Source organism: Sturnus vulgaris, chromosome 4 (genome assembly GCF_052056855.1).
Source record: "Sturnus vulgaris isolate bStuVul1 chromosome 4, bStuVul1.hap1, whole genome shotgun sequence".
NCBI lineage: Eukaryota > Metazoa > Chordata > Aves > Passeriformes > Sturnidae > Sturnus > Sturnus vulgaris.
Window position 1 is genome coordinate 73,909,645 of NC_142246.1, and position 240,336 is coordinate 74,149,980.

Below are 240,336 nucleotides of genomic sequence, written 5' to 3' on the forward strand. Positions count from 1 at the left end.
ATGACTTTGGCTTCTCTTTCTTACCAGCCTTTATAATTCAGGAGAACACACAGAGGGTTTCTTCTGCAGCAGCTGAGTAAAAAGACAAAAGTGAGCTAACCCCCTGACCTGCAAAATAACCTCATGGAGAAATCCATTCAACAGAGCTGCTTGTGGTTCCTGGGAAAAGGAAAAGCAGAGAAAACAATATCTGGGATGCTGCTTAAGAGGGGAAAGAACCACAGCAGTATTTTTGCTCAACCTCTAGGCAACTTTTAAGAAGAGCAGAAGCAGCAGGGACTTGCAATCCTGTGCACCAAAGAAGGAGGAAAAGGAGGAGATCTCGTGCAGATGGAGCAGGCACGTGTTCTGCTTCGAGGGTATAAATGTGTACAGAAATCCCAGTGGAGTTCAAGGAGGCTGCTCTGCCAGCTCCACTTCCAGTGTGTGACACTGCCTTGGCATTATCCAGGGCTGTGCTATGGCACAGGGGCTGCAACTCCAGAAACCCCTGGGACAGCACAGCATGGCCCAATGTTCTGATCTGCATTTTAAAAAGGACTACAGCACTCCATCTGGTATTATTTTAGGATTTCATTTACATTCCAGCCTGCTTGCAACAAATTGCAGGAGAATACCTGAAATTCACCTCAAGTTCGTGGTGCAGTTACACACAGGTAAGCATGCCCAGGAAACCATGTGAGGAAATATGTATAAACATATTTTTCTTTGTTGTTTTCTGCTTCTTTTCTGTTACTTAGTCAAGGTCATCAGTGTTTATGACGTCAAACACAGCAGACAAGCATACATGCATACCATGTGATTAGAAAGAGGCATGATTCAAATCCATTTGAAAAGCTAAGCACTGAATTTCAAAGGTGAAGACAGATTCTATTGAAATTCCTCACTATAATGGGGGTCATCTGTGTCCTAGCTCCCCCCTCTTTTGGGGGTTTTATAGTGCACTTTTGCTTTTGTATGATGATTATATGGAGAAATGCTTCAAAAATGCAGTTATTTATCAATTTATTTGGTCTGCATACCTTTATCCAGACTGGAACATTCAGTATTAATGGCCCTGGCTCCAGGAGGTGCTGTACAGCTGTCCCAGCAACACATTTCACTTTGAAAACAATTAAAAACTGCAAAGCATCTGATGACTAAGAAACACTCAGGTTCCCTTCTGTCCAATATAGTTTCTAATAGGATACACACTATCAAGATCAGCATAATTAAGGCATGTCAATATCTCCTCTTTCCATTTTATTTCCCAAATAAAATCATGGCACATTTTGCAAAGTCTAAGCAGTAATACCATTTTTTCCCTTGAAGCCAAAGCCTCGTACATCAGGGTTATGGTTTCCTAGGCTTGACCTGCATTTCTTCCCAGCAGCTTCATTTAAGCTCAGTTTAAATTCAGAGAGCTGCCACAACAGCTAGAAGCAAGAGACCACAGTTTTAAATTGTGTAGTCTCAGCAAGCAGTGCTGCAGCCTGATCCTTGCAGGTTCCTATCACGTGTTTGTGAGCCCTCACTGGGACTTTTCCTTGTAAAAAGGCTTTTCCTTGAGCCTCAAGCTGTGTGCAAAGTCACCCATTTGTAGGGGCTCTGATACCTGTGTGAATTTAATCGATTCAGCAGAGTTCAGCCAATGAATTCACAAGTTATAGAGGAACAACCACGAGCCCAGGGACCCAAGCATTTTGCTTTTAGTGACTTGAAGTAATTATGACCTAAGTATAATTAAAGCATAGTCCTTACCTGCATTTCTTAACTGCTCCAACTTTAATTTGGAATCTTAGCTTTCCCACGGTCTTCCTGCATCTTCCCCTCAGCCTCCCACTCTGTGCAGCTGGTTTTGGCTTCAGCACAAGCTGCAGGACGAGGTCCAAAACTCAAGTGTAGTATTCAGCCTCAAATGGGAAGTTCATCATCTGAAGAAATTCAAGCCAAATTTAAAATACCAGTAACTGCTATCACTTGTTTGCTTCACACCTTGGCAGCATCCTTCACCTGGATAGCCCTTGTCAGAGCCTGAGGAAGAGTACCATGTCCTTCAGTAAAATATCCAAATAATTACAATTTGTAACCTTGGATTATTAGCAAAGAACTGCATTTTTAAGAAAAAATGCCTATCTTAATTTCAAAGGAAGAAAGGACTTAGCCTATCACAATTCAGTGTAAAATAAAACAGCTCTCAATTAATTCTCCTGGAGTGCCATGTAGCATGAAACTTTTTCCAGTCTCTTAATTTACTACTTGCTGCCTTGCTGCTTTGTGGAAGAGACACTTGATACCAGAGGCTTTTCACAGGCTTCATTCTACACTCAACTAAAACTTGAATTCAGCCCAGGAGAAAGAGGGAATTCAAACCCTAGGCAAAGTGAGAGGCAGCTTATAGCTTGCAAATTCCACATTCAACCCAGAAACACTCTGTGCCTGAGCTCTGGGACATGGGCTGAACCTTTTCACCCCCTGCTTACACAAATCACTGATCAGGATCCATCAGTTGTTAGCTGAGCCCTTTGGTCTTGTTTCTCCAGTGTAAGAGTGGCAGAGTGGAATTTGCTGAGGGGAATTGTCCAGCCTCAGCCACTGAGCAAGTGTAGGTGAGCCAACCAAGACATTGCAAAAAAAAAAAAAAAAAGAACAGAGCTAATGAAAAAAGGAACAAGAAGATAAGGAGTATCAGCTAGCCAGGTCAGGGGAGGAGAAAGCAGAAGACAGGAAATGTGTCACTTCACCTGGCAGGAGGTGAGGCAGGTGCTCACTCAGCCAAGAAAAAGAAGAGCAGTTGCCACTTCTGAGTGCTAGGCACTGCTACCTGCTGTGTCCTTTCATTCCACAGCAGAAATCCTACCTGCAAACACCACAGGAGCAGCTGGTGTAGAACTTCCTTGGTGGGTACCAAATGGCAAATCAAGTGCCTTTCAGTCATCCTCAAGACCCATAGAGAACTAGGAAGCTCCCTTTGAAGGATGAAGCCATCCTTCAGTCCCAAAGGATATGGTGTTGCTAACTGCCCTACAAGAAATACAGGCACAGACTCTTCATTTTCCTTAATAAAACCAAAATATTTCCTGAACTTTAGGCTCACACATGACAGATTGATTATTTAAACCTTCTTCTTAAAACCTTGTAGGGAATGAGAAAAAAGCAATCACAGAGAATACTAAAACTTGACTGAAATCTCAGTACTTTTTGGTCATTCTCAGGAATTTTTAGTTTGCTTTGGGCTGGCAACAGCGTGTTCTGCTAACACCACTTGTACCTTCTGCAGTAGATTAACTCTTGGTTCTTTGCAGGTTTTACTGAATCTAACACCTTAAAGACAAACAGAATAGAAAGTGCAGACTTGTATCTATTTTTCTTTACAGCTCCACCAAGGACTGTATTTCACGTGATTTAAACAGCAAAACCACTCATCAGCTCAGATCATTTAAAAGGTTTTTAAGTACTAGACCAAGTTTATAGGAAAGCTTTCCTACACTGCAATCTGGCTCTAACTCCTGAGTTCAGGAATGGCATGTGGGGATGATTTAAAGTTACCTTTCTCTGTTGCCTGTGCCAGCAGTGAGCTGTCTCCTCTGATAAGGGGCAGAGTGGAAAGAAATCAGTAACTCCTTAAAATCACCCCAGTGGGAGCTGCCAGAGGTCAGGAATCCCAGCCCTGCTGCTACTGAAGCCCTTCATTTACTGTCCAGTGTTATATGTGTGAAGTGATTGAGTGGTTGCTCTGTTCTGCCTACTAGGTCACCTTTCTATATTTATCACATCACTGTACAAAACACCACAGTGTACCTCAAGGATGGGAGGCTCCACATAAAATTAAACTCTACCTTAAATCTTCCTGAAAAAAGCAGCCCACTCCCCAGTTCTGAAGAGAACTGCTTTTCCTCTCTCTGCTCAAAAATTCCAGTAGGCAAATACATGTGAAAGGCCCAAAGAGAGTTCCAAGGACAGGAGAGAAAGAGAAACCAGCATTGAAAATATCCGGGAATATCCTGGGCTGACAATCACATTTGTACAATAAAATATTTGTACAATAAAATATTTGTCCTTTTTTGACCAAAATATGCTCTGAAATAGCTGGAGGATAAGAGGAGCCTTTATACTGAGTCACTGAAGCAAAAGTGAGTCCCCTTGGTGGGCACAGCCCAAGGATCACTGCAGGTGACAGAGGCTGTGAATCACCTGGGCTTGGACTGACTCCTCCTGATGCTTCAAAGTGCTGACAGCACAGGATGCTTTATTCCCTTTTTTATTTATGCTACAGTATCATTCCCAGCCCTTCTTCTTTGCATTTTTTTTCATCCCAGCTTCCACTGATGTGCCCCATCTGCACTGGCCTGAGCTGGGACTGCCCATCCTGCCTGAGTCTACAGCACAGCACTGACTCACTGCTTTGCTCCAGGTTCCTTTTCCAAATATCAATATATTTAGATTAATCCCACTCCATCTATTCCAAAGGACTCATATTTTTACACAGTGATATAGAAAAAGGAGAGATCCTTAGTATAAACTGGTGTAGAAGTCATGGGGTGGCTACCAGGCACCAAGGGATCAGTACATCCAAGAGATAAGAGGTTTTTAGCCTAAAATACAGACTAATAAAGGATATTGTTGTAGCAAGAAGAAACAAAAGGAAGAGTAGGAAAGAAGAGTGAAAAGTAGGAAAGAAGACTCTTCAGACAGTTAAAAAACAGAGCCCCAGGATAATGGTAGGCCTGATTTTTGAAGATGAAACTTTACAGCTTCCCATTTCAATAGACACAGAAAGATACAAGGCTGGTACTGTCTTTAAAATAAATACGTAGAAATCACAGTCTGATTTTATTATCCAATATTCTCTGCTTCTCACCAAACTAAAGATGATTTCAAGTACATGATTTGAAATGGAGAGGTGATGCAGCTGTTTGTGCCCTTTGGGGCCATACAGGCACTCACTCAATGATCAGGGCACATAGAGCCATAGACAGGCTGGAACAGTGCCAGTACAGCAGCAGAGGTGGCTGGAATTAGTCTGGAATTATATAGGGATAGTTGTCTAAACCGGGATGAAGCAAACAGAAGAAAAAGAAATCTCTTGCCAAAGTGTTAAGAATCTTGTACCTCAGGTTATTTATTTCAGTGAAGGAGACAAAAGCCTTGCAGTCAGAGGCCTGGCTCCCTCCCCAGTGCTGCAGTCCCAAATCACTAACTCCCTCTCTCCCTGTTCCTCTCTCACCTTCTTCCCACTTGGCTCAGCAGCCCAAGTGTTCCAAGGATGACCTGCTGACATGCTCCCCACACCACAGACTGGGAAACCACAAAGTGTCTGGATGCATGAGTGAGACACTGAGATCTTACCTGCTGCCTTGTTCCTGTCTCTGCATGACTTTCCTGCTGCAGCTGCTGCCAGCTACCACAGAGCCATTTCTTTGGAATTCACCACCCCAGGAGTCGTTCCTGCCATGGTGGGAACCGATGCTTGGCAGCACTTCTGCACCTCTTGACTCACACGATGCTTTTGGCTCCTTTTCCATCCTTTCCTCGAGCTACAGAGGAAAGAAACAAATTGTTACAGAGCAAAAACAGCTGTAAAAAATGTCACTCGATGTAAGCTGTGAAATCTGTGTTCTAGGAAGAGGAAACATGCATATTTCCAGACATATAAAAGCTCCAGTACATGCAGCACAAGAGAGAAAACCAACTCATGTTCATAAGAAATCTACTTTGAAAGCTCAGAGATACTTGGACTGACATTAACCAGATGTGAAGAAGGTAAGAGGTGGTTCTTTATCCTGAGAGCTCAGCTGATGTCTCTGTGCAAAGTTCTGTATGAAAGACAAGAGACAACCCTGCAAAATATACAGAGAAAAGATACAAAAAGAAAGAAAATGTAATTGTAAGTGGGCAGAATTTAAGTTTCATCCAATGCTGGGCCATTTGTGTAACAGCTGCTGAATAAAAGCAAATGACATCCAGGTCAAGTTACACTTCCAGAAACACACAGACAGCTCATTTCTCTGCAGCTACTTCCAATGGCTTAGCAGTGCACGTCTGGGAAGAAGGGAGCACACCAGCACAAGCGGCACCGGGTGACATCTCATCACACCATTCAAAGGAAAGTGACCCCGACAGGTCACAATTCCCAAAGCGATCTAATGCCCACAGAAACTGAAGAGTGATGGGACTTCTGATGCATCCTTGTTTCTTCTGACATCAGAGCTCCGACTGCCAGCAGGGATGAGGGGGACAATGACATAGGGGACATGACTGCACAACTCTGCTGAAACGACTGAAAATCTTTTAAATCTTGCACATATTTCTGAAGAATAACTTGTTTGAGGAAGTGGCCGTCAAATAAAACATGTACTTGCACAAACTGAAATCATCCAGCATTCCATGCAGCACATTTGCCTTAACAATGAGACAACTGCCTCGGGGCATCTTCGAGGTACTGGGGATGACAGAGATTTGCATTTGCAAAGACCCCTCGTAATCCCTTCCCAGATTTCATCTGTTATCATCCCACCCTGCCCTGTTATCACCTGGCCATCTCGTTTTCAGAGTGAACGGGATGAAGCCCTGAGGCAGGGTGACCAAAGAGCTCAACACACAGAAAACACTGCTCCTCAACCCTCCAGAGTGCTTTGCCTGCTCATCCTAACAAATCCAGATGTTGCACAGCAGCCCTCTGTTACTGTTTTAGCTGTGGTTTTCTGTTTGGAACTGGGAAGAGATCGTTCTGAGGAATGCAGCTTAAAGCAAGACTCTGCATTTTAAGTGGATATTTCTGTTTGGAAAGCAAAGCTTCAGGAAACAAGCAAGGCACAGAATGGAGAAGAACTTCTCAGAGGGCTGCATCGATTAGAGTGCAGGAAGGAGCAGCACAGCTGAAAATAGCCAGAACTGAGTCAATAGGAAACCTCTTGGAGCTGTCTGACATTGTGGTCTGGTCCTGGAGCCAGCGGATAAACCCCAGGGCCGGGAATGCATCATCCAAACTCTGACCCCGGCTAGATAGAATTATCTGAACAATGCAAATTGGAAGATTTAATCTCAGATAGTTTTGCCTGAGATGGGGATTCATAGTTCATTACATATTTATAATGAGAGGGCTTTGCTTTCTCAAAGGCACAATAATTATCAGCTTCCAGCAGCTTTTGCACTGAGAAATGCTGCTATTTAACTCACTTGACAGCTGCTGCATTCAGTCACAAAAAGACATTATTACATTTATCTGCACCTTTGCTCCTCCCTGTGTATCACTGCATTCAATGCCTTCCAGAGACATTCGTTTTTAGGACAGCATTTCCAGCATGACACAGAACTGAAGAAACCTCTCCATTACTCCTTATGGTTTAATAAATAATTTCTGTCTAAAACAGCAGTGACAGAAAACACAACAAATGTATTTTTCTAGAAAAGTCAGACCCAGAGGAAAAAAAAAATTACTATCACTATTATAGCTACTGGGCATGAACAATATTGCTTACTAGTAAAAACTGCACAACAAAAAGAACATAACTAAGGGAGTGTCCTGCAAAAAAGGTCTCCTACCTGACCCCAGATTCAGACACAACATCTGGCTAATGCACATAAAGTTTTATGTAGCTACCAGTGCTCTTTTCTTCAGGAAGGACTGAGTATCCAGATATCCTCAGCTGGCATGGGTGGAATTCAAGAGAAAACCTGGATTGATTTATGCCTGAGGAAGAGCTGGGTGTTCCCTGAAGACTCCAGCAACTAAGAGGTGAAAATGACTTTTAAGATGAGCCCTTTGCAAGTGGTTACTCAGGAGAAAAAACAAAGCAGCAGCAAGAAAGAAGGATATTCTGCACAGAACGAGCAAATGAAGAAGTAAAACACACCTTCCTCATTTTGAAAATAAGAATTGAGGTTTCCATGTTAAATCTAGAATTGAAAAATTGCTCTATCCAGCAATCCTACATGGAAAGTCAATTGAATTGAGAGTGGGTGCCTGGTTTCAAAGGGATTAGTTACCTTTGCAGCTTTATATCCAGCTCTTTATAGGTCTCGGGATCACAGTAACTCACCAGCTGGATGCCATCAGCATGTGCAGTACGTAAAACAGCATAAAGCAGAGGGGTAAAAATCTACTTAATTTTGTAAGGAAGGAGGTGCCAGAAGACTTACACATATGGTCAGGGCCAGGGCACCATTCCAACCCCATAGGAGCACTGCCAGTAACACATCACCATTTCAAACTGCTTATCAGGATCAGAAAAATGGAAAAAGAGCTGCAGATGAAGTTTACATAGCACACTGTAGCAATCCCTTCTCATTTTGAGGGGGAACCAATAGCAAAGAGCATCTGAGAACAGCAGCTTCCAGCAAGATGAAGAAAGGGACTGGTTTGATTTACAGCTGTGTAACTTATGGCCACATCTGGCAATACAAAGCCAGGGAATTTCTTGGGGAAGGAAATGCCACTTGATGCTTATACAATTAAAGCAGACAAAGCAGAGATAGTTTACACAAAGTGACTATTTTTTTCCTGGGAACATTCACCTAAAACCTTGGGCCAGGATCAGTGGGGAGACTACATTCAAAAGGTCAGTTCTGATTGCTCTGGACCTGCATTTCCTCACTCTCCATCTTCCTGAAGGGCTCACAACAGAGACTAAGATCTGAATTTTAATTCTCATTGCTCACCTGTAAGAAATTATTACAGGAAGAAAAGCTAGTCCTTTTCTGTCAGCAATGATAATGACAATTTTTATCTAAAAATATCTTACACATGCTCAGCAAAGCCAGAACAGTTTCTGCTGTTAGTTAAGTACTTTGTTTAAATGATATTCTGAATACACAGCTGGCAGAGACAGCATTTGGCTGCTCTCTGCCCTGGTTACAAGGCTAGGGAAGCCAGGCAGACATGGGTCCTTCAATTCTGGCAGCTTTTGGGAAAATTCCGGATCCACTGAAGCAGTTTGAGCTGTTAGGACAGAATTCATGCTTCTCATTAGGATAATTCACTCTAATAGGCCTCTAAAGGCTTGCCATTTTTGGCAATGTTCTTTTAATGAGGCTCAAGCTGGGTCTGTATATCTTACACTGTAAAATATTTTAAATAAACACCCTATACAGAAATCTTGGTGATCTTCAGAAATGAGGAGTTAAAACCATCAGCTGAAAAAGCTGTACTAATACAATAAAAAAGGGAACAAGTTCAGATGAAAGAGAAATGTTGTCCTAAGGAAGGTTCATTTTACATCCTGGCAAGGTATCATCCATTTCAGCTGGATGTTCCTACTGGAATGACACAGAGCTGTGCTGAAATGATAGAACTGTGGATTTGATTCTGGATGTATTGAGAATAATTGCTCACTCTGAGATCTACACAGAAAATCTGTGCCACAGCTCTCACACAGAAGATCTCATCAGGTTGAGGAAAGCAAGGGAAAGCTGCAAATTTCAAAGCTGAAACTACAGCACAAAATCATTCCAGTATTAACACCTGGATTTTCCTACTTCCCTAGGAAGGGAGTGCAAAAGCAGAGAATGGCAAGGGAAACAGAAAGAGCAAAGCAGAGACTGAAATATGAGAAAGGCAGAGATATTCACTTAGATGTTTAGACTCTGAATACAAAATGAAAAAAAAGTCCATAGAAAAAGAAAATAAGGAGAGAGGCAGCTAGCATTTCCCAAAGTTCTCCCACTGAAATGATATAAAAGGGAATATTCAATATTCATATTCAAATGTCTGAAGAGCCCCTAGGGCTGGGATTGCCTTGACTCTGACTTCATTTCCCTTAAACAAAGGTATTACCTCAGCAACTCCACACCAAAATAAAATAGAGATAGCAGAACCAATTTAAGTGCTCCTGTGCCATGATGAAGACTCTGAAATATGAGATACTTCTCTCAGAGACTACTTGGGGCAATTCAGACTACTGGAAAGTTGGACTACAAATGGCAATAGCGGACCTTCCTCACTCTCATTAAATTGCAAAATGCTTGCCTGCTCTTAGAGATGTATTAAATTGTGTTTAGTTGCTCTTACCCAGTGTAAATGGAAAATGTTCATGCAAAATTCATACCTCACACAGAGAGATCAACACACAAATAGATCAACATGGTGGCCTCAGTGCCAGCAAACTCCAGTAAGTTCTGGACAGTTCTGGCATTTTTTCAAATCCGCTGAGCTCCGTTTCAGCACACATGCATTGGGAAATGAGTGTTCCAAAGGCAGCAGCAGCATCAGCACACACTGCACTGGAGACTGAGCTGGGGCACAGCTGCTGAGGCAGCTCCACTGCTCCTGGCCCTCCCTTTACACCAGACACAGCCATTGATTTTCCCTCCTTTCTGGTGCCAGCTCTTTTTCTCTTAGCTTAAAACAGAATTCGTCCTTCCCCATTCTAGTCCTGTTTCCCCAGCATCAGGTCAGAGCAAAGGCAAGAAGCAGCAACAGCCCCAGAAATTTCTTCTTCTCCCAAAGAAGGCACAGACAGACAATGGATGTTTTCTGCTGGGGAAGGACACAAGACACTCTAGAGTGGTCTGTGTTTGCAAGGACTGAGGATGGAAAGGGATGAAGACTGAAGTGCTCTTACTGTCCCACATGGCATAAACATTCTGCCATGTAACAAGGGAAGGGGTTTCTGCCCAAGACAACTCATCTCTGAGCCTCTCCTACAAACATAACATATCCCAGCCATAACTCCCATCCCCCCAATAACACTAAGTCACTTATATTCTCAAGTCTGCAGCCTTGATGAACATGAACTCTGGATTTGCCCAGCTGGCTCACAGAACTGATTTTCCCAGTCCTGTGCTCACGTTGGCTGCTGGTGAAATGGAGCAGTACACACTCCAGACAAAGAATGCACCCACCCTTCATCCACACACCACACAAATAACCAAGGCATTCCCTAAAGAGGAGTCTGAACTGTCCCCCACATCACAGTGGTACAGACATGGGGAGTAACCACCCAAAAATCCCATGAGAAACTCGAACCTCAGCATTTCCTTTCATTACACCATGCTGAGGTCAGCTCCTCAACATCCCACAGATGTTTAGTCAGCATCTGTTCAAAGCCCCTTGTGCATTCTCAGGTATGTCATTACTCTCACCACCTGTGAAAGGATGAAAGAACCAAAAAGGAAGCATTTGATCACTTTATACCTTATCACTTGCATGCCATTTATTTATCCTTCCCAGACTAGGCAGGTAAACTCAAGTTTATCCTTCCCTACACTCCTCTCCCTTGGTGCAGACTGAGAAGAGAGAACAGCAGTAGCCTCTTCAGGTCTCACTAATTTTTTGGGTTTTTTTTTTTAAACTAATTTTGTCACTCTTGGGCCCCTTGGTAATGCCCTAGGCCTGAATTTAGACTTGAGCTGCAGCAATCACCAGAGCCTGGGCAGGATAGGCATCAAAACTCAGCCAGGGACAGAGACAGGGAAGTATTATTTCTCTATTAATAGGTTAAAGACTCTGTCCTGATTGCTTGAGCACCAAATTATTTCCCTCCCAGTCTGAGAGATGGAAGAGAACTGATATGTTCATTTTTCTGCACAATAACGCTGTCATCAGCCTTAAATTTGGGCTGCTTCTGAAGGGAGTTATTACCCTGTAAAAATGAAGCACAGTGCTGCTGCTGCTGCTCTCTCTTAATTACCATCAATTGGTTTCTGAAAAAGTACCATGCCATAAATGTGGCTAAAATGGTGGTTTTCTGAGGCTTCCCTTCAGAATCTATCCATTTAATCAAGGCACAGGCAGGAAGGCTGAAGAAGAGCCTGTGGGGAGCTGATCACCTGAGACAGTGCCAAAATCTTCATCATTTGCAGCAGTTTAAAACTAGAACTTTCCAGGTCCAAGGAAGGCTTTCTCAGACTCTGAGATGTGGTGCTCCTTACTGGAATTCCTTTCCCCAAGAGGCTAAAGGCTGCCTGGTACTCTTTTTTCATACCACTGCTGGCTTTTAGCAGGTTTAATCCTGCCTCTATGAAGACCAAAACTCTGAAGGATTGCTAACACTAAAAATAGAGATAAAATGAGAAATAACAATAACCAAACAATGTGCTGAGCATTTAAAGAAAAATCAGAGATTACTCACTCTGACTTATTCTGAGGTAAGAGATGAAACTCACTATAGGTTTGTAAGGTTGTTCACCACCAGCATCACCTGAGCCAAAAAACAGCCTTTATCCTTTATGGACTTTGTTAAAATAACTCTATTGATTCATTTTTAAACCATTTTTCTAATAAATGGATTAATTCTCTTAGAGTGTATTTCAGCTTTCATTATGATGATGGAAAACGGCTTCCTTTGTGATTTAGGAAGAATTTAGAATGAGTTTAATTACAGTAAAACCAAAAAAAATATAAGCACGAGCAAAGCAGGCCACAGGGACACAAACAGTTTTCCTGATGACTTCTGTAGGGAAATGCTATTAAAACTGATAACTGATCACACACTACATGTGTATGCTGCCTTTGAACAAATCTGAGCACATTTGAACAGAAATGCTATGGTCTGCATTGACCTGCTGGGATACAAATCAAACCTATGGCTGTTGGCTATGGGCCAGGGAAATTCAAACCATGTGACAAGGCCTCTTCTACATTTTATTACCTCTTTTTTTTTTAAATCCCAGGTTTCTTTAAGAGAAAAATCCAAGCACAGTTTGCCTTAGTGTAAGAAATGTGCTGTGACACTAAGCTGGTGTAAATCAAGGCAAATTCATTGATTAACAGAGCAATGCTATTTAATATTATTTATGTTATTGTTTCTATGATTTGAGAAAAAAATTACTCAGGTTCTTGTTTTAGGTCTTTTACAGCCTCATTTTTACAATAATATAAGAACCCAATATTTCCAGTTCTGGCATTAAGTGTTTTAATGTGGCATTTCTCCAGCATTTTCCACTTTGCCTCTTAGAAGGCCATGACTTGAACTAACACCATAGCAGAGAGTCAAAGAATTACAGCTGAAATACATTGTGACTTCAGCACAGGCTGAGATTCCACATGGCTGCTTGGAATAAATCACTCTTGGCAGCTCCTGTAGTATTTGGTGCTGTTCCCACCATCTCCATTCCTGGGCTGATGTAATTAGAGGGCACACAAGTGGCTTAAGCTCCTACAAGTGAGTGCAAATGCTTTATTTAAAGATCAGCCTTGGACTCTTAAAAAAAATCCATTACAAAAACTTTTTACCTTGCTTTCAGCTGGACTGACAGGTGACAGTCTCAAACTGGAATTACCACTCCTCATTGCATCTCACTTCTTCTTTGTGTGCACTTCCAATGAACAATTTCCCTCATCTCCAGGAGGAACATCAAGGAGTCCAAGTCCTATGATCCTGTTAGGGTCGGTCAGCTGTCACTTCCTCAGAAGTCTTTCCAAGGAATGAGAGGGCACAGAAAGCAAGGCCCTCCAGGAGGAGATTTTTCTGCAAAGAGCAATCTGCTTCAGCTGCTCCAAAGACCCCACAGAAATCTCAGGAGACCTGGGATAAACTTGGAGGTTCCCAAGATTTCTAGGGGCTGCTGCTGCCACAGGAGGAATACAGTATGTCAGGAGTTTAATACCACAAAATGGGACCCAGAACTGCCTGACTCATCAAAAAACAGGCTTTACCCTAGAAAAACCATGAGTAAGTGAGGAGACTTTTTCTGGGAGTCTGCATTTCTTCCTATCCAGACAGACAGCTGAGCAAGGACTTTCAGAATAATACTGAAATTAAGTTCACCACAGAAAGAGAAGATAATAATTATCTGATTATTACAGTAATGTATGCAAGGCTGATTATTAGATATTTGAAATGCAAGTCCTCAAACCTTGACTAGTTTCAGGTGGCTTCTTGAGAAGCAGCAGCTTTCATCTCACCCCAGTCAGCCCCTTATCCTGATCCCAATCCCAATCTCTACCAGGCAGCAGCCTGAAGATCTCTATGTGATGTCATCTTCCTTTGCAAAGTTTCTGGTTTTCACCTTCTCACCCATTCTGCAGCTTTCTTGCAGCTACTTCTGGATCTGGCTTTGATTTTAAAATAATTTGAAAATGGACATTAATTAACTTGCACTGTTAAAAACTTCACAACTTTTACGAGATCTCCTTATTTCTGAATTAGCGTTATGGAAACACAAAAAGAACCTCGTTAAGAAAACCTCAAACCTTAATTTTAACAGCGATTGGCTTTTGGTATCTCTTCCCAAAAAAGCCTTTGATTGATTGGCCACCATTAAAATATCTGCCCTTAAGGTTTCTTCCTGTAACTGACCAAGCTGAAGATGGGGTGAGAAGATGCTTCAAAACTCCTTTGAAAAATTAAAGAAAATTTTCAACAATGACTAACATCCATCTCAGTACATTATATATCATCTTCCTTTTGTTTGTATTGACAAGTAATACATGTTGAAAACTCAGAATGCAGTAAAGGTATTCAAGGTATTCAAACAAAGTGCCTGAGCAAGGAGGAGATTGCCAGGGTGTCCAGAGTCAGTCTAACACTGATCCTGCTGACTCCAAGCACAGAAATATGAGGCTGAGGAGGAATGTTTTGGAAATTTGGAAATCCCACCACAGCACACAAATTTTGTGGGAGAAACATATAAGGGATGTCTGTCAAAACCAGAATGAAAGAATGCATTTCAAGGCTTGAAGGAAAGAGCTTTTATGGGCTGAAAAAAAACGAACAGAAAGTAAATTTGGCCAATCAAATTGGAGAGAGGGGTGGATTTTTGTTTGTTTGTAACTGGCATGGTTTTTTAATGAAGGAATCTGGAGAATATTAACAGTTATGCCTAAATCTGTGCTGGAAGCATTTCTTTTATTTTAGAGCCAAAAACAGCCTCTTGCCAAAACCTGTAAACTGTTTTGTAAAAAAGGAAAAGAACAAAAAAAAGCACCTTCAAAATGGAATTGCAATTCTTATGGCAGGCGATCATCAGCTCCAATTAGTCCCTGGCAGAGGAATCTGAGCAAGAGTGACAGACTCGGTGCATCCAAAAATGTTTAGTCTAGACTAAACCTCGCTGGAATTCTCTGCAGACCAGACCTCAGCCCCCTGGATCCCTGACAGCCATCTCTGCTGGCCACAAACAACAACACTGTGTGAATCCTGTTCCAGGCTTCCCTCCCACCTCTCCTTATCTAGTCCCAGGGCTATTCCTTCTTCCAAATGCACAGGCACTCAGGTACGAAGCTGTTGATGGCTGCAAGTATTTGAAGCCTAGTTAAAGACCAGAGGTAATGCTCCTCCCCTGCCCCTACTCATCAGTACAGTGAGCATGTGAGCCTAAATAATAAACCCAGAGAAACATGTTCATCTGCCTGACAGCAGCCAGAAGCCACTGTTGCCAAAGACAAAAAAAAATCTGGAGCTGCTCTTTCTAAAATGTTGTCAGCACAATTAATTCTGAAATATGCTCTGAAAATGTGGAACGTGGCCCATCTGTCACGGCTCCTCGTGTGTATTTAATGATTAGTGAGAGGCAGGAGTATCAACTCAGCGTTTCATCTCCAAACCCAGCCTCTCCCTGCAGAGGATGCAGCCAGTAATTAACAATTTCCTCCTTTCCCAAATCAATCCTAACTGGCATCTTCAACAGAAAAGAAAGTCACCAAGTCCTTTGTCACCAGTCCCCTCACAACCACCATCACTATGAAGTAAGGCTGGAATATTATTTTTCTTCCTTTATACTGGAAATTGGCATTAGCAGAGATAATCTGGTACTTCCCTGGAACCCATTCCTTCACAAAAGCAAAAAAAGCAATGATATGCCAAGTGTGAATACCTGGCAGCTTTTTTTTACACATATTGCTTCAACGGCAATTCAGAGCCAGCATCAAGTTTTCCAGCACCTTTTCTCATGACTCTTGAGTCCAATTTAATGATCACCACACACTGGAGAAGTTCAGTTGACTCAGGTCCAGACATGAAATCCAAGAACAGACACATTTAGATCAATCTACAGAATGAGCAGTCTGAGACTCGGCCTGTCCACCCAGAGACAAGCTGTTACATCCACATCTCATTTTTAATTGTCCAGGACTTCAAATATTCATTTTCCTTTCAACTCCAACAGCAGCTTGGTCTGCTAAATAAAGCTAGGCTGCTGTTCTACACACACACTTAACCAAATGGCCAGCACCTTTTCACTAAAGATGTAAGGAAGAAATAATTCACAAGCACACACAAGTTTACAAGAATGGTGTCTCAAACTTGTGTCAACTTTGGTTAGAGTAGTATTAGATCAATACTGAATTTTGGGAATTTCATCCTTCATGAGGGAAAATAATTTTCACTGGATGCACATAAATCATTGTACTTGTTGTACTCGCACCAAACCATGAACTTAACCTGTGAAAACTTCCCAAGATTATACAGTAAAGGGTTTAGGTAATTACATGTATAAAATATGAGTAATATATAAATAAAACAAGCCCTGAATTCTATTTCAGCATTTTGACAGATGTATTTATTTCACTTAAGGGATGCACTTATCTGCTCCCATTAAAAGGTGTCACCGGGTGGACACAAGAATCCCAGTTAATCAAGGAACCACATCTAATTAGAGTATCACAGCAGTCACCCATCACTATCTCTAGAGAAGCCAGAACAGATGTTTAAAGGGATTCTCCTGGGATTTAAGAGTCCTTGCAGGAGAAAAAAATAAAGTACATCTTGAAGCAATCAGGCAAGGGATTGTAAATTCTAATTTAAAGATAACCATTGGCAAATTCAGTCTATTAGTTAAACAAACTTTCCTAAGGAAACAATGCCTGGTTATCCACATGCTTATCCACTTGTCCTGGACCAGGACAGCTTCCACAGGAAGCTGCTCTCATGTTTTTGGGATAGACTCTTCTTTCTTGTACTGGTGCTGTGGCCTGGCCTCTGCTCACACTTACCCCCATAGCTGACCCCCAGAGAACATCTTCTTCTGGAAATAATGCAGGTTCATAGGGACCTCTGGAGCCTGCCACATAAACACTGAATTTAGCATTATCCAGCACTGCTCTTGTATCAGCTTAAAAAGAGGGATACAAGAGATGCCATATCAATCAAAGCCCTCCAAGGTTTCTCCAACAGAACAGACTCTCAGGATGTACACAAAGTTCAAGTGAATTAAGAACTGGAGTTCGTATTCTCCTGAAAAGCCAAACCAAAATGGCAAAAAGCCCTTTGAAGACTGAAGGAATGCAGGAAACCAGGAAGGCTACTCCTCTTATGCTTCCAAGGCTGTCAAAACCAGGAATTGTTAGAAATCTTGCTCACCAGCAATTTCCAGCATCATTTCTCACTGAATAAATTTAATCCAGAGTCAATTCCAAAATTATAGCTTGATAAAATAACTGTAATAAATATAAAATAGCTTAAAATCTGCCATAAGCCTTAGAATTACATTTTCCATTGAGCAGTTGGAATGTCCAGGCCAACATGAATATCCTTTCTTGTGGAGTGTCTGTAAATTGGATTGAAGATAAGCTAAAACTGGCCACACATCATTCAGCCAAGTTGTGGGATTTGCTGTATGTCTGCAGCAAAATCCAGAGCACTGCAGAAGGGATGGGCCTTAGCAGTTTCTTTTTAAATCCTCGTAAATAACAGTTATCTTTCCATGTGGAACACAGTGCTTTAGAAATGGAAGAGGAGAAAACAGGTTTTTCCTACAGTCCTGGCACAGGTGGGGTCCCACTCAACATCAGACCTCCCACATTCCCATCCTGCCTACATTCAGATCCAGATTCTACCCAGATGCAGAAGTCTTAATAATATTTTTAATATAAAAGCATAGCTTCATTTCTTCTGTGCTACTTAATTCTGTTCTGTGTTTATAGGGTTCCTCAGCAGGGAAGAGGTCAAAGAAAATGAGAATTCATTCAGGGAATCTTTTCATTCTCACAGTGTTTTACAGAATGGGATGGAAAAAGATGGAAATGGATATTCCCAGAGGACAGTGATGTAATACTCCTGCACACACTGATGAGTATCTCAAGAACACAATCCTTAGCAGGAAATAGTAATTTTTCTCTGGCTAAACTGAAGTGGTTACTCTTTTGAGGACTACAAGATCCATAATACAGAATGACATTTCTTTCATGCTCATTTTTTTCTTCTTTAAAAGTAAAAAGAACAAAATAAATACTTCCTATCTGCTGGACTCAATAACCTCATTATTTGCAGGATTCCCCATATGCAGTGGCACATTTCTGAGTCTATCACTTCACTCTACCCTGGCACAATTGCCATGCCCTGCCTTCGAGGTAGCTCAGGCTGCTCACATAGCTGCACTGGAGCTTTGATGACTGTCTGGCCCCTCCCTGAAGAGGACAAGAATTTAAAAAACATGCTGCATTTCCTAAGAAAAATGTTCTCACCCAACAAACTACCTAACACACTAGAAGAAGAACCTTTCTCCTGCTTCTCCTGATAATTGCATAAGGAAGCAGCCAACACATCATACCCTGTTCCTGGAGGACTTTGCTCAAATTGTGAGATCCATGACCACTCTTACCTCTGAAAATCAAACAGCAGATCAAAAAGGATTGTCACAATGTTGCCTTTCAAAATGTTCTCCTAAAAATGGGAGGGAAATGGACAATTTTTGGGACTGTCAGCCACTTCTGGGAAAAAGGAACTGCTCCCTAATAAGGTGCACTCAGAGCCTGATGGGATCCAAGTGATTGTACATCCCCACCTCCTCAGTGCCCCTGGAAAATGGACAGGCCTACACTTCCTGCAAGAATTCTTTCCCTTATAGTTTGCTAGGAGGAGAATCAAATCCAGGAAAAATGGACCAGCTTTATATTTCTGAATATATTTCCTGAAATCTCTAGAATTAATAACATATTTTGTGGTTTCTACGAAAAAAAATCTTAATTTATAATAGTTAAATTCAAGAACAGATATTACTAAAAACAACAAAATGTAAAAAAATGTAAAATGTAAAAAAAAAAATAACGTTCTTAACTGAAAAAACAGATTATTTAAAACCAGATAAAGTGCTTTTGAACAACTTTGGGAGTCGTAGTTTTTTGTCTCTACATGCCTCTAACATAGGAGGTTTGCCTGTGGTGAGTCCCTGAGTGAATCCCTGCAAGTCAGATTTAGCTGCAAGAAATCCGTGGAGTTTAGTTGCTTATCTTACATTGCCCAGACTGTAATGGCCTGGAAACACACAGAGCAGTTTTGCAAGATCAGATTTTTCAAAGGAAAATTCCAGTAGTGATTGTGTTTCAAGCTGGCTGGAAATCTCTCCAGCACAGATTCTTTCATACTGGTTTAATAGTTTGAGTTTCAGCTGAAATCTGGAATTTTAAAAGGCTATTGCAGAATTGAAAATCTGAAAGCCCTCAGATTTGGGTGTGACCTGAGCGGTGACAAAAACCATACAAAACTCATCTACTTCCCAGGATTTTTTCCTGTCATTCCACTTCCAAGCTCTGCTTCAGGATTGAAGAATTTATCTTAACACTGTGATGCCATTCTGCACCATAAATATAGAAAATATTTCACATCCCAAGACCTGTCAGCAGAGTGACAATCTTCTAAAGGTAGGTCTGAGAAAAATTGGCAGTCCTCAATGCAAAACCTCTGTAAGTATCCTTATTCTTCCCCCATATAACAGGGGAAGAAATTATTTGGAAATTATACACTTATACACAAACAGAATCCCAGATTATGGGGTATTTTCCATCATTCATGAAAAAGAGGTCAAAATGAAAAGAAAGTATTTTTTACTTAGACGTCTGAAAAATCCAACAGCAACCAAAGGTGTCCAGCAACAAAGAATCCAAATATTCTCTTTGCTGCAAAAATATGAATTCATAGGTTTTACTGAGCAGGCAAAGCTGCATTTCAACAGCTAAAATTTTACTGTACCTTTGGAAAAATGGTTTCAGTTGCACAGGGTTACAGCCAGCTCCTTTCATCTCTGACCCAGAAGGCACAACTCCATAGTGGGGCAGCTGCCAGAAAAAAACTGCAGGGCAAGAAATCAATGCATTGGGATTCCAGGAAAACACATTTTATTCAGTAAATAGCACCGTCTGCAAGCCTCCTTTCAGATGATGAAGCTCTGCTCTGAGAATATGTATATATTACACGTGCACCTATACCAGAGGTGTGGCAGGAACTTGCCAGGCTGTGTTAGAAAATACGGCTGAGATAATTATTGAGCAAACCCATCTTTCAACCATGTTAGCAGCACAGAACACACCCAGTGTCTTCCCTATGCACAGTCCCTCCACCTGCTTCTCTTGTGTGACAATATGAGGAGTGACTAGGAGGGAAGGCAGGGCTTGTGTTCAGGCATCCTGCAATCCCAATCAAACCCTAGCCCTGGAGACATGTTCCTTTGGGCAATTTCAGGACCACTATTCCTCTGTAAAGCACGAGGAGACAGGCTGTGCAACAATCACAGAATCCATTTGAAAAATCCACTCCTGCACACGTGAACACACAAGTGGCAAACAATAAACTGCTACTTAAAGTTAACAGTTTAGAAAATCTAAACTTAGTATTTTAGAGCATTAAGCAATTTTTCCAGACCTTTTTCTACTGACATTTAAAACTACTTATCAGTCAATTTTTATATGTTTTGCCGGAGACAGAAGTTCAGGCTGCTTGGGAATAAAGTGGAAGAACAACAATAAGGCTTGTGCTCCTAAAAAGGAAGAGTCAGTGAGACTGGAGAGTCTTCTCTAAGTGTTCCATTAGGCTGGACTTTATTGTGTTTAAAACAATACTACCCCATTAGCATCTCTGGTTTGGCAATACAGACTGGAGCTGGGCATCAGACAAAGGGCTAAGGACTGAAAGGACACAGTTGTTTTCCACAGGAAATTAGGGACTGCTGCTCAGGCAGTGAAAGGAACCTGGTCCACACCTTCTGTGGTGCCTGGCATCTGCTGGAAAGCACCCAAATATCACCTCTCACTGATGCAAATGGGCAGATAACACATCAGCAACATAAACAAAACATCCTTTAAAAGCTCCCAGTACACAGCAAAAAAAAATTCCTTTTTTAATGCACAAACTGATACCAATCCACAAGAGTTTCTCTTCCAGTAGCTGCCAGGATAAATTTCCCCTTTAGGCAGATGGTCCAAAACCTGAGCCCACTGTCTATGAGAAATTGCAGCTTGACTTGAGCATACAGTAAAAAAAAAAGAGAATTCTGCCCAGGGAAATTAATCATTCTCAGCACCTCTGCAGAGCCAGTCTATCCCTTCAGCCCTGACCTACATACTGCACACACAGCACTTCAAAACAACCTGACATTTAAACCCAAACTCCTCAGCTTCCAGCTCCCTCCCAGCAGACAACGATGACTGAAGGCTGCCCTCGAGATAAAGACATTAATGGTGCCCCAGGACACTTGTGGTCTTCTCTGGACTTTTTGTACCCTGGGATTGTCTTGAACTGGAGACTGGAAGTGTCCCTCAGTGTGGAGTTTGTAACACACCAATGGTGTTTCAAAACATGTAAGAAAAGTGGTGGGCAATGGACAGGGAATAGTTTAAAATAATCACAAAGTCCTGGAATGGTTTGGGTTGGAAGGGAGCTAAAAGCTCACCCATTCCATGGACAGGGACACCTTTCACTAGAATAGGTTGTTCCAAGCTCATCCAAAGCAACAGTGTCACACCCACCTGTTTTTTTGGACTTTCCTTCACAAGAGAGGTTACCTAGACAAGAACTTCACCAGCAGCACAGAACCCATATATTGAAACAAATTCTCCAGTTAAGGTAAAGCAAAACTGATTAGGGAAACTTTTCCTGATTAATAAGTCAAAGATAATGGGCATAGGAAAAGGGGAATTAAGTTTAAAAAAAACGAGTTTACTTTGAAGAATGACAAGTGTCAGAATCTTGTTATTTAGATTTCTGTTTTAATTTTTTGCACTGACACAGAAAAGTTACTTATTTAAAACCCCATGCCTTACTTATTTAAAACCCCATGCCTTGAGCACTTCAGAGCAGTAAGAGAATGACACGACATCACTCTGAGCAACTGGTCTTCTAAACTACCAAGTCACAGCACTGACAGCTCAGGTTCTGCCACAGAGGGATGCCAGAGATATGGCACAACACGTGCAGAGGCTTCTTTTGGGAAGGGAGAGGGCCTGGGGTGTCTCTCTTGTGAATGAGGAGACAGTAAAACTTTGCACATTAACATTTCTAACCGTGCCCACCACCATAGGAAACAAATACCATCCCAGTGGTAGTGGGGAGAAAGGGTCCACTTCTGGGAAATCACTTTGCCTCCTTTCAAACAGTTAACTGCAACATCCTGATGCACCAGGACAGAGGAGAGAATGCAAGGATATGGAGTGTCTGTCCAATGCTCTGTTCACTCACCATCTCCCTCTTGGTTATCATTTCCTTCTTACACTGCTGTTTTGGGATTTATTACAGAATCATTCCTATTGCTTTACCTTTAACTTGCAGAGAAAACTGCTAATGGGCAAAACTTACTACACAAACAAACTAAACTTACTACTAAACAAACTTACCTTTACTACTAAACAAACTTACCTGCAGAGGCTGTTTCCCTTCCTGTCCCACACCCCTCTCCCACAAAAGGAAAGCTCTACTTGAAGCACCCAAACTAAGAGCAAGAGCAATGTTTCCCAAGCCTGTTTCATTCCCTTTGTTTCACCACTGTTAAAAAGCATGTGGCACACTCCATCTGCAGCCCTTGTATCTATTGCCTTCCCCCACGTTCTGTGCTGTGAGGAACATCAGTGTGAGAGCCCAGAGTTCTCCTGATGTGGGGAGAAGCCAGGATCACCCAGACCTACTGCCTACCCCCTCCTGAGTGCCCAGTGAACGTTCCAGTGGGAAGCACTGCTGTTCCATGATGGTGAGATGTGCTGTGAAATTGCTGTGCTCACACAAACAGTGACCTTGCAGATAAAGCCTGGGAAGCATTACAACATCCTACGTGCAACACTTTCTATTAAATACCTTGGAATGAAAGGGCAATAAAATGAAAGTTCTATAAAGAGTTTTGATTTTAATAGCTTCAGTTACTAAGTTCGGTTTTCTGGAGATTTGGCAGCCTTTCCTGGAGTGTACTGGGATATCTGAAACCTCTTTTGTTCTCTTTTTCTGTTTTTTTCAACTTAGCTATTTGCAACCATCAATGAATAGTGGCAAAACACGACATTTAGAATTAACCCTGAAATCTTGCAACTATCTGTTGACCAAAAAAACCAAAGCAAAATGTTTCAGTCTTCAGGCAGAGTTATCTGTAATCCACTTTTAATAACTTAGGTTTCACTGTCAACATATTATATCCTATCAATCCCTTGATGGCCAACACACTCCAAGAGCACAAGGGCAAGGGTTTTTACTTCAGTGTTTCACAAGAATTATATATGTGTTCATTTGACTGGAATTGGCATTAATAGCTTTCATTAATTACAAGTTATCTGGTCATTGCAGGGAGTACAAGTGGTTTGGAGGCCACAGACCCAGAGCATTGTGATTTAAATAAAAACTGCACAGTCCCTCTGCTTTTTTCCAGCCATCAGATGTCTGGATCGACTGCACATTCCAACGCTTTGGAAAGGAGATTCTGCCTCATGTACTGGCTAAAGCAATGTTCCAGTGTCATTGCTGGGGAGGGTGCAGAGGGACAAATGCACTTAGAAAACAACTTGAAGACCTCATCTGTCTATTCTTTCATGAAGTCACCGAAAACTTTGTGTCTCCTGGGTATGTTTTAACCTCCAGGCAGCACAGTTGTGTTCTGCCTAAGGTGGAACCCCAAGGATTTCAATCCACATCATGCTGCTCAGGCAGCCAACAGCACGGAACAGGTCCAAAGCCACTTTCAATACACATGACTTTATGTGTGCCCATCACCAAAACATCTAAATACAATGGGATACAAACTCTGCTCTCACTCACCTGACATTAGATATTCCTGCTTTTTCTAGAAGAGCTATTTTTAAACAACTATTTATTGAAACAGGTTTCTTATCAATAGCAAAATGCAGATTATCTAAATAAAATGTGCAAAAGATAGGCTAAAAATCCAAATATGCATTGCTTAAACTAACAAATATCAATATTTCTGTCAAATTCTGGTCTGATTTGTCTAATTCTCTCATAGTCTGTTGCCTTGAAATACCAAAATCTATGGAAATTGCCTGTTAAGTACAGAAGGTACAACAGATCCACTCATTTGATCCTTATGCACAGTAATTTTCAACACTTATGTAGTCTACAAGGAATTAAAGCAAGATATTGTTCATGGGATTTAATAAGGCTCTGTAGAAATTATAAGACTTTGACAAATCAAACAACTACTTAGATTGTGCAGGTCTGAACACCATCTCACAAAACCTTTTCCAAAGGATCTAATTTCCTAGTAGATTTTTTCCAGCAATGATGCAGAAAAGATTATCAGTTTCTCTTTATGCTAAAAACCTTCTCAAATATTATCTAAACTGAGGGAGAGCCATTTTTAGGCATGAGGCTGTAAACTTCACCAAGTTCATCATACAGTATGGGTGATGGCAGTGTTCCACAGAGCACCTTTGCAATATCCTGAAGCCATGAGAAGGTGCTGGGTCTGACAACACAATCATGAGGGGCAGATAATATTTTATCCATATCTGATCTGCCATCCCAGCTCCTGCTTCTCCAGAATCAACAGGAAGAATGCCTGAGAAAAGCAGGACTGCAGACAGCTAGCAAGTTTGTAATAATTGCAAGTTTGCAATAATTTTGATAACAAACCTGTAGTTTAAATAGAACTTCTCTCAAGCACAGCAAAAACCCCCAAGACTCGGGGTATGAGGAGAAGAGATGCTGGTCCCATCCTTGCTGGGACCATTTCCTGTGTCAAGAACAAATCTTGCTCTGAGGCTTTATGGCAAATTTCTAACGTGGCAGAGAAACAAGGTATTTGTATTAACTTACACTTCAACTCCATTTCCCTCTTATGATGTGTGATTGTTAAGCATTGCTAAAAGTCCTCACCAGCTCACAGCTCTGCTCCATCTCCATCACCATCCCACACAGAAGGCACTGGTGTGTGGACAGACCAGGGGCACACCAATGGAGCAGTTGGCTGTGCCCTCAATCTCCTTGCACTTCCAGCAGCCAGAAGCAGCTCCACACCATTTGGCACTGTGTGCTACTGGGCACCGTGCACGGCTCGTGGTGCCACCTGGGCTGGCCTAGTTTGCACTGGGCTAGGAAAATACAATTATCATATTTTCCAGCTCTACTCGAGCTGATCCCCAGAGCAACAAAGTTTCCACATAAAGCAAAACAGTACTTTTTCTTTGTATCTTGCCAGTCCTTGCAAATGGTACAGCTGAGAGCAGGAGTGTTTAAGTGATGAGCATCATTCTGAAGAAAGGAATAATTTGCTACAAACCTTTTCATGTTTTACCTCAGGCTGGTGTCAGTCTCAGGATAAACAGATGCATCAATCACCCTAAATATAAAAGTAATTTGCATGAAAGAAGCGTATTTTTGATAGCTGAAAGCTGACAAAGAATTTACCATTTATAAAATAAGAGGCATTTTGCTTGTATACCCGGGAGAAATCAATAGGAATAAAAAAAGACCAGCCCAGTAGGACTACTATTAAGAGAATGTTTCATTTCTTTACTCTCTAAAGGTCACATTCCCAACAAATCTTGAACTTCCAGTTAGCTGGACTTTGTGGAGGTTCACGAAACTCAAGGATTTTGATTTTAAGCAGTGCTTAAAACAGCTGTACACCCTATGGAAGAGTGGGGGAGATGGCTGGGTGAGATAACACTGGTTCTCATCACATTTAATTGCCAAAAATCATCTTGCACTTACCATACAGAGAGGGTAAAGGAGAGGTCACCCTTGGGCTCTCCACTCTGCTTTTCCATAAGATTCCTACTTCCTCTTCCAAAGCACTGCACTGCCTGGCTTTCCTGCTGGGTTCCAGCCCCAACAACTGCAGCAAGGAGGGAGCTGCTGAGGGTGTGCAGAACAGGGCAAAGTGCCACCAGTCACATCATCCCATGGGGACTCCACCCAGGACAGACAGCCAGCAACATATCCACTGGGAGATTCTGGGGTGAAACCTGCTACACAAATGCACACTACTATGGCCAGTGTTTAATTTCAAATGGAACATATTTTTCTAAGAACTAACTGAGGCACTGAGGAATGCTGGAATTAGGTCAGAACATGAGATTCATGGAAAGTTTGCCAACCCTAGCAGCAATGGGAGCGAGGGCCAGGTTTGGCATCTAAAAGGATTGTTTTTCACTCTGATAATAGCAGCGAAAATGAAAATTGGTTCATCACGTCCAAACCTGGCAATGGTTCTCATGGCCCTGGTGGAACACAGACTTCTCATGGTCTGTGAATGCAACGCATGCTGAAAAGGGCAAAAACTGACATTTGATCCCATCCCTGGGTCTGACACAGAAAATTAAAAGCCTCCCATGTGGGTCCTGTTTGAAAAGATAGATGGGAAGGCAGAGGAACTATGTACAAACAACGGTGGGCCCCATTTTGAGTCAGAGGCATCTCCACACAGCCGTGGTACAAACTGACAATGGATTTACAGTTCCTGTTGAACACTGGCTGCACCAGGAAAAGAGAAGAACACAGTAAGGGCCTGGGCCCTGATGGAATCCTGCTATGGGTAGGATCACGCTCCCCGGGATTGAGTTTGCAATACAGGAAAGCAAAGTACAAAAAATAAAAGCTAGGTGTGAGAAATGACATCTGTTTTCTGTCACAGAGCCAACCAATGCCTGTCACCACAGCTTGTCAACATTGCCAGGAATTAAAATCAGGACCGTATGCAACTACTTACAAGCAAGAAACAAACACCCAATTCAGAATCAGATATATAAGGTTCATGGACACAGGTGTGGAGGGGTTACTGCACAGTTACAGGCAATTTCATGAGGACATCCCAAGAAGCTCTTGCCCACAGGAGACATGGTAAGTGTCAATGTGGACATGCCCATTTCATTCCATCAATTAAAAAACACCAAAAAAGCCCGAATACTTACCCCTAAGGACATGTGGCTGGCTCATGGACACCACAGCCACATCAGCTCAGTTGCACTGAATTTACAGGATGGAGGCAGTCAGATTTCTCTCTTCCATCTTTGATCCTTTCCAGGCAGCTGGAGCTGCCTGTGAAGTGCAATGACATGAATGATATGGTTGTCACTGACAGCTCTCTCTTTTGATCTTGGTGATGTAAGGCAAGGCTGAAGTGGGTGCTGCCAATGCTACAAAGTCACATTTTGAACCTGTTTTTCTCTTAGAAAGTTAGGGCAGTGCTAGATTCCAATGGCACGGGGCTTTGTCCAACCCAAAATTCCTTGGGAGATAAGAAAGGCACTGACTGGGCTTTTAAAATATACACATGGAATTGCCCAGATGCTTCAGCCAAGAGCAAAAATGAGAGAGAATCAAGCTCTGTTTGTCCATTTACATCCCATCACAGAAAATCTCCCTATACAGACATACTGCCTATTAATCTAGAACAGACAATTGTGATCCAAATGTCATTTCAGCAGTCAAACAGGGATACAGCACAAATGATTTACAAAATGAGCTTAATGAAGAAACACATTCGGTCACAGCTGCTCTTCAGACTAGACTGGAAGAAATCCAAAAACCAGAAGGAAGTGAGAGCATTAGTAAATTAGAAGGAGAGATCAAGAGCTTGCTTCTGTAAAGAAATCCCAGCTTTGAAATCCAAAATATTTAATCCCAACAACCAATATTTCTTCCAGACATCTATAAAGAACACCTGGAGTCTTTGTAGACCAGCAAAAGCCCACCACAACTTTTCTGTGCTCTTGAATCGAGACAACAAACAACAAAACCATTGGCTCGTGTTTATGGTGGCTGCTCAAACTATGCACAGAATCAGAGTGTTTTTAGAGTGAAGAGGGACATTAGTGACTGAAATTCGTACAGATGGAGCGCTGCCTGTCGTAGGAGGGAGGATTGGGGTCAATCTCATTAGACATAATAGGACTTTATTCATTATGGATGAAAAGATTCAGCTCCTGCTGGTATGAGAATGGCTAAGTGCAGCTGTGGTTTAACCAAACTCACAGGAGGTTGAATGAGGCTACTGAGACAAACTAGTCAGCAAACTTCCAAAGGTTGCAGGGATATTTTAGGTTCCACCTCGCCTGGTGGATGCCTGCAAAACATAAATGAAAAGGATTAAATTTCAAACCGCTGCTGGCTTATATAAGAATTATTGGAGCTATCAATCCCTATCATCAAACCATAAGCTGATCACTAGTTGGGATCAGGAAAAAATCCTCTCTGCTCCAAGCCCAACACAGCTATAGTGTTGGATAATTAACAGGATATTGAGGAGAGGCAGATTAACACCTTGCTTTAAAGTATCCAGAAGTGGCATATTAGGCCAGATGGACAGTTATCTGCTCAACTAATGCAACTTCAGTACTCTTAGGAAAACACACCATTGCTCAACAGAAATTCCCAGTTATTCCTGGGTTTGGTGCCATATGAATCACTGACCACTTGAACCACTGACATTTCAGTGGTTTTACTACAATCCGTGGCTCCTGGGATGTCTCAGAGTCAGGATCTCTCTTGCCACCCTCACGAATCACGACTGCAAACCAGGGAACAACTGTCTCTGATTGCTATGGCAAAGCCATAAACAGATTCCTGAGTCCCAGGATGCACAGCCTTGGCCCAAGGCCTTCCCAAATCCATCTGGATTATCCTACATTACAGTGCTGCTCCTCTGCTCCAAAGAGCGAGTCTGAGTTGTCTAACAGAGAAAAGTTGCCTTTTTCTGAGATGCTTGTGTCAAATAACTTTGAGAGAATAAGACACAGCAAGTATTCAGCCCACATTAAATCATTTTGGCAACAAAACTGATGAAGAAAAACACAATAAAAATGCTGCAAAGAACTTTTCCAAATGTTTCTTTGAAAGAATTTGTACACAGCCAAGAGGTGCTGGTTCCACACCAAACTCCTAGGCAATCTGTTATTTCTTTCTTTTCATTTTCTAAACATTTTATTGGTACCTCTAAATATTCAAGCTTTTTATAAGGCAAAGAGCATGTCTTGCCAATGACTTTTCCTCTACAACTCTGCAAGTTTTGTTTCCAGCGTTTTACCATTATTTTGAAGTATTTAAGGTTGCAAGATCCTCAGATTTTGCACCATTTAGCAGCAGCAAGTCCCTGCTAAATGCCTGATATGGCACTGAAACAGTTATCAGCTCAATTATTTACACTAAGACTGTAAGGGAGGAGTCACCCAAGTAGAAATGAAAATCACCTACCTCAGAATCCCATGACTGCTCACCTGCACTCGATAGCACAGAAAGCAACTGCACTTCTAGTTTCCTAAAAGAGAAATACGCTGAAGATTTTAATTCCACCTTTTCAAGATGGGAGAAGCTCTGTTAAGGTTGATTCTTTCCAGAACCATCTCATTGATATTACTGCTAACTGTCACTTATTTCCTTCATGTTCATTTTAGACAACTGAAAGGAGCAATTCCATGTTTTAAAAAGATAAAACTGAAGCAAAACACTAAAACTTTCAGCTGCTTAAATCTTCCTTGGCAATGCAGTTCCAATGAGAACTTCCTATACATGGGTTTTGAGTGGTAATGAAACTACCAAGAGTTCATCAAGACTCTGTTTCGATTTTGTCCCAGTAATGTTTGCCTTTAATTCCATATAAAATGGGACAGGAGTTTTCAAGCTACATTTGCTTCTGGGAAAACTATTTTCTTTTCCTTTGCACAAAATAAATATCTGCTTACTGCTATTCCATCTGAAAAAATGCCTTGAGAAAAATGCTTGGAGAATATTCAAATAATGTCACGTAATGTAAAACTTTTCCAGGATATCCTGGAAGTCTTAGAAAGCTCCAAGCTGTTTTGGGTCACACAGTCTACACAGCAGGTGGTGAAATGTATGCAGGGAAAGGCATCATGTATAGAGTGCTGGGAAAGGCTAGCTTTTAACCACTGTGCTGGATGAGTACAGGACAAGCAAAATTCATTTCAGAAGCTAAAGAGATGAAGTCACGTCACACTTGAGCTGCACTGAACTTCCTCAGCACTTCTGGGAGCTGTGCTGACTGATCCCTAAGCTGTGAGTCCCTTCCCTGAAGCAATTCAGAAGTTCTTCACAGGACCAAAGACATGCTCATACATTCCCTTGAGACTGGGCTCAAAGAAGTGGAATTCTCCTCCCTCCTCATAAATCCCTGATGCACAACAAATGACATCTCACAGGGTTGGGAAAAAATCTTTTTTACCAAACAAATCCTATTGTTTGTTTGATTCTTGTGGTTTCCTGATGCTGGCTGGAGTTTGGGGGCAGCAGTAATTACGTAGGCTCTAAATCAGCCAGTTGGCTGGCTTGGAGGCTGCTCTTGCAAGGACACCAAGGAGCCTCTAACCACATTCTAAAGCAGAAACTCTTTCACACAAGAAATATTTCAAAAATCAAGAATGCTTTCATTAACACCCTGTGTGCTAGTCTGAATTCAGGCTCTCTCAAGGATTAGGAATGCCAGTACAGTTCCATAACAAATGCTGGAAACCACTCCAGAAAACTCTGTGTTGCAAGTTGATACAGTAAACCTGTAAATTCAACACATTTTAAACTCAAACTTTTGGTTATGCAATAATCTAAGCTGCAGAAACACTTTCCCTGGAAGTGTTCAAGGCCGGCTTTGACAGTCTAGTGGAAGGTTTGGCATCTGGCATCCCTGGCAGGGGATGGAATGAGATGATCCTTCCAGGTCTCTTCCAACCCAAACCATTCTGTGATTCCATGATAGATCTTACTGCTTACATTTCTTTGGAACTTGCTAAAAACCAGAAGAAGATGGTATACGTTTTATAACTGGGTCAGCACAATAAATACTAATTAAATTAATAACGGTCCTGTTAGGCAAACATTACACTAACAAAGAACTTGAGTCTGCTACTCCCCAGACCATGGCTATTTTTCTGAAGAGTTGTTAGTTTTGGAAGCACTTACGATGCCTGTCGTATTTTTCGGAAACAGAACAACATTTCTTCTATCCTTTATTGGAGGAGACAAAAAATAACAATCCTGAAGAGGTGTGGCCATTAAAAATCATCTGCTATCTTTGGCTAGAGCGTGAGGAGGCAGCTCCAGCAATCAAGCCAGGTCCCCAGGGTGGAAAGAAGAATTCTGTCTCTCATCCACTTTCCAGGTTATTCCAGATCCTGAGTTCTGGCAGATCTAGTAAAGAACTGCACTTGATGACACCTGTGGTTTTGAAGCCAAGTCTTCTGTCTCTGCTACATCGTAACTCTCCATAGCAAGGAGAAATTCCTGACTCTTCACTAACATCTGGCATTTACTTGTCACCCCTGGGCACACACATTGGTACTAAATCATCTCTAAGCTTCCTTCCAACATAAACTAGCCTATGATCTTAAAAACTAGATTATTTTCTACAGAAATGCACTGCTAATAATAATAACAATAACAATAATAATCATAATAATCATAATATATAAACAAAATCTTGCCCTGAAATCCTCACTCGACTACGGGCTTACACCAGCTATTGTCCTACAAGACAAACATAGCTGAACTACTTCTAATTTTAAGTTTTTAACTGTATTCTGAATCATATTAAGACATGTAAATGATTAAGCTTGACATCCTAATATATATAAAGAAATTTTCTCCCCTTTCAATGTGTATCAAACTGGTCCTGATTTCCAACTTTTATTATCTCCCCTCCTTAAAATCTGTGAATCTAACTCTTGGGCAGGTTCTTTGTCCTGCTGAAGTCAAAGAAATATACTGACTGAAAGGTCCTTTCCAAGTTTCTCATTCTCCATTAGCTGCCATAGCCTTGCCCCCAGGATACTCATTTATTTACAGAGACATGTGAATTACAGCACTTCACAGCGCTTTAAATAATTGTTACTGCAGAGGCAGCCAGACTAAGACGTAAAACCTTGGCTGGGATAGTTCTGCCTCATCATGACAAGATTTAGTTGCTGTGTTCTTTCTGGACAGTGATAAAAACTCAGAGCTGGAGAAGGATGTAAATATCTTGTCTGGCTGACTCAAACACTGATGTAGAATACATTTGCTAAATATTCCAGCAGAGGTTAGAAAACTGCTTGGAATGGCTTGGAAACTGCTCTGAATTAGAGACGGTAGAGAAACAGCTTCATGATAATCAGAAAAAAATGTTGACATCCCCAATACATGGAAATACACGGAGCATGACCTGTTGAGAAATAAAATCTGCAACCTCTAATTTATTTACTGACCTGACTGTAAGAGACTATTTTTGACTACAACATTCACAGCCAGGTGACACACATAAAACAAGAGCATGTGTCAGCACTTGCCCTCCAGATCTTTTCTGCTCCTGCTCACCTCTTGCCTGGCTCCCTGCCTATCTCCTCACTCCCTCCCACCTGAGACAGCCTCTCCATGGCTTTCTCCTCCTTCTGCTGCATCTTCTAGCCCACCCCTTTCCCAGCTGAACAAACACAGTTTATTTCCATTCAGGATATCTACTGATTTCTCTCCTTGTCTAGAGTGACTCAGGCAGAAGTTGTGCTTGGATGCACCAAAATACGTCCAAAGAAAGGCTACAAATCACAGTGCTGCTTCCAGAGACACAGGGCAGACAGCACTGAGGCCTCATGGAATGAGCCTGTTCTCACCTCAGCATGAGCTTTGAGAAACCCAGGTTATAGTTGGGATAACTGGGCAGAGTTTCAGATAACTGAAATGAACTTGAGTTTTCTGGAGCATCTTTTCTTTCATAAGTATTATACACACATGTTCCTGCAGAAGAGACTCATGTCATCTAAAAACTAGTACATGACTAGCAATTGTCAAATTTCTGTGACTATCCAGGACCCTGCACCAATTCAGCAGTTTGATTTTCTTCAAAACCTGGCAGCAGGCACAGACTACTCCAATATTATGTTTCAGGGGCTTCTGCTTCCCCTGACGGATTTTCAAGACGGGGACCATCACATGGACCAACAAACATTTGAATTACAACAATGAAGTGTCATTGCTAGATCCACTGGTAGGGATATCTTTGTACTCTTATCCTTTCTTTCTCTTCACTATATATTTTATTGGATTATATTTTTATGTTTTTATATTGCTTACATTTCTACAGGTAATAACCAAAATGGCTACATCCCAGCTTGCTATTTCAATCAACTGTTCTCTAATAAACCCTACCTATTTCTATTTTTATTTCTATTTCTTTATAAACACCAGTCATTTCACTCTAATCCACCCCAATGGATCTATTAACAAATTGAGTTACTCCCACGTTCAAGGGCAGGTCATAAATTAACAGTGGCTTCACATACAGGGTTACTCCAAGAAGTGATAAGAAGTTTTTTTTATGGAGTAGCAGAGTGCTGGACAAAGAACTGATTTATGGTCAAAGCTGCAATCTAGAGCAGAAACTGAGCTGAATATCTCTATTAACTGGACTTACATTTTTGATTACAGGAATAGCGCTGTCCACTGCAGGACAATCCTCTTTCCTTTTTTTCCTCTTTCTTGTTTTCCTTCCTCTGTCTGCTAGGTTAGCATCAGTATCACAGAAGAAAAGGCCCCATCACTCAGGTCCTGTTCAGAGCTATGGAGTGGTGTAGGCAACCAGAGGAATGGCTGACTGGCTCAAAAGAGCCAGGTGGGAAGTGGGGCAGGGGGGAACAGGCTGAGCTCTCTGCATTTAAGGTAGAGGCTCCCTCCCCTGCACCTTTGAGCCAATGTCAGCCTCTTGTCCACACCAAAACAGGAGACGCTGACTGCATGGCCTGCCCCACAAAGGCAGAGTAATTTGTGACCTGCCACAAAATGGCGGCGACTGACCCACAGACTGCTGGGCCCCAACATGGCGGCCACTGACCCACAGACTGCTGAGCCACAAATGGCAGTGACTGACCCACAGACTGCTGAGAGCCACAAAATGGCGGCCACTGACCCACAGACTGCTGAGAGCCCCAACATGGCGGCGACTGACCCACAGACTGCTGAGAGCCCCAAAATGGCGGCGACTGACCCACAGACTGCTGAGAGCCACAAAATGGCGGCGACTGACCCACAGACTGCTGAGAGCCCCAACATGGCAGCGACTGACCCACAGACTGCTGAGAGCCCCAAAATGGCGGCGACTGACCCACAGACTGCTGAGAGCCACAAAATGGCGGCGACTGACCCACAGACTGCTGAGAGCCCCAAAATGGCGGCGACTGACCCACAGACTGCTGAGCCCCAAAATGGCGGCGACTGACCCACAGACTGCTGAGCCCCAAAATGGCGGCGACTGACCCACAGACTGCTGAGAGCCCCAACATGGCAGCGACTGACCCACAGACTGCTGAGAGCCCCAACATGGCGGCGACTGACCCACAGACTGCTGAGAGCCCCAAAATGGCGGCGACTGACCCACAGACTGCTGAGCCCCAAAATGGCGGCGACTGACCCACAGACTGCTGAGAGCCACAAAATGGCGGCGACTGACCCACAGACTGCTGAGAGCCACAAAATGGCGGCGACTGACCCACAGACTGCTGAGAGCCACAAAATGGCGGCGACTGACCCACAGACTGCTGAGAGCCACAAAATGGCGGCGACTGACCCACAGACTGCTGAGCCCCAAAATGGCGGCGACTGACCCACAGACTGCTGAGAGCCACAAAATGGCGGCGACTGACCCACAGACTGCTGAGCCACAAAATGGCGGCGACTGACCCACAGACTGCTGAGCCACAACATGGCGGCGACTGACCCACAGACTGCCCCAAAATGGCAGTGACTGACCTATAGGCTACTGAAAACTCCAGAACAGCTGTGAGTCAACCACAGCTTGCTGAGATCACCAAAATGGTGGGAACTGACCTGTGTCCTTATGCAAAAGGGCAGTGACGGACCCACAGGCTGCTGAGAGCCACAAAAGGGCTGTGACTGACGGTGTGGGCCCCACAATGAACATTAAAGTACATCTGTGCCTGGGGGATGTCCCAGGAGACTGGAGCAGATGAAAGGAAGTGACACATGGGCTAAGATGCTCCACTGCCCTGGACTTAGAAGCAGCTGAGACCACACGGGATCCTGGGGTGACTGATGTATCTATTTTCTTTCTCTCTCCTCTTTTTCTTTCTCTCTTTCTTCTCCTCAAAATTATGATGTAAGCCAGACCAAAAAAATCCAGTCAGTACCTTAGTAAGTGCCTTGTTGTGTCTGGCTAAGTTAAAGTTGGCTGAGTTTAAGTTTGCTAAGTTAAAGCTTGTGAAGCATCTTACTTTGTATGGATGTTGTTTTAAAATTTGCCTAGTACCTTCCTCTACTTTTGCAAGTTTGCAAATAAAGTTTGATACTGAACCTCTTGAGAATTTGGTTGTTTCTCTGTACACTGCCCAGAGTAAATCAAACTACTTTCCCCTAAACCCACCGAGTGGGTTGGTCATAATAATCTTTAATTCCAAATTAATTCCTTAAAAAAAACAACCAACTGAACCAAACCCAGATCCCACTGGAAGGAAATCTCATCCTTTAAACGGATCTTGGTAAATAACTGCAAATAACCTTTTATCCCACTGTACTGCTACCAGTACGGTACCAGTACTGCTATTCCTGGCTCAGTTGGGGCATGAGGCACTTAAAATATGGGTTAGCAGTGTCCTTGTCAGTGCTGGGGGAACAGGTGAACTTAGACCTTGGAGGGTTTTTCTTAAAACTCCACGATTCCATGACAGAAGAACGCTTATTTCTCATGTACTCCTTGGGAACCCACCTGAAGGCTCCTTTGGGCAGGGCTGGCCTCTCCTGAGTAATGACTTTGTGCTTCCAGATGGAGTTCTCCTCTACTCTAAAACCTCCCCAAACTGCACTGCAGGAGGAAAGAAAAGGCAAATTACTTGCAGCTGGCTCAGAGGAGTCTATGAAGCAGTAAAAGACACTTCAGATTATCAGCCTTGGGAGAAAAAAAATAGTGTTTCTGAGAAAAAACAGAAAACACTGATACAAGAAAAACAGTGTTTTGAGGTGCCACAAAATGTTTGGAAAGCTGCTTGTTTTCGTTTGAAAACTCCTGGAAGTGTGACAGAGTCCTACAGGTGTGCACATCTGGCAATGCAGTGTGAGCTCTACCTGCTGACACACCTCTGCTGGCTCAGCCCACTTCCAGCAGATACAAACAGTGGAGAAACGAAGCAGCAGCATCTTAACGTGATCAGCCAGGATCATCAGCAACTTTCATCGAATCTAAAAAGATGTAGGTTGGTTTCCTTTTCTAAGAACCCAAATTCTCTCACCAGAGAGAAAATCTGACACCCTTATTCCTTCAGGAATAATTTCTCTACCTCATGAATAATTTTAGGAAACCAAACTGATCACCACCCAAGGAAGAACCTTTAAGCCAATAAGTACTTTCCTCCCTTCCATCACTTACCATAATACTTTGCCTAGGTTTAGTTCAATTTCAGCAAAGAAGTGCCTCAAATTTGCAGGTCAAGCACATAAAAGTCTAAGCTAGAAATCAAGTTTTTCATTATAGCCTTATATTAGGACCTGAAATCAAAATGGACCATAAGAACTGTGGTTTTTCCAATACACTAGCAGTATGGAAATTCTGAAAAAAAAATCAGCAATGCTTATTGAAAATCTGCATTTGTTTTTTCTAGGCAGTAAAATACTTGGATCAAGTGTTGCTTATAAGACAAGAGTCTTGAAAATAAATCTGAGAAAACACTTCAAAGTCATTACCAAAAAGCACTTAGAAAAGGCTTGAGAACAATTATCAAAATTATCAAAATTTTAGAATGAAAGGAAAAATGCATTAAGTATTTTGAAGCTGCAATTTAACTTCCTTTACAACAGCAGTTTTCCCTTCCAGTTCTGGATAGAGATGTGAGTTTCCACAAGAATACAGTTAAAAATCACATTTTTTTCGTGTTACAGACAGAAAATCACCTACTAGATCAGCAGCAAAACTGCAGATTTTCTTAAGCCTCACACATGTAAAAGAACAGACCCAGAAGTGTGTGTGTACATGTGTGTGTGTTTAGGCACTAGAATATATTTATTATGCCAGTGTTTGCAAACTTCATTTATAGCCCAGCCATGTCCCTCTCAGCAGTGAGAAGCTTTAGCCACCTTCCCAGGATGTGCTATTAAAAACAGTGACATCTCTGTGCACAAAAACAATGCTGGGATGCTCACCCAGCTGAGGGATCCATTTTCCTGAGCACTCACACGTAGCTAACGAAGAGATTAATGCACCACAGGTACAACTGCAAGTACTGCAGTAAGAGAAAAAAAGGCCAAACACGTTTCAAGGTCAAAAGAGATTTTTTCAGAACTTTACAAAACAACTTTCCTGGGATAAGGGACAGAACTGGTTATTTTCTGGCCAGTACCAAACATGCATCATTGTTTCCCAGTTTGGAGCAGTGGGAATGATCTAATGTTACTGAGGTACCCAGTAAGTGGATCCTCGTTTCTCTTAATCCTAAAAAATCCTGAAAGTAAAAAGTACTTATCCTAAGAAGCAGTGGAGTGGCAGAGCTGACCACACAGTCATTTCAAACTTTACTCCAGGATTACTCCCTTAAATGCAGGCATCTCACTAATTTATTTTAATTTTTGTCATTCCGATTCCCTTCTTTGTGTCATTTACCTCACTGGCCAGGTGATCTCCCCAGGAGGAGAGCCAACACACTGGCACATAGCAGTTCACCCAGGTTCTTGCCATGGCAGCTATCCCTCTATGGAGCAATATCCCAGCATGATTAAGGAAACCTCTCCTAACAAGACAGCTTTAACCTAACTCCATCATTCCACAATAAAACACATTTTTGTTTTTAAACCAGGGTTCACATTTGCACAGTATGGGATCTGTCAATAAAATGGGATGATAAAACAACCAATATCATTCTGTCCCAAAGGAAATGGCAAGGAGGAGGCAAATAAAATTAAGGGCAGCTTTCCTTCAAGTGTTTCTATGACACCTGAAATCATGGGAGTGAGCCAAGGATCTCCCCCTGCGTCTCAGCAGTGTCCCAGATTTTCTTCCACCTTCAGCTTTACATAATCCCAAGATTAATTTTGTGCCCATGCAATCAAATAATCACATATGAAAGCGGGGAGAAAGAGCATTTAATGTAAAAAAACCCCGAGCTCTCTGGAGAGACATTTGATTTTCCTATTGCTTGAACTCACATGAGGCAGCTCAGGAAGATCAGCCTCCAACTTACCTTGCTGCATCTGGCAGGAGTCTCTCTGCCTTTCAGGGGAAAGCCATCAGTGAAAATGTTTCCTAATCTGATGCTTTTAATGTGGAATTGTCCAGAAAGTGAGGGCTTTTTTTTTTACAGACTTGAGAGAAGATAAATCCTTTTGAGAATTTATTCTCCTAGGAAGTGTGAGATAGAAAACACCAAAATACTGTGGAATTTTCAGTGAAGAGAAGCAGCTACACGCAGAGAACATGGAGCCTCCCCTCACATCTGCCATCTCCACCATGCTTGGATGCATGAAAAATCCCAGCAGCAGAAAGGTGGAGTATGGAAGCTTAGCCAAATCTTACCTCTGTCTACCTGAAAACCTAATGTGCTGGGGTTTGGGATAGCCTTCATTAATAGGGAGATGGGGGCATCAATGGCAATTAACCCACACTGCCTGTCTCTACCTTTACATGATGCTGTATCCAGATTCTTAAAGCAATTTTACTCTTTGGAAATCAAGAGGATCCATGCAAATATTTAATACTCCAAAGAGGAGAAAAAATTGGTGCTGTGCTTTTTCAACTTGCCAAGTTAAAGCAATGTTATTGAGGACTCTCTTACATAAATGTTCTTCGACCTCTGAATGAACCAACAGGTCTTAAAAACTGCATTAGCCAAAGCAAATTCCCACAGCAAATGAAACATTTAGCCAAGAGTGCACTGGACTTTTGTACGAGCAGCACGAAGAAAACTCCAAATGGCAAGTTAGTGTTTCCTGTTTGGGTCTAAATGAGCCCAATAAGCTCGTGGTGAGCAGCTGCCAGCATGCAGACAGTAAAACTACACCACGCTGATTCCTCCCAGGAGCTGAAGCTAAAGCTGATGGGAGCACTTTAAGACAAGAACGCAATACTTGAAGGTCAGATTGCTGCCAAACAACCTACTGCTCCTCAAGGAAGGCAGAGAGCATCAGGAAAGCCATCCTAGAACCCCAACCAGGATCTCACTCCTACAGCATAATCAAGAGCTCATGCAGTCCATAACCCTCTGAACATGCATTACCCCGTGCACTGAGGCACAGCTGCCAGGAATGGAACTGTGGCCACTGAACAGTGCACTGTGACAGACACACAGGCATGAAGAAAAATGCTCCAACACCTTCAACTCTGCAATTTAAGTACTCAGCTCTGCAAAACAAGCTTTTAGCAAGTTTTGGCAAATAAATGTACATCCTTAAGTCATATATCCTCTTTGTACCTGGATACAGACATACATGTAGTCTTGAAATAAAAAAGTATAATTCTATAAAAAACAACCTGTACATGCTTATTAAAGAACAACCTTGCAGTCATCCAGATGCACTGATCCAGGGTGAGCGTTACATGTCTCAGGAGGTGAATTCATGTCACATATAACACTAATGAGGTTCCCTGAGTCAATTCCTTAGAGCAAAAATGTCTTCTGCTCTCACAAAAACAGCTCTTAGGAGTCAGGTCCTGCTGTTTCCAGGGCTCAGTGAACTCCTATGACATGCAATAGAAAACCCTGCCTTCTGGCTGTCCTCAGGCTGTGAAGGAGCACAAAACCCACAAATAAAACCTGCATTTCCCAATTCCTTAATCAGTTTTGTTCATACTTCCTTACACAAAGCTTTTATGGCATGAGAACCAACCATTTTGGGTGGTATATCCTTGGGTTTAAAAAGACACTCAGCATTCCAACATGAAATTTTAGTAATAAAAGACAACAGAGGCTGCAAGCTTGGAACAGTAATTAGGCTTGCTCCCAAAAAAAAGCAAGAAATCTACATAAGCTGTGGGAGCTTAATCAGTGATAAACTTTAGAAAGAGCTCACACAGTTGACCTCTCAGAGTTTTTCTTTTGCAATCTGAAGGATGTTCTAAACTTGGAGAGACCTATGATGAGGAGCAGTTTATTTGCTCAGCTTCTTTCCATAAACCAGAAATATTTAGATGGCAGCAGTCCGAAAGGATCCTACCACGCATGCTAGAAGGCTTAGCAATAACCAGTTCATTATGGACAGAAACAAGTGTTTGTTGCTAAATCATTTCAGTATTTTTGGCAGTCATTTTACAGATAAAGAAGGAGATGTGTTCCTTGTCCGAGTATGCATCCAAATCCTGGCATAAGCAAAGGGATAAAAAAAGAAACAAACCTTGTATCATTCTACTCGCAGGAGGAAGAAAATGCAGAAAAGAATGAAATCTTTATTCCACTGAGATTGGTCACAGAATTCCTGCTGGCAGCAGCAGACTGAGAGAGATTTCAGAGACTTTCTGAAAGGATGAATTTAGATGGATTCACTCAAACGAAGCATAAAAATCAACACACTTGGCCAAAATTTGGAAAAATTTTGGCTCACAGCAAGTCCAAGTGATGCTCATCCAAAGAACAACGAGGAGAGACAGAAACCAACCCAAATCCAGATGCTGACAACACAGGAACACGACAGCTCCACAGCTCAGCCCTGAACCACAATCTGTGTTTTGCATTATTTAACAGCGTTAAGAACATCCTCTCACCTCACAGAACCTGGGGGAGAAATATTATAAAAGGCTAAAGCACCAACCAGATTTCATTTGGCCAGAATAATGGAGTTACTTTTCTCTATATTTACTATTTCCTATCTTTTGGATCTTTAGAACCTGTTTAGTAGTCAAGGCCTCACTTCTGCAGTTCAGCACCTCCCAGATTTCAGTCTGATTTCCTACCAACATCTTCAATCCACACTTTGCACTGCCACAGGAGCAAACAGCTTGTGACAGCAAGTGACATGCTCTAGACTCATGCCCAAGCCAGAGTATTCTTATTTTGGATGCCATCCTTGGGGAGCTGGCAGCACTGGAAAAGCATAAACACCACACACGGTCTGTCAGCTACACTCTGCTCCACTTTGACAGGCTCATGTCAACATCAGCACGCTGCAGCAGTGGGAAATACTGGGAAGTAACTAAAACATAGCACTGGGAACTGCAGTCACCTGCAGCAGCAGCTGTCAGTGTACAGATATGCAGCATTAAAGCAGTTTAAAGCAGCACTGCTCCTTTCAACTTTTACAATTAGTTCACCCTTAATAATCTGCATGTGAAGGGGAAAAGGTCATCATACATGTTTTTACAAATTGCTGTCATGTGTATAGTCAGCCTCTGGGGACTTATTGTTGAAATCATGACTCTAAATATCTCCAAACAAAGCTTATCTCTCAGCCTTCCAGGAAGAGCATTCAGAGTGGAAAAATGCAAGACCAGCAAAGCTTTTATTAGCAAATTAATCTGAGCTTGTTTACTTTGTAAAATGCAACTGAATTATTAGTTGCACTCTGGAGCAAGCTCTTAGGCAGCAATGAAATAAAAACCATGAACTGCACAGCAATTACAGAGGACTCTTGGCAAATGGCCCCACTTGGGAATCAACGGACCCAGTTCCAGTCCCTCCACATTGCCCTTCTGACAAAGCTGCACCTTCTCCACTTACTTAAGTTAATAAGGACCTACTGCTCAACTGTAACTCTGGCAATGCATTAAAGAAATTCCTAAAAATAAGAAACAGAAATATTTCCAAACAGCTGAGTGAGTATCAAGTACCTCTTTACAGACCCTTTAAAAAAATATCTTGTTTCATTATGTGGCCAGCTGGACCTTAAAAAAGTGCACAAAGAACTTGAGTTCTAAACTAAATCTAAACTAAAATCCCTTTAGTTTTACCCACAAGGTTTAGGCTACATTGATAAGAAACCTCCAAAGAGTTGCTGTCTGCCAATTTGCAAAGCAGAAATAACGTGTCTAGAGAGTAATGCCATTATTTATATTTTATTAGATACATTTCTAAGCAACTGATTTCCCCCAGTAGAAGAATTTGTGATTTATTTTCTAGACAGAAAGGGCTCACAAGGTCAGGAATTCATCCAGGAGAACGTGTTCTCTGCCTGCAGCAGCTCCCACTAAGGTATGTTTGATAAACCTCTGTCAGCAGGACAGAAGTCAGTTTTTTGTTCAAACTCAGGTGCTGAAAGAAAATCATTGCACTTTAGTGCTCTGGTACCTCCACTAGACCTCCCAAATCAAATCCAGCCTTTGAAAACTTCCAGGAAATCCGTATTTTAAATGTTATCCTGTCAGAAAAAGTTCACAGTTCACCATTTTCCTAAACACATTCCCAAAGTGAAAAACACACACAAGGACAAAGGGGAATACATCACAGCCCTCAAATAGGAAGGAGGACTAAAGCCAAGCAGATGATCAAACCCTTCTCAAGTTTTAAGTATTTCAAAACTTACCATGTCCCTGCCTGAAAATTCCTGGCCCATCTCAGGTCATCTTAAAACATAAGACTGGAAAAGCACTTCTTGGCTTGCTTTACTTGGCTGCAAGAGCACATTTTAACTACAATCCAAAGACCTTCTTGCCCTCTTGCACTTCCAAGGAGCAATCATTCACCACGGGTTTGCCTTCGACCCGCTCTGGAACAAGTGCACATCACTGACCAACAGTTCCCCAGAAAACACAAAACATTCTCAGGCCCCAACTCCTGAATCCACAAGGCCTTTTTCCTCAGGAGTGGATGATGCTGAAGGCTGGCATTTGTTTCCAATTAACATTCTTCCCTTACAGCCTGTGTGGTAGCCATTGACATTCCAAGTGGCTTTTCAACCTCTCTGTCGCCTCCATTTCACACATTTGAGCCTTGGACTCCAAAGCCACAATCAGTGCTTGTGACAGCATCCCAAATTCTGAGCTGCTCTCGGCCACAAGTACCAAAACCACCTTTCTACTGTCCAAGTGTGAATACAGGAGCGTGATTTCCCTGCAGGAATGCAGGGTACTTGGCACAGGGAAATGCTTTCCCTCTCTCTCTCCAGGCCTGAAAAGGCCAGGTAATATTAAGCCTCAGAGCATACAGCACAATACCCTTTATTTTCATGAGGGATTTGAATATCAGGGATTCTGGGAGCTCCAAGATTTCCTCCAGAAGCCCAGTCTCCCTACAGATAAGGCAGTGGTGGTCTTTTCTTTTCCTCTTTCAAACAAAAGTAGGGGATTATATTAAGTAAAAGAGGCAAAAAAAAGTTATTTACCATTACTCTAATTGCAAGGTTGAGGCAATCAAATTATGAAAAGGCTCCTTGGCAAATGAATCCACAAAGCTCAATTCCTCAAATAAAGGAACATATGGATGTGTGCACTCACCTTAATGATGAACCTAATTTACACAGGCCTCTTTAAATATCCAAAACCTAAGCCTGTAACACCACAGTTGTGTGCAGCAAAAATGGATCAAAATCATCAAGGTGCCACTGGTATAAAGCACCAATCCCTTATTCTGAATTTGTGATCCCTGAAACTCAGAAAATAGAGCAAAACTCCTCACTCAGGAAAGCAGCCGTTGCTGTTGTTTTTAGCACTGTGCTGAGCTTCAAAGGAATGAAGAACACCTTACCATCAGAAATCAGTCAGAATAATTAAATACAGGTAGGTTAATAATATCAAGTGAAAAAAGGAGTCCTGCTGCCAGCTGGCCACATGTCTGCACAAACAGAGGGCTTTGCAAAGACAACCGGGGATTGTTCTGACACCTGCCCGCTTCCCTTCGGCATCCTCAGCCACAAAGAGGGAGCAGCAAGTGAGTTCTTGGCATTATTTTGAAGCTCAGCAGTGTTGAACACCGGGTTACTTCAAAGGGGCATGGCAGCGAGGTGGAAAAGAAGTGTACACTGTAAAGGACAGCCTGATTAAGTTCTGAAACAGCATCCAGACGAAAGACAGAGGAGGAAAAATGTTTCAGTCCAACGCTTGCCTGCCTGTCCTGGATTTCAGAACCTGGCAGCCCCGCGGCTGACAGGAGCTGCAGCACCCCCGTGTGTGCAGCAGCGCACTCTGCAGCACTTCCACACTTTTCCTCCCTTCCAGAAACCCTGGAACCGTGCCAAAAATGACAGTCCGGGAAAAAAATTCTTGCACTTCAAGGAATCCACCCAAGTAACTGAGCTTTGGATGAAGAGTTTGGATTCCCCATTAAAACTACCCCAAAGAACAACCAGGTGGACTGGCAAGGTGTCCAATTCTCTGGCAGACAGCAGCATCCCCTCCAGCACCCTGTAAAAGGTGTTAGATCATACTGACCTCTCATTCCTGAATGGGACAGGGGCCATCTCACCTCGCCTACAGTATTTCAGGCTAATAATCGGAGGGAAGCTAGGAAGGAAACCGCCCCCCTTTCTAAAACCACAATTCTTTTATCGTTATTGGGTTTTGCTCATTTACTTACAATTTCTTTGTTTTCAGCCAAGCCAGAACAGGAAGCAAACAGGAGAGGCAGAGACACAGTTAAGCCAAACACAGCTATAGATCACATTACTTAAATAATAAAGTGTCATTCACAAAGAGTATTATATAGGCTTTTAAAAGACACTTCAGTCAGGTTTCTCAGAGAACACCACAACAGGTTTTTTCTGATTTCTTCTCCAGAAACCTCCCTCAGCCCTTCCACACTCAAGGACTTACTTGACCTGACAGACATCATTATATGTGTCTTTGCTCCATCTTTGTCTCATCAACATGCACTGACAACAAAGTAATTACATTACCATAAAAAGGCAAACAGTAAAGCTCTGACCCTCTTTCCCAGAAACTCTGAGACACGGATTTTAGGCCAGACAATGTATTTGAACAGAGTCATCACTGTGGCTGAGAACAGAGGTAAGCTTTGGGTAAACAAAGACGTTTTCCAGGGCACAGCCACCAAAGGTAACAAGCATCACAGCCCCGTTCTTGAAGTTCACAGTGCATCTTCAAGACAGAGAATGAAACGTATTATCCAGCGAGTATTTCAGCACTTCTACGTTCTGCTACAACAGAACCCATTCAGAGAACTTGTACTTGCCTGACTTCAGTTCCTTAAGCTTAGGCTCCCTCCTAAGTACATGCAGTATTCCAAAAACCCTCTTCCAGACCTAGAACAATGCCATGAGAAATCCACCACCAAAGTACGCTCACTGGCGGAACCTTATTCTCTTTGAACTCGCACTGGCAGGTCTTGGGTGTAAAATAAACATAAATGCAGAACTCGAAATCTAACAAAGCCAGCTTCCTGCATTGAACATAGGGGGTCCTGAGAGAGTTGTGAAGCATTTTTTGCAGTGATCAGTTTCACGGCCCTCTTTATGCTTCCCAAGAAATTTCATGTTATTTTTTTACTACACACAAGACATAGCTGTTGTCAGTCTGCCCTGCTCCCAGGCTGGGGACTTGAGCCCCTCTCAGGTGAGACTGCTGAGGAAGCAGAGGTGACTTCCCTCAGCACTGCATGGAGCACCAGCTCCCTCTACCAGCAGCCTCCCAGAGAAAAATGTCACTTCCCTTTGCAGTCTTTTTCCAACACCTTCAGATGAGGCAAAATGACAGTATTCATTCAGAGAAATCCGTAAGACCCTTTGAATTATCTAAAACATTATCCTACCTGTAATTCAGACTTGGAAAGGGCTTTATCACATACCTTCTGATCTCCTTACCTGTGGATTTTGAATTGTTAGACACCATTAGATGAGATGCTTCTGGCTGCTTTACCTTGGGTTTCACACCTGTTTTGAGGAGTTTTTTTGTGTAAGAATATCTTGGAAGCATCCAGATATAACACTATCACTGCTGTTCTGAGACTCCTAACAGTGAAAACAGTCAAAGTCATCAGCAAAACATCCCCACAGGTAAAGTGCAGGGTTACTAGTACAATGACATCTACACTTTTTCTTCTAAACTGCCGATTTTAGTCAGAAAGCGTATCTCAGCCCTACCTGTAAAGTTCCACTAGATTATCACAACTCAAATAAATACTTCCAAGTCTGCATTAAAAATCCTGCTTCTGAATTTCTGTTAGTTTACATCACAGTAGTAGCTTGGAATCTTTGAAAAAGGTAAAGTAAGTAACTAATTCCTGATCATTTTAAGGAAAAAAACCCCAAACCTCTTCACCTTTAGGCTTGAGAGTAAAGAAGAGGCACTGTGTATGAGTCACAGTTCTATTCAACACTCACCTGCCTAGTTCCTATGATTATTCAGGAGACAAACCTGGATTTCTGGACTATGGCAACTGCAAAACGACCACCGTTGAAACAAAGCTTCCCAGTAAAGACACAGTTTTGCTGACCAATCGTTCCATATGGCCAGCCAGTGTTTTATTTGCAAAATAAATATACAGCAAGTAAGTACATCTCACTAAAACAGACTACTTCAATCCTGAGACAGCTCTCCCTGGAGCTCAGTGGTGCTGTTTCCTAAAGCTGTATCTGGTGGCCAAGGCAGCCACGATGTCCCTGTAAGGAGTATCCGAGTCGGATTTGGTCCTCGGGATGCAGCAGAGGCGGCGGAAGGCGGGGGAGCGCAGCAGGAGGTTGTGGCACAGTCCCACCAGGCTCGAGGACAGCCAGTACAGCGCCATGGACTGCAACAAGACAAGCACAGGTCAGCTCCCTGCAGGCAAGGAACACACCAGCCCCAGGCAACTCCTCCCCAACCACAGCTGCGGGTTACTCCCAGGAACTGATAAAAATAACTCACCTAAAACACTCCTCCTCTCATCTGCAATATAATGGCTTCCATGTGACATGGAACTGTCTGTCTCTGAACTCTTCTGGGGAAAAGTGCCATCTACACTGAGGCTTGACAGTTCTTAAATTAATTCATATTAAGCTTGCTTCAACTCCTGTATTTGAAACTATGATTGAGCCAAACAACCAGACACTTTGTTTTTGCTAAGAATACTGCGAAGTAGAAAACCTGGTAAAAATGAGAAGTGTTTGAAGAAAGAAAATTTCCTAATTCAAGAACTACCCTGGTTTCCTGTTAACAAACATTTGCCTATGTGTCGTTACATAAACCTTTCCTCTCCTTTTTCAGACTACATGAAAGACATGAACTCCTTTCAAGTTTGCAAAGTCTTCCTCCTTGAGCAAAAATATTTCAAAGGCAACAAGATATAAACATACACATGGACAGAACATCTGACTTTTTTTAAGCACGCAGCAGTAGAAATAGGAAACACTTGAGGCCTTCGGGCTGCCCGTGAAACTCCAGAACAGAGCAGCCACAGGTGATGTCCCAGAGGTCACCCTGGTACTCACGGAGGGCACTGTGGCAGCAATAGGGATCATCACCACGGACACCGCACGGAAAAAGTGCGTAACAAGCTTCTGGAACCGGGAAAGTGGCACTTTCCTTTGGGAAGCAAAGATCTGAAAGGGAAGAAACTCACAGTTACAAACAAGCTCTTCTTGCAACGGCCATACTGAAGATTAACACTCAGAAATCTCATCAGAGCAGCCTTCTAGAAGAAACTGTAGTCAAGACTAAATATTACTGAAGCTCAAGCAGATCTGAGACTTGTCATATCCGACCTGGAGGTCTCTGAACAAAGACACCTGCACGTTAAAACACACAGAGCAAACAGACTGTGTTTCACTTCTGCCAGTGCATTCGAAGCAGTGATAATCTGCAGCCACCTTTATGTGTTTGCCCTTTGCAGTCACTGCTGCTGGTTTATTCCACCAACGTACCTCCACCACCAGCAAATTCACCAGCCCCAGGGCAACTGGCAAAATCCACGTGGAATCAGGCGCCGTCAGGTCTGTAAACCACAGTGCTCCTCCTGAGGCAAACTGTTCTTGTACTAAAGGAAAAATTTGAAGAAAACACAGAATTCGGTATAATTTGCTGTCTCAAGTGAGCCAGAACTTGAGTTAAATCACAGAGCCAAGTTTCTGGGCATGTTTTATCCACATGATAAGTATGATTAAAGCAGAAATCCTTGGCTTAACACTCTGGTACCAATATAAATAAGAGAAGTGAGAGATACAAGCTGAGACCCAGCTTAGCTCGTGACAGCCAAGGACAGGTAAATCTGTGATAAAATCTCAAATATTTTACAAGTCAATGAGAAAAATAAAAATGCAGTAACCTACAAAGTTTATTTCCTGGTTTTGAAAAAAATATGTTTTTCCTAGTAACTGTATAACTAGCTACATTTTTGCATAAAAAATAAACTATAAGCTCTTGTCTAAAAAATCAGTATATAATTTTTTTTTAATATAAAAGACCCTCACATATTCACCTCTTCTACAGCATTTCACAAGGAAGGAAAAAAATACCAATTAATAGTGAGTGTGCTGTGGCATGTGTAACAGCACTTGCTAAAGAGGATTATTAGACTACAAAACTCGTTTCAAATTCTATTCATCACCAATTATTTCTATGAATGAATTAATTAAAGCTCAAACTGTATGAGGTTTAAAACCTTAGCAGCTGACTGTTTTTGATACCGGCCTGTGCACCAAGCTCAGGACATTGCAGTCGTTAAGTGACCAGGTGTCTGTGACAGCACTAAGTGACCAGCAGGTGACAGGGAGAGAGGATGCAGCACCTGCCGGGCCCAGGGCGCCGACGCTGCAGTTGCGCAGAGCCAGGGACACGCAGACCCACATGGGGACCTGCACCCACAGCAGCACGGTGGCCTTGAAGGGGTGGCAGTTGTCCCGGACGTACAGCTCCGTGACAATCCTCCGCATGTTCTTGGCGAAGTGGAACCTTTTCGGAAAGGAAAACAAGAGCTCAGAGCTTTGCAATGGGTAACGCCCAAAAGGCAACAGGAGAAATAAATGAATCGTAGGCAGAGAAAGAAAACCTAAGCTGTAGGCAATGGCAGAATCTTGCTGTAAAAGCGTTTTCCTTCCTGCCACACCTCATTCTGGATGGGTTCAGGAAGCGTGGACAATCCCCCTCGTACCTGGCCACCTTTTCAGACCACCCCAGCTGCTTTCCACGCACTGAAACTTCATAGCGAAGGCGCTGGGCAAGTTCTTTAATCTCAGGCTGCAGGTTTTCCAGCTAGCTAAAGAAAAGGAGAACGGTTTGGGCACAGTGGCAGGTGACAATTGCTCCTTCTCTTCACCTCTGTTATTAGTTATCTCTGGTAATTCAACACCTGAACGAGTTTTAAACGTATTAATTATCACTGGAACATCTGTACAAGGATTAAACATACACACTGCCACCACGTAATTTAATACCTCTATGGCTATTACACATATTAATGAGCCTTCTATGATTTAATTCCAGCACAGTCATCAAACATGGTAATCATCACTGCAATTTAACACCTGTACAGGTAGTAAACACATGTGAGGGACAAGGCACCTTGTTCAGTATCAGTAAATACCTTTCATCTTTAAACAAAGTAACCACGTGGAGGTAACAGTGACAAATAATTACAGTAACAATCAAAGATAACCTCTTACTAGTGCATGAAATGAAGACAGAATTTTACTCTTTTTAGATTTTATACTTATAAAGAAGAAAATTATTTCTATCATAGCTGAAATCAGGGCAATTCTTGAGCATCTTTCTGCCAGCATTCAGAGCTTGTAATCAGCTATACCACTTAAAAATACCCAGCTTTAATGCCACCTCAATGAAAAAAACAAATAAATTACAATAATAAAACATAATAATAACACACAAACATAAATACTTAAGAAAACGTATACAATAGAATGCATTATTTACAATATACTGTATGTTACATATAAATATATTGCTATATACGATATAAATATTTAAATTATAGCTACGTAAATTTTTAAAAGTAATAAAAAAGAGTAATAAAATAAAGAGTAATAAAATAAAGGCCATGAGGGCACAACACGGCAGTGAACAAAGTCACTCCCCACAGCATGAGGCCCTTTGACGCGAGAGCGCATGATGCTCACTTTAGCAACTTAAAAAAGCAAAAAATGTAACGAAATACCTTTAAAAAGCCCCCAAACCCGCTGCAGTAGAAGAACTGTGATGTTGATGCCGCGGCCCCCTCAGCCCCTCCACAGCGCTCCCCTCAGAGCCGCTCCCGTCCCTCAGGGTCCCCTCAGCCGCAGCGTTCCCCTCAGAGCCGCTCCCGCCCCTCAGGGTCCCCTCAGCGCTCGCACCTTGGCCAGGAGCCGGCCCTGGTGCGCGGCCAGCGGCAGGGTGACGGCGGTGCGCAGCACGGCGGCCCCGCCGGCGATGGCGGCCCAGCACGGCAGCCCGGTGGCCTCCTGCAGCGCCGCCAGCCCGCCCTCAGCCCAGTGCACGGGCGCGGACCGCGCAGCCCATTCGTACCAGCCCTCAGGGCCGCCGAGGCCGCCCGGCCCCGCTCCCGCTGCCGCCGCCAGGGCCGGCGGGGCCCGCGCGCCCGCACGCGCCAGCCGCCACATGCCGGCGGCGCCCTCCTCCTCTGCGGCGCATGCGCGGGCCACGCGCCACAGCAAAGCGCCGCCCCACCGCCGTCATGGCGGCTGAGGGCAGGGGAGCGCCTCGCTCCGAGCCCGGCGCTGTACCGTAACCGGACTGGGATGGAGCCTGGAACAGCCCCGACGGCCTCCTGCCGAGGGCAAGGGACACTTCCCCTCACGTCACAGAACGCGCGGAGTTGCAAAGGAACCACGAGGATCAGGGAGTCCAACAGCCGGCACTGCACAGGATCACACCAAACCCTGTGTGAAGGGGCGAGGTCTTGATCGAAAATGGCTTTGAGCCCTGTCAGCGTGGGGCCAGTGCCTCACCCCTCTTCCAGTAAATATTTCTTCCCAATAGTTAGTCTAAATTTCCCTTGTTTCCATTTGTACCCATTACTTCTTGTCCTAGCACTAGAGTTCCTAACAGAGTCCCTCTTACTCCTAGGCCACTTGAGATGCCTCAAGGCTGCTATGAAGAACCTGATGCCTGGAGAGGCTACCTGGAACAGAGGCTGCACAGTGTTAAAGGAATAAGGTAGGGATTTATTAAAAAGCCTTCAAATGATTCACCTTGGGCAGTGCAAGAGCCTGGCCATGGTTTCACCAAAGATGGACTGACTCTCAGTCTGGAGTTCTCACACTTTTTTAAAAGTGTTTGCCCAATTGCAGCTCCAGGTTCTGCAGTCCCATCTCTCCTCAGTTCTGTGTTATTTACACTTTCTGGGCCTGAAGCTGCAGCAGTGTCCTTGGTTCTGGGGCTGGAAAAGGATTGTTGTGTCTAACTAAGCTGTGAGGAGAACTTGCTAACATTTTATATGAAGTTCAGAGTTACATACTAATGCAGTACAGAATCTGGAAAATAAGAAAGCCAAAACTTAAGGCATCAACCCCCACAACCTTGTCTTGTCCAGGCTGAACAGGCCCAGCTCTCTGCCTGAAAATTATATTCAAGAGTAATTAATCATTCACAAGCTTCCACATGGCTATGTTCTCCTGCCCAGCCAGGTTCTGAACTGTGTCTCCTTAGCCCTTCTGTGGCAAGGAGAGGTCAAAATACCCCTTAGACCACACACACTCTGCACCATGTTCTCTTCCTCTCCATCTTTGCCCTAACCCTGGTTCTGTTTCCTCTTCCCAAATAAACAGCACCTGCCTGCTCCCAGAAGAGTACATTCCTTAGTTTACTGGGCAAATAAAAAGCATTACATTGTGGAGGGGAAAACAAAAAGTATCTGGGACTAAAAATGGTCCCATTCTCCCCAAACAGGATCTCCCGTGCCCAGCCTACAGCCATAGTGGTGGCATCAGGCCCGTTGCTGCCTCAGGCATGGATTAAACTGTCAGGTCAACAGAAGACTCTGGAATTCATGGTTGTAATACATACTGAGCACTGTTTTTCAGTGGGATTAATAATTAATAACCCTAGACAGCACTAAAGCCTGCAGCAAATGATTGCAGCAGAGGAAAAGGGCACTCACCCCCACCACGATAATGTGTGAGATGGAGTTTCAAACCATTTTCTGAGCACTTCCTCACTTTGGGATCCGTTTTGCTACCACCAGATCTTCACAGGATATATTTCAGGAGATCAGACAGCTGGAAAAAGGAACTTGCTTTTATTCAGAGCAGCACCTAAGGCCAGGCATATGGCCATGGGTATGCAAAAGGTTTGTGGACACCTCAAATATCACAACAGTTAAAAGGCAGTCGTTTCTGTGGGCAGCTGAGGTGTCTTCTTGGTTTTCCGAGGAGGAACCACAATAAAACCAAATAAATCAGAGTTGTAGATGTCCTTTAAATGCTCTGTAAGGGAACTGTACAGGGATCCTGACTGAATCTGTGTCACTGCTCTCCCAGCCTGGCCTCACAGAACCTACCCTCCTCCATCTCCTGCTACTGCTGTCCACAGGTGACAGCTCCTGACCATGTATACACCAACTGCCACTGGGACTCTTCCAAATAAACCTTCACGGGCCTTATTCTGGGACAGACCTGCCTTTGGAGCCTTCAGCACGGAAGCTCTCCTCAAATGTCAAGCAGACAATGTATGTATTCTCAAAAAAATCCAACACACGTTTGGAAAACACCCTCTGGTAGTGCCTGGGGTGTTTTTCTTTTTATAGCTTACTTAAATTACACAAGTAGAAAAGTTATGCTTATTAATAGTTTAATGTATGAAGGAAACATCCAGATTTCTGAATATGAAGGTACATATCTCACATTAATTTAAGTCTACATAAAGTAGAGCCTCTATAACTGACATATTGAAATTTACTTTCTGCTTAGCCATTTGTTATGTAAACAATTGTACATTTATTTGCCATTCTAAAACTTCAGGATCAAGTTTACATAATTTTGCTAAATTTCTGTGTTTGCTCAGAAGCAGTTTACAGTACTAAAACCAACCAGCCAAAGAACAGCTTCAACAGAAAGTTATGTCAAAAAAAAAAAAAAAAAAAAAAAGAAGAGGAAAGGAAAGAAGAAAGTCTAACTAAGTTGAAACATATGATGGTGGGGAATGGGCGGTCACAATGTTCACAGAAAAAGGTCAGTTAGTAAGTTCTTCTGCAAAAAGCCTACACACTTCAGTCAAGCACATCAGTAGAATGATCTGGGAGCACATAAACTGTTTCTGCCAATTGTGGTTTCCTCTGCAAAAGAAGGAATCTCAAGGCCAGCACGTTGATCCCACTCAGCCCAGTTGGTTCATATGCACACTGTTCATGTGAGGTGTCCAAGTTCCAGTCCACACCTGCAAGAGAGACCTGTGTTACCACCGTGCTTTGGGCTGCTCCAAGCAGGGCTCAGCTCCCAGGGACACCACAGGGCTCACAGTCCTTCCTCTCCAGGACAATTAACAGGGCTCTGGCTCTGCAGCACATGATTTGCAAGCCCAGTTCCCCAATCCCTCCAGCTCCCACAGCAAGGAACTTGCTCTCCTCTTGACCTTAAGTTCAGACAAACAACAACTTGATTTCTGCCACCTTAATGTCCCCTAACACCTTGAGCTCCGGGGAATCCCAAGTCCAAGTAAGTAAAGCTTTCTTTGGGTGACAAGGTTTCCTCATTAAACCAGAAATGACCTCGCAGAGATGAGAAGCCACGTCAGAGCAACACCTGAACTGTGGCCAAACCCTCTCTCCCTCACACCTATGGCCCACCAGAGCTGAGAGCTCCCCACAGCCTGAATCATGTCCAAGCAAATTAAGCCCAGAAACTTCTTTATTTAGTAACAGTATAACAGGGATCACTGTCTAATTAAACATAAGCACAGGATATAATCTAGCTAGAGCCACTGATGTTCCATTATAGTATTAGTTCCTGAGCACGAACAAGAGGTTTAGGGGAATTAATCCCTCTGCCTAAATTATATTTAGAGGACAAGCCAGGCAAGATCAGAGCAGCAAAGAGCAACTTAGTCCCTTCCTAAAGAGCTGCTTTACACCCTTCCTCTATGTGCTCCTAACACAGTCACAACATCCAAAACTGCACAGCCCAGCAGAAGCCCTGTTGCTGTGTTCCCTTCTTGGGAAGGGAAAGCTTAACCAACAGCACATAAATTGGCTTTTCCCATGAAATTTCGCCCCGAGATTTTTTGTCCCAAATGCATAACTGCACAGATAGGAATCATGGCACATTTTGAGTAAAATACACAGTGCAAAAAAATTAAACACTTACTGTCTGAGGCCCATTGTTTTCTGTGGAATTTGAAACCATCTTTATCAGCGAGTTCCAAGATGGGTCAGCAGCATGAGGCCCGTTAAAGATGGGGCCTCCAGTACCATCTGTGATGGGGGCTACAGGAGGAATTATGGCGTTCCCATACACAGAAAAAGGCATTCCCTGAGGGGAAGGAAAAGCAACAGTCAGGATGCTTTCATGAAGGCACAGACAGAAAGACAGGAGGGGATTCACGCTGTGTATGAGGGCCAAGGAGGTGATTACCCCAACTTTTGGGAAGTCCATGTATCCTGCAGGGACGGGCTGATGGAATGTACCGGAAGGCGTCACGATTCCCGTGCTGTCTCTGTCCATGGCTTGGTGTGAGAACACGCCCGGATCAGACATGGGCCTGTGGATCATGTGGCTCCCCATCCCGCTGTGACACCAGTCCACTTTATCTGCAGCACAGACACAGAGTCACCCCCAGCAGCCTCACTGCCCGACGCCCAGCCTCCACACCTGCACTAGAGCTCAGGAGCACACGGGAGGGACAACACCAGCAATGGCACCTGCAGCCCCCTGAGCCACTGCCAGGAGTCTGGGAGTTACCTGCAACCAGAGTGCTGCCCCTGCAACTTCCCTCCATCTCAGCAGCAAAGCTGGAATTTGGGCTAACTCTCCCTCCTCCAAAAACCTCAATTCCTCGTGCCTTTGGTGCTGTAGAAAGGGTATGTACACTATGAAGAATATTTGCTCTACTTCACTACCATTCTTCCATTAACTATTTAATATTCTAAGGGACACAGAAGTATCTGAGCAAACCAAGACCAGAAAATGACCAGCTGCAGACATGTGCTCGTGTCTTAACTCTGTGAATTCATCAGAGGCAGCTTGGTATTGGTGCTACAGCTCAAATCCCAGACATCCAAAAATCCAGTTTTCAAAACAGAACTTCAGAAAAGTATATTTGGAGAAAGAGTACAGAAACATTTCTGAGAGACCCTAATACTCAGGAAGAAAAGAGCCAATCCCATTGCGAACTGAAAATCAAAATGTTGAAGTAATTGACCAAAGCAGAAAGCAAGCAGCATCCAAAAAGCCAGGACAGGCACAAAGAGCAACTTTTACAGCCACACAAAGGTAAATAAATAGTGAACTCCTAAAGCTTTATCTAGGAAAACACCACTAGTGAAGTAAAAAAAGGTTTGTATTTGGGGAAAAATTCCAGCACAGTCAGTCAATTAAAACGTTCAGCTGTCTGGACTCAGTCAAGGAGCAGAACAGATTGCTCTGAGAGGTGGAGCAGTTCCAATCTTCACAGCTTTTCCAGAGCATACTGGATAAAGCCTTGAGCAATACAGGAAGAACTCATGGCAAACCTCATTTTGTGCAGAAGGCTGACAGGACATCCAGAGGCCCAATCCAACACAGTCTCAATATTTATATCACCCCATCCCAAGCAAAAAAAAAAAAAAAAAAACCAACAAAAAAACCAAAAAACCTAAAGAAATTAAAAATCAACTCCCCATAAAAAACCCCAATCAATATGAAAAAAACACTAACTGAAATTGTTAATAAATTCTGAAATACTAAGTTCTATGTGACTCCAGGAGAGCCAAGAGCCTTGTGCTAGTACAAAGCAAATGGCTGAAAAAAACAAAGGAAACTCAAATGTGAAATATTATCACTTTAAAAAAGCACCATCTTCAGCACAAGAAGTTCTACCTTAGCAACAAATTAAATACTAACTCCTACTGTACAAATAATCTCTTTATCAATAAAAAACTCCAGACAATTATCTTCTGACACCTCAATTTCCCCTCTTCCTAAATTCAATGACCTTCGCTGTGTTCACCCCTGGAAACCCTGTTTTTATTTTTCCTGCTCTTACTTGGACTACCAAATGTTCACAGCTAGGATGTTTAAGAACCCCTGAGGGTTTCAGAAACCTGGTTAAAACAATGAAGTGGATAGGAAGGCTAAGAAAAGTCTTGCTCCAAATCCTTTGGAAAGAACACTTCTGTGTTTTCAGGCACTCACTCCTGCATCCTCCTATGCTGAAGACAAGTTTGGCAAGCACAATGGTGTGATCAGTTCAAGTGCATCTATGAACAACACATACCTTGACTGCCACCTATACCTTCGAAGGACCAGATCCCACTGTGTCCCACTGGGGCAGCCAAGTTGCTCCCAATAACAGAAGGAGTAGACGTTCCAGTTTGTCTAATACGTGCAGACCGTTCAGTGCCAATAGGAACAGGAACTTTTCTGTCCTGAGAAACGTTACTGGGTTTTTCTGATCCCAAGGACACTGCTGAAGGGGTGGGAGAGGGTGCTCGGACTCCAGAGGACACGGACTGAGCAGGAGATTCTGCAAGGAGAGCAACAGGAGCACTCAGTGAGGGCAGCCAGATCCCACAAACTCATCCTTCCACGTCCAACAACTGAACACAGGGAGCTGGTTAATGCCAGATTCATCGACCTCAGGATAATTTTATTTCCAGATCAGAGATATTCACCACTGATTTAATCCCTTATAGAAAATGCTTATCACACCCTGGCAGCTCAGCCACTGGAGGACACACACCACAAAACATTAACTAAGCATTACTGTCTATCAGCAACGGCAGATTTGAGGACTATACCCTAAATCAGAGCTGAACTAAGTCCACATAAACCCATGGTTTTGTTGGGTTTGTTTTTTCTTCTTCTTTTTGATTTGTTCCCTGAGGGGCTTTTTGGTCATTATTTTTGCCAATAAAACAAACTAACTCGTTTCCCAAATAAGCCATCACTCAACAGCTCATTTGTTTTCTGTCCAAAAAATTCCTAACTGCAGGGGCCACAGGCAGAGGAAGGTACCACAACATGCCCTAAGGACTTTCTCCTGAAATTCCTTAGGCAGCTCTGCGAGGCCATTTTATTTACACAGCAGCTTCTCAGCAGCTTCCTGCTGACCAGAACTCACCATTTGATGCTGATGAACATGGAGGCAATAAACTAAGAGGGGAGAAATGCTGTCTGTTAAAGTTAGCAGCTGCAGGCGCTGCGCCCAGCGGCGTGCCGGGCGCGTACATCTGCCCTCCCGACAGGTTCGAGGCAAAGGTCCCCAGGTGTGTAGAAGAAGGTGTTACAGAAGCATAGGGAGAATCCATACTGACAATACCTACGAGAGAAAATGGGCACAAGTGACTCCCAGAACTCCAACACTCCATCGAGAGGTCGCTCGTATCATGAAGTAAAAAGGAAATCTTTTAGCCAATCCATCTATGGGGGCGTGTGTTACAATTCTCCAAAGGAAACTGGAGTACTAAGCTTCACACTCTGCAAGTCTATTCAGTAGGTGGCAGTTGTGCTGTCTACCTAAATCCAGTATGATTCTTATTTCATTAATATCAAATGTCACCAATGAGCCAAGATATTCAAAAGACAAGAATTACTGCTCCCTTCATGTCCTCTTCAATGAATAAAGGGAAAAATAGAATCTTAGGGATCTAAGACTTAGGCGTTTAGAAATCTTAGGGGCATACAGTGCCACAGTCAAAATGCTGACTAGTACATCAAGATGAAAAAATTCACCACCATCATATTCACAAAATAGGAAAAAAAGTGCATTTGTATCTCTCAATCAGTTAACACCTCAGTGGTAATACAAAAAGAGGCAGAGATGGTCCAAACCAGCTATGTACTTTCTGGAAGCTACATAACAGCTTTTGTGGCAGCCCCTTGGCCTCCATTTTGGGCAGCAAGCTCAACATCTCACTAAAAAATTCAGGCAGTCAAGGAAATTCCGTTTTTTGGATCAATTTTAGTAATTAAGAAAACACACCTCTTGTAATTTACAAGTTCATATCAAACCACCACCTTTTTTACTATTCTAACCTTTAGAAGATGCCGCATATTTTTTTGCAGCCTCTGCACAAGGTATCACAAACTACAACAGTCACTGCCTGGCAGGGAAGGGAGGTGGAAACGAGTGTTTTATTATCTCAGCAACTGGAGACGAACAGACTGGAATGGCAAAGACCCTATTTTATCAAGCCCATCAGCTGCCAAACAGTTACTAGATTTGCCAGGGCACTTAAAGCGAACTCAACTTGGCCTAAAAAACACAGAAATCAACTGTGTTATTATGGTATGAGACACAAGGCAGAGAATTACCTGAGGGACTTGGAGCTGGCCTCTGTAACGGTGGCCTAAAACCTGGGGCTTTGGAAGTATCAGACTGATGTAACGGATCTGAATTTGGCAAAAACGAGGACTTTGCTGATAGCATGGATTCTGGTGCTGTCTGAGAGGAAACGACGGAGCCACCCCAGAAGGCATGAGCAGACGTGGGGCTGTTCTCAAACAACGTACTAAAGGGCCCGAAAGGCAGAGTAGCACTGAAGTTGTTCCCCATGGGCTTGCTCGCCGGGTGGGCTGGATTCTGAGAAGCACTTTGTGTACTTAAGGTAGAAGGAAGCTGCACTGAAGAAGGAACGCTGTGGGGCCTTTTGATGTGGTTAACGTTGAGGACTGCGACAGAGGAGCTTTGCGCAGGGGCTGCATTCTTGGGGACGCTGCCGGTTCCGTGGACAGGCGGTCTGATGGCTGGGGTTTCCATCTTGGCTGCGGGCTGAGCAGACCCCATGGACGTCTGGGGCACGGGGTAGGTCATGGGAGCAGTGCTCGCACCTACCGCGGGAGCCGATGAGCTCGGCGCTGCTAAATTTGGAGGCACGACCATGCGAGGATCTGGTGCAGGAACCTGAGGTTGCTGGAGAGGGGGCCTGGCCTCGGGCAGAGGAGCTCCCGGGGGCTGCTGATGAGCAGGATGCACAGAGGAGCTGCTGGTCCCAGGATTGGGCTGCCTGCTGCTGGTCGAGCCGCCCGCATCCACGGCGGGCGGGCTGCCCGCTTCCGGCTCAGACGGAGGCGCACCTTTATTGGGAGAGGCTGCGGCGCAGTCGGGAGGGCTGCTCCTGGAGACGCCCGCCGGCTGCGCGGGAGGAGAGGGGGACGAGGGGGAGGACGCGGGGTAGTGTTCTTTGGCAGTAGGAGTCGGATACGTGGTGTTGGTGGGCGCTGTGCTCGTGTTGCTCGCCGTGGTCGTCACGGTGGTGGTGGTGGCATTGGATGTCTTCACCACCGTGACGAAGAGCTGCCTCCTGACCGAAGGGGAGCTCGGGTTGTTGCCGCTCGCTGAAGATCCAGGCACGGTGGAGGCCACTGAAGTCGTCGTCGCCGTGGGACTCGTGGTCAGAGAGCTTGCTGCATTCACCTGAGAACCGCCGCTGTTCTGGCTGTTGTGGCGAGGCACCATGTGAGGTTTCGGCGAGTTGGTCGCTCTGGCGGGGCTCAGCGGCCTGACGGGAAACGGGCCCCACGTGGACTGAGCCGGCGGGAAGGTGCCTCCGAAGTGCGTCATGGGCAGCCGGGGCGGACGGATCTGCTGGAACGTCTGAGCGGCGAGGAGCGCGTGTGCAAACTGCGGAGGAGGATACGCCAGAGGAAGAGAAACTTGGAAACCGGGCCGCACGTTGTTCACGGGGTTCTTAATGCTTTTGTGAGTGGATGCTGAGGAGATGGCAGGCACGGTGAGCGCAGAGGCCGTCTGAGATGTCGACGAAGCAGCTACGGTGGTCACCTTGATGCCCACCAGAGAACTGTTAGCAGCTGTAGTGGTGGCAGGTGTCGAGGACCCTATTTTGGAATTTACAGTTGAACTTTTCAAACGGTTCTTTGGAATAAGTTCATCGATTTCCTTATCTGGATCCTTAATCAGGGCATTGATCAACTGTGTGGCCTGTCTGGTGGATTCTGTGCCACCCCTACAAAAAGGAAGGACAGGGAAAGTGCATCTAAAGCATTTACACACACTATAGCCAAAGACCTCCCACACACAACCCAGTCCATCATCACCCTAACACAAACATAGAACCCCAACATTTATGTTTCACCTTCTCTCACAAGCTGACTTTTGTACCTGCTGGTGCTTGTACTCTGTTTCCCCACCCCATTCCTCTCCCCTGCTGTCAAGGGATCTTCCAAGAACCAGATGAAGCCTTTAATTTCCCTATGCAGACAAACACTCTACAAGGAGAGAATACCCACAGGATGGAGCCAATGCAGAATCTTGCTCACCTTATTGTGATGATTCGGTCTCCAGTTTTATCCTTCTGCTTGTCAATGTCTATATGTGCTCCCGTGCACTCCCGGATCGCGTTGATGTTACATCCTCCTCTGCCAATAACTCTGGAAATCACAGTTGATGGGACAGAAACCTTCTTGGATCTGTGTAAGAAAGAACAATATTAAGTAGGAAGCACTTCCACGGCAAGAAGCTGTGGGCAGGCTGGTCAAAAGAATAGTGTATTTTCTGATTAAACCTATGCAGCAGCAACTTGGTGAGGTCTCAAACCCACTAAGAAGATCATTCAGTAACTCCAAGGAAGGCTGCACAAAGGACAGCATCAAAGGGAATTACGGGAATTATTTTGCTTACCTTCTCACAACTTCCTTCCACCCTTCTTCCCTTTTCTGACCACGTTTAGGACTAGCAATGGTTAGCTTTCCGTTTGGAGAAGAAAGGGGAGAAGGAGCGGATTTTGTGCAAGTAGACAAGGAATTACTCGTCACTTCATTAATAACTTCAGACAACCTGCAAAAGGAATTAAATGCTGTCACTATGTGGAATAAAAAGAAAGGATGACTTGCATTTTGCATGCATGGTCACAGGAACTTACTTGATGGATGACTTGCCAGGGACTGCTTTCCTCTCATCCTTTGGACAAGTGACGAGCACCGACGGTTGCTTTTTGTTGCTCTGTGTGTTAGTGACAGCTGTAGAGGAATGATTGTCACTTTTGTGGCTGCTGTTACTGTTGCTGCTCTCATCGCTGCAGCTGGAGATCCTCATGTTGTCACTGTCACCACTCTCACTAGTGCTACTGCTCTTGGACTCCCCATTCACCTTCTCAGGCTGGCTATAGGAAATTGGAAGCTGATCATCAAATATAATCTGGACATTATCAGAGGCTACTTTGTTTTTCCTGTTTTTCCTCTTGGAGCTCGTTGTGGTGATGGTGTTATTCCTCTTCCCATGAGAGCCTGCTAACGTTGTCCAGGTTGCAGATATACCTATGGTGGTGGTGGTGGTAGCACTGGGAGGCTCCATTGGGACCTCGGGATCATCTGATACAAGAGTAAAGAAAAAGCAGGAGTAATTTAGGTGGTTTGAGGAAACCTGAAACCTGAGTATTCTGCCTTCTGAATCACACCTGTCCTATCAAACAACTTTAGGACTAACTTTTTTACAAAGCTCCAAGAAACACAAAACCCCCGACTATGAGACATCCATAAATGTATTACAGATGTCATACCGGCTCATACCAAATTTCATTCTTTTCTTGAAATAATTGCAGTAATCACCTTCAGCTTTTAACTTCTCCTTCTCCTGAGCAGCTTGAAGTTCAAAATTCTCTTTATTTTTTGCTTCTATTTCTTCTAGTTTTCTCCTTTGTTCTTCTTTTTTCTTCCTTCTTTTCTCTTTTCTCTTCTCTCTTTTGGCAGCCAGAGCCAGTCTCCTGCTTTCTTCCCTTAGCTACAAGTCAAGCAAATGGAACAGCATTATAGGATGTCCCCTGCATTTCAAGAAATCCAAATGCTTTTTATTTCCTTGGACTTTTCTGCTATTTCTCCTACAGCACCATGGTTTTTAGTAAATTAGTTTATTTTTTTAATATTTAGGACACAAAATAGGGTTTAGACCTAAGATCAATAGAAGTACGACTATAAAATGCCACACTCATTTTTTTGACAGATCACATTCAGAAATCCTTCTTTCGGTACAGAGGAAATAGTTATATTGGCATTTCCTGATCCAATGTCTCTGAAAAATACCAAAGTTCAAAGATTACCTGAACAACAAGATGCTCAGCTCTAGGCACTCCAATTATGGTGATTACACACACTCTTAGACCCCAATAACTACTTTTACCGACCTGATCATCTTGAAGGAACATGAAATTGGAATTTTAAGGGAGAAATATTCCCAGCTGCAACTCTTTCCACTTGCCTTCTCCAAGTCCAGTTCCTCGAGCAGAATGCTTGCATTTTTGTTGGCTTCTGCAGCCTGTCTGTCTTTGGCTTGAACGATTGACTCCATGCACAGGTGGCACTTCTTCAGCATCTCCTGAAATGACAAAGTACATCGAGTACAAAGTGCCACGTGTTCTCATTTCTTGCTGCTTTTCCTCACAAATTCCCATGGGACTTGTGCTCTGGCTAAAGAGAATTCGTATCACTTGTCTCTGAAGCAGAGACACAAGACTGCTCCTTGTCAAGCATTTCCTTCCCTCCCACCTTACCTTATCAGTAATGGTTGCTATGTATCTCATGCACTCCGAGTCAGACGGGAACTGGTTTACCTCTTTCACCAGGTAACGCACCACTTTCACATGACCCTGCAAAACAAAATTCAACAACAACACTTTCCATGAGAGCAGCTGCCTCTGCCTTACTGAGAAACACTTCTGTCCTAGCACCCCTTGCAAAATATTTATTTGCAGCTCCTCAACACATGAAGCTCTCAACAATTTTTTGAGATCTTTCTCACCTTCTGAACTAGTGAGGCACATTTCTGACACCAGAGAAGGCAAGTCATTACCTCTTGTCAGGTTGCCCTTACTCCAGAAGTACTTGCACAAACTTCTGCCTTGTGGGGGCAGTTTTTAGACACCCATCTATAACAGCTTAACAGCTACAGGTTTCTACAGTCATCTGCAATGTTTCCAGTACTGCAACACTTCAACTACACTCCCCAACAAAAATCATCTTAGACTCCCATCAGGCTAAACTGCACTTTTTTGACCCAAGTCCTCATCCTCTCTTGCAGAAGGAAACAATCCTATTTCCCCCCCAGCTGCATCACACAGAAACACACTGCTATTTTCACCCATCACACACACCAGAACCAGCCTCTCACTACACTGCCTATAAAATAAACTGCAATTAGAATTGAACAGAGACATTAACACGGGTGACACACATATCTATTTCTGAAGATTCAATAGCAAGTATTCAAATTAACTGACATATTATTAAATATGTAGTTTCTGTCAGTATGTTCTAACTCTAACTGCTATGTAAGGATGAGCAAGACAACCCTAGCTAAGAGCCAAGCTGAATTTCACATTCTACCTTTCGGAAGGCTGCCATGAGAGGAGTTATTTTCCTGTTGTCAGCTGCATCCACGTCAGCTCCAGCCTGGACCAGCAGCTGGACAACATCGAGATGCCCACCATTTGCTGCCAGCCACAGAGGAGTATTCCCCTTCTTGTTCCGCACATCGATGTGAGCTCCCCTGCAACACCAAACACAATCCATCAAAACCCTGCCTTTAGGCAAAAGGAAGCACTCTGACCCCAAGAAGAACTTCATTTGGGTACTTTAACCCTCCACTGGCTATTTGGAAATATCTTCATAGATTGGGAAAATCAAGTCTAAGTACGTATTTTTCTTTAAGCTGCTCGCTTGCAAACACCGTACCTGCTAATGAGGAGCTCGCAGAACTTGTAGTGCCCCTTGTCTGCTGCAATGGTTAAAGCTGTGTCTCTGGATGAAGGAACTGGGGGAGCATTGACATCTGCACCTTTGTCCAGCAGGACCCTGCCCACCTCTGCGTACCCCCCAGAAGCTGCTTCCATTAACGGTGTGAGACCAGTCTGGGACAACAAGCAGCAGAAAGAAGCATTAGTGGGGGTGTGAGTGGCTCACCTGACACTGTATTTATGGAACTTACAAACACGATGGATTACTACCTGTATGCTTGTAACAACTTGAAGATTTACCAATACTTTTTTGAAGAAACATTTTTTATGAGCTTTGTAACCACCAAAATCTTAGCCTTTAAATGCAGCCATTTTTTTTTTTCTATATAATATCTGCTTCAGTTCAGTTAACTGGACTAGAGAACTGAACTGGAGAAGCTGACTTGCACAGAGTCAAGAAAATCAGGTAATGGAGACAGTGATGACTTACAAGCCCCTCTCTCTGGAGACCCCTGTTTGCTCTTTACCTTGGCTCTGTGCTCCACGTTAGCTTTTCTATCAAGCAGCAGGCTGACCACCTCAGTTCTTCCTTGGAAACAGGCCAGAGTCAGAGCTGTATTCCTGTTGGTCTCAATCTGGGCATTTATATCAGAGCCCATGTCCAGTAACAGCTTGACAGCAGCAGTGTGCCCATTCATGGCTGCCAGCATCAAGGGAGAAATGCCCAATTTGCTACCAGTTCTGGAAGAGATGAAACAAAGAACCAAAAATTTCAGAAATGTGACTGTAACAAACTAATGAAGGCAGAGCACTTACACAAGACTGAAAGATCAGCTGCACACCAACTTCTACTGAACCTACAAAAGGTTCTCCAGAGCAACATCGTCGAGGACAAATATTTCTTAGAGACACCATGCATGTTACTTTTTGATTGCTTCAACTTGAAGGGCATCTCTTCTGAGGTGTGCTTATAAATTAACCTATAACCTGTGCCTGGCCCTTTGCTTGTACCCATGCAGCTCACACCTGAGCAGTTATCTACCTCCCGATGGATGCAAAAGCATGGCATGAATGCACACACAGAGACAACTACAAAGGGAAAGCACACACCCTTTCCTCACATAACTCATAACCAAGAACATGAGATAAGGGAACTTGCCTGGAATTGATTTCTGCCCCAGCATTCAGCAGAATCTTGATAATGTTCACGTAGCCACCCGAGGCGGCGAGGCTCAAAGGTGTGTAATCAGACACATTCCTGTGCTCCTTGTTGGCCCCTCGAGCTAGCAGCAACTCCACCACCTGCAGTGTTTCAACAAACAACATCTGGTTTTCTCCCAAACTTGCAAATCTATCCAAGACAAATGCTTTTTAGACCTAAATATTCTGTTGGAAGATGTCAATGGTAAGACAGCTGCTTTAACCAGTTGCTTTGCTATACCCTTTGCCTTCATGACTGGATGAGGCCACTGTAAAACTTCCTTTAAAAAAATTCATCATGATTGCTCAAGAGCATACCAAATTCAAAAGAACATGAAGAAAAAGCACATCTCTTCATGATGATTTCAGTCTGCCAGACCCAGAGATTCAGTTTCAATATGGTGCACAAAATAATCCTGCTTTTTTCCTATCTTGCAAAGGATTTGACAAGAAACTAAGCTGTCTAGCAACTTAAAAATCACAGTGTACACTGAGGTGAAAACCCGTGGTGTCACTTCCAGTGCAATGTTAAATTTGCTTCACTTTCAGGTTTTAAGCATTACAAAAAAGTTTAAATTAGACCTCCACAATTCTCAATCAGAATGTTTTCCCATGAAATCACAGAACAAATACACTATGAAACCCAAACATTTGGGCAGGAGGGTGTTCTGACACCATCTCTGCTGCCCAAAGCCCAGCCTTTTCCCATTTTTCCCCCCAAAAACTCTGATAAGGCTCATATATGGAACCCATTTGTGTCTAACTCGTGACTCTCAGCAAGAACACTGATGGCATTCACTTTCATGTCTACATCTAATTATGCTGGTGAAAGTCCCATAATGGGGCACTAATGACTGCATTCACAAGGACACCTGCACAGCACAGGTCCAGTTACCAAAAGAGAAAAAGCAATCTATGAGAGACACGTTGCAATGTCTAAGTTGAAAAATGTGAAGCTCTTGACATCTTTTTTAAATACACATCCTGTGTGAGTGTATCTTTGCTGGAAGATTCTTGTACTGTGCTGACAGAACATGTCATTCACACACTGCTTCTGAAGATTTAGGGTTTACTTCACCTCTTGCCTCCCTCCTGAACAAGCCAAAGACAAGGGAGTGTCCTTGGTTCTCTCAGACTGGGCTTCAATATCAGCTCCATTATCCAGTAAGATTTCCACAACACCCACATGGCCGGCTGTAGCAGCCAAAATAAGCGGAGTAAACCCTGAAACAGAAAACATGACATGAGTTAAACCAGCAGAAAAACAAGCCTGAAGGTTTCACATGGAGTCTAGGCTTTTTAGGGATTTATTTAGTGGGACACACTAGCAAAGCAGACAGGGTTCAGACTGCCATGGTGAGATACCCACCTTTCTTGTCCCTGTGTTCAATGTTAGCTCCTCTCTCCAGCAGGGTTTGTACCAGTTCTTCATGGCCACCAGCACAAGCCAGTGTCAAGGCAGTGTCATGGTTACTCTCAGTCTAAAACAAACAGACATACACACCAGATAAATACTTGCTTTTTCAAGTAGAGCCCCTGAAATAGTGTATGTTAACAAAAGCATAACTGTACCCATGCCAAAACAAAAAGCTTCCATAAGCTAAGGGCATGTTTATGGATGTCCCCCTTGACAGCCACCTTCTGTGTGCAAGTTCATGACAGGATTCTACTTCTCGAGGCAGCTCTGCTGAGAGATTTAAGAAGAAATCCTGACAAGAACTGAGATTCTTCAAGAACTGAGCTCTCATCTGTGCTCTGCTAACCAGATTAACTTCTTTACCACTGCTTGGCTGTGACCTTTAGAGGGTGTAATGAAGGCAAGAATTCTGTCGTTATTGCTAGGACTCTGGTTCAGCCAAAGGCTTCATCACAGCAGAATCCAAGCCAAGTGCCACAAGCAGCTAAGCAGCAAGAACTGATTTTCCAGAGGTTTCTCTCCTTTTATCTGTAGTAATCTCATGCCTTTGCTCTAGTCCATGCTGCCCAAATCTTAGTCATGTTATGTTTAGCCCATGTATAGCCCAGAGCTGTGCAGAGATATATGCCAGTTAGTGTCTGGATGCTTTTTGCTGATGGCCAGCTAGCTCCAAGTCAACATAAAGTTGCCCTTTTAAGAAATATTTTCAATACAGAAAAGCCTTTCCCTTAGTGGCAATGAGAGCTTGAATTATCTCCTGTTGCTAAAAAAATCACAGCAATTATTAGTTTCAAGACCTCCATACATCTGTGATCTCTGGCCAATAACTTGGAAGCACAACCAAAAACTTGGTTGTGCAATGCTTTAAGGCTTATTTTTGTCTTAGGATATCAGGCCAGAAAACATTTAATTTCTGTCAGCAGACAACTCTGCTGTTTCTCATAATCACACTGACAACAAAGGAATAAGAAATACAAGTGTTTAGTCATTCAGAGACCTTTTTTTGCTCAGCGAGAGCACAGAGGAAAGTGGGTTGCCACTCTCGGGGGTGCTGTTCTGGCTTTCTAAAAGCAGCAAACCCAGTCCCCAGACCCCGATCCATTATACAACAGAGCTGTTTGCCACCACTGAATTATTCAGGATGCAGGAAAAAATAGCTTTGAGCATCTGTGAGAGTGGCAGGCTCACCTGGGCATCAATGTCTATAGCAGGGTAGATGGGCAGCATGGCTGAAGGAGAAATGATGGGACTCGGAGTCGGCGTCTGAGGTTGGGACACTGAGGTTGCAATGCTGTGGGTAGGAGTGTTTGACATTGCAGATGCTCTTCCACTCACTGCTGTTGGACAGAAGAACCACACTTAATCAAAGCAAAATACTTCCCAAGTGTAACGTGACAATAAAGGGAGAGTGGGATGAATTCCCACTGACAGATGGAACTCCTTAAAAACTGTTGTTTTCCACAAATATATGTATTCCACACATTGAGCCCAACCTTTGAACCTTTAACTCTTAGAATTTGAACTATGAAAAAGGTTTACTGTATTCAAAAGAAAGAGTTAAGTATCAGATTGACATATTTTCTAAAAGCCCACCACAAGACGATTTTTAAATTTTTTTGTAACCCAAAGATCTTTCCTACAACAAATCAAACATTATTTGGACCTGGAGTTCCATACCTTGGAAGCAGGGCTGCAGAACAAGTCCAACCAACAGGTATTTATGCAATTTTTCTTCAAAGACTTTAAATGTTTCCATGTAGAAGTCTGTCCAGCCTACACCCCCACCCCCCATAAACGTAACAAAAAAGCAACAGGGCAGGACGCTCACATGGCAGAATTTGCTGAGACCAGAGAAGTGGAAGCTTTGTAACAGCAGCTTGCAGAGAGTTTGGTCAAGGTGTTAGGTAAGCAAAGGTAACACCACTTACAGTGATAACAGTGGATGGACATGACACAGACAGCACCGACTGCCACGCTCCCTGAAATTCATTCTATGCATGGCATGTTTACAAGTGCAGAGCAAACTGGAGTCTAAAGCAGCCTTTGGGAAAAACACCAATTTTCCTACTTGTCCTCAGAACAACTCCATGGTTTTTTCCCTGTCATTTCTCCAGTGTTCCTCCAGCTGTTTCTCAGGTGTAACAGCCAAGCAGAAAGGGAAGCAGCACACACTTCTGTCCAGCTGACAAAAGCATTTTAGACTGCCAAATGGAACAGTTTGCCAACCGATACCACAAAAGCTGTATCCTAACAGGCCCGGTTGTGTGCTCCCACCTCTGCAAGGCAGCTGCAGTTTACATCCATAACTGATTTAATGTCTCCATTTCCTACATAAATTCCAACAAAGAAGCTAATAAATGGCACCAGGAGAAGCAAAGAACCCTCAGCTTCTAACACAGAAAGTATCATTAACCTTTCATTTAAGATTAAGTCAGAATTCAGAATTTAAACTCCCTTGATCTATATTTTTGAGTGCCTTTTGAAAACTTATCTCACAAATCACACTAGGTATGGATTAAAATTAACATACTGAAGATATGCCACAATATTTAGACATAAGGTCAAAAACCATGTATGTTTTAAACAGTTTCTAAAAATTCCTCCTCAAGTCCCAAGAAGGGGACTGGGAAGCATCTTCTCTATTACATTAATAAATTCTCATCAGTCTAAAAAAAAAAAAAAATCAAATTAGTTAAGAAGGTCTCAGTTCAGGTCAAGTCTACTTTTTACATTTGTAGGAGGAAAAACCAAACCGAAAAACTTCCAATCACCGCCCCCTCACACAAAACAAACAAACCCAAAAAAGACGTGTGCTTCAGCAATAATTCACAAATTTAGCTCATATACCTACATCACAATTCATTAGGACACAATATTGATTTTTATGGGTAATCACTTCGATTATATTTATTTCAACATCACCTGTGTGGAGTTCAAATTTCTAATGAACAAGCCAAGGGTGATGAACAGAATTTTTACGGCACCCAAACTAAAATATTCAAAGTTTTCAATAACCCAAAAGGTTTTCACAGCAGTCTTGAGCACTGAAAAGAGTAACCAACTAGCTTGATTCTACATGCTAAACACACTGATACTCAAATATTTATCTTTGCACTCTGCTCCCTGCCCTACTCTAATGGACTAATGGCAAAGTGAACTAAGGTCTGTACTTCACCATGGAAATACCATTATTTCATGCATGGGATAACCAAGTCTTCAAAATGAGTCACTAGGAGAATATTTTAGTGCATACATGACTTGGAACAGGACCACCTACACCTTAATCAAGCTCTTTGGTTGGAAGAGCTCACCAGGCACCATTTGACTGCTCCAGTTTCAGTCTTGGACATTTGCTGGGGTATCAGAAAAATCAGTTTTGTGTTTACTGATATTTGGAACAGCACTGCTCTTAATCTTGATTTTCTTCTGGCCATACCTCTACTCTCTCTTAGCTTAAGTGAAGAGAGGACACCCTGAGAACAGCTACCTCCTCCCCCTTGCTCACTGTCCTCACCAGCATGCCATGCCCTTGGCTTCCATCCTTGTTACCCCACTTCTTTTCAGCTGGGTATCCCAGGTCCCACAAGTGCTATCTTGCTGTGGGCACAGCACTGGCCTCAATGCACTGATTGCTTGACCCTGTAATGTCAACAGTAAACAGATAAAAACTGTTCCATATTACACAGCAATAAGCTGAGATGAGGGACAGAATAAAAAAATACAAGAAACGTATGAGGAGACATCTCAGCTTTTCCCAGCTGGTTTCAAGCCAACTCTACAGCCTTGTTCCACATCAGTTCCCTCTCTGCCCCCAATTCCTTTGTAGTATCCTCAGTTATTGCAAACCATGTTCCTGCCACACAGGATTAAAATCACTATAGAGCACTCGAGAGGCAGAACAGGCCTCGCACTGCAACAGTCCGAGTTGTGTTGTGAATTCCAACACAAACACAAACACAGGGCTGCTGCTGTGCAGGAGGGGCTCCATGGCTGCAGCCTGGGAACCATTCCACACTTGCAGTCCTGGTGGTTATTAGTGAGGAGTGTGCAAGGCAGTCTAAGGCAGGTCAGCCCCACATGAAACCAGCTCCTGCTCAGGTCCCAAGTGGGACACAAACACAACCTGATTTTCCTGGGATGCTGGCACTCTACTGTGATTTTTTTTTCAATATTGAGTGAAAAGCTTACGGCCAAGGCAGACTCTTTCTCTTGTATTAATTTAGACAGCTGCACTTCCAACTGACTCAACAAGGTAGCTTCCAGGAATGCATTTTATCAAGTGCTTCAAGATTCTTGGAAGTTCTCTGCAAAGCTCTGTGACTGGACATAATCCTTGGAATAGTTTCTACTTTACAAAAAGGTTGCTATTAGAAACAAGGTGGCTTTTCTCTTTGGACCTTTACCACACCATTAACAGATGCAATGTTATCATCCAGACTTATGTAACTAACCGTAAAAAATACTTCTTTTTACAAGGCTCACAGCAAGCAAAAAACTTGCCCAACATCAGAAGCTCAAGAGCAAGCCTTTCATTTGTTCTCAATTCCAGCAAGATCATAAAGGAGCCCAAAGGTAAGAAATTAAGTATCATTTACTACTTATTCATTGTTTTTAACTAATTAAGCACAGAGCTGCACATGAAATCAAGTTTGCACAGTCAAGGTGAAGCTTTTTTCTCTAACTGGTGCTGTAAACACAGCTCTGCAATGGAACTAAACTCAAGGCATCTCAGAAATAAGAATTTAAATCCATAAGAACACTCTAGAAGCTTCTATTAAAGCAGTACACACAGCTACTGATCAAATATCTAGCTAATTAAATGTTGTGTGTTACACCGAGCCCATTTCAGCTCCACATCCAACTGTGATTTGGGGACTCACTACAGGCTGGCACTGCAGTTCTATACTCAGGCCTGTGTCTGCTCTTGCTTAAAAAACACCCTATAATCAGGCACTTGACAGAAAATCAATTCAGACTTCCTTCCCAACTGCACGTGTGCATGCATGTACTAACAAGTGGGGCTGTGCAGTACCAAAATATTCCCTTAAATTCACACTGGTAATACCTGACTGCCCAAAAAGGCATGCACAGGTATTTGGGTATGTGGCAGGTGACCTGAAATGACACCTTCTCAAGATGTGACATGCACTTAAACACGTGTCCCAAACATCCTAACTCCAGGTTTAACTTACATTTAAGCCCAACTCAGGTGCATTGCACAGATTCTAAGTTACCAAGAACTGCAATCATACCAGCACTTAAAATTCATTTTGTCCTTTACCCCAGCAGTTCCACAAGAGAAATCTTGACTGTTAGTGCATGATCATATAAGTCATTTTATCTACTTTTCTCATGCATACATTTGTGGTTTTATCCACTTCCAATCCTTACATCTATGCTTAAACTCTTACATGAGATTTCCAGCAAAGAAGTTTCTGTAACCTGTGATGAAGCTTTGCCTAGACACAAGGTCACTCATTCCTCAGGTGTCCCATTTCCAAAGTGATGATCCAAGTATTTTAAAAAATCACCACCTGGCAGTTTTAATCATTTACCCTGACTTCCACTGACCAGCTCTGGGCTAACACCTTGAGACCTGCCTTGCCTCTGGCACACCTCCCTCATCCTAACAGCTCTGCAAAGCAGACTTGTTCAGATGGACAGCATTTGTAAAAATGTCAGTGCGTCATCGGCTTAACCAAGAGCAGCTTGGTACTTTTTCATCAAGGCACATTTTTTTAAGACTATGTCCAATCAGTTCATCTGTGCTCAGCTAAGGAATATTTCAATGACTGCTCTGGCATGGCAAGGGGATGAATCACAACTGAGTGAGCTGTAAACTACAACAGCAGTGACAACTTGCATTTAAAACCTGCTTCATTCTTCTATTTTGCTGCTTAAGGCCTTAGAGCATTCATGTCAGAGGCTAAAGGATTCTCCAAAGCCATGATGAGAATTTAGTAAGGCTAAACATATTTTCTGCTGGCAGCCACTTTTACGAGTAGGTGTTTCAAAAAGTCATAGGATTATCACCTTTTTTCTTCCAAGAAGAAGTAAAAGCTTCCAAGAAGTAGACTACAGAAGGCCAACTGGAGCAGCCCTTATTCTGAACATAAACCCACAGGTCCCTCACACTTATAGGCTAGTTGTGGTGCTGCATTTGCTCAGCCTACTGCCAGTCAGGTCTCAGCTAGCCCAAAGTACTATCCAGTACCATAGTGGTGCTATTCCTGAGCTACAGTCAGGCCAAAATAGAACTACCACATCCCTCCCCAAACAATGACGAGTTAAAAAAGCCACTCCACCATACCAACCTGACCAACAGGCACTGGTTAGCTCACCCTGCAAATTGAAAAGTTAAAAAAGCTACTTTTCCCAACTCCACAAGACAGGGATCAGAAGGCGAGTGGTGCTTGCTGTAGAGCTCGTGGGAATACACAAACACACACACACACACATATAAAAAGAAGTGGACATACCCTCAACTGGTCAAGCAAATATTATACCTGCTCATAACAATGTAAACCCACCTGCCATGATGTCATCCAGCGTGTCATTGAGCGTCTGAGCAGGGCTGGCTACCATTAACCCTTGCTGTGTTTCTGTCAGTATTCCTTGCCCCAGCCCTGCTAGTTGTGCTTGGCCCAGCACTGGCTGTCCAACTATAACACCTTGCAGTTCTGTAAGATTTGCGATGGACCCTGGAGGTAAGGAACCTGCAGCCAGAGGCAAAGCTTGTGGCATGGCCAGAGGCTGAACTGGTGCAAAACCCGTCTGCGCAGCAGCTTGCTGAGGGTCATCTTTAAGCAAGATGGGGTCCACTTGCTGCAATCGTGCATAGTCTCCCTCTGAGAGTTGCTCTCCTACCCCAACGGGAGTCAGTAGTCCCAGATGCTGGCAAGACTGTTGCTGCTGCTGCTGCTGGAGCTGAATTCTTTGCGCTTTTACCTCTAGATATTGCTTTTTTAGCTGCTGCTGAGTTTTCAGCTGTAACTCTCGCTCCACTTTCTGCAGTTCCTCCAAAATCTTTTGTTTCTTCTGAATTTGTTCCTCTCTCGTTTTGTTCAGCTCCTCAATCTTCTCTTTGGTGAGCTGGTCAGCGTGTGCCAATTCCAGGGACTGCAGCTGAGCGTTCTTCTCTATGGCTTCTTTTATCCTCTGCTCCAGCTCTGTCAACTTGCCCTGAGCCTCTTCTACAATGCTCTCTGGAGACTGATTGGTGATGTAACCCTGTACATCCTGGTTGTTTGTTGGCAAATGACTGCTGGACTTTTGTTTAGAAGCAGCTGTGTGAAAAAGAAACCCCCTCAGAACCAATGGAAGTGCATACGAATGGCATCCTCATTACAGAGCTACTGCTGGGCCGCTGGTGGCACGGCACCCACGGGAGGTCAGCGTGTCCCGAAGGCCCTCCGAGAACACCTGTCAATTTGCACCCAGCAGTCGGATTGCAATTTAACAGGACACGCTAGTGCACATGCATCCCACAAATAAATCCCTGCGCTACGGGGACAGGTCTACTCCAGCCATCCTTACGCTTTTGCCAAAGGAAGCGATTGTCGCGAGCCGCTGCTGTTACCGACTGCTGCTACAAGAAAACTGGACACAAAAAGCAAGGATGTGCTGTCTCCTTACTTGGTGTTTTGTGCCTGGTATGGTGTTGGGACATAAACATATTCTTACAGCCCTGGAAGCGCAGCCCAGGGGATACAAAAACACCTCTAGGACAGGGACTAGGCCACCGGTTTTGCAACCGACTTGGTAGGCTTTAAGAAGTGCTACGCTTTCTACAACTAGGCATCCTTTGGCTCCAGGTATCCAGCTTTGCTCAGGTGACAAAGAGTGCCAGAACCCAGGATAGTCATTTAGATTTAGCAGGATCTAACAGGCTGTCTTTAGCCACTACGTTTTATCCATAGCAGACATGATTTTGCCTGTGTCAAAACTCAGCTCTCTGTCCAGGCAAGGCAAATATTTCAGCCTTCCTGCAAGAACAAGCGATGGACTAATCCAACTGGTCTTTTATGCAGAAGTCCCCAGTAACACAGCTGACATGCTCTGCCATACCAGGTGGAGAAGCAACAATCGGTTAATTTTGAAGGGCGAAAGGCAAATCAAAACTCAGGATCTGAGGCAGTGGAGGTGCCCAGTTTCTTCCAGCCATCCTCGCTGTATCTCCAGAACAATACAAGTGTACACACAGGATTAATTTTAGGACATGCACGCCTGTATTTGCTACTGCTGATGCTTGATAAAAATTGGTTTCTGAAGAGAATTCTTAAGTACAGAAAGCATTAAGCGTCAAAATGGCGAGAGCAAAATAGATGCAAATTTAGTCCTAGGAGGACCTGAGCCACATCAGACTAAAGATTTTACTGCACAAGAAATTCCGCCTTCAATCCAATTAGTCAAACCCACTCCCAGACTACTACCCTAAGGAAACACAAGTTATCCAATCAACTATGATATGGAGGTTAACATGGGTTTTGCAACTTCCATCGCCCAATTTCTATAGACTTCCAGGTAACATTTTGCATTAGTTCAGTGTGTCAGACTAGAGATTTTAACGTATTTACTTAGGCAGATTTCTTGATGTTTTATGATTACAGGGTTAGATGACTGATACTTGGTGGATAAGCAAATCCTTAAAAAATTAAAAATAAAAAAAAAAAACCAAATTGCAGATTCCTTGACTGAATCCATAAACACTCTTCATAGGAACTACTCTGCTACAAGTGCAAGCCTGTATCTTCTGCCTAGGAAGGATATTTAGAAAGTAAGCTCCAGAACTACGACTGACCTTTATTTCTGATGGGAAGGGTTGTGGCGACATTAGCAGGGGGTTTGTCAGGCTCCTGGGGTGGGACGACCATGGGCAGCGCCTGCACTGGTACTCGAGGAGCCTAAAACGTTGGATACTAACAGATTACTTTTCTCATACTCTGTGCTAGTTATAATTCAATAGAAGGTAAACAAAATCTGTTAGTCACCATTAAAGTCTACTTTTCTAAGAACATTTAATACTCTTTTTAATATGCTGAGTTCAGTAATTAACACCTGGAGATCATGTGATCTTCACATACTTTGCATTTTTAACCTAAAAAATTACTTGCTGAACTATACTCAGCATGGTACAGTGCTGCACTGTAGTGCAGCAAATGCAAGCCACAATGGGCTATAAAATCAATTCTGAAGAGTCTCATTTAAGCAGACTTTTGCATGTGTTGATTTTTTCCACCCTTGGTGTTTTTCCAGTAATACTCAGAGAACACTAAGAATGATGAGAGCACTACATCATGATATTCAAAAGTCTTCCCCATTTCCATTACAGCTCTAATTTTCAGTGTGCTCACCTACAGTTTATGACATGACCTGACTGACTCTATTCTCATCCTTAAACTCTCAAGTAAGTGCCAAAGAGCTCACAAGCCCTGAAATCTTACCCTGTTCAGATCATGGGATGGTGGGGTCAGCTGAGTGGCATCGGGTGGAGGAGCAGAAAGCAAGTTGTTTGGGTAATCTAACAGGTAACAAACCACGCTGGTGTGACCGCCTTTGGCTGCCTCGATTAGCATTGTCGATCCGTCCTGAGGAGGGGAAGATCACACAGTTAGAAAAGAGCATCATCCCAACAACACTGCAGCATTTCAGGAGATACAACACAGGACCTATGTGACTCCTTTCTGCTTTAGTAAATACTTAAAGACTTGGTGAAGTATTTAAAAATAATAAATACTTTAAAATTCTTTCCTCCTCCACAATCAGCACTTGACAACTGGAGGGCAGCCTTTATACTCATGGTGGTCGAGACAGCTGCACATGAGCAGAACATCTGCTTGTGGAAACTTCCATTTAAATCATGACAGCCTGGGTGTGTTGTAGAGAACACAGATGGAGAAATTTCAGCTGGGTATCCCTAGTTTTAGAGGAAAACGAAGCAGCTGAGGGACAAACCTTGAGTCTGTGTGTGGGATCAGCACCATGAGCGAGCAGTAGCTCCACCACTGCCAAGTGGCCTCCAGCACAGGCCAGCGACAACACCGTGTGATCGTTGTTTGCTGTGGTCCTGTTCACATTGGCTCCTGCAAAGACACAAGGGCAAACATCAGCTAAAACAGACTTCAACAGATTCACCTCTATCAAATCTAACAGAATTTACACAGGGAAAATTCCATCCTGCCAAATGTCCTACTCCATGCAAGGTTGGGACAAGAAGAATTCAGAAGAATCAGCCCAAGAGAGAGAAAATGAAAATTCCAGGTTTGTATCGAAACATCAAGCAAATCACACTCAAAATCTGGAAATCAATAGGTACTTCAACTAGGAGTTCTACTCCCAAAGACAGTGCTCCAAAGCTGCACCAGGGGGCATGGAGACCCCAGTGATTCCTACTACTGGTGCTTTTACTAGGAATTCAAGACTGAAATATACTATTTTTACAACTAGATGCAGTTTCACTAAACTTGGCAGAAACCACAGGTCACCATTACATGCCTAGTTGGAGAATCAATTGCCTACTCGAGTTAGGTCAGTTAAAACAAATCCAAGGAAGTTACACTACTTCTGACATGTTACTGACTTTAAGTATTTCTAATGTCAGGAAAATACAAAGCATTCCACACTCTTACCTTTGCTAATCAAGAACTGAACAGTGCAAACATGACCTGCCCTGGCAGCTTTCATGAGAGGGGTTCTTCCACCTTCTGATTCATGCTCCTAGGGCAGATAAAGAAAGGCTTCAAAATCCAAAGCAGCATGTGAAAGGAGGCAAGCCAGCCTTGGAACATCCTTCTTTAGCGTTTCATAAACTTCGACATAAATATTTAGCTAACATTCGAACCGAGGGTATCTTGAAGGCAGATGAACCATTCACCACCTGTCTCTGCACAGGTGTGACTCCTGGACAAAAAGCATTCAAGGTGCATGAGGGGGATTTCAGTTAAACAGGTCATCTTCTGACATGCTTAACCTTACTTTTTGATGGTACACTGGTGTACAAACCTACTGAAAAGTAAAAATCAGTTTACCTCAACCATCTCAATTCCATTACAGTAAACCAAACAGACTGTCAACTATCTGATGCATAAGGAATAGAACAGATTTGCAGATACAAGGACTAACCCAGAATCAGCTCAACAATTCGAAGCTGAACACCGTGCCAAAAGAATTAAATCCCCTATTTTCCTGTCCAGGCGTGCAAGTTTTCAGCAATGAACATAGAAACAAACAGAAGGAGTATCCGATGTTGATAACTTAATATCCTACTCATATTTTTTAAAGAAGGTAAATGACTTACCAGATCTGCACCTGCCTGAAGTAAGACATCTGCTACATCAGTGTGGCCGTTCTCACAGGCGTATGTCAGGGCCGTGTCACCCGTTGCTGTTGTTGCGTGCACGTTAGCCCCTGAAACAGGAAGGAAAAAGCCTTCTAAGGTTTATCATGGGCATTACAGAAAATATACACAAGCCTTCACAATCTCTACAGGATCAAACAGCAAATGAAACTTCCCCCTTCCAATCCAGCATCTATTAAACTGATAAACTGATCATACTCTAGAGGAATAAAAACATCAACTGCAAGTTAGTTCCAAAGAAGTTTACATCAACTCAATCTTCAAAAGCAAAATTAGAGTCCAACCAATTTAGAGTAAATTACTTGGGCTCCAAAGACCTTCACAGTCGACTTCAATAAGCTGATAAAGAGAATGTAAGGAATACAGAAAAAAGTACTTTTCTCTTACATTAAGCCTTTACAAAAGTGTTAACAAAATGACTCCAAACCTGCAGCTAATAAATATTTAACCAGCTCCAAGTGCCCCTCTTGAGCAGCCTCCATCAAAGGCGTGGAACAGCCGAGTTCTATGTCAGCTCCTGCTTTAATGAGAAAATCTGCCACCTCCAAAAACCCTCCGCAGCACGCCAGAGTCAACGCGGTCTCCTGTGTCTCCTCCGTCTGAGCGTTGATGTTTGCTCCTTCAAACAAACACAAAACACCAGTTACAGAAGGCAGCACCAGCAAACCTCTTTCACGTGCATCTGACACGGAAGGCATCTCATCACCAAAAAAACCAAAAATCCCAGTAACACAGAGCTTTTTCCCCAACATGTGCCTGCTGACTTCCAGCCCACAGCAGTTACCTTGCCCAAGTAACAGTGCCACCATCTCCTCGTGGCCTTCCCGAGCTGCCTCCATCAGTGGTGTGTATCCTTCATCATTGACCTCTTCCAAGTTAGCCCCACGTTCAATGAGCAGAGCTGCCAGCTCCACGTGCCCGCCACAGGCTGCCAGAGTCAGCGGAGACTCAAAGGAGTCTGCGGGCATGTTCACCTGAGCTCCGCTGTCCAGAAGTAATCTGGCCACTTCCACATGACCATCCTGGAAATGCAAAAAAAACAAGATCAAAAGATTAATCAAATGGAAAAACTGCTTTTCTCCACAGCTTTGTCACAGACCCCAATTCCCACAAGAGACACAAAAATCAATGAGCGAGTAAAATGAGTCCAAAAGTACAATTAAACTTGTTGAACAGTTTTTCTGAATATTTTCCTAAGTATTTGGATAAAGCATAAGACCTCCTATATTGAAAAGGCAGCTGTAGAAATGCTGAGTATGTTTTACTGAATATGTGCCATGAACCAAGTATCAGACCTCTTGGTCAGTGGTGTGTAAGCAACAAGCCACACAGCTCGGCATCAGACTCAAGGTGTTTGGGATCAACTTCCTTGGGGTGGGGGAGAACTCCAAAATAAAGCCCAGAACATCGAGAGGGAGCTCACCACTATTTTAGAAGCTTGCCTCCTCCCCAAGGACCACAGTGAGATCCTTTTGCTTCCCCCATTTCTTAAGAAGCAGCCGTGCACACTGAGCTGGCTTGCCTCATGGCTCCTGCAAAACTACTTCACTGCTCAATTTAACAGCAGAGTCAAGACTTATTTTCTCCCTCCAAGAGAAAAGCCAAACTGAGACCACTTGTCAGGGGTTCCTTAGGCATCCCAGGAGCCGCCCACTGGAGCAACAGCCTTCCCTTGGCAGGATTCTGCAGGGTTCTCCAGATACCGTGACTGTGCTGTCAAACTCGTTCTACCAAAAGGTAGCTCCTAAGTTAGCTTTCTTCCTTTAAAAATACTTGAGCATAGGATCCCTGTCATATTTTCAGTATGCCATAAATTCAGGAACTATTTGAAGTGGCTTTTCAGCTCCATGTTTACACTGGAGGCCTGACAGTGACACATCCAACTGTCATTCCATTCTGCTTTGTTCAGACAGAAGCAGAGACTGGCTTGGTCGCTGTGCTCCAACAACAGCAGAAACTCTCCAAGCTGGTTTTCTCCATGAGGAGATCGCCACCATTCCAACTTGAAGGAACCATAATCTGGACAAACAAAACACTGGAGGACAAACAGCCACTCAGCAGGAACACAAGGCTTTCCCAAGGTTGTCACTGAATGAGGTAAGTACACCTTGATCTCAGATTCATTCCTAAGAGGCAGCAAATCGCAGCCACAGCCGTCCTTGCCAAGACGGAAACCACAACTCCAAAAAGCTTTTTCCAGACAAAATACCAAACTGCATCTGACGTTTTTCCGCTTCATTTTCTCGAGTGTTTCATACCTTATTCTGATATCCAGGGAGCAAAGCACCGTTTCCTCTTGGAAAAATATCTAGGACATTAACTAGGACATATTCACCTTTTACATGAAATGACAGTACTATTTTAGGGAAAAACTCCGTGACTCCATAAAGAACCTTTCCTCAGGGAAATGCAGAGACAGTGGCTCATCCATCAGGCTTTGGCAAGACAGCTAACTGCTCAGCCCTGATCCACGGTGAGGATGGCACCACGCAGCACCAAGGCTTGCTTCAAAGCTTCCAAAGTGGGCCAAGCAGCCTCGAGAAGAACTGCTGGTGCTTCACCACACAAGGCAATTGCATCCATAAGGTTTTAATAAACCTTGCTATGGGGTGGGGCTGTTGAGGTCTCCTACAACAGCCAGAAAAAGCCTTCCAAGTGGTAACAGATCACAAGTCACCCGAGCAACCTTCACAAGAGCACCAGCCGCATTTTCAAGATGAAGCTCTGTGGGCATCAGTCCTTCAGCAAGAGGAAATGCCAACTAGATCAACCTGCTTTTTTTCCTCCCACAGGGTAAGTGCCATTGTCCAACACCTCATTTGCATTATAGCAACATTAACTGCTGTCTAAAAAAACTCTCCAGAACACCTCGTAGGACAAGGTTGAAACCTGCACTGGCTATGCTACAGACAGCTCTGTTAGCACACGTTCAAGCTCAGTGCTGTTCCAGAGAAGGAGGTTTTCTTGTGCCACTGAAGAGCAGTAACTGTTTCTGCACAGAGAACATGCTGAGATGGAAGTCCTTGCTCTGCTTCATTTCACACTGCAAGGTTTTTAAATACTTCTAGAAAAAGCTGCTCCTTCTCTCGTCAGCAGAGCTGAAGGTATGCGACTCTCAACTATCTGCCAGCTCTGAGCACCAGTGTGGAACTGCCTCCCTGGGAACAGCTTCCTGCAGAAATAAGGAAGAAGATTTTTTTCCTGCTCCTCAGTAATTTTACACAAAAATTAGGTCTTAACATATCCGTGGGAACAATGGAATTTTGTTAGTCTTTCAGAGGAGTTAAAAAGGACAGAAGAGAATGGCACAGAAAGGAAGGCCTGATCCATAGTTCCACCACAAAAATATCCTGATCAGAAGGCAACTGCAACATCAAAGAAGGTAATTTTACCATCAGCTCTCAGGAACTGGCTGCAAGGCCATTGCCAAGGATATTTATGTGGCTGCTCTAGTAAGATTTCAGGGTGAGATAAAGGACAGCTCGAGTTCTGTTTATCTACGTGACTTGCTTTGCAACAACTTTCCAGAAGTATAATGGCTTCTGTTAATCATTCCCCTATCTGAAACCATTAACTTCCTTGAATAGACATAACTGGCTGATTTTAGAACCATTACAGTTGTTTCAGGGAAGGGCAGACTAAACAGGGATTTGCTGCCCTCCTCTACAGCCACGGGTTCACAGTGCAACATTACACAAGGCTAATACCATGAAAATCCCAACACATGAGGAATCTATTTGGAGAAAAGAACAAAAAGGTAATTTAAGAAATAAATTCTCAGTTTAACAACAAAGCTCCATAGTCAGGTGAACACAACCACCTCAGCTGGACAAAGGAGCAACATCAAAGCACTCTCACTAGTAAGAATTAACAATTTCCCCTTTCACTGCCTAGCTCCTTCCCAAACAGCTTCTGATCCTGTGTTTTCAAGGAGTAGGTGGTTATGTGAACTATACTGCAACATGTTACACATGTAACCACCTGCTTACCAGCTGCTTTAACATAATTGTGGTGTGTTAAAGCCTGGCCTCCAAAAGCCAGGTTATGATCACATTCCCTGCCTGTGTTTAGCACATAAGAAACGTTAAAAGCATTTCAACAACTACTGACAATCTTCCCACTTGAAGTTATTAAATTTCTAAATTCCTATATAAAGTATTTTCCCACCACTAAGTTCCAATCAAGTAGACAAGAGAACCGAAACATCACAGTTAGATTCTGTACCAGAAGGAGACGAAAAGGAATCATTTTCCCCATCCTTGGGAAGAAAAGAGAGCCCACAGACCTCACTGCTCAAGCCTCACGTCTCTTACCATGCACGCCTCCATGAGAGCAGTGTGCATCTCATCTGTCTTGTGCTCCTGGTCTGCACCAGCTTCCAGCAGAAACCTTACCATTTCCAGATGGCCTGTATAGAGAAAAGAGTTAACAGAGATAAACTGCTTGAGAAAGTGCATTTCAACACTCATAGAAAGGATCTAAAGTACATAATGAAGGTCGTGGATGTCCATGTCACAACATAAAAAATCCATTCTGGCAAGGTGTGTTTGTATCTCTGCCATCTACGTGCACCAACTAGTACAGCTGGTAAAAAATATAAATGAAAGACTAAGACCAACTTCTATACAGGTGCCACACAAGAACATTTACGTGGTGGGCTTAGTGTTGGCTAAATTGCCAGTGCATGTACTAGAATTATTTACTTATTTGTTGTTGTGAGATAGGATTAGGAAGAAAACAAAGCAGGCTCAAACTTTAAAGGGTATACTCTTCCCTCCTCACCAAACGTCCTATGTGCAAAACCAGCACACTCTGCTACCAACATCAACTGCTCCATGATGGCAAGGGCCCAATAAAACATGTCCTAAGTGACTATAACAGCAGCTCCTGGGCTACAGGAACATATTTTGCCTCTTAATTAAACATCTTCATTCCTTTCTGGAGTGCTGCAAGTTTGTTGCCTAATGCTCTAAGGTAGGAAACAAAGGCCTGTTGTCCTCAGCACTGATACTTAAAAGGCAAGGTCCTAAACTTTCCATGACTTGCAAGCGCCAAGTCCTTTAAAATGAAATATTTTCCGCATTTAAGCAGAGGTACCTAGCATAATACAGCTGTAATACAGAAAGTTCAGTTTACTTATTCTGTAACGTAACACATCAGTTCCTTGTCTCTTGATTTGTTTAACAGAGCATCTTTTAAATAATGGTAACTCAGACCAAAGGTTTAGATCTTGATCCTCAGGCTCTGCACACAGATAACTTTACATCTGGCACACGCATGTGATAGCACAGGTATCGCAGCCAGGACAGGAGCACCACAGTGTCTATTCACACCCTTTGAATTCCCTGGTCAAGGCTGAAGGAACCCATGTCCCAAGGGCCTCTTTGCCCTGACGCTTTGCCGTACCTTTGTAGCAAGCCAGCGTCAGGGCGCTCTCCTTGAACTCATTGGAATGGGTGTTGATGCCAGCACCGTTCTCCAGCAGCACCCTGGCCACCTCCACGTGCCCGGCGCTGCCGGCCTCCATCAGCGGCGTGTGACCGTTCTCGTTGTGGTCCTCGATGCTGGCGCCCGACTCCAGCAGCACCTTCACCACATCCACGTAGCCCCCGGCACAGGCGTACGTCAGGGCTGTGTTGCCTAAAGCCAGGGAGAACAGGGGTTGGGAGGGAATGTGACGGTGATTCCTCACCCACAGCTTCACCTGATGCTCCATTCCGTCCCTTTGGCCTGGATGCCTGACACAACAGGGCTGTTCAGGCTACAGATGAAGAACTACGGGGAGGGAGAAATCAGTAATGGCACCGAGCAGCTCGGTGCTGACAGACTGAAGCACCTCTCTTCCCATTTCTAGCCCAGCTCCTGCCACAAAGCCCCATCTGCTTTCCTGTTAATCAGCAGGGGCACACGATGCTGTAAGAATGAAAGCTCAAAATCAGGAGCAGAATGAACTGCTGCTTCTAAATCAAGTCTTAAACACCTGCAAGGCTTTCATAGTCTTTATGAGGAGAGGAAAACAACTTCAGTGGAAAAAATACAAAAACATGGATCTGCACACAATAGTCAAAGGATCAGCCTTTGTGAAAGACACCTTGAAAGAAGATAAAGGTCAAGGCCATATTGCCACTGAGAAAACTACTTCACTGAAAATAATACTAAAGAAATAAATAAGGTATCCTCTGGTATCCCCCTCACTCAAGGTCAGCTCTCCATTCATAAGTTACTGCTTACTACACACCAGCTCTCCACTTCCAGGCTACAAAAACTTAGAAGATTTCCCAATCTGGTCACTTGAACACAAATGGCTAGCAAATTACCATGGGAAGAGGGGAAGGGGGTGCCATCTACTCACATTTCCTGTTTTCCCCTTGGATTTCCTGACCTGCCACCAAATAACTTTTCCATGTACATCAAATTTACCAAACTGTGCTTAAAATGTGACAACAAATCCTATGTACTCAAACACCTTCCAGTTACTAACTTACCTTATCCACCTTTATATGTCTTTTATATGCATAGTATTTTATCTGCATTCAACAATATTTCAGAGTTTCACTTTGAAAAGAGAATTTAAGTGGCAAAACCACAAGGAAGCATTCTGCCTGGCTTGGCTGAGAGCCATTGCTCCCAAACTTCCATGCCAAGTTCCCTGCATATGGCAGGCCTCCAGTGGCTGCCAACAGCCTCTTTACCTGTGGATGACTGTGCGTTCACATCAGCACCGTGAGCTAGCAGCAGCTTGACAATTTTGACGTGCCCGCCGTTGGCAGCAGCCATTAGAGGTGTGATGTCTCCTTTGATTCCCCGGTCCTCCACATTGGCATGCATTGCCAGGAGAACCTGCCGAGACACAGGGATCAACAGCACTGCAGTGACAAACTGTGCCTCTGCACTACAAACCCCCACCTTCACTGCAGTGTTGTGTGAGCAACCCCGGCAGAAAATAGGCACCAGGAATACATTAGCAACATTCAGTGTGTGTGAGACTCATTTGCCATTTCTCACTACCTTAACACCCCCTTCCAGGGGCACAAGATGGTAAAATACATTGATTCAACATTTCTTTCTGCACAACACATGCAGAGTACAAAGAGCTGGGAAACCAACCTGTGCAAGCTCATAGTATCCTGCTGAACAGGCCAAACAAAGGAGGCTCTCCCCTTCTTCCGTGTGCTCGTTCACACTCCGGCCTTCAATGAGCAACTTGCGCACAGCATTCACGTCTCCTTCGGAACAAGCCTCGGCCAAGCTGCGGCTAACAAGGGACAAAGCATTGCAAGTGGAAATGGACTGTGACCCAACTCCAGTGTGCCATGAGGACACAGTCAGCAAAAGAGGAAACACGAGTGAAAAACGTGCCAACTGCTAATTAAAGAAGTGCCAGTTTTACACTTGAGGTTTCCCAGCTAACTTGGCTGAAAATTAAGTTGTGTCCGTATTTACTCCTGCTATTAATTTTTAACAGAAGTTTACAAGAGAAACATATGCAGGATATCCTAGAACCAGGGGACACAAATCACCTGTCAATCTAGAGAAAACTTTATTTGTTCAGCACTGCTCTTCATGCATCCTGTTCCTACAGCAAGAAATCTTTCTTTAGAGTTATTCCGTACAGAAGGAACAAACTTCCAGCTAGCACAGTGGCACTTGATTGTCCCCACTAGCACTGTTTCCGCTGCACTGAAGCTTAATGACAGCCTGGAAGGAAATCTCCTCCTTCTTTCTCTCCTGAATACCCCAGTAAGACAAAATCACACATATAAAGCCATGAGGCCCAGCACAAGACCAGGAGCTCCCTGGCTGAGGCTCTATCCAGGGCCCTATGCGACACTGAACACTATGGAGCTCCTGTCCCTCAAGGCTGCTTCTCTTCCTCAGTTAAAAAGGCACTCTGAAATTCCCTAAAATATTTCTGTTTTGAGCTCAAATCTTGTTTCATGCTATCACTGAATGACCCATTGCATAACGAGCACTCTCATTTTGGGATTTCCAACTGTTTGGAACGGTTCTAAGGCCTGTACTATTGAGGAGCTTAGAAACGTTTCTAGAGTTGGTCACGAACTCATTCCATAATTCTAAGCATCATTAATTGCTTCACTCTCTACTGCAAGACCTGCCAGTCCACAAATATTTAAGCAGGAGAAGCAAAGGTGATAACTTGGCACCAATTCCACTTGAGTAAGAGTTTCATCATCCCATAAGCGTAAGTGACAGAACCAGAAAAACCGCCTCAGGAAGCAGCAAAGGGCAGGAGAAGCGCAGGACCAGGCTGCCTTACTTGTCCGTCTGCCCGGCATTGGCCGTGCTCTCGGCTCTCATCCGGGTCAGCGCGGCGGCCGCTTCATCCAGGGCGCAGCTGACCGACGACGTCAGCCTGCGGAGCACCTCGGGGTCTGCAAAGGCTTTGCCATCCGCTGTCGACAGCTTCCCAATTCCTGCCGTTCCAGCCACAGCCGCCGGGGACACGTGCCAGCAAAGGAGAGAACGCACAAGTGCAAATTGAGCCTGTGAGATGTGTCGGCAGGAACGTTGCAAGCACAACCAACCACAGCTTCCAAAAACCATGTGTTTAACTGTTTACAACACTCATTAGAAGCTGCACGTGACTGAAACCCTCCAATCCACAGAATGAATCAGTTTTCAGCTACTGAAACTATTTGATATAAGCAACTATTACAAAATAAAACCTATTTAGCAATTTAGGGTTTGACATAATGGCACAAGCCAAAGTCAGGCATCAATTCTGACTCAGGCTCTTAGAATGCCAACACTGGAGAAATCTGATCTGAAGCACCTTCACGTGAAATTCTGGTTCCCCAAACCTTGGAACACTCTAAAAGAAACCCTTTTCTCTTCCTTGCCACCCTTGCCACATCCACGGCACCGTACATTCTGCAGTTGTACCACACTCCAATGGATTAGCCTTATGCAAGCAATTCCAGTGGGGACTCCCATAAGGGCTTCGGGGTTAAAGCTGTATGGGACACGGGGACTTACCTGCAGCCTCCAGTAAAGCTTCTAATCTTGCCTGGGTTTCGGGATCTACTGTTCTCAGGTCAGCACCATCAGCAGTACTTGACAGCAGCAATTTAGAAGCTGTTTCCAACATAGGGTTTTCAAGATCATCCTGATCCAAGATAAATGATTCCACCTGAAAAGTAACACATCTGGTTTAAGAATTATGTAACTGACCAAAATAGATTTAAAACACAAAAAGCTTACAGTTTCAGATATAATATAAGCATTTTCTTTTTAAGTACTGTGATGTCTTCAGGTATCTCACTTTGGGTCTGATGTCTACTAATCCAACATCCAACAAAAACAAAAAAAAAGGACAAGCAACACCTTCCACATAATATCAACACCACTACAAAATGACTTCACATCACAGCGTCTTTCTCAAGAAAACATTTTCTTAAACTTCATCTACAGAATCTGCAACTGTGTATCTGCCTTTCTCATAAAACAGATGCTGAGTTGTCCAAGTTCTGTACACCCTACTTTCCCGTGCTGTTCATTTGTTTTTGCTGTGAAATATGTAGAAATTAAGAACAAGGTGAGTGTTTGAGAAGAAAGCCCTAATACTCATTTGTGTTTTCCTGCCTGATAAAGGACAGCCAGGTCAAGCAGTTTAGAGAAGACACTTCTCTGAAAGTTCCATGAACTCACTCCACAGCCTTTGAACTAGTCACCAAAAGTCAAACTATAAAGACCAATCAAACATCCCCCTACAAAGCTCAACAGCATCCAAAATTCCCAGTTTCAAAACCCCAATCCCGATCCAAAATGAGAATCAATTTGAATGCCAGTCTACTCAAGTGAGAAATCACATGTGCCAGCCGCCCCGACAACAATTAACTGCAGTCGCCTCTGGATAAAAGCAGCCACTGTCTCTGTCTGTTCCCACATGGAATACACCTTGTTGAGACAGAAAGTTATTTTATTCTTAAGCTTCATTTCTGTCTCCAAAGTTTCATGAGCAGTCCCATGAGCATCACAAGTACAGATTCCTGCAGATAAATTCCCCAAGAATCCATCTATGTGGGTAGATAAACCACAAGAGCAAGCAGTTCAGCTAAGGACTCCTGGAAGGTCCCTCCAGCCTCCCATCCCTTCCCTTGTCACAAGAGGGGAGCTCACACAGCTTTTGCCTTCTGCCGTCTGTCTTCCACTCAACACCTCTAGACACACTCAGCCTCAACCCAAAGGCCTTGTTTGCTAAGGCAGGCAGGCTGAGAACTACTTCCCAGCGTTCTTCATTTTATCCCTTCAACACCACCATCGAAAAACAAAGCCTCTGGTCACAGCTCTTGGCAGTGCACAAACACATCTCAAGGGCACCTCTAAAGCCTCCCTCTGCTCTTTTGCAGCCTCTCTGCCCTGCTCCTCCAGATCTGGGAACATGGAGCCGACAGGGAGGAGCCGATGCAGCTCCAGATCAGAGTGGCTCAGATGCCAGGAGCAGGACAGTGCAGCAGCACTGCCTGTGCCTCCTGGGCAGGGCTTTTTCCAAGTGACACTCACACCGGCTGCTCTCTCCAGTTTGGCTAACTGGTGAAGGCAGCTCCTAGTTTCCTCCCCAGTGCTAAGGAAGCCTGCTTTGCCCATCACTGCTCTCTGCACTTAGAACACTATTTTAGGCCTGCTTTGGTTCATCTGAGGACTTTCCATTTGTCTTCTTGCAGAGGACAGCGTGCTGCGGCAAGACAGAGGAACCGCTGTGCTGCTCAGGAGCCAAGCGACAGCTTCACCCCTGGAAAGGCAAACTCCAGAGCTGCTGCAAGGATTCTTGGCTCACCCCACTCCTGCAAAATCCCAACTGCTCAGACTAACTGCAAAAGAGCTCCTCCAAGTGAAATAATGAACAGCTGGTCGTGGTTCTTCCTAACACTATGAAATATTTGCTAAGAAAAAAGTCAAAATAGGAAAACTACTCTCCCCCACACATATTCTCTCCCCAAATTTAGGTCTTTCATGTAGTTTAAGTTTCAAATGGAAAAATCCTCCTATCTTCATTCCAGCTAAGAATATGTGCATGGTGTGATAAAATAAATAACCCAAGGAGAACAGGCAGAAGCAGAAATCCACCCACAAACAACACAGCACCCATGAGAGACTAGGAGAAAACATCCTTGCAATAAAGTTTGGGCAATGTTTATATTATGTGCTGTCACTAAAAACATTTCAGAACAATATCAAGAAATTAACTTATTGGAAAAACACTTGACACTAGCTTTTAATATTAAATACAGAGTAAAAATACTTTCTATTGCAAGGTAAAAGATCCACTTTAAGCATGCAGAACTTCGCATTTCCTCTGCAGTTTCAAAGTTGTTATTTACCTTCAGAGTCTCATTAGGTTTACAGTCTTGTCTTTTCCGTTTTTCTACACGACACTAAGTACCACACAGGGATAGTGATAAAGACAGAACGTATCAGAGCAGGGAATAAAACCATACTTTGGTAGAAGGGAAAACTCTACTTCTTCTCAGAAAATCCTGCCTTCTCCACAGAAGCTACAAACAAAGACAAAGCATTTCCATGTACCAGGTCAAGTAAACAAGCATTTCCTTTAAAGAGCTTCAGATGTATATTATTTCCCTTGAGTTAAAAACTAGCATACAAATGCTCCACCTTACATATCAGAATATTTCATCTGCATGCTCCATCAGCTTTCCTCCAATCCAACAATACTCTGACAGAACCCCATTGTTCAGACAGGCCCCAACATAAGCCCTTTGATCAGATTTCTCCACCTCTCTCATCCCGCAGTAACAATCTCATGTTCTTGCCTAGGTTCACCTTTCTCAAACTATTTTTTAGTACATTTGACACTTCTATTACCAAGAAGGTGGCAGGAGAACAAAACTCCCAAGCTCTGGCTGCTCTCAAACAGGACTCATGTCTGCACACCCTGAGGACAGCCCTGAAAGATGCCAGGAAGCTTGTTTTGAGTGACAAACACCAAATACTCAACACACATTTGAACAAATGCCAGGTTAGGACAGGAAGACAAAGCACACCTGAGCTGCCCTCACTGGTGTGGCTCTTGCCACCACGTAATGCTGGATCAAACGGAGACAGAACTCAGCTCTTGATGCTAAAAGATGGCATAAAACTGTCAGCAGCATTTGTGGACTCAAGCCTCCACATCATCTCACACAGATGTAAACTAAAGTCAAAGAATCAATTTCTTCTCACATTTTCCCTCAGAGTGAGAAGACACAACAAAAACCCAAGTCATCACACACAGAAAAAATCCAAACAAACAAACAAAAAAGGAAACAACTCTCATGCATTAAGGACTTGAAGAAAAGCTTCGGGTTATCTACTGATTTCAAATTTACTGCTTTTAAGCCTAAATATGGATTAGCATCTTCTTAATTTTACACCAGGCCAGGAAGGGAGAAGGGAAAATACATTCCCCACCTACAAACAACTGTCTCTTCACATCATCTCCTCCTGGGAGGAAGAAATGCAGTACCCAACGCCAAGCAGCTCCTCTAGAACCACACCATCAACTAAGGTATCAAGAGAGGCAAGTCTCTTAAGTACCAAAATGAGCATATAATTCCTAAATTAACATCACAAGCTTTAGATGACAGCAACTCTAACCTTACTCCCAGCAGAAGAACCTGCCACCAGTTCCATTACCTTAGAGCTTCAAAATGAGCTTAAGTCTATCAGCATAAAACCAATTCTTAAACACTGACTTTGTGAAAAAGGCAGAGAAGACTTGGTTGCCAGCACCCACCACCCTCACTGCAATGCCACAATCCCATGATTTATCCATCTAACCAGTGCACAGCTCTGCTCACTCACAGAGCATCTCTAGCATTGGGCTATCACCGAGTTACAGTTTTCCTAAATGACATCTTGGTTATAAGGACAACCCAGAAGCATTAAGAAAAGGCTGGAAAAAGTAATTTTCTCCTTCCCATCTCAGGTTCCTTGTCTGATCCCAAGAGCCCATTCTGCTGATCCCATTCCCTGCTCCTTCTCCTTCAGGCCACCCAGCAGGCACCCAGCACGGATGTGCTCCTGCCTTCCAGCACTGAGCCAGAGCAAGCACCGTGTCTAAACTAAGATCACGTCTGTGATGTGCCATGTGGAGGCACAGCAGCCAGGAAGGCACTCAGTGTCATTACCCAGCCCAAACAGTTGCTCAGAAGAATCTGAGTGGCACCTTTGGAGCAATACCCAGTGACATCTCCTGGGACAGTGCGAGCTCCAAGCTGCATTTTAGCCATGTACAGGGCAGCAGACAGCATGGCATCTCTGTCTCTGCGTGCTCAAAGCCTCAGTGCAGAGTTCTCCAAGCAGCACCAAGGCAGCAGTGCACTGCACTCGAGTGTCTGGCAGCCAGGCTGCACACAGCAGCTCTACACGGCTGTGAAATAGCAAGTCATTAACCTAACAGGATTTATTTTTTAAGCTTCAGTGTTTTTAAGCACCATAATAGAAAACAGCAGCATCTGAAACCGGATTTGGATGAACCACAGCAGCTCAGACAAAAAAAAAAAAATCTCACCTCTCATGAAAAAATATTTTCGCTGCAGGATTTTTGCTTATTTTTGGGGCTGGTCCCTATTTTCCAGTCTTAAAATCCAACATAACTTGGTGTCTCAGCTTCTCGGATGAGTCCCAGGACTTTTTGCCTTATATTAGGCATGGAACACAATTTAGAATTTGCTACATTTTAAACTTGGCATTTTGGCCTTGGGTGCTTGACACTCAGAGGGTGCCAAACAGATCCTACAAGGACCACAGCAAAGCCCTTCTGAAGAACCTTAAGGGCAAGGAACAGCCAGTGGCCACTGCCCGACAGCCAACTGCACCCCCTAAAATAAACCTTACCTGACACTCCCTTTGGATCATTTCTTTGTGAGGCACTTACTGCCAATTAGCAAGTGCTTTAACAGTTAACTTCCCCCAGCTCCAAAATTTTTGGAGAGCAGCAAAGGGTTTTTCAAGAGAACAATAAATTTAGTAAGAATTTTCAACTCTGCTTGGTGTTGCCAAGCCACTTCCAGACCAAAACCACAGCTATGACCAGGTCAGTTAATAACCCTTAGTCCTACTTTGCTGACTTCAGCCCCACTTCCCTGCTTGAAGAGCAAGCAAGTTTGAGATTCTTTCCTCACTCAGCTAAAAACGACTCCCTTAGAGTGAGCAGTTTTAATCCTGATTTCCATGAGGAACTCCTCATGCCTGACCTACAATCACCCTGCTTTCCCTGGTGCTCCAGCAACTCCTGTCCAAGATAATCTCAGCTTTCTCTCCAGAACGGTTTCAGCTCTTGCATCTCCAAGACACTGCCCTGAAAAACAATTAATCACTCCATCTACACTTCATACACTACTGAGCATTTCTTGACAGCAGATTTTGCATTGTTCACTTCAGGAATACACCTGAAGTCTGTTTCACACAGAAATAGCAATGGAACACACAAGAGGAAATAAATCCCCATTCCCAGTGCAAGAACAAAGTCCAGCTCTGATTAATAACCTGCTAAGTTCACTTTGCAAGACACTGCTAGGGCTTTTTCATGCCTTCTATCTAACCCTTTGATGCACATCAAGGGATTCGTGAGGCAAGAGTGAATCAAAACAAAGCAAGGAACATTTGAAATGTGGCAAACTGGGCCCAGTATTTCAAGCACCAACTTTTCACTTCGAGGTCCAAAACATAACATTTAAATAGGGAACCCAAAACAAATTACTGCAAATTACAAGGTATAATACCCCAATACTACAGCAAGAACTTCATGTTTGCTCTCTCTCACCCTGCTACCTTTTAGCCTTCAGAGTACCACCTCTGATGTTTTCAAAATACATGAGCCCATCTCAGGTTCAGGAGAGCTTCCTGGAAAAAGTACTCTGATTCGAAACATCAAGACAGAAAAATTAACTTACACATGTCTTCAAATACAACCGTGGGAATGGATTTTGACTTCCACAAACTAACTACTGAGGCTAAGTAATAAGGCTGCCTTTTCACCTACACGTTTTCAGGTGAAACTACCACTTAGTAACACAGGTTCCAAGGCACTTTAAGACAGAGATCTTCAAGGCATTAATAATGCATTACAGAAAAAATTCCATCCAAGGCTTTACCGAAGCCAAGGCTCCAGCAGTGCCTGTCATTTCCATGGGTCAAACCCTCAGCACCATCCCATTTGGAAGACATATCCCTGAAGGCCAAGTGATGGTCTCCTGGCTCCTTACACAAGATACCATTTTCTTTAGATAAAGATCAGCTCCCTGGTCACTGCAAGGGAAAGCAGACATGGAAGCCAAGTGCAGCAGATGATCAAGTGCCCACACCATTTCAGCTTTGCAGATTTTGTGTGTTTTCCTCCAGTCTATTTTCTAGGAGGAACAAGCTGTGTGATTCTCACTTGCCCTACCCTGCTACTACAGCAGCACAGTCACCACAGACACCGTCTGACAGCACCAGCTCTTCCCTGCACGGTGAGGATGGCCCCCACTCATCTGGGATGCACCATCAGATCCCTTGTCTCCTCTGCATGCACTGACCCTCCCCAGACCAAAATGCCTCGTTCAGCACAAATCTGAAGTCTGGCAGCTGGAACATCTCAACAGTATCTTCTTTCATGTTATTCCTTTCACTGTACACTCCCATTTCTCTTGCTGCTCTCACAAAAATTAAAAGGGGGAGAGGAGGAGGGAGGTGAGAGGAGCAGCATGCTGCTGAAATGGCACAACACAGTTGCCACGACTGGCACCAGCCGAGTCTCTGCTGCAGGGACACCTGCATTAGGACTGCAGTGTGCTTCTGATGACGAGACAGGTGCTGAGGTATTCACAGGAAAATTCCCTCCTCTCCTCCGCACGCTGCATTCCCAGCAGCATACACAGCAATAACAGAGGGGCAGGCATGCTCAAAGCCGTAGCTATGAGAAGGTTGTGAAACTACAAGGAATAAAACTCTTCTTCCATTTCAAACCCTCATTGCAAGCACTTGGCACACTTCCACATGAAGCAAATTCATGCATTAACTGGTATTCAGCTGCAACCGTTCATGCGAGAAAAATTTCATGCCAGTGTAAAAATAGCAACACCTCGTCTCACTATCATTTTAACTTCCTTGCCCAAATTCCACACTTACGTGGGGGGCAAACAATACATATTTTAGTCTCTGGCATGAATAACAAGATAGAAATATCCCAATACAGAACAACCACTGAAACACATCCTCATGCCTCTGAAAGCTGAGCTTCAGACAACACTGCTGCATCAACAATATGAAGCTGCCACATTTTCAATCCCAGCCCTGAAAACAAGTCTGCACCTTCACTCTCCTCCCAACCCTCCCTCAGCCTCAACTTCAGATAGGGATCCTTTTTTTGGAGAAGCTTTGAAAGAAGTGAGCACAGAAGCAAAGCTTTGACAGTGTATGCACAACTCGTATGTATCATCAGAGATGTGGGGGTCTACATCGCAGCCACAGACAAACAGCAGCACCTGGAATAAAGGTTCTTCCCATGCTGCTGCACAACCAAACTGGAAACCAATCCCTGCAAAATACCCAGCAACTGAAGGGACAGCTTGAGCCTATGCAGGCAGTTTTTGCCACCCTTAGTGAGTCACCTGTCAAGCCTTCCTCACTGTTTTATCTATTTAGCAGAGGCAAAGCAAAGGGATCACATAATGATGAAGAAGGAGGTGACACCGCTGGGCTTCCCAGAATCACCCTCTTCTCTTACCACCAAAGTCCCCAAATGTCACACCTGAACAACTGTAGCCCCCTAAGACTCTCTCTCAAGTACCTGAGGTAAGCATCACCTAAGCTACTTAACACATTACTTATAGGGCCACTCAAACCAGAGCTGCCTCGCCAGAGCCCTGAAAAGCTTAGAGGGGTTACGTTCCCTCTGACCCCCCAGGCTCTACGGCAACAAGAGCTAGAGAAAAACATTTTGGAGTTTTCCTGAAGGACAGCTCAAGGACTCTAAACTTCCTGGAATAAGCACATCCCAAGGAGCATCACCACAGACTCAGAGAGATCTTTAAGTATGACACAGCCAGCTCGGATGGATTCAGCAGTGAGAACTAAGGAATGCAAAGAACACAGGCAGCACAAAACGGTGTAGTTGTAACAGTAGATGCTATATGAAGTTGTTTGGACTTGGCCAATTCAGTAATGAAAACCTGGGAATTACACGAAGCATGACTCTGTTCTGAACAGAAGATTTTAGCCATCTACCTGAAACTCACTTGACTTGCAGCAACACCAGCATCTCCAGACAACGTGTGCACCGCTGAGAAATGACTGAGGAGTCCTGCTGTGCACTGTTACATCCTATTCCTCACTGCCCTACTTTCAGGGGACTAATTATTCTCTTAAGCCTTGTTTAAGGAAGGTGAGCTCCCAAGAAAGAGAAAATCCTTCTCTAACAGTTGGTCACGTTCCTTTTCCACTGGACTCACCTTTTGCCTTGACTGTCCAAAGATAGATTTGACTAATTCTCAATACAAGACACTTCTAAGCATGCAATGAAGCACCTTGCTACACTGACAGAACCAAAGCGACTGACTTGGACCCTTGAAGCATCTTCCTTTAAAATGACACTTAAGGAAAAGGTGAAGACCTGAAAGAGACCCCAAAACCCTAAGCTATTAAAAACACAAGTGCATTGTTTCAGTGCTATCTGTACAAGAGTAAAGGTTAAAATCCCAATGATAATGCATTTTCTTTAGCACTGATTAATTTGAGGAGGCTTTTCTACACATTTTTTGCCTTTCACATTTTTGCTACCTTGAGCTTTCTTCTCACAGCTCAGTAACCATTTCTATGTCACACTCAGACTCTGCTGCAATAGACCACGACCCTTCACAAATCCTCTGAAAAGGGACTTTAGAGTAGCTTTGCACAACTAAAGGTGGAACAACTTCTCACAAATACTTGTTCTGGAATGTTTTTCCCCTGTTCCATTTGCCCGGCCTCATGCACTGTGTCCAAGTTTCAGCTCAGGACTGTGCACACCCATCCATTTCCAGCTGAAACGAGTTGTTTTTCTAAGGATTGTAGCTCAGCACAGCTGAACAATGGAAACACGACATCCCAGCTTCTAAGTGGACAAAGGCAGCAGCAATAAAGCTCTGGGCAGACTGAGCTGTGGGGCCTTGCCTTCACCCACATTTCCTAACTGCAGAGCCCAAGTGTGCCCATGCAGGAGCAGCTCTCTCCCATCTGAGCACATGATCACTTCTTGCAGTGCAGCCAGCCCTCGGATCAAAGCAGCTCCTCTAGAGCCCATGCCAAGCAAGCTGCTGAACTTAGCAACCATGCAGATCCAGAGGAAAAAGAGGACAGGCATTTATAGCTCATCATGTCAGTCACAGGCAAGACCACCCTCCTACCCCACAATCAGAATCATCTACATCCATCCAAAATAAATTTCCCCAAAGGAAGTCTCTGCATGGTGCGTTTTCCCTGACGGAGTGCGTTCCATTTTTAAGGTTAAGAAGAGACAAACCACGGACTTTTCCAGTCTTCAACAATAAATGCTCTCAATTTTTACACTCAATGTGCCAGAAAGCATTTCTCAGCCAGCACACTTTCAGCAACCAGCCTAGTCAGCTTGACTGCATTCCTTCTGCATCCACAAGTGACTACAGCAGTAGTATAGCAGCTACAGTTCCCATAAGGAGCTTACTCCTGATCCTAACTGTTGTCAGATGATTTATTTCTGTCTGGTTCCCAATTCTGATCCCAAAGTCAAACTCACTGTCAAAACAGAGGACAGCTCACGTGCTCATTTACACCACAAAGCTTCCCAGCAGAAAACAGACCTCCATTCCATGGAAATTTGACATGCAGACAAGCTATCAAGTCAACAGTAGCTTCAACAGTATCAGAAGGCAAGTAAGTAATCCACATTTGTCCATATATTTTCATCCCCATACACAGAAATTGAGATAAACACATTGGTGAGATCACAGGACAAGAGAAACAACGGGAGCAGAAAGAAAGGATTTGGTATCTTGTATGATGAAGTTATTCTGGTTCCTAATTCCCTCTCTTATGGACTGCATCTTCCCATCTCTAAGAAACTCCCTGACCTCTCCAAATCTCCCAAGCTCTGTTTTCCCCTGGGATGAGCCCCACCACCAGCACCCACTGGCACCCACCCGTGCAGGACCAGCTGTCGTTGGCTCTGCAGCGATGACAAACCCCAGGCATTCCCCTTGTGGGGAAAAGAGCCCATAATGCCATGGTTCCACAAAAGCCTGATCAACCTTAGTGAATCCAACACACACTTAAAAGATGCTGCACCACACCAAGTGACCACTCACACGGGATCTGGGGGGCACACAAACATGATGCCTCAGCTAATTCCCATTCCCAACCACAGAGCCATTCGGTGACCGGCAAAACTAAGAGAAAACAACTTCCCTGCTTCACGGACAAGTCAATTTTACTTCTTTAGTGGCACTTGGAACATTTTCTCATGCCCAAAAACCACGTGGAGAGCTTTCCTTACAACAGCTGGGACTGTCACCCAACACTGTGGTGTCTCAAAGCTTTAACAACCTCTGTACAACAGCAGCTTAACATCAGGCAAGAAGCACAGACACCCACTTCTTTTTAGCCCCTGCAAGGATGATACACCAACCCCAGGGCAACAAAATGGCATTTTGCAGTAGGAGCACAGTGGGTTGACAAAGTGTGGGAAATGAACTGTGGCAAAAAGCACTGTCACACAACACACTCCCAAGCCCTGTCTGTCCCCTCCATGGCAGCAGCTGTCTCCTTGCCTGTGCTCGGGAAAACAAAGATCTACTGGGGAGGAAAAGACATGTCAGTGGCAGACATCCATCTCTCCCAGCACTGCAAGGAAGAAAAGCTGTTCTCCTCCCACTCTGGTCTGCCTGCTTTGCTCACTATGCATAACCCACACTCCCCCTAGAACTGTGTTTCTTTCCCACAAGACCACATCGGGGATTAAAAGCTTTCAAACAAAATACTGAAAGCACACCTAAGCAGTGTTTCTTCCTCCTTATTCCTGTGAAAAGGAAATCCTCTCTCAGCTTCCCTGATGACTCTTGCACACACTCTGCCATGTGCATTTCAAGCAGCAGGTCCACAGTCACCCGTAGAACACACAAATTTATTCAATCATTCACTGTGGCCACTGAGCATAAAACACAGTGAGCAAGTGGCCTGAACAGCACAGCACCAGTTGGGTTTCAAACAGAAATAGTTTTAAGCTGCCCACATGTTTTCTTACACAAATTTGGCAGGCAGTCTTTCCCTTCTGTAAGTGGTTTTGGTCGGCTGCTCTTCACAACAGCAAGCAAGTGCTCTGTGCTGAAGGATGAGGCAGCAGAAGGGAAGGAGGACATGTGGAGGAGGGACAGGATGAACACACAAACAGCTACTCTGTTCCAATCCAGCTCAGAATTCCCTTTGGCATGAATGAAACACTGACGTGTGCATGGGTTTCTTCACAGCAATACAGAATCTACTGGTGAGCAGATATGTAAAAAAAAAAAAAAAAAAAAAAAAAAAAAGCAGGAATGCAAGAACACATTTTTTCAACAAGCAATGCCACGTGTAGCTTGGCTTAGTCAGAGCTTTCCCATCCCATCAGCAAAGCAATTAAGAGCACCAGTTCACTGAAAGGACATCCTAGGAGAGGACTCTATCCCTCTCTTCACGGTCTCAACACAAAACACAATTCCAAGGGCTGAAAAATCCCAAGAAACGTGGTTTCTTTGCCCCACAACTCATCTTTCTGGACAGCAGGCAGCAGCTCCTTGTCTCCAGCCATGCTACACTAAGTGACTGATGGACAGAAGATGTGGACACTAATGCACACCAGAAACAAGAAACACAATACAACACGGCAGAAATGATTGTTACTGGAAGGACAGTTTTCACATATTTGTCTAATAATAAAAAAAGACATTGCAGACATGTGCATGTTGATTCCAGCCTCCCCAAAGTTTAAGTGAAACTGTGAAACCTTGCAGTGTATGAAGGTTTAGGTACCATTTCCCTCACCTTTACTTCCCAAACCAGGAAACAGCAAAGACACCAGCAAAGCTGCTACTGTCTGATATTCACCACCACAGCAGAACCTGGAGACTCAGGAACGGCTCCTTAAGGAACGTGTTTTAAGTGAGTATCAGGAATATGGGTTCATCCCAAAAGATCAAACCTTAATAAAATGCAGTTTATGACAAGCTACAGAAATCTCTTTTGCTGTAAAACACTTCCTGTGCAGATGACTTGTATCACAACTTTTATCCTGCCTCCAGAAGCTGTGCAGTCCACATCCAATTTAACCTATCAGGAGTGGGGAGGGGATAGTAGAAACCAGAGGTCCTTAGAGGACATCTACATTTCTTCACGTAATTATCTTGCTGAAATAATTATTGATATTAAAAATTGCTGATATCCCTCATCATGCAGCATAACCAAGTCCACATTTTAAGTAGAGACATTAATAATGTTAACCAAAAATAGTTTGGGAATATATGACTAGTTAGGTCAAGAGCTTTGAAATTACTTGGAGCTATTCCATTTTAATTCATTTGTATTTATTCCTGTCCTATAAAGTTAAATGAAGACATAGCTGTGCCACTGCCCCAAACCACCAACCACGCTTACACACACACAAAAAACGAGCCCAACAAAGGAGTGAAATGAACCAGCTGAATCCTAATGCAGATTTCCTTTCCTTTTTTGGCATTTACCACACAAGTATTTTTTTCAATGAAGGAACCAGTATGGCCTAGTTCACCAATCTTCTCTTACGATGAGAAGTGAAAGGATAAAGTTACAGCAGGAGACAGTTGGATTCAGAATCTGATTAGAATTCCTATTGTTACTGCCTGGGGAACTGAGCACAGAAGGAATTATTTCTAATAATTTCAACTCATTTGGTTAAAATTCTGACAAGCTTGACAGTCCCTGAATTCTTCCTTCAATACAAACTACTGTTAGGCATATCTAATAAATGAGTTGCAATTTTTTTTTTGCTCTATTTGGCACACCCAACTGAAAGCTGCAGCATATTGAAAGGACTTGAACAGCTTTTAACATATGGTAAATGAACAGACTTGTGAAGGTACTTAAAGCAAGACACAAGTATGACTAAATCCAAATATATCTATTTTTCCCATCTTATCAAAAAAAGAGGTTCTATTTTAAACAAGTAAATCAATGTTTAAGGGCAAAGACAGCAAGTTTAAGTGGAATCTTTGCTTTTCAGTGTTTGCTTCCTATGTTAGATATAAACATCACGTGCCAATTTCCTTCCAGTCACCACCACAACTTTCATTTCTACTCTCTCCTTAATGCTTCCAATCACATCTGTTCCATGAAGATATTTCATCTTATTCATTCCATATTTACATGGCCATTAAGTGACAAGAGAGCCACTATTTATACCAACCAGCTCCCTGGATTTCCTTCTTGCAGGATTCTGATGCCAAGGCAGTGCAACAGGTTGTCTGGAGTGCGGGTTTCAGCTTTAGAGCGTGTGACTTCCTATCAGTCAACACAGCCAGCAAATTCCAGCAAGGCACATGCAGGAAAAACTAACATGTACCTTGGCCATGGAGACAACCTCTTGGCACATTTCTATGAAAATTTAAAGACAGGATGTATGAAGGGGTGGGAAAAAAAGGAAAAATTCTAAATAAATCCACCTGTCTCAAACGTCACTCTCAATTCTCTCACTGTTTTTCGATTAAGGACTCAATTTGAACCAAGAGCTTCAAAGATGAAGAGCCTGAGTCCAAAGAGACCTTTGCTGATCAACTGATCCCACCTGCTAGTCAAGCCCCTTAAGACTTCCCAGTCAGTAAGACCCTCACTGGCAAACACAACCACTGAATGATACTGACCTTTTGAACACAGTTACCCAGTAGGAAGTTAGTGACTTAGAGGTTTCTTGCACAAAAATTACATTTTCATATTACTGTTACTGAAAAAGACAAAGCAAAAAAGCATAAAAAACAACAATGGTTTCATATTATACCATTAAGTCTGTAACCTCTTCCTGCAAATCAAGAAGAAACAGCTCAATACTCAGAGAAATTCCATCTACGAGATTTTCCATCCCATTTGTCACGCAGAGGAGCCCATAACCAGCTCCCTGCTCTGCACAACAGTAGGAAAATAACAGAAATCCAAGACAGTATTTGCTTTTCTAGGAAGATTCAAGACATGCTTGTTGCACGCCCTTTGCCTCCTGTCACAGGAAAAAGAGGCAGAGGAGGCAGCAGGAAGCAAAGAGCAGTTCTAAGAGAATCACCTTCCCATGGCTGGTTTGAAAACACCAGACAAGGAAGGAGCCCTTGGGAGCCACCCAAACTTTATTGCCAGGAAGTCTTCTCCTGGTCCCATGTGGGTGTCTCAGTGCTGTGCTGTTTGTGGGAGGATTGCTGCTTCTCCTCCTCACAGCACAGCCTTGGACACAGGAACATCAGCTTCCAGTACTCGTGTCCTGGGGCCGGGACTAGCTGTGGCCCAGACTTAGTAATGGTGCCTCAACAACAGGGATACTGCAGCAGGGCTCCAACTTACTTGAAAATAATGCATGGAGAGGCTGTCCCCATACCTGTGAACAACAGCAACAACTCAGCTGGATTTGGAGCTGGACCTCAGTGGGGAATGAGGCTTCCATGGAGCCCTGTGAGTCCCTTCCAACTCAGGATATTCTATGATTGAAATCACTAGGAAATACTGGAGCACATAGTAGCCAACACCAACTTCATATGGGCAAACTCTTTTTAAAGACAGGAAAACAGGTAAAAAGTAAACCAAACAAGATTACTACGAGACACTATGACAAAGAAAACAGGGAAAGGATTAGCCTGTTTAAGAGCTGGAACGTGGGAAAGCTACTAATGCCCCAACACTGCAATATAATGCTGATTTTAATCTTCAGATCAAGAGACTACAATGTTTATAAATATGAGAAGACTTGGGCTGCTAAAGAAAAGAGAAATTGCATTTGCAGAGGCCTCCCTGCTGTCTGAACGTGCACTGTAGACAAGACTCTGGCCCTCGATGTTTGCTCTCCCTTCCAGCAGGGTTTCATGGAGCACCTGTGTGCTCATGCAGGGCAGTCTCTGCTCTGTGGGAATTCCTAAATTCTGCTCTGCTGTCCTCACTGTGCTTCAGCTAGACAATCCAAGGTCTAACACCTGATCCTTTCATATCACCTCACCTCTTACCTGCACCACCTGCAGCTACATATGAATCTTGGGGATACTTAAATTATCCGCATGATTCCAGTACAAAGTCAAATCAAAAAAACCCCACTTCTGAAGTCAGGAAGTACTCCCACTATCACAGTAACAAACAAAGTCTTTCTCACACTGATTTTGAGTTTCAGTTCCAAGTAGGTGGAAGACATCTACCTTAAGCTAGAAAGCTGAAGGATATCAAAGCACTTAGTAAGGACATGAAGCAAGTGCCACGTGTGGAGCTGCACTAGACTCCAGCCTGTCTCCTTAAGCCAAGCACAAATGAGCTTTCAAAGAACCTGAAGGTCAGAGCACATGGCTGCTGCTCTTGAAAAGTCTCAAATCAACACAGAGAACATAAATTCACCCCTCCGCTGTCATGAGTTTCCTAAGTGGATTTCTGAGCTAGGAGCCCGAGTTCAGTGCACAACACGGACCACATCCTCATCTCTCAGGACTGAACTTACCTCCTTTTCTCCCACCCAATAGAGTGCTTGACAAACTCAAGCATCAAAAACACAACTACAGGCTTACACCATACTAGAGTCTCCTGTACCACGATTACTCCTTCACTGGCACGCACAGACCAAAACCTGAAAGCTTAAACCAACAAAAAAAAGCCTCATGTCAGTAAAGTCACACATCAACAAGCATATATGGTCAGGACACAGGAGCAAAAGAAGCAAGTGAACAGAAGCTAACTGCAGGTTAGCCCCACAGTGCTGAAATTTTATTCACCTGCAATCCCACACAAAGCTTTCAACGCCAGATTCAAGTGACAGAGCCAAGACAATGCTCATCCTTCAGCTGCAAGCAGCACAGCCAGCTCCACTTCTGCACCAAGTGCACCTTCTTTGAAGGTGGCCTAAGCACAGGGCAGCCAGGACGCTGTGTGAAATCCTCTGGGCTGACAGCCATGTCTGCCTCCAGCTGCATTAAACTGGCTGAAGACTTATTTTTGTTTCATCATTCTCAAGTGATTCTGGCCCCAGAAGCAGCCCTTGCAGCAAGGACCTCTAACAACCATCTGAAGCTGGGTCTCTTTGGTAACTGAATGCAAGCAGCACACTACAGAAAACACCTCGTTTTCTGGTTTTAAATTATAACCAGCTTACAGGCAAAACGTTCTTGAAGATTTTATCAAGAGGCAAGGTCTGATGATCACTCCAAGTTTAACTAAATACTAAGCAGTACCAACTGTTTTCAGAACAACACAGACAACAGATCCTGCTGCCCAAGCAAGAGCAGCTCTCTCCATCTCCACACTGCTGTCTTTCAATGAGCACCAGAAACTGCTTCATGGGAGAAAAAAAAGCCCTGAAATGGGAAAACAAGACACTCACTGTAAACAGACTCTTGGAAGTTACAACAGAAACAAGTTAGGAGGGAACTAAAAACCGTACTTGTGGACACGTCCTGGAGTAGAAGACAATTACACGGCTTCTAGTGATGTGCTAAGGAGTCATGAACAGATTGCACTGCTACCAGAGCACCTGAGAGACTCATGAACTGACTCAGCCATCCCTCACACACATCTCAAGCCACACAAGCCATGCTTCATTACTGAGCATGTTTTTTACCTGGATCCAGCTGGTGCTGAGAACAGGAAGTGAATGTGTGACAAAATTATCAAAAGAAAAGCCACCACATGCCACAGAGAAGCGAGATGATGTAATTGCTCAGTTCACACAACAAGTCCAAATTCTGTTATACTGACTAAATTAACTTCCCAACTGCCCTTCCAAACCAGACTATTGATAAACACCTTATTAACACCTTATTAATTTGACATACTAGGAAGCTGCACATGGCAACTGTGGTTAAAATAAAGAACAAAAAAAGGAAAAACCTTTCAGTATGCAATGAGGGAAGTGAAGTACTGAAATATTTATTTGATGGCACAAAGCCCAGTTCACGACTGCTCTTCCTACCTCCCCACACAAACCCAGCCACACACAGAGATATTGGTGAAAATGTCTTGCTCATATGCCTGTGCCAGTTTATTCAGCACAGAGTGAACAGCTGAGCTAATATTCTGGATGTAATTATGTTAAACAGTTCAAAAGTCCACACAGAAGTCAATACCAAGTATTCCTATTGATGAAAAATTTTAGGGCGACCTAAGTGTGGCTACTACAGGGAAAAGGCTACAGAATAAGTATTGGTGGAAACGCTATTTTGTCAGAATTCTGACAGCAGCCAATAAGGCTGCAGCTTCTTGTTACAATAAAGAATGCATGCAAATATCTTGACAAGTCACCTGGCAATGAAATCATGTTTTTGCTTGCAAAACCTGAAAAACCACAGGAACAAGAAAAACGTATTTCACAAAATGGTTTGGAAGCTCATCTCGTTCCAGCCCCCTGCCACGGGCAGGGACACCTTCCACTATCCCAGGTTGCTCCAGGCGCCCTTGAACCTGGCCTTGGACACTTGCAGGGATCCAGGGGCAGCCACAGCTTCTCTGGGCACCCTGTGCCAGAGAACATTTCCTTGAACTGTTACTGTGACTATAACCTGTAAAAGAGATCTGTTTCACTCTATGATTTTGATTTTTTGGCTGGCATCTTCATTTGGCTGAGAGGTTACTTGTAGCTTATACTTGCAGGAAGGGATAATGGCATTTATTTCATAGTAAATTACTGCTGCAGAGGGAGATCTACTACTTCTGTAGAGGAAGCAAGAACAGGCTACATTTAGACAACTGGAAATGCAATAAAAGAAATTACATACTGCAGCAAACGTGCCTCTCTGCTCTGCTGAGACCCCACCTCGAGTCCTGCCTGCAGCTCTGGGGTCCCCAGCACAGGGAGGACAGGGAGCTACTGGACAGAGTCCACAGGAGACCACCAAGGTGAGCACAGGGATGGAGCCCCTCTGCTACGACCAAAGGCTCAGAGAACTGGGATTGCTCAGCTTGGAAGAAAAAAGGCTTCAGGGTGACCCAACTGCGGCCTTCCAGCACCTGAAGAGAACTTGCAGGAAGAAGGAGACACTACTTACAAGAGTGTGTAGCGACAGGACAAGAGGGAATGGGTTCAAATTGATTGAGAGTAGATTTAGATACTAGGAAGAAATCCTTCCTTGTGAGGGTGGTCAGGCCCTGGCACAGACTGCCCAGAGAAGCTCTGGCTGCCCTGGATCCGTGGCAGCGTCCAAGGCCAGGCTGGACAGGGCCTGGAGCAGTGTGGGACAGTCGAAGGTGTCCCTGTCCGTGGCACAGGGCTGGAATAAGATGATCTTCAGGGCCCCTTGCAACCCAAGCCATTCTGTGATTCTGTGATTCCATCAAACGGAAACACTGGCAACAAAGATTAGCAGACAGAGAGTTATGGCAGGCAGTGGCCGAAAGCCCCGGTTATGTGACCGCAATGTCACCCCCAGGGGTGCGTGTCCCGCACCCCTCCCGGCGGAGGGGCAGCGCCGGTGCCCGGCCCCGTTCGCCCGGGCCCCACCGAGCGCCGCAGCCTCAACGGCCGGGGCCGGGGGGCCGGCCCCGAGGCCCCCCGCGATCCGCGGGCCCCCTTTGTTCGTGCCCCGGCCGTACCTCCAGGATGTCCTCCAGCACGTACGCCTCCATCGCGGCCGCCCGCGCCCCGCCTCACCGCGCCGCCGCCATGCCCCGCCGCCCCCTCCCTCACGGCCGGGCCCCCCCCCCGGCGGCACGGGAACAGGAAATGGACCGTTCCACCCCGCGCGCCCGGCGCCTACCACCCGCGCGCGGAGGGGGGGCCGCGCCGCTCCCCAACGCCCGCCCCGCGCCCCTCCGCCAGCACCGCCCCGCTGGGAAAAGAGAAAAATCCAACGGGAAAAGCCCGAGCACGACCAGCTCGTTTTTACGTGGCCCGTGGATCATTTCACCTCCTTCCCCGCCGTGAACTCGCAGAAACCCCAGCCGTACTGGGGCAGATCCGTGCCATGCCACATTGGTTTGTGTGCTGTGTATGAGCTGTCCTCCCGTTACACCGAAACCCCTGAACCTCTTTCAAACGCTGCTCCATCGGCCGCCCCCGTCCCTTCCTCCTCCAGCCAGCTCCCGGCTGGCAGCAATTCCAGAAACTCGCTGTGACACCGCCAGGAAACCGTACTGACCGCATGGAGCAAGGGCTCCACACGGCAGCTTGGACAAACATCATCTCCTCAGCCACTTCTTACCTACACGCTTCTCTGCTTAAGCCACAACATCCAATGGACCAGAAGATGCCATCCTACACAATTCCGTAACCCTAGGTGACAGTGACACCAATTCTGTACGCAGCAGGTCAAGATCACTGAGCAATCCTACCTGCAGCCCTCAAAATAACTCATTTTCCAGTTCAAAACGTCAGCATAATAAATCTTGTCAACCCCACAAAAATCTCCTCTCTCATGATGCCATTCTAGCAGAGCAAGGAGTCGAACGGCCAAAGGAATTAAATTCACGTTTTTACTTGAAGAAACACTCATACTAATCACTTCGTTTAATCAATGCTATCTTTTCCCAAAAAATACTAATTGTTAAAAACATTCACCTAACAGCAAGAATATTCTTACCTGGATTTAAAAAGCTGGCCAGACTGGCTAGTAACATCACAAAGATAAATTCCAGTTGTTCATTGTAAATTTTAGGCATAGGTACATTCTTCCATTTAAAAATGTTATTTAACCACCAAAAAAGGGAATTACATCCTACTCACCTATTACAAAGCCCTTCATTTTACAGTAACTCAACACCTGCCCAGGCTGTCCATACTATTTTTGCACTTTAGGGAACACTCCAGATTTTAGGATGTTTTACAGGAATTAATTCAAGGAAGAAGCACAGAACAATATTCCGCGGCTCCTCTCGAGTCATGCTTTCAGGGTGACATTTCTAACACCCTCAGCAGCCCCCTGCAACTGTTGCTGTGTCCATGAAATCCAGCAGTAAGGCACAAACATCAGCCCAAGTACAAAGCTGTCCCTGACAGCTTGAAGGATTTCTTTGTGTGTATATATATATATAAAAGGAAAAAACCAGCCACCACCTCCCACATAACACTCATGTCTCAAAAGACAAGTTATTCAGTCTTCTGAGCCTTAGAAAGAATTAACAGATACCTTATATCACACAGACATCAAAAAAAAAAAATAAAAACGCTTAAAACACACAACTTCGCACTGAGCTAGAGATACTTCACACATGACACCACTGAAAACATTTTCAAATGCAAAGACAGCATTACACAGGAACAAAAGCAACTGTCTGCTCCACACAGTACAGAATACCAAATTCTAAAAAGCCCATCCACAACTCTATGCTCTACTGAAGATCTCATACTGGTGTAAAGTAAAGGATTTAACACATGCTTCCATTCTGCTCCTGAAAAATAAAAAAGAAATAATAATAATAAAAAAAACTTTCTAGGGGATAAATATATTTAGACCCTTGTGATTAATTTCTTTTCTATTTCTACTGTGTGATTTTGGGTTTTACACAAAGGTCAGGAAATACATCCTCAATTCTACACAGGTAAACACAAACCCATTTCTTCCTCACTTTCAAGTCCTGCTCTAGGAATTACTTGAACAGGTTGATTAGAAAAGATAAAACACATTATCTCCTCCAAACATCTCAGCTCCTACTCGACAGCTAACGACCTTTATTTAGCGTTATGCTGAAGGGCATGATCCACTCAGTGCCCTCATTTATTGCCACCCACTACTACAAATCAGCCTTTTCTCCTCATCGAGAGGCACCCTAAGACCAGGCAGCTGTCTGAGCTGTGTCCATCCATCATATCCCTTACACTCTGTGAGCCTCAAACACACAAAAACCCCTTCTGCTCCCCACACCGAAGGTGGGACACACAACATCTGAAGCTTGAGGACACAGTTGAAAACAAGTCCTGTTTCAAGCCACAGTGAAGTGTGGTAAGCCGAGGGGAATCCTGAGAGCGTTCTGAGACAAGCAGAGCTAGGGAAGGGTACAAATCAATGCTGGTTTATTCTGCACTGGGCTCCCCACACAGCACTGGTAACAGTGTGGAAATGACCAAAGGAGAATAAAAACCTCCTCAAGAGCACAGCTGTTGGTGCAGAGCAGAGCTGTACACGCTCAGGAGCTCACAGACAGTTTTTAGGAAGAGTTTTCATTCCAGCCTTCCAGGACCATGCAAGCCACCAGGAATTCTGAACTGGCATCACATCACCCTGGAGCACAAGCATTTCACCCATTGATCCGAGACAGATTCTGGCACCCAGAAATGTGAGCATTGAACAATTGATCAGACAATTCCCACTCTTATATCACAAAAGCACATTGTTATCTATTTACAGCTGATCGAGCAGTACTGGTCACCAACTGTCCCAAAGCATATAAACACACTTTTTTGTGTCTGTTTTCAGAGCCACAGAACACAGTGTCAAGGTTGGGTTGTTTAAACCCTGTCCCATGCAGCTGCTAACACCTTATGCAGCAAAATCATGAGGTGCATTAATTACTAAAAAAACACCAAATCATTCTGAGAAATAAAAAAAAGGAGAATTGAAGACAGGCCCTCAATACAGAACCAATTACCAGTTATGCTCTTCAGCAGGCATTCCTAAGTATTTCCCTTTCCAGAAGTAGGTACACAGTCAGATAGAATCCACAAGTTCCTGAGACAGTTAAGACCCAAAACCAGAGTGGGTTTCCAGCCCAAATTTTGTGACATTCTGATTATCTGCTAGTGCCAAGAGGCAAAATCCCTACCATTGTCACACAGAATACCTTGAAAATTGAGGTACCTATCACAATGACAAATCCAAACAAGATACACTTAACACACAAGATGAGCATTCCACATTAATTAGAAATACCCTTGAAATCAGAAAACTCAGTTAATGCACCAAGGGAAAAATTCCATCATTAAAACCTTGAAATGACCGAGTCTGCTCTTCCAACATGAAACAAAAAACCATTACAAGATACAGGAGCAGTTGTTGATATACAAGAAAAGTACTCAGTGCAAAGAATATCCACACAGATTTTTCAAAGGCTGCTTCAAACTTGTGTTGGGCCCAATTCTTCCATTTTTAAGGTGATGATACTCCCACCTATGCTCATTTTGCTGGACTGAACCCAGTTCTTCATATCTGCTCTTAGAATAAAAACAATCTTCCAAACCCCTTTACAACTAAGCCAGAACTGAGTGTTTGCCCAAACAGACACCCCTAAGGGTACTCACTGCTCCATATAAATGCACTAGGATTTATCAACCTTCATTAGGAACTCCAGCCTATAACTAACAGCTCTCCAAAGTATCAGTATAACCTCCAAGACACCAAAAACCTTCTTCTCTGCTACTTCTTGTATCCTCTTTTCTAAATACAAAAATCTTGTTATGCCTCAACAGCATCATCTCTGCTTTGTGGCAGTTTGCATCAGTCACCACTTGGTGCAATTTTTAAGGTCCCTTATCTCTATGTCAATACCAAACAAAATAAGTTTTAAATCTTTTGTTTCAGGTTGTCCCTCCAGAGAGATTCATCCAACTCCTGGATCCTTGGTGGTTATATAAAACAAGTCAGTCCAAACCCAAACCTCAGACACCACCTCAAGTCATGACCTCCATCTGTTTTTTCTATTTTCACACTGTATATTGTTTTCTTTTACTTGACTTCTTGCAGCAGGCACAGTTGTGCAGTTGTCAGCCTCATTAAATTTCCCCCGTCCTTCAGGCAGGTGCTTTAGTGAATTTCAAATAAAGAACCCTACTTCCTTCCTTTCATTTTCATTATTGGGGTGGGGATGATAGGCTTTAACCCGATAAATACTGAAGACATGCTTTTATTATGATTTTTTTAATTCCCTCAGCTTTATAATTCAATGTCTCTCTCTGAGCATTTCAGACTTTCCTGCCAAAAGCTGCAGTGGAGCTTTCACTTGAGTTTTACTGTCACAAGATGATCCTTGCTGCCCATTCCCATTACTACACCCCCCTTGACTCAGCTCTGTTATCTCCCACAGACAAGGAAACTTTGATAACAAAGCCACATATTTTTCTTCTCTAACAACCATGTAACGACTTGTTTTGACCATCCAAGATGATTTCTCACTCAAAAACTAATTTTTCTGCCAAGAAAGATCTTTCATTTCTCTCCAGCCTATTCTTCCCTTGGCCTAGGGCAGCAGCAAGGCATTCTAGACCCCTTTGACATGTTCAATGTTTTCTGTTCAGTTAATGTTACTCCTTCTGGTAAAGGGACAAAGCTGGAAAAGATGGAATTCTATTCCTTATGGTATCCTGGAGATCTAGGTTTTCCACAGCTCCAGGGAAACTCAAATCTGGAAAAGGTACCTGACTGAACTACCTTGGAAAGCACCACCACTACACATCCCGAGGTTTTTAATGCCCATTTAAAAGGCTCCTTAACACAAAAAAGGTGCAAGACTGAGGGTTGAGAGACTAGGATACTTGTGACCTATCTGATGGAATAACTTCCTCAATTCCCTTTACAAACCCCTCCTCTGATCCCTTTTCCCTAAGCAGAAGCACTAGGCTGCAGAAGCTGACTTGGCAGCTTGCAGGAACTGTCAGGATGTGGTAGGATCAGGGAATACAAGGACTCCATGCCCAGAGAAGCCTTCTCAAAGAGGTGGAGACCTCCTCCCAGTAATAGCTGGGGAATTAGCAATGTCAGCATGACCATTTCATAGATGATTTCTCATTCAAGGGTCAATTAAAAAAGGTAATTAATTCCACAACCGAATTAAGAGTTAGCACCATCATCCCAGGGAGCTAAGAGAAATAAAAAGATTCACTGACAGATCATACAAGCTCAGCCAAAAAGCACTGGGTTCACAGCACTTGGCCCAGGAACATGAAGACAGGGAATGTCAAAAGCAAGCTCTGTCTGGAGGGAGACTGCAACACTCTGGTCAAGAACGGTGAGCTCATCATCTTCACTTTATCAGCAGCCCCTAATTGTTACACCATCCATCTCGAGACAGAAGCCAGAGGTATGATATAAAAACATTTCTGAATTAAGTCTTGATTTATCCCTGCCTAAATGCATCTGACACCTGAGCAGAGTTTTAGAGCCCAGCAAGCAAGCAGCATCCTGGCACAGACACCACCCCTGCTCATGGGCCTGGAGCCTTCTGCCCTGGTCAGTGCCTACATCAGCCCTATCCTCTGGGATTTCAACTCCCTAAGGCAAACCTGAGCATGGAAAAAGGAGCAAACAAAGTATCTTTACTCATCCACAGCACTGCCCTGAAGATGAACTGAACTACAACATCACTAAAAAAGAACCATGTGAAGATAGCTCCTCTGATTTTGCTATGGAGGAGCTGCCCAATGCAAATCCCAATGTACACGACACAAGGTGGAAAAGGCAGACAAAATCACACGAGCAATTTGCAAGGGTTTTTTGGCATAACTGTAAGATTACTGGTGGACATTTTTGTCTAAAGGGAGCTTTGTGTAAGAGATCTTCCTTTAAGTTATCTGTAGAGTAAAGCCAGTAAGTTTTCCAGAACTTTGAACACACTAAACAGCCCGAGTTTTGAGAAAAACACAAATGAAATGAGGGACGTGTTCAGAAAACACAGCTTGGAACATGGAAGATCCTTCTTCAAACAAATGAACTTGTATTTCTTTCTCATTCCACATGTGAAATACTGGTGACAGAAAAGCTGTGTGTAAGGAAGCAGCATGTGCAGTCCAACAACATTTATATTAACACCTCTCAAATCCTAAGGCAGGTACTAATCCAAGATAGCTCCACATTAGAACATAAAAATTTGACAGCAAGTTCTTAAAAAGTTTTTAAAGTGCAGACAAATTCCCTGCCCAGAATTAGGAAACGTCAAACCAGGAAAAGCCACTATTTAGGACAGTCTCCTACTCCTTTTTAAGTGGCCTCATCTAGCATTTATTTCTACACATGAATTCTAATTGAGTGAATATTATTTCACATCAAATTCTAATCCAGGACCTGCTGGATCGGGATGTCCCTGTCTTCCTTCTCCTGGCTGTGAACCAGATGGTTGTTCCAACAGCTCTATATTCAGGCTGCTCATAAAAAATTTGGACTTGGTTAATATCAGATTTTGAAACCTATTCCAAAAGCAGGAACCATAACAATGCACCTGATGTTTCTTTCATTTAAAAAACTCCCAACAATCAGAGTTACTCAGCTGGCATCTTCAAATTCACAGATGAAAATGGCTAGAAAACCTACTCCATCCATTGACAGCAACATCAAGCCTGGAATTGAACAGAACAAGCTGTTGGATAAGGCTGAGGAAGGAAAAATACATAAACTGAATACAAAATGAGGTACTACTCATATTACTGCTTGAGTTATTTCTATTAACAAGGACTCTAAAAGTTTTTGGAAAGGCTGTATACTCTCTAACAGTCAATTCTGGATTACAATGAAAGCCACCATCGAAGATATCTCCCTTTCTTGAAAACATTTTGGCAATTTTTGTTAATGTAATTTTTTTTTTTAAATGAAGTTCGGTGAGACTTCTACTGGTCAACTTACTTCAAGTCTAATTCACTCAAGGAAGTGCTTATTGGGTGTTGCTGCTGCACACACTTCTTCAAAACCAGTAAATTATTATTATTGTAAGATTTTTCTAGGCCTAACCGAGGTTTTGGCCATACTCTGATGTAAGTAACCCGTGCTGGGGCACAGCAGCCCACACGTGCCCCACAGCACTGCAGGAATTAGCATCCATATCAACTTTCATAACAAACACAGCCCTTCCGTCTCTCTGTGCCATTCTCTAACCTAAGTACTTCTGCAGAACCCAGCTGGGGTGCAAGTATTAGCACGTTTCTAAAAACCACCTCAACTTAAATACACTTCAGTAAATTTACTTTAGGAATTTTCTCAACTGGAAGACACAAGAGCATTTAGAGTGATTTTACAGCGAACTGTGGACATTTCCCCCCCATGCAAGCTCCAGAAAAGCCCTTTTCTGCAGTTTAGTACCAAAAGTTGGCCCCTATATTTATCTCTGAGGAGTTCCTTGATCAAGCTGATTCTCCACAAAAATACCAGCATGCTGCTATGCCAACTTTCACTTCTGCTAGTGACAGAGATGGACACAAGGCATATGTTCATCCCTGGAGCAGACTAACATTCAAAGCACTTTTCTTCTTTAAACCAGCTTGGTTTTTCATGTTATGATTATAATCACAACTGTGATTTTTTTAGTCAGTCTCCAAAGGGACTGCTTTGCTGCACTGCACTAAATGACACAAAAGTGATGGTGATAAACCAAAAGGCTGCAGTATTCTAATACAATCCTGCTTAATTCCTTGCTTTCTCCCTATACTTTATACACTGCTTTCAAGAACTTGAACAAATACTAGATATAAAAGTCAGTGCTGATTTTATCTGAAGAAGCTCTAAGTTTTTAAGCTACCTGCAGGAAAAAAAAAAGAATTCTGTGTGATTTATCTGTTCCAGTCACTTCCAAACAGAAGATTCAGAGGAAGTGTCAAGAGGACTAGTTTGCCCTTGAAGACAAAAATTCTCAATGATCTGTACCATTCCTACCAACTGGAGTCCTCAGAAACAATGCAAATGTTTTCTGTGACAGGGATTTAGATGAATTATCCCACCAAAAGAGGCAGTGCTCACCCTCCTCCCTGCCTGAGTTCCTGCCCTTCGCTGTGTCAGCACAAGCTCTCGTGCCTGACACGCTGGATCCAGAAACTGATCAACTGGAAATGTGTTTTTTCTCTTACTGAGTTTTTTTTTTTTTCAACGACATCATTTCCCAAGTGGCTGGGAGGAGTATTGAATGTCTTTTTTTTTTTTCCCCTTCCTCCAAGCCCAACTCCCCCAACTTCAGTGGGATTAGTACCCACGCTGATGCAGGGGCTGAACAGCACCGAGCACTTGAAGAAAAAAAAAAAAAAAAAAACCAAGTCACATCATGACTTGAAAATTTCAGCTTCATTAAAGCATTGTTCCCCATTCTGTGGAGGAGAACACTTCACACCTGCAGAACAGAATCAAGAGGAAAATTCCACTGGCAAAGCATTTCAGGACAAGACTGAACAAAAGACAAGAATACCTGAAGTTGGGAAGTGGGAAAGCTCCAGAACAGGAAAACACGTGAGTCACCTGCCAGACACAGATGCACAAGGGAGCTCCAGCTTCTCCTTCAAGTGTTTAGTTTTTTTCTCGTGTGTGGGAAGAACTGGGAGGTACAGCTGGAAGGCTAAGAGCGACCTTCCTCCTCTTATCTCTGAATCATTCCCTGCCCCAGAGGGGAGTTTCAGATACTCCCCTTCAGCTGGGATTGTAGTTCCCAAGCCTGCTCCTGCACAGCTGGACAGATGTACAGACTCAGGAAGAGCCATTCCTTCCACACCAGTGCAAGGCAAAGCCAACCTGAGACCAAATATGAGGCAGCCCCCTTAGCAGCAGTTTAAATTGGTATTACCGTGTGCAAGATGTCCTCAGTTTTAACCTAAAAAATAAAGAATCTTGACACTTTTTGATTGTTTCACGTTGAACTTGAGGAGAATGGAAGCCAAAACCCCAAACTGATATTCTAAATAGCAATGTTTCATCCTATTTCCTAATGTTCCAACATCTTTCTAGCTCTGTTTTCTAGCTCTGAGCAGCTGCTTATTTGGACACATTATCCATTCTTGATGATTAATACCACGTAAGATATTGGGGTGGGGCAGGGAAAAACATAAAATCAAGGTTTACTGCAGCTCATTTCCTAGAATATACCATTATGCTCTGAGAATTTGAGGATGCAGGTAAAACCCAGAAGAGGAATGACTCCTGTACATCAAACACCAGTAATTTGAATTTCTCAAAAACTGCTCTGGGTAACGCCAACAAAATCATCCTAATGACAACATCCAGCCTAAAAGAAAATACTGCAAGCCCAAACAAGGATGTATTAAAGGCATGCTTGGCTTTGTGGCTGATTTTCAGCCTGGTGTACCACTATTACCTCATGTGAAAATAAGGTGACACAACAGTTAAGTGATACCTCCATGTGGCTTTAGCTCTTTGCACAGTCATGAGCTTAGGACAGCCTGTGGGGGATAACCCGGCTGAAAAACATCTGGAATACTGAGATAACCTCTCCCAGCACCAATTAACTCAAAGCACTGCTCAGTGGAAACAGAGAGGAAATGCTGCCCTTCATCGGTCAACAATGGATCTTTTTTCTCCAGAATTCCTGTGGACACTGCACAATGACTGCATGGAGGTCACCAGAATTCCCACACTACCACTGAGACATTCTGATATTCCCTGTTAACTTCACATTAAGCAAGACTTTTTCCCCAAGTTCACACATGAGATCAATGACTTTACCCAAACCATCTGCCAGCATTAGTCCTTGCCCACCAACAGTTTTCTTACTCAACAGATCAAAAGTGATGGACATGACAAAAGGTGCAGAAGCTCTACAGACACAGCACATCTTCAGGATGTCATTTCAGTTGAGTCACCCACAACGCCACACCATCAAGAAACCAGAAGCACAGCATCTCAGAAGAAAACACACAATGTCTGAAGATGCTAACAGCTAATTTAGGCAATTTTAATTTAACACCGAGTTAAAAGGGCTTGTTCCCTTAACCTCCAAAACAAAGGCTTCTTACTTATCTTGGATCTGCAGCATTGATTTTTCAATTCCTAAATTCAATTGCAAATCAGCTATATCCTAAATAAGCACCAACAGTTTAGTTTTAAAACACAGATAGAGGGGAAAAAAAACAAACACACATAATCCCATTTGCCTTTGACCTTGACAGATGAGGAAATTCTCTCAGCTAAATCTCTTCCAGAGAAACCATTCTCTTCACAGAACTGAATTACTGGCTTAAAATGTGAGGTGTTTGGCTCCAGCCTGCACATGGGAATTATGTTTATAAGGACATTTCCTGAAGACATATCTAAGGAAGTAAACAAATTCACATGGTGCCGCCTATACTGAACTCCACCTTCTGCGGTGGTCACTGGATGTTGAGGAGTTTCTTTTTCAACCCAGATATTCACTGATGATTTTATTAAATAAAGCACACAAAAATATTGCAATATTTAAGAATTAAAAAAAAAAAAAAAAAAAAAAAAGAGCATTAGGTCTAACCACAGTGATTTTGCTGGAACCTAGGAACAGTAAGGAACAGAAAGGAGGGGTGTTAAACAGTTTTGGCTAATGCTTCCTGGGGTCAACTACAGCAGATTTCACTACTGTGAAACCTAGCTCTGGGATTCCCCTATCAACAGCCCTGGGATCACCTCTGAGATTTCAGGGATTTTTGAGAACCATCCTACGGTATTTCTCTCTTATTTCATCTTCTGGATGGAAAAAATAAAGCGGTGCAGGCAAAACACAGCTGAAACAGACAGGAAAATAAAAGAATGAGAAGATGAACAATGCAGCAGAATGTGAGACTGAAGTGCACCTGGGGATGTCACACACTCACGAGGACAGGCCCCAGTTAGTTGTGTGTTCAGTGCTGTCTGTGAGCACCCAGGGACACGAAAGCAATGGCAGTGAAGGGAATGCATCACACAGTGGTCAAGCCAGACAAGGTGGCCCTGCAGAATCCAAAGGCCTTATTCCAGGATTCTGATGAAGGCTGTTAGGGCTAAAATAAAAGAAAACAGATTTCTAAATTAAATTCGGTGTTTCAAATCAGCTCATTTGAACACTTAAGCTCTTCAAGACTTTTCCAATTTAAATATTACAACTCTGTGCCTGTGATGCTCTTCAAACCACACCAGGACGCCCAAGTTCTCAGATGAACTCTGCCTTAAATCTGAATCCAAGGAATTCAGAGTAGCTTCTTCTGCATGAAGAAATTTTAGAGGACTGGTGGTGGTTTGTTGTTCTACTTACTTCATCTTACTAGCTCAGTTCAATTACTATTTCAATTGCAGCTGAAAAAACAAAAATGAACTTTTACTTACAGGAGGCCCAAGTGAACTAAGAATGCTTAAAAAACAGCCAAAACATCTCAAAAAGCATCCTTGGCACAAGGCAGTGCTTTCAGGTACAGTTAACTGAGGACTACATTCTGGAAGGCTAATTTGCACAGCACATAAGAATCCAGTAACAGACAAGGTAATAAATGCACACAAATCCGACATGGATCTACACCTTGGATCATCACAAGACTGATGGACAAAATGTAACTTACAACTCTTGAGATGGACATCAAGGGCAATTATAAATTTCACTGCCAGCAGCAAACATCCTCCAAGCACAAAGACTTGAAATAACCTTGTAAACATTTTTTATTACACAACTACACCTTTCAGTGTTAAATAAGAGAAGCCCTAAAGCACTCTGGACATCGGGCTTCTAAGCAGCAACTTGCTGAGGACCTGCTCATTTTTTTTACACTATTTCACTATGAACTGAAGTGTTTAACAAAATTTGTATGTACAAGAACACTTTGAGGAACCTGCAAGCTGACCTCTGCTGCTATGTAACTCCTAGTATCATTTTTCATACTTTAAGATTCTTCTGCCTGTATACTGAGAAAAGTTGCCAGTTTTTAACAATTGCTTTTTAGGGAAAAGACAATTTACCTTTTACAAACAACACTGGAACTCACTACCTAAAGTCTTGGGGTTTTACCGTAATTTGCTGCCATTGAAGAAAACAGCCTTGGAGGCTGCCTTGATCAGTGCTGCAGGAGCTTATTAGGCTGTTGGTATGAAATTTCCACTATTCTCCCCAAGTTCTCCACAGTGCCTGCGTTTCCACACTGAGGTCTGATAGAGTTCAGACACAGAGATGAACACAGCTGATGGTAACTCTTTATTCCATTCCATCAGCTCAGCGACAACCAAAACAAAGAATGCCTTTCTACTCCTGGGGTTTCTGTGACTCGGGATGCACCAGGTTTCCCTTGAGAACTCCTTAGACTTGTTGCTACTCCTCTGATTTTTAGGAGCAGTGTCATTAGCAGGCCAATCTAGAAGCACTTTGCTTCAGAGATTAGAGAAGTCTTAATGTATTAAGCACGAGAAGGGCAAAAAATAGCCTCAGACAAACTATCTTAAGTTTACAGAGATAATGAAGGGAACGGTTGGGAGGGAACAGCAGCTTCTGCAGCATTCCCACAGTAGTTTCCTTTTACAGCAAAACCAGGAACTCACGTTTCTTCGTGTTTTTCACTTCATGTGCCTTCCGCACTGCTTGTGGCCAGAAGACCACAATCTAACTGGAGAGCTCGCCACAACTCCAGAAAATGTGAAATAAAAAAGAGAAAAATAACCCCCAAACAACTAAAAAGCCCTTCATTTCTACAGTGGGATTTTTTTTTAAGCTTCTAAAAGCCAAAACTAACCATCAGGTTCCTTTCAGAGAGGGAAACCTCCCTTTCAATGAGAACACTCCAAGCACATTTCCTCCCCAGGAGCTGCTGGGAAGGATGACGGTGGGTTCCATTAATCAGGCCATCCTCATGTTCACATTCCTAAAAACTGTGGCTTCAGCTGTGCATATTCCACAAGCTGCATCATTTTATCCTGAAGCCACTAGGAGAAAGACTAGAACAGATTTTTGCAAGAAACCTGCATGATCAAGAACAATTAAAATGAAGCGTGTGGCATATATTTTGCTGTGAATCCTGAATGTCATCATCTCAGTATTAATCACTTGCTTACTTAGCCCTGCTTAATATTTAATCCCAGACCACCCAGCCTGGGAAAGCCTTCACTTTAGTATAAGATGAAACCATGGGAGAAGCTTCCAGATGCCCAAACTGCCTTCACAAACTGCCTATATCAGTATCCACATGTCAAAAAAAAAAAAAAAAAAAAAAGAAAAAAAGTGAAGTATTCTGCTGCCTCATGATATTTCATGATCATTGGCATTTATTCCTCTCTGCAGGTCTCAAAGAATGTGAAATAGGTGCCTATGGCTCTGAAGGCAGAGCATGCAGGCAAAAGCTCACCCCATCCACCACCTGTACTCCCCAGCTGTCTCTGCCCTCCTCACCCTGCTGCACACACCATTCCACCTGAAAGCTCCCAGTGTATGGAGCCCTTGGGAAGAATGGCTGTGGATCACTAAATAAAATCTGCCTGCGACTTCACCAGCAGCTCTCCCTTGACACAAATTCTGTTGAATGTTTCCATCACACACAACTGGTCTCAGGGCATGTCAACCCACACATTGAAGTCACTCTGCGGCCTCCATCCCTTCATCACACATCACCACAGCAATTCCCAAATGCCTTTGCTCAACAGAGCTCTCCAAGCATCTGCAGGACTGCTGGACAACGTAGCTCAGCAGCAAACCAGTTATCCTACAAGTCCTACACCGTAAAACTTCTACCTGTGCCATGATATTGACTTTCCTAAAAATCACCACCACAGAAACGAGCGTACTGACTCTTTGAGACCCGCTTACTGTCGTGCAATTTATCTCAAACAGCTGGATAAAATGCTTCTTGTATCAACTTCAGCAGGAATAAAACGCAGAGTGCTGCTTAACCGTGGAAAAACCTATCAGCGTCCTAGCCCAGCCCTTCCTTGAACCTATCGGACTCTTCCTTCCTGCCCAATCTCTAACAGAACTGTAGATACATCGCTTGAAAGCCAAACCCCTCAGAAACCAAGTTCAAAGAAAAGCTAAAAAACTTCAAGTAGACTTTTTTGCGGACACTACTCAAAAAAAACCCCCCAAAGCGGAAGTGAATGTTCAGCTGGGGAGGTTACAGAATTTAAACCATTCAACAAAGCAACCCTGTGTGACTACATATGCAAATAAGGGGCTCCCGGCCTTTTCCAACGATACCTACCTGAAAATCTTAACACCAGACAAAATCGAGTTATTAATGCTTCCCTGGGCTTGTTCCTGCATTGCATGGAATCAGGGTGGCTTTCAGGTTCGGAGAAAACGTCACTCAGCAGTTCCAACACCCTGGGCTCTCTGGCCTGGCTGCACCTTCACCTGCTCCAGCTGCACCTTCACCTGCTTTACCTGCACGCTCTTTCCAAGACGACCTATTCCCACCACTGGGCGCGCCAACACCTTTCCAGCCACGCAGCCAGCACTCCGGCCTATCTCTGGAACCTCTGGGCAGCAGCATTGCCAGCGCTCGGCTCTCCCTCTCCCGGCTCCCATACCCATCGCGATGTAGCACATGGCACACAGCACGGCGGCAGAGAGCACCTGCAGCAGCTCCCGGGCCTTTCCCTTCGGGATAAAGCCACACCAGGGATGAAGGCGGCCGCTGGCTGCAGCTCGCAGGGAGCCTCCGATCCCCGGGGAAAACCGGGGGGCGCTGGCCCCGCATCCCGGCGGGCAGGGGTGAGCGGCGGGTGCTCCCCGAGGCCGGGATCGCCCGTGCCCCGCCACGAGGTGCTGCCCCTTCCCGGCTCTGCCGCAGGCCCGAGGGCGGGGGGGAGCCGGGAGCGAGCTGGAATTATGAAACCGGATCAGCAGGGAAACCCCCGGGGCCTCCCCCGCGCCGTACCTCGGAGACCTCCTCTTCCTCCTCCTCCTCCTCCTCGTCTTCCTCCTCCTCCTCCTCCTCTTCCTCGTCGTCGCTGCCGTTGTTGCTGCTCTCGCTGCCGCCGCCGCCGCTCTCGCTGCTGCTGGCCGGCCGGGCCGCCCGCCCGCCGCGCTTCGCCTTGCCCGGCACCGCCTTCTTCTTCAGCAGGAGATCGCACACCCGCACCAGCCCGGCCGCCCCGGGCCCGCACGGCGACGGGGCCGCGCCGGGGCCGCTCGGCCCCTCCGGGGGACCGGGCCCTGCTGTGGCGCTGCCGGCCTCGCCGCCGCCGCCCTCACCGCCTCCCTCCTCCGCCGTCACCGCTACCGCCGCACCGACCGCCTTCTCCATGGCCGGAGAGGAAGGAAAAGGAGGAGAAGAAGGAGGAGGAGGAAAAAGAGGAGGAGGCGCCCGCGGCCGCCGCTGCCTCGGTCACCTCTAGCGCCGGCGCCGCCGCCGCGCCAACTCTCGCGATACTTCCTGCGGCCGCCGCTCGCGCCGCTCTCGCTCCCCTCACGCGGCGCGCGCTCCCGCTCTCCCCTCACGCCGCCCGCTCCCGCTGCCCCCTCACGTCCCTTCCCCGCTCCCGGCTACGGGACCGCGGCGGCGGCCGCCAGACACCCCTTTCCCCCCGCCCCCTTCCCTTCCCTTCCTTCCGCCCGCGCCGCCGCCTCGGTCACCGCCCCGGCGCCGGAACCGCCGCTTGCGTCATCACCCTCAGCCTTCAGCCCGCTCCGCCTCGGTAAGGGCGACAACGGGGAGCTCGGCCTGGCCTCGATGGGAGAGGCTTCCCCGAGAGCCCCCGTGGGCTCAGAGGTGCCGGCGGACCCCGCGGGCCCTGGGGCAGCGCTGCCCTCAGAGCGTGAGGGAGCGCGCCCAGGGCGGGAAACTCCCCTGAGGGAAGGCCCGTGTGGAGAGCCCACAACCCTCAGAATTCCGCTTAGAAGCGATGGTCTCTCACACGGTGCGGACACTATGCATGAAAAAGCAATCTCCAAACGCCTCGTATAATAAAAATTGGTGGGGCGTCGCTGAAAGGGTCAGAAAATAAATTGGTTGGGTATCATGAAAGTGGCGGCCAGTGAAACCGCGGAGCACAGAATTCCAGTTAAAAGTGATGTCCAAGGAACGGCTGGACATGGCAGTCAGGGCCGTGGTCACCTTGGCAAGGTGGTGATCCATCAAAGGTTGAAATCGGTGGCCTTGGAGGTCTTTTCCAGCCCAAGTGTTTCTGGGATTCTGTGTTCTTCCACACAGTTAGCTCCCACCCGGCACTCTGCGTTCAAGAGTAACCTCCAAATCCCTGTTTTACAACGATTTTCTTACAATTTCACTAAAAATTACAAACATTAAGATGCCTATGTCGATTGGACCATATTTCTTTAATGAAACCCTTTGAAAATGTCATCATGCCTGGATTTAGCCCTCAGGCCCCCTAGCCCAGATTTTCATTCCCAAAGTGTATTGGGATATTAATACCATTGCCTCCATTAGGGCAGACCAAGTCCTGCAGTAACCAAAGTTAAATGTACGTTAAATATAAGTATAAATGTAAGTTAAATACATTAAATATTTAAATTGTGGCTTCCTCATTGGAGAAATGGGCTTTTTCCATTTTGGAAATAAAAATTATTTCCTGTTGGAAATAAAAATTATTTTAGCCACCGAAACACACGATTGTAAAGATCAGTGATGGCTCTATGCACTGGTGCACTGTGGATGTTTTGTAATTGGTGTTTCAAACCAACAATGCCTGCTTTTTTACAGAAATGAAAAGAGATTGTTGTTATTTGACTAACTTAGGTGTTGTTTCTTTTATCTGGCCAACACTGGAGAGCACCGGTCAGGTCTGAAATCACACATTACTTTTTAAATAAATCCTCAACTGGCGCTCATCATGGAGTCTGCACAGTTCCCCTCAAGTCCTCATGTAGCTGAAATCCCACCAAAACATCCTCTGGATACATGCCTCTGGATGTTCTTAATAAAAGGACTGCCTTGGTTGTAAGAGCCCCACTGTTAAATTACACTATTTCCAAGTCAGCTGGAAAAAACTGACACAGAATCTTAACTTTACAATTCAGAAGATTAACCTCTGATCTTCAGGTACAAGGTCTAAACTGAACAATACCTTTATAAATAGCTCTGCAGGTGATGGTTTGAGGTGATCCAGGAGGAATAAACTGAATACTTTTAGCCATCTACTTCCTACTTCCCGGTGTGACTGCACAGAAATCTCAAACCACACCAGCACGAGATGTGCAATGGCAGATCAATGACAATAATACTTTTGTCCTCTTATACTTTTTTTTCATTAAAATCAATGCAAATGCATTGGTTTTTACTGGTTTCTACTGGGGTGCAAGCACAGATTAAACATTTGTTATTTGTTACAATTATATGTAACATATATGTTATTTAGCATTTATATTTAGTACTATTTGTTGTCATCACAAGAGGCAGAAAAGAGAGCTGTAAGTGAATATAGGCAATCTCAGTCCTACAGCCTGAGATGTGTGGTGTGGTGTGACAAGGATGTAACTTTTCCAATGGATAAGCCATTAATGGATTATGGAAAAGTGACCTGGTCTTCATGGCTTGATCCGAGAGGTGACTGTCTTTAAACAAAACACATCTGAGATTGCTCTGGCTGCACAAGCAGCCAGACAGGTCGTCCAAATTGACCCACTTGGGTCCGGGAAGGGCGGCTGCAGGGCTGGATTTTACCCTTGGGGCTGGTAGCTGCCCTCCCTCTGTCCCTTCCCAGGATGAGGAGGGCGGGGAATGGCCTGGAATGAACGTTCAGCGGCAGAGCTCAGACCGCGTTACTCTCAGCGACATTGTATCATTGTATCACATCCCTGCCTTTGACACTGGGCGCGTTCGCACCTCATTCCAAGTATCCGTTCCGGTTTTTAGACTTGGAAAGGGGCCGGTTCCTTGCCAATGAAGGCAGCCCTAGTATTTTATGTCCCAGTGCGGTGCTCCAAGGCCAGGATCAGATGGAGCAGTTAGCAGCAGTGTTGGCACAGGCAGAGCGGCCTGCCGCAGACTGTTTGTTCCGTTTCTTTTATGGCGGTGACCTCTGTTCTCATCAAACAGTGGTGCCTCCTCATTTCGCACTGCAGAGCGGCTCCTTTTCTTCCCTTTCACAGCACCCAGTTTACTTGATCCCCGCTCTCCCTGCCACCCTAGCTTCAGCCTTTTGTGCTGGAGCCCTTCCAAAGAAGGGCAGTGGAGCTGAGGAAGAGCCTAGAGTCATCATGAGGAACAGCTGAGGGAGCTGGGGGGGGTCAGCCTGGACAAAAGGAGGCTCAGGGAACGTTGTCGTTCTCTAGAACTCCCTCTAGACAGGAGCGTGCAGCCAGGCTCTGCTCCCAAGTAATGAGCAATAGATCAAGAAACAAGCCTCAAGTTGTGCCAGGGGAGGCTCAGGTTGGAAATGAGGAAGAATTTCTTTGCAGAAAGGGTTGTCAAGCATTGGGACTGCTCAGGGAAGTAGTGGAGTTACCATCCCTGGAGGTGTTCAAGGGACAGCTGGACGGGGCACTCGGTGCTCTGGTCTGCTTGACAAGCTGGGGATTGGGCACAGGTTGGTCCTGAGGGTCTTTTGGAACCGAAATGACTCTGAGATTCTGTGAGTGCAACATCAAAGCACTTGAGTTCTTTAGAGAAACTCGGCTTTAGAACCATGGGGCTTGTAAGGTTTTCTTTTGTCATGGGCAAAAGCTGCTAACACGTCTGCTCCTAATCTTGGGATGGTTTGAATGCCTTGGGAAGGGGTGACACTTCTCCAGCACTTTATATTTTAGAAACTCAAACGAAACCATTCTGGTAAATACTATGATAATCATGAAGACATATCGAAGGAGTAAATAATCAAATTTTTCTTTAGTAGTTTTTCTTTTGTGTCCCAGTTTCCACAAGGGTGTATGACCCATAGCTATGTTTCCTGTTCATAGGTCTCTTAGGGAATGGATTGCCTATCACTGAAAAGTCAGCATAGGCTCTAATTAGGGAAGTAATAGCTATAAAACACATTTCCTTCCCTTGGTGAGTCTGTGAAGTCGGTTAACTTTGGACACTTGGGTTTATTGGTAGCATAAAGCTGCAGGAAATCGTGGAATCGTAGAATCGCAAACTGGTGTGGGTTGGAAGGGATGTTAAAGATGACCCAGTTCCAGCTTTCACTTTTCACTAGCCCAGATTGGTCCAAGCCCTCTCCAGCCTGGCCTTGGATCTTCCAGGCATGGGGCAGCCAGGGCTTCTGTGGATAAGCTGTGCCAGGGCCTCACCACCCTCCTAAATCTTGAGAAAGATTATAATCCTTTGTTATCTCTTTCACCTGTGACTTCTGCTTCTGTATTTATTCAATTTCCTCCACGTTACTGATCGTTCCACTGATCACTCCATAGGAGTAGTGGGAAAGCTTGGGGTCTGGACTCAGTGAATACTTTCAGGAACTCCCTCGTGTGTGCCAGATTCCTGAAAAAGTTCTACAGGACAAACAATGTGTTGACACCTCTGCTGTGGTATAATTATCCTCGTGGATCCGCTTTCAGTTTCATTTATAGCTGCTGGAAGCAGTGTCATTGTCAAGGTCAGGAAGCAGGGAGCATGGATTTCGTTAATACAGAGACTGAAAAAAGTTCATACCTTCTTGAATTTTTAACCTGATGTCAGGATTGCTACAGCTTCCACAAGGCTAAAAAGCTGATCATCCAAATAAACTTGAAAATTAATCCAAACCCCAAATCCTGCCAGTCTCACCAGTGAGTGCTTTGGTTGTCGTTGGTATGTACAGTTTTGCCATTGTTGCAGCTTCTCTAAGTGCTGGAATGTTTTTATTCCTATCTTTCAGGGAACTGTGAACCCCAAATTGTATTGTCTGAACACACACAGCAAAGGGACTGGCTCACTGGACCATCTTGGCTCACAGCATGGAAGATCCATCTGAAATGGGAGGCAAGATAAACTAAAGTTAGACCACCACAGCTTATTTTAAACAGAAATAATAAAACTGAAGTTGTTCAGCAAGTATGCAATGACTGCTGTCCAAGGCAGATGAAGAAAGAAGGAAAACAACACTAATGTTGGTACATTTAGAGAAATGCAGTTTCCTGTGAAACACATTTTTAGCCTTGTCTAAACCACTCAACTTTCATCCCAGTAAATTGCACATGGAAAAGAATGATTTAAAACATATTTTATGTAGCCATAGCATTTGCTTTAAATTCCGTTTTTTAACTATCTCTGTTTCTTCATTACAGTGAGTAATATAGCAATAAATAATAAAAATAAAGCCAATCCAGACAGATGGAGAATTTAAGAGGAGCAGCAGGAGTCCGGGAGAAGTGCATAGAGTTACAGCAGAAGGTAAATCTACATTACTGTTAGCACTCAAACCCTTCCAGTCTGAAAGCCCCTTTGGGATCAACTTCTGCCTGTTTGGGGCACTAAGTATGGTGATTTTGCCCTTGGCTGTCCTTATCCATGATCAGTGCCATTGGAAATCCACATTTATATCCCTGCATTTGTGTTCCACCTCAGATACTGATGTGGCATGTTCTATTAGTTGCTCTTAAAGCATCATGCCAGCTTTGACCACTTCCTCACAGGGAGAACTGTGAAAGGAAAAACAAGCCCAGAAAGCAAAACCTTTTAACAATTGATTCAATAAAGAAATCTTCAATTGCTCTGTTAAAATACAAAACATTTGTCCTGTCATGTATTTAGTACTTTGGGAGTCCTAATTAAGAAATGGCTTAAGCACTTGAAATCCTAAAATGCATTGGTACTCTGTGAGCCTTATATTTTAACATGCATAAACGATTCTGAAGGTGTGTTTCAGGCTCCTAATTTGCCTGATATGCTTTCAAAATTATTATCCTTTGTGAGTATCAAACTGAAAAACACCATGGCAAAGAGAGGCAAAGAGCACCTGGACAAAATTCTGGATTCTTCCCCATTCTCTTCAAGTGTGGTCAAAGGTAAAATAAAAGACAAGACAAATCATAAGATAATGTGATTTTTTTTTTTGTGTATTTCATGTATAATGGATCTGTAATCCAAAAATGTAAATGAGACCATGAGACCTCTTGAGCCAAAGCTGCATCACCTATAATTGAATATCAAAGTTTATATGTCAAATTAATGGTGGGGTTTTTTTGGTTTGTTTTGGATTTTTTTGTTTGTTTGGTTTTTGGGTTTTTTTAAAATTTAATTTTAATATTTTTATTGCTGACATTTAAGGTAGCATCAGCTGTGGGCTGCACAGGAGTCAGCTAGAAGGTTAAACATTTCTTACACTTTGTGTTCTGCCTGGGTTCAGCCAAACCATAATGATAATTTCTATAGTAACCACTTTTTAAGTAAACAATTGATTAGTTCTGAAATTAGTCCTTGAAACGGCTTCTCCTGGAGCAGCTTGGAAGATCTCACTGCATGCAGCTTCTGCTGGCATGCAGAACAACACGGCTCAGGCTGTTTTTTCTATCCTCATATAGAGTGTGCCTTGAAAATATTTATCCTCCCAGGGTAGTTTTATCTCTGGATAAGGAAGGGAGTGGGAATCTCCATGTAAAACTCGCTAAGACCTTGGAATCAGGCAGTGAAGGCAATGTAAGAAATGCCTTTGATATCTCAGAAAGGCACTTTTAGTGGAAGAAGAACATTTTTACAAACTAGAACTAGAAAAACTGTCTGCACGTTTTTGCTGGTCTAAAATTCCCTAATCCCCACGGTGCCGTGGAGCCTTGGTTTCCAAAGAGAACGTGCCCTCACTTGCTCACTGCGGGCTGTTTCTCTTATTGTGGGCTCCTGCTGTTTCAGGGGCCCATGGGACAGCGTTTATTAAAAACAGAGTTCCATGTTTCTGTTATTGCAGTTGGACTCAGCAGGTGGAGCCAAAAGCCGGCAACACACCTGCAGCTAAAACGAGTCTGCTTTTAACTCTTTGCAATGCTTGGAAAATTCACTTCTACTAAAGCATTTGATTCTTAAATATGTATGTCCTCAAATTGTTTCTTTGTTCTACAGTAAGTATGAAGTGATTTTTTTGTGTGTAATTTATTTCCAGCAGGCTAAACAAGCATTCCTGTCTGTGCGTGGCATTTACAATGCCATTGACTTGATTGTTAGCCAGTTACAAATTTAGGAGGTGGTTTGAATAGCTTAGTGTTCCTCAATCAGTGACCTTTTCAATAAAGAGAAAAAGTGCCGGTGGGGTGAATTTTCTTTTTGCACTTGTCATGCTCTTATTTTCTTCTTTATGACTCTGAGTTCATTTATATTCTTTAAATGAGAAAGTATCTCAAATGTCAAACTTATACCTGCCTGGTGAGTGAGCCTATGAGTGTCTTGAAAGGTAAATCTGGATCTTTTATTCTCATTCATGAATTTTGCTGCACAGCCTCAGCTCAGTTTTCTCAAGTGTGTAATTTTCAATTATAGACAATATATTAATTTCCAATACTTAGCACTATATTCCAGAACTGGACTGCTTTATCAGCATTACCGCTTATCTCAAGGAACTTCTCACATTCTATATTTCTGATGCATCTCTTGAATTTAAAAAGACTCACGTAAGGACAAACATTCTTCAAGAAAAGTGGCTCCATAGGCCTTATACAAGTAGGAGCACCCAATAAATTATACATCATTTACTCATCAACAGACCAAGTTTTCTCTCCGTTATTAATCCAACCCCAGTGAGGGCTGATTTCTTTTTTAGATACATCACTGTGGCAGTTCTCTACGATTGTCACTTTCCTTGCCCACAGGAACATGAAATTTTTCTCAGTTTTGAGATCCACGGCTTCTTTGTGCAAATTGTTTTGTTACCAGTAGGTGGCAGATTTCTCCTACCTGAGAGCTTGGAAAAAGCTTCACCGGGCTAGTTCTTATGGAATGCTGACACCTGTTAATTCAGGACACACCGGAGCTTTCTTGGTCAGTTCTCTTTTAGGAAAAGATTAGGCTTGAACATCAGTTTTAGAGTAACCTCGGTATTACCTGAGCCAGACCTGCTTTTTCCAGGTACATTTCCTACTCTTCCACTAAGTAATCTAAAAACATTTCTGTGATTTGGTGTGAAATGACTTCCCCAAAATATTGTAGGGAGGGTGGAAAATCTACATGGAAAAATCCAAGATACAATCTCCCTTTTATCGAGGTCACTTTCCAGTGAAGTCAGGCAAGTTTTGGCACTGACTTTGACATGAATTAGGCCAATACTGAATGCATTTCAAAATCCTGCACAGGGGACCTGGTGACCTTTGTGAGGTTAAAGAGCTCCTTAAGCAATACCAGTGCCCAAGGGTCAGGAGTCTCTGCTTTGTTCCCGCTTTAAATCAGCCCTTTCTCAGCCTAAAGTACAGTTACATACTAAAAGCAGGAAAGGAAAATTTAATTTTCTTTCCAGAAGTGGAAGCAGACAGGTTGCCTAGCTGATAACAAAGAATCAAATAAAATCATCTTGCTTTTCTATGAAAACTAACTAACTAACACACTTAAGTTCCTTGGCAAGCCTAGTCTCAATGTCAACTTCTGCACACAATCATTTTTACTTCCAATATTACAATGTTGTTCTGAATTGAATTTTATGACTGGCTTGAGTGTGAAGTTTCCTTCTTGTGGGTAGACAGGTAGAGTAATCTAATGCCATGTCAGTGGAGTTCCTGGTTTTTGCTAGTGGGATAGTGGGAATGACATGGAACACTATAGCCACGAGTCTCTGATGGCACACATCCCAAGGCCCGGGGGAACTGGCTCATGTGGTCTCCAAGCCACTCTCCATCATCTTGGAACAGTCACAGCTGTCAAGTGAAGTCCCCAGTGACTGGGAAAAGGGAAACTTTTTAAAAGAGGAGTAGAAAGCAAGACCCATGGATCTACAGACCAGTGAGCCTTCCCTCTGTGCCAGGGAAGACCTTGGAGCAGATCTTCATCGAAGCAATGTTGAGGCACGTGGCACGCAGAGGAGTCATCCAGGACAGCACTCACAGCTTCACTGAGGGCAAACTGTGCCTGACCAAACTGGTCCCCTGATGATCATCAAATCCAACCAATAACCTAGCACTGGCAAGTGCACCAATGAACTATGTAAATTAACTGAATCCAAAATGTTTCACTGAAAACATCAGAGTTTTACTGATTAACTTTGATAAAATCCACAGTTCTATTTTCATATTGGCTCTGATAAACCTGCAGGGAGGGCAGGCTCTGTACTTGAGAGATTTCTGTCAAGAAATGTAAGAACATTTATATTCTGGGATGTCAAAGGATCCACCCCAAATCTCTACCTGCGGACAGCAAAGAAGCTGCAGCACCCAACAGTGCAGCAGGGCATTGCAAACCATGAGACTTGTGTTCACATCAGACCCTCAGCATTTTCAGGCTTCCTGGGCTCACCAGAAACAGTCACCTCCTCAGTCTTGACTTAGCTCCAGGCTGTCCTCTCTGCCAGCAGGAAGTGGGAGAAATTGGGTTCACCACATAATTCGCCCAGCTTCCAATCTCCCAGTCCAGGGAGTCAGGAATCTGCCTACATCTGCACTGACTTGAGGGGAAGCCTTCAGCCTCTTTGCACTGGGAATAGCTCCAGTGCCTAGACACCCACTCTGTGTTTCCAGCACTCAGAGTCAAGGAGGACAGTCAGAATCCCAAGTTCACACTAACCTGAAGGTGCCAGGTAAGGGCACTACTACATTAACTGTTATAATTGAATTTTCTGAGTTATTTTTGAGCCCTGTGGACAGGCTGTGGATATGCCTGACTGGCAATATTGAAGAGCTGTTGATATGGGCAGAAAGCAAATGTCAAGGACTGTCAGCATGGGGCTGGAGGGCACCACAGAGGAATGCCCTTGCGAGTGTAGCCTCTGCCCAATTGATCCAAAAGACAACAACAAAAGCTTCCTGTGCAAAGAGTTTGTTAATATTTCTTTGCATGACTTAAGAAGAGTGCCCAGTTAATGTTCAGATTTAAAAAAAAAAACCAAACCAAACATTACAGTTATTTAGGTTTTGCACAGCCACAGATGTGCCTGATATATGCCTTTAGTTCCTCTGATACACGGACCAATCTTCTGATAACTTATTTAAGAGAACTACAAGAACCAGACAGATCTTTGCTAAGCTCAACTGCAGTTTTTGGTCTCTGGTGACATTTTTCTGATTCTGGTAATCAGGTACTGAGGAACCTTTCTTCTAAAATCAGGTCTTCCTGAAGGCCCTCAAATTCAGAGGGATTGAATTTCAAACCTCGATTATTCACTCCTTCCAAAATCAGAGTTTATAAGCACTGTCTAAAGAAAACTGTCATTTAAAATGACTATATTTTTGTTTTTTCTAAGTTGTGAGGGCTTTAACTTAAGAAACTGTTTGCTCAGGAATAGAAGAAAGGCTGAGAAAAGAATTTATCTCCTTAATGCTTTAGGTTGCCTTAAATAGATGAATTAGGATCTTCCCAAGAAAGAAACCAACAAAAAAAAAAAAAACCCAAGGCCCCAAAAGAAGAAACAGCACAGGAGAACAATTATAGCAGTAACACAGATTCTGTTTCTATGGAGATGGACATGAAAGAGAAAATATTTATCAGCCTGGCAGTTTTTAGGCCAGAATGGGAAAACCTCAAGTTGACAATGCAACTAAAAGAAAAACAAGGCAAGTAAGAGTGTCAGCACTGCCAGGTGATGCAGTGACATTGTGGGGGGCCGCTGCAGAATGGCAGAAATTTTCCACAAGTCCTACAGCCCCTCTAGACATATAGGATTTGTTTCAACTCTTAAAGTGTTTCAAGTTGAGAACAAACCCAGTGGCTCTCAGAATCATTTGTTCATTTTACACATATTTTGTCTTTGATGCTAGCAAATATACCTACTTAGACTTAAAATAAAATGTTTGTAGCTATATTTTTTATGAAAATTGGAGGTTACAGATCAATGGTCTAAAGGAATTCGGAACAAAAAGATGCTCCAAACATTTCCTGCTGTTCCTCAAAAAATTTCAGTATTTCTTTTATTGCTAAAGCTGAAGTAGATCAAGCTTAGGGAGGAAATATTAACTATCTCTTGTCAAACAAAAGTTTTCAGCTTTGGCTCTTGACTATACCACATTAAATGGCTCTTCTCTCCTGCCAAAGGCCATCAGGTAGCATAGCAGAGCAGCACAGAAATTGCAGATTGAGTGCCAAAACGTTTCTAGGGCACAAGCGAATGCATTGGATTCCAAAGGCCTCCAGGACTTTTGTAAGAGGGAGAAGAAAGATCTCCACTGACAGTCCTATCATAAGCCAAACATCAGTCACACCACCACAAAGATTTCTGTTCCAGAGACAATTATCAAAGGCATTATAGGAAACAGTGAAGAAAAAAAATCTTCCTGAGAAGGAAATTTTATATTGCCTGAATAGAGCAACGCTACACCTCGGGTATTTCTTTCCTGCATCTATTTTGCATTTAGATAGAAAATTTAGATACATCCATACCAAGATATAACACTGATTTTTTTTTTTTTTTGAGAGAGAGACCTTAGAAATGGATAATAAATTAAGGCAATACTCAGCTATTTTGTGGATTACCTACATGAACTGGCAGAGAAAAAAGCCATAGGGACATGGAAAATAGAGACAAGTTCTGAGAAGACTCAGAATTGGTATGCTCAAAAAGCACTGAAGGCTGTATATTTGGATCTATTCAAGCAACTGAATGCTTAATAGGGAAAGCAAAGCTGTTCTTGTACCTGCTGCCAAAGAATGATGTGGGCAAATGGTAATTGATAAGGAAAACAGCTGCAGCACTACATTGTGGACTTGTGAGACAAAGGGGTAGGGATGGTATAATGCCCTAGGGATCAAATGTACAGGATCAGCAAGAATAGTCATCCTTGTCAATTCAAAAATCCTCATTGGAATGATCAAGAGCTCACTAACACTGCAGTGAGTGGCTGATGGCAGAAAATGAAGAGCTGAGGATCAGAACTCAGTGATGAGGAGACAGAGCAGACATGGAATGCTGTTAGCTCCACCTGAGCTGGTCTCTGCCTGTTCTGCTGCAGTGACCAAACCCCTTCTGTCTTCATGTTTGCCTGTTTTCTATCAATGAGTCCATCTCTGTTCAAACAAAAGCCAGATATCTGAGATGTCTGGCTCATTCTGCACAGGAGCCAAACATCAGTGATAAGAATGACAAACATCAGGCACCAGGGCAGGAAAAAAAGTAATACCTGATACCTGTCCATGTGTCCAGAGCTACAGACATTTCTTTAGAAATATACTGATCATTATGGTTATTAAAAATAGCTGCTCACTGTGGCTACTGGCACAGGAATGTCTGTCTCTAGGTTTGGTGTGTGTCTCATGGTCCAGAGTCCCACAAAGAGAATTACAGGTCTTCAAAACAGCAAGAAACAGCAGTAAATAAAATTGAGGACCACAAAACTAAAGGGTTTCTTCATGTCTTTTGGATTTTGAAAGATGATTTTGCAAAGTACTTACTTCCCAAAGGGCTGTGCTAGTTGTTGTGATGATACATGACATTTGTTTCTCAGGAGCCTCCTGCCATATTAGTGCATCTCGGTCCACTTGGTTTCTACTCTGCCACTTTGCACAGGCTGGTGTGATGAAATATTTTAAGATTGTGCATCCTTTTTATTTCCAGGTCAATTACTATTGAAATGATTGTCCTTTGCATCCTTGCACTTGGAGTAAAACTAGTTATCATCTGCAAATTTAGACATAAATGAGTGTAAAAATGGATCATCCTAAAATGCCATTGATAAATTGCTTTTTCTAATACCAGGACACCTTTGTTGGTGTGAACTCAAAGCAGTATGAAAGCAGTGAGTAGGAGAAAACTCAGTATAATATTTAATATTGTTAAACAAACACGAGCATTGAAGTTCAGCTCTCAGCAGTTATATGAACCATTGGCATGAAGTACAGGACAGACAACAGAAGATATCTAGAAATAAACATGGACCCTGTATTCCAAACTTACATATTAACTCCAGGGGACCAGGAGTGTTCTTGCTAACACTGCACAATACTCAAGGGAAAATTCCAGAGAGCTTTCAAGATGCAACACTGCACTCATTGTGCTGAATTTCAGCTTTGCCCTGCTAGCTCTGAGCTGTAATTTTCTGGACACTTCTTTGGTACAGCCTGAGAGCATCTCAAGAGCTGTTCTAAGACATCATTCACCAATACCACAGTTTTTTACCACCTTGCAGTTATCCACAAAATACCTAAACGTGTGTTTCTGTCCCACTGAATGCTCTCTTAAGATTTGAAAGGAGATGGGTCTGCTCTGAAAGAGGGATATGGTCAGTAAAATAATTACAGACTGAATTAACAAGCTCTTTTCTCAGATTTCGTTAGGCTAAAGCAGCACAGGTCTGAAAGGCACAGATTGTTCATCAATTCCCATCGTTCTCCAGAAATGTGGGATTTTGCTACAAACACCTGAAAACAATCCCAGTGTCTAACATTATGACATTTCTAACATTGCTTTTTTGCCAAACTACGTTTCCTGCACCATCCTTCATGTAAGAGTTATCCCAATAACCTTTTAATTCCCAAAATAGAGCTTTGTTCATTTAAATCACTAACAGAATGCTGTCTTTTACCTACAAAAATATTAGGAGCAGACTCAGGAAAATGCAGAAATCTTTTTGCAACAGCAGCAGCCTGTAGAAATTTCATTGGATGAAACTATTCTGTGAACTCATCTCAGTTTTATGTGGTTATTCCTGGAGAAAAGAACAGCCTTTCTGAAATGCAGGATGCATTGTCTTGGCATTTTTCTGAATGAAAACTGCCTGCAAATATTTTGAGCTTAGACAGGTCATTTGCTTTATTTCAAAAATAAAAGCTTTATTTTTGTCTTTAAAAGCTCACCCTCAGAAACAAAAGGAAGTATTATGCATGTACTTACTTAGACAAATTTCCAAAAAACTGATCATTGAATTCTTCTAACTATTCCCATTAGGAATAATATAGAGTTATGGGCAAAGTGCCCACCTGAGGAAGAAAAACAGAATAGAAAAGGGAACGTGTAAGACCGAGGAAGTTTGGAGATGACACGCTTGGCTCTGCCACATGGGTGCTCACAAAGCAGGGGTGCAAGGCAGCACACAACCTCCAGGTGTGTGGGTTGACAGCCACATACTGGGGACATAAATTCATTAAAATAAACTGTAGTATCTCCCCCTGGGAAGCTACACCACTTTGCACTCAACAAGGATCAACCTTGTACTTGTTTGGGAATTTCTGAAGCATCTCATTGGGTGTCCTAGAAAAGTAATTTTGATTTTATTCCATGTCCTGGGCCTCAGTGCAAAGTGCACATTTCTTCCTGTGTCTGATCTCCAAAGTTACTGGCTATCAATGGGAAATTTATCAGAGAGGAGAGCAATGTTTAATTAAGAGATGACTCTTGGGAGGATGTCAGTACAAATGATAAATTGCAAAAATTCTGAAATGGCAGCTCTTGCAAATGTTTACCCATCTGTTTGGCTGTTTTCTGGATGCTGGTGAACAGCAGTGCCCACAGAAAACCACAGCAGGCCCTAACAAATTCAGGTGCTCTCATCAGCCACAGAGGTCTAGATTAGCCATCTCATCCTAACAAAGTGATTTAAAATTAAAATTCTCTAATTTCAAGTGGACTGAGCCCTCTCTGGGTGAGTTGTTGCTATACAATACCAACATGCTTTGCTTTTGAACAAATACTAGCAAAAAAAAAAGGCTATAGGATTAGCCCTGATAACTGTTTTGTCTGATGCCTTGAACTCCTTGTTTGTCATTTGATAAGGAAATTTACGCAAAACTTTATCTTTTTTTGGGTGCTGGGAGGTTCAACCTCTTCAGGACGAAAAGGCCCATAGTAACAGCACAAAATAAATAACTAATATCAAATTAATTTTTTGCAAGCGCAGCTGAAGTTTTGTAATCTTCTTCAGGCCAAATGGAAATCCACAAATGCCAGATCAAGGGTTAATATTTTACAAGCACAGATAGTAAAAGGTATATAAGCAAATGCTCTTCCTTCACTCTTCCTAGCATTTTTGAGCAATTTTGCTCACATCATAATCTGTAACCATGAAGTGGTTAACATTAATTTCATTTATTTTTCTCCTGAGTTGTGCCAGATCCAGGAATCTGCAAAGAACTGCACGAGATGCAGGTAAGAAAGGACTAATTCATTCTCTTGGAAGTCTCTGTTCTATCAATTTAATGTCTTTAACATAGTTTCACAAACAATTTGTGGGAGCCTGATCCATATTGAACAGAAAAACAGGATTGACTTGAAAAGAAACTAAATTAAGGCACAGTGGGAAGATGGGTAGGACACTCAGGACAACCTACCTGGGCCAGTAAGTGTGGTGCCATCCCTCTGCAACATCTGTGTGGTGTATGAACAGATGTCAGCGACTCAGGATCCGTGCCTTTGCAGCGTGGAAAAAGCAGCTGCACTGTGCTTCTGCAAGTTCTGCCTTTTGACAAGTTAAGAACTCAGTGTGCAGAAGAAGAATGTTTGCTCTAATCAAACTGCAGCTGCATTGCTTTATCTGCAGCAGACACGTTTGCTAACCCTAAACAGCAAGTCCCAACAGTCTTTTTGAACATCTGAATCAAGTAGCTGCTTACAGAGGTAATAAGAATCATAACAATCGCTTGGGTTCCCTCAGAAAGACAAGCAAGCCTAAGAGTTAGGTACCTGTAGACAAATGAACAAGAAAGAGTTCAAGGTCTTATGCTCTAAAGAATAAAAGTCGGGTGAATTGTGCACATCTGGCCTGTGGTGCCCAGGGGGTATTTTTCAGGGTGCAGCACAGGCAGTGTGACAGTGACAGCGAGCATCACTGCTCCCTGTGTTTTCTTTGCCAGACCACAAGAGCCCCATTGCCCACCGCTTCAACGACCTGAAGGAAGAGACATTCAAGGCAGTGTAAGTGAACGTTCACCTTCCATCTTCTCATTGGTTTTTGTGTCTCTCTTCATATGGTACCAAAAAAGGAAAGGAAGACATTGTGTGAGCTGTATGAGCTCACAAGGAGTGTGCATGTCTCACTGAAACACTGACTTAGCCCCTTACTCTTACTGCAAAACCTAGAAATATTTTAAGACCTGCAAACGTCACGATGACTTTCTCGCTCTCTGGGAAAAGAACTCATTGCAAATCTTGTGAAAAAAGCCTCTGCTCCTTCTCTGAAAATAAAATCGGCATGAGGAATACAGGTTTGATATCCTTAGAATGAATAGAAATCATGCTACATTGAGACATTGCCAGAAAAAAAACGCAAACCACCAACCTCAGAAAACAAACCTGTGACACGTTTTCTGAGACAATTCAGTGATTTTTATTTCAAACTGGTTTTGGGAAAGACAGAGGGCCCTGACAGACATCTAAGTACTGAGAGAAGGCAGCCTGAAAACCCTAATTTGTAACAGTGGCCAAACCCAGCTTAGGTCATGGCATTTATAAGTTTGCTGGTAAAAGTTGCAGAAAACTCCAATCACAGTCTTTTCTGGCTTGTTCCTAATTTATTATTCAGGACTTCTTTTTTTAGAAAGGTAAAAAGGTTATTGGTAAGGTTAAAAACATGTTCAGGAAGAGGTGGATGCCACAAGACAGATGTGGGATCTGGCACTATGCTCTGCACAGTATTCTGGTTAACCTTTGTGCATAACTGTGAACAAACACATTTAATGCAGAGGCCCCTTTGAAGATACTGACTGATGTTTCTCATTCTCATATTCCTAACTGTGCTTTGTGTTTCAGTGCCATGATCACATTTGCCCAGTACCTGCAGAGGTGTTCCTATGATGGACTGTCTAAGCTGGTGAAGGATGTTGTTGATTTGGCACACAAGTGTGTGGCCAACGAGGATGCTCCTGAGTGCTCAAAATCACTGGTAGGCAGTGAATCCTTCAATACTGTATTTCTCCTCACTCTGTGCAGCTGCCAGGATCACCCTCCTGGAGGACTTACACCTGAACCTTCCTGTTGTCACAGGTCAATGCTCAGATTTTAGTGCTTGAACAAAACTTGGTTTTGTCAGGTTCTAAAACTGCCTTTAAGAAGTGCCTAAATGATCCAAATACCACGCTTTGGCACATTCAGCTTAGCATTTCGTACAAAACTCCAGCTGTGAAGTACAGGCCTAATTCTAGGTATTAAAGTGACCCAAGTGGGTGGATATTCACATTGGGGTGACTTGAAAAGGTGTGTGTGCTAATTTAAGGCACTTAGTTTAGGAGGGTTTAAAAAAATTCCTCTAAAATCAGGTAACAAAAGAAGTTGGTGGGTATTTAGGATCCCTGGATGTCTAACGATTTCAGCTAGACATCAATTCTCCCTAAAGGTTTCCATCAAAGCTGCTTCAATTAATCTGAAAATTCAGTTTAGTCAGATTATAAGTAAAAGGAGAACACTGTCTTGCACAGAGTATTTTAAATTATAATTAACTTTTTTTTCAGTAAAGCATTGGAAAGTTTTGATATCAGACTATAGAAAATAAAACTTTATAAAATTATGTGAAAAAGAGTAGATTATTTTGATTCATGGTCTAAATCTTATTCAGGAAAAATGTATTGACTATTCAGCCTGGCTTTTCTTCTGCAGATAACCAGACAATACACTGCACTGTCTATACATAAACAGTAATTCTGACCCTTTCCAGCCCTCTGTTTTCCTGGATGAAATCTGCCAAGTGGACAAGCTCCGTGACTCCTACGGTGACATGGCTGACTGCTGTGGCAAAGCTGACCCCGAGAGAAACCAGTGCTTCCTGTCCTACAAAGTTCACCAGCCAGACTTCATTGCACCATACGAGAGACCAGCTGCTGATGTCATCTGCAACGAGTACAAGGACCACCGAGTGCAGCTCCTGGGAAAGTAAGGAACACAGCCACTTCTGCTTTCTTGTCCTCAGCACATTTTCTCCTTTCAGGTCAGAGCATGGGGTTAAGGACCACATTTTATAAATCTGATGGCTGACAACATCAGGAGTTCACCCTTCACTCCCACTTACTGAGTCCTGCCTTGGGAAGAGGGAGATTCAGCAGAGCATTTCCCATCAGCAGGCACAATGTCTCAAAAGTAGATTTCTAAACTAGAAAAAAGTTAGAAAAGCTGCAAGAGGTTTAAGGCCATTTGCTGTTGTCACTGATCATGGAACTTATTTCCTTTTCCTTATAGTTTCGTCTATACTGTTGCAAGAAGAAACCCCTTCCTGCATGCCCCAGCGATCCTGGGTCTGGCTGCTGAGTATGAAAATGCACTTAAAAGCTGTTGTCCAGAGAGTGATGTTGGTGCTTGCTTGGATGCAAAGGTACAGCAAATTTCTCTCTGTGCATAAACACTAAGCAACTGAGTGAGAGACAGGCAGAATTGTCCTGTTCATGCAAATATTTGCACGAAGAACTTGGAGAGACAGGCCAAGATTAATCATATCCAATGGCTGTAATCAGTTCAATGTGACAATGTGTGTCCTGTTACCACAGGCAGCTGTCATCAAGGAGAGAGCCAAGCACATTGGTGTGAAGCAGAAGCACGAGTGTCGAGTCCTCGAAAAGTATGGCGAGAGGACTTTCCAAGCAAAGTAAGTCCCAACCCCTTTTTTTGATACAACATAAGCTTGTCAACCTGTGAGACTGAGGAAAAGCTCACCTTTGTGAGAGTTGCAGAGCAATTAAACTATCTCTGGAACCAGTCCATAAAATGGAGAATTACCTGTTGGACTGTCCCTCAGAACCAGAGATTACAGAATGTTTAATCCACACTTTTGCCAAAGCTGTACCCCGTTCCGGTGCCTACAGCTTCCAGTGATGGACACATCACTAACCAGCGAAGTAAGGTGCTAGCCTGAACCTTAAGCCAACCAAAAAGTCGACTGGGCAGAATCACAGTTGTTAAAACATTTGTTTGTAAGAGAAAGCTTTTACAATTAATAGGTGGACACCTGTCTGGGCATAGACAGGTGCTTTCATTCTGTGGCCAGTCTGATACACTACCATTGACCAGGATTATCTTATAGACACAGTCAGCTTTCATATAAAGCTATGATCAGGACTGTATCTATCTGTGCCAAGTAATTTGGAGTACCTGCCAGTCACTCAAGAGTGATGGGGAATACCAGGGGGTGATTCTTACAGTTCAGACAGAGCAGAACAACCACACACTTGTTCCTTTCTGGCTTTACTAGTGCAGACGTTGATACCCTTTTATTTTCAGCCACCAGAAATTAGATGAGAAGAATGAGTATTTTTTCCTGAAACAATCCTCATGTACCCTATCATGTGTTAGTGCCTTGCAAGGTTTGTACTCCCTACAGTGCTTGAAAACAAGTGTCTTGTTCTCCTTTTCTACCCAGTAAACTTGCTCGTATGAGCCAGAAATACCCCAAGGCTCCATTTCCAGAACTTGTTAAGATGGTCCACGATGTGAAGGACGTCTACAAAGAGTGCTGTGAAGGGGACATGGTAGAATGCGTGGATGACTGGGTGAGCTCTCTATTTTAAAACAATGTTTGCATTGCACACAACTCAATCAGAAATAGAGGAAAAGAAAGCAGAAGCAAACAGGCTGCCATTTTTCCCCTGTCCTGTCGAGAGTACTGCCATTAAACCAGGTTTGCTGTAGTGCCAACGAATGCTAGAGAACAGATCAACAAACTTCTGCCATAGTGAGAGGATTTCAATATTGCCTGGCTGACTGAAACCTGGCACACCTGTTGAACCAGCTGGTTCCGGTGGTCTGGGCTTATGTCATGTTTTGTCCTCTATCAGAGCTGGGCATCTTGTCAGGACTGACAAGATCCATCAGGCATCCTTGTGACAGAGCACTCCATGGTGTGCTCATGTCTCAGTTGTTTTTCTTTGAGTGAAGACAGCATTTTTTAGCAAAGTGCTAAGTAAATAGGTGACCTGAGTGAAAAAGGAAGAGTCTGAAGCAGAGAGAGCAGATGAATTAATCTCAGTTATTATTTCATAGTTTGTCTGATACTATGTATATTAATTTTACAGTCAGAGCTCGTGGCCTCTTTGTGCTCTAAACAAGATGTTTTCTCAAGTAAAATCAAGCCCTGCTGTGAGCTGCCAGTTCTGGAACGGACCCGGTGCATCATCGAGGCAGATTTTGATGACAAGCCTGACAACCTTCCTTCACTGGTTGAAAAATACATTCAGGATAAGGAAGTGTGTAAAAGCTATGAGCCAAACCACGACGCATTCCTGTCAGAGTAAGTAGTGCCAGCAGCATTCCAGCCAAGCTCATTGTCCACCTGAGGAAATGTCCTTGTTATTACTGCACTGTGCTTGATGAAAGCAGCACATTATTCAGGAGCTCTGTCTGCTCCTGTGCCTTTCAGGTTTGTTTATGAATATTCACGAAGACACCCCGAGTTCTCCACACAGCTGATTCTGAGGATTACCAAGGGATATGAAACACTCCTGGATAAGTGCTGCAAGACAGACAACCCTGCTGAGTGCTACGGAAACGCTGTAGGTGCAAACCTTGTTTGCAGATGCCTAGGATGCTTGGCTGGTCCCTGTCATGCAAGAATCATGTTGAGAAGCTCTTATAGAAGAGCAGACAGGAAGCTTTTGGAGAGACTAATTCCAGGGGAAGTTAATGTCCTGGTAGGAGATGAAGCAGTCCATGGCCCATGGCAAGGATACAGGGTTATCTTAGATCACACAGTAATTCCATTTGTCACAATATTTCAAACTAGTCTCACTCAACTAACTGTCTGATCCCTCCGTATCTCCAAAGTGATTCTGCTTGTCCTGAGGCTGACAATTAACAGCTCAGTTATTCTCTGAACTCCATGGCCTACACTGAGTATGGCTGCTCATGGATTGGGAGGGGAATATGCATGACCAGCACACAGAGACACCTCGACTTAGGTCTGATCTGCAACTCAGTCACACAAGACACAGCATAAGGTTATTTCCTGAAAGCTTTGGCCAAGAGATGTTCCTCTCATGGTTGATAATAATTTGAAATATTTACTCGATTTAAACAAATGAACATAAACCTCCACTGTTTAGAAAATAAGTCCAACAGGTAATTAATTTAAATTAATGACATTTGCAAGGAATTTCTGTTATAACTTAAGACCCACTAGGGAATCAAATCCTGCTTACATCATCCTGGCTACACAGAAGTGATCAACCTTGGAAAATGAGTATTTTGTAGTTAAGGTTTAGAAGAGGTCAGAAGTTACATTTGTACGACTGCTAGCAGCAAGTCCTGCTCTAATATTACCAATAAATTTGTACTTGTTTGCAGCAAGAGGAACTGAACAAGCATGTCAAGGAAAGTGAGGACGTTGTGAAAACGAACTGCGAGCTGTTCAGCACCCATGGCGAGGCAGAGTTCCTTAAAGGGTGAGCAATTCCTGCTAACTCTTCTGGAGTGCAATGAATCACACCGGCTGCTTCGGGCAGGTTGATTTGGTCCTCGCTTCTATTTGCCCTTCAGTGAGCTAGATGTGCTCATATTTGAGGAATGCTCTACTAACAGTCATTTTCATCTTTGCCAGACTCCTGGTCCGCTACACTAAGAAAATGCCTCAGGTCTCAACTGACACCTTGCTGGAAATTGGCAAGAAAATGACAGCAGTTGGCAGCAAGTGCTGCAACCTTCCTGAGCAGAAACGCATGTCTTGTTCTGAGCACTATGTGAGTACATGGATTTCTTCTGTACTTCTGGACCCTTCTTCTCTTGGAGATTTTTCCCGTATGCCAAAATACTGAATTCTGGTGAGATGGCAAACACAGTGATTTTTCATAAACACCAGGCTACACATTCCCCTAGCAGAATTCCAAGTCTGTTCATTTTATAATGGATGTGAGAGCCTAAATAACTATCTGATGGTAGCTTGCCAGAATTTTAGCTCAACTTTGCTTTCCCTCAGAAAGCAAAAGTAAGTTTATAGAATCACAGAACCACAGAATGGCCTGGATTGGAAGAAACCTCAAAGATCATCCAGTTCCAACACCCTGCCATGAGCACACGATCCAGTGGGCCAGGCTGCCCAGAGCTCCATGATTGAGACTGTGCCAGGCTGCACTTGGGAAAGCTAAACAGTGTCCTAAAACCTTTAAACCTACCAACTATAGCCCAATGCCCAGACTGTCTGCAGATGAAGAAATGCCTTACTCCAGGAATACCTATATATTTTGGATTTTAAACACATGCCATTTCCCAGCACATGTTACATTCAATAGCTTCCATTTCCAGCTATGCTACTGTGATACAAACATCACCTAGTTGCTGTGTTTTTTGGAAGAGGTAACTCACCTTTGTCCTTTGCTTTTCAGCTGAGCATTGTCATTGAAGACATGTGCAAGAGGCAGGAGAGCACCCCTATCAACGACCAGGTTTCACAGTGCTGCAATGAGCTCTACTCCTACAGGAGACCTTGTTTCACTGCCATGGGCGTAGACACCAAATATGTGCCTCCACCCTTTGACCCCATGATGTTCAATTTTGATGAAAAAGTGTGCACTGCTCCTCCAGCTGAGCGGGAAGCAGGGCAGCTCAAGTAAGCTCCAAGAAACACCTTGTAGGGAAGCTTCTGAAGTGCAGCACTTGGGGAGGGCAGAGGGAAGCTACAACCCTGTTTTGTCAGCTGGCTGGGGCTTCCCTAGAGACATGAGAAAAACAGATGGAACTGTGTTTGCTCTGACTTGGTCAGTGTATAACATGCAAGCTTGAAAGAGGCAAAATAGAATTTTTTCTTCGCTTAACATCACTTTCTTAACTGACCAGTTTCATGTAGGCCCACTGCCAACAACAACAGGCACAGGCTCATCTAAGCATGACAAAAACCCCTCATAAATGAGCAGTGCCCGGGGGAAATGGTGTCTTGTAAAGTGGGGAATGCAGCTACAGCAGGCAAGATGAACTGTGTCTTGTGGCTTGGTTTCCAGATTGCTCATCAACCTCATCAAGCGCAAGCCCCAGATGACAGAAGAACAAATTAAGACAATTGCTGGGGGTTTCACTGCCATGTTGGACAAGTGCTGCAAGCAGACAGAGGTTGAGTCATGCCTTGGAGAAGAGGTACTTTCTATCACCTTTTTTAAAACAAAACAAAAACCCACATACACACAAAAAACAAACAAACACCACAAAAAAAACCCCTACAAAAACACCCAAACCACGTGTACAGGAACCTGGAAACTGTGCACTAGAGATTTGTTCTGCAAACTGCTGTGGTCACTTGTCCACGTGCCCTTACAATAAAAATGGCCAGAGCTTCATATGTATCTTGGCAGCACAAATTATAGTCACTTAAAGAACAATCTCACATGGAAAGCTTTCCTGGAGGTAATTTAGTCAAACCACCTGCTCAAAGCACATCTAAATCCTAGATTAGATTAAGTTCTCTCATCAGAAGAGCCAAGTATCTACAAGCCACAGTTGAAAAATATCCATGTGTAGAATACAACTTGATCTCTAGCATACATACACTTCCTTTTGTGCTACAGATCCTTACAAAACTCTGGGATTACCAGTAAAGGGTGCATCCGGATCAATTCTCAGAACTGCCTAGCAAATACAGATCTATTGGGAGTTCATGTCACAGGAAAAGCTTCTCTGGAGCCATAGTGCATTGCCAGAAAGAAAAAATGACACTTTGCAGTAGCAACCTCATTATAATGTAGAACTATCACTAATATCTTAAACTGCTTATTAATTGAATTCTTTTTTATTTATATCCAAAATGTTACATACTTAAATATATCGGGAATACCTAGGAACGAATTCTTTTGTCTCGAATAAGTTCCAAAAGTTTATTTTCTACTTTGGCAAATTTGGAAGACGCACAACATCCAGGGGTACACGGGTTCTAGGGTCAGGAAGTACCATCACAATTATCCTTTGAACCATAAGTCAGGCACAAGTTTAAGTTTCTAACAACTCCTTCTCAGGCACAACCTGCTTTTCTCCTTGTTTTCTCTCTCACAACTGCTTGTGTTCCTTTTCCTAGGGTGCTGCCTTAATAGTCCAGAGCAGAGCCACACTGGGAATTGGTGTTTAACCCCAGGCAGGTAACAGCAGTAATGCACAAACACCTTTGTCTGTCAGTCTGTCTGCTCCTTCATGCCCACCCTTCCTCCCACTGAACTTCTTTATTCCCAAAAAGCACCCAGCTTCCTTTAAACCTCCACCCGTGCTTTCCCTAGTTGTTTTACCATCTGCCAATGCACAGGGCTCAAAAAACTGAAGTACCACCAGTACGCTGCCATTTTACAAAATATTCCCTTTTGTCTCTCCCATCTAGGTTGCCAGTGGGAAAAACATGAAGAACAAACTTTCTGAGTAACTTCTCCCACCCCTTACCCTTTTTCTTTTGGTACTGAATGACTCTTCAGCGTTTTGTCACACTACGTGCTTTTCAAGTCCTTTACTTAAACAGGAGAAAAATAAAGGCTTTATAAAACTGCATCTGTCCTCGTCTGCTGGTGATTATACCACAAGGCAAAGCTTGGCAGTGCTGCCTACACCAAATGGCTTTTCTAAGTAGAATATAAGGGCAGAGTCTTTATTTCAGGTTTTATTCTGTTTATTGCTCTTGGAAAGTTTTTATGAAAGAAAATGAAAGTTGTAAGACATTTAGCTAGACTTTAATACCCTGATTCAATTGCATGCTGATTTTAGGCTCTACTTCAGCCATTATAATTATTACATTAAAATATAAATATTACATAAAAATTACATTAAGAGAAGTTTCAAAGGTACTGTTCGATCTAAAGAAGATCATTAGCAAGGAGCTCTTCTAAAAAGAAACAACCTATTATTTCTACATCAGCCACAAATCAAGCATCTCTTCATTTACAAAGGGTTGCAAACAGCCCTCCTTTAAGACACTTTTCATGTCTTGTTTTTTAAAAGTGTTTTAAATTTTCTCCTGAAGAGCTCACCATACAAACAATGCCCCTCACTGCAGGAAACTCCCCCGAGAGACATTTCCTGGACCTATGCCAACAAACCCGTGTGATTTGCTAGGACATAATTCATTTCACCGGCCCGGGGAGGCGCGGGCCGTGTTCTCCCGCAGTCCCGGACCCCGCCACGGCTCCCGGCAAAGCTCCCAATCCCTCCTCCGCTCACCTGTCCCGCGTCGCCGCTGCCGCTCCCTACGCATAAAGCGCGGAATTGAAAAAAGGGGGCGCGCTCTAGCGCTGCTGCTTTTGTGTCCCCACGCCCACACCGCCCGCCCCGGCCCCGCCTCGGCCCCGCCTCCCTGCTAGTCCCGGCCCGGCCCCGATACCGACCCAGCCACAACCCGGCCCCTGCCGGAGCGCCCGGGGCTCTATACGCGAATCCGAGCCCGGTGCTGCGCCGGGAGAGATGCGGGCCGCGCTCCCGGCGCCCTGAACGAGACCAGCTCGTGGTCCGAAGCTGAGCCGAATCGAGCCCTGCTCAGCCGAACAGAGGAGAACCTTACGAGCCGGCCGAACCGAACCGAGCTGGGCCGAACCCAGCCGCTGCTCTCGTGCCCATTAATTAGCGCGAGTGCAGTCACTGCCGAATGAGCTCCTACCCCACCCCGCGCTCCCGCCCGTGCCCGTGCGATGGCCGGGCCGCCCGCGAGACTCAGCGGCAGGAAAACACCGAGCTCTGCGGGTATAACGTGAGGCGGCCCCGCTTTCCCCCGCGCCGCCCTCAGGGAGCAGAGCTAGGCTCCGGGAAACGGAGTGACCGGCACCGAGTTCGGCCGAACCGAGCCGAGCTCCGCCGAAGCCATGGAGCGGCACCGAGTTCGGCCGAACCCAGCCGAGCTCCGCCGAAGCCATGGAGCGGCACCGAGTTCGGCCGAACCCAGCCGAGCTCCGCCGAAGCCATGGAGCGGCACCGAGTTCGGCCGAACCCAGCCGAGCTCCGCCGAAGCCATGGAGCGGCACCGAGTTCGGCCGAACCCAGCCGAGCTCCGCCGAAGCCATGGAGCGGCACCGAGTTCGGCCGAACCCAGCCGAGCTCCGCCGAAGCCATGGAGCGGCACCGAGTTCGGCCGAACCCAGCCGAGCTCCGCCGAAGCCATGGAGCGGCACCGAGTTCGGCCGAACCCAGCCGAGTTCGGTCGAACAGAGGAGAACCTTACGAGCTCAGCCGAACGCAGCCTCCTGCTCTCGTGACCATTAATGAGCGCCTGTAATGAGCTTTTAGATCAAAGCATTTTCCCTGTTTATCTCCCTGCCGCTGTTTCCCTCTTGCCTTTCCTGTGCTGTCTCAGCCCGCTGAACTTCATACCCCAAAACTGCTTTGGCTCCTCTTTACCCTCCAGTAAATCCAATTTTCCCTGCTTCTCTCATTTCTACCTTTACTCTATTCTTTAACTTACCTTTAACAAACCATCCCCGACTTATAAACTTTGTTTTCGGTTAGGTTCGGCTCGGTTCGGCTGAACTAGGTACCCGCCCCTACACCGCGTTTTGTCGAACCCCACCCGCTGCTGCGGGCCCCCAGCGGCGCTTTCTGAGTTAAAGCGGTGCTGAGGCCGGTCCGGCGCTCGCTGCCGGTTCAAAGGCCGGGCCCAGGCCCCGCTGCCCAGCGAGGTACCGGTCCCACGGCGGCGGCGCTGCAGCCCCGGCTCCTTCTCGCTCGCTGCCCGTGACGAGACCCAACCCGTGGGCAGAATGAAACGGCCCCTCCCGTCCCCAGCCCTGTGTCCCTGCCGGGCCCTGCCCCTTCCCTGAATAGCACGGGTGTCACGCCAGGGGCACCGAGGTTCGGTCTCTGATCGCTCTCGGTGAGAGGCGGTCCCACCTCTTCCCCGTTCCCCAGCGACCGCTGCTGTCAGAAAGGCCCGGCTTGGAGAGGGGCTAGCCGAGTCGCATTTCACAGCTCGAGACCAGGTTCTGTCCGGAACCGCCCTCCCTGCCCCTGCAGCCCAGCAGCAACACATGGGTCTCACACGCTGTAGCCCCCTGGGATGAAGAAACTCATTTCTGCAGCATGTTTTATTGCAGAGGAACGTGAACCTTGTGCAACACTCTTTTACACCCAGAGCCTTTTTCTTTATTCTTTCCCATAAGCAGGTCGATGGAGTCAGAAGCCTGCTGCAGCACGGCATGGAGGAGCTGAGCCAGCTTTGCACAGAACACCTCTCCTCTGCCCCCAGCACAGCAATGCCAGGGAAAATCCAAGTGCTCCTTCTCGGGAAACATCAGTAGCTCTTGCTGTCCCTGTGATGCTCCAGGAGAGGTTCTGGCAGAGCTGCCATGCTCTGCACCTGCCCCGACAGGTGTTTGTTCTCCCCTCTGAGGAGGGGACCTGAGTGAGTGAGGGGACCCGCTCCATCCCAGACAGACAACCCCTCATGTGTGCTCCAGGCACAGCACACCCACTCCTTACCAGCTTCTGGCAGGGCACAGGGGCCAGGAGGTCCCACAGCAGCCAAATTTGTGTCCTCAGTCTCTTGAGACAAACGTGGTGACCAGACATTGCCCAGAGCAGCACTTGTGTAGCTGCACTTGGGACCTGCTGGCTGTGGAGACTGTGGGGCCCAATGGGCTTCTGTGGGCAGGGAATTCCAGGTCCTTGGAGCCCCGTTGTACCACTCCTGGTTTAACGACTGAATGTCACCTCTCAGGGCACTCAGGGACTCCCAAGTTAGGCACAGGCAGGCAATGAAGCTTGCACTGCAACAAGGCAGCCAAGAGGAACAGCAGGTCAGCATCTGCAAAAGCTGCTCTCAGCTTTAATTCCTACACAGACTTTCCCCTTGTATTTCCCCACTGTTCCACCCTTCCAAGGGAACAGCAAGTGCTGTAGCACCATTACCAACATGTCTCCTTTCAGCTCAGGCCCAGGGAACACGAGGCAGAGCACAAGCCAAAGGGACAACGACTTCCTAAGCTGCTTTTCTTGCCCTTGCAGGAAGCCAAGCTTTAACTAGACATCAATGGCTTTCCCAAGGATTATCAGGGAGCCTGCTATCTCCTTCTACCACGTCCAGAACTCACCGTCCCAAGCTGTACTTCTCCACAGGACCTGCAGAACCCCGGCAATGGAAGAACTGCCAAGGCTTCTGTAAAACCACTGGGCTCTGTAAAGGTACCAGAGCGTGGGCACTGCCAGGGGAATGGGCGAGGCCCCTGCAGCACGAAGGAGGTCGCTGCTTTGTGACACCCCCCCGCTGTGCTGGCGTGTCCCCTCTCACCTCCTCTACAAGCCATTCTGTCAGTCCCCATGCTGACAGAGGGTGCTCTGGAGCAATTTGAAATACGCAAGACTTCATGGCACAAGTGAAACCAGATTCTGGCTGACCCTGTGGAGTTTCAGATACCATTATCTCCTGCCCTTCCCCTCAGCCCCAGATAACAGGAACCAGCACAATTTACCTCAAAGCTCAAGGCACCAAGGTCTGAATTCTCCAGGCCCTCATCGGTGGCAGAGGGGATCGTGGTTCTCTGGAGATCTTTGGAAATCAGCAGATCTTGTAGCTGTGGAGGGTGCTCCTCTGAGGAGTGTTTAGAGACTCTGGCTTTGGGATTTCTACAGGATCCAGTTTTTTCATTTTTTTCATTCCAGTATTCCAAGTCACACAACTGTATTACTTTTCAGTCACTTCCTAACTGCCTGATAAAAATCAGGAAATATTACAGCCAAGACATGCCCTCAACAAGATACAGCCAACAGCAGCTAACAGGAACTTCAGATTCCATGATTCAGCCACACTTGATCCATGAGCAGTGCAAGCATAACCCTTTTACCAACCTTTCTGGCTAACTGCCAACAAACACAAGAAGTACAAAAAAAGGGAAATCAGGGGCAATCACTTCTGCACCATCAAGACTCAATGACACTGACGTGGAGCACAAGCAACTCCAGACCAGTTTTTTATTAAGACAGCTCAGCTCACGTTCCTCCCAGCACCACTGCAATAACCATTTAAGCTGTACCCCGCAGCCAGATGCTGCAGCCTGGCAGGGTGTGGAGGAATCCCAGCTGGGACACACCTGAGAGGAGCTGACATCCTCCCTGGACCACACTCACCCCAAGGTGAGAGAGGCCACCAAAGTCAAACCCTTCAAAGCACAGGATGCTGTGCTGCTGCAGCTTGCTACTGTCACCAGCCAGGTCAGCAACGATGCTCTTATCTTATCTCAATCTTTTCTGTGAGCCAGGGGTGCCAGGGCTCTACAGCCACCTGCATGCAAGAGAATTAGGGACATGGATAAATGCTGCAGACATCAGTAGTTTATTGGTATGTTTAGTCAAAACACATTCAGAATGGAAACTTAAAAGTAAAAATACTTTCCACCTGCAACAAGTAAACTAGAATCTACTAGCATATAATGCTTGACAAGTTACAGCAATAAAGATGGTAATCCACTGTCTCGAATACCTACTAAAGTCAAGATGGTCAGCCAAGTTTGTTGAAGTAGAACCGTAATGACAAAATACTCCCACCATTCACAAATCAGCGACTAACAGTAATGGTCAGTGAATCCCTTCCTTTGCTCTAAGAGGTACATTTACTATTCAGAGGGTCAAGAACACGTAAGAGTCCACAGTACAGCAGGTGAGCTATCACCATGTAAACTTCTCTGGATGATGTTCCAAGGGTTCGTGTCACTTAAACAAGAAGCAAGCCAAAAAGCAGAATGGCTCAGGAGCTCTTTTTACTACTCTGTTTTTGTTGTCGATTATTTCCAGTGCCATTTGCCATTACGAACGAATTAGGTGGCAGCAAAATACCACAGCACTACAGAAGGAAAAAAAACAACCCTCCAGGCTACACAAACCACACTGGTGGCAAACTGCTACCCGATGACAGCAATTTGTCCAAAGGCTGCAAACCTAAGGAGTGGACTTGTGTGGCGAGCAGTTCAAGTACTACAGATTTCCAGGTAACAGCTGAAATTGCAAGACCTTTAACAAAAAAATTGAAATATGAAAATGCCAATTGGTAGAAATGTGTCCCAGAAAAAAAGTGTATGAAAATAGTGCAAGACTTACCATGGAACACAGAAGACCTCAAGTCTGGGAGAGAACAGATAGATGCCACTTCCCCTTGCCTAGCAAGTATCAGAAAAGATGTGCAAAATCTTCCACGTTACTCGAACCCAGCAAATGATTGCATAATCCAGAGACAGACTGCCAGGATGCCCTCCCTGCTTTTGCTTGAAATTGCCCTTCTCTAATTTGAAGTCTTCCATGTTCAGCAGCAGCTGTAGGCGGTGGCACTTGTGCACGGTCGCAGGCACAAACGCCCGCTCTGCTCCCGAGCCCGGAGCCACGCCCGGCGCGGGCCCGCCTGCACCGCCTGCTGCAGCGGCGCTTGATGGCCACGTGCTCCGGGCCATCATCCGGGACACACCTCTCCAGGAGAACCCAGCAGTCCCACTGCACGAGAGGATGCCTCCTTCCCATCCGCCGGGCCAGGGCCGCATCGGTGTCAACTTCAGCTGAGAGTTATGTGCAAAATGAGTACAAGTTTTTTAAAAAGTGCAACTGGAAAATGCAAGAACTGAAGAGCTGCTGTTTAGTTCTCTGAAAATTGCAGTATCCCCGTTTGATAAGCTCACCTTCACAAAGGATGCTTAGGTCCTACCCATTACGAGCTGGCCAGAAGTGTCCACCATTCTGGACTGACTTCTGAAATTCAGGTCCAAGAGAGATTAGAACTCCACTTTCTTGAACTCTGACACTGATTAAAGAAAAGAGACAACCTGGAGACTACTTGGATGCCTTCATCTTCCCTTCCCCCCCACTGCAAAAAAACCAGGCGAACTTGTTAATTGAAGAGCAAGGTGGATGATCATTTTAGCAACGTTTACTCATTGAAAGATACTGCAATTTTTTAATACAATTTTCCAATTATTTCCTTTAAATGCTTTGCAGCCGCTTGGCTTTGCAGCACAGTACTTCATACACTATACTGTACAAAATCACCAGCAAGACTGGAATGATGTATTCATAGAAGGCACCATCATGCTTATTACATTACCAGAGAACTCAAATACAGTCAAGACAAGTTTCACTGTACAACGCTTCTCGGAGGGGGAAGGGGAAGGAGGAGTGTGTTGAGCAGCCATCCCTGCACTGAAGAGGGGCAGATAGAAAAATCTGACGTGAGCTATCAAACCTGTTGCGTACTCAGGGCTACGACTTGGAAACTCTGGGTTCTGGTTACAGCTAACTGCATTCCTTCTGGAACAAAGGTGTAGTCTTATTAAGGTTTGTGTGTGTACAGAGGTTGGTCACAGCAAGCAGAGCAGATGCCCGCATCGTTCCCCAAGCTATTCTGTCTGAGTAAGAGGATGAAGGTTTTCCCTCCGATGCCTCCTGCAGCTGTCAGTATAAATGAGTTCAGAGGACCCATTAGTGCATTTAGATGAGTGCGTAAACACGAGTTTGTTTGGAGCCAAGTGTTCTAAGAAGGAAAAATAAAAAAGGCAAGCTTCTCCAATTGCACAAATTGCACTATTTGTGTTTCCAACAGTAGTAGGCAGAAACGGTAACACTTACACAAAATGTGCAGCAGAGGGTTTTTGACTGAAAGGACCTGAATTCTACTGGGCATGTCCTTTAGTTCAGCTTCTGTTGCAGATAGTTAACTGGTCTTTTGTTTCTTTTCCTTTTTTCTTTATTTTTAGTCCTCAATTCTCCAAGTACACATTTATAAATTAAGTGTGACTCCTGTTGTGAAACTGGGGAAAAAATGTCCACCTCAATTTGAACCGGAAACCAAAGGATGTTTTCACATCAAAGAAACGATCAGAAGGGCTGTGTCACATTCCAAAGCTAAAAAAAAAATTAACAAGAATGCAAACACGATGGATAATGTACCACTGCCAAGACTGTCTGCCCACAGTGGAGATTTCAGCGGCGCTGTCCAGTGAAACGGCCTTCCATCTGCCCGGTGCCTCGTCCAGAGCCCAGTTTCTGTGCCATGCCGCCCCGTGGAGGAGGTCCTCTCCCGTCCCGGTCCCGCATCATGCCGCCGCCCACGATTCCGCGGGGCCCGCCCGGGCCTCTCTCATTGCGGCGAATATCCCTGCGCTCGTCGCCGCCGCCGCGCGTCTCCCGCTCACGGGCGGCCCGGGTCTTCTTCTCCTCCACGTTCAGGCGCACCTCCCCGCGGAACATTATGGGCTTATGGGGAAAAGCAGTCAGGGCACACGTTAGTCGCCACGGCACGCGGGGCATTCCAAACCAGGCACACGAGAACTCTGCTCTGGCTGTGGGCCCCAGCCTTCCTTCATGAACATGCCCAAGACAAACGTGACCTGTTAAGGGTTCCCTGCAGCTCTACAGAACGCCATTTTCACATTCACTTGGGCAGGCAAGGAATTAAAACGTTTGTCTCAAGCAAAAGCAGCACTGTCTTTAACCTCTTCACTGACAGCTTTAGTCTTTTCACTACGGGGTCGAAGTTCCTGAAGAATTGCTCCACTAGGTCTCACTCCTACATCACAGAAAGGAAAGCTGCTGCTTTCTCCCCTCCAGTTCCCCAAAGCCAAACAGCAAATAACTCTGTTGGCCCCCCTCTCGACCCCAGGGTGCAGAACTCAGAGATCCATGTGATGCCCTTTGAAGGGTTACCTGTGTCACTTTCAGCTAAAGGATCTCTACAACTAAGTTCTGTGCTCTGTGTGGAGTGTTTGTGTAGAGGTAAAAAACCCCAATTCCACACGATGCAGTTTGAGGAACGCTGTCACGGCTTTGGAAGCTACACAGCACTCGTGACAGAACGGGTATGCCAAAGCCGTTTTTCTTCCAGCTCTTTTTTGAATGCCAGAGCCCCTGGCAATGCAAACTAGGATGGCCCACAACACTTGTGGTTTAGGGCTTTTGGTCCATCCCTGGAAGGGGACACTCAGTACCCAGTGCTAATACTTACTTTTGCCACTAAAATTCGCTGGACCGGCTCAGAATCGTCAAATACCACAAAACCAAAATTAGGCAGCTTTCCTCCCACTCCTTTCGTATTGATGCGAAGTTCTACCACATTTCCAAAGCCTGGAGAAACACAAGGGAAGAGACACTTGATCGAAACCAGTTGTCCCCTCTGCTCATCCCAGACATCTGTAGCGTGGCACTGTGAAAAGCTTACCCATGTAGTCCAAATCACTGTTACATGACTTTTTAAGCCAGTTTTCCACCTTACTCCCTGCAGCTGGAACCACTACTTACTCATGAAGAACTCTTTCAGTTCACTCTCATCAATATCGTGCGGCAAGTTCCCAACGAAGAGCTGGTGGCTGTCTGGATAGCGAATTATGCGGCGATTATCCGACTCGTTCTGCTCCATGTCTCCCCTTCCTACTGTCAACACGAAGACAAGACGGAAGCACTGAGGTTAAAAGATGTGTGTAAATGTGGATGAGCACATCTAGGGGCAGCAACAAGCACATTCACTCCAGCCAGCCCGGAGTCTAAATCAGATTCCCTCCTTTCCAGCTGAAGGCCGCAGGCACAGGCAGTTCATGACCAGGCGAGCATGACACAGGTACAGAGGAGGCCTCGGCAGGCAGCTCTCATTAACCCCGCCCAAGCAGACACAAGCTCATCCACGTTACCTGGCCGAGGTCCTCGGGGTGGAAATCCCGGTCTTTCCCTGGGACGCTGCTCACGAACGCGGGGAGGCTGAGACTGAGCTTCAGGTTTAGTTTCCACTCTTGGCTAAAAGAGGAGAACATGCATTATTTAACACTGGCCAGGTAAAAACAACCCAAACCCCCAAACTCACCAAAACAAAAACCCCCACAACACAAGACATGGGTAAGTGGCATGCACAAAACAAACTCTGGAAGATAGACATTGATGTCAATGTGTTTGGGAGTGGGTTTTTCACATGTCTAAATTCCTCTGTACCAATCCAGGACTGCAGTGTTCATTTATCACTGTTAAAAGGTGCAAAGCAAACATCTCTCAATCAGAGCTATCTCCTCAAAACATGGCTAAGGTGAATTTTCCATGTTTGACCAGGCATCGAGACCCCAGTGTTCCTTTATTCACAAATCCCTCAGCCTGACTTAAATCCTAGAGGCCATAAAGCTTCCTCAAGCCAAGCTCAAACTGCATGGATTAGGAGGCAGTCCAAGATGAACACGGAGAGATGGACAAATCACATGTTCTGTCCAAGTCCCCGAGGAGTTCTTTTCCTCCAGTGCTGAACAACTATACGAAAACTAACAAAAAGAAAGAGGAGAACAAAAGCCCTTGGAAGTGTAGTATTTCCTGAAGTGAGTTTCTACAGACTGCCTCTTAGCATATGCTTCAGCTTTACTCATGTCAAGACCACGATGCTCAAAGTACACCCTTCATATTCAGGTACTGGAGCACCCATTCCATTTTTTTACAAGCAGAAAATATGCTCTATGAGAAATAGACAGAACAATAAAAATGTTTCTATGCAGACTGCTGGTCACTGAAGCAATTCCCAGTATTTTTTAAATGCCATTTTCAGTTAAGCAGCTGCTGGTGTGCTGGATTCCTATCTTAGAAAAACAAAATTATCCTTAGGAACACAAAAATATACAAGCAGCCTGCAAGTAAGATAAAACCCCAGGTGAACAGCTATAGGCCCAGACTGCTGGGGAGAAGTAGTTTATATTAAACATATCCCTTATTGTCCTTTAAGGACTCGGGACAACTGGCAGCTCCAGACACAGTACTTCCAGGGAAAAAAGGCTGGATTTTACAGGCAACGTGCAAGTGTTACACACCAAATGGACTTCTTAGCCCTCCTATCATTTGTGCTCTATGCAGCTAGGCTTTAGTCTGTCCCTACAACACCTCTAGGATCGCTTTTTCAGTTCCAAGAACAAGCTTCGAAAATGAGCCTTCCTGTTTAATCTTGTTCTTTTCTATTTCCTGAGTCACTGAAGCTTCTCTGCCATCTTTCACTCACACATCTTCAGCACATCATAAATAACACCTGAAAAGCAAAACTTGATACCTTCAGACACCCATTTCTTAGATACTCATGGCTATCAGGCTTAAACTTCCTCCTTTGTCAGCCCCAGTCAAGACCTGCTAAGTCACTGATGTGCTGCTGCTAAATCCCAAGTAACAGGCACCTTGTACCCACTCCCTCTGTCCTTTGCTGAACTTCTCACACAGCACACACACAGCTGACCTCTCTGGTTGTTTTATAAGGAGTATCATCCATCCTTTTTTAACAGGAAAAGGCTGCCCCAGTGCCTCAAGAGGAAGGGCCTTGTACAGAGCCGTGCTCCCCAAAAAACTGCCACGATTGGCAGCACCACAAGACTCCAGATCAGGGCTGCCATTTACAGCCCTAGCAGTAGCTCATTGCAACTCATACCTTCCAGCATGTCCCAGCAGGCACAGAGTGGATAGAAGGACACTAAGTAAGGAGCTCAGGAGACCCAAATGACCACAGGAGCCAAGTATGCCACAAACCTCAGCCTGGCAGAGCTCTGACAACCATTAAGGAAAAGGTGGCATTGTCTCTTCTCTTCAGGAGCTCACATGGGGAGGGAAAGGGACTCACCCCAAAAGAATCAGGCCCTGCCTACCCCTGCCCCTCTGCACCCCTATGACAAACAATCCAGTAATAAAAATGGGAGATAAAAATAACTGAAAATGCTATAAGGAAAAGTCCCAGTTTATGGATGCAGGCAGGTTGATTTCTAATCATCTGTAATTAGAAAAAGAACAAGAAATGCTGACCTGTTTCATTCCACAGCTGTAAGGAAAGAACCCTGAACTGTTTTACATCCAGATCAGTAAGTGTGCAGGGGCTGTATTTTTAGCTTGTTGGGGGGGGTGGGAGGAACTGAAGTTATGCAGAGAAAAGAACGAGCAGGGCAGTTAATTCTATGTAACATCACTGACACCAGCTAGAACAGAGTCTCAAAGGAGCCACCCACCCACCAGGGCGTCTTCTGTCCTCGTTTACGTGCACAGTGTCTGGCACCAAAGGACCCACGAGAACAGGAAAAAGCTGCTCCTGATTTGCAGCTCCTTGTTCATGTGCCTTTTCTACCAGATTTCTACACACCGTGTCTAAAATATGTTCAAGAAAACGAGCTCAGAACTGACTAATTCTGGCTACAGAAGAGCTGAGAGTTGAAATTCCTGCCATGTCAGTATTGCTCAGAAACTTCCACACACCATTACCTAAAGCATAAAGTCAGAGCAAAAGAAATCAAAAGGGGCAAAGCACAACAAGCAACAGAGGTAACACAGAAGAGTTTAAGGGGACATCTCTAAGCTATCTCCTGCTCTCCTGGGCAGATCATTTGAAATGATCTTCACAGCCACACTACAACCATCTACCCTCTCTTTGGCAAATAAACTAACATTTATTTTGGTTTTGCGTAATGAAGATCTATCCTGCACTAGAAAACCCACAGTTTTTATGTGGTTAAATACCACCTTAGAGTTCAAAGCCCTGTTTAAGCTGATCAAGATAGACAGACTTCCCAACTCATTACACAGCCTTTATTTGATGTCTACGATAGTCCCAGCAGACCAGAAGCAACACCATGTAAGGTGCTGGGGTTTGTTTGGTTAGATTTATTTCACTTTTCTCTTTTTCTCCCCTGTTTCTGTTTTAACATGCATTTGGCTGAAGGATAGTCCGAGACAGGGATCTCTCTGTTACCACAAAATTGAGAAGAAGCCAGTGCAAGAACAAGAGCAGCACCAACCCAGCTGTTCTACTGAAAACTGCAGCCTTTTTGAAGCAAGAGCAACTGAAGATACAGCACTCCAGCACACCCTATCAATGCACGGGGGTCAAGGACACATTTTCTGGTTTGAGCACTTGTATACAGACCCAGGAAGCTGAATTGAGAGTCTCAGAATGTCTCACACCACCTTGGCATGAGCAGGACATGAGCTGTCACCGGTCAAACTTGCTCTCCTCTTTTCCCTCCTCACCCAGTCAACCCAGGAATGGGAAGATAGCATTGTCCTGGCAAGGAAATGTGAATCCTTCCATTCCTCACACAGTCATAAGTTGGTACAGGGTTCTGTGACAGGCTAATTATCCATGGATAATGAAATCCAGCATATTCCTGTGGATGTTAGCCTTACAAGGCAATCTTCCATCTCAGAAATGACGCACTCTCTTTTTACTGCTGGGCCACTTCCACCAATGCCCTTTTCAAACACACTTCAGAAAAGTGACATCTTGGGGCGATTGGTGTTTCCCCTTTCAACCAAACCATAGGCCATGAAGTTAGGTAAAAAAACCCAGGAGCGATTTCCTTGTTTCCACAAGAACAGATTTTAACATTACCATCACCCAAAGTTACACCAGTTACACGTTCGTGCCTTTACTTGAGACAAGGAGGTGAGTGCATTAACATTTAAGACACAATTAATTTGTGCAATTTAAGTCAAACAAGTTGATCTGTTAATTTAAACAACTGAAGCAGTTTGCAGAAGTAATGAGACAATCCAAGGTGTTCACAGATGGGTTACCTGTGAGACTGGTGCTTTAACATGGGGTGGAATTCCAGAGGAAGAAACAGTACCACTAGGAGGCAGGTTTTTACTGGTCACTGAAGCCCAAGAGAAAGCCTGCAGGAAATGCAACAAACCTAGGCTACTAATCATGGCAAACCACTGACATTCCTACAGGGAAACTCGTCTGCTAAAAATACACTTTTGGTTCATATCTGACTATTACATAATGGCTGTGCAAGCATTACAATGCAGGTACAGAAGGGTTTGTAGTTCCAGCTGTCTGTGGATTCCAAGGGCATGGAACAAGCATGCCCACTACCACTACTCCAGTGAGCCCAGTGCCCTCAGCATTCCCAGATCACTGCTTTCCACGATGTAACCAAACCTAGGACTGAAAACCCTGCAGTGTTAAGTGTCTTTTGCACCAAGAAAGGAAGCAGACGCCTGAAGTTATGATCAAAAATGGAGAAGAGAAAAAGCATTGGAAAAAAAATATGGGAGACCTGCTGGAGCTGGAAAATGTTTTATGGAGAGCTCCAGCTCTCCCTGGCTGCTCCTAGAACTTGGCAAGCCTGCAGGTGTCACCACACCAGAGGATGCACGGTGTGCACTCTGGTTTTTAAGATTAGGCATCCTGCCCCTAAGGAGACAGTCAGTGCCCCCAGACTGACTGATTCTGAACCTAAGCTGCAGCAATTTTGCAAGTGTCAGCGTGTTCCATTTCTTTTCAAGGAAAGAGCAGCGGTTCCCATTGTATGAGATTTTTGGTACTGGCAGCTACGGGTGTTTTGTTACCATGCTAACTGCACATTTAAAAATGTCTACACATGCATATACCTACACACACACTTTACAAGAGCTTAAAATCTACAATAGGTGATGAGCAGCACTTAAAAATAACATTTTTTCCTTTTTAAGTGAAACTTTGCATTTTTACAAGGTCAAAGGTCAAGCCTAATTGTTCATACAGCATGACACTACAGAGAGGTACCAGTTTAGCCACCCAAAAAGGCAAACTTTCAAGGCCAATCTGGTTTCCATCTGCACTTAGCACAGATATGACTTGTAACTAACCTTTGGTGGTTCTTGTGGTAGCGAAACAGGTTCTACAGGAGGTGGGGATGGAGATTTCTCTTCTAGCTCCTCAAGGGTCTTTTCTTCTACGTCAGCTTTCAGCTCCTCAGCTTTTGTTTCAGATTCCAATTCTGGCTCAGGTTCATGAGAAGATTCTTCCAGTGCCTCCTCTATCCCATTGCTACAATAGTCCAATGCATTTTATGAGCTTATCAATTGCTTTGCACTTTATCACGTTTTGTAAGCTGTGCTATGGCAACAGCTCTGCTATGAAAACGATTGTTGTGTCTCCATGTGCTTTGTGTTTGTGGTGGTTTGTATGTATACACTACACTGTACTGGCTACAAAACCAGATTTACTTCTGCTGAAGCAGTTCTCTGCAGAGAATAACACAGTCTTTTAAACCTGGAGAAGAGGTGCTCTGCTCAACAACTGCTGCTTCTGAAAGAATACTAACACAGTGAGGACCAAGAGACGATTAAGCTACACACATAAACAAAGCCAATTTTGGAATGAAACTTATGTTTCTTTACCAAAACACTACACAGCTTCCTTACCAAAGCAGCTGTGAGTCCTATTTACAGAAAATCACATGCAACTTCTTCTCTGCTCTGTGTGGTTCAAAGGTAGGGGATCTGACTATCTTCTCTCTTCAGCCAGTCCAAAATCCTAACTTACCTCCAGTCTACACAGCTCCTGCCACAGGTCACCACCTGCCCAAGTGACTCTGTGATGAACAATGACTTTACAGCCTCTTTCCAGATGACACAGTAACCCCAAAACAAGATCTGACTTCATGCTTTCAGGCATTCAAAACTTTCTGCATCATCTTGAGCAAGCCACTGCCAGATTTCCAGCAGATTCCACTTTTCCATCAGATTGCTTATGCGAAGCATTAAGTGATTTGTGTTCAGTATTATCACTGATGCACTCAGCAGGTATCATCTAGTGATGTTATACATGTTTTTTTTACAGGAGAACCAGAAAGTCGGTTCTGGCCCTCATTATGCCACTGCTATGTCTCAAGACAAGCACACGGTTTGGTATTGTTTGTTTCTTTGTGTTTGTGAGCGTTATTCTTGGTTTTTTTGTATTTTTCTTACAAAATTATAAATATCTTTTCTCTTTAATCTTGCTGAGATTTGCAGACACTCAGGACAGAGACCTATTCTTCCAATACAGCTGTAGAGCAGCCTCTCAAAAATTATGTTTTTCTCTGAATTCCAAATGATATCCAAATTTGAGTAACGTATCAAGATGCCCCTGCTCAGTGCAGGGGGTGGCACTAGATGACCTTTAAAAGGTCCCTTCCAACTCAAACTATTCTGTGCTCAACCATCCTTTTGTTAACCCACCTGTGACATGTACCAACATATCAGAGTTACTGTTCAAAGTCTGAAGTACAAAGATTCCATCGTGTATGTACACGTGGGTCGCTCCCTTTTCATCTCACTTTTGAGACCAGAAGTGAAAATAGGTGACAAACATTAAAAAATACCCCATTTCCTCTCTTCAATAAAGAAGCAATGTCTCAAAATAATGCAATGTTAACTTAACACAGATCCCTATCAAGCTAAGTGTGTTTTCCTAAACTAAAATCTAAAGCTAAAGCAATTCTGCCTGTCGTTTTTATTAAAAAAGCAACTTCTTATAATAAAAAGGACTTCTTACGCCACAGGATGGTTCTCGTAGTAAGTACTGCTTGCATTCTCTTGCACAGGTTCAGGTGATGGTTGTCTTTCCTCCTGCTCTTCTTCCACCTCTTCCTCAGACTCTGACATAAAAATAAGAACTTGTCATCTCTTATAGGTCTCCACAAGTGTACACGAATCACAGTTAAATTAAAAGCATATTAAATTAGTAGCAATCAAAATAAAGCTTCACCAACAAAACATGGTAAAATTAGCTGCAAAAAAAGATGGAAGAGCCTGCCTCTCAATCAAGAGGCTTGGCTGTTTATGCTTTTCACAAAAAGAGGAGGCCAGAGATATCAGTGCTAGGAGGTTCTGGGAGGAGACTTTGAGGGTCTTTTAACGCAGCGGGTGCTTTTCATATGGTGGCAGTGAAAGATTGCACTATTACCTCATAAATCTCAGTGCCTCAGACTACGAAGATGAACCTCAAATACAAGCATGATTGCCTAAAATGCTCTGTTCTACAGAATTGAGATGAACAAATTCCAGAAATTACCCAGTGAACACATGTACATACGTTCTGGCTACACTCTAATTTGCTCTGCCTCATGGAACAGAGGGGAAAAAAACCCAACTCAGTCCAATTCACCCCTCGAGTAGCAATGGATTACTGAGGCTGATGATGATGTGAAAGTGAACTACATATCATATCTGACAAGCAGTTAGACTTTTTCTTCAAATCGTGCACAAATCTGACTGATCTCAGAACACAGGAGTGCCTGCTGCAGCTATGGCAGCAGAAGTCCTGCTGCTCTCTGCTTCTGTTCTCTGCCAAGCCTCACCCTCTGTGAGCCAGCTCAGCCCTCCAGGGAACACAGCACTACTACAGGACCTTCATTTCCCAGAAGGTATTGAACCAGCAGCTCTGTGCCCCACGAGAAGGCAACAAAGGTTGTGACAACCCCAAGGTCTCCACGAGACACTTCTGTCAGCTCTGCACACAGGAGAGAGGAACAAGGATGGCACAAAGCCTAGGCATGCAGTCCTCCTCACCTTCATCAAGCTCTCCCTCTGAATCCCCAAATACTTCATCTTCGTATCTGAAGATATCATTATGGACATAGAACTTGTTTGGAACAGATCCCTGTAAAAGAGGAACATGCAGCGTTCAGCATATATGGAGCATCAGCAGGCAACAAAAGGATGGACTACAGACCTAAGTTTGGGGTACACACTGACATTTTGCAATAGGACTGTATCACTAAAGCTATCCTCTGAGCTATTTTCTTCCTCTCTAAGCAAACAATTGAACAGTAGGTTCTGCCCAACGGAGAAAGGAAGTTTCAAGCAGAATAAAATCTGCTAATTTTGCTAAGTCACAGCAATTATAGGTTTTAACTAAATGTATAGCTCCTCAGTTTCATTGAGGAATCTCATTTTTCCCTATTACAAACAAAAACCCTGAACTTTCACAGGGTGGCTGTATGCTTACAGCATCGTGCAGGGAAATAATGAAGAAATTGAACATGAACCTAAAACATTAATCTCCAACCACACAATAGCTCATGATGCAGCAGGGGGAAAGAAGCAGAAAGAGCACACGACACCTTTTACCTGTACACAGCTTTGCTCTCACCAAGAGCTACATTCAAGCTTGTGCAACCCATACTCACATTTGCCAGTAGGCTTGAAACTACACAACTACAGCAGAGTTTTGATCCACAGAGATCAGCTTTACTATTTAAAAAAAAAAAAATGTGCTAATGGCAGCTGCCAAACACAAGCTTCAATTTTCTTTGTATTACTGCTCCAACACTTCAAGTCCAAGGAAATAAAATGGATTGGGCCCAATACACTAGTTTCTCTGCACTCACACTCTGTGACACATTTAATGATACTCTGCTGACCAAGTTTAAAGAGAGATGCTATTTTTCGTCCCAATATGACAAACTGTAGCTACAGGTGAGGTCAGATTTCTTCCAACTTTATTTGAAGTTTGACAAAATCTTGCATATACTTACTTCTGGAGCAAGCACAAAAGTCTGCATGAACTTCCTCATGGGTTGCCCGTTGTTTGAGAGCTCTCCCATGACTTGCACGACCACCCCATCGCTCAGAGTGGCGTGAGCATCCACGTGGCGGATCTTGGTATGGCACTCGCTGAACTGCAGAGACATCACCTTCTTGTGGATCTCCTACAAAGAGACAGATACATTTCAGCTGCAGTGACCTCTGCACTGAGCTTCACACCTTTTACCTACCTGAGTCTCAGCTAAGCCCAAGAGAGAACTCCCCTGAGGCTCAAAAGATCAATACAGGAACCAACAAGTGTCTTTCACTGCTAAAAGTCTTTCTGAGCTCACTTAACTTTTCACCTGAAGTTTTTCACTAGGATTCAAGTATTTCTCAGAGTAGTCAAACAACATACAATTTGCTATCCAAGTTTTCCAGCTGTTTTAAAATCCATGGCTTATTTTAAGGCTTTACATTTTTTAAGGGCCTGTGAAAGGGACAGGATTTAGCTTGTGTTATAAAACTAAAGAAAACCTCCACATTTACCCAACAACAAAAAAATCAGCCCAGAAACATAAAAAAAACCCCAAAACCAACCCTCTACACATCATCAAAGTACCAAACACCATGGGAGCAGGGGACATCTGCACTGTCAAGATTTTTGTGCTGCAAAAGAGATTCCGCTGGTGAAGAGAGAAGAAAGCAAGCCTGCCCTGGATAAAAAGCCACACCACTCAAAGATGTGGCTGCCACAGGAAGAGATGTTCTAGGTGACAGACAATTCTGATAATGCAGTACAATCTCACTTCATTCAATTTTTTTCAGATAGTTATGCTCCACTTTAACAAAACTCCACTCACACAGGAGTTTAATGAAACTCACAAAGATCACTCCTTTCCTGAGGAACTACTTCTAACTGAAACAAGATGCATTTATAGTCCCATCTATCAGGTCCTCTCGACTTTGTTTCCTACCCTTAAGGTATTTTCTGCAGGCCAGATGCAAAGCTGAAGAATCAAACACAACTGCCAATCAAAGCAGCAATAAGCAAACAAAAACCCTCAAGCTAACAAATTCCTGTCTTTAAACAGGAAGCAGTATCACAATCCGTTACTCACCAGGTAAGAAAATCAAAGAAAAAACTTTGATTTATTCTGAACATTAATGAGGATTACAGGACAAATTTTAATACTCACAGCTTGACCATACACTGCTTCTTGTGGTTTCCCACTGGCATCCAGTCCTCCATGAACATAAGAAGAATTCCTGCCATAAAACCTGCAAGCAATGAGATGTAAAAGTCACAGAAGTGAAAAAATACAATCAAATCCAATAAGTCTTTTAGCCAAAAGTTGTAGAGTTCAATGCTTCACAAATTTTCCCAGATTCAAGAGGCTCCAAGAATACTGGGGCAAACCAACTCAATATGCAGCAGTGCAGTTTGCCCGAGGTGGTGTAGCCAACTCCTGAATCAACCTGAGCCTTGGCTTGCTGCCTCTAAGGAAGGTGGCCACTTGGGCTGGAAGGTTCCTCACCTCAGGATCCCCTGCCTGTGACAGAGGCATCAGCCCAGCGAGGTGCAGCCGTCCTGCCACTCCTCTGCACCCTGTTCTCTGCACAGCCTTGGCCAGCACTCAGCTCACGGTTTTCATATTTAAATACCTACACGCGCTTCCAATATTCTTCTTACATTTCAGAGATCCTTTGGCACTTTCATTCCACTGCCACCTAGAAATTCCATTTTCAGCCTAGAATACTCTGATTTGATGTGGATTCTTAGTGTTGGCTTATAAAGCATGTGACAAATGCTTTATATTTTCAGTACATTTATATTAATAGAAAAAAGCATTGTAACACTCTGTGTTTTTATTTAGGAGCATGCTTTGCCTTGGGGGTGACTGCCTTGAGGTCCAGATGCTAATAGGTACCTTTATTATCCACTCTTGTACAGTCTACATGAAATAAAATTGTCATGAATTACTTTTATGAACTCGGTGTCACACAGAGTGGCAAGAATACCGAATATTTTTCTCTACTTGAACAAGAGCAGAGGGTTAGTGCACAGAATTAAACCCTACAACTTCCACATTTGCCATATCTTGGTTTATTCAACTGAACTTGGAAACTCTTTTTAGTTCTACTTTTGTGAAAATACAAGTCCAAGACTTCTACTCCCTTGACTACGTCCAGAAAAAAGTCTGGGAAATATTAGATTGTTTTCTTCGGTACCAACCACATAATCATGACTTTGAGCATGGTCCAGCACTTCCTAACAGCAAGGAAGTACAGAAACTTAGCTGAAGCAGTGCACAAGCAGACAGCAAAACATCTTTTCTCTAAACTATTTCTCTCTAAATTCCAAAGCAATCTCTCTGAAAGTCAGCAGTTCTTGCTAAGGGCCTTCACAGGGGACCAAGAGTTTTAACCTGCTTTTAAGGAACTGCTCAAAGCCTCTGGGTGGTAGAGTCCCCAGTTAAATGGAATTAAAGACTTTTGGTTAAGGGGCAGAAAAGCCTTACAAATTCAACTGAAATGCGACAGGCATTTAACCACGCTGAGTAACAGCCATTTAGAGGGCAAACTGATCTCTGCTGCTCCTAAGGCCTGGGCAAGCTTTGGATAATGACCAGTGACAGGATCCTCTGTGCTCTTCCCAAGCTTTTAGTAGGATGAAACAATAACTTTAACACTTGTTGTCCCAACTCCCTCACTGCTGCAAAGAGCACATCAAGCACCAGGAAACCAGGGAAAGCTGAATCCTTCTGTGTCAGAGAGCAAGCTGCTGTTCAGACTAACAGCAAGATAAAGAGGGAGGATAAGATGCCCTCCCTGGAGAGCAACACTCAGAAGAAAGCTGCAGCCAAAGAACACAAAGGCAAATGTCCTCCCTATCTGAGCCTGATCAGAAGAAAGGGGCAGCGGTGGCAGAGACTGCAAGTGGCTAGAAAACATTTCATACAAGCAGCTCCAGAACTGGGTAAGATTAAACCAAACCAGATCAAAACCTCTTGGACTCTTCTTTGCAGAGGTAGCTAAGAGAAATTCCACAGATGCTGTTGTCAGTGACACTTGTGCCACCTTTGAAGCGGACAGATAATGTTCCTGAGCACAGAGTAACACCTGCACCAGGGGAGCCTGCTCATGATTATCTAGCCAGCCTCCCCAGCCTCAGCAGGTATTTCTGCAATCTGTCCACATTACCATTTTATTGCCTTAGAAGCAGCAGACCTTTCCACAGAAGAAATATCTGGATAACATGCCATATATCCACATGATCTGACCTGGCTCTAGAGCCTAAGGAGTTTGCAGTAAGATGAAACAGTTTTTCCATACTCAGAAATGAATGTCTGATTTACCACAAAAAGGACACACTTTTGTTCAAACCCACCATCCCTTGGTGAGTGCAAGTGTTACCTGTGCAAGAAGTCAGGAGCCTTGTTTAGCAGAGTGTAGTACTGTCTCACAAACTCCCGCCCTACGAGCAGGGGACTTGGCTTCTCCATCACCATTTCTTTGGTACTCAGTGTCACACGCTGCAATTGAAAACATTGCTGTTAGCTTGAAGGCACCCCTATGTATCACAACTTCCCCATAAAAAGATAAACATTGTTATATTAGAACTGAAACAATTATGCATTTAGGGCCTTAACTCACTAGAAAATATTCAGCCAATTCAGGACACCTCTTCTGAGTAAGTAAGAAAATTTCTGTCGATTCATTTACACCTTTGATGAAAAGGGAACAGTGGCTATAAAGTTCTTTACAGAAATGGTGCTTTGAAAAACACAAAACACCCTAAAATGAACAAACAAAAACCTGTTAAAAACTTCTTGCACCATTCATTTATCCCTTTGGCTGATGAATACTTAAAAAACCCAGTTGAGCAGCCCTGCAAAGCCAACAGGAATACACTTAGTTAAGGCAGCTGGTACCTCTGCCTCAGAAGTTACTGACACATCTGTAAGATGAGGATGGGAGCACCAATATGAAGTATCCACATGGGCTGGATTCACATTCCATGAAGACAGGGAAGGGAAACCTTAGTGCCCCAGAGATGACCCAGGTATTACTTGTCCAACCTAACTGCATTTCGCTTTTGTCAGAATCATCTCAGTTGGAAAGGACTTCCAGGGGGTCACCTGCTTCAACTTGCTAGGCTCCTTCCTATCCATACTGTCCTGCAGATCATCCCTGTCAGAAAATAATCCATTTTTCAATGGCTTGCCAGTACCCAACACGTTGCTTTTGCCAGCTCACTTTAGACTACCACTATCTGTGACCATGAAATTCTCTCCATTTCTCACACAGATGCTTCATCTACCTTCTCTCTCCAAAATTTAATGTGTATGCAAGGCAACAGGCAAAGAAGACCAAGTAACAAATCCAAGTTTCCAATTTAGGAGATAATCCTAGAGTAAGATTTTTGGTTTTTTACCAAAATAACCTTGACCCCTCAATCTAAAGCAAGTGCCAAACCAAAGGCTGTTTGCACCTACAGCCAGACAGCACATAAAGCATATGAAGTGAAAAAGGGAGATTAACCTCAGCTTAAGAAGGGCCGCTAATAAAGGCAGAACATACACAGGAACAATGCCACGAACAGGGCAGATCTGCATCCCATTGGAACTCCGAAGAAAAAAGCCCAGATGCTTGGCTCAAATAGTTTACACTTCAGGGACAACCAAAATGATCCCAAACCAGCAATCCAAGCCACAAGACAATACCAAGAAATGCTCCCAAATGCAGTTAGTCAGGAATCACACCTGAAACAACAGTCTCAAAAATGTGCAGGTAAGGCAGAAGGCAAAATCTCAAACACAAGTCTTGAACCTGGAGGTAAGAAAAAAGTAAACTTATCCAAAACCCTATTGTAATATAGGGCTTTAAAATAAACCCTTTGATACAACTCAACAAAATTCTGGAACACAGTATTAGTGTGGCCTCACAGGAAGCCCCAGAGGAAGTAATTATGCTAATGAGACACAAAACCGAATGTCAAAACACTAAGGAACATTGAAGGAACATGTGCGTGCTCAAAGCAGGAGCAAGGGAGAAAAAACAAAATACGAGCAATTTGAGGATCTTCCCAATACAACTCACTACAGCAATGGCATGCACTAGGAAATTCCACTTAGAAAGCAGCCTTAAAAGACGGACATCTCCATTTCTACAGGTGAGACTGTCCTCTTTTTTTGTTCCCTTGCCTCACACAAAATTGGTGAAAGGATCTCCACCATGAGCACCTGGGTGACTACACAAAGATGGAGCCTCACCAGGATTTTTTTAAAAAGCCTGTTAAAAAGCAGATGATGACCACCACACGTTTCTATGAATATAGCAATATGCCAAGTATACTTGTTAACAAACTGCTGGAATACCTCAATGAACACCGAAAATGTCTCTGGGTACAAAACATAATAATCTGTGACACAATAATCTCCTCCTACACTACAGGAGATCTGTACCCCACTACATCTTTTCTTCACTGGAAGCTGTCCTACTTCCTCCCTGTGCACCTCTTCCATATTTCAAGTGACAGCACCACTGATTTACATGACCCCATCACATAACTTTAGAGGACGTCTCAGTACAATTCTTCACCTGTCTCAGTATTACTTCCTTTCATTCTGTCTTCAAAAATCTCAGTAGGGATAGCAGAGCCTTAATGAACTGTTTAGGTCTCTCAGGTCATTAAAAGGCAGTGAAATTAAATCAGAGGTACTCCTTGCTAGCAACATGGGTGCCATGAAACCAGGTCTTCAAAAGATTAAAATCTCCATGTGTCTCAATTAGAATAGCACCTCCCCTAAAGTCAAGGACCCAAACCTCAGCAGACCCAAGGGGTTTGGAGGTAAAGATACCAGTGAAAATTTAAGCCAAAAGGCAGGGCACGAGCATCAGCAATTTAACAGGCCAAATTTACAAAGAACTCCTGCTATCTCCTTGGCTTACCAGGCTCCAAGGGAAGCCCCATCGATATCAATACTCTATAAAAGCTCTAATTCCAGTTTCTATCAGTACACACCCAAGAGTTAGTGAATAACAGACTAAGAAAGAAGACTCTGAGTGCCCTTCTGAGCTGAATGTAATGAGCCACATTCTTAGATCAGCCTGGGCAGCCATTGAGAAATGAGAACTTACTGCTCGAGGCACTCGTGTGTACACTAGCCAGAAACAAAATATTGCTCTAAGTGTGAAATCCCAGCACTGAGGTGGCAATCACCAGAAATCAAACACACTCATCTGCTAGCTTCTTTATGGTGCAACTGTACTGTTAAAAAAATCCCTCCACCATGCACAATGGCCAGTGACCATAAGCCACAGGGGCAGGGTAACAGGAACACCCATCCAGCTGCAGCTCATCCACAGGCACTCCTTACCTTCATCCAGCTGACATAACAACTCATCAACAAGACTGAATTTCCACCTCACCTACTACTTCCCCTTCCTCTGTTACCAGGAAGGCACACTGGACTTGCAGTGCTTTCCTCAACCAAGGAGAATCAGGAGCCACACAAAATATTTTGCAGTACACGAGTAAGCTGAAAGGCACAATGCAACACGGAATCTCCTTCCTTCCATGACAAGACTCAGAGGTGAGGAACCCAATTCCAAAACTAAAAAACACACACACGTGCCAGTGAAATACTCCTTGCAACTTCAACTGGCGTTTGCAAGTTTATAACAATAACTTCAGCCTACAGGCAGGATTTCTTCCAAGAGAACAAAAACAATGTGAGAACTAGCACAGAAAGAAATTATTTGTTATTTGCAGGCAAAAATTAGCAAACAAAAGGAGAAAAGATAATTTCCTCCGAAGAACAACTGCACAGTACTGAAATTCTCCAAACACCTTCCAATGACCACGACAAATAAAGCAAGGAGCCAGCCTTTGCCACGGGATGAGGCACAGCCCAGTTGTGCTGAACCACGTGAGGATCAACTTCCATCAGTTCTCATATCCACACTCAAGCAAGAGCATGTAAAATCATTCAACCTGTAATCATCTTTGTACACAAAATTTTACTAAGCTCTGCTTGTCCCATTTTTAACTGAATGAAAAAAAAACCAACCGAGAAAGCAAACCCGAAATCATCATCCGTCAGTTTGCACAAGAGGGCAGCAGCAATTTGTTTGTGAACAAGTAGTGCAGACTGCTACATGTGGAGTAGTGAAATGTTCCCTGGCATTTTGCTCAATAGGCAGCTCTGACATTTGCAAAGCTTTTTTCCTCTATAATACATGTAAGCATTCTCATTACTATTATTATTATTATTATTACTTCCCTTGCCCTGTAGAAAGCAGAAATATGACTCGTCATCTGCAGCAAATTACTGTGACCCGAGGCCATGACCGAGCTACAGAATGGTGGCCCACATCCTCAAATTTAGGTATCCAGAAAATAAACTTGGGCACAAAGCCTCTGGTTATGCTCAAAGAGGTATTCCAAAGCCACTTTTCTTCTGTTTCAAGACAGACCAACAATAGTGAAGTTGCCTGTCCGTTTCATCAATTCTGAATGGGGAAAAACAAACTAAAAAACAAACAAACCAGAAAAAAAAGTTGAACTGAATTCTGACAGTATCTGAAGAAATCATCATCTGAACTTGAAGATAACCTCCATCAAGAGAAATTTCTAAGCTTTGCAAGGGAACTATGGGCCTCACCAGTTGTTTTAATAAAAGCTATAAGCAAATAAAATTTTGTTTTATTGACAAATTTCAAAAGCAAATTTCATCCTCTGAACAGGTCATCCATAGAACAATCTGTCCATAACTACAGGCACACAGACATCAAGCTATCATTTTAGACAAATCTGCAACAGCATGGCTTGTTTGTACATCCCCAAGCTTGCAACTCTTGTCCAAGTTGTTAATCAGATTTGAATACACTACCTAAAACGAAAAATTTGAGAAAAATCTTCTTGCAAATTGGGAAGATGTTCCCCACACAACGGGCACACTAAGCACAGCCACAGGGGACACAGTGCCACTTTGCACACCTCTGGAGCTGAAGGAAAGCAGAAGGGAAGGGGAGAGCTTTCACAATCTTGGACATGTTTCTCCCAAACCCAGATTATCATATCTGAACTGTGTTTCTTACTTAGAAAAGCTAAAAATAATGCCTTACAGGGCACACTCGCTCCTACAGTCCATAAGCACGACTGAGATGCCAACACTGCCAGACCTGTGGAGCCACACCTCAAAAAAAGTCAAAATCCAAACTGAGAGCCCAGCAGACACAAGGCAGGGCATCTGACAAAGCCCTGCAGAGCCTGGGGGGTACCCCGTGGAAAGTCAAAGTAGCACAAACTGCCAGGAAAAATTCCCGAGAGGGCAGTGAGAAGTCCCAGAAAAGACTCCAGTATTGATAGCACCATGTCTCTGTCATGCTCTGCAAGGTCAGCCCTCAGAGTATCCTCCATATGCAGCAAGGACCAACAACCGTGTGTAATCTACTAGAATCCCTTCACTTCATGATCTCCTTGACCCGTGTGCTACATTCTGAACCGGCGGAGCTCGGAGGCACAGCACACAGCTCTTTCAAATCAAGCTCTCCTGACAGGCTGGTTTAGTTTTGCTTTGTGACTGGGGATTGTTGTGAGGAGTTTAACAGCACCCTGTATCTTGAGCACGCAGCTGCCATAGGGAAAGACCATCCTCCGGGCAATTAAGCTTCCATCGGTGCAGTCCCAAAGGGCCAACACCCACCCAAAGAGCAGTAACAACAGTGACCTGCTCTAGGGGAGCCATTTCACCTCTGTGCCATCATCCACAACCACGTTCAACGCCTTTCGCCCAGTGTCTCATTAGATACATCTGTTAGTCTCACATGCTCATCTTTTCATCAGCTCTTTATTTGTTAAATGCTCTCAAAAGCAGTGACATCTAGCACCATAACTACTACAGCACAGCACTCAAATCCAACCCTGTACCTTAAGGTACAGTGGTTCTTCATTGTATTTTCGGTGCTCTGAAATAATCCTAAGCGTGAGAATAGATGCTTAATTTGAATCCTCAGTTCCATAAAGGAAAACATTCATATGGACATCAGCAGCTATGTGGCTGATGGACTTTTGGTTTTCTCTTCAGTTTAAGCCAGTTTTCACACAAAAGATTTACACTCCTAATAAAAAATCATCAGACACGGATCATAATTTCCCACAGCAAGCCCACAATCTTTTATGTGGCAAGCCAAGATCACGTTTTTTACATCCAAGCAACCAGGGTTCACGAGAAGAAGGAATCCTTAAGACTGACAAGCCAAGCTTTCCTAGGGGACGTATGGCCTTGTACCCACACCCACAATCACAACGGACACAGAATGCCTCCTGAACAATAAATCAACACCAGAAGTAAAGCAATATCGGTTTGTCAGCAACCAGTTCTCAGCTCAGAATCCAAGCTGACAAATCCTATACTCTCTTACAGTGCTACAGTAGCAGAGCCACATTACCCTCAGAAACTTGGGTATGGATTGATGTAACTTCCCCTATTTCTCAACTGTTCAAAAGTTCCTTTGGCATCTTTACGCTTCTTTCTGAATGAAAGCAGATCATCTGCACACTGAATTGAAGAACACACAGTTGGAAGTTGCCAAATCAGCATGGAAGGCCACAATAACAATATCTACAGGACTGACTAAAACTTTCTGGTTGAAGTTAAACAATAATCTCCTATCGTCTCGTTCTCTCTCCCGTGATAGTACTTTTATGCAGTGGTACCTGGCACCAAGCTCAAGATCCAGGCTCACCCAGCTACCCCCAAGAGATTTAAAAGATTTGTTGTGGAGAGATGCTCCTGGGCACCCACACTGGAACTGCAGTGACCTCCAAGATGAAGGGAGGCAGAAGCCTGAGAACCCAATGAGCTCAACTCAAGTGACAAACGAGAACAGCTCAGAAAAGATCTACTCAAGGCATCCGGCTCTGCAGAATAAAGGGTGCTCTCCACAACTTCTGCGATACCGCTCCGTGCGCAAACACAGCAGCCCAGGTTATGGCTGAGGAAAGGGGAAGCGCAAAAAGGCGAGGGAGGTCTGCAGAGCTGGGGCAGCCCGCACAGCCAGGCTGCCACGGCCGTACGAACTCGCAGGAGAGCAGAGGGGCCCGCTGAGGCGAGGATGGCGAGCTGAGGGAGCTTCATCAGCACGACCGATGCCGGCGCAGCGGCACCGAGCCCATGCCGATGCCCACGTACCTCTGGAGGCCCCTGCACAGGCAATCGATCCATGAAGTGAGACGGGAAGCGGCGACCGCAGGGCCCAACACCACAGCCAGCACCGAGTAACGCGGGGCTTGGGGGCGCTTTTCCCCGGCCTCCCCGCGCCGCCCGGGGCGAAGCGGAAGAGCCGCCAAGGTGACGAAGAACAAAAGCCGCCCCCCACCCCCCCTCCGAACCGAGCCGAGCCGGGAGCCAGCGGCGCTACCGGAGCGGGCGGCGAAGGGCAAAGCCGGGACCCAGGGCGCTGCCCCGCTCGGCGCCTCAGCGCCGTTCCCGCCGCTGCCCTCAGCGCCGCGCGCGCCGTTCCCGCCGCTGCCCTCAGCGACCGTTGAGCAGCCCCCCCCCCCCCCCCCCCACACAAACAGAGCCCGCGCCGGGGCCTACCCTGCCCCCCGCCCCCCACGCCGCTCACCTAGGGGACAAAAGTCTCGGTGCGCGGGGCCGGGGCGAGTTTTCGCCCACGCCGCCGGGAGCTGCGCGGAGCTGGGCGCGGTGAGCGTGTCCCTCGGGCGGCACGTCCCGAGGCGCGGGCAGCACAGGGCGAGCGGGGAGCGGCGGCGGTGTCACAGCCGGGCGGGCGGGCGGGGGAGGGCGAGCGGCCGCGGCTCCCGTGCGTGCGTGCGTGCGTGCGCGCGTCTGCGCAGATCGGGAGGAGGGGCGGGGCAGCCAGGGGAAGGGCGGGGCGTGCCTCGGCGCTCTCCACCAATCACCAGCGGGCTGGCGCGGTGACGTCAGGCATGAGCGCGTATTTAGCAGGCGGGGACGGAGCCCCGGCCCATGGGCTGTGTAATATGATTCTGTTTGTGGGGTTGCCGGTTTTTTTGTTGCTTGTGTCCGGCCCTTCCTGGGGTCTCAAGGCACCATGGTAGAGCGTGGCTGGGCCAGTTTGGTTCCTGCCTATCGGAGCCGTTCGTTTCTCTTGGACGGAGGTCTCTAGCCTGTAGAGTCACGGTGCGGTCAGTGTTGGGATACAGCACCGGACTGTGGAGGGCTGTGCGCCCATCCTTTGCTCAGTTAGAAGTTTGCAGCTTTTCACTGAAATAGGAACGTTTTTGAGCTATGCTGAAATAAAAAGTCCTCCATGATTGCAGGTCAAGTACCGGATAAGTCCTTTACACGGTACCTGAATTTGCCCTTTGGAGAATATTGTGTCTCCGAGAGGAAAGTTGGGAGTGTGTCAGAGATCTCTTTTGGAAGCAGCTCTCTCTCTCCTTCTCGGGGTTCAGTATGTGAGGATGGAAATAAATTTTCTTTTGTGGAATAATCTGGTGTTGGCTGTTTCCTGTTTTCTTCTAAGGACCAGAATCTCTTTATGCTATCTTGAACGTGTCTGGTGGGTTCTGGTGTGCACTAGCTCAGAATAGGCCTTGAATCATCTCTGTTGGGGAGGGAGGGAACCTTTCCCCATCTTTGAGTAACTCAACACCTTTGGTTTAGAAGAGTTTTTCTGTCTCAGGCTTATTTTGCTGCTAGTGGGCACCGAGGTGTAAGAGGATCTGTGTGTTTTCATGCTAGGGCTGCTGTGCATGAGCTCCAGCTCAGTTCTGTAGCACTAGCGTGCTGCTGGGCAGGCTGAGGGGACAGTCAAGGTCAGGGATGCTCAGCAAAACTTGGGGTGTGTGGTGACTGCAGGTTGGAGGTGCCCTCCTGTGGATCAGGAAGATGCTGACATGGCTATGGTTGCTGTAACCACCTTGTTATTTGGAGACCAAACCTGACTGAAAGGTTATTTGTTGCCCAACAAGGTAAAAACTTTGAATTTCATTCTCTAGTTCATAGGGAAAATGAAATCCCCAAAGCTCTTGATTAAAATTGTTAGGTGAGAGGGGTTGTCTCCCTGGAATGAAATCAATTACTTTAAGGAACTGATCATTGCGCTTTCTGTGCCCATGTGCTGTGGCTGCAATTAAAATTGCTTTGACTGGATGTGTAGAATAAGCCAATCACTGTCAAACCCTACCAGTAACCATCAGGCTGGGAGCTGCTGTGTGGTGCAGCACCTGAAAAGTTTGTGGTTTTGGTTCTTGGCTGTTGCTCCTCATCAGGAATCTAGAGCATATTGCACTGGCATCCAACGGGGGCGTTCAGCATCTCAAAGTAATTTAAGTACTTCGTGATGCTCTTCTCCTGGCCTTGAACCATCAGTCTTATCTAGGTATTCTGGTTCTCGCTGAGATGACTAAATTCCAAAAATGCTTGGACACTTTATACTTGTAATCAAGCGTAGCTAGTCACCATCAAGTCACCTTGCTGTTCTTCATTAGAAACGAATGCAATTTTTGAGATGCAAGCCTGAGCGTTTGCCTAGGGGTCGTTGTGGATGCGCAGACCCCGAGACGCGGGGTAGCTGTGTTCCAGGAGTGTGCTTTTTTCCTTCTCAGACAGGTTCATGCCCCCAGCCCCTGCCGGCGTGCTGCTCGCTGTCAGCAAACGCGCAGCACAAGCCCCTGCGCTGTGCCCGCCCATGGCGCGTTTCCCCGCGGCAGAGAGCGGCCTGCGGGCCCCGGGAGCCGAGCGCTGTCGGGAGGAGCGCTGGCAGGAAGCGGGCCGGGCTCAGCCCGGAGGCGGCGGGGCCGGGCCGTGCCGGGTGGCGCCGCTCTCTCCCGGGGCACCGCCCCGCCCCGGCGGCCGTGCCACGTAGCAGCGCAGGCGCGGCGGCCGCTTCCGCGGGGGGAGCGGGCGCGCCGGGCCCGGCCGAGCCGCCATGAACTTCTTACGGGGCGTCATGGGCGGCCCCAGCGCCGGCCCGCAGCCCTCGGGAGCCGACACGGTGAGCGGGGGAGCGGCGGGGCCGGGGGGTCGGGACGGCCCGGCCGGGGCCGCGCCGTGGCCGCCGCCCGCGCCGCTGCCAGGCCCGGGTGGTGCCCGGTGCTGCTCGGGGCCGAGAGCCGCTGGCTGGAGCGGGGCAGGAGCAGCTCTGCCGAGCGGTTCCTGACCTTCGGCTGTGTGCCGGGAGTGTCCCCCGCAGCCCCGCCGTGCCGGCTTAGCCCGTGTGTTTGTTGTACGTGCCTTCTAGATCCAGAAGCTCTGTGACCGAGTAGCTTCGTCCACGTTACTGGATGACCGGAGGGATGCTGTCCGTGCTCTCAAGTCATTATCCAAGGTAAATATCCAGCTTCCTGAGCAGTGGCGTGAATTTCGAGTAGCTTTGTCAGGTACTGTTAAAAAGGCTTTGTTTGGTGTTCGGGCTCGACCATTAACCATTTGTCTCTTCTCCAAACAGAAATACCGGTTGGAGGTCGGTATCCAAGCTATGGAACACCTCATCCACGTTCTCCAGACAGATCGGTAAGCATCCCGCAGCTGCTCTGGGCTGCTGACACAACACATGCAGGGCTGATGCTGTGTACTGACAAAGCTAGGAGGGCAGCTGGGTTTCTGGCAGCTCCTCTGCCACCTTGGCTTTTTATGTTGGTAAACGTCCTCAAAGCCTATTCAGAGGTAAAAAGAACAGAATTCCAGGATGAGGGACAGAAAGACAAGCTCTAGAGTGAAGGTGCTACCAAAGTATCTCTTAGTGCCTCTCAGGGGCATCTTTCCACTACTGTAGAAAGCTGAGTCCAAAGGGATCATGTTAACTAAATCCACTCTTTGGAATAACCCAGATCAAGCTGTTATTGGGCAAAAGGTGAGCTATACAGAATGAAGAGGGAAAGAATGAAGTCAGCAGGTGTGTGTTTTTGCTCATGTGTGTTAAAAACCACGTTGGGTTCAGGTGAACAGGAGAGCAGGACTCCGAGGCTGCTGCTAAGACAGATGGCATGAGTCTGAGTGCTGTGTGGACTAGAATGTTACACTTATGCAATCCAGTGTTTGGAATATCTTTATTATCTATCCCTTCGATCACTGCTGCACCTGATAGTGCCTGTGTGTTGTACTGTGGAACCTGATTGCAATCCTTGGATTTAAGCTTCAAATATTCGTGTTTAGGTAGGGGAATGTATGGGGAGAGTCATTCAGTCTAGATTTGAACATCAAGCTGGTAAATTGATATGAGACAGTCAGGAGGCTGTGGAATACCTAGATGTGCATACACTGGAAGGAGGAGCGTGTCCTTCGATGCCAGTACCGAGGAGAATTGGGAAGGCTGCAGTTCAGTGTCTGCAAGGAGGCCTCCTGCTCCAGTTATGGATATAGGACATGAAACTCTTCAGTGCTCAACCAAAAGCTGCTGATTGAGGCCCTTCTTGCCTGCCTAGTTGTGCCAGCTGGGAACAAGGTGGGAGGCTGCTGTCTAGGCAAGTCCATGTTATTCCTATTCTGTGGGCTGGGTAGTTCAAGTGGAACGTCTGACCTGGTGCAAACAGTGAAAGGGAAGAGTATAGGAGTAACTGTCATGGATGTGAAGGGGAAGCCCTTTAACAAACTGGGTTAAGTAGCCTACTTTCATCCACTTAACTGCTCTGAGGGCAGATTTGAACTTTGAGAAGGGAGGCGGGGCTCTACTGATCCACTCGAAGGCAACCTGAAGCCTTTAGGGCAGGGACTCGAGGCTTTTCAGTGCTTCTTGGGCTCCAGTTGATCCTTTGCAAGTTGTGTGTGCTGGGGTTCCGTGCCCGTATCTTGCCTGACTCGGACTGTAGTTGAAAAAAAAAATAAATACACGGGGGTTTTGGGTTTTCAACTGAGGAAACGCTGGCTTGTAGCAGATGTTGCTAGAGTCATTTGCTGTTGGATGTTTGGTGGGCCAGGTGTTGGGTGCTGTGGCTTGTCAGAGAGAGAGTTGTGGTCTGTGTGTGGTCAGTGCAGGTGTTATGTGCTGGAGTTGGTGTTACTGTTTGCTGTCAGGAATGGTAGAGGTGAGGTTTCCTGCACTCCCTCAATGGAAATCAAAACCAGTTGAACTGATGAAGTGGTTGATAAAGGAGTCACAGGCTCAGCTGTCCCCAAGGCCCAGTGTGATGGGTCTATTGAACTGGGATGCTGCTGGTGTGACAGAGGCCGCTCTTTTGGTGTGTGTCCACTGATCTTTGGACCTTTCCAGTGTCCACCTGAAGTGCCCTGCAGCTTTCTGCACAAGTGGAAGATGGTCTTTTCCACCTGTTTATTTTTTTATACTGCAGCTGCTTTAGCAGAGAGGTCAGTGACTGACTGAAGTTGTCTTCTCACATGTCACTGTGCTCATGTAAATCATGCACATGTGCTGGCTTGTGGCCCATTGGATGTCTTGCTGTCAAGTTTAAGATGACAGCAGGGTTTAGTTTGATTAGAAAAATGTAAGTGCTGCCTGTGTCCAGTTTTCAGTTCCTTGGATCCTAGGGTCTTGCTTTGACTTAGTTACCGTTTTTACCCTGAAACAGCAACATAGCACTTCTTAAGGGGAACACATCATTCCAGTTGTTAAACAGTTTACTTGTAGGTTGCCTGAAGCTCTGCCTCCTGCTCAAGTGCTTAAAATTTCTTCTACAGAAAACTGATTTCTTTAAGTTTTCCAGCTCTGTGAATTGGGCATCCTGGAGCCTGAGTCAGCTTTTACATGTTCTAGATTTACATACACTAGAATTTTTATGCCATGTGTTTATTTTGTAATCTGAAGTAGTGATCTGGTAGAGGGCTTCTACTGACTTGTTGCTGAGATGTTGCTACATCCCACCAGGGATTGTTTTGAAAAAAAATTGGCATTTGACTGTGGAACAAGGCAAAACCACTCAACTGTTGGTGTGAGAGAAGGCACTGGAGTGAGAAGTCAACTTGATCCTTAACTGATTTGTTTCTACATATATTAAAAGGTTTTTGAATTTCAGTGTGACAACTGAAAGAGGTGAAAGAATTTGGTGCTTAATGTGGACCTAAGACATGTCCTTTTTTTTCCCTAATGCACAAACCTCAGTTATCCACGTGCAGGACAGTCAGGTGCCCTAGTTTCCACATGGTTCTGCTCTGCTGCTGTTTGTGAACTGACATCTTGTTTGAATGCTGTGGAAAATCACCACTAGCAGAGGCAGGTTGGCTGAGGTGGCTTGTGCTGGGTTGTTGCCTTGCACAAAGGCTGCCTCTTAGGGATGCCTGAAGTCTTGTTTCTTGACTGGTTTTTACTGTAGAGTAAAAGCTGGACAGCTTCAGCATGAACAGAATAATCAATGAGATGTGGGATGTGCTGAACAGCAGATGGTGGCAAGGCAGTGAACAGCAGAGGTGGGATGCTGCTGTCCTCATTTTGTTCTGTCTTAGCTTTCAGCCAGAGAAGCAAGGCGTGCTTTTCATCGTGTGTACATTAAATGTCCTTATTCTTTCAGAGCTGCTGTCATTTCCCTAACAAGGGACGTTTAGAAACCTACCAAGCTGCAGTCTTGCTTTTCAAGTTTCCAAGAAAGAATTGGTGTGTTTTTAGGTGTGCATCTGTTTCATTTCTGTGAAAAGGGAAGTGTAGACTTTGTGGTAGTGTGTTGAAGAAGTAAAATGAGAGTGAAGAGAAAGCATAAGCAGGCTGAGATGTGATCATACCTGCTAGATGAGGCTGTTTCCGTGGACTGAAAGGTTAGGTGGTTGTTCAGGCCTCTGCTCTGAACCGGCCTAGCAGCCTCATGAAATGCAAATTTATCTTTGGTCTGGAGGCCTCACTTGGAATGCCTTGGAGATCAGTGAGAGTAAATACTTAGAAGCTGCAGTGTGAGATTTTTTTTTTTTTTTTTACAGTCTTCTTTTCAGATGCTTGATAGAGTAATGAGAATGCTGTGAGGGGTGTCCTGTGTCCTTCTGCACTTGGATATACCTTTCTCTGTGGTTTTAGATTCTATTTTCCCTTTTTTTTTTTTTTTTTTAACCAACTGCTTTCATTCTCTTTTGGTTTAAAAGCAACAAAGTAGCAGAAATGGTTATGTTCTGCCCCATAAATTCTTGTGCTGTGCCTTAGTTGGAGCATAGGGTTTGCAGATGGTTCAGCCTTGGTAATGCAGAAGAAACAGGTCTTTCCTGAGTGGAGTCTGGGTGTGAGCAGGTGAACTAATGCTTTAGGGTTCCCTGCAGCTGCCTGGGGATGCTGGAGTTGAAAACCCTGTAATTATTAGGTTTAGTGGGTTTGGTGACACAGAGGCCAGCTGTTTATGAGAATCCACAGCTGCTGCTGCATTCCCTTGGAGCTCCAAGGTTTGGCTCTGGTCCTGTCTGACAGTGTAGCACGGAGGGTCCCACCTGGGCAATGCTGGAGCTTGTCTGCAGCTTCCTTGAGTGATCTTGTGGCAAGCGTGAAGCACTCTCGGCATTTCTCTTGGTATCCGAACAGGTTGGAGGGACTGACTCAGAAAATTAAAGACACACCTACAGTGAAGAGTCCTGTGGTCATCTGGTTTCACCAGACTTCCTGAGGCTCACCTGAGGGAATGGAACTGGGAAAAGGAGCTTGACTCTGTTCAGGGAGCAGATAGCTCATGGTTATGTGGTGCTGCAATAAATCTGTGCTTTTTACTTGCCCTACTGCTGCAAAGGGAACTGCCTGGGCAGAAGAGCAATGTTGTAAGAGTAGCTGGAAATAAGTAATTAAAGAAAAGTGGTTCTTTCATTTGCAGTTCAGATTCTGAAATAATTGGCTATGCTTTGGACACACTCTACAATGTTATATCGAATGACCTAGAAGAGGAGGAGCAAGGTAAGCATTTGGTAGTAATAGTTGTATTAACTGTGGCATTGCTTTCCTTGGTGCTTTGTTCAAGTTGCAGCTCTATTACTAACACTTACTTAGACCTGCCTTGTTACTATGTATAGCTCTTAGGATAATGCTCAAGATCTTGTATGCAGTTTGCATTGAAGTAACACTGGACCTCTTGCTTATTAATTGAAACATCTCTGTTCTCTGAACAGGAGCCAGGTTGGAACATGATAACTTTTTTCTAGTTTTTAGGTGAAGAATCAAGTCCTTCTTTGCTTTTGGTAAAGAGTAGTTGTGGCTGTTACTGTCAAATGAGACATTACCATCTCATGATTTAACAAGGATGTTGAGATATAAAATCTCAGGTACCTGTGATAAGGTGCCATATGTAAGTGTGAAAGCCTTTTTCAACCCTGCTGTGGCAGTGGAGTAAAAGATTTAGAAATATTCTATTTATCTTTGTACAGGTGGGTTGTGAAAATCCATGCCATTCCTACCGTTTGGTTTTTGAAGGCCATTAAACCAGTCTCCAAGGCCAATGAATCTTATTCCAAACCATATTTCAAATTGATATTGGCTTACTTGGCTTTCTTTTCCATGTTCCTCCCATTCCCCATCTTGATTAAAAAGGTTTAGGACAAGATCAGAGTTTCATAGTGCTGGTGAATTCATGTTTGTGGGAGAGCCCTTGATTATGGACTGGACAAAAATGTTGGCAAATTTTTGCCAAGAGCAAAGAATTGTCCAGCTGGAGTTGTGTGTGAGAGGTGACCAGGGTTGTAAGGATTATGGGGTGCTGCAGTTTGACCCCTTCCAGAAGAACCCCACAGGAGTCCAGCTGCTGTAGGGAGCTGGGATGGCTGCTTTGGGTCCCTGAGCTTATGCTGTAATTGGTTGTGCTGTGTGGAAAGCTGTTCAACTGGTAAACCTGTCTCTTGTTTCTTTTTATTTTACCTGCACTGACAGATGACTCTGAAGGTAAAAGAACCTTTACTTATATAAATATGGCACTTTGTTTTAGCCCTAGTTTACTCATGCTGGCAACACCTGCTGCTGTTTAAAAAGGACACTGTAAAACCTTGCACTGGAGCCCAGGGAAGGCATTTTGCCTTCTGCTCTATCCTTGCTCCTTGGAGTTCAAGTGTGTTTCCAATTGGATTTGTCCTGTGAGTTGGCATGTTGAATGCCAGCAGATCCCCAGAGTGCAGTGATGATAAATTCTTGCTAAGGGTGTCCAAGGTGTGCAGCCCCAAACTCGTAGGATTGTAAGGGACCAAAGTTTGTCAACAGAGTTTCTGTTTGCAAGAAGCCCTGAAGCTGGACACCAGTGCATGAGCTGCACAAGAGCATCCTTCACAGTGTCTCTTTTAAGCAATGCATGTTAAAATACAGTATTCACTTCTGCCCTAGATTACCACTAATGCTTTGCATGATGTCTTTGTAAAACTGCTTTTATTTTTTAAAACTAAATTCTAGTCTGCAGTGCTGCTTGGTAGTGAATTGATAAGAGCTGATCTTACTGGATGGAAGCTGTTGGCTTGGTTTCAGATAGCCCTGGGAATGTGTGGATATAAGGAACAATTATGGGTAGAAGACTGGTTGCAAGATATCTGGTATAAGTGGAAGATAAGAGTTTCCCTTTGCCTGTTTGGTTTTTTATTAAACATAGTAGAAGAAATACTTGAAAAGAAAAAACGTGATTTTTAAAGAAGAACACTGAGTTAGAGTAAGAAAAACCAACTACAGCCTGGGAGAGGCTGTGCCAGTTGTGCATGCTGCACAGGTTTTGCCTTAGAAACCTGGAGCTTGTGCAAGGGCAACAGTTGGCATCAAGACTTCAAACATCTGCTGTTTGCAGCTGAGGGTGGGACAAGGACAAGATGTTCAGTCACAGCTCATGGAAAAGTCCAAGTGAAGTATTTAGACTTAATTTTCCAAGTAAAACGTTTAGATTTTCTGGGCTGTCTCTCCTTGGCCTGCAGCCAGCTACAGGATGTGCAATCCCTGTGAGATTGATTCCCTGCTGAGTTGCCTCTTGTTCTACAGCAGCAAGTGCAGAAGCTGAATTTGTGTGGAGTTCTCTAATCTTCATTTCTTTAAATGAGTATCTGTCAGCCCAGGAATGGCCTGGACTTGATAAGACCCTCAGCTTCAGAGAAGTCACAACAGGACTTCTGTCCTGCTAGGTGCTACGTGCCTGGGCTAGAGCTGTTTTTGTACATAGTCTGTCTTCCCTTTTAACATTTTCTGAAATATATCATAATTTCTGATGCTAGTAACTTAGAGCAGAGAGTTTTTTGGAGGAGAAGATCCAAAGACTTGTGGAGTTGGTCAGAAATTCACTTGCTTTACTGTTTATTTTCTGTTTATTTCTATTAAAACAAACCCGTTCCCTTTGAATTAGAATTGCTCTTGCTCAGTTTTTCAGCTGACATTCCTTAATTATATCAACCAGTAGTACCTACATGCCACTGTTTTGTGGAACAGTTATGTAAATTGTCCCTCAGCCTAGAAAAATAGCAGTGGTGCAGAGATGTTGCTTGCATGGGGTTTGGGCATTTTGTGGGGTACTTTTGCATTTGTTTTTTGTTCGTGCAACAGTGGTGCATGAAATAATTAAATGAGACAATTACTGTGCCAGCCCAGGTCTGTGTAACTGTAGAGTGAAGAATGGAATGGCACTCAGTTCTGGGACTTTTGAAATCAATTCAGATTCCCAGACAGAGGTTTTGATGATTATCTGTCTTACTCTTCTTTTCCCTTCTTAATGTTTAGCTATTTTTCCATTGCTAAACCCAAAAGAATAATTAAGATATTTGGACCAATTAGCTGTAGATGATTTACATTCCTTTTGCTTCCAAGGCTCTTGATGTGAAATGTACTTTGCTTTTGCCCATAAGTGCAGCTATATGTGATGTAACTGCTGAGATTGAAAAGTTAGGTTTGGAGCCATGTAGGGTTTTTGTTTTGTGAAAAGCTTGTTTTGGTGTTTGTTCTGAAAGTAATTCAATGAGCATTTATAACAGTGACTCAAAATCTTATGGTCACCCATGGCCTTATTTTAGTGAGAATAAAAATCACAGCTGGTGAAGTTGTTCCAGTTGTGTTGTAATATGTTGTTTTTTGCTGTTACAGAAGAAAACTCAGCAAAACAAGTTGATGATCTGGGGAGTCAGTTCACAGAGATTTTCATTAAACAGCAAGAAAATGTCACTCTGCTGTTGACTCTGGTGGAGGTGAGTAACTGGGTCATGTTTAGGCTGCTGAGAGCTGGGTGGTGCTTTTCCTAATGGGGAGAGCCATGGTTTTGTCCAGTAAAGCTGGTGTCAAGGCTGAGGTGTGCCAGGATCCTGTACAGATGGGCTGGAGGTGAGTCAGGACTGACCTGGCTGAACACCATTGGTGCAGCTTTTAAAGCAGGGCAACATGGAAGAGCATCACAGAACCATTTAGGTTGGAAAATGCCTCCAGGATCATAGAGTCCAAGTGCTAACCCAGCACCACCATCTTCACTGCTAAACTCAGTCCCAAAATGCCACATCCGTGTTTCCTGAGCACTTCCCAGAGATGACTCCTATGCTGCCCTGGGCAGTCTTTTCAATGCCCGACCACTTGTTCAGTGATGAGATGTCCCTGAATAGCTGATCTGAACTTCCCCTGGTGCACCTTGTGGCCATTTTCTCTCATCCTGTTGCTTGAGAAAGGGGTTTAGTTGCTCAATTAGAAACAATAAAATTATTGCTCCCTAAACAGCTGTGGTTGTTCCTTGTGCAAGGTTTATTTTTCAGATGATCATGAAATCATCAGGAGGCAGTTGTGTCTGAGATGCCTTTCAAGTGGAAAGGATGACTGCTTTCCAGCAGCATGATATTTAACTCATTTTCCAATGGCTTTGTCCTCATGGACTACCTTTTTACTTTGAGCTTTTAAATTTTTGTTCCCAAATTAAGAACATGACTGTGCTTGAGCGAGAGAACAATGCAATACCCTTTTCTTTTTCCCCCCCTTTCCTTTATAGTCCAGCTTCAGTAAAAACCATGATATTCTACTTTGCCCATATGGAACCTATGTCATGCTTTGAGCAATATTAAGGAACTGTCAGTGTATGAGTTAAATAGTGAGGAGTTGCTTACTTAACGTGCTCCTTGGTGTCCTTGCAGGAGTTTGATTTCCATGTTCGCTGGCCTGGAGTGAAGCTCCTGACATCTCTCTTAAAGCAGCAAGGGCCTCAAGTGCAGCAGATCATTCTGGTCAGCCCCATGGGTAAGGGCTTGTATCCATTGCTGATACACTTGGAGCTTGATGCTCAGCAGACATGGCAGAGGCCTAGAGGAGCCTTGAGCAAAATGTTTTAAAGACCTCCAGCATGAAAAAGCTGCACCTTTTTTTTTTTTTTTTTTTTTTTAAACCCTGTTTCTTGCAGGTGTTTCCCGCCTCATGGATTTGCTAGCAGACTCCAGGGAGGTGATCCGCAATGATGTGAGTGCCCAGGGTCTGCAGGGCCCCCTGGCGTCCTCTGTCAGTGCATGGAGGAGCCAGTGCCTGCTGGCACCCCATGGGGGTGTGCATGTGCTGAGCTGCAGGGCGTGGGGGTGTGCCTGTGATCCTGGCTGAGGATTATGCTGCTGGTTCAGCATCCTCCCAGGAGCTGTGACTTGTGAAAAAACAATGGAGTTCTATTAAAACCCAGGTTTCATTTATTTTCTCCTCCACCTCTCCAGGGAGTCCTGTTGTTACAGCAATTGACCAAAAGTAATGCAGCCATACAGAAGATTGTTGCCTTTGAAAATGCCTTTGAGAGACTTCTGGATATCATAACAGAGGAAGGAAACAGTGATGGAGGTACAGTGGGGTCTAAGACTTAGTCTTGTGCTTATGCAATTATGAGCTGATGTTTCCAGGCTTACCTTAGTGGGTGGCTGGAGCTCTGTCAGTGGCTAAAAGGATCACAGTTTATAGACTGGTTGTAACAAAACAAGCAAAACCAGATTGACCAGGTAGCTGTGTTTCAGTGTCTTTTGAAAAATTGGTGTACTTAGTGAAAACATCAGGGCACTCCTCTGAGCATGTGTGCATGAGCTAGTGTGTTGTTGCTTGACCTAGGCCTGCACGTATCTACTTGGAGTGGCAGTGTCACATGTGTGCTGCATTTGTCACTTACTCAGTTAAGCATCTGCATTCTTCCCATGAGGTCCTTGGATGCTTGGAGTGGCTGGAAGTAACAGCTTGCTGAGTTCCTTCAGCTGCACCAACAACTTCAGTTTTCTGCTCAGCTTCTTGGCAAGTCAGTCACCTGTTGGGAGGGGAAGAGAATTTTTAAAAGGAGCAAAAAACAACGCAGCATTTGAGGGCTTGTTTTTTTTACTAGCAGTATGTGCTGCGTTTACCACAGTCTGCTTCAGTAGCATGACAGGTTGCTGTTCCATGACCTTTCTGTGGGCTGCAGGAGCATTTACTGCTTCTCTCCCAGCTATATTATGCCAGGTATGTTGGCATGGAAATATTCAGCAAACCTTTGATTTCAAGCCACTATTTTTAGGCAGATAATATTTTTAGGAGATTTTTATGTAAATTTCTATGTGCTAAGACTTCTCTGCTTTCCCCCCCTGCCTATCTGTTCCTCTGATAGGAGGAGCCTTTATCCGAGTGTAATTGGAAAACTAAAAAGTAGCTTTGAAGTAAGTTGAAGATAGAAGCCAGCACTTGTAGAGAATGTGTGAGGCAGGAAGAGCTGCTCATGCCTCGCAGTCATGATGCAGTTAAGGAGGAGCTTTGTTTCAATGCATTTGATAGGGACAGTGTAGGCTGATTGTGGAGCACGTCAACTTTGGGACACAAAGTGATGGCTAGGTTTTGTTGGCAGTTTTTCCCATTTACCCACTTGACTGATATGAGCTGTACATGCTTTGGAGATTTGCTTTGGGCTTCTGGAAGAAAAGCAGCTATGGTTTCAAAAGGTTCCTAGTTATTGATCCAAGCCTTAATGTGTGTTAAGAATGAAGAGCTCAGAAATGCATGCTCTCTTCCATCTGGAACCTCCTCTGTGTATGGACGAGCTAATTTGTTTCCATGTGGCTTATTTTGATTGACCACATGGTACTTTGTCTCATCAGGCATAGTGGTGGAAGACTGTCTCCTCCTGTTGCAAAACTTGTTGAAGAATAATAATTCCAATCAGAATTTCTTCAAGGAAGGTTCATACATTCAACGTATGAAGCCTTGGTTTGAGGTTGGAGATGACAACTGTGGGTGGTCTGCACAGAAAGTAACTAATCTTCACCTGATGCTGCAGGTAAGATGCCATTACTCCTAATAGCTCCTAATTACCAATGTCAGCTCTCATGCAGTGAGAAGTGTCATGTCACAACTGTGAAACCCAGTTCTACAGCTCAGAATTAGCTACCTGTGCTCATGAGCTATGCTGCTTTCAACATAAACCCTGTCAGAGGTGAAGCTGTGATGGCTGGCATATCACATAACTTGATGTCACCTGAGATGTAACAGAGATTTCAACTAAAAGCATAATTGGGGGTGTTCTATGTAAAGAATCCCCGGTATAAAACTGAAAATCAAGCAGCTGTATGTAGCAATGAGATAAATGAGATTCTGTTCATTGTCTCCATTTTAAGAATCAATTCTGTTTCATAGTGAAGCTGCAGATGTGTTTGGTTTGGTTTCAGAAGTCCCAGGCTCTGTTCACACGGCAGTGTTTCCTTCTCTGTAGCTTGTGCGGGTGCTGGTGTCCCCCACAAACCCTCCCGGTGCCACCAGCAGCTGTCAGAAGGCCATGTTCCACTGTGGGCTCCTGCAGCAGCTCTGCACCATCCTCATGGCAACCGGGGTTCCTGCTGATATCCTCACGGAAGTAAGAGGGCAGTGGGTGCAGGGAGGGGTGGGAGTGACCCCATGGGTGACAGCAGCAGTCTGCAGGGATAACCAGCTGCTGCAGGGCCTTAATGAGCATTTGCTGAGCAGCTTCTTCACATGCCAAGGATGTCAGCTTCCTGTGTGGGCAGCAGAAATGGAAAAGTCATTTAGGTTGTAAAATTTCTGGTGTTCTGCAACCAGAGAGGATTTGGATTTGCCTGTTTTTTTTCTTTGGATTTCAGAATATCCCAGAGCAGATGAATTGATTAGTGACTTTTCCTGGCTTGGGGGTGGGTTTATTGCTGTTTTTATTTTTTGGGAGAGTCTACAAATACTCTAATTTGATAGGCTTCCAGTGATGAGGGATTTTAGCTTCTAGAAAGCCCTGCCAGCCATGTAGCATGAGGGGTTTTTCCCTTGATAAGACCATGTGCTTGGATTGAGTGCAGACTGCTCTATTCCAGTTCTTAACTTCTTAAAAGGTTTCACCTTTCCACTTTGTAAAAGTGCCCAGTTTAGCTGTTATTTTGCTGTCATAGACAACCTGACCTGGCATACAAAATGAAGCTGGAGGCGACTGAGCTATGTGTCCCTTAACCTTTGCTCAGCATCCTTCACAGCTGTTAAATGCCTTGATTTAATGCACACTGGTTTTACTTAAGTCTCTGAGCTGAGACTTTGTGCTTTTCAATCCTGAACTGTCAGGGTAAACTGGAGTAACTTGCAAAGATCTAGGTGGTAGACCATGGCTCAGATTTAAACATGGATTTGACTTTCTTCTCTGCCCTTTCCCTAGACCATTAATACTGTATCAGAGGTCATCCGAGGATGCCAGACAAATCAAGACTACTTTGCCTCTGTGAATGCACCTTCTAATCCACCAAGGTAGAGGAAGAAAAGTGTTTTAACTCTAATAGGTGATGAGGTATTGGTATGGGCAATCCAGAGGATTTTTCAAATTGCACACTTGGGATTACGATCTGGAGTAACAGCTTCAAGTTCATGTAGGGTGTATTTGATACAGCATTAAGGTGTCAGTTGTGTTTGCAGAGACAAGGCCTAGAACTGGTGTTGGATTGTTAGATTATGGATTGTACATTTAATATATCACATATGTAATATTTTATTTATCACTTGCTATATGTAGGGTATGTGATATATCATGTATTATATGATCTGTGATGTGTCACTTATATGAGGAACACGTGATATGTCAGGGCATGTTCTATATAATGTAATATAGAATATATATAATATATGATTTATATATTATGATTTATGTAATGTAATTTATATATTGTATATATAAGATAATTTACTGTACATGTTATATATAATACTATTCATTATATGTGTTATATATTACATACATGATATATAATAGGATATGAGATATATAATACATAATAGACTGTTATATGGTATATATAGGTTTTTTAAATAATAGATTATATATTATATTACATCATGCTAGAATTGGTATCATGTGGCACTTGAACAATGCATGAGAAGTGGCTGAGAAATTCCTCCATTGGGATGAGCTGCTGTTGCAGTCGAAAGAGGATTTGGAGGCAAGGGAGACAGATAATCAAACTGTTGTTCTGTGTATAAATAACTGAAAAATTTGTAACACTTGGGGTTTTGATACCCTTGTTTGAAATAGTAGTATCTCTCCTTACCTGTGGAATACATCCATATGATGTTCCTGCTGCTCTTTTTATTCACACTAAAGTTCTCTACTTTTCCTTGCTCTGAGTTCTCTGTTTTTCCTTGCTTTCCCAACAGGCCTGCAATCGTAGTGCTGCTCATGTCCATGGTAAACGAGAGGCAGCCGTTCGTGCTACGCTGTGCTGTTCTCTACTGCTTCCAGTGCTTTCTGTACAAAAACCAGAAAGGACAAGGAGAAATTGTCTCCACGCTCCTGCCATCCACCATTGACGGTAGGCCAGGGCACCAGCTCTGCAGTGAGTTCTGAACTAGCACCTGTTCTGTGCACCACCTGGTGTCTGGTGAAACATGATTTACCTGCCGTTCAGTGACTGCTCCGGGGTAGGGTGGTTTGGCTTACATTTGTCTAAAACTTCATTAGTTTGTTTTTCCTGTGTTTTAGCTGCATTGTCTTAAATACTTTGCTGGTTATGTGGCTTGTGTTAATCTCCCTCGCACCTTTTGGTCGCTCTGCTAGCTACAGGTAACTCTGTGTCGGCGGGTCAGCTGCTCTGCGGGGGCCTCTTCTCCACGGACTCTCTGTCCAACTGGTGTGCTGCCGTGGCCCTGGCCCACGCCCTGCAGGAGAATGCCACGCTCAAGGAGCAGCTGCTGCGGGTCCAGCTGGCCACCAGCATCGGCAACCCACCCGTATCACTGCTGCAGCAGTGCACCAACATCCTCTCACAGGTACGGCGCCATGGCCTGCCTGCTGCAGCTGGGGCGTGCAGGGCACTGTCCCCCCTGGGCAGGGGCACTGTGGGGACACAGCTCAGGAGTGCAGGGCACTGTCCCTCCTGGGCAGGGGCACTGTGGGGACACAGCTCAGGAGTGCAGGGCACTGTCCCTCCTGGGCAGGGGCACTGTGGGGACACAGCTCAGGAGTGCAGGGCACTGTCCCTCCTGGGCAGGAGCACTGTGGGGACACAGCTCAGGAGTGCAGGGCACTGTCCCTCCTGGGCAGGAGCACTGTGGGGACACAGCTCAGGAGTGCAGGGCACTGTCCCTCCTGGGCAGGGGCACTGTGGGGACACAGCTCAGCAGTGCAGGGCACTGTCCCCCCTGGGCAGGGGCACTGTGGGGACACAGCTCAGGAGTGCAGGGCACTGTCCCTCCTGGGCAGGAGCACTGTGGGGACATGAGTGTTGGCTTGATGAGGAGGAAGGTTCTCATTAGCAAGTTGTTTGTTAAGCTGTGTTTAAAGCTCCTTCGAGGGGAGAATAGCAGCAAATCTTGCTTTTCCATCAGATTGCTCCTTGATGCTGTCTGTTCTTTGGCCCCAAAGCATCCAGGCCTGGTTTAAAGGACAAGGTCAACTGGCAGAATCCCTACTCATGTTGTGTTTTTTTTGCTGAAGAAGTGCTTGTTTGGTATTTAACCTGAACCTGCTAACTGGAAACATGATGAATAAAACAGGCTGTCATGAACTGATGGTTGGCTTTGCTATGCAAAGATAAAATTTTTTTGAGCTTGTTCAACATGTTAATACCTGGGTTGGCAAATGTCAAGTGAGTGAAGGTCACCTCCAGGTCCATGCCTCCTTGTGATATTAACCTGTGTTGGGAACATTCAGGGAAAAAGCCTGTGTAGTAGTAGGGAGTTGGTTAACTCTGATGGCACTTAGACTTTGCTGCAAGTGAAAATAACTGGAATTCTGAATTTGTTCCTCTGACTTTTCTCTTGCTTTAGCTAAAAATAGTCAGTATTCATTTTTATCCTATTCCTGGTGTTTCTGTGTAAGGTAAATTTGAATCAGTAAAAATGCTTTTGATTCTTAAGCACTACCTGATAAAAGGGACTCAGATATGGGGGGCTGTTTCTGACATGTTCCACTTGAAGGTTCTCCAGTAATATGTGTGTAACTTGCAGGGTGATAAGATCGACAGACGGGTATGTATTTTTTGGCACAGCTCGTGCATTTTCCTGCCAAAGCAGGCCTTTCCCTCCTGTCTGGGGTCTGCTGGGGAGGATTTCTTTAACTGCTTTTTGATGTGTTTCCACTTACAGCTTTGTGTTGCAGTGGTTTGGGTTTTCCCTGGCATAACAAACTCTTGGTGCGTCCAGGGGAATCTCTGGGGGTGCTCCCCAAAACTATGGGATACATATCTTGGGCACCACGGGTTCTTGCTTTCCTGGGGGGCAGACTGATGGACTGTCTGTTCACATAATAGGTGGGATTTCATGTAAGGAAAACTAACACTCTTAGAAATAGTATTTTCTGAAGGGCCTGGAGCAAACAGCTGGTACCATCAGGAGAGGGAATATGCTAGAGGGAAAACTGTTTTGCCTGCCTGCCTAATTGTGAATAGGAGGGATGTCATTGTGAGCAGGTGACCCCTGAAGAGTTGTTTGATTTCCAGGCTCTGACTTAAAACATAGCTGAGTTGGGTGTTGGTGTTTCTGCTGTGGAATTGTGTTGTTTCACCCTGTTGATCACAGTTCAGGGTTGTTACCAGCTCTGAACTGTAGAACAGCAGCCATGGGGAGCTGTCATCTGTCAGAGGAGGAGTTATTATGATGGTATGTCTAGAAAACAGCCATGTTTTAGAGAGGATGTTTTAGGCTGTGTGAAAATCCCTAGGCAGAACACATTAATTTGCCCTCTGAGCAGCAAGCAGTGCTTGAGAATAAATGTGGTTTGCAGCTGAAGTGTTGGGCTGCACAAGCAGAACTAGCTCCATGTTTTTTGAGGGGGAAAGGCCACTGGTACCAAGGCTGGAGAAGGCTGAGGTATGGCCATGTGCTATAGGGCCACTGCCAGTTACAGGGGTTATTCCCAGTGTGCATAGGCTGGCAAATCCTGCTGGGACAATTAGAGACAGTGTTTGTCAATGGGGGAGGGAACACTTTGCTTGGTTGCCATCTGAATGTTGACTGTTGGAAGAGGTGGGTGCTTGTCTTAGCTCACCTGGGCCCAAATACCTGTAGCAGAGACACAATTGCTAAGAGTCAGTTTGGAGATGAAAACTAGTTTTGTCTGTGTAACAAAAATAAACTGATGCAGTTAGCATTTCCCTTGCTGGCTTCGTGTGCATATTGTGTGGACCCAAGGCCACTACAGGATTATTGTTCTTTACTCAGAAAATAATACTAGGAACACCTGGAGCCAGAAGGGTAGCTCTTGGTGATGCATCTTTTCCAGGGAATCCTTACGTGACTAAATATACACCTTGTTCCTTCTTTTAAAGGGCTTTTGTGTATGTTCCTTCATGTCACCTTGTATTCAAAATTCAGAACTAACCCGTTATGATTTTATATTGGTGCTGATTTGCATTGAGTAATATTTCACATCTGTGTTGCTTGCTGGTTTGCTCTGAAAACAGTTTGACTTGAATGGTTTGATCCTTGTTTTATCCAAGCATTTAAGCTGTTCAGTATAACTAACAAATGGGTGTTTGGAAAGACATGACTTGGAGTTTATAAAACAACAAGGTGGAAGTAGGTGAGTTCAATACAGCTTGGGTTTGTATTTTATCTCTCTCTGTGGCAAGGTAATGATGGGGGTGTTTATTCTTCACAGGGCAGCAAAGTCCAGACCAGGGTTGGACTACTGATGTTGCTTTGTACTTGGCTGAGCAACTGCTCCATTGCTGTCACCCACTTCCTTCACAATCCAGCCAATGTGCCTTTTGTATCCTTGACCTGCTTGTGGAGTGGAGCCCCTTGCTTAGACACAACTTGGGGTTATGCACGTTCAGGTTAAATGTTTCTCTAGATGAGTTTACAGGGAGTCTGCAAAACAGAAAATGCACGGGGCCAGGAGACAAAAGTGGCCTGTTGTTGCACTGACTTGTGTGTAAGGGGCCTGTACCAAGGTCGTGTGGAAAACTGTCTCAGTCTGCCAGCCAAGTGAGTTTGTAGTGCAACAAGCCTGTTGCTATTGTTAGTGTGAATTAAACTTACACTCAAGAGGCAAGAAGAAGGCTTTGTCCTTCTGCTAATTTCTGTGCTTGCTTTTCAGGAAAAACCTAGTCAAGTACATGAGCACATAAACCTAAATTGGCACCTTTATCTACACACAGGTGTGCTTTGGAACAAATAAATCTCTCAGGTTAAACAGACAGCTACTGGGAAATTTATGGGAAACCAGTGATCACCTAAGTCCTTCAAAATAGGAGTTACCTTTGCAAGGGTTTTGTCATCTTTTTTGTCTTAACTGCTGACAAAGCTTGGGGTTGTGGGTAAATAAAAGGGAATGTATACAGACAGAAGGTTTCCATGTGTTGTGGTTATCAAATAGCTCCGATATCCTTATCAAGAGTTCTAGCTCACAGGGCAGATAGCTGAAAACCTTGGAGAAGAGGAGCAGCTTGTCCAAGGCCTGTGTGCACTTTTGCTTGGCATTTCCATCTACTACAATGACAATTCCCTTGAGAATTACAGGAAGTAAGTATGATAGAGAAAAAACAGGCCTGTAGGGAAAGGTTCTGTGAAAGGCAGGTGGTGGTTCAAGAGGCTTTTAAGTGGGACAGGAGTGGGATTAAGACTTGAGACAGAGAATACAGAACCCACCTCGATGGGTGATGGCTTCACTTCTTGTCCAGGTGTTGCACTGTCATTGATTTGTCTCTTCCTTGCAGAGAGAAACTGAAGCAGCTGATTGAGAAGAGGATTGGCAGGGAGAACTTCATTGAGAAGCTCGGCTTCATTAGCAAACATGAACTTTATTCCAGAGCTGCTCAGAAACCACAGCCTAGTTTCTCTAGCCCAGACCAAATGATGTTTGACCATGAATTTACAAAGCTGGTAAAGGAATTGGAAGGTGAGATGTTACTCATTGCTCTAGTTTTTGTCATAAACTGATGGATGAGCTACCATCACAAATGTGTTGTGTTACTCTTGAAAGTAGTGTGATGACACTTAAGGTAATGGTAATAGCTGTCAATCACATACCCAAGCTGCAGTTCAAGTGTGAAGTAAAAATACTCTAACTGGATTAGCTGATATTCTTAGGTGAGATGGTGATCAGTAGATTCTGTGAGTTACCACACTGGCCAAGAGGTGTTGACCTGTGCTCACATGGAAACTCAAGTACTGAGCACATTACAATGGTCATAGCAACTTCATTTGTTGAAGTACATAATCCAGATATTTGCCATTTATAATGGATCAATTCTAAAAGGTGAATGCTGAAATTCTTGGCTTGTTAGGAAATGCACACTTGATTTAGTCTGTGCTGCAGGGTTTGTCATCAATCTAATATCTGACTGGTGTCCTGTTTATTAATAATTACTCTAAACTTGAATCTATCTAGAGAAGGAAAAAACCTTAAAGCAGCAGTGGTAAAGATGGATTTGCCCAAGCAGTTTCATCTGCACGTTGGTTTACAGTCCTAAGCCTTTCACTTATTTGCAGAATGTTTTGGGCTGCAGCTGTAGTGGAGCCATAATGCAAGTACACCACAGCTTTTTTGATAGGAAGTACTCAAAACACCCATTTATTGGCTGAAACAGAAAAAAGCAGTAAAGGTGCAAACTGCAATCAAGTCACCATTTATATTAAACTTGTGTGACAATCCTGTTTTTAATGTGCAGGTTAAGTTTGTAATGTGATGAATTGAAACTGCAAAGCTGTGAGACTGTTTTGAGGACAAAGATGTGAACTGGGCTTGAGTTGACAGAAACTGTTTTTGACAGGTGTCATAAGTAAAGCAATTTACAAGTCCAGTGAGGAAGATAAAAAGGAAGAGGAAGTCAAGAAGACATTGGAACAGCATGACAACATTGTGACTCACTACAAAAAAGTCATTAGAGAGCAGGTAAGAGGGAGCAGGATCATACATGTGCCTCTAAATCTTTGTCTTTAGGAGGCCCTGCAGTGCACTTCGATCCCCCTGGTTCCAAAAGAAGTAACAAGGAATCTAACAATGCAGAAATCTTTCTAAGAGCACTCGTGTCAAGGTTCAACTGCAATGTCAGTGTTTGGAACACTGGTTAGAGTCTTTTTTTTTTCCTTGGGCTACATGCTCTTACCTGTTGGAGTGTTTGGTTTCAAATGAGGAACCAGAGGATTTGCAGCCCTTCAGAGATACAATTCTTAGTTCTGTGCTCTCAGGTTGGTGACAGATGAAATGGGTCTGAATGAAGAAATCATTTGTTGGTGAAGTTTGGCTATACCTTCTGGGATTAGACTCTCAGAACCTTTTTTCCAGGGGTAGTTAAATAACTTGTGTGATTTCTGCAGCTGAGATGGAGAAGTAGAGGAACAAAGCTAATGAACTTGAACTGCTAAAGGGAAACTGAAGCAGGTGTTGTGTGTTCTGAGATCCAAGCCTGGGGCATTAGGGATGCTTTCAGCTAACAGAGGCTTTACTGAACATGTGATATCTGTAGTTACCATGATTTCTTTAGAGACTCCTGAAGCAGTAGCCTAAACAAATGCAGGCTGTAGTATGCTAGATGAAAATTACAATCAGCAAATTTCCCACCTTTCCCCTTCTCCTCCTGTTGCTGGTGTGACAGGCTGCTGCTGTGTTTCCCAGGTGTTTTTCCTAGGAAGAGCTAGGTTTGCAGGGGGCTTTCCTGCTCATCTCTCCCAGGTAGCACCGAGTGGTGGAGCTTAGGTTTTGCTGCTTTCCTTCATCTTCCTGGCAGAATTGTATTCATGTATGACTACTGCATCTATGTAGTATGGTGCCTTTTTTTCTTTCACAGGACCAGGAGCTTGAAGAACTAAAACAACAAATCAACACTTTAACATCTCAAAATGAACAGCTCCAGGCTACAGTCACACAGCAAGTGTCTCAGATCCAGCAGCATAAGGACCAATATAATCTCCTGAAAGTACAGCTAGGTAGGCTTCATGACAATATAAAATCATCTTGCTTGTGCAACGATGTTGTGATTTCTAGCAAGCTGCAGCAGAGCTTCAGCAGACACAGCCTTGTGGGTGTAAGAGCTCACACTTGCTGTGGGAGCTGCTGAGAGAGGCTGCCTTGGCCTTGGGTTAAGTTAATCCAAACCAGTTGCTGCCTGTCCAGGTTCAGAGCATGACCAGATGGGCCCTGGAGTGGGCTGGAGTTTGAGGCTGCAATGTAAGTGTGAGCTGGGGAAGATGGTATGGCAGATGTGCAAGATGAAGCCTGTTACTGTCACTAGAGAAATTGCTAATTTAGTGTGTAAATCAGGGCAGTATCTTCTCCTAATCCCGAGGTCAAAATGCCTGTTAAGGTGTATACGACATGATTAAAAATACCCAAACTGCTTTCATGATTACTTATAATTAAAAACATCTAAGGAAAAATTTGCCTTCGGAATTTGTCTGTGCTGTTATTTTGGATGACCAGAATGGCTGCAGCAGCAGGAAGCACACATAGCTGAAGGAATGGCAAATGAGAGCTCTTCGTTGTTCATTCTGTTTTATAGATAGAGAAGCCTTAAGTACTGTGCTTTGCTCCTTTAGTTAGAATGAGAAGAGCTTCTGTTGCCTTGTGGGACAGGGGCAGGATGGGTAACAAGTACTTTGGTGTGCTGGAAACTAAGTTGTAGAACTGCTTGTTTGACCTTGATTGTAAACTCTTGCTGTGTAGGAAAGGACACCCAGCATCATAATTCCCATGGTGACACGTTGCAGATGAATGGCATTCAGACAGAAGAAGTGAGCAAATTGAAAGAGGAATTGGAAGAGTGGAAAAACAAGCATGAGCTGCTGCAAGGGCAGTTAAAGGAAAAGGATTCTGTGATAGAAAAATTGGTAAGTGCTGTCTCAGCAGAACTTGATCCAACTGCCAATTCCTGATTTCAAGTGTAACTTGCCTTAAGCTGTGCATGTCCTCATTGTGGTGACAGCCAAGCCATCCTGAGTGCATGCCTGGAATAGGGAATCTGATAGGACATGGCTTGAGCAGAGCCTTGTCTGCCTCGCGCTGCTGCCAAGAAGAATCGGTGCAGCTGTACAATCTGTGGTTTTTAGCCTGTTTTCAAAGTGTGGGGGAAAATGGTGTGGATCTGCTCGGAGCTCAGTGCCTTGTCACAGTGCAGGGTTGATCTGGTGCATTTCCCTGGTGCAAGGTCCTTGTGCACCCACCTCAGAGGACACAGCCAGCTGCTCTCATCACAGCTCTGTGTGCATTGCTTAGCCTGCTTGTGGCTTCTCTGCTGCCTATGCAAGAACAGCAAGGGGGTTTTGACAACATGACTACATTTAGAATTCCAGTACTAAAGCTGGGGGGTTTTTTTATGTTTTTCTTACAGAGTTCTTCCCAGTTGGAAATGGGAACTACAGAGCAGGCTTCACAGATCAGCAAATTCAGTGGCTTGGAGCACAATAATGAGCTACAGAAGGTGAACTTGTGCTATTTCACCCCTGGGGTGAACAGGGCTAGTTTGGGATGGGAAGGAAGCTTTACTTTTCAGGGAGGAGCTTTGATTCCTGAGTGTGTTGCTGTTTTTCATCAGCTATCTTTGTGATCATGGTCCTAATCTTAGAGCATCAAGGCTTTGCATCTAAAAATGAATTGGTTGTTTTCACTAAGCAGGTTTGAGCCAGCAGAAGACACTTGGACTGACTTGCAAAATGTGTTTATTCAGGGCAAAACATATGTTTAAATGTTGATATTAAGTTTCCAGGTATTAGATGTACAGCACAGAATAACTGGAGATTCAGTTCTTTAAGGTAGCTGTTGCTCAGAAATACCTGGCAGAGTTGCTCTGTTTGGAGCACTAAGGGTGCCTGGATCAATAAGTCATCGTGGGCTTCTGCACCAAGAGGGACAATGTGCAGAAGACACCAATGGGAGTGCAAGTGGTTTGAAACACCTTTATAAAAGTGACTGAGGCTCAGACAGGTGCTTTGCTTGGGCGTTGCACAGAAGGTTTGTAGAGCAGGGTGGACAATGGTGCATGTTGCTGTTGAGGTCTCATTGAGAGGCAGCTTTCCTGTTACATTTGCTAGTATGAAGCAGTTAGTCTGGGAGCATTTAACCTGGGAGCATTTAACCTCAGCAAGATCTCATGTGAATATATTTTTATCAGATGATGTGAGAAGTTTTTTCTCTGTTTCCCGAAGGAATTAGAAATGCTCAGGAGTCAGATCCAACTCCAGTCTGCGGAAATCTCTAAGCTTCAGATGGAGAATCAAAAGCTCCAAGCAATGGTACCAGTGAATTGTTTCTTTTATCTATGGGAACTAAATCTTCAAGACTTGCCTTCCTGCTGCTGTCTGGACATGTGCTTTCCTACACCAAGCTCATTTTGAGTGCACACACCAGCAAGTGATTCCAACAGGGTTTCAAATTAAGTAACAAGTTACCCAGATAAATCCTTCATGAGCATAGAGGGGACTTTTAATCAAGTTAGTTCTCTCTGATGCCACTGGTCCTTGCTGTTTTTAAAGCATTAAAAACTATTGCCTGTTCCAAGGTTATGCTCTAATTAAAGAGCCTTTGTGAGACACAGCTGTGTGATAGCATACACGTGAGCGAGATCATTATTCTTACAAGCAGCTGAGGATACTAATTTAAAAGGTGATGTGTAGTTGAAGGGGAAATGATAGGGGAATCTGTCTGTGCAGGCCTCCAAATGCTGCAGAGGTTTTTTTGGTTGTGTACTGAACCAAGGAGCAGTAAAGCCTTGTGGTTAAATAAATGTGACTGTCTTCAAAACTAATGAACAGCTGTAGGAAGGGAATGTTGGGCTGCAGACCCTGAACAAGTTGTCTGAAAATGTTGCAGACATGTCCCCAGCAGAGGTAAAAAATGGTGCTGCAGGAGCAGAGCCCTGCAGCCAGCTGACAAACAAGTGTTTCATGGACACATGCTCTGAGAGGGGCAGACTCAGCTGCCCAGAGGGAAGATGCCATTGCACAGGTGCTGGCCGCGTGTGATTGTGATGATGCCTTTTGAGGCAGAGGTGTGTCCCAGTGTCCCTCCAGCTGTCAGGCCACCTCACTGCCATCCTGCATCCTGCTGCCTCCTGGGCTTGGTGGAGGAGAGGCACTGCTCTCAAATTTGTGCTATGTGGAGTTGTAGCTGACAGGCAGCTGCCACATTTTGGAAATAACTTTGTGTAGGGCTGACTGAGATCAAACTGTTGCTATTTTTAGTAGTCTTATGCAAAGAATTGGATATCTAGCCTAATAAAAAGACTTCTGTGGCACTTGAGAAGTATCAGAGCCAAGGTGGATTGCCTGAAATAGGGTCTGCCTAGAAAAAAAAAGTACAAGTCTTTCAAGTGCAGCTGCTATGAAATAAAGATTTCACTTTGTGTTCTTGGTGTGTATGAGTCTGAGACCCAAGGAAGCACAGATGTTTTTGCTGATAGTTTGCAGTGTGGAGTGTGTGATCACCACACCTTGGCTATGCTGTAAAAAGAGAATATGGGTTTTAAAAAAATGACTGTGTGATGTCTCAGCGTGCTGTCTTAGTGTGTGCAGCACTGAGAGGGAATTCCTTGTCCACAGAATGCAACTGCAGATCCTGTGTTAGGAGACAGTGGTGCAACAGCAGCAACGAGCTCAGAATTGGAGGGACGACTGGAGCAAGAAATAAAAGAACTGAAGGTAGGTAGTGAGTGAGCACCAAACCAAGCCACTGGATAGTCAGCCTTCAGTTGGGAGGCTTCTGCAGTAGCCAGGGCTGCTGGAAGTGGTTTGTTTCCTCAGCATCCACAGTGTTTCAGGCTCTGGAAGGGGCAAGCTGGATGTCTCCTTCATTTTTCACTTGGGAAATGAAAACTTGTCTGCATTGGAGGTGTTGGTAAGGACAATCTAGGGTGTAGCTTTACTCTGACACAGATAGTCCAGTTTGAGTGGGAGGAAGGTAACCACTGATAATCTTGTTCCTACTTTATCCAAATTGTAATAGTTTGTGTAAGGATGCATTTGGGGGAACAAGGCTACAGGAACCAACAGTGGGCTGGAGCTGCTACAGGTTGTGTGTAGAATGTGGTTGAAGGATACAGGGCTTCAGCTTTTACCTATGCTTGTATCTTGTATGTACTGTATTGTAATTTGCTGTGGGATTTTCCCTGTTGCCAGAGTGAAGTCAAAGCCCTTTGTGAGGAGAAGGAATCACTAAAGCAGCAGCTGGACTCATCCAGTAGCACGGTTGCTATATTGCAAGATGAGAAAAGTAAACTGCAGCGAGAAGTTGCAGAATCCAAGAAAGAACAGGATGATCTCCTGGTGCTTTTGGCTGACCAGGATCAGAAGATATCTGCACTCAAGATCAAATTGAAGGACCTTGGTGTACCGGTAAGCAGAGCAATGGGATCCAGCAAGTTCTGGGTGTGAGACAGCTCTGGGCACGGTAAAATACTTGATCCACAAACTCTGCTGAGGCCCCTTTCTATGAGTAGAGGGAAGTTAAATGTATCAGTTACTTTGTCAACTTGTGGCAGCCATCAATGAAAGCTGACCACTGCCTGTTGTCCCCCGTGGTCAGCTGTCTTCAGCAGGGAAGTGATGAACTGTGGGCATTACAAGATGGCAGCTGCATTTAGTAAGCATTAATTGATGTGGCATAATTGTTTCAGGTGATCTTCAAGCTTATTTGCTCTCAGCATTTGCCTTGCCTTCAAGAAGGCTGGAACAGAATAAAGGATGTTCCTGCTCACAACAGGTCTTGTATTTCAGGTTGAAGATGAAGATGATACTGAATCTGGAGATCAAGGGGATGAAGATGAGGATGGAGATGAAGAGGAACAAGATGAGAATGCTGTTGTGTGTTACCATGAAAACTAGATTGCATTGTTTTGGGGAAAAAAACTATTACTGGTGTACAAAGGAAAACATCTGCTTATGGGAAGCAGATGGGGAAATGACAACCATGGACTTAGTTATAAGTTACTCCAAGTGTTGGAAAATCCTTTGTACTAGGTAAAGCAAACAAAACCCACAGTTTCAGTTCTACATGAATATCCCAGGTTGTACTTGTTTAGAAGTTGCTTCAGACACTGTTTAAAGCAGGAAATGACAATGTTTCTGCCTTGGTTCATTGTCATTTGCAGTTTTGTGCATTTGTCTACAGTTTTAACTTCCTTGAGCTCTTAACATAATTAAATACAAAAGTATTTGGTTTAACATCTGTCACATGGAGTCATTCCCCCTGCCTTCAGCATGGAGCTTCAGTGTAGTTGGTGGCTTCCTCTCAGGAGCAGCAGTGGGAGGCAGAAGGGTTGGGGTGGCCTCTGCCAGCTCAGGGTGTGGTTCTGGGGGTGCCAGGGCCCTGCACCCCGTGTGTGCCTGGACACTGCCCTGGCTGTTCCCCCCAGGGAACCCGAGTGCTCTGCTAATACCATGGAAGAGTTTGCATTGGAAGCTGTGCCAGAAACGTAGCCTTGGGGTGAAGAATTGCTGTGGAAAACCAAGACCAGTACACTCTAAGATTTAAGGTGCTACTGAGTCAGCATAAATACGAGTTAAAATCTTATTGACTACTTCAGGAAGGAAATGAACACTACTCTGATTTATATAACTTATTGGCTCTTTATGAGTAAATAAAAGAGGAAATTTTAAAAGAAAATAGAGAATGGTAAATGCACCAAATTCTTTTTTTGGTAATAAAGAGAATATGTCTACTTGGTCCTCATTTAATTCTCTTGTCTTAATTTAAAAACATACTTTTTCATATGCATAAGAGCATCTACAATCAGTCTCCTCTGGTGGATTAAGGTAATAACACAGCACATAGTGAGACTCTCACCACAAGAGTAGAGAGGGATGAGGGTGCAGTTATTATATTTTGGAACACTACGGTGTTAGAGGCTGTGGATTGGAGCAAAGCATAATTTGGCTACAGTAAGAGCTGCTGTGCAGTACCCAGGGCTGCAGCTGCCCCTCTTGGGAAATGTATTTTGCCTCTGCTGGCAGAGGTGCCAGCTTCAGTGTGCTGGGCCCTGGTGGGTGCTGGGCTGGCTGTTCCTTGCTGGCAGCAGTGCCTCCCTCTGGCAGCTGCTGCTGCTTCACCCCTCCACAGGCCTGCACAAGGCATCCCTGGCAGGCAGCTCAGGAACGAGGTGGGGGCTAGGGAGTCCAAGAGACAGACAAACTAGTTCCAAACAGGTTGTGTAAAAAAGCCCGTTCAAAGTGCCTTTCTCAATTAGAAAACCTGTTTTGTGGATTATTTTATTGCACCATCCTAGTGGTCTGTCTTCCTACTGGTAGCAGATGTGTCTGGTGATAAGTCTATTACTGTCAAATGGAGGTATTCACTTGTCTGCATTCTTGGCTGTGTTACGAAAATCAGATTTCTTCTTAGTTCTTTGGAATCTTTTCTTGTCCCATCGTGACTGGGGTATCACACACACAGGGTGGTTCTCCTCACTCTGCACAGTGTTAAGATCCCTTGCACAGGGTCTCTGTCAGAGCAAGCAGCTGCTGCCAGCAAGAAGGGAAATCCTTCTCCTTTGCTTTGTTGCATTTGCTCACATTGATAGAGACAAACAGAAAGAGGTGCTGAGCTGCAGAGAGCACCAGCAGAGAAGAGCAGGAGTAATTCTGATGAGGATGTGCTAACAGCAGAGCTGGGGCCTTACACACCATCTCCAGACCAGGACACCCTTCCCATGCTGACTTTCCAGGAACAGTCATGTGCTGCACACTCTGAACATGGCAAGGCTTTGCTATGTCTTTAATACAGGTGCCACACTATTTTCTGGACCAATTGTCAAGGAAGCAAAAGCAGCCTGACCTGTGTTACCAGCCTCTGCCAGCTGCTGGTCTCCTGCAAGCTCAAAAACTGCCACACCTTTTTAGTTTGTGTGAAGTTTTTCCTAGAATTTATTTTCAATGAAGGGTTCAGCAGTGCATACAAGCCTAAGAGGTGTATCTTTTTGTGTATACTTTACTAGAAAGATTGTCTCCCTTTCTTTAAACCATAGTAATGAGGAGCAGTTTGAATAGGGAGAGATTGGAAACTAATTGAGGGTGAAAGTGGTTGTCACGACATCAGCCCCTGGCCTGTGTGGCACTTGGGTGGGGCAGGTATAGGGGTCTGTGAAACACAGCTACTCACTACAGCCCTTGGGACAGCTGTCAGTGCCGTGACTGAGGGGCATTTAATGCTGGCAAACACCTCGTGGGATAGGTGAGGGGCCCGTGCCACCTGCAGCATCATTTGCCATTGTCCCATTGCAGGGTTCCTCCCTTAGCCCCTAAGAGACCTGGAGGAGAACCAGGACCTTTCCTCCTGTTCCTCATGAGTGCCCAAGTGTTCAGCAAGCAGCATCTCCTTTACATAGAATGCTGACTGGGTTACCCCAGCTTTGTGCATTTATGTGCAGATGGAAAGCAGCAAAAGGACAACTGCCAGCAAACAAGAGCAGAGCCCTTGTGGGGGGCCAGGTTTGCACTTTGCTTCTAAAGCCAAAGTCTGCTGTGGAAAGAGAAGTGCAATAGATTGCCTTTTTGCTCCTGCCCCTCTCAGCTGCTCCTGAAGGTGTGACTCTGTCACGCCACTTGGCCCATTCGCACCTCACACCCTCATGGCACCGCCGAGGAGCAGCCTCAGAGGCTGCCTCTGCAGAAACGCCTGTGGGGAAGTGGCTCCTACAGCTCAAGTCCCCATACCCACCTGGTATGCTGATCCAGCTAAAACGACTTTTGAAAACCCACAAGCCCTCTCTGTGGAGGCAGGTGGTCAATCTGTCACTACATAGGTAGTTGTGGTACTTCCAAACTGCTCTTTGCTCCATTGTGCAGGCTCTGGATTTTACTCTACATATCCAGCTCCTTTTCTCCATGAAGCAGCTGCTAGAACACGACAGTTATTTTCTTTCAGAATCAAGAACTGGGTCTGAAAAAGGTTGTGATCAAGTCCTATCACTTCTATAAGACACCAATAAGCTTATGACACTGTTCTTGATAAAGGACATCCTACTGGGAGCAAACGGTGATGCAATGGCTTCGCATCAGCTGAGGCTGATGTGAAGGTCGGGCCAAGGCTGAAAATACCTTTGGTGCAGTGCTGTGCCTTGAGGCTGAAAGTGTCACTGCTGGGCAAGGAGGGGGCAGTCAGGGGTCACTAACGCTGCTGGCAGGCAGCACGTGCTGTACCAGACACAGCCCAACAGAGCCCAGGGCAGCCAGCCCGCCTGATTGCAGGGAAATACCAGTGCCGGTCAGGAAGGGATACGGCTTTTCACGCTGGTGCCTCTACACACGGGAAGGTCCTTGAGAAAAAACGTGCTCCAGGGTTAGTGTTACAGAGCCCTGGGACAGCAAGTGACAGATGAGCTCAGCACCAAGAAAAATGAATGAGCCCTGATGCCTGGTGAGAGCTGAGGCACAGCACAGCTGGGACCCCCAGCCTGTCAGCAGGTGCAGCCCCTGCAGCCAGGTATTATCTTGGTGCCGAGATGGGGTGGCCGGGCTACGTGACAGACAGGGCAGGGACGTGCTCCCCGTGCCTCGTGCTTCCCCTGCTTCCCAGCTCCCAGGGCTGGTGCCGAGCCCGCAGCGTCCAGCCCGGGCTACAGCAATGAGCCATTTCTGACTCCTCTACTCCAGCGCCTCCAGTTAGACAAGGGCCTAACAGCCTGCCTTTTGTGCAAGTCCCTGGCTGTGTCTCGAAATGCCACCATGAAAATGAGCAGAGCAGCATGGATGTGTGCCTGGCTCCGTGCTCCCTGCATCCAAGGGATGCACGAGGGCATCTAAGACAGCACAAGAGGACTACACTCCACGGAGGAAGAAGGCTCTCATCTGAGTTTCACCACCAAAGAGGGACTCCCAGAGCTTCCCTGGCAGCTCTTGAGCTGTCAGGTGCAGCAGGGCTGTAGGCAAGGAAGGAAATTCTAAACACCCTGTCCTATACCAGGGAGCCATGTGGTGAGGCCAAGGAAGGCAAGTTCTGCATCCACAACAGGAAACCAGCTTGCCCCTGGGCTTCTTGGCTCTACACTGGAGCCATGCTGGGGCCAAAGCCAGAGCTGGTGCTTATGCCCTTGTCAACCATGCTGACCTCAGATTTCCCACAAAATAGGATCCGTCTCACAGAAGCACCCAAGGAGAAGCCTTGTCAGCACTTGCATGACTAAATTTGTCCCTTGAACTCCCACATCACCTGCTCCTCCTCTGCAGACATATTTATTGCCTGTACCTTAACATACTTCTACGGATGTTACCTGAAAGACCTCACTTACTCTGAATCACTCTGTATCATTAGCCCAGGTTTCAGCCTGTCCTCTCCATTCCTACCTTCTCTCTCAGAACAAAGGGTCCACAGAGTTGCTATTTGCAGCTTGACATGAAGTAGGTGCACAGTGGGGCAAGGCTGCTTCATGCTCAGCACCTCTCACTCTGCAAGTTCCTTCTCTGGAGAGTGTTTACACCTCTAAGTCCATCCTGCACCCAGACATGGCACCGGGTAAAGAGCTCATCCCCCAAACAGACAGATGGTTCTAAGGCAAAGGAGAAATGGGGCTTCCACATTCATCAGGGGAGTCCCAACATGCACAGATTTAAGTTTATTGATACAAACCCTTCTGGCCCTCAAGCAGGGACATACTCTCACCACCGAACACTAACAACGACATTCAGGCTAAACTGAGACCAGGCCAGCAGGCTTGCCCCAGGCTGCATTCTTCTCCCAGTGGCTCGGGGCCATGTGTGCAGCTGGGAGGGAGAAAGCTTCCACGGTGATTATTTAGCCCTTGTTTATCCCCTTGCCATGGTTCTGTATCCATCACGACCTCGCAGTGATCCCAGGAACATTTCGCTAGCAGGGATCCCAGCGCGTGCCAAGTGTGGCCGGCAGGTGTCAGGGTTTACTCACGGATGGACCGACCCCAGCGGCTGCGGGCTGCAATGAAAGCCTTGGGGATGCCGAGGTGACAGGAGCGGAATGGTTTCCAAGCTAACTAGATGGCTACTTTTGGTTTTAAACAGAGCTGTCAGCAAACAGCTATAATATAACTTACTCTCCTGATATCTAATCCTGGTAATCCTCATCCCAAAATAGTTCAAGCAGCTAGACCAGTGTCAGGACATAAGTTTATTTAAAGCAAGGTAAAACATTTTCCAAGGTGGCTAAAGCAAAGACCTATTAGGATGCCTGGTGATGAGCAAAAGGGCAAAGGACTTGTGTGGCCTGTCACAGCCACAAAGGAGTAATGGAATAGGAGGGGATACCAAGGGTCTGACTTACTGTGTCTGCTTGTGGTAGGAGGCAGTTTTGGCCCAAAGCAGCAAGCAAAGACAGCAGGCATGGCACGCCAAGGTGGCAGCAACAAGATGCTCTCCAAGGAGGTTACTTCTCCCCTGCTCCCTCACAATGAGCTGCCCCAAAGGGGGCACAAGGGAGGGGGTTGGTGCAGCAGAGGCAGGGACAGAGCAGGCTCTGACATGGCAATTTTAAGGGCAACTGTTCCTTTCTCACTAGAAATGAATAAGGTTGTGTCAGCCTGCCAAATATACAGGCATATGCCAAAGGTAGAGTGGAAACATGCCAGGCTCACTCATCGCTGCAGGAAATCCGCTTGGATAAGAACAAACTTTCTCTGTTGTTTTTTTAAAACCTCTTAGACACCTACACTCACCTTGTCATCAGCTGTCTGCAGCTGATGTTATCTTACACGCTATGTGCTTCACTGGGAACGACGGGGGCAATTGTTGGGCAACTGATAGAAGCTGCTGCTGGGAGCACCCTCAACTGCAGGTACCCCCTTATCCCCTGCTCTTGCTGGCAGCGCCCAGCAAGGTGTTCCCCTTCCAGTGAGAGGGAAACAAGCAGCCCCTTGGGGCTGCCCCTTGCCCTCAGTTACCGTGTGCTCTCCAAGACCACAGTAGTGTCTGGCCTTAGTGCAGCTCCATCAGGTGCCCTTCACCCGAAGCTGAGTGCTGGTTGTGCACTCTGAGGCTGCTTGCATCACCCTACAGTCCCTAAAGCCGAGTGCCCCTGCCCTGCACACAGAGCGTGTGGGGGCCTGAGCTGGGCCCAGTGAGCGGGGTGAAGTGCTCTGATGTCACTACTGTGGTACTTGAGACAATTTCCAGCAAAGTTTCATGTACACTTGAGTCACTCTGCCCTTTGCTCCAGAAATCTCCTGCTTTGACTTCAACAGAGAGCAGAAAAGAACAAGTCCCCCACTTCTGCTTTTACCCTTCAGCACAGCTCTTACAAAGGGATGGCGATGTGGAAATTTTCTTCAACCTTCAATTCCTGTTTCAATGTTCCTGGTGGTGCTCCCAGCTCCTCATCAGAGGAGCAGACTTCTGATTCAGCAGATAATGTGACTGTCATATTCCTTCTTCCCTGTTGCTTGGGAATACAACAGGACATTAATATCTGCTTCTCAGGTACACGCTGTTTAACCTGTCTAGGCCCCCAAAGAACCCCCCAAGTCCTAGACTCCTCAGGAAAGGAAGAAACCATGGAAATCCCCATTTCAGATGGCTTCTCTCTCAAAAAGGTGTCAGACCAAGAGACCAAGGGGCAAAGGAAACTCAAGAGGAATGCACGGCTCTGAGTAGCCCGTTGGCAGATGAACAGAGATAACCTGGAAGCTGTGCTTCCGTGTTGCTCCCTTTCTTTCTATTTGCTTTCCCTTTCTATACTCTCAAGGTAATTTTTGGCAAAACAAAACTGAGCAAACGCTGTGGCTTTACAGCAGGCAGAAGAAGGCACAGACAGCTGCCAGGATAGATTCTGCCAGGATAGATTTTGCAGAAGGTAGGCCTCACTCCCCCAGTCATAAAATTAGAAATGAGTTACACATTCAGTAGGTGTTAATGGGAGGCACAAATCAGCTGGCAAACCGCAGGCCTTGGAAAAGGTACAAACCAAACACAGACAGGAAATCCCCCACCCAGCCAGGACCTGGAAGCTGTCTACACCTGAAGGAAAAGCAACAGGATGATTTACTTTAGATCGATTATTTGCAAATGACTGATTGTGAATGACGTTCATTCTTGGTTCTACAGTGGCATTATCAAAGGAGTGAACAGCCAGCCCTTGATATCTCCTGCGACTGGTTTTCTCTGAGCACTAGGTTCTCTTGGGCTGCTCCAGACCTGCTCCTGACCTCCTTGAGTCACTTCATCGTGACGCAAGTGTCAAAGGAGCACTCCTGCCAGTCAGCCTCTCTCTATATACAGCCAGGTCACAGTCTGACACAGGGCAGTCAGGGCTGGCTGAGGGATATGCAAGGGGAATTAAGTCCATGAGATGCTAGGAAGGCTTAACCTATAGGTAGAACCAGACTAGGATGCCTCAAGGATTGCTGCTTACATAAAACATGTTGGCTCCCACCTTTACTATTCCTCCACAGTGATCCAAAAGCTGGAAAGATTGTAGGGCAACACCTAGAGGTAGGTATTTTACAGATAAGGCAAATGTGGACAATACTCACAAGAAGGAAGCTGGCTGGGACAAGAGACCCATACTTTTCTCCCTGGCAAGCTATTCCATCAGGCCTGAATCTCTGCTTGAGCAGCACACCTCTTCTGAACCCCCATTCATCCCTTTGAGCAGTCAATTTTTCATTTCCCTATTCCACCCCTCCCCCTGCCCCAGCATGTCCTCGTTAGCTCACACTGGCTTCAGCCAACTCTACACATATTTATCTCACAGAAACAATCCATCACTTACATTTTGTGGTTCATTGACCTTCTCCCATCTGGCACGTGGCTCCACTATGGTTTGTCGTGTGATGTGACCTCCGTGTCCTCACGGAGACACTGCCATGGCTCCCAGCTCCAGATCAGCACCAACACTCTCAGTTAGGTCCTCCAACACGGCGGGGAAGGACCGTGCCTCCCCACCGGCCACTAACTCCTTTGGATTCACACGTATGCTTTGGTTGGGAAATGGGAACTCATTTTAATTGTCTGCTGCCAAAGGCGGACTGTGCTGGCTGAATTTTGGACTTCTTTGACTCTTGCTACAGATGGGACATTAAACTGGTCAGAGAGACACCCAGCACAGACATTTCCACGAGGCATCTTTTCAGCACAGAAACTACTCAATGTGAATAAAGGGAAAAGGATAACCCAAGGCCTCTGAGGGAGGCTCTGGCAGTGACAAGCTGTGCTCCTAAAAGAGGCATGAGCTTGTTATCTAATTCTTAGTGTACCAAGGGAGCATATTTACATTGCAAAGTGTTCCTCAATTTGTAAGTATTTTTAAAGCTTTCCAAATAAACTTCAAAGCAGGAGCACTTCCTTTTGCTAGGGAAGGGCTGGCTGCGAGTGGGAGCTCTGAATGTCACTGTCTAATCAATTCCTTCCTGCCATCAGGACTCTCCCCATGGGTGGGCTTCTCTTTCCTTTGTTTCCTACCAGAAAAGCCTCATGAAATATAAAAAGGCTCTGGGGAGGGGGCACAGAGTGGGCTGCTTATCACCTCTGTCCCAGTCAGTACTACTGAAAGAAAGTCAGGCATTAGAGGAGGATGCCCAGGGGCTCCTGGCCTGCTGTCCCTGTGCCCACCACATTCCCCAGGGTCAGGCTCAAATTGCAGGGCACATCCTGGTTTAACTGGACACACAGTGTAATTCAGAAACGTGTCTTTTGGAAATAAGCTTGACCCTTTCAAACTGACACACCATAAAGGTGAACTTAAGGAAAGCAACAATGCATTGTGAATATTAGGGCAATTTCCTCTTGGCACATAATTGCTTGTTATGTGACCTAAACCCCAGTATTCCTTCCAGTCCTTCACAAGGAAACAGGTTACTTAAACTATTTATAGACGCTTTGATCCTTTCTGCAACCAAGGCAGATCAACCAGACGTGACAGAATTCCTGGTGCTGCCATCTTGAGCCATGCTTCATGTGACCTACTCCTGGTAGGTGCTGTGGGCACACGTTATCAGCTCCATCTATTGCAGCCATCGCAGAGGTCCCTCCCTAGCACAGGGGATGCTTGGGAAATGCAGGATACCAGGCATGCTATGCCGTGCCATTGGCTCTTGAGGAGGAGTTGAGGGAAGTCCACCTCGGCAGTACTTTTCCACTTGCTTTCCCACCCAGGAGCTGGTAACCAGGCTGATGGGACAGAGGTCATACATAGCTTGGAATCCCTCAGTAGCTCAGCGATGCTAACACTGAGTTATTCTCAGCTGTTTCTTCCTTCCAGAAAGCACCTCCCAGTATCTAGGGAATGATTTGTATTAATAATAGTCGCTTGAGCCTCTTTTCAACCAGCATTACTTTGAAGCTTTTTCCATGGTAGGGTAGGAGCAAAACTCCAGAGCTGTCTATTTCCCATGGACAGGAATCCTAAAGAATGTGAACTCGCTGTCTCGGCAATGCAATCGCTTTGTTGCCATAACATTAATGTGTTTCAATTTGACAATGGTGACAATACTTTTATTGTCAAAAGGCAGTAATGATGTACTGCATGTAAGATATGAGATGGTAATAAACATAACTGTGAAAGCAAATTTCAACACAAAGAAATTAATTAAAATTACAGGGATCCTTTGGAGTTAGTCCCTCTGTAAAGGAAACCTGAAGGGAAGAAAGAGGGAGAATGGCCTGCACATGAGTGTGGCTGGGAAGCCAAAAGGCTGGCTGATGAGCAGATGCACCTGGCCTGGGTACCAGTGGTGCTTGGGGTTGAGGATGTCAAGGATGTCTGGAGGCCTGAGACCAGCTGCAGGCTTTTTGGACTGTGACCTACTGGAACAAGCTAGTCAGATTTTGATCCATTGCAAAAGAAACCTGGAAAAGGCTCCTCTTCTTTAAATTTGTATCATCGCTGCAACAGCAAAGCTTAACTTGGAACTTCCCACACTGATCTTCAGTTCCTGAGATCTCAGCCTTTCAAAGTCAGCATTCCCATTTGACCCCCCTTCTGTGGTTCTATTATAAAGAACTTACAGTTACATATACAGGGAAATTGCTCCATCTCCTGCCTAAGAAACTGTGACATATAAGCAAAAGAACCTCCAAGCAGAGCATCTGCAACAAACTTCACTAAGTGGCCTGTTCCTCAAAAATTCCATTTCCCATAAATATTTTCTCCTCTCATTTCCTGTGTGCTATTTGTTACGTTAATTGTTTAAGTCAAATCACTGTGTGGCAATTGCTGAGATACGGAAGCTAACTGTAACTGCCCCAGGAGCAAGTGAAACTCCATGGGTGAGAAGGACAAGTAAGTAAAAATGGAAATCATTGATACGGCAAAGTACAAATTGGTAAACTAATAAAAAGTCGTTTCCAACTGGCAATGGCTTACTTGATTCAACTGGCCTTTAGATATGGATGAGAGACCTACCCGAGGAAGACTTTTTTTAAAGACCAGAGGGCACAGGCTTGGGTTGATGTGGCTGTCCATGACTCAGGGCCTCTGAGGTCATTCCTGCTACTGGCATGAAAAGAAAGAAAGGGTAGAAAGTTCACTTAGGATCAAGGCAGCTTCTCACTTAAAATGAGTGGGATGTCACCTACCAGACTGGAGGAAGGCAGTGGCATCCCAGTTGCCCCTGTATGTCTGCAAGCAAGTTCAGGGGAAACACCATCTTTAAAGTCTCTCCTTTCTCTCTTGTCGCCAGGAGGTTAGGGGCTTCTTCTGTTGTCATCCTTGCTTCCAGTGATTTCCCTTCTCCCTTTTCCATGAAGTAGCATTTTGTCCCCACCATCAGCTCATCCTCTGCAGCCTGCACAGGCAGCATCAAAAGAACCTAGGGCAAGCTGTGGCCTGTCCCTAGGAATGCCGTACACAGGCAGAGGGAGCAGAGGGAGCAGCGGGAAGCTCGCAGGATTGACCTGGCTGCTGGAGGCAGGGAACTGCAGAAGATAAAATGCACCTGTTTTATTTGAAGGCGTGTTTACATCAAGGATCAGATCCTGCCTCACTCTGCTAAAACCGTACAGTGGAGTGGCTTTTCTGGAACAGCTCCCGAATGGGCTTGTCCAAACAGCAGCCAGGGAACATCAAAAGGTGAAGTGATCACCCACAGATAAGCACCCCAACTGTCTGATCCTGAGCTATCCCCAGGCACGGCTCAGCATCTCGTCTGCCCGCGACAAGCTCTCCCTACAGCCTGCCCTTGTAGCAGAGCCTCTTTCTGTGCTGACTGCTCCATACACACGCCAGCCAGCAAGTTCTGATCTCCAAAGAAAAGAAAACCCTCAGAGTGAAGCCCTTGGAAGAGAAAAGGGAATGGGAACCCAGGACTGGGTCAGTGCTTGAGCAAGAGAGTCATTGCTGCAGTGACCCAGCCGCAGTGGGAAGTGTGTTTGCATCAACCATCGCTCAGTAATTATAGCAACAGATGACTCAAGATCAAAGCACTTTTGCGAATGATGTGGCGAAGTAAATCGATGGAAATCTGAGCTTTTTTATCTTTGGATCTGTCTTTAATGCTGACTTTCTGTCCGGCTTTAACCTGCCCTGGGATAACATCTCTGCTCCCAGGCAGAGCCCCGTGCAGCGTCAGGCTCCATGCAGGCTCCTGCCTCCTGCCCGGCAGGGACCAGGGACGGGAGCAGCCAAGGTGGCCCTGGGGACAGCGGCCACTGGGCTTTGGGGCTGATGCCCACGGTGGTTCTCAGTGCAGAAGGGCTTGTTGGCTGTCACAGTGAGTCACCAGAGCCAGGTGCCCGAGTGCTCTGTGCTGACACGCCAAGGTGCTGCTGGTGCTGCTTCCAGGGGCTGCCCCTCCCATTATGAGCACCCCAGCAGGCAGCTGCTCCTCTGCTGGATGCAGCCCAAGTGCTCCAGAGATGGCTTCTGATTCAACTGCTCCTGGTCTTGTCCACCCATAAGGAGGGCTGGACAGGAAGGCCTCTTTATTCAGGGTGACATGGCACATAGAAAGGGTACCATTTGCCAGCCCCTCCAAGTATATCCTGTGATCATCCTTCACCTGGGCTGCATCTGTCTCCTCATCTGCTTTCTGTCACAATCTGCTCCTATCAGCTTCTATCGTGTGTTTATCCTGAATTTTGGAAAGAGTTAATTACTTTGCTGAGATGCTAAGCTCCAGTTGTTTCCACACCAAGTGTTCTCCTGGTGCCACGGATCGGTGAGTGCTCCACTGATTCCACACACTGGTCTCTCGTGTGGTTGCACACTGGCTCCAGACATCTTTCCTGCACGGTTCCTGGCTAAAGGCGTTTGAGTCACAAGTGGCAGAGTGTGGAGAGAAGGCCAGGGTGGCTATGGGTTAGGTGAAGAGAGCAAATCCGGACTTACAAAGTGTTCCCCAGATGTCTCTGAGACAGTCTTGTCTCTCTGGGTGATCTCTGTTGCTTTAATTTGCTGTTTTAATTCCACAGGCAGTGCCTCCTGCACAGCTATCACGTGGCAAGGAGGCCCACGTTGGATAAAGGTGGATAAAGCCTCCCCTCCTGGGACTAGGCACCAAGGCCATCTAAACATGGGATTTCCCAAATCACATCAATCATCTGGGTTTTTCCTGGCTTATGCTGAGATGCTGTGCTGCTCCTACCTGCTTATTTCCCAATAGAGCAGAGAGGCATAATTATTGGGTTGCAAAGTTCCCAAGGGTCTTATGAATATTGAATTGGAAAAGCGAGGTATCATGACGTGCTAAACAGTGATAAACTGTTACCCCAAAATTTATTGTAATCCAGGGGAAGTCTGCCCCCCAAACCAGCCACCTGACGTGCATTGTTTTGGTTGCTGTCATCAAAGTCTACAAGATGAACAGGCAATTCATTATCACTTCGGGTAGTGCTTTGAATGTTATCATTTGAGCTTCTTAAAAGGTTAATCTTCTGTCCCTGGGATCTTCATGAGGAACAATTAGAGTATCCTGTGGTGAAATATTGGATTATTATTAATGAAACTTGTGCTGCCCTGGAGTTTTAATTGACTCAAGTGTCTAAACACATGCCTGACTTACAACATGCAGGCATTCTCATTCCTGCCACAGGAGCTACCAATGGTTTCCGTGCAGCACCAAGACATGTTAAGTGTTAAAACCATGTTTGATCATTTATTAACCTTAGTTCCTCACATGAACATTTAATGCACCCTTAGTCAAAGCAGGCTTTGACTACATTTTTCTTTCCCTTAGGACTTAAAGGAAGAAATGTCTGGATTGTGTCAGGACAATAGGCATCCAGAGAAATTTGTGTTTCTCTGAGCCACCTTCAGCTGGGGTCTGTAATATCAGGAACTATTTTTGCCAAAGTTTTCAAGACAGGAGCTAAGCTTGGACATTTTGACATGAAACTGAACTATCAGGATGTCTGAGAGTGCCCATGGCAGCAGCAAGCTGTACAGGGCCTTGCAGCACAGGTGCCACACTCGGGCAGGTTACGTGCTAGGCACAGAGTGGGTGCCTGGGCCACCACTGCACCCACCTCACTGTAAAGAAAACAGAGCTGAGGATCTTGCTCACATGCAGAAGGCAATGGGAGGCTTGCTGATTATTTAAAGGAAGACAGGGTTTGACATCAGTCTATTCCCTCATCCTGCCCTTGCAGTTCTCCTTTCCCATTGCAAGCTATCGCACAGAGACAGAGAGATGTCAGGACCAGGCCTGGTGTGCTACCTGTGCATGTGACCAGGATCCAGCTGCATCTCAGTTCCTGCATGGAGATTCCCAACCACTCCCTCACTGCTGGCTGGATTTCCTGGGCCATGTGCTGGAGCAGATGCAAGCTTCTTGCACAAGAAGGTGCAGAGCTGACTGGATTTGGATCTTCCTGGGAGCAGGCCCACAGGGAGCCAAGGCACTGGCTGCTGCCAATGGCGCTCAGCAAGGAGCTCTTCATGCAAGTCCCATCTGTGTCTCTGTTCAATGTCACCATCTAGGAATGCAGCTACTGCTCAGGCAGTTGCCAGCTGGCCACAGTAACTGCAGGTGTGTGTTTTTTATTTGTTTATATATGTAAATTGAGTCCAAAGTCTCAAATGATTAAGTCATGCAATGCAAGGCATGTGACAGGGTGGTTAATAGTGAGGGGTAGACAAGGATGACAGGAGGAAAGCATTTCAAAGTGGCAGCTGTGAGGTAAATCATATTGGAATTGGGTAACCTGGTTTTAGGGGAGAGGTTGGAAAGGAAGGGCGTAGCACTGGGAGAGGAGAGCTTTTTTATTTTTTTTTCTTCTGGGAAGGGCGCTGATCCTCAGACTTGAGCCCTGATTTTTATTTTACATCTGCTACTGTAGGGCTGATGTTTGCCCACCAGCCTCAGTGGAGAGGGGCCTGACTGACACCAAGAGAAGCCTGAAGTTATTGGGGTTTGCTACAGGTTTTGGGACACGCTCGCAGCACAAGCAGTGGCTCTCCCTCTCTTTCCTTCTCCTGGCCTCCCCGTGGCCATGAGAAAGGGCAGTAGGGGGAATGAAACAGGTTTGTGGATGGGACTCTGTCTGCTGGACTCCCACCGGATCACACAAGGAAGTCTTAACCTGAGAGGCAAATGCCCACTTGAAAAGCAGCTGGATCTGAACCCATAATTAGCTCTGCCATCACGTGTCTGCTCTGCAGCTGTGTGCACAAACAAGTGACTTTGTCCATGGCTGCTTGTTCTGCACATTAAACACTCCTCGGTCCTGGTCTTTCAGAGAAGAACAGAACACCTGGCCTGATCCTCATGGAGAGGACTGGAGACCTCTGTACGGACTTCCAGGAGAGCAGTACCCTGACACACCACCAGCCCTGTGGCAGACATCAAATGCTGTTGTTCCCTAACAGTCTGCTGATGCTATCACTGTTTCTTTGAGGAGCCAGAAACAACAAAATCCCACAATGACAAACCACAACGTCTCTTGTGGTACATAAAGACGGTAAAAAACCACCACCACCAAAAAACAACAAAAAAGAAACCTTCCCAGACAACTGCCAAAAAAAGAGCATGAGATTTCATATCCTTTGTGTTTTTCAGGACCAAGCACCTTACAGATAATTAGCTCATGATCTGCCAAACAAAGGGCACAAGGGACCTTCACTAAAGACAGACATAAAGCAGCTAGAAAATCAGATCTGGAGAGGAGAACGGGACTGTTACAGGGGAATCATTATTCTTATACTCAAAACCCTAAATAAGAGCCGTATTTACTGAGCTTTCAGGCTCACAATCCCAGGGGACAAGGAAAAGCTTATTTTACATCAATTAGTATGTTACTTTGCAGGTTCTTGTTGGTGGCTGCTGTCGGCCAGAGACCAAATGCTGTTTATGGCACTGCCTCATGCAAAGCACCACAACAGCCAGAAATTGTTTCACCTTTACCAACTATTGGCTTGGTAGAAATTAAGGATTTTCATTTTTTTTGCTATGAGTCTTTTTTAATTTTGGAAGTATAAGGCTAATACAAAACCAGGAGGAAGAACTGGAACAGAATCTCTGATAAACATGAGTGTCAAATTTTCCAAGCCGTTGTGGCCTGTATAGTTTTGTTTCATTTGTTGTTTTTTTTTTATTTTCAGAAAGGATTTCCAAACTCTTAAGCTCAAATCTTCCAAGGTTCTGAGTCCATAATAAACAGCAAGGTGATGTGAAATGTGTTAAGGACCAAACTTGTGTCCAAAGCCAGTCCAACAGAGACTAAGAGGCATGCAGGGATGCACTCAGCAGGGATGCACACTGACATCCTCATGTGATCCTTCAGTCAGGGAACTGGGACAGGAAAACTAAGTGGGTTTAAACTGGAGTGTGATAAATGAATTAACTGGATTATATAAAGTGTTAGTTTGCCATGTCAGTGCCTGGACTTGATACACTGAATTACTTTCCAGTCCTGTATTCCTACACACAAATACTTATTAAGTCCTCTAAATAAAAGTGCTCCTTGATCTCCCTGGATGTTGCATGGATGTGGCACAGAGGGGAAAAATCAGACTGTATGCAAAATTTACTCATTAGACATTTGCACTGACATTACAATTTACAGGACTGACATATAGAGATGCTGACCTGCATTTTGAGGTTGGGTTGGAGGCATTCACTCCAACAAGCCATGTTAGCTGTGCCATTTCCTCAGTAGATACCCTTGGCAGGTCTGCCCTAGAAAAGGAGCAGATCTAGAGAGATGCCAGGAGGGTTGAGCAATGTGCTCCTAGGACTGCTGTGTCCTGTCATCAGGAGGCCATATGACTTCATGCAATTACCAAGGCCTAATGCTCTCGTGGCCCTTTGGACTGACAGTCAGGTGCCTTTTCCAGAGCTGTTAGACAGAGGGGAAAAGAATTTCTTCCAACTGGTGATGTTTGTTTTTCCACTGTGAACTCCCCCAGCTCCTTGGTATCAAAACACCTGGCAGAGCTGCCATGTTGGTACTGCTTGTTTGTCCTGTTGCTCTGATGCTGTGGTGGCTGGGAATTTGGCTGGCCCTGGGGAAGGGAGCCACATCAAACACCTGCACTCGGAGGTGCACGGGGATTGTGCTGCCTGCTTCTTCCCTGCTGGCATTCAAGGAGGTCAGAGCTTTGGGGGAAGATCATCCTCCAAGATGATGGTGCTGCACCAATGAGAGTGATGGGAAGGATCTCCAGAAATCATACAGGGTTGATGTGGGGAGCACAGCGATTCTGGATAACACCACCAGTGCAGGAGACACCGCAGGCCCCTGGTACTGGCCACACGTGAGGTTGTAGAAGACAGCTGTAAGCTTGAGGAAAGAAACACCACGTAACCTTACAGGAGTGAAGTGCTACATCCAGATCTGCATCACCAGGTTTGGTTGCCCTCTTTTCAGAAGGCCCACAAACTCAGCCAGGTCAGCTGCAGCCCCTTCTACTGTACAGCCTCACACAGAGAAGCACCTGCAGATCCAGTTCAGTCCCTAGAAAAACGTGAGCGGAGCAGTGGTACAGACCATACTTCAGGGTGGAGACTCTTCTCCCCAAACCAGCTGCAATTGTTTGTTGTGCAATGAAGTTTTGTAACTCCCTCACACACTGGGAGGATTCATTTGATCAAAAGAGCAATTTCACTTTCTGGCATCTACCATCCATCAGAAATTCCAGGCCAGAGCTTTAAAGAGTAACTAATGACTTAGGATCTTATGACTGCTAAACACTTCAACTGAGACACCTCGGCAGCCATGCAGAGTCCTCCAAACCTCTTCTTCAGAACAGACATCAAAACAGTGGGTCACCCCAAAAGCCCTACCCAGGCTGTGATGTGGAGTTAACAGTTGTTCAAGACGAGTCACAGAAGTCCTCCCGAACCAAAATATCAGCTCTAGCCTCCAAATGAAGATCCCTGCCCAAGATCCCATCAGGGAGCACATGCACCCTTCCCTCAGCTTTGGGACCACAGCTTTAGGTGCACGAGGGGTACAGCCTAGAAATGCTGGAGGGCTGTGGCAGAGGCTGCAAGTCCTGGCAGTGCTGACAGGCTTGTGGAACACCAAAACACAACCACTCTCAGCTTCGTGCCAGGCTCTGAAGCTCACACAACCAGCTGGCAACATGTGAGGGGGACATGGACGCAGGGCAGGGTTGAACAATGAGTGTCTGATGGAAACTTCTTTTTTGGACATGCTTTCTTTGTGGGATCCTGCAGATAGTCCCTGAAGGGCACACCCAGCTAAGCAGCTCTAAGACCTTTCCATCCAGTGAGACTGACCCTTTCCAGGAAGTGTGAATCCAGTGAAGCTTGACAACTTTTTTGCAGCTAAAGGTTCTTTAGGTAAGTTCTGAAGAAAGCATCCTACCTCCCCGGAACTCATCCTGAACTCTGCCCTACACCAATCCCTAGCAAAATGGTACCTGCATCTGCTCCACCGAAGCATACAATCAGTGACTCATTGTCACAATCCTTATTCATGCATTTATTGCCCAGATAACTCTCCATTAAGCTAATGAGTCATTCTTTTACGCCCACCAAATGCATAGTTTGCATGCTGATGATTTCTGCTATTCATAAATCGGAAGGAAAAGAAGAACAGACAAGAGCGTTGATCCAGAAAATTTGCCTCTAGTGGCAAGCTCAAGGAATTCAAGGTTTTCCATGTATGTCACCAGGAATGAGCAAGGCTTCTTCAGACAAGCACTGGGGAGCTAGTGCTGCTTGGTGAAGTGCCTCACACCGCTCTGCTTCTAGAGCTGGAGGATGTTGGCCAAGGCTTCTCAGGCCTTGGGTGCCCAGGACTCGCTGGCCATGTTTGAAGCAGCTTTGCTGAGATGAGCAGGGAGCTTTATTCCAGGCATCATGCAAACTTTTCCAACGTATTAAACTAAGAACTTCCAGGTGTTGCTAGTTTGGCAATATTTTGAGTCATTTATTTTTCACATGCCCCGTGTGGTCCATAACATAAAGCTGCAGCTAAATGCTCTCTTGACCTCTTTGTGGTGCTCCACAGCTGAGATGAGCTGCCTGACCCCTGTAAATAACACAAGAGACCAGAAAAGCTCCCCTGGCCTTGGCTCTGGTTTGTGCTGCCCACACAGGCTGGGTGTGTGACAGCAGCCCTTGGTTTCACACTGACCCCTCAGCCAGGCGCTGACAGCTGCTTATGGCACCAACCAACCGGTTCAGCTTCTCCAGGCTTATCACACTGTTTGCATAAACACTGGGATCAGAGCAAGAATGAAGGAAGCATGGGCTGAGCTTTAGAAAGGCTTTATCCTACAGTTTTCTTATCTGTTCTACTCTCTCTGTCTGTCCCCTCCATGCTTGCTTAAAGGACTTGCTCCCCAGGAAATCATGATCCCAGGTTTCCTCTGGATTGGTGTCTAGAGCTGAAGCTTGCAGGGTCTCTGAGGTGAGCAGCTTGCAGTGCTCTTGCAGTTCCATCCAACATAGTTCCCCCTCTGGTCAGTTCAGCTTTGAACCCAAGGAGATTGTTATGGAAGGAAGTAGGAAGTAAACCAGTCCACATGCACTCTTGAGAAGGCAGGTCCCATAGCTCTCCTCTGCCTTTGGAACTCCAGACTCCTCACTGGACTGCTGGAGCTTTTGCAAATATTCCATGTTTCTTTTTCTGAACAACCAGGCACATATTTAACTGCTGAGCTCTTCTTGCTAGACATGCTGCTAGTTCTGTGAACTTGCAGAGAACCCCAGGGTTGTCATCTCTGCTAAGAAAAAAGTTCTCCCATCTGTTGAAGAAGCAGAGGATGGAATATTGACCAATACTGAGAAACGTATTCTCCTGGTTTCAGAGGCAGTTATTGGAATGTGCTTGGTATTCAAATGATAACTTACACCTGTAGCAACTTGCTGAGTGATGCCTTGAATCACACTGTGATAAAGGGATGTGTTTGAAGTTTTTGAAGGCAGTACCTCACTATCATTCCCTTTCAGTGCTGTCATTCAGAGCTCTGCAGCCTTGCCTGTGTCAGCAGGTAGTCAGACTAAACTTTGCATTCATCTAAATCTAAAGCTCATCTGAGCATACTCAATCATTGATTAAAAACAGGCACTGGATAAAACAAGGAAAACAACCTTTTCCTGAGCACGTTACCTTAATACAAAGAGCAGTGCTGTTTTCCCCCAGTGGATGTGAGCTGCAGACCAAGACCCTCCCAGCCACCCCTCGTGCCCAGCGCAGGCCTTGTCATGCAGATTTTGGGGTGTTGGCTTCTCTCATTTTGAGGCTCTCTCCTACAGAAATGGGGTTTAATTGCTCCTGCCATCAAGCCTGACAGGGGAGCACTAACACACCCAGTGGCTGTGAGCAGGCTGTGACTGCACATCAAAGCTGATCCCACCTCACAGCAGCAGCCACGAGCACATTCCAGAGCAACAAGAACCCTGTGAAAGGTAGATGGAGAACCCTGTGGCCTCCGAACCTCCCCACCCACTGCCGACTTCCATTAATTAATTAACTCTGCAGCTTTATTCCCTTATCATAATCCTCCCAGCAACAGCACGATAAATTGTACTTGCAACAGATGCCTAAACGAGATGATCCCAAGTCTTGGCAACCTGAATCAAGGGTGGGAAACTCGCAGCTTTGTGGTGACCTCCAATTCATTCATTATACAATCGGATCTTAATTGCTTTAAGAATGTGATTCTAGGAGATCAGGCCTCTAGTACCACTCCTATTAGAGACTTCTGTTGCTAAATCTCTGCTGCTAAACACAGTCAGTCCATCCCTTGAAGTTTTTTTTATTTCACTGGGCTCTGAAGTATTGAATTATCTGTAGAAGTTAACACCATGTTCACTCACCCTATATTTACCCACGGAATGGACAGGCACCAAACCCAATTTAGCTGCTCCCAGCAGCAGCAGTTTCAATAGCTCCTGGGGAAGCCCCGTGATATGAGTGGGTAATACAGAGAAACATCCTTGGGTTGCTTTTGAAGGTGATTCTTCCTCACAAGAAAACACTGCACGGAGCAAACTCATCCCAAAGCCCTGCTATCCAAACACAATATGTCTAAATATAAATTAGTGCAAGAGATGGATGCTGCTTGTGAAAACTTCAGATCCAAGGGACCCTACCCTGACTGAGATCCTCCCCTTCAGCAGCGTGCCAGCTGGGAAACCTCAAAGGCACAGTCAGGTGTCCCCAGAGCCAGCTCTGGGGACTCAGTAGGTGGCAGTCTTCACCTTGGCTTCGCAGAGATCTGTCACCCTGAGAAAGGCACTGGGGGATCGCTGGGCATGGAGGACACGAGGTGGGCTGGCTGCAGTTGACAGCCCAGGAGGTGCTGCCTCTCTGACTCCAGTGTGTTCCACAGGATCTTTGTGCATACCCAATGCAATTAAAAAGACTAAATGAACGGGTTTGGCAATTTGGAAGAGATTTGGATCAGCAGAATCACTGCTCATTCGTAGGGTAAGCAAGAAGAGTGAGTTATGTAGTCTTTAGTCTTTCCCTATCTTTCAGGGGGCAAATTTAGGGGGGGAACAGGGATGAAAATGGAACCCATTGTGTTTTGGGACAGAGACCGTTTGGGCAGAGAAGAGAATCCAGCAGAACTTTATGTGGGATATAACTCAGATGCCTGCAAAGAGGGGAACACCTTCACCATGCAAGTCAACATGCACTCCTTGAGGAAGGTGGAAGGAGAAACTAGGGGAGTGGGATGTGACCACAGAAGAAGTGAGACAGGCTCCTGACCGTGAAGGAAATTGCTGATTTCAGCCTGCCTCCTCCTAGAGCCAAGAACAGGGGCCAGCCCCAAGGGCACGGCTTGGTGAGGACCAGCACCCTCCACCTGAGTAGGACAGGGCAGAGTGACAGGGCAGAAGCCTCTTCACGTGGTACAGCTGGAATGGCCTAGCTGATCCTGGCCTCGGCCTTTGCATCCCTGCAAGCCCAAGGTGTTCCTAAGCATTATAGTTCTGAGCTATGACACTGGACTGCTTTCCCAAAGCTCTTACAGTCTCAGGCACTGTCAAGCTGAAAATGAAGGAGGAGCCACTGCTAATATGAGAAAGCATCGTGGTTTCCTCGGTGGGTACAAGCTGACAACACCTGCCTCTGAACTCGGCATTACGCCCGCCTGCCTTTTTCTCTTCCCCTGAGTGAGCTTGAACAAAATAGCAAACATATTTTCCCCTCTTACCCAAAGGCAGATGTATACTCATACTCCTGCCATTCTTTCACAGCATCTTACATAATTTCTATTACCATTGGTTTTGGGGAGATGCCAAAACAAGTCAGAAGGAATGTGTACAAGATCTACCAGAACAGGGTTTCCCTGTGTTTCTGACTCCATAATCCCCTTATTCAGAGCTAAACCAATAGGCTCAGGCCTCCCAAACTGAAAACCTTTGCCAACTCCATGCACTGCCTTTAAAAACAAACAAGGAAACCCACAAGTTCATGCCCAGTTATTACCATGACAGAGAAAACAAGAGACACAAAGCAAAAGAATTTGCCACATGAAGCTCTGTAAGTGCTAAGTCCATGAGTGAGGAGACACTTGTCTTTGTTCCTTGTAGTCAAACATGTCTTAATCTTTAAAACACCTTCACTCCAAAATTGCAGCTGATTGCTTAGTCACAGGGCATTTGCTATTTAAGCAAGGGACTTTGATCAGACCCCAAAGTGGTGATACTACTAGACTACAAATTCAAGCAATGGGCAAGGTTTAGGGAAGAGACTTCTGTGAAGAGCTGCCTGAAGTTACCAGGGGTGGTAGGACTTGCCTAGGATCTCTGTATTGACACCACAGGTAAATTCAAAGCTGAAACTCAGAATAGGCTCCTCACAGTGAGTGCCAGGTATGGAAATCGTTGGGGGTCCACTGAATGCTTTGGTGATCAACTTTGGGGGAGGTGATGATGAAGGGCAGAGTTCCCTCCATCCTTCCAGTGGTCCAGCCCTGACCCCCCTAAAGCGGAGCAGTCAGTGACACCAACAGTGACAGAATTGTGGCTAAGACTGACAACACGTTTATAATAATAGCAGCTAAATATCTACCTGGAAAAGACTACTATCACTACAGGGCCTAAAGCAGGTAACTGGAGAAAGGCAGACCTGGGGGACCGTGCTTACAGCGAGGTTTGTGACAGATGTTTCTCCTAAACCAAGGGGAACAGGCAAGAAGCAGTGGATAAACTCAGGGAGTCTCCTCTAAGCACCACCTCCTACAGCATGATGTGGCAGACAGCCTTTCACGAACCCCCAAGTCCCTAACCTGCTCCAGTGCTTGAAAGACTCTCCTGGCTATTCCTTCACCCTTCAATCTCTATAGACATGCCAAAACAGCCCAGGGTCCTTGGGTAGCACAGACCAAGTGATAGGTACACAGCTAAATGTGCTTCTGCTGTCTGGCTATGGAACAGGAATGCTCAGGCTTGCAAAACACCGTGAGAACGCGTGAACGATGTCTGCAGACTTCTTCCTTGTTCCCAGTTTACTCTGGAATAATAGTTTACTCTACCCAAGCTCTTCCTGATCCATATCCACAGATCAGCATTAGGCTCAGCACTGCATCCTGGCATGCAGACAACTGGGCAATTTTCTCCTCAACATCTCTCTCTGGCAGCTTTGAGGATGTCGTGGCTCTTCGATGCAAGACGGCGAATTCGAGGCTGGTACTGGCTTTGAGTCACTGCCTTTCAAGCTTGAGCAACTGGCCAGCTGTTGGAGTGCCACTTTCCAGAGCAAGTATGGCTCTTCTGTGCTTTCTACTGTTGATGTGCTTGAGAACCCTGGCTTTTATTTCTCGGTTCCCTGCCCATCTCCTGCCAGTTGTTCAGGTCTCATGTCTGGCCAAGAGCGTCCTGGGAATCTCCAGTGGCACCTTGCTGGTCCCAGCCACGTGGCTGGCCTGGGTTCCTGCCTGTGCCTGATTAATGTGTGCCCCTCACCCAGGAGGCTTCTTGCAAACAAAGGAATGACCCACCTCTGGGTGCCACCCAGGGGAAGGCTGTGCTCAGATACCCTGTCCTGATGCTAATCACCCGCCTTTGATCCGGCTGCCTTTCAACTGCACCGACCATCTTCTAGCTGTCTTCCTCCAGGCTCCCAGGGGAGCCCTGCACAGCTGCCAGGGAGCACGACAAGAAGTGCCACATCCAAGCAGACCACAAATCTCAAGCCCTGGCCAGGATTTTCGACAGGTAATTGAGGAGGTTTGTGCTTTGCACCAGCAAAGTCAATTCCAGTTTGTGTGCTAAGTCCAGGGCTGCAGACAGTCCTGGATGAGAGCAAGCACAGCCTCTGGGGAGACAACACTAACCTGAGACCCAAACTTGCCTGTCAGCCCCAGAAAAGCGGGGTTTACTTCACTAGCCCCAAAACAAGTAAGAAATTCAGTCACTAGAAACCAATGCTAATTTCTTGACTTGAGTGATCTATTAGAGATGGGTAAAGCTGCACTCACAGCTCCAGCAGATCTTTCTGCCTGCTTCTAAGTGTATTTTCTATATACAAGTATCAGATATGTTAGCATTTGAAGTTATTTTCATTTTACTCAAAATAAGAATTTAATGAGGTTTCATAGTAGGTTATCTTCATGGTCTGGGAATGAATTTTATTTTGATTTTTCATTAGTAGGTTTTAAATAGTTGCTTTTGTCTCCTCGATCCTTATATCAGGCTGGATATCAAACTCACAAACATTTGGGAGACATTATTCCTAACCAGAATCTAAATTTGACCCTAAAGGCAGCTTATTTTTTTTTTTAACTTTTAAAATCCAGAGCTGAAGACCAGACCCTTGTCTGGGTCTGAATCCAGGTATCCAAGAGAGGACCCAAGTACACAGGGCCCCTCTGCTCCATCTAACTCCCCAAACTAATCCAAAAGAGTGCATCCCTGGGCAGGCTGTTTCTAGGAACAGTATCAGTATATGAGCCTTGTAACTCATTAATGCTAATAGCAGTTGCATAATGCACAGCTGAAATGTAGTTGTACAGTGAGCTAAGAACATATCCCAGGTACGCAGGGTACAATTGCCAGGCAAAGTTTCTAACGGGTAGCTTTCCTTACCATCACAGCTGAATTTATCTTTGATTATAAATGCTCTGGAGAGGCCAATTTTCCACACATCAAAAAGTTGTGCTGCCAATTCTAGCATAATTCTCTGCTTAAACGCTGCATGGTCTGGAAGCAGGTGTGAGCTCACACATAAAAAAAGCTCAGCAGCAGAACCTCAGGAGATGTCCAGAAGGGCCTTGGTCAGTCACTGCATCTAACTGAAAGGGAGCTCAAGCATCAAGGTTGGCAGGATGTTTTTGAACCCTCAGGGAGCCCTGAAGCATCGAGACAGAATGGAAATCTGAACCTTTACAAAAATTGCTATAGCCTGGTGTGCTGCACACAGGTGCAGAATTCTTTCTTTCCTTTTCTGCAGCTTTGGTCAGTTCCCATGACTCAGAGCAGCTGTCTCCTCCGTAGCTGGCTTGCTATGAGAATATTAACTGTGCCTTCTTAAGGCCCTGTTTCTCTTCTTCTGCCATAGCCTCACTTAAATGCCCTTGACTGTCTTTAGATAAACAAGCTTTGGACCATATTTAAAATCCAAGGCATGCTCTGTCCTAGGGCCATCAGGTAAGAGCCACCGGAGCTCCCTGTGTACAAGCAGGACTTAGGCCTTAGTTTCTATAGCAAACAGCTTTGTACCACCTGCTCCCTGCCAGCAAAAGTGTGGTGGGCATTTCCCTCAGGAGACACTTCTCTGTGTCCTGCCCCTTGAGCCGGCCATGCCAACTCAGCACGATGCAGCAGCAACACACAACACTGACTTGGCTGCTCAAGGATGCTCCCTGCCTTCCCCCTGTCTGGGGGGCTCTGATGCCACTGTGGTGCCCAGAGGGATATGGGGTTTATCCTGCCCCCCACTCGGGCCAGAGCCTGCCCTGACTGTGGCCCTTGGCAGGGGACTCCCCCACATGTGTTCCCCTGAGACCAGGGCTCATCAGGAGGTGGCTCCCTGGCTCACCAAGCCTCCCTGGTCTTACTCAGATCACCCTCTTGCTCTGGAGGCCAGGGTTTTGCCCAGAGCCATAGAAAATAGTGTTTAGCTGTGTTGAAGGTTGCTCCCTCACAGCTTCTGTGCCTGCTACAGTGTCACTTCCATTTGGGAATGCGTCCTGATTGGAGCTGAGTGAAATAAACGATAAGGCTGAATTATGAAGATGTGAGGTTGTGACAGGATGAAGAATGCTTCTACAAATTTGAAACAACAGAAAATACGTAATAAATCGGAAGTCCCTGCTGGCACATACAGGCAGTATGAATAAACACTCTAACTATGTGAACAGCACACAGCTCCTAGGAGCTGGATCACCCTCTGAAACAGCAGGCAGGGGAGTCTGCTACTCTGCAATAGAGGGGTCGTGCTTAGCTAAGTTATGTAATTCATTTAAATTCCCACTGTACAGTAACATAGTTTTTAAAAACCGTATTGTTTGGCCCTCCAAAGTGATTCCCAGAAGTTATTCCTGCCAGGGGCACACACCCAAGTCAGTCAGAATTTCTGGAATGACATTCCAGTTGCTCAACACCTGGTTAAGCAGATAGAAGAGAAAACAGAGCGACGCCTTAGCCAGTATAATAGATAAGGGTGTGAGAATCCAACTTGCTGGCTAGCACATGAAAGGGTGAATGACCTCGCCCCACGTCCAGGATTACTCAAGCCAGAGGAGATGTCAGTATCAATACACACATCTTCCTTCATAGTCACAGGACTCTCCTCAATGCTTGCTGCTGCCCTCAGATCTTAACTCCAGAACAGACGGAAAGCACCATGCCTATTGAACAACCAGCTTGCAAAGTTCTTTGCTTCTGCAAACCAAATGCAGAGAAGGATTAAGGAGATTCTTTTTTATTACTCCATCTTGTGGAAGACCTTCCATCTCTTCAGATAAACTCAGGTCCAATTAGAGGGAGGTCAAAGTAACGGGCTCTCTGTTTTCTTTAAAATGAGACTCATGGCTTCACTGTTTCCAGTGGTCACAGAAACTGAGCACATCCCTTCTGTCCCATGGAATGACTGGGATACCTTCCCTGTACTAAACAGAAAGCAGCTCCTCTGGGTCAAAATCACTGAGTGTATCCAACTTCTTTTTTTATTAGACACCTAACAGCTTGAAGCAAATACCATTTCCATCAGTGTCCACCAGGACTAGGCCAAGAATTCTCAATTTGCCTCCCTAACCAGAAGAAAATATCAATATACATATTTTCTTGTTTTTTATCTCAATGTCAATTATTGACTATTGTCAATAGTTGTCACACCAAGCACTCCAAATCCATAATGAACCTTCCTTCTGCCTCCTTGTACATGTGCCCCATGGAAGACCTCCAAGTATAGGCTACACCCGGCCATGCCCAGAATTTTCCTTCAACAATTTGCTTTAATTGAAGCCAATGGCTTCAATTTTACCTGTTCAGCAGGTAAACGTCAGTGAAATCCACAAAGGGGTTCATTTTTGACTTGATGCACAAAATCTCTATTGGGGGCTACAATTCAGATAAAAAAGAGAAAAGGAGGTGAGAAGCAGCAATTTCTGTAACAGACAGATGTGAGACACTGGCCAGGTAAGGAAACCCCCTTGGCCAGCACTAGAAAGCCCCCCTGAGGTTTAAGTGCTCGCCAGCCAGCTCTCTACCCAGAAAGCAGAGCGTGGGGTAAGTGACCAAGGGTGATCATTTTATCAAAGCCATGCCACGGAGAACAGATACATTAGCACCTCCTCTGATTTAAAATGGAATAAAAGAATGGAAGTCAATAAAAGGTTTGGGTTTACCTCAAAGCACTGCTGTGCCTGTCAGCTGAACGAGTGAGCTTCCCTTCGGTATCACTTTGGTTCTATATGATTTCTGGGAATGGCTTTGGCTTCCAGGTCATTCAATATCTGCCTTCATGACCGGTATGTTTTCCCTGCTGCTCACGTGCACTGCTAACGTACTTTCCCCAGGAGATGGAATGTTTGCCATACCAAAATAGCAACTAAATGAATGAAAGTTCAAGCAGGGCTATAAATAGAAAGGGCAGCAGCCTTTCACAGTACACATATAAGCCACTTCACACCCATTTCCTTTTGTCTGCCATTAACTCCGCGATCTGAAGTAGAATAACCTTGCTGCACTTTGGAAGAATGAACAGCAGAACAATTAAGAGACCAATTTGTTATGAGGAAGTCACTGAAGTGCTGTGTAGAAAAGATGGACAGACTGAGATAGATAGATAGATAGATAGATAGATAGATAGATAGATAGATAGATAGATAGATAGATAGTGCTGTGCTCCACAGACAGCATTGCCAAATAGTAAATTAGTAAATTTTACCAAGACTTACAGGGAAATCTGGGGATGGCTGAATGGAACAGCTTTGAGTGAAATTTCACTGTGCCTGTCCTTCTTTAGCCATCCCTCTTGTGAATGAGGTGTAGAAGAGTCAGAGCTCAGGCTCAGCAGAGCCAGAGCTCAGGAAAGGTACAGTGGCCCCTCCGGATGGAAACCCACTTCTAGGGCTTCGGGTTGCAAGGGTGGGAGAAAAACATGTGATGAGGTGTAAAACAAGACAGAAAAGCTAAAAAAAAATTTAAAAATTTAAAGGACAAAACCCACTTGCTTTTCCTACCAAAGGCAAAACACACTGGCACCATTCCAGTATTGCTTTTCCATGTAAATAAATTACTCCTCATACTGCCACAAGGTGTGTTTAGGACAACTACGGGTAGAAGGGAGGGGGTTACAAAAGCAGAGAGTGGGGAGGTGCTCCAAGAGGTCGTGTCAGCTCAGGTCTCAAAGTTCTCAAGCTCCACTGCATTTTCCTGTGCTCACTCCGGACCGGGCCAGAAGTTGTCCCGTGGAAAGCTGTTAATAGTCAATAACTGACATTGAGATAAAAACCAAATAGACCTGGGAGAAAGTAGCTGAGTCACGCAGGGTTAGATTAGGTGCAATTTACTATTTTTAGTTTTAGTTGTTGGATACCAAACACAATGTCACTAAAAAGAAACCTGCCACAAATGTAGGCTCAAAAAAATGTAACAAGTTCACAGGTTGGGTTTATTGTGGTTTCAGCGTGCAACATGAGAAGTGATGGATTAAGGGAACCTTTTCTCTGTTTATGGAGGTTCTTTGGAGTTTGCTATGTGGGACACTTGGCCTGCTGGGATTTTCATGCTGTTTCTAGGTACAATTGCAATACTGAGTAATAGTACAAAGTATCACAACATGTTCCCATGTGCCTCCTTATCTGCTGCTCCAGACCATTTCTGCAACACCGTCTGAAGAGAGCTCCCAGCTGATCCTTGCAATTTTGCTCCGTGCAATGGAGGTGGCTGTACTTTTTTTCCACTTTAAAAATGTTGAAGAAATGAGATGGAAATGCTGACAGATCAACTTCCTGCCTTTTCTTCTGAGCAACTGGACATGCACGATATTTGCTCTCTCTTCTGCTTTACCTTACTGTGCACTGTGCTTAGGCTGGCTGGAGGGGTGACTGCAGCTCTCCTGTGATCCCCTGGTGCAGTGCCACTTGTTACCCTGGGACTACATTTACCTAGTCAGATGCCTTGCCAGTCTGCTTGCTGTTTTGTCCATTCCAAAATACCCCTAAAGGGAAGGGGCCTGCATGAGAAAGGAACTCTAGCTGTGTTTAGAAAAGTGCTGCAGAGCAAAGCTGCTTATGCCAGAAGTTGCACGTCTGTACACAATGTGAGCAAGGAAATAATCTGTCTGGGAAGATGCTGCTTCACATGAAAGCATCTGCCTGCAGCTAGATTCCATCAAAGAGCAGATCTGTGGATTGATTTTCCCAGTATGACATGTTCCATCTGCAGAGCACTCAAAAGCTCTTTTATTAGCTCTGCTCTTGTTCGTGATTGAAGCAACAAGATGGAACAGCTCACGAAAGGCACTCAGCTCCCAAACGCTGCCCCAGAAGCACAGAAAGTGCCAGGATGGGGTGGTGGCAGAAGCAGAACCACAGTGCAGGGACAAGGGAGTACCACAGGCAATGCTATGAGCACAGACAATGCGCTGGTAGCTGCATTTCCCAATCTGTGATTTTAGGGAAGCCCTCCTCATCCTCTGGGGACAAAGGCCGAGATCCACCCTGTGCCAGCACAGCTCACCTGAGCCTGAGCGTGGCACCAGGAGCTCTGCAGCTGCCGGCACTGAAAGCTGGCACGTTTCTGTCTCTCTGCTTGGGCTCTCCACAAGCACAGGCTTGTTTTAATGCATTTTTATTTTATTTGCAATGATGTCAGAGGCAACCTTTTGATGACTTATGACCCACAGAATGCTAGGTACCACTGGCTTATGAAACAATGAAGGAAGAAGAAAGTCAGGAAGAAAGTTGGAACAACATTAATTAAATAAACTCAGCAACCAAAAGGACAGAAGTGGCACATAATTTCACAGTGAGCTGCCACAGCTGTTTCAGGAGGAGCCAGTGAATAAGGGAGGCTTTCAGAGTACCTAAGAGATTTGGACACAGCAGAGTATGTTCTCTAGAGCTGAGCCTGAATAGCCACATGAAGCATTGTTGGGCCATAGCACACAACACATCAATTTGCTGGGCACTGGGCTCTGCCACAGGATATGTGAATACCACACAAGTGGTCTCAATGCATCCTTGGAAGAAACACACAGATTTGCATATGCTTGCTCAGAAATCAATTTTATTAGATGGCCTGAACAATGTATTTGGCACAAGTGTGTTTTTATGTCCTCAGCCTACCAGAAAGCCCTATTAGATCATTATGCTGTTGAAATGCAGTCCCTTATGTGTCAGAGGGAAGCTCTTTCTGGGCCATTCTCTGCACTTTTAGTAGACAGAAGAGAAATATACTGCTCCCCAAAACCATTTCCTACTGATTCACTTCTCTTTATCGTCTGATTTACAGGTCTGATCTTGACTTCTCACCACACCCAGATCTCCCATTGACTTCAAGGAACAGGGCTCTGTGGGGGCAGTGTGAAAGTCACCCAATAAAGGTTTTCAAGAGGAAGCTGCCGAATTCATTAACACCAGAATTTACATAGGTCTAAAAGATGCCGACATGTTCTCTGTGGCAATGAGGAGCTGTGTCAATGGAAGTGGCCTGCTGTCCTGAAGAAGGACAGTGCAGCAGGGCCCACGTATCTGCAGTGACAATCCTTCCCAATGACAGTCCTGGGGAGGGTACAGAACATCCACTGCGTGCTCTGCCTGCGTCTCTTGCACTCCCAGGAGTGAAGGAGCTCTCATAAACATTATTTGTGGCTCATGAGGGACTGCAAAGTGTACAAACTCACTGCCCCCCCTCCACAACGATACCAAAAGCCATCACCTCTAAGAGAAGCTGGAACACATTACAGTGATTTCATTTTCTCCATGAAGAATTTGCCACAGACACTTAGATAATCCTCAACTCAAATTAGAGACTTCTTGCGTGAGATGCCCCATAATCACAGGAAGCACGAGCTCCCTTTGGAGAGGAACAAAACACAGAGGGCTGTAATGCAGTGCAGACAACCACAGGCAACGCTGCAGCAAGGGAAATGTTGACCTAGCCCCCCTCCCCAGGCCTTGGTCTTGGAGAGGCACTGGGACACACTGAGGCTTTGCCAGCTGCACCCTTAGTACATGGTACATCCACAGCAGAGTGGTCTTGTGCCTAGATAAACCTAATACTGCAGCGATTAATTATAAACACTGCTTCTGTAATGTTGGGATGGAGGAACTTTTCCTTCTGCTAGGGAGAAAGAGAAATGACACCTTTGAATAGCATCATTTGTATAAATTACTGTGCTTTTTTACCCACAGCTCATCTGCCAAGTTCTCTTGTTTGGGAGGAGCCTGCATGTGTTTTGATGTGCAAAGCAGGATAAAGGATTACCATTATTAAAGGGCTTACAAATTGGACAGGCAAGCCCCGGGTGAGAGGTCACTCTGACTGTACAAAGGAAAGTTGGAGCTGAGGAAGCTCGGGTTTGACTGAGAGGACAGGGAGAAGAGTTTTCTTCTGCAAGACTGTAGGTCTGTCTGTCTGTCTGCAGAGAAACCAGCCTCAGGCCCTTGGTTTTGTTCTGAGTTTCTCACTCTGCCCATTTGTAGAGGGTGCTGAGCATATGTGACAACAGAATACATCCCACCTCGTGCTCCTCAAAATCTCTCTTCTACAAAGAGGAACTGGAAACAAACTCCTCATCCTGTGTGGCTGGGGAGGGGGAAGGAACAGGAGGACAGCCGTCTGAATGACCAGGGAAGCTTCAGCTGTCCTTCCCAGAGGGTGACATCTCCCTGGAATGGAGATGGAGCCACAGCTTCATTGGCTCCAGAGAAGGAGCCCTAGACAGATGCATGCCTGCCCTGGGTATGGGGCTGAAGGGCCATATCATAATGACAGGAATGACACTTGTTTAAAGGACATCCATGTACAATGCAGTTCAAAGGGATGCTGCGCCCCCCAGGAAAAAATCCATCGTTGTGCCAGAGAAGACAGAGCTGGTGAACACAGATTGGGGTGTCTGCTTACCTGCCTGTAGCCTGCTGCTGCTCCCCACGTCTCAGGCTGACATCGTCACCAGTTTCAGGGGTGGGTGGAAAACACAGGATTCAGACACACAAGAGAAGTGTCATGAAACAAAACCGGAAAGAGGAATCAACAACTTGTGCTTCCCAGAAGGCTGAGGGGGGCTCTAGTCCAGCACTTTGCAGAAAACAGTCTGTGGTGTCACTAGCTGTGGTGACAGTGGTCTTAGAGCAGTCCTTCCCTTTTACAGCTTTAACTCCAGCAATTATATGACACTATCACTGTTCATTTTAAAGAAAGAAAGAAAGAAAAAGGAAATACCTTGGTAGCCCACGGGGTTTCAGAAAGATACTGAACTGCTTGACCCCTGAATTCTGAACAAAGATTAGTAAATAAATGCAGTGCAAAATATTTTGTCTAATATGCCGTGTTATATCAAGTTTATACCAAGCCTAAGAGTTTTTCGAGGGCTCTACTTGGGATTTCTGAGTATGAGGGTTTAGTTACACTGCACTCTAAGACAGTCATGCTTGTTGTCCTAGAAATTTCCTATCAAATACACTTCATTTACAAGCCAAGAAATGCAAATGTAACTTGTGATTTGAGACTGCTGACTCCTTACTCTTTGGCCCAAGCTGTGCTCTGACAGCAATAGTCTAGACAGGACAATTTGGGATGGCAGCTTTTACTCAGGGCCTCTGGAGAAGCCCGAGGTACACTTGAGCTTTTGATTTCCATTCAAGATGTTGTGTTCAGCCCCTACCTTAGCCCAAACCAAAGAGGCTTCCTTTAGTTTTTAACTCCTTCCCTTTGTGAATCTCACCCAAATGTCTTCCTAGAACAGAATTCACTCCGCCCTTAGGTACTGCTGTTCTCCAAGCTGCCAAAGCTTTGTCTGTTCCTCCTTTACAGTTTTATCAGGCTGTGGCAGTAAATCCCAAACACCTTCCTAGAACTCTGTAGCCTGGATGTAGCATGTCTCCCTCCTCCTTCACAGTGTCCTGCAGAGGCCAGAAAGGCCAGGAGGATTATAGAAGGTATGAAGAAAACCCAGTTGTGCCACGATGTACTTGAATAATGTGGTACTATCTTGAATCCACCTGCAATCTTACCCACCCCATTGCTCTTTTTTCCCTTCAGAACTACGGAACTCTAAGGTGACACATTTAAAATGGCTGTAGCAGCAGGAGAGATGAGGCCCTTTTCATTTGAAAAGAAGCAACTGAAGGGGAACATGCTGGACATCTGCAGTGAAGCAAAGAATGTGAAGAGGGAATGATTTTTCAGTTTGTCCTCTAATACAAGAAGTAGACAAAAAACAATTGTATTTATGAGACTGCAGGTGTGAAATGGAAGAGCTTTTTCACCCACTGATGTGCTCTGAGGCTGCTGCCTGAACAAGGTCGCTGGAGCCAGCATTATTTTTTCACTGTTTTTGTCCACCTTTTGCCTGTGGAATACACTGCCACTGTATGAAGTGAAAGTCAAAAGTATAAACTGGTTCAAAAACTACCTGAAAGAATTCAAAGACAGATCATCAAAGTCTAGAGGACATACTGGTGTGAATGTAATGCTATTGTTCCTGTTTTCTCTTTTTTCCTACTTCTTTTCCTGCCTTCCCATTTTCCTTTCATAAACCCATATACCATCTTCAGGGCCACAGAAGTTTTCGGTATCAGTCCTGGGCTTGAGGAGATGGCTCCTTTTCATTGCCTTTCAGCCATAGGCTGCAACTACATCCCATTATAGTTAAGAGTTAACAATGAGGTTTTAGGATGTGATGAGATGTTTTTCACTAGGAAACAGATTTCAAGGTAGCAGAAAGCTTGGCAGGACCATAGATTGACAACAAATAGAGAGAATACAGGTGGGCTCAGCCCCAGAAGTGTTTCCTATGGGTTTCAAGCTTTTCTTCATTGGATCCTTCTTTATTTCTCAACTTAGTGCATCACTGTATCTTGGATCTCAAGTACTGCAGATCACTAGAAAGGCATGTGACCATGTCATTGGAATGTGCTTGGTTCTGGATCTGTAAACTCATAAACATTCGACTACTGTCTCTGCACTGAAGAGGTCATTACCAGAAATGATCCATGATGTACAAGACACCCATGTCCAGCCCAAGGCAGACCTGCTATCTGCTGTATGCCTGTCCTGTTCTCACAGACCCACCAAAACCAGCAAGGATCTTTGTCAAGTTACTAATTTATCTCTGTTTCCAGCACCCCCATAGAGTGGTTTATAGTTTGTGAAATACTAAATAAACACTGAAAGACACTTTGGTTTTACGTCAGTGACATGAACCCTTTTCCATCCCTTGCTCCCCCCATCACTGTCCCATGGGTTTGCAGAGATGGGCCTGGCTGTAGGAGGTGTTAAGGGAGGGGGGAGAGGGTACGGGGGGATTGCTTGCCCCAGGGCAAAACTCAATCCTCCAGACAGGAGAAGGAAGTAGCATGCCAAAAACAAGAAAACCTTTTAAGACCCTCAAGCGTATTGTGTGAGGCAGTGCTGGAAAGCAAAGCTCTTCTTTCCACGGCAGAAAGAGAAATAGGGCTGAGGGAAGAGCTCTGTGCCACAAATGAGACACAGGTGCTTTGTGAAGGACCGGCTGCGGTGCCTGCCCTGCATGAACAGCTCGATGTGGCAGGGAAGCCTCGTCAGCGAGAGGAGTCCACGCCGTTTCCCTCAGCTGCTGAAGGACAAGTCCACAATCGGCACATTGGCAGAGGTTTGTGCTGTGGCCACTGCGGGTGCTGCAAGCCGGCACCCCTCGGCACGGCTCAGCCACCTCACTGCTGCGGCAACAGGTCCCGCTGCCAGGAGAGAAAGGCCAGCAGAGGCTTTTCTCCGGGGAAGCAGGCACTTCAGTGCAGAAGACAAGCAAGAAAAGCAGGGGATGCAGTACCAGGCTGGCTGTGCTGGGGCGCTGCTTCCCAGCACAAATCTAAAAGGTGCTGGCAGAAGGCAGCCATCCCTCGGCAAGAGTCAATGGAGAAGGAGCAAAGGCAGCTGAAGGGTGCTGTCAAGGTCTCATGGCTCCCAGGTGAGCATGAGCCTGCTTAGCCAAAAAGGCAGGAGGGAGTTAGAGAGTGCTTTTACCTTGCATTTGTTGAACAAAACAAGCAAACCCTAAAAGGATTCATTTCTCCACAAAATGTGAGGTGTGCAAACACAAGAAACTGCTTTGTTTTCACTGGAAGGTCAGTAGAGACTTCTGCACAAAAAAGCATAGATGAAGTAATGCTAGATCTCTTTTTCTCTTACTTGCTATGCCATAGCCAAGATTATTATGGATATCTAGGAAGCTTCGCTGATAACCTGGGTACTGTGCACCCAGCACTACAAGTTTGATGTAGATTTATTCTACATATTCAATGCAAAACCTACATGTTGATCTGACAGGTTTTGGTTGCTATGTATATCAATATATTTTGTTTATGCTGTGCCTGACTTTCCAAATGGTCACAGAGCTGTGTGGATGATGAGATAAAATATAGAGAGTATGGAGACCACTGGACCACTCAGAGGTTTCTGACAAAGGTCACTTTGAAACATCTTGGAGCACCAGGCACTTAGTCCACCTCCTTCACCACCCTGAGCTACATCGGAAGGAATAAGAGATGTTGCTAGCAGAAGCCTAAAAGAGGATGGGAGACTATAGTTGAAGGTTTTGTCTCCCCTCATGCCTAAGCAAAAATCCCAAATCTTTATTAATCATTCCCTGGGTGCACTGTTCAAGGGCCTCTCCCTCCCTGTCAGGATGAAATACCTGCTTTTGCTGTCCCGAAAGCCCACAGGTGCTGACAGTTGCAACACGCTTCAGAAGCCAGCACTGAAACCCTCGCCCCCTGATGGTATCACTGCACCAACAGAAGAGCTGCAGGTCATGCAGGGGAAGAGCACCACGACCTGGGAGGCCAGCAGCTCCATGACAATGAGAGGTGGCTCTGGGGGAAATGAAACACTTGAGAATCAGCAGAATAGGACTCTCAAGCAGTGCTTTATCTCAGGCAGGTGCCCAGATCAATGAGCTGTAAACTGGGTCTTTTTCTCTCCCCTCAGACTCTTCTGCTGGAGCTGCCCTTCCTCATTAAGTGCTTAGCAGTCTATTTTACCTCCCTGCCTCCACAGTCCAACAGAGCAGCCAGGAGCAGGACAGCCAGCAGGGTCCCTGCTCACCAAGCTGCTCCTTTCACAAACGTGGCATTCCCAGGGGAGTATCTTCCCATCCAACTGTTCCTCTCCACTAATACTGAGCTGAGGGTGAGACTTCAGATGCATGTAGCCCTGGCCTGAGGGAATATGGCACAGCTTGTTCTTACAGGTTACCCTGGGGAGTGACCCTGAGCCTCTCTCAAATCTCACAAAGCAGATGACACCAAAGCAGGAGCACTTCAACAGGAGAGAAGATGTGGAAGTGGCTCCAGCTGTCTTAACAGCCTGCAGATAAACGTTCTCAGCAAAAACAAGAGGCAGTTCAAGCCTCAGTCTACACCTCACCAAGGACATTTTCTTGAGGGCTGACTGGCAATCCTTGCAGCCACCACCTGTCCCTAGGACATGTTGTTCCCTCTTGGCTGTACCAGCACACTTGGCAGTGCATTGGAGACTAGTTACTACAGTACAAAAAAGTGATATTGTCTGAGATTAACCCAGAGGAAGATCTGCTACAGCTGCTGTGATCCAGGTGTACAGACTAGATTTAACAACCAGTGGTTTGGGAAGAAGCCTTTTCTAGGGCTGATCAGGTTGATCCTGACATATGCTTTGACTCGTGTCCAGGCTTTTTCAATTCACAGCACTGCTATACAAAGGTGTGACTGCTCGAGGAATGGCTCGGCAGTCTGACACAAGCACCCTCACCCACAGTGCTCACTCCCAAGCTGTACGGACTGCCAAGCATACCCTAGGTTCATCCCAGAGCTGGCTGGTTCACAGATCTGTCCAAATAGGACCCTTAAAAAGCAAGTAGGAAGTTTCATTTATTTGGGCACCCTTCGGAAATATCATGTCTGTACAGCCCCCATTTGGCTGTCTTGTGTGAATGTATTATGAAACAGACTCATTACACACACAGATAATACTGTATTTTTGCCTCCTTTCCTACACAGGACAGGGCCTGCTCCAAGGATGAATCAGAGAATACTATTGTCTGTAGCATCCCAACTTCAACATCTGTTGAAATTGGACAATAGTGTGTAAGTGAGGCAGGAAACTGTAGGAGAGGAAGGATTAGGGCAGCCAATTGCTGCCCTGAGGATCTGGCTGCTCTCCTGCCCTGCTGTGTAAAGGAATGAACCAGAATTGTTCAGGGTTCCTCACTAAGAATGTGTGCACACAGCCCTTTTCTGAATGTTCCTCTGCACAGCCTTCCACTGGTCCTGCAGAAACGCTGCAAACTCAGACACCAAAAGGAAGGAATGGGTTTGTTTTTAAGCTTAGTGTGTTACCAGCCTCAGTTTAATCTGCACTACGTGGACCAGCTGAGTTTTTCAACAAGACTTGCCAAATACACAGGTATCACCGGGGTGGAGGGCTCAGGAAAGCTCAAGAACCATCTCATTGGTTTAGTCTGCAGGATACCATTTGAAGAGTAGATTGCAGCAAAGCTTCAGGACACACGCACATGGAAAATTAGAGAACTTACACCAAAGGCTGGCTCTGGGCGTCTTCTTCCAGTACAGCTGTGTGTTTCTCACTAGAGAATGAGAAGGAGAATCGCTGGAGCATTGCAGGCCCATAGACAGCCAGATCCACCTGCAATTTAGGTTGCTACAATAGCTGAGGAAGGGAGTGTTTTGTTTTTCTGTAGCCAAGGTTACAGTCACCTATAACTGCACACGTTTCCGTTTTGGAGCACTGGTGGGGTAATGCAAGTTTCCTTGATGCCACAGGCCTGTTAAAAGGCAGTACAGTTATTTAGTGCATTGGTGACATAGTGCTCTCTGGCATGGCAGGCCCTGTGTGGGCTAGTGTGCGAAGTGAAGTCACCAGAGGTTTATGGGAGCAAGGATTCCTGCTGTGCTCGCCTACTCAGGAAGGGCATTGGGTAAGAGGTGCTTGGCTCTCCAGTTGCCTAAGCACAAGGAGATCTACATTGTCCACACATAGAAACAGCCAGCCCCAAAAGGGCCTCTGTGTAAAAGCCCCAGACCTGAGGGCACCCACAGCCTACAGCATTAAGCTGAGTTTCTGTTTTAAATGGGGAGTTGAATTTATTTTGGTTAAGGATCTCCAGTTGGAATTACCTGAATCCTTAAAAAACACAAAAAGATGACCTGCCTGGTTTGTAACTTCTTCCTTGACTCTGTCCACGTTGAGGCTTGCTGTGGAATTATGGTGAGGTGAGCTGCCAAAGCAGAGGGGTGAAGGGTACAGTAAGTAGAATATAACGACCTTATTACAGCAATGATCCATCCAGGCAATGAAATTACTGCAAGTGGTTGGTTCTTTCCAGTATCTCCAAAGGATGACTCCTCGAGCAGGTGCAAGAGAGTGGGCGTAGGCTTTGCCCCACTGATGTCAGTAGCAATGCCTGGTTTCTTTTGAAGCATCCCCTGTGTGGAAATGCTCCTCTGCTCCCCTCCTGGGAGCGTGTGAATTCTCAACAATCTCGGCTGCTGTTTAGCTGCAGAGGTGACTGATTTACACAAAACCGGATAGCAAGAACTTCCTGAGATGACCCTGTTTTGTGAGGAGATCCTAATCTCATGACAAGTTTGTCTAGCCAGATAATGACAGTAATTAGCCAGGAGGCAAGAAGGTGGATCTAGGTATTCTGCTTCATGAGTAAGAAGGATGTTTTATGGCAGTGGAATTAGTAGGAGAATGGAAACTGCTAATATGCTCCAAAATGGAGCTGGAACAAGCAGCACAGTGCAGAATTCACTTGGGACTCACCAACCTGCTCTCCTCCCAGAGCAGAGAGGCCCTTTTGCAGAGTAAGACAGTGCTGAGCCCATGCTGGCATTTGACATCAGCAGCATCACCTTTATCATTCCTCCTGCCAACCCAGTTTGTCTGAAATATGCAATGTGGGACAAAGAGGACTAATGCAAGAAACAAATGCCAGCGTTTCAGATATTCAAGTACAATTTGTAGTGGACAAATGAGCAAATAGATGAGGCAGTGTCAGTAAACACCATCCTCATTCTAGTATACAATAAGCTGAAATACATCCCTAGCAGCAGTTCCTATGCTGCTTGGTAGGCGCTTGCCTGCTGCAGCAAGGGCAGACCTGTCTTATCTCTGGTAATTTCCAGTCAAATATTTGCAAAGTGCTTACATATGGGGTAGATAAAAACCCACAGGAATGGAGAGAATAGAGTACTTAATTCACAAGTGAATGCACTTTTTTTGCTGGAAAAAAGAGTCTTTATAAAGCAAAGGTGAGATGTTCCTTGCAAAGGGTAGCTCTGGTGGTATCAAGTGATGCGTTTTTGTCTCTCTAGGGTGCTGCCAGACACCCTGAAATGATAGAGTGGAGAGGAATGTGAGATTTCCCCCTTTCATCATAATGGTTACTTTGAAGCCTAATTATAGCCATTTAAACAGCAGCCTATTAGCCATGCTACTGCTGATGGCTGCACTGAACTGCATGGCCTGACAGGGAGCAGGCTGGGCAGCTCAGACACCCCACTGGAGTTTGGGAAGGGCACGAAGCAGCAGCAGCAGCAGCAGGCATCCTGCGCCTGGCAGCCTCTGGCCTGCCTGCCCCAGGCCGCTCTGGAGCACAGCAGCGCTGTGGGACACGCGGCACTGGCAGCCACTGCAAGGTGATGCTTGATGTGCCACACAGGCCA

At 44.8% G+C, this 240,336-nt stretch overlaps 5 protein-coding genes and 3 long non-coding RNA genes across 16 annotated transcripts in view; 3 read left to right on the forward strand and 5 right to left on the reverse strand.

The window, feature by feature from the left end:
* LOC148224112 (uncharacterized) overlaps positions 1-1,878 on the reverse strand; it is a 4,516-nt gene extending 2,638 nt beyond the window's left edge. Inside the window, exons 1-2 of the long non-coding RNA XR_015803494.1 lie at positions 1,741-1,878; positions 1-72 (exon numbers count right to left, since the gene is read on the reverse strand). The exon at positions 1-72 is cut by the window's left edge and continues 102 nt beyond it. This is a non-coding gene — a long non-coding RNA (uncharacterized LOC148224112). The remainder of the gene's footprint in view (positions 73-1,740) is intronic.
* Positions 1,879-46,337: 44,459 nt separating this feature from the next.
* Positions 46,338-50,447, reverse strand: COX18 (cytochrome c oxidase assembly factor COX18). Its single transcript, XM_088164347.1, has 6 exons — positions 50,181-50,447; positions 48,986-49,086; positions 48,623-48,786; positions 47,760-47,872; positions 47,328-47,438; positions 46,338-46,648 (listed from the first exon to the last, which is right to left on the reverse strand). Exons 1-6 carry the CDS (start codon positions 50,445-50,447, stop codon positions 46,466-46,468), a joined length of 939 nt encoding a protein of 312 aa, XP_088020473.1. The 3' UTR covers positions 46,338-46,465.
* A 48-nt stretch (positions 50,448-50,495) lies between these two features.
* On the forward strand, positions 50,496-52,246 carry LOC148224113 (uncharacterized). Its single transcript, XR_015803498.1, has 3 exons — positions 50,496-50,805; positions 50,914-51,003; positions 51,615-52,246. It is a non-coding gene; the product is annotated as an uncharacterized LOC148224113 (long non-coding RNA).
* Positions 52,247-52,618: 372 nt separating this feature from the next.
* Positions 52,619-120,824, reverse strand: ANKRD17 (ankyrin repeat domain 17). Of its 4 annotated transcripts, XM_088164351.1 has the most exons (35): positions 120,308-120,824; positions 86,635-86,788; positions 85,916-86,072; positions 84,745-84,892; positions 84,330-84,477; positions 83,044-83,277; positions 81,951-82,045; positions 78,422-78,659; positions 78,065-78,256; positions 77,578-77,687; positions 76,910-76,997; positions 76,236-76,363; positions 75,725-75,868; positions 75,082-75,184; positions 72,812-73,567; positions 67,470-67,618; positions 66,234-66,345; positions 65,943-66,088; positions 64,824-64,966; positions 64,192-64,405; positions 63,663-63,838; positions 63,315-63,477; positions 62,483-62,578; positions 62,191-62,307; positions 61,545-61,716; positions 60,860-61,307; positions 60,619-60,774; positions 60,258-60,407; positions 58,293-59,944; positions 57,100-57,297; positions 56,254-56,502; positions 54,741-54,848; positions 54,414-54,589; positions 54,147-54,311; positions 52,619-53,220 (listed from the first exon to the last, which is right to left on the reverse strand). In XM_088164351.1, the coding sequence occupies exons 1-35, from the start codon at positions 120,674-120,676 to the stop codon at positions 53,161-53,163; spliced, it is 7,914 nt and encodes a 2,637-aa protein (XP_088020477.1). In that variant the 5' UTR covers positions 120,677-120,824; the 3' UTR covers positions 52,619-53,160. The 4 variants fall into 4 exon arrangements, with proteins under 4 accessions (XP_088020477.1, XP_088020475.1, XP_088020474.1 ...); XM_088164349.1 differs by lacking the exon at positions 54,741-54,848 and having other exon boundaries at positions 67,470-67,615; positions 120,308-120,815; XM_088164348.1 differs by lacking the exon at positions 54,741-54,848 and having other exon boundaries at positions 120,308-120,815.
* A 1,835-nt stretch (positions 120,825-122,659) lies between these two features.
* LOC106858329 (uncharacterized) lies at positions 122,660-145,563 on the reverse strand. The gene is made up of 2 exons (XR_015803499.1): positions 145,455-145,563; positions 122,660-125,278 (listed from the first exon to the last, which is right to left on the reverse strand). It is a non-coding gene; the product is annotated as an uncharacterized LOC106858329 (long non-coding RNA).
* ALB (albumin) lies at positions 135,359-144,788 on the forward strand. 2 transcript variants are annotated; one of them, XM_014884919.2, is made up of 15 exons: positions 135,359-135,509; positions 136,214-136,274; positions 137,109-137,241; positions 138,010-138,224; positions 138,528-138,660; positions 138,833-138,930; positions 139,702-139,831; positions 140,354-140,568; positions 140,698-140,830; positions 141,621-141,718; positions 141,874-142,012; positions 142,655-142,878; positions 143,267-143,399; positions 144,331-144,391; positions 144,625-144,788. In XM_014884919.2, exons 1-14 carry the CDS (start codon positions 135,425-135,427, stop codon positions 144,379-144,381), a joined length of 1,848 nt encoding a protein of 615 aa, XP_014740405.2. In that variant the 5' UTR covers positions 135,359-135,424; the 3' UTR covers positions 144,382-144,391; positions 144,625-144,788. The 2 variants fall into 2 exon arrangements, with proteins under 2 accessions (XP_014740405.2, XP_014740406.2); XM_014884920.2 differs by having other exon boundaries at positions 144,331-144,387.
* Positions 145,564-149,524: 3,961 nt separating the features above from the next.
* On the reverse strand, positions 149,525-173,337 carry G3BP2 (G3BP stress granule assembly factor 2). Of its 2 annotated transcripts, none has more exons than XM_014884912.2 (12): positions 173,097-173,337; positions 165,876-165,994; positions 163,658-163,739; positions 162,470-162,643; positions 161,502-161,592; positions 160,486-160,588; positions 158,814-158,994; positions 157,755-157,853; positions 153,875-153,977; positions 153,489-153,617; positions 153,196-153,314; positions 149,525-152,447 (listed from the first exon to the last, which is right to left on the reverse strand). In XM_014884912.2, the coding sequence occupies exons 2-12, from the start codon at positions 165,968-165,970 to the stop codon at positions 152,175-152,177; spliced, it is 1,449 nt and encodes a 482-aa protein (XP_014740398.1). In that variant the 5' UTR covers positions 165,971-165,994; positions 173,097-173,337; the 3' UTR covers positions 149,525-152,174. The 2 variants fall into 2 exon arrangements, with proteins under 2 accessions (XP_014740398.1, XP_014740397.1); XM_014884911.2 differs by having other exon boundaries at positions 153,489-153,620; positions 173,097-173,336.
* A 1,991-nt stretch (positions 173,338-175,328) lies between these two features.
* Positions 175,329-201,369, forward strand: USO1 (USO1 vesicle transport factor). Of its 4 annotated transcripts, none has more exons than XM_014884907.2 (25): positions 175,329-175,454; positions 175,701-175,787; positions 175,908-175,972; positions 180,190-180,269; positions 181,236-181,247; positions 183,405-183,505; positions 184,430-184,532; positions 184,693-184,748; positions 184,991-185,111; positions 186,383-186,561; positions 186,994-187,134; positions 187,933-188,021; positions 188,922-189,076; positions 189,322-189,533; positions 192,364-192,474; positions 193,111-193,229; positions 193,424-193,605; positions 194,480-194,601; positions 195,497-195,635; positions 196,372-196,535; positions 197,036-197,125; positions 197,850-197,936; positions 199,242-199,340; positions 199,818-200,033; positions 200,415-201,369. In XM_014884907.2, exons 1-25 carry the CDS (start codon positions 175,389-175,391, stop codon positions 200,520-200,522), a joined length of 2,904 nt encoding a protein of 967 aa, XP_014740393.2. In that variant the 5' UTR covers positions 175,329-175,388; the 3' UTR covers positions 200,523-201,369. The 4 variants fall into 4 exon arrangements, with proteins under 4 accessions (XP_014740393.2, XP_014740394.2, XP_014740395.2 ...); XM_014884908.2 differs by having other exon boundaries at positions 189,328-189,533; XM_014884909.2 differs by lacking the exon at positions 181,236-181,247.
* Positions 201,370-240,336: the final 38,967 nt, after the last annotated feature.

Bases quoted from the DNA above. Each gene is read 5' to 3' on its own strand.
- USO1 (XM_014884907.2), top strand. From the start codon at position 175,389: ATGAACTTCTTACGGGGCGTCATGGGCGGCCCCAGCGCCGGCCCGCAG. The intron at 194,602-195,496 runs GTAAGAGGGAGC...TTTCTTTCACAG, and splicing joins AAAAAGTCATTAGAGAGCAG to GACCAGGAGCTTGAAGAACT. The intron at 196,536-197,035 runs GTAAGTGCTGTC...TTTTTCTTACAG, and splicing joins ATTCTGTGATAGAAAAATTG to AGTTCTTCCCAGTTGGAAAT.
- COX18 (XM_088164347.1), bottom strand. From the start codon at position 50,447: ATGTGGCGGCTGGCGCGTGCGGGCGCGCGGGCCCCGCCGGCCCTGGCG. The intron at 47,873-48,622 runs GTGCTGCATCCT...TTTTTCCTTTAG, and splicing joins CGGCGCCCTGGGCCCGGCAG to TACAAGAACAGTTTGCCTCA. The intron at 47,439-47,759 runs GTACGTTGGTGG...CTTCCCTTTCAG, and splicing joins TGAATTTGCTGGTGGTGGAG to ATCTTTGCTTCCCAAAGGAA.
- ANKRD17 (XM_088164351.1), bottom strand. From the start codon at position 120,676: ATGGAGAAGGCGGTCGGTGCGGCGGTAGCGGTGACGGCGGAGGAGGGA. The intron at 78,257-78,421 runs GTAACTGCTGTG...GTTTGTTTGAAG, and splicing joins GGCACTGTTACTTGGGCAAG to GAGCAAACATCAACGCTCAG. The intron at 60,775-60,859 runs GTAAGTTCCTGT...TTCCTTTTGCAG, and splicing joins CCTGGCAAGTCATCCATCAA to GTTGTCTGAAGTTATTAATG.
- G3BP2 (XM_014884911.2), bottom strand. From the start codon at position 165,970: ATGGTGATGGAGAAGCCAAGTCCCCTGCTCGTAGGGCGGGAGTTTGTG. The intron at 158,995-160,485 runs GTAAGAAGTCCT...GGACTATTGTAG, and splicing joins TACGAGAACCATCCTGTGGC to CAATGGGATAGAGGAGGCAC. The intron at 153,978-157,754 runs GTAACCCATCTG...CTCCTCTTTTAG, and splicing joins TTAAAGCACCAGTCTCACAG to CCAAGAGTGGAAACTAAACC.
- ALB (XM_014884919.2), top strand. From the start codon at position 135,425: ATGAAGTGGTTAACATTAATTTCATTTATTTTTCTCCTGAGTTGTGCC. The intron at 136,275-137,108 runs GTAAGTGAACGT...TTTGTGTTTCAG, and splicing joins GAAGAGACATTCAAGGCAGT to TGCCATGATCACATTTGCCC. The intron at 141,719-141,873 runs GTGAGCAATTCC...CATCTTTGCCAG, and splicing joins GAGGCAGAGTTCCTTAAAGG to ACTCCTGGTCCGCTACACTA.